Raw genomic sequence first — 288,358 nt, 5'->3', positions numbered from 1 at the left:
CATCCTGTGGGCATTTGGGGTATGCAGCTACTTCTCAGTATGCAACCATCACTGGTTCTGGTGAAGTCTAGAGTGGGACCTGTAATCACAGGGAAACTTTTGCCCTGAGCCCACAGTGACACACCCAATATAGTTTCCTCCCTGTACACCAGGACACCAGCTCCTCTCTGCTTAACTGCCTTTTCAAAATACTAGTCTTTATTCAAACACACTAAAAACATGCTTTTCCCTTTGGTATTTGAAAAAAAGTTTGTGATTAGACACCAGCACAAGGATATTGCTTTCTTGTTCAGGGATGATGTTTAAAATCCTACAGTGCTTCTGAATTTAGCAGCTTTTTAACTGTTCTAGGCAAACCAAAGAATTCAAGAAACAAAAACATCAAATTCATCAGCAGGGAAGGGACATATGTCTACTTGTGGCTGATTCACGTCGTTGTACAGCAGAAACTGACATGACATTGTAAAGCAATTATCCTCCAATTAAAAGTAATTTAAAAACAACTTTGAATTCAATTACTCCAAAGTATTAGAACATAGGTGAAATTTTATCCCAAAGGACCTAAAGTTGTCCGATTGGCAAATGTGACTATGTCACGTCCCCTCTAATACCTGGAGTTCCAAAGTAATGAAACAGCCTAAGAATGGTAACCAAGATGGGCAGCTCCCAGCTCTGTGGAAGCACAGCACAAATTCAGCTCTGAGGGTGCCCGTTCCTGGAAAACACTGAGGCCCTGAAAGTGAGGCAATGAGAGGCCATGGACGGTTCACCACTTGCTCTTGGGTCCATGGGAAAGCCAGGGGAAAGATTCCTGACCCCCAAGATGCCAGCTCTTCCAAATATTTCTCAACAAGGAAGGCTGCCGCATTACTGATGGCCTCAAAGCCTGCCCTGGGAAGCCCTAAGTCAACAGCACGAAATGAAAGCAGAGTACCCCAGGCTCCCCACCCCCAAACCCCTCCACTCACCACACCTTTCCCTGCCTGTGGACTTGTCTAATAATGAGGTCCCCAGTGGGATAAGACATAGGGCCAGAGGGCGTTGATGGGGAAGACAGAAAGGAGAAGGGGCAAGAAACAAAGGGATAATTTTGGAATATGAAAGAGAAGGGAGTCCCCAGTGGATAGATAAATGACTATGTGATTGAAAAGACTGGATGGTGGGAAAACAAGAGAAGAGATGCCAAGGATGAAAACCAAAAAGGCCTTCAAGACACCTGTCTATTCCTATCACAAAACACCAAGTCCTGGAGTGGTCTGTGTGCAGCAGAGACAGAATGGATGCTTTGTGAAAGTGAATTAGCCATCACACAAATTGCTCTCTGAAACTGCCCATGATTACTATGCTGAAGCAGTATTGTTTGATGCAAAACAATACTCAGGCTGTATGACTCATTCAACTGAAGGGCTGCTGTATGGGTAAGGTTTTTAGATAGTATGGCAAGTTTCCTGTGGTAGAATCTGAACTGCATTCAGACTTCTATTTGGCCTTTAATAACATTCTTAATTACATGGCACCTTGAAGGAACATAATCAAGCTTTAGCATCATTTCCAATTAGTTCCTTGTAGTCTATGTAGCTTTGAGTTACCTGTTAAAAGTGTATCTAGTAAACCATTCCAAGCAGTTAGTTTACATGTGCAACCATTTGATCTGATCTGATAGTTACCCATTATACTGAATGAAATTCTAGCATACTGTCTTAGAAAGGACATCCAGGACAAAGAAACACAACTTATTTCATTAAAATCAAAATCTGCTAGGGGCTAAGTTCACACTGGGCATAATTAATTATCATCAAGCCCTACGCTATGCTATGCTTACTCCTTAAGTAGACAATAATTATATACATGGCATCTATGTAAGTCTCACTATATTGTATCCCAGAAATCTGTCATTTTCTTTGAGCAAATATTACATGATTTAATTCTGGTTATACACTTTTAGATTAAACTCATACAGTGCACTTGGGAATGAGAAAACATATTCAAGATGAAAGCATTCTTTGAAAATACAGAAAATGTGCATATTAATAATAATTAATAAGATAAGATAATAAACTTATCTCCAAAATGCTATTGCATTAAATTCCTCTAGTCGTAACTTGCTGTTAGTACTATGTACAAAATATTTAAAAGGAAATACACTGCTGTAAATTGATCTCTGGCTGTGCTTATTATATTTCAAAATAATAATCAAATCAATCTACTTGGATCCTTGAATTACTTAATACTTTCCAAGAATTGTTTAATCCACGAAAGAAGAATATCCAGTTCACTTATGGCTTTGTAGATTCCTTTCTTTCCAATCTGCAGATAAAGTAGAAATATTAGAAGCAGAAATATTTCATATCTTTAAAAAAAGTACTCAAAGACATGAATTTGGTATACTAACCTCATAAAATGTTCTTTTCATCCTAGTAATGGATTTCATCTCTCTAGCTGATGAAGCACAGGAAATCTAAGAAATTAGCAGTAAATACAGAAATATTGCTCAAGAAGGACTAGTATTCACTCTTCCACCCACTCAACCAACAATTTTTGAGCACATTGTGGGCATGAAATACGCTGGCAAATAAATAATACTTGTCCTCTGTCCTAACAGAGTTTACAGTTTCATGAGGGAGAATAATGATATATTTAAAAAAAAAAAAAAAAGAAAAATGAAAATTTACAAACCGCAACTAAAGCTGTGTTTGTAATGCATGACTGTATGATAGGGATTTACAGAAATGACCCTCTTTCAAGTGGATGGTCAGAGAAGGTTCTTTTGGGGAATGACACTTAAATTAAGGTCTGAAAAGGGGGGAGGCAGCAGGTATGTGGGGAAGTGAAGAAAGAAAAGAGGGATTTGGAAAGGATACACAGGTGGAATAATTCAGGGAACCTGAGTGAAAGGTGTACAAATGTCCTGAGGCGAGAAAGACTATGCCTTCCAGAAACCTAAAGAAACCATGGCTGGAGCAAGAGAGATGCTAGAAACACAAGAGATGTGGGAATGATGAGAAAAAAATTTTACTTTTTGAAAAATCGCCCTGGCTGTTTTAAATATTGATGTTGATTCCCAGGAGAAAGCACCAGGAAATGAATATTAGTTTCTAAATTATGAAGAAGAGTAAGCTAGTGTCTTGAGAAGACAGCTTGTAGCCTGACTTGGGGTGGAGAGATTGGGAAATGCTGGTCTCCTTTGAGGAGGTGAGTTTTCAAATATGAGCACGAGAATCACTTAGGAGTCATGGGGAAGAAATTCTCCATCTTCCTTTCCTCATCTGTTTTCTCCCACAGAGTCCCATAGGGAAGACCTTGCATAGGAAGGTAGAAATTCTTCCTGTGAAAGAGGCTTTTGTGATGAGGCATGGAAGAGCTGCACACAGAATGTGAAGGTTCCATCTGCAGGACTCACAAGCACAAGAGCTGAACCTCCCTGTGATAAGAGCCATCAATTTAGAGGATGTTTCCTCCCACACCAGATCCTGTGAGGCCAAGACAATGTGGAACCGATCCAGGGCAGTGGTAGCCAGAATCAGAGTATACAGTCAGAAAGAATTCATTCCTTCGTTAAACAAGCATTCATGAAGTGCCTACTAATTGTCAGATCATGTGCCAGACTCATAATAATGAGCAAAACAGAGGTAGCAAATAGATAGTGATAGATGGGAAAATCAACAAATACAAGATCAATAATAGAAGATAAAAATCCAGCAGTTCTTCTTTATCCCAATTTCCCTCCATGTGAAGATTGTTAGATAAAAATAATAGTTTTATTAGCATTTTGTTAGCATTCTGTGTCAGGCACTAATATGAAGGCTTTGGTTATATTAACTCATTCAGTCGTCAAAACAACCTTATGAGGTAGGTACTATTATCACTCTCATTTTACAGGTTAGAAAAACCAAGCATTGAAGTTAACATTCTGTCAATGTTCACATAGTATTAATAAGTGGAAGAGCTGAGATCCAAACCCAGGTATTTTGACTCCAGAGTATGTATTTAAAAGCTACTATATTACACTATTTCTACACTATATATGCACTACTATACTATTTTTTATATTAAAAAACCTGCATAACTTGGAAAAGATATTCCAGCCAAGCCATTCTCCTGTTGAAAATCTTAAATATCCAGTTCCAAAGAAAGATTAGTTCAAAGATTTCTGCTGCTGCTAAGTCACTTCAGACGTGTCTGACTCTGTGTGACCCCAGAGATGGCAGCCCACCAGGCTCCCTGGGATTCTCCAGGCAAGAACACTGGAGTGGGTTGCCATTTCCTTCTCCAATGCATGAAAGTGAAAAGTGAAACGGAAGTCGCTCAGTTTTATCTGACTCTTAGCGATCCCATGGACTGCAGCCCACCAGGCTCCTCCACCCATGGGATTTTCCATGCAAGAGTACTGGAGTGGGGTGCCATTGCCTTCTCCGTCAAAGATCTCTACTCTGTATTATCCTAGGGGAAATACTGGGAATGCCTCTAAAAGCCTAAGCTAATTGACAGAGAAAGACACACAGAGACAGAGAGACTTCAACCTGAAAATGCACAGTGTGATAACAAACAAAAGACGAAAAACTCTGTGTGTGTCTATTTGTGTGTGTGTGTTTTGCTCCCTTTGTTCATTTGTTTTCCAGATTGGAACTGCAAAAGTAAATTCTAGAAATACCGTGTCTAGTTCCAGCCAGGAGAGTAGTTCTGGAAATAATTATTATAGAGAAGACTGCCTATCACTTTTTAAATGGAGAATTTGGCTAGATGCTAAATCTGTCCAGTCAGAAATTATCTAGTATAAATGTAGTTGGCCCAAACATTGCAACTGGAAGAGAGGAGTTCATGAGGATAATCAATACTTGCCAATTCCAATATATCCAAAGTTCTTAGATGCAAAGAACAGTCACAAGGAACTGAATAAGCAAGTCATAGGGCACAATATCAAATATGCCTGTGTCCGGATTTAAAATTTTAACGCTAGAATCCACCTGCCAATGCAGGAAACAAGGGTTTGATCTCTCATCCAGGAAGATCCACATGCCACAGAGCAACTAAGCCCATGAGCCATAACTACTGAGCCCTGTGCTCTAGATCCTGGGAACCACAACTACTGGGCCCTGTGCTCTAGAGCCCAGGAACCACAACCACTGAAGCATGCACACCCTACAGCCCTTGCTCTGCAACAAGAGAAGCCACTGCAATGAAAAACCTGTGCTCTGCAACTAGAGAGTAGCCCCCACTGGCCACAACTAGAGAAAAACCCGTGCTGTAATGAAGACTCAGCACAGCCAAAAATAAATAAATATTAAAAAAAAAAAAAAAGATTTAACACTGAAAATGTGAGACCAAAGAAGCCAACCAAATTCTGGACATTACAGAAATTAAATGTCATTAAGGCATTCCTTCAGAGAAGGCAATGGCACCCCACTCCAGTACTTTTGCCTAGAAAATCCCATGGACGGAGGAGCCTGGTAGGCTGCAGTCCATGGGGTCGCTAGAGTCAGACACGACTGAGCAACTTCACTTTCACTTTTCACTTTCATGCATTGGAGAAGGAAATGGCAACCCACTCCAGTGTTCTTGCCTGGAGAATCCCAGGGACGGGGAAGCCTGGTGGGCTACTGTCTGTGGGGTCGCTAGAGTCGGGCAGTAGGACAGAAGCGACTTAGCAGCAGTAGCAGCAGCAAGGCATTCCTTAATGATGAGGCCCTCTCCCCAGACAGCTTGGGCCTACAGGGCCTCCCATAAATAAGGCAGGAATTACAAGAAAGGTTTCTGACTTCATTCCATCTAAGGCACATGCTACCCTAAGAAGAACAAAGAGAGTAGAAGAGGAGAAAAACAAGGTTTGGCAAAAAATAAAAACCCATCACTTAATAGCGGCAGTGTTTCCTCTAGAGCTCTGTAGGTTTATGGGATTCATTCTGGTGCCTTGAGATCCATTTACTATAAATGACCCCTAGTAAATGCAAGAGGTTTTCATTTTCCTCACTGTTATAAATATGCCTATAGACCCAGTAGGATAGCCTGATTTCACTGCTAATTCAGATTTCTTTGCTTGGAAGGAGGAATTTACAAAACAATGATTCCCTTTATCTTATATTTCAAGGTATAGTTCCATTTGCAGAAAACAGCATGCAAAACCAAAGGGCAGCAGTTTTGTTCTAAGAATGGCTGCATGATTTGACAGACTCAGGCAAAGCAGTCATGATCTGGACAAGAGGCAATGTATTAGTAGGGCTGGAATAACCAGGGATTGGCTCAAAAACAAAAAAATAATGTGTGTGTGATAGTCACAGAATAGCAAACACAAGGCAACAGCCTAATCATTCACCATTAAGTCAATGGATATTTACTGCATACTTACTATACGCTAGGCATATAATCGTGTGTCTGACCACATAGCATTGATTTTACTTAATTTATAAAAGTGCCCCTAAATGCTGAAAACCGCCTTGGGGCACAAGCAATGGCTCATAACTGTCAGAGACAGCGAAGGAAAATCACAATACTACATGATGAATACTGTGATTTAAAAACAAAAACCCGTTCTGGGGACACATCAGAGGCCATCCAACTGAGGGATCCCAGAAGGCTTCCAGAAGGAAAAAACAAGAGTTGCATCTTGAAGGGTGACTAAAATGGAGTGGAAGAAACAGAAAGAATGGATGAGTAGGCAGAGGAAGCCCGATGCTCGAAGGTTGGAGAGAACAGAGATTATTTATTTATTTAATTTGTTATTATTGTTATTATTTTGGGGGCCACATGTGGGATGGCCCACATGTGGAAAAAATAGATGTAATCCTTGAACCTGAATCCCTGGCAGCACGTGGGATCCTAGTTCCCTAACCAGGGATCGAACCTGTGCTCCCTGCATTGGCACTGCGGAGTTTTAAGCACTGGACCACGGAAGTCCAGCAGTGATAATTCAGATACCCTTCTGGTCTCAGATTGTTACCTGTGATATGGCCCCCAGCCTCCAACCCTCAGCATCCTCTTGTTTGCTCCCTTCATGGCACCTATCAAAATCTGAGAGTTGCTGGAACTGACTGAGAGCATTCTCAAAAGAGTTCTGTACAGAAAGAGATATTATCTATCAATTTTTGGTGAATTTCCAGCATCTGGAATAGTGTTCAGCAACACTAGATACTCAGGGCTTGTTTAATGAATGAATCAATGAATGAAATGCAAGCATCAGCTTAGAGCTTTGGAGTTCACAAAGCCCACTGGTTTAATATTAATAGTAGTCTGAAGTATATACTGGGCATTAGTGAGCTCTGTTTAAAACAATTTGATGAAAAAATAAATGTAATCCTTAAATCTGAATCCCCAATATCCACAACGTGTTTGAAAAATCATGAAAATATGTATTGTGTATTATATACACTAAAACAAAAATGAATAATCCCTCTTCGCTGATAACTCTGAGGAAATGAAATAGCTTGGCCAGGGAGTGGACAGCTGTACATGTCATAGTCTCTCACCCTGTACTGTTACAAATAATGACCTCAAATTCTTCCTACAAAAAGAGTTTTACTATACTATAGTCCTCTAGGAGCATGTACTATAGTCTTTTATGAGGCTTCCCAGGTGGCGCTAGTGTTAAGGAACCCGCCTGCCAACACAGGAGACCGTAAGAGATGCGGGTTCAATCCCTGGGTTGGGAAGATCCCCTGGAGGAGGGCATGACAACCCACTTCAGTGTTCTTGCCTGGAGAATCCCATGGACAGAGGAGCCTGGCGGGCTACAGTCTATAGGGTCGCACAGAGTCGTATACGATTTAATGGACTTAGCACAGCACAACTAAGGAATAACTTTGACAGAAAATAAGTTCTATAATATAATTAGAAAATATATTTAGAAAAGTTAAAACTGATGACTTATAAATGATCTCTTTATCTTTCACTTAAAGTAACACTATAAGTAAAACACTAACTTTAGGCACTAAAAAGGTATTTGATTGTTTAAGAGAATCTCTCCTTTGGAAATTGTTGAGAAAATGCAATTGAAAGAAAATTAGTGTTCTAAGTATGGAAAACAGTAAAGAAAGATATGAACAATTTTACAGAACTACTACGTATTAGGCACTTTGACATAGTATCTTATTTAATTCTTCCAAAAACCACATGATGAGATTATTGGTATTGTTAAAGACAAGTTTAGGACTTTATAGTCAATGAAAGAATAAACCAGGATTAGTCTTACTTCCTGCTTCAGTTTTTATCAGTTCAGCCAATTATTATTTTTAAAATATTCAAAATTGCAAACATAAATAATTGGAAATGCTTCACAACTTGATAAGCTAGTTGCAGCTGATGATACAAATTACTTTTCAAACTTTCTACAAGAATTAGAGATACAAATATTCTATTTAACAAGACTTACCAAACTTAAAAATTAATCACATACAATTAATGTAAAGAAACAGAGCTCTCTAATTACCAATTATTATTTAGACTCTCAAAATATTAATTAAAGTAGATGATGAAATCTTGAAACTAATGTACTTTTTTTCCAGTTTCAACTTTGAGAACTAGCAATTAGGCAAATTATCCTATGAATTCAACTAAGCAACTTTCAAGTCTGAGAGTTTTTCTATAAGAATCTTTAAAACATCTTTTTACAAAGAGGCACTTTCCAAATATCATTTAGACAAATACCATGGGATCGAAAAGAGTCGGACACAACTGAGAGACTTCAACTTTCACTTTCACTTTTCAGGGCTAACAAAGATTAAAAACAAAGATTAAAAATAAAGATATTTGTGTTATCCTTTGCTTTTTTTCTTTAAACAATTATGCCACCTGAATTATTAATCAGACTTATTAAATGTATAATATTTTACTAGGTGCTGCAAAATACCTAGAATGTTCTCAGAAACAATAAGATGACATTCAAATGTAGTGCTGCTGGGATTCCAGACATTGGAGTCTGTCATGAAAACTGTTGTAGTGTCGTGTCTTAAGAATGGCTCAAGAAGATGCCAGTCTCGGTGGATTTATAGAGAAACCCTAAACTTTAAAGAACCAGAAAGACTTCTCAAAAATGAAAAAAAATTTTTGTCCAGGAGGTAATAATGAAGCTAAGAGAAAATAACAACTCATTGATCACCTTGAAAGAGTATTAGAAAATCAATCCTTATATTGAAAACTGATAAATAAAGAAAAAGAATTACATGTTTCTTTTTAACAGTACAGATTAAATTATTGGAGCAAATGAAATGACAGGTTTTAATTAAAAATATGTCATCATTTGGTAACTTTTAAAAATATCTCATATATTTGCATAAACAGTTGACAGTAAATAAAATTGCACACTATCTAGAAAATCACAATATTTAAAACAGGTAAGAACCAGAATTACATGTTTATTCTGACCTTCTTATATGATAAGGTCCTCAGGACAGCCAAACAATTAGTTAGGGGGAGATTTCTTTACATAATTATCCCTATTTATAAATGAAGGAATAGAATTTTAAAAGCATTATTTTGCAATGTTTTATGAATTAATAGATCTAAACAATAATTATCATAGACTGATAACAGAAATAGAGGTCATATAGTACATTCTAGAAGCTAAAGGAAAGATGGATCATGTGAAGTAGGAAAGGGAAAATATTGAACAAATTCAGACTTCTAGTAACAAATGGGACTAAAGTAGGTTAGATATTACAGACTAAAAGATTTGTAAATTTTGTAAACTTGAAGATATAGCAATAGAAACTATCCGCAATAAAACACAATTCCCCTGGTGGCTCAGAGGTTAAAGCGTCTGCCTACAATGCGGGAGACCTGTGTTCAATCCCTGGGTCAGGAAGATCCTCTGGAGAAGGAAATGGCAACCTGCTCCAGTACTCTTGCCTGGAAAATCCCATGCACGGAGGAGCCTGGTGGGCTACATACAGTCCATGGAGTCACAAACAGTCGGACACGACTGAGCAACTTCACTTCACTTCACTTCACAATAAAACACAGAAGAACACTGCCATTAACCATAAAAATGAGAACAAGGATTTTGAACAATTTTAGCTCCAGCCACTCTAGGAAACAGCTTGGCTGTCTATTGCATAATTAAACACACACCTAACCTATGATCCAGCCTAGGTGGTTACCACTCCTACCTCTCAAGTGTTTACTCAGCAGAAGTGCGAATCTCTCTCCAAACAAAGACTTGCCTGGCATTTCTCCAGGCAAGATTACTGGAGTGAATTGCCATTTCCTTCTCGAGGGGATCTTTCCCACCCAGGGATTGAACCCCCTTTACTGACTGAGCCATTGGGGAAGTATATAAATATTCTTAGCAGCTTTATCTGTGATAATGAAAAACTGGAAAAAATAAATAGCCATCAATAGATGAATAGATAAAGTGTGGTATATCATTACAGTGCAATGCTAATTGGCAATGAAAAAGGGAGAAGTAATTGATACATTCAATAACATGAATGAATCTCAAAGTAATTATACTGGGTAGAAGAAGTCAGACTTTGAAGAATATGACACATATATAGATTTTCCTCATTTTATAATTGTCTCAAGTCCTGGTAAACCTATTGTTAGTTGAAAATATCTTAAGTCAAAAATGCATTTAAGGGACTCCCCTAGCAGTCCAGTGGTTAAGACTTTATCTTTCAACATGCGGAGTATGGGTTCAATCTCTGGTCAGGGAGCTAATATCGCACATGCTTCAAGGTCAAAAAACTGAGACATAAAACAGAAACAAGGTTGTAACAAATTCAATAAAGACTTAAAAATATGCATAGTATACCTAACTTTCCAAGCATCGTAGCTTAGTCTAGCCTAGCTTAAACGTGTTCAGAACACTTACATTGGCCTACAATGGAGAAAAATCATCGAACACAAGCCTATTTCATGATGAAATGTTGAATATCTCATAGAATTTATTCAATACTGTAATGAAAGTGAAAAACAGCATCGTCGTCTGGGTACAGAGCGGTGGTGAGTGAGTTGGTTGTTGACCCTCATGATCTCATGGCTGACCGGGAGCTGGGGCTGCCGCTGCTGTCCAATATCAAGAGAGAGTACTGTGCCAGGAATCACTAGCCCAGGAAAACTGGAAACACATACCTTTTGTACCTCTATAAAGTCAAAAATCACACCATTGTAAGTTAGGGATCATCTGTAAAACCATTTAGTTTAAATCCTGCTGCTGCTACTGCAGCTAAGTCGCTTCAGCCGTGTCCGACTCTGTGCGACCCCATAGACGGCTCCTCTGTCCCTGGGATTCTCCAGGCAAGAACACTGGAATGGGTTGCCATTTCCTTCTCCAATGCATGAAAGTGAAAAGTCAAAGTGAAGTCGCTTAGTCGTGTCCGACTCTTAGCGACCCCATGGACTGCAGCCTACCAGGCTCCTCCGTCCATGGGATTTTCCAGGCAAGAGTACTGGAGTGGGGTGCCATTACCTTCTCCGCATCCCAGTCTGGGCTTCCCTAACGGCTCAGATGATAAAGAATCTGCCTGCAATGCAGGAGACCTGGGTTTGATCCCTGCAGAAGGGAATGGCTACCCACTCCAGTATTCTTGCCTGGAGAATTCCACGGACAGAGGCGCCTGGCGGACTACAGTACATGGGGTCAAAGAGCCAGACACTTCCACTTTCATCCCAGGCTGCTTGCTCTCTTCCTCAGACTTTCCTTGTCCTGCCTTATGACACTAGTGTGCACACTTTGGTCCAAGCACATTATTGCAGTGCTCTTTTCATTGTTTATTTTGCCTGGAGTCTCACCCCTGCAGACATACAGGTGGCCAACAGGCACGTGCAAAGATGCTCAATATCACTAATCATTAGTGACATGCAAATCAAAACTATAATGAGGTATCACCTCACACTGGTCAGATGACCATCATCAAAAAGTCTACAAATACTAAGTGCTGGAGAGGATGTGGAGAAAAAGGAATCCTTCTACAATGTTTGTGAGAATGTAAATTGCTGCAGCCTTTTTGGTTTTCCATTTTAAATATAGCAGTGTGTACATGACGATCCCAAACTCCCTAACTATCCCTCCCTTCCCTTGACTCTTTCCCCTCTCTGTGAGTCTGTTTCTGTTTTGTAAAATAAGCTTATTTGTATAATTTCTTTTTGGATTCCTATAAGGGATATTATACAGATATTTCCAGAGATTCATTCTTCAGTCAGAATCACCACACCTAGGAATGTCTGCATCCAATAAAAAAAGAGATGACTGGAGTGGATAATAAATGCTATTTCTGGTTTTCTTTTTCTAACTCCAGATTCTACAGACCAAGACATGGATTTAGTCTCAGAATCAATTCCTCGAAAGTCTGCCCAAGATTCAGTAAGAGAGAGAGGAGAGCTTTAAAGCAACCAGCAGAGCCACATAGAAGGGGGAGAAAAGTTTCTGCAACTTGCAAAGCTTTGATTCATTGGCATATTCAAGAATTAATGATAGCCTGAGGTCCCTGGAAGGAAGGGGGAAAAAAGAAGCAAAGTGACAATCACACATCTGGTGGAGGGCACAGCTGCTCTGCTTAGGAAAGCTGCCCCCACGCCTATCTTCCCAAAATTAAAGCAAATGTTCAAAAAAGAAGAAAAGAAAATATCACATGTAAATAAATGTCACCTATCGCATTTTATAACTTCTCCCTCCTAAACTCTGCCCCATCCACTGATTCAGAATTCCACATAGAGAGGCAAATGCCCAGTTGATTTATATTACACATACTTGCTTCTGTAGCCAAAAAGAAAAATTGGTGATGGCCAGAAAAACTAAATGCAAGTCTGTTATTAAAATTAAACTTATTTCCCTAAATCAATATCTGAGGCGACTTTCTAAAGCTCAGCTTAATCTTTCGACTTTCTTTTTTAGAGTTTCACGGAGGCGGTTTGTTTACTCCAGCACATATGAGCCAAATGAACCAAAGCTAATAAGGGTTGTATTGGGAGGGGAGATTAGAAGGAAAGACCAGAATTAGGTGGCCCTCAGGATGGAGAAGGCAATGGCACCCCACTCCAGTACTCTTGCCTGGAAAATCCCATGGACGGAGGAGCCTGGTAGGCTGCAGTCAATAGGGTTCCCAAGAGTCGGACACGACTGAGCGACTTCACTTTGACTTTTTACATTCATGCATTGGAGAAGGAGATGGCAACCAACTCCAGTATTCTTGCCTAGAGAATCCCAGGGATGGGGGAGCCTGGTGGGCTGCCGTCTATGGGGTCGCACAGAGTCGGATATGACTGAAGCGACTTAGCGGCAGCAGCAAAAGCAGGATTGGCTAGGTGATGTGCTCGTATTTGGCCACAAGGGGGAGCCAGCCGCCTTGGAAAGCCTCCACGATCAGCCTGAGAAGGACGGCCTACTCCCATCCTGCAGTCTCTCAAGAAAAGCTCTTGACAAATTAAGGTCCCTTTAGGAAATGACTTCTTCCACAACAAGTCAAGGAAAATCAGAGTTCCTAGATAGCTCTATGGTTTCTAAGTTTTTGGTCTGAAATATTGCTCGGTTTAGGTTATAACTATTATGTGGTCTCTAGCTATATGAGCTGAAGAAATAAAATCAATGGTGAAAGCAAACGTGGCTTTTGGGAGTTCCAGGTGTCCAGATATACTGTACTGTATCAAACAAGGATTTCTAGTACCTCAGCATCATTAACAAACTTCATTTACAATAATACTACATTAAATTGGATGGCTCTGTGTTTCGTGGTGGCTCAGACGGTAAAGCGTCTGGCTACAATGCGGGAGACCCAGGTTCGATCCCTGGGTCGGGAAGATCCTCTGGAGAAGGAAATGGCAACCCACTCCAGTACTCTTGCCTGGAAAATCCCACGGATGGAAGAGCCTGGTAGGCCACAGTCCGTGGGGTCGCAAAGAGTCGGACACGACTGAGCAACTTCACCTGTACCTTATTATTTTAATGGAATATTAGAGTTTTGGGGAAACAATGCAGCTTATTTAACTTATATGCAGAGTACATCATGCGAAATGACAGGTTGGATGAAGCACAAGCTGAAATCAAGACTGCTGGGAGAAATATCAATAACCTCAGATACGCAGATGACACCACCCTTATGGCAGAAAGTGAAGAACTAAAGAGCCTCTTAATGAAAGTGAAAGAGGAGAGTCAAAAAGTTGGCTTAAATTCATCATTCAGAAAACTAAGATCATGGCATCTGGTCCCATCATTTCATGCCAAATAGATGGGGAAACAATGGAAACAGTGGCTGACTTTATTTTGGGGGGCTCCGAAATCATTGCAGATGGTGACTGCAGCCATGAAATTAAAAGATGCTTGCTCCTTGGAAGAAAAGCTATTACCAAACTAGACAGCATATTAAAAAGCAGAGACATTACTTTGCCAACAAAGGTCTGTCTAGTCAAAGCTATGGTTTTTCCAGTAGTCAAGTATGGATATGAGAGTTGGACTATAAAGAAAGCTGAGTGCCAAAGAATTGATGCTTTTGAACTGTGGTGTTGGAGAAGATTCTTAAGAGTTCCTTGGACTGCAAGGAGATCAAACCAGTCCATCCTAAAGGAATCAGTCCTGAATATTCATTGGAAGGACTGATGCTGAAGCTGAAACTCCAATACTTTGGCCACCTCATGCGAAGAGTTGACTCATTTAAAAAGCCCCTGATGCTGGGAAAGATTGAAGGTGGGAGGAGAAGGGGATGACAGAGGATGAGATGGCTGGATGGCATCAACAACATGATGGACATGAGTTTGAGTAGGCTCCGGGGGTTGGTGATGGACAGGGAAGACTGGTGTGCTGCAGTCCATGGGGTCACAAAGAGTCGGACACAACTGAGCAACTGAACTGAACTGAATGCAACCCAAGTCCCAAAGGAGGATATAACTTAAACACAAACTAACCAAAGGGAACATAAATTTGTATGTTTTACCCTACTGACTAGCTTACCCTTATAAAAATTCTCTGCACTGTAGGCTGGAATTTGGATTACTGTGTACTTTCATGGACCACAAGGAAAAAGATGTCCTGGTATTTTAAAACTGAAAATCTGCTACCAACAGCCCAGAGTTTAAGTTTCATGACCCTGATGCCCAAGGATAGAAAGCTCATTACCTTCTGGCGACCCAAGGACTGTAATAACCTTCACTACCCCCTACTTTGTACCACCTACCAATACAACCACAGGAGACTGGAGACGGCGTACTTAGAACAAAATCCACGCCACAGAAAAGACTCAACACTTCTCACAGAGGCAAGCCAACTAATACTGCCCAGATCCTGGCTTGGTTGTTTTGCTTTGTTTTGTTTTTCTATACTGATCTTGGGTGTTAGAAATACTGTCACTTCTGCCTTCTTAATTAGTACTTTATTGCTTAGGGTGATGGTGACCATACCACAGCGTCAAATAATTTAGGTACCAAAGAAGGACACACTTCTTTTATCATTTTCTTTTCATTGAGACTTTGCCTTGTAAAGGATACAATTCTATACTTACACAAATAAATAAGAAAAAGTCTATCTAAAAGCACTTACCAATATGGGAGAGAAAGAGAAGAGGTAAGAGAAAGTGAGCAACAGAGAAAGAGGAAAAAGAGAGAGAGAAAGGAAAAAATAAAGGAAAGAAGAAAAACAATGACATCCTAGAAAAGTGTTTGGCATATCATTGGTGCTTCAGAAATATTTGTTAAATGAATGAATTAGTTGGGATTTGCACAAAGAGAGACTGATTTGAAAAACTAAATGTTGATCTGAGGCACATCTCATGTTCATTTAGCTCTCTTCAACTTATTTTACATGTCATTCCTTAAGAAATAGTACATAGTGGATGACAAGTTACACAGGATTATTTGATATTGTTTCCCTGGTGATGGATTCTCCATTTGGACTACAAGCCAACAATTAGAAAATCCCTTTACTCACCCTTTGGGGTGAAGACAAAATATGCTATTTTCTAAGTAGATGTCTAGGCTCAAAGCCATATTTGCTGTGCATACTTACACAGCGGCTCAGTTTCTGCCTGAGGCTATGAAAGTCTTCCACAAAGTGCATTTCCTTGCAAACTTGTAATTGGAGTTGACCAAAAACATCTTCCATGAAGAAGGACAGAAGTTGTTCCTGGAATCTGCAGTTTTTCTATAAATAAGATAGGAAAAAATTGCATAAGGTAAACCATGAGCAGCTTTTGTAAAATAAACTAAAATATCCCCCTGATTATTACTTCATGACCATCTGGAAAAATTTTAAATGCAAGGAGAAAAGCATGCAACAAGTAGAAATGTGAGAAAGAAAAGCAACCCCTGGCTTATCATAAATAGCTTTTTTGTTTTCTTTTTTAATAATCGTATATTTTTTATGCGATCTTCCTACAATAAAACAAAGAGAAATAAGATGTATCCAGAATTTCATATGTCCCTTAGGTCTTCATTTCTAAGCAGAGCCTAATACTTACTGGAATCGTTGCTCTGAGGCTTGCTGCCTTGACATAGAGAGTATCGACAGCTTGGGACAGGGTTCCCCTTGGGTAACACCTTTCGGCAAAGGATGATTGCTTGTGCTTAGCAATGGCAAGAGACAGAGTGACAAAGAGCAACCCACATCTCAAAATGCAACTCACCCACATTTCCCTCCACCCCACTCAGCTCGTGTCGCTCACAGTAACCAGACAGTTCTTGTGCTGGTTAGACGGGAGGGTAACCTACTTACTTTAGCCCTCAAGGTCGCCTCTCCAATGAGATGCCGTGAAAGATAACCTACAGTTTAGAAAGAGGAAGATCACTTCAGTTCTAATTTTTTAGAGCTTGCTTCATAATCAAAAAACACTGACCACACCATACTGTGACGTTAAGTAAAAGCTCATATTTACTGGCAAGGTTGGGGCCCTGTTTCCAAAAAGAATTCAGAACCTCAGATGTGTCTCACAACAGATTTCATTATTTTAAAAGCCAAGCCATGCCAGTAAAAAACCCTGATCTCCTGGAGGCTGTGTGACTGTTTTGAAATATGGAAAAAAAAAAAAAAATCTGCTTTTGTAACTAGTATCCCAGAAAAAGTGTAGAATGAGCAGCCCTGAGAAACCTGCTCATGACCTCATATGGGTTTAACATTTGACCTTTGCCAGATCCTTCACCTGCCCACCCCTACCCCACCAGAAGCCATCATTGTGCAGCCCACCATCAAGACTCAAGAGAAAAAATGTCCAATTGTTTTCAAGAATTTTTCCACCTCATACATTGTAACTCTCCCAACATATTCAAGACTTTTTTTGAACCAGGACCTGGAATTAAGACCTACTTAATTAACCTACCTAATTAACCTATTAATTTAATAAGTTCTCTATCATTTGTCCATGGGCTTCCCTGGTGGCTCAGATAGTAAAGCATCTGCCTACAATGCAGGAGACCCGGGTTCTATCCCTGGGTCGGGAAGATCCCCTGGAGAAGGAAATGGCAACCCACTCCAGTATCCTTGCCTGGAAAATTCCACGGACGAAGGAACCTGGCAGGCTATAGTCAATGGGGTCAGAATCGGACATGACTGAATGACTTCACTTTCTTTCTTTCTTTCTTTCTTTATCATCTGTCCAAGCTAACCACCCAGACTTTTCCTTTAACTCTAAATTTCCAATAGAGTGAAAATTCCTTACCTTTCCACCTCTGAATTCTCAGCACCTACTGTGACACCTCAGGTAAAGAAGCAGCATGTTCAGTATTAGCTGAATAGTACTTCCCTTCCCACATTATGAGATGCTGCTATAACTGCTTTGTTTTTTCGTTTATTCCATTAACAAATTTTTACCAAGCATCTCTCTGTACAAAGAACAGTGCTTAGAACCATGGGCCCACATACTAAAGTAGACGCTCCGTGGACTTCTGTCCTCTACTCTGTCCCAGTTCTTCCCGTGGTGATAAGTATGGTTCCTTCTGCATAGCATCCCCGAGATAAGACATGGACACAGCTCAGAATCATATACTGAGAAGCAGCGCTAGGTCACCAAAGCCCAGAACAAATGGCACCAACCTCAGTCTGGGCAAGTTAACACTAAAACTCTGGTTGTGAGTAAGAGATTCGTCAAAACTAGGAAGAATCAATAAACAGGCATCAGAACACAAGAGTGAATTCAGGGCATCAAAGGAGGAAAGAGAAAGTATAAAATAAAAAATCCAAACACATGGGAGTATTTTCCGCTGTTTCAAAAAGTAGGTGGGTCAGGACTTCCCTGGTGGTGTAGTTGTTAAGACTCTGGGCTTCCCAAGCAGGGAGCATGGGTTTGATCCCTGGTCAGGGAACCAAGATTCCCACATGCTGTGTGGTATGGTCACAATAAAGTATAAATTAAAAAACAAGTATGATTCTAACTTATGAACAAGGTCAATTTTTAAAAAGTGACTTAAAAGAAATAAAACAAGATTAGATTTTTTTAAAAAGTAAGTGGATCTCTTTGGAGAGCCCAAATGTCATTTCCATAGGAGCACCTCTGCTAATTAAGGACACTCCCTCTGAAATGAGATGAGAACTCCTCCCAAAGACCTACCAGAAGACTGTTGATCAGGAGTGCAAAGTGAATTTACTGAAGTTTTATAAGAGTTTGGGAAAAGGAAGAATTGGGTTTTTTCTTTTTTAATTAATTAATTACTTTATTTTAATCACTTTATTTTAATTGGAGACTAATTACCTTACAATATTGTAGTAGTTTTTGCCATACACTGACATGAATCTGCCATGGGTGTACATGTGTCCCCCATCGTGAACCCCCTCCCAACCCCCTCCCCATCCCATCCCTCAGGGTTGTCCCAGTGTTCCGGCTTTGAGTTTTTAACTGGGAGTAGCTTAAAGGATGTTGGAACTGGATGTGCAATATCTTAAGGGTTTCTTGGTTTTGGTTTTGTTTTTCCAAGCAGAGTGTTGCCAACTGTTCAAAGTTCTTTTAGACAAAAGAGTGTGAACATTGGGAATCAAAACCCCAAATGCTTTCAGCAGGCGTGGGATTAACACACTGAGTGGGTAGACATAAGGCAACAGGGACTTCTGCATGGCCACCACACCTAAAGTCTACCCAGTCATGTAGCCTATAGCAATGAAAACACCACACAGAATACTGCCAGGAGCCATACTCTGCCTTGAGCAACTAAAATCCGGGGACCCCGATATGTACCCACAAAACATACATACAACTCCAATTACTAATATTGACAGTCAGCGGGGTTGCTGTTTTTTGACCTCTGATAGTTGCACTTCCATAAATATCTTATGTCTCTCAAATCCTCATGATCCAAGAAAGATCATATATGTCCCAAGAGTGCTTCTGATTTAGCTTTCAGCCAAATTAAGAAAACCAGTCTTTTCATGACTGAAAACTGTGTCACCCCAATGATCACAGTCGTCCTGTACCTTAGTCAGCAGACCTGCCTCGTTAGAGTGCATTAAAGACTCAAATCTGACCTCACAGGATGAATAGTGAAGACGGTACTCAAAGCACAGATCCTGAAGACAATTCCCAAGGTGTGTTCCAAAAGCGTCCTAAACTGTAGAAGAACCATTAGAAGAAGTACACGAGTCCTTTGGGTACCAATTTAAAAGAGAAGTTTCTGCTCGTTTGGATTTATTTTTATTATATCACTTCCACAATTTTCTTCTACAGACTTGTATAAAAATTACAAGGAGATTTGGTTTTGAAACTCAGATCCACTTCTCATTAGTTATTATGGCATTGGGAAAGCTTCAGTTTGTGTCATTGTTAAAACAGGACAATATTACACCTACTGCAAAGGGTTATCATGAGCAAAAAATACAACAGTATGAGTCGAATGGTTAGCACAATGCCAGCTATAGCAGCTCTCTGAAAGTGGTAGCTACTGCATTATTATTTTTCAAATAATAGATATGTCTTAGTCCGTTCAGGTGCTCTAACAAAATACCACACTAGGTAGGTTTCAAAGAACAGAAATTTATTCCTCACAGCTCTTCAGGCTGGAAGTCCAAGATCAACACGCCAGCATGGTCACATTGTAGGAAGTGTTCTGTCCTGGGTTGCAGTCCGCTGACCTCTCACAATATCCTCACATGCTGGAAGGAGTGAAGGAGCTCTCTGGAACCTCTTCTTTAAAGGCAGGAATCCCATTCACCATGGCTCTGCCTTCATGACCAAATTACCTCTCCAAAACACCATCACCTTGGTGTCTAGGTTTCCACATACAAACTGGAGGTAGGGGCAGGGGGAAAAAACACAAATATGCAGACCATGGCAAAATGCATGTGTAACGCTCTGAATAATGTTCAAGCTCATTACAAGCCTTGAGAAGCTCTGAGAAATGGGTGAAGAAAATGAGAAAAGGGAAGGATGAACAGTGATCTGACAGCATTTCAGAAAGTGTGGGCTTGAAGCGTTCCATTTATCCCACACACACCCAGAGGGCAGACTAGGACCAATGAAGTGAATATTTTAAGGCTGCCACTCCTACATAATATACAAGAGACCATTCAAACACTTTATCTGCCCCAATGCACAATGAATGCCCCAGTTCCTAAAGGCCGACATGATAGCCATTTCCCTTGAAATTTAAGTCCCTTCCCATCCAGAAGAATGTTAGCAGCTAGCAGCCTGCTGCTCAAACGTGTCCAATAAGCAAAATGAGCTCACCAGCTTCTGCAGAGAGTCATAGCTCTCTTTGAGTCCTCAATGGTGCATCTGCTCCTCTGTAGGAGGAAAAAAAATGGGGATTTCTAATTTGCTAAATCATTTTGTTGACTCTAAGATGCTTTGTTTTCACATGTTAATATCTCTGAAATCCTAGCCTGTTTTCTAATACATGGAGTCTTACAATTACATCACTGAATCAGTCTGTACAGTCGTCTCTTTCTAACGGTGTAATCACTTCAGTTGAACTGTGTGTGGCTATTACTGTGGTTATTGAGCTAAGTGCTGTTCAGATGCCTTTGGAGAGGTTATCCTATGATTTGGCCTTGACACTAAAGTTAATGGGTTTATAGAAAGGCGCAGAGCAACAGTGGATTACGAACCTGATATTAGGGAAGTAAATATTTGTCTTTGGAAGAATGACCAAAAATACATATTTTCTTGCAAAGCAACAGCCACATGCTAAAAGTTAAAAAAGCATTGTATTGTAGTTTATTCAGCAACATGTTTTTTACTTTCTCTTCGTGGTAAATGAAAGAATACTGCAATTTCCAATATATTGCATCTTAAATTTGTTGATATTTGATGTTTATTGACCTCAAAGATTGGTATGACCCTCAGGATCATAAATCCTAAAATCAACACAGATGTGAATAAGAAGCAGATAGATCTATTTAAACCAGTCATTCAAAGAAAAACAAAAACAAAAAACACTGAAATCCAATGTTTTTCCCAGGATAGAGTCAGGAGATACAGACATGAAATAGTTATAGACAGATAATTTGTTCAGTACAATGATAGCTTGATTCTTGTCCCCTCAGAAATGGTAGGTCCTGCTTTACTGAACCATCCAAGAAACCTGTTTATTTTATATTTACATCCCTATAGGGATGGGTGAGAACAGGTTAGAGGCGGGAAGACGAGTGCTGTCAATGGTCTGCATAGAAGAAAGGGGACTATTGATGTCAGACACATGAGCAGCATAAGGAAGAAACAGCGTGGACATTCACTGAGGGTCTCAGCCTATGTTCCAGGCCTTGTGCTAGGCAGCTGGTACTCTATGTTTTCACCCTTCGTCATTCATTCATTCATTCACCAGGTTCTTAAACTGAGTGCTTGTCATGCCCCAGGCTTATTGGCGGATGTTGGGAGAAGAACGTTTTTATATCCTAATGTTCAGGGTATAACTAAATACTTCCCATTATACTTGAGAATGTAGTTAGTCTTAGAGCATCTGGAATTGCTCCATTTTACAGAGAAAAAAATCTGAGGTCCAGGGAAGTTGAATCACATGCCTGGTGACAGTTCAAAAAGGCAGAGAATTCCACCCATGTTTGTGAGACTCCAAAGCTCGTATGTTTTCCACTCCGTGTGTGGGGTCCCTCCACACTAGAGAGCAGGACACAAGGAGTGTCGGAGGCTGTGGTGGGCACCACAGAAAACAGGAGATGGGAAAGCAGTGCCCTAAGGAAAAAAGAACAAAAAGACAAAACGTAAGGAATAGTAAAGCAAATCTCTGTGATATTTTATAACCCTTGCATATTCACTATAGGAATATCTAATCTTATATCTAATCATAAATATTTTCCTTTACTTGATCTTCACAGTACTTCTAAAAAAGGTAAAGGAGGTCTTGTTTTTTTCTTGGTTTACAGGTAAGAGAGCTGAGACTGAAAGAAGTTAAATGACTAGTCTGAAGGTGCAAAGACAGGAAGCAGCAACCTGGGCTTTGACCCATGTCCTTGAACAGCAAATCCAATGGTGTTTCCACTGTACCATTTTGACCCAGATTAATAAATAAACATGATGTATGATTGAGTTCAAGATCTTTTGATGGACAGTGTGAGAAAAAACCAACACACCAATACAAAAAAAAAAAAAAGTATTATCTATTCCAATAGCTATTAGGCAGTATCACATAGCTTTGAAGGGCTTCCCTGGTGGCTCAGCGGTAAAGAATCCACCTGCCAATGCAGGAAATACGGAAATGTGGGTTCAACTTCAGGTTCGATCCCTGGGTGAGAATGATCCCCTGGAGAAGGAAATGATAACCCACTCCAGTACTCTTGCCTGGTAAATCCCATGGATGGAGGGGCCTGGCAGGCTACCCCCACGGGGTCATTAAAGAGTCAGACACAGCACAGCGACTAAGCAGCAGCAATAGCTGTGTAGGTGTTGGTTATCTTAGCATTTTCAGTTTTGACATGTTGGTAGGGTACATATTGGTCATTTGTTCTCTGGCAATGAACGGCATGACATCCATAAAACCTGCAAAGAGTATAGTACCCTAGCCATGATTTCAAAATAGAAAAGAAGTCATAAGCAGATTTCTTATAATAACCCACCACAATTGGGATGAGAGCAATACACCTCTGCCACTGTCCGCCTCACCCTTAGCCCAGAAGAAAAGAGAGAAAGGACACACCAGGATGCACCAATCCGCGCCTCCTCCAAAGTTTTATCAAAGCACATGGCTTAAAAAGTAGCTTTTCTAACTCATTCTCTAAGTGCCTCAGAAAGAAAAGTTGACAGTAATAACTGTAAGAATTGAGACAGAGTTTAGAGATTGCAACAGTGAAAGTCCTAGAAATAGATGTATCCTTTCCATCCAAAAGTGTTTATCGCTGGTCCATCTCCTCAGCCCTGAGGTTCTGGGGCAGGCAGCATAGTGCCTGATAGATTCTACTCAGACTAAGCAATGCACTTGAATTTCAACTTGCAGGCCACTAGCAGCCTGATTTCTCCCTTAAGGACTTCCTTTAACATTCAGTGTAAAAGTGAAATCCTTTCAATGGCCTAAGGGCCTGATTTGCTATTCTTTTTTTCCTCTCAGCTTCTTTTCCTCCTATTTCCCTCATCCCCCCACCACCCCGCATACCTCTTTAGCCACGAAACCTCCATTCAAACTCACCATAATGCCTGTATTTCAGAGCCTTTGCACTGGCTCTTCCCTCTGCCTGAAATCCTTCCCTCCCCTAGATATCTATATGGCCAGCGCTTCTAAGTCTTTCAAGTCTTTGTTTAAATACCACTTTCCCAGCTGTTCTTTCCTACGATCCACTGGGGGCTAAACTTTGTCCCTCCAAAATTCATATGTTGAAGTCCTAACCCTCAGCACCCCAGAATATGGCTGTATTTGGAGGTACAGCCTTTGAAAAGGTAATGTTATATGGCAGCCTAGATGGGAGGGGAGTTTGGGGGAGAATGGATACATGTATATGTATTGCTGAGTCCCTTCTTTGTTCACAGGAAACGATCACAACATTGTTGCTTAATTGGCTATAACACAATACAAAATAAAAAGATTTTTTAAAAGATGTAGTCAAGTTAATTAACTGTCTGGGAAGGCCCTAATTCAATGTAACTCCTCCCCTCATAAAAAGAGATTAGGACACAGACATACATAGAGGATACTTCCCTGGTGGTTTAGACCGTAGAGAATCTGCCTGCAATGCAGGAGACCCAGGTTCGATCCCTAGGTCAGGAATATCCCCTGGAGAAGGGACCAGCTACACACTCCAGCATCCTTGCCTGAAGAATGCCATGGACAGAGGAGCCTGGCGGGCTACAGTCCATGGAATTACAGAGAGTAGGACATGTTGCTGCTGCTGCTGCTGCTGCTAAGTCGCTTCAGTCAAGTCCGATTCTGTGCGACCCCATAGATGGCAGCCCACCAGGCTCCCCCGTCCCTGGGATTCTCCAGGCTAGAACTGGAGTGGGTTGCCATTTCCTTCTCCAATGCAGGAAAGTAAAAAGTTAAATTGAAGTTGCTCAGTCGTATCTGACTCTTAGCGACCCCGTGGACTGCAGCCTACCAGGCTCCTCCGTCCATAGGATTTTCCAGGCAAGAGTGCTGGAGTGGGGTGCCATTGCCTTCTCCGAGTAAGACATGACTGAGAGACTAACACAACGATACATGGACGAGGGCTTCCCAGGTGGCGCTAGTGAGACAGAGGAGCCTAACAGGCTATAGTTCATAGGGTCACACAGAGTCAGACACTAAAGCGACTTAGCATGCACACGCACACACAGAGGAAAGACCATGTAAGGACACAGAGAGAAGGCGGCCATCTGTAAGCCAAGGAGGGAGGCCTCAGAAAAACCAATCCTGCTGACATCTTGAGGTCAGACTTCGTCTCCAGAACTGCCACTCAGCCTGTGTGCTACTTTGTTATGGCAGCCCTTGCAGGCTAATACAATACCCTAATGAGAATTGACCCTATCTCAGCTCCTCTATCTCCATTTTCTGTTTTATTTTTTCCAAATCTCTTGTCATTGTCTAACATACCTTTCACTTATATATTTTGTTTACTATCTATCTCCTTTTGCTAAAATCTAAGTTCTATCAGGGCAGGGAATTTTTTTCTGCTTGGTCATTGCAGTTACTTTGATTCTATTAATAAATATCGACTAGCATATAGTATGGAGAAGGCCATGGCACCCCACTTCAGTACTCTTGCCTGGAAAATCCCATGGACAGAGGAGCCTGGTAGGCTGCAGTCCATGGGGTCGCTGAGGGTCGGACACAACTGAACGACTTCCCTTTCACTTTTCACTTTCATGCATTGGAGAAAGAAATGGCAACCCACTCCAGTGTTCTTGCCTGGAGAATCCCAGGGATGGGGGAGCCTGGTGGGCTGCCAACTATGGGGTCACACAGAGTCAGACACAACTGAAGCGACTTAGCAGCAGTAGCAGCAGCAGCATATAGTATGTGCTCAATAAATACTGTTGGATTACTGATTACACTCCCATCATCACCACGGAACACTCAGTGAGGAGAGAGAAGACCAAAAGACAGTCAGGGCTCTAAGGAGGAAGGAGAAAGAAATTTGGGTGCTGACCTAAAGATAATAAACTCTGCCTCAGCAGTTCGACCCACTTCTAAGCTATGTCGGGCAGCCACAAGCAGCTTTTTATCTTCTCCTTTTACCTATAAGATCTTCAGAGGCCACAGTGGGCTCCCCTTCCGCCTTCGATATTGTTTCCTGTCTCTCCTCTGCATTTCACACCAAACCAGACGCGTAGGAGGATCCAATCAGCTGAGCATCTCGACTTGATGCGAACCTCTCATGCAGCTCTGCGTTGGGGATGCTAGCTACTGCTTTTTGTTCTGTGTCTTTCTCCTACACGCCAGCTATTCACTTTACTGCAGTTAAATGCATCTGTGTTTTGGTATTACCAGCCTGGGTGGTCTCATTAGTAGGAACCAGCTAATGAGAGGTCTCTTATTCTTACTTGTTTTTGATGCTAGTGTCTTCCAGGGATTCTGTCTGAATCAATGTATTTGTTAATTCCTTCAAAATGCCATATATATACATACATATATATGTGTATATATATAAACTATTCTACTGCTCATAGCAGATCTTATCCATAAGATAAGCAGTATTAATTTATATACATATTAGCTTCCCAGGTGGCTCAGTGGTAAAGAATCTGTCTGCCAATGTAGGCAATGCAGGTTCGATCCCTGGGTTGGGAAGATCCCCTGGAGAAGGAAGGCAACCCACTGAAGTATTTTTGCCTGGGAAATCCCATGGATGGAGGAGCCTGGCAGGCTACAATCTATGGGGTCGCAAAGAGCTGGACATGACTTAGGGACTAAACAACAACAGGCGATATTCCAGATGCTAAGCAAAACAAACCAAAAGGCTAACCCTCACAGAGCTTAGATTCTAGTAAGGAATTGGCTCAGCCCAGGTACCTCATGCATCTGCCCTCACAATCTGTATTCCAGCCACACTGGGGACCTCTGATCTTCCTCTGAGCACTCTGTCTACTTTCATGTTTGTTTGTTTTGCTCACCATCTGAAATAGTGCCTGGAACATTGCTATAGTTTAGTCCCTAAATCATGTGTGACTATATGGTTCCCAGGTGTCGCTAGTGGTAAAGAACATGCCTTCCAGTGTGGGTTCGATCCCTGGGTCGGGAAGATCCCTTGGAGGAAGGCATGGCAACCCAATGATGTTTTCTTGCCTGGAGAATCCCATGGACAGAGGAGCCTGACAGGCTACAGCCCATAGGATCACACAGAGTCAGACGTGACTGAAGCAACTTAGCATGAATGTGTGTGTGTATACATATATGTCATTTTGAAGGAATGAATCAAAGAATGAGCCAGACATTTAAACCCCATAGAAATAAGGGAGGCACTGTGACTCAGACAGACATTCTTGCCGAATATCCTTAGCAGCTGTAACAAGAAAAGAGTTGAAGGAAGGGTCACACAAAAGAGAAGCAACCAATACACATAGCTGAGAGGAGTCAGCAAGACTTGGGTGTAATAGCTCTCCCGTCCTCTAGTGGGCACAATAGCCCGACTTGGACCGGGTTCACATGTGCCAGGCGTGGAAGCAGCAGGGAGACGGGGGAGGCTCAGCAGGAAGGAGTAAGAGTACTCCTGGGCCAAAAGGGAGAAGAAAGCCTTTTAGGTACTTCAGGTAATGCTGCATGTTGACCTAAATGCCTCTCTTTCCCGTGGAGAAATCTATTGTGGAAATAGGATTTTTTTTTTTATTAAAAAGTATTTATATTTTAGAAACCACTGCTTTCTATTTTGCTTCGTTGCAGGGTCATACATTTCCACAACTTATATATGCCAGAAACTGACTTTACTTATTGTCCATGAAAGTGAAAGTGAAAGTTTCTCAGTCCTATCTGACTCTTTGTGACCCCACGAACTATACAGTCCATGGGATTCTCCAGGCCAGAATACTGGAATGGGTAGCTTTTCCCTTCTCCAGGGGATCTTCCCAACCCAGGGATTGAACCCAGGTCTCCCACATTGCAGGCAGATTCTTTACCAGCTGAGTCACCAGGGAAGCCCTTTATTGTAAAAAAAAAAAAAAAAATGATATCTAAACTAGTAGACTCCATCCTGCTACCGGGCCGGAGTTGGGAGGAGAACAGAAGAGAGAACAGAGATATACAGGTCAGAATCCCAGTGGAAAACATACTCAAGCTGGGTAATGGACAAGAGTTATTCTTTTAATTGATGTATAGTTGATTTACAATATTGTGTTAAAGTATACAGCAAGTAACTCAGTTGATAGATATAGATGTATAGACATAGATAGATATGCACTTCCTAGGTGATGCAGTGGTAAAGAATCTGCCTACCAATGCAGAAAACACAAGAGATGCAGGTCCAATCCCTGGGTTGGGAAGATCTCCTGGAGCAGGAAATGGCAACCCATTCTTGCCTGAAAAATTCCATGGACAGGGGAGCACGGCGAGCTACAGTCCATGGGGGTCACAAAGAGTTGGACATGACTGAGCACACACACACACACACATGATAGATATAGATATCTCATATTATTTTCCATTATAGGTTATTACAAGCTATTGGATATAGTTCCCTGTGTTATACAGTAAATCCTTGTTGCTCATCTATTCTATTTATTGTAGTGTGTATCATTAATCCCATACTTCATTTGTTCCTCTTCTCCTTCCCTTTCCCCTTGGTAACCGTAAGTTTTGTTTTCTATAAGTTTCTGTTTGGATTCATTTGTATTGTTTTTTAGATTTCACATATAAGTGATACCATATATTTGCCCTTCCTCTTCCTGATTTATATCATTTAGTATGATAATCTCTAGGTCCATTCATGTTGCTGCAAATGGCAATATTTCACTCTTTTTTATGGCTGAGTAATATATATATATATATATATATATATATATATGCAACACAATATTAAATTAACAGTATATATATATACTGCAGCTTCTTAAACAAATCATCTGTCGATGGGCACTTGGGTTGTTTCCATGTCTTGGCTATTGTAAATAGTGTTGCTACGAACATTAGGGTGCATGCATCTTTTCAAATTAGAGTTTTCATCTCTTCCAGGTAAATGTCCAGGAGTAGGATTGCTGGATCATATGGTAATTTTAAGGTTTTTAAAGAAACTTCCATATGTTTTCCATAGTGGTTGAACTAATTTATGTTAAAAAAATTTTTTTGTTGATGTACAGTTGATTTACAATATTGTGTTTGAAAAAGAGCTTAATAAGGGATTGACTTTTTTAAGGTGTGGAGAGGGTTTAAGGAACCCTGTAAAGAAGTAGTGTGATGCCCCAAAGCTAACAATAGCTGGAAGCCCTTTAGGGACCAGGATTGAGAACAATTTCTTGATCTAGGAAGGAGAATTATATGGACGAGAACTATCTGCACGAGCTGAGGTTTTGGGTAGCAGCAGACAACCAACCTGCAAGGCAACTTGGATGGAGGGCTCCAGAAGAATATGTATTTTAGCTGTATTGTCTTCTTTCAGGCTCCTTATTTCACTTGCCAAATGCAATCAAAATCCAGAAAGTCAGCACATATAGGGAGCAATTCATGTATGTCAATTTCTCTGGAGACAAAGCAGAGTGGGAAAGAACAGATGATGGATCTAGAGGGCCAAAGTAGCAAAACCCATTCCTCTTTTCTTCAGCTCCCACTCTTGACTTTGTTCAGATGAGAAATGTTTGTCTGCAACACAGGAAATACTCAGAATCTCATCAACAACACCATATGGAGGATGTCAATGTGGTCATAGTCCCACCTGAAAACTGAAATTTCAGCCCTCTTTAGTACTCTTCATATAAGAGAGGAGGGAGGAGGAGAAAAGAGGACAAAGAATGAATTAACAGAAATCATATCTACTATAATTCCTGCTTTTATAGCTGTTCACAGGACTCTAACAATCATGAATTCCTTCTTCCACCACCCATTCCCTTTACCGTCTGCCTGCCCCTTCACTGCATGCAGTCCTTCATCTGATAAAGGGACTAAACCTCATTCCTTCAGAAATGGGGGTCTTGAGGATCCTGTCTCTTTGGGGTTGATGCAGTTTTTTATTGACCGTCAATAAGTCTGGGCAAGTTGGCAAGACAATCAAGTGAACCTCTTTGGTCCAGTTACAATCTACCTAGCCCGCAGGATGTAGCAGTAATACAGTTTCCTCTTGGCAATTAGGATCAGTCATACCAGCCTCATCTGAGCTTTCCCAATGGCTCAGAGAGTAAAGAACCTGCCTGCAATGCAGGAGACACAGGAGACTCAGGTTCAATTCCTGGGTCAAGAATATCCCTGAAGAAGGAAATGGCAACCCACTCCAGTGTTCTTGGAGAATCCCATGGACAGAGGAGCCTGGCAGGCTACAATCCATGGGGTCCCAAAGAGTCAGACATGACTTAGCACGATGCACAACAACAGTCCAGACTTGTCTAGCTGTTTTGTCGACAACAATAAGCATTCCTTAAAGATAAAGTCACTATGCCGGGGGTTGCCTCAGGGACAATAGGACCCTGGCTTTCAACCTTGATATCACTGCATTCTCCTCATTTGATTTAAGTGTCTGCACTCAAATCTTGAAATTTTAACCTCCTTTCAGTACAAAAATCACTGTCTTCAGTTATTTCAGTACAAAAATCATCATTCCTATATGAAGCACTGCATGCTACTGAATATTATGGTGTAAATGAAGGGACAGGAGAAAAACTAAAGGCTTACTTTTCCTGTTAGTGAATCTGATCTATACACAGCTCTTAAGTTCCAGGCCACCAAGTCGCTGAGTCACACTCACACACAGTCACACTCTGGCTCTAACCTCATCTATTTCAGTTCAATCACCACTTTCCTTTTAAAAATATATATATATTTATTTATTTATTTTAATTGGAGGATAACTACTTTACAGTATTGTGATGGTTTTTGCCATACATCGGCATGAATTGGCCACAGGTATAGATGTGTGCCTCCCATCCTGAACCCCGCTCGCAACTCCCTCTCCACCCTAACCCTCAGGGTTGTCCCATAGCACCAGCTTTGGGTGCCCCTCCAATGATTGCACTGGCCTTGTTTCTATTCTTACCTTCCTAGAACTATTCTCCACCCAACAGTCATGAGTCATATCAAGTCTTCCCACACTTGAAACCCTCAAGGGGCATCTCCTCAATCCTAAATGCTGGTTAGGGTCTCAGGGGGCTTGTGTCTCATACAAGCTCACAGATAGTCTTCTTAAATACCTGAATGTTGCCATCTGCTGCTGGGGAAGTAGACACCCAAGGCTTCTGCCAGGGCCAAGAACGAGCCATGCCAATAGTACCAGCCAAATGCTAGTCACTGCCACTGATGCCAAAAAAATAAAAGAGTTGCTACAGCAACTGCCAGTGATTATGTCAAGGTTCCCCATGAGGAATTTGGACTATCTCATGTCACTGTCACATTTCCAGCACTGCTCTCCAGACTTGGACAGGATCCTGGCACCATATTCCTTATATCCATTGGCATTCAGAATTTTTAAATCTCTTCATTTCAGACTCTCTGTCATAGGATGGAAGCATCTGTGAATCCAGTCTTAAAGGTATTCTTCCACTGATGGCTCGATTTCTAGAAGACTGGGCAAAAACAAGTGCAGTACCAAATTTTTCCCTAGTCATTACCCTGAGACTTAGTTGGAAGAAGAGAGAAAAGAGTCCTAAAACTCAGCTTAACCCATAAATAATTCTCATCCCATCATCCTGGAAGCTTAGCTTCGGTACCTTTCAGCATTTGGAGCCAACACCAAAAGTATTAACTCTGCTTTATCCACAAGTGAACGTGCAATTTACATATGTGTTCACAATCAGCATTAGTCTTTTTTTAAAGTGAAGTATAGTTGCTGTAGTTGCTTATTGCCAAATTCAGACTGAAATTGAGAAAGTGGAGAAAACCACTAGACCATTCAGGAATGACCTAAATCAAATCCCTTATGACTGTACAGTGGAAGTGAAGAATAGATTTAAAAGACTAGATCTGATAGACAGAGTGCCTGATGAACTATGGATGGAGGTTCGTGACATTGTACAAGAGACAGGAATTAAGACCATCCTCAAGAAAAAGAAATGCAAAAAAGCAAAATGACTGTCTGAGGAGGCCTTACAAATAGCTGTGAAAACAAGGGAAGCGAAAAGCAAAGGAGAAAAGGAAAGATATACCCATTTTAATGCAGAGTAGCAAAGAATAGAAAGGAGAGATAAGAAAGCCTTCCTCAGTGATCAGTGCAAAGAAATAGAGGAAAACAACAGAATGGGAAAGACTAGAGATCTCTTCAAGAAAATTAGAGATACCAAGGGAACATTTCATGCAAAGAGGGGCACAATAAAGGACAGAAATGGTACGGACCTAACAGAAGCAGAAGATATTAAGAAGAGATGGCAAGAATACACAGAAGAACTGTACAAAAAAGATCTTCACAACCCAGATAATCACGATGGTATGATCACTCACCTAGATCCAGACATCCTGGAATGTGAAGTCAAGTGGGCCTTAGGAAGCATCACTATGACCAAAGCCAGTGGAGGTGATGGAATTCCAGTTGAGCTATTTCAAATTGTAAAAAATGACGCTGTGAAAGTGCTGCACTCAATATGCCAGCAAATTTGGAAAACTCAGCAGTGGGCACAGGACTGGAAAAGGTCAGTTTTCATTCCAATCCCAAAGAGGCAATGCCAAATAATGCTCAAACTACCACACAATTGCACTCATCTCACATGCTAATAAAGTAGTGCTTAAAATTCTCCAAGCCAGGCTTCAGCAATACATGAACCGTGAACTTCCAGATGTTCAAGCTGGTTTTAGAAATGGCAGAGGAACCAGAGATCAAATTGCCAACATCCACTGGATCATGGAAAAAGCAGGAGAGTTCCAGAAAAACATCTATTTCTGCTTTCTTGACTATGCCAAAGCCTTTGACTGTGTGGATCACAATAAACTGTGGAAAATTCTGAAAGAGATGGGAATACCAGGCCACCTGACCTGCCTCTTGAGAAACCTCTATGCAGGTCAGGAAGCAACAGTTAGAACTGGACATGGAACAACAGACTGGTTCCAAATAGGAAAAGGAGTACGTCAAGGCTGTGTATTGTCACCCTGCTTATTTGACTTCTATGCAGAGTAATGTTGGGCTGGATGAAGCACAAGCTGGAATCAAGATTGCCAAGAGAAATATCAATAACCTCAGATATGTAGATGACACCACCCTTATGGCAGAAAGTGAAGAGGAACTAAAACGCCTGTTGATGAAAGTGAAAGAGGAGAGTGAAAAAGTTGGCTTAAAGCTCAACATTCAGAAAACGAAGATCATGGCATCTGGTCCCATCACTTCATGGCAAATAGGTGGGGAAACAGTGGAAACAGTGCTGACTATTTTTCTGGGCTCCAAAATCACTGCAGATGGTGATTGCAGCCATGAAATTAAAAGACACTCCTTGGAAGGAAAGTTATGACCAACCTGCTGCTTCTAAGTCATTTCAGTTTTGTCCGACTCTGTGAGACCCCGTAGATAGCACACCACCAGGCTCCCCGTCCCTAGACAGCATATTAAAAACAGAGACATTACTTTGCCAACAAAGGTCCATCTGGCCAAGGCTATGGTTTTTCCAGTGGTCATGTATGGATGTGAGAGTTGGACTATAAAGAAATCTGAGCACAGAAGAATTGATGATTTTGAACTGTGGTGTTGGAGAAGACTCTTATGAGTCCCTTGGACTGCAAGGAGGTCCAACCAGTCCATCCTAAAGGAGATCAGTCCTGGGTGTTCATTGGAAGGACTGATGTTGAAACTGAAACCCCAATACTTTGACCACCTGATGCGAAGAGTTGACTCATTTGAAAAGACTCTGATGCTGGGAGGGATTAGGGGCAGGAGGAGAAGGGGACGACAGAGGATGAGATGGTTGGATAGCATCACCAACTTGATGGACTCCAAGTTTGGGTGAACATGAGTTTGGTGATGGACAGGGAGGCCTAGCGTGCTGCGGTTCATGGGGTCGCAAAGAGTCGGACAGGACTGAGCGACAGAACTGAACTGATAGTTGCTGTACAACATTATATAAGTTACAGGTGTATGATATAGTGATTCATGATTTTTAAAGGTTATACTTTGCTGCTTCTTCATGAAAACACCAACTGGTAGATGACGCCGGTCCTGTGGGAGGACCCGCAAGCTCCGGGGGCCCTGGAATGGGAGGCTGCGGTGGCTTCCACGGAGGCTTAGGCAGTGGCGTCCGAGGCAGGGGTCCTGGCCGGGGTCGGGGCCGGGTCAGAGGCCGCGGATTTCGTGGAGGCAAGGCCGAGGACAGGAGTGGCTCCCGGTAACCAAGCTGGGCCTCCTGGTCAAGGACATGAAGGTCAAGTCCCTGGAGGAGATCTATCTTTTCTCTCTGCCCATCAAGGAGTCTGAGATTATTGACTTTTTCCTGGGCACATCCCTCAAGGATGAGGTTTTGAAGATTATGCCTATGCAAAAGTGGACCCTTGCTGGCCAGCGGACCAGGTTCAAGGCATTTGTTGCTATCCGGGATTATAACAGACATGTCAGCTGGGTATTCTAAGGAAGTAGCCACTACCATCTGTGGGGCCATCATCCTGGCCAAGCTGTCCATTGTCCTCGTGCGAAGAGGCTACTGGGGGAACAAGATCGGCAAGACCCACACAGTTCCTTGCAAGGTGACTAGCTGCTGTGGCTCCGTGCTGGTGCTCTTCATCCCTGCCCCCAGAGGCACTGGCATCGTGTCCGCCCCTGTGCCCAAGAAGCTGCTGATGACGGCCGCCATCGATGACTGCTACACTTTTGCCAGGGGCTGCACTGCCACCCTCGCAACTTCGCCAAGGCCACTTTTGATGCCATTTTCAAGACCTACAGTTACCTCACCCCTGACCTCTGGAAAGAGACAGTGTTCACCAAGTCTCCATATCAGGAATTCACTGACCATCTTGTGAAGACCCACACCAGTGTCTCCATGCAGAGGACCCAGGCCCCAGATGTAGCCACCACATAATTTTATAAAGAGAATAATAAAGTGAATGAAACCAGAAAAAAAAATAAAGATTATACTTCATTTATCGGAGAAGGCAATGGCTACCCACTCCAATACTCTTGCCTGGAGAATCCCATGGACGGAGGAGCCTGGTTGGGTACAATCCATGGGGTCGGGAAGAGTTGGACACAACTGAGTGGCTTCACTTTCACTTTTCACTTTCATGCATTGGAGAAGGAAATAGCAACCCAATCTAGTATTCTTGCCTGGAAAATCCCAGGGACAGAGGAGGATGGCAGGGCTGCCATCTGTGGGGTAGCACAGAGTCAGACACGACTGACGTGACTTAGCAGCAGCAGCATACTTCATTTATAGTTATAAAATATTCACTGTTTCCCATGCTGTACAATATATCCTTGTAGCTTATTTTATACCTAAGAGTTTGTACATCTTATTCGCCTGAACATTGCCCTTCTCCCCACAGGTAACCACTTCTTTGTGCTCTATATATTAATCATCATCAGTCTTGACCTCATCCTTCAGGAGCTTGGCAAACAATTGGTGAGTGCCCTGTAAAATAGTTCCTGGTTTTTTGGAGAGGAAAGCATTTTAGACTGCTGACCACCGACTTCCACCTTCTATGGAGAGACCTACACAAGCTTCAGTGCTGGTGTTGTTTGTCCATTCTTCTAGACAGAACTAGTCCAACTTTTATCTCTTCTCTCTTCTCTGTACTGCTGCACAAATCTTGACAATGTCCAGTTTTGCCCTCATGTGTGTGTCATCTTCCACTCACAAGACTTCTCTATCAGGGCTAAACTCCACTAGCAGATGAGACTCCCCAAACTCAATCAGCTTCCACTTTCCTTCCTGACTCACGGGCGAACTGGAGGATGCCCTGCCTAACAGGCTCTACCTAGAACTAAAAGCAGTTCATCTATAGCAACAGAGGCAATATGTATTTCTCCTCCAGCATCATTCTTTTCTTTTATCCACAAACTGCTAATGATGCAGATGAATTCTTTTAAATTTCTTACCTTTTTACTTTCAGAATCACATGCTGAATCAACACAATAAATCTATATGAGTAATACAGAAGATCCCCTAGAAATCAGATAGACCTAGCTTAAAAAGGTCCAACTACTCAAAGTGACACAATATTTTAAACATGTTTCTGATTCAGTTTTCTCACCAGTAAAAGGGGATAATACTAATAGCATCTCATTTGCTTAGAGTCAGGAATAAAATCATTTATACAGCTTTCGGACCCATTTAGCAAATAGGAATGATTACATGATGATCATGATGGTGATGATGGTAGTGAAAACATTAACGGGGAAAAAAGTCACAAAGCCACAAGATTTAGGATATCGATGTGTTTATTGAGACTAAATAAACATAACTCCATAATTATTATCATAAATATTACTATTCACCTTATAATTAAGTAGAAATATTTTATAATGCTTCCATAAATAAACCCATATTATAAAGTGACATAAATAATAAGACATGTACTTATAACAATAAATTAATTCATAAATATAAAGTATTGATTATGGAAATGAAGTTATTTAGGGGCTTTTTCTAAAGAGATAGAAAGTAATCTTTTTTGTGGGGAAATAGTTAAATTTCTGTGTATAAAACACTGACTACAATAAAAAGTTATTAATATGCTTGGAAGGTCTAGCTTCTGATCGTATGGATACAAGTCACATTGTTCTCATTTTGAAGCTAAGTCGGGGGTTTTTTTAGAATTTACACAGGACTGTGGAGTTTGGCTCCCCCTTTTCCTTTTGATAAAACCTCAGGGGATCTTATTGTTTAGCAGGTGAGAAAGGTTAGTAACCCATTTTCCAGCCTTGGTCTACTTGAGCACATTCACGTTTCAGGGTTGTAAACAGCAAGTTCAGTTCTCCAATGACTTTAATCTCTCCACTCTCTCCAAGCTGTGAAAATAAGAACACACAAGTATTTCAGCATTTATACCATGTTTTCTAAAGAGAAACAAATTAGAGAGAGATGAGATGGTTAGGTTGTTGGAACAGAAACCAAGTTTTAACATTTTATAAAAGATTAGTGATAATACCCTTTTTCAAAATATATGACCTGATCTGAGAGGGCACCTATGGGCATCAGTCTCAGCTGGTTGATGTGTTAAATCACTGCTGAACCAGAGCAAGCAGGTAGAGGCTGTTGGGGGATCTGGGGGACCCAAGCACCACTCACCCCTCCTTGCCCTGCCTCTGAGTCCCATGACTGCTGTGACCAATCAGTTAGTATAACCACTCAACTCCAATAGTCTTGAACCAAAACTACCACATGTACCAAAACATGTGGACTATTTCTGTTTCCACTTTCTTGACCAAGGTGGGGAAAACAAGTTTTCACTTTTGTGGGGGAAATATCAAATGTCTCCTATCTAGTTGCTTTAACAGTGAAAGGCCAGATACAGTCTAACACCCTTTCTTTCCTCCTCCTTCCAAGTAGTAGGCAAAAGTCTTTTAAACCCCATGGGAGAGGGAACACAAGTCTAAATCCCCTCCTCTGAAACTTGTCTAATCTATTAAATGTGCTCAAGATTATTTCAAAGAAAACAGCAACCCTAAGTCATCATTGTCCTCTAGACTTTGGTCTTTCTCTTCCTGCTTTCTTCCATCTTTCCACCTTTCGATACTTCCTTTGACATAACGACAAGAGATATTTTTTTAATATCTCAAAGACTCCCAAGATGATAAACAATTCTACTATCTGTTCTCTGTTCTGCTACAGCCTGCTTTCTACTTTTCTTCAGTGACAAGGGATTACTATCCCCCCAAGATGCCCTCCCATTTCATAGTGCTGACCAGTGTTTACGCATGCTGAGATTTCTCTAAATAATATTCCTCTCTCACTAGGCTTTCTGAAACTACAGGGTAAAAAAAAAAAAAAAGCATAACAACTCATCCACATGGCAACTGATTGCTAATGTGTAAGTCAATTCCTTCAAAATGGATTAAGAGCTTTAAAATCTGTTTTCCCACACAAATCACCATCAGCTTTTTGTCTCCCACACTCCACTTTTCTAAAGACAACAAAGTAAGCTCATATGAGGAATTTTTCACACCAGAAATGCAAAGTACTTCTTGGCTATGGCATGCTAATATTCAGCCCTCTGTGTCTAGCTAATCGTTCTATGACAAGAGAATTTATCTTCACAATGAAAAAAACAAATCCTTAAGTTATCAAAGGAAGACATTGACAATGTTCATTAAATCACATTCAGGAAGAGATACTTTTTATTTAAAAAATCAAGATGGAAAAAAGGGGGAATTGAGGTTATGCTTGTTACTGAAAATTCCATCAACCAGAGCATTCTTGTTTCTGAGGTTTAATTGTACCTGCCTACCAAATCCTCACTTTTGCTGCTGCTCATGGTAGCTCTGGTTTTTGGATGAGTCACAGCAGCTGAGCTGAGCCTTCCCCTGTTGTTCTTTCCCCCCAAATAGGCCACCCGACAATATCATTCTCTGTCAAAATATACACTAAACTATATCAGATAGATGCTCATTAGCACATTGTCAAGGGAAAGAATAGACCAGGAAAGAAGGAAAAGGAAAGAGGAAGAAAGAGGGCTTCCGGTGTGGACATTCATTTCCCTACAATGAATCCATTACTAATAGTAATATTTCTATTCTATTTGATACTGTGTAAAAGAGACTGGGGGGACATTCACTCTCACTTTTAAATTAAAACCAATAGCTGCTGGGTATTTTAATAGTTAAATATAAGTATCAAACCATTCCAGAAATTCATCCTATGTGAAAGTCCAGCTCTTTTATTATGGCTGTTCTAGGTATATTTCTCAAGTTTTACATCATCATGTGAATGACTTCAAAATTCTTTCAAATAAGTTTTACCCAGTTTTGGGTTTTGAACAAATGCTTCTTCAGACTAAATGAATCAGTAGGTATCTAAAATTTCCCTAAGAACTAATGAGACTAAGTATAATATCCAGCACTTCTGGCCTGGATGGGATTCAGAGGTCCTGCAGTCTATTCTGACTCTGACACTGGCCATCCCTAGCACATGGGTGACAATAAGTCAATGTCTTAAGTTCCCAGCCAGTTCTAGAATTTGCAAAATTTGGAAACTGACTTATAAACATGTAGACACATCTACGGAGAAGGCAATGGCACCCCACTTCAGTACTCTTGCCTGGAAAATCCCATGGATGGAGGAGCCTGGTAGGCTGCAGTCCATGGGGTCGCTAAGAGTCGGACTCGACTGAGCGACTTCACTTTCACTTTTCACTTTCATGCATTGGAGAAGGAAATGGTAACCCACTCCAGTGTTCTTGCCTGGAGAATCCCAGGGATGGGGGAGCCTGGTGGGCTGCCGTCTGGGGGGTCACACAGAGTCGGACACGACTGAAGTGACTTAGCATAGCATAGCATAGACACATCTATACTTAATGTGCACCTGAATAATCAACCCAATGGCAGGAGAGTCAAGTAAAAAATCATGACGTGGGAGAAAAAAGGAAAGAAAGGGAAGAAAAACAATATTTGTCTCTTCTATCAAATGATTTAGTACTAATAGTTGTTAGTAGTACCTTTTTCACTGTGTTCTTCAGATTCTGTACATTTCTCTGGATGTGCTGGTTGTCAGACTCAACATGCTACAAAATGGAAATGAGAGTAACAAGTTTAACATTGTTGTACTGAAGATTTTGAAACTCAGCCTTCCTAACTGAAGTATGTTACAATTCATCTGGAATTAAAGTTCTTAGCAATTTTGCCCACAATGACCTAGATATCAATAGTGACCTAGATTTTCTGACCTCTTCAATTCCCTGGGACACCAAAATCCAGTCATTTCCCTTACACGGGACCTCACTTCACCTCTGGGCAACCCTAATGAGGTTGAAGTTTGTGGAAAGAGCGGAGTGGTTTATGCAAATCCTGTCAAGAATAAAACCATAACGGCACCTCATCAAAAACATGGGCTCAGAACAAGAAACCTACATAAAACATCTTATGTGAACAGGGCCCTCCTCAATAAATAGTAGGCCCCTTTTGCTCAGCCTACTCCACCAAAATATTTTTCTTAGTTTTCAATATTCAGAGGCATCAAACTCATGCACCTCTGATTTTGTCACTTCCATTATCAAAAGGGCAGCAGTCTTCATCCACCCACCCACTGCCGAATATTAAATCTTGTTTCTCCCTTTCTCTCTTTCCCATCCCCTCCCTCCATCAACTTATATTCAGTGAATCCATTTGCACCAATAGGTATTTTTCCTTACAGCTCCCAACACCTTTCTCATCTCACAGAGTCCAAATCGCTTTTTCCCAGGGACAAATGAGCCTCCTGTGGTCTATCAGACCCTGCCCATCACAATCAACTCAAAATGTGACTCAGTTAAAGCAAAAGCAAACAGGTTGTGATGCCAAATGATTTCTGTAATGGTGTGACAGAGGCACCTCTCACTACCAGCATGGAAGGGGCACTGGGGTGGGAAGGAAGAGGGTTCTACACAGAAGAAAGAGGAAAGGCAGGCACTGGGAGGATTGGACTCAGGCTGGAGAAGAACTTACACATTGGCTTAGCTTTTTGCTGAGCCTGGAGAAGAAGGGCACCACCTTTTCCATATAGGGGTGGAATTTGTCAGATTGGGGGAACAGCACCTCTTCAAGAATAAAGTTCAGCACCTGCTTCAGCACGTAGCAGCGCTTCGTCACCTGCTGGTGAAAGTGAAACAGCAGGGCTCAAATTAGGCGACATCCACAAGACCCAGCCCATCCTCACCACCACTCCAAGTAACCACAAGTGGCATCATGCCTATGGCTTACATGGATTCCGTGGAACAATTTGTTCCCAATGAGACGAACATCTGTGATGTTATCTGCCAAACTAGCCTAGAAGAAAAGAAAAGACTAAGTGCCTGGACATCATAAAGCTAGAAGAAATGTCTGTAAGCAAAGCTGTACTCTGTCCCCTCTTCCCAGAGCAGCACTGTGAAGACTAAAGAAAGGATTCTTTAGTGCATGGGTTTAAAATGATGCTCAGGGGTTGAGGGGAGGGATAAATTAGAAGTTTGGGAGTAACATATATACACTACAATGTATAAAATAGACAACTAATAAGAAGTTACTAAATAGTACAGGGAACTATACTCAATATTTTATAATAACCAATAAGGGGAAATAATATATAAAAGAATATGCATATATTATATATACACATATGTACGTATATTTATATATATATATAGACCTGAATCAGCGTGCTGTACACTGGAAACTAACATGACCCTGTAAACCAGCTATACTTCAAAATAAATTTAAAAAATAAGATAGAACAGTATAATGTACAGCATAGGTAATATAGCCAATATGTTATAATAACTATAAATGGAGAATAATCTTTAAAAATTGTGGATCACTATGCTGTATACCTGGAACTTAAATAATACTGTCAATGAACTATACTTCAGTAAAAAAGAAAGAATGGATTTAAAGCTCCTAGAATAGAGCTCATAACATAGTAAGTGCTCAAAAATGTCAATTTCTTTCTCTTCAAAAACTAAAAGAATGCTTAGAGAAGTAAAGGGAACCATAAACAGTCAGATGGGTTACTACATGGCCCCTTTGGGGGTAAAACTGAATGTACATTTCCTAACGGGCAAATGGAAGGGCTTGAGGTAAAGCTTGATCTCCAAAAAGTCTTAAAAGAGACATAGAAAATGATGACAGGTATACCAGCAGCGATTAATGTTCATCTGTTAAAGATCTTAGATGTCCTCTGAAGAAATTTTAAGAACTATTCAGGTTCCAAGTAGATAAGATGCAAAAGAGAAAGACTGAGATGAGTACCTTCTGAGCCAGAGTGAAGGTGTGGTTGAAGATGTAGGGCTCCTGGAAGTCGGACTCGTTGAGCCTACAGTGCGACGTGATGGGTGCAGCCGCTCCTCTCTGGGCGCACAGCACCATGACAAGGAGGCAGCCAGCGGCCAGAGTGTCCCTGAGAGGAGAGCCCACAGATTTCTGCAGGGCAGCCATCGTGGACAAAGCAAACCTGAGCAATGGGTGACTAGGGAAGAAGAACCTGGTATCAAGAGAACGAGAAACAAAATCAACATTAAGGGAAAAAATTAAGTATCCAGAAGGAATAGACCCAGCAAGCCAATCCTACCAAGTTCGTTGGAGGACTTACCTGTATCGAGGCTTCTGCTTGTGATAGGAAAGTAGAAGCTGCTGCTTTTATAGCCCCCAGGACACCAAATTGTGTGTGTGAAAAATATGACATCAGCAATTATCTAATTTCCAGTGCTGTCTTCTGAGAACTACCTAACCACCGTAGGAGCCCACAGAGCACCACCTCCAAGCCTTCCCACCTTGATACGCCAGCATTTCCCTAAAACGTCACTATTAGGCCTGGGGCGTGCTTTTACAGACAAATCCCAGAAAGTTTCTAAACCCTACATACTTTTCAAAGAAAATGACTGCTTTGTCTTTGTAGATTCCAGGTTTAGTTTAAAATTTTCTGATCTCCTGTAGTGAGTAAGCATTTTGGTCACGGACTCATTTTCCTAGCAGCTTCATAGATTCTTATCTCTTTAGAGGTGATCAAACAAAAAAGACCTATATCCTTTACTTTAAAATAAGCAGTAATGACAGCTTGGAGACAATTCCATTTTTTAAAATTTTATGTCCTTTTTTAAAAAATATGCTGAATGCTGAAGAAGACTTAAATTTTAAAAGTAGCAGTATTGGCTAACATAATTTTCCTCCCATTCTATGGCATTAAGTGACCAAACAATTACAGTAGATGCAAATATATCTTAAATTTTTCATTAAATCATAATCAATACCAATTTAAACTTGAAAATATTAATGCTGAACAATCTGATCAGTATTTGTCTTAACATGCAAGTATTTTAAGAATACAGTCAAGTAGTTCATTTTACCTGCACTCATTCTAAACAACACACAAGTCCCCCCCCCAAAGGTTTCCAAAAACCTTATAACACTTTTTATTATATACATGAAAGTCTAAAGAAGAGAATCTGGCAATTTAATGATTACAGGTGGTTTTTATTAAAATACATTGAACTCTAAATAATACCTAAAACTGAAACCTTCCCAAGGAGGTGGGAAGAGGGAACAAGGGCCCTGATCTATTGTTACGGGAAGGAATGTAAATTCGTGCAGATTAGTTTGATCAGATTTTTCTTTTTGCAACAAGCGTGGATCAGGAGCATCAAAGAAGGCATGTGAATAATTGTAGAAATTTGAGCATTTTATGAGATTGCACAGGCCTTCGGCAAGGAGACACAGTGAAGAGTTAAGACAGCATGAGAACACTGAGCATTTGGGAAGGTAATTAAAAGGGAAGGTTAGGGAGAGTACATAAAAACCATACCATTATACCCACTGTACAAGTTTGCTTGAGCTGATTCATGAATGCCAGATGAGAAAACTCTTCTTTTCCAATTTCCTGCTATATATGATATGACCATTTTTGTCCAAAATGCTATATAATTATATTAGCATTCGAGTTAAGAGTTAAGCTCTTAACTCTATGCATAGTTTAGTTCTCTATATAGAGTTAAACTATATAATGGATTAAATTAGGCTTCTGTTGGTTTGCCTGGGAACCTTACAAACATACATAATTTTGTTCCCAGCAGAAAATAAATTCTGACATTATTGAATTATATGCTCTTAGAGAAAAGTCTATCCCTCTCTTTCATCTTTGTATCTCTAGCACTTAGAACAGTGCTGTATACATAGGAAGGACTTAGTAAGAGCATATTGAATGAATAGATAAATAGATTAAATAAGTTACTAAGTGTCTTTGGGAACCTGCATGGAGGTAATTTGGGAATTGCCTTCTTTTGTTGGGGTTTGACCCAGTGCTACTTGCCAGATTCATCAGTGTTCCTGTATAAGGAATAAATAGTTGTGAAACAAAAATAGAATGTCAGAAAATTGCAAACCAGTCTTTAGTAGCAGCAATACATGCATTGTTCATTATGTGGCCCTGATGAACAATCATCTCATTAGTAAGATAGTGTTAATGGAGCCAAGATCTTAGATTTTAGTGAGCTTGACAAAGCCTACTAAGGGGAAAGTCTGCTCTAGGGCTGTAGGTGGATTTCCAAACCATCATACAAGGAGTCTCACAAGTATGTGCTATTAGGAGAGACAGTAGATACATCATAAAACTGCTTCTGTGAAAACAACTATTCATAGAGACATGTGTGTGCTAAATAATTACAGATTATTAATGTGTCTTCTCTAAAGTTATTTCTTTGTGAATTTTCAAGTCTCTCCCAGAAGCCACACTGGATAAAGGGCAGCCGCAGCATCATGCTCCCTGACCCAAGACAGATAGACTGTACCCATGGTTGATCTTAGCTACATGCAACAATCTGCCTGGCCTAATGCAGATTGGCCAGGGGTAACCAGAGTGTGAGTGAAAGATTAATAAAGAGAACCATTTCTAGTCTCCAGCCAGAGGCAGGCTTTGTGTCTCATTCAAACACCATCCCAGCACCTAGTGAAGGAGGAAACAGACAGAACAGCCTCCATCTTGAAAGCAGGACTCCATCTTGGGCTGGACAGTGGACTTTGAGCTATATGCCCAGTATCTGTGGAAATGACATACCAACTGGAAAACCAGGCACCCTGGATGGAAGAGCCCCAGGGCTCATACCTCGACTCTCTGTTGCCTAAAAGAATACCCTAATTATCTGTGTAACCGAATAGAATCATAAATTCTATTATGCTTATTGGGGTATGACCACAGGCCTATTGATAATTGTCCACTATTAACTGCCTAGGCTTAAGGCATATGAATCAGGGGTTAACTTTGATTGTATCTTTCTTTTCCTTTGTTCAGACTAGTTTCAGGGAATTTGGGGAGGTGGGTTTGGGCACGTAAACTTACGGTATATAAGGTTTTCAGAAAAACTGGTCAGGGTCCTTGGCTAAGAGGAGATTCTGCCTTGGGCCCGCCAGTGTAATAAACTGCACTCCACTATCTGCATTGTCCTGAATGAGTTTGTTTCCCAGAACGTGTGGCTACAACATTTGATGGGCGGGGGAACTCCTCACTTTGAGGAGACAAGTCCCATTTGGGACTACTCCAAAGCCTTGCGGCTCGAATCTTCTAGAGGGGGGAAGGTGCCTCACCCTTCTGGAAGGATTCTGCTTCTCAATGCCTGGACCTTTCATGTTAGCAAGTAGTGGACGGCAGCAGGGGAACTGAGTGCTCAGGTGAGGAGGAAACCACCCGGTAGGGTGGGAGAGGGGACCTGATCACCCCCGGGAGGGATTAGAAGGGGCACAGACCCACAGGAGCTGGAATAGGCAGGTGGCAACGATTGCTTGGTACACAAGTTGATGAGCGTGTTAGAGCTCAGGAAGGAAATTTGTGAAGGTCATTTAGGAGGTGGTGTCCACGCCGTCTTGGGAAAAATTATTACCAAGCAACTGCCAGGGGATTTTTAGGAAAAGAAACTTGGTTTTTTTGTGCTTGTATTCTGCCCTCCCCAAGGAGGTGTCCCATCTGCTATGAAATTCTTGACCCCTTCGGAATTGTCAGGCTAGAAGGAGGGGGATACATAAGTGAGTACGAATTGGCTTTTCCGGAGACGGCCTGAGACATGGGATATTTAACCCATCTGTATTTTCATCCGCACCTGATCAAGCCCACCAAGGCAGAATGAACTTTAAAAGTTAAAGGAGAAACAGTCTTGGACCACGTGGTGTTCTGGTTTGGCTGTGCTGACCGGCAGGTGAAGACATGCCAATCCCCCATCTCTCTCTGGGATCTGGCCAGGTAAGACTCTTCTCACCCCAATTAGGAAGGAGGCAGAATGGCAATTCAAGTGTCATTGAGTGGAAATATCAGAAGTACATAGGGTACTGAGAACTTTGTAGACAGAACGAAAAGGAAAAGTAGAAGAAGGTCCGAGAAGGTAAGCAAGATGGGGGGAAGTGAATCTAAGGCAGTTTTATTGGAGCGCATGATTAAAAATTTAAAGAAGGGATTTGGAGGAGACTATGGGGTGAAGATGAAGCCTAACCGCCTCCACATACTCTGTGAGGTCGAATGGCCCCCTGTGGGAGTAGGATGGCCACCAGAGGACACCATGAACTTACAAATAGTGGAAGCAGTCTATACAGTAGTCACAGGAGAGCCAGGACACCTGGATCAACATCCATATACTGACTCATGGCTAGGGTTAGCTCAAGACCCTCCTACTTGGACAAGGTTCTGTATCCAGAAGGGAAAGGGAAAAATATTAATGGCACAAACATTGACTGATGATAAAAAAGGAAATTCTACAGGATTTGGACTGGGATGACCTGACCCCTCCCCCATACTGGATAATGACGTGCCTGCCTCCCAGTGCTCCACCAGGACCGGAGTCCGCCTTAATGCCCCATCCAGGGCCAGGTGAAGTTGCTGCAGCAGCCACTGCTCTTCCACCAGCTCTCCCGGAGTTCGTAGAGCCACCATTTCGGCAGGCTCCAATCCCAGCAGTGGAGACCTCTGGTCAATGCCCCCAGAACTCCACCTCAGCTGGACCTCCTAGATTGTATCCACCTCTCCCGGTGAGTACTGATGGGAAGGGGGAAGAAAACACAGCAATTAGACAGAGGCTGCACTCTGCCAAGGAACAGGGGGAAAGAACCCCGCTACAGATGCCCCTCAGAGAGCTACAACAGCCTCCGGTTCAGGACGCATGGGGCACTACCATCAGCCCCCTGTAGCCTAGTATTACCAGGCATTTTCCTCTACCGATATATTAAACTGGCAGAGACACGCTCCACCAAACTCAGAGGAGCCACAAGCCATGATTAGGCTAATGGAGACTATTTTTCGAACCCACCGCCCTACATAGGATGACATAATCCAACTACTAGTCTCCCTTTTCAGCACTGAGGAAAGACACAGGATCCTGAGGCCAGAAAATGGTTAAGAGAAATGGCACCTGAAGGTATTGCAAACCTACAGCAGTGGGCAAAACTAGCTACCCCCGATAAGAGGCCCAATGGGAACGGTAACACAGAGAAAGGGAGGGGCCACCTGGAGAGATATCAGGTGACTATTTTACAAGGTCTCAAGAGGGGGGCCCAAAAAGCTATGAGTATCGCAAAACCCTCCCAAGTGATTCAAAGGGAAAGTGAATCACCCTCTGAGTTCTGTGAAAGACTGTGCGAAGCCTATAGACTTTATAAGCCAATAGACCCAGCCAGAGGCTGCTGGGTCTCAGATGGTGATAAATGCAGCCTTTGTATCTCTAGCCTACTCTGAAAATGTCAGGTAGGGGGACACCAAATGACTCATGAATTTTTATACATCCCTGAATGCCCAGTACCTGTTAGGAAGAGACTTGCTGTCTAAATTGGGGGCACAAGTGACCTTTCTCCCCAAGAAAGACCCACTGTTCGAGTGGGCTCAACCACCTATTTACTCTTCCTCTCAGTAACCCCTGAAGATGAATGGAGGTTGCACAGTCTCCCAGCAAGGAAACTGGAGGGGCTAAACAGTCAAGAGAGAGTGTTAACTCAACAATTCCCTGAGGCCTGGGTGGAAGACAACCCACCCCCTTGCCCTCCAGTGCAAAACAAGTCCCACTGGTAATAGAACTCAAACCTGGTACAATCACATCAGCACCCGCCTTGGGCCTGCCAGACCTTGCTAAGCCGTTTACTCTTTACTGAAAAGGACAAGGTGGCTATGGGAGTGTTGTCCCAGATTATGGGGACATGGGACAGACTGGTGACTTATCTCTAATCAGCTGGACAATATTGCCACTGGGTGGCTGGGATGCTTACGGGCAGTTGCTGCAGTTGCCTTACTGGTCTGGGAGGCAACCAAGCTGACTTTGGGCCAAGATTTGTTCATAAAAGTCCCGCGTGAGGTCAACACTCTCCTGCGAGGGGACCCCTATAAATGGCTGTCAACATCCCGGATTACTCAATACCAGGGACTATTATGTGAGAACACCCATGTTACTACTAAGCCTTGTCAGGCCCTGAATCTGGTCACTCTCTTTCTTATGGGAGAAGGTGGGCCCTCATATGATTGCAAGGAAATATGCCAGCAGACCTTGAGAGACCAGCCAATCCCAGACCCAGATTTGCTTCTGTACACCAAGGGCACCAGCCTGGTGAAACAAGGACAAGGACTGTCGGGATACGCAGTAGTCATGGAAGAAACCATCGTTGAGGCTAGCTCTCTGCCATCACACTGGTCCACTCAACCGGCTGAACTATATGCTCTAATCCAGGCCCTCCAGCTGTCAAAAGGACAGAATCTCAGAACTGCACTGCCTGCTCACAGGTCAATGCTGCCTCTGGCACAGACAGAAACCTCCAGGGATTCAGGTAAAATGCTCGCTGTCCTTTGAACACCTGGAAGTGGACTTCACTGAAATGAAACCTCACTGACACTACCATTACCTGCTGGCCATAGTATGTATGTTCTCGGGATGGGTAGAAGCTTTTCATACCTGGACTGAAAGAGCATCAAAAGTAGCCCAGTGCCTGCTTAGGGAGATAGTTCCCAAATTTGTATTTCCTACCAGCATTGGATCGGACAACAGCCTGGCTTTCATAGCTGATTTAGTATAACAAGTAAGCAAAACTTTAAACATCAAGTGGAAATTACATACAGCATATAGGCCCCAGAGTTCTGGGATGGTGGAAGGAACCAACCAGACACTTAAAGAGACACTCTCCAAGTGGATCTTAGAGACTGACTGTTCCTGGGTGGACTTGTTTCCGACGGCTCTGCTCAGACTCAGGATGACCCCACAGTCCCATGGCTCTTCTCCGTACAAAAGTGTGTATGGGAGGCCCCCTCCTGTAATAAAACAGGTGTCAACAAATTTGCCTCAGGTAAGGGGCCTTAGAAAGCATCACTACGAACAAAGCTAGTGGAGGTGATGGAATTCCAGTTGAACTATTTCAAATTGTAAAAAATGACGCTGTGAAAGTGCTGCACTCAATATGCCAGCAAATTTGGAAAACCCAGCAGTGGTCACAGGACTGGAAAAGGTCAGTTTTCATTCTGATCCCAAAGAAAGGCAATGCCAAAGAATGCTCAAACTACCACACAATGGCACTCATCTCACATGCTAGTAAAGTAATGCTCAAAATTCTCCAAGCCAGGCTTCAGCAATACGTGAATCGTGAACTTCCTGATGTTCAAGCTGGTTTTCGAAAAGACAGAGGAACCAGAGATCAAATTGCCAACATCTGCTGGATCATGGAAAAAGCAAGAGAGTTCCAGAAAAACATCTATGTCTGCTTTCTTGACTATGCCAAAGCCTTTGACTGTGTGGATCACAATAAACTGTGGGAAATTCTGAAAGAGATGGGAATACCAGACCACCTGACCTGCCTCTCGAGAAACCTGTATGCAGGTCAGGAAGCAACAGTTAGAACTGGACATGGAACAACAGACTGGTTCCAAATAGAAAAGGGAGTAAGTCAAGGCTGTATATTGTCACCTTGCTTATTTAACTTATATGCAGAGTACATCATGAGAAACACTGGACTGGAAGAAACACAAGCTGGAATCAAGATTGCCGGGAGAAATATCAATAACCTCAGATATGCAGATGACACCACCCTTATGGTGGAAAGTGAAGAGGAACTCAAAAGCCTCTTGATGAAAGTGAAAGTGGAGAGTGAAAAAGTTGGCTTAAAGCTCAACATTCAGAAAACGAAGATCATGGCATCCGGTCCCATCACTTCATGGGAAATAGATGGGGAAACAGTGGAAACAGTGTCAGACTTTATTTTTTTGGGCTCCAAAATCACTGCAGATGGTGACTACAGCCATGAAATTAAAAGACGCTTACTCCTTGGAAGGAAAGTTATGTCCAACCTAGATAGCATATTCAAAAGCAGAGACATTACTTTGCCAACAAATGTCCGTCTCATCAAAGCTATGGTTTTTCCTGTGGTCATGTATGGATGTGAGAGTTGGACTGTGAAGAAGGCTGAGCGCCGAAGAATTGATGCTTTTAAACTGTGGTGTTGGAGAAGACTCTTGAGAGTCCCTTGGACTGCAAGGAGATCCAACCAGTCCATTCTGAAGGAGATCAGCCCTGGGATTTCTTTGGAAGGAATGATGCTAAAGCTGAAACTCCAGTACTTTGGGCACCTCATGCAAAGAGTTGACTCATTGGAAAAGACTCTGATGCTGGGAGGGATTGGGGGCAGGAGGAGAAGGGGATGACAGAGGATGAGATGGCTGGATGGCATCACTGACTCGATGGACATAAGTCTGAGTGAACTCTGGGAGTTGGTGATGGACAGGGAGGCCTGGTGTGCTGTGATTCATGGGGTCGCAGAGTCGGACACGACTGAGTGACTGAACTGAACTGAACTGAACTGAACTACCTAGGCTTAAGGCATATGAATCAGGGTTAACTTTGATTGTATCTTCCTTTTCCTTTGTTCAGACTAGTTTCAGGGAATTTGGGGAGGTGGGTTTGGGCATGTAAACTTAGGGTATATAAGGTTTTCAGAAAAACTGGTCAGGGTCCTTGGCTAAGAGGAGACTCTGCCTTGGGCCTGCCGGTGTAATAAACTGCACTCCACTATCTGCATTGTCCTTCTGAGTGAGTTTGTTTCCCAGAACGTGTGGCTACTACACTAGAACAGTGCCAGACACATGGCAGGTGATGAATGATGAATATTCACTGATACACGATTATACTCCTTCCTGACTCATTGGCCGATGCTTGGAAATCCACAGTCCATTCCTTTAAAGTACACATCTCTCTAGAAGCAGGACTTTAGGTAGCTCAGGTAAGAAGTTTTGTATTCATCAAACTCCTCAGTACAACATACATGAGTGTTGTTCCATATGAGGTTCCTTCTGTGTGTGTGTGTGTGTGTGAGCTGCTACCCTCACTGTTCTCCTTCCCTCTGCACCCATCATCCACCACCACCCCTAAGCCTGCTATAAACAACTGCTCTCATGTATTTGGCATACATTTGTAAATATATTTTCATCCTTGTAAACTGCTGTTTAGTGGGGGTGCCATTTTTATTTTATAGAAATGGTTCTCTTTCTTAACCTTTCACTCACACTGTGTTCTTGCAACCTGTGTTGCTGTGTGTAGGTCCTGTTCCTAACATGACATTCTATCCTGTGTCTCCATGTTTTATTATTGGTTCCCACGTTTTATGACTTATTACTTGTAAACCACCTCTGCTTCACTGCTCTGCAGACATCACAGCACTAAGCAACCTCATTGCATCCAAGTCATTTTAATGGTAATTTTGGAGAGTATTTTTGAAATAGTTACGCAGAGAGTATTTTTGAATAGTTACCCAGGAATAGGTCTACTGGGCCATAGACATAACCTCATTTACTAGACACAGCAGAGTCAATATTTATTCTCTCGTATCAGTGAAGTAATATTTCTGTTTTCTAAGATACACGCACACACATGACATCATTCAGGTCTTTTTAGAGGTTTAAAAAGGCATCTCATTGCTAAAATTAGCATTTTTCATATGTTTTCAGCCACTATGTCCTTTTTTATAAATCGATTGTTTACATCAATTGCCCATTTTTTTAATGGGCTTTGGTCTTTCATTGTTATTGTTAGTGATAATTTGTGAATGTACCCTATATATTTTATGTATTATTTTCTTTTGGGTTGTAGGCATAACAAACTCTTCTCCCAATTTGTGTCCTGCCTATTAACTTTGTCTACTTCTCCTTTGTTGAACAGAAAATGTGATTTGGATGTCATCTTAAATTTCTTTTTTTCATTGTATGATTTGTACTTGCCAAGGTTTTGTGTAGAAAGTCTCCCTTCATCCTTAGGTCACAAAGATATTTCTCTGTCTTTTCTTGTTTTCACCCTATAATTTTGCCTTTCACAATCAGGTTTTTAATGCCTTTTGTATATGATGGAAAGTAGGGGATCAGTTTTATTTTTTCCACTTAATGAGACAGTTTTCCCAACACAGTTACTAAAACAGTGAATCCTTTATCATATGTGAATTTCTCATTAATAAACAGTTATCTTTGAGCTCTCTGCTTTTTTCCCATTGATTTATTTGGTTTTCTCTTTTTGTTTTTGAGCCAGTTCCATATTTTTTATTACTGAGTCTTTATATCTAGACGTCTACCCTCTTTTCTCTACTTTTTCAAGGCTGGCTTAGCTATTCATGAACTTTTGGCATATATTTTACATAAATTTTATAACAGACTTGTCAAGTTCCTGGAAAAATGCTGCAGAAACTTTAGAATATCGTTTAAGTTAAAGACTAATTCAGAGAGAATTAGCATCTTTAGAATATGAATTCATCCCATTCCAGAGCATTTACCATCTCTCGGCTACATAAATAAGATCTTCTTTTATAACCTTTGATAGTGTTTCCAAATTGTCTCCCTGAGGTCTGGTTATATTTTTAATTCCCAGCTACATCACAGTAGAAGATATTAAGCTGTTATTAATCACTTTCCCTTGGTGGTGAATGAGTACCAACTTGGCTTGGAGACAGAGATTATGGGATGCTCATTTCCTAAAAACAAAATGAGTATGCGGTTTTCTTCAAGGTCAGTAGAGAGGAGAGCTAGAGGTATCCAGCAAAGAACAAGCTAGAGACTAGCTGCTGCTGCTGCTAAGTCGCTTCAGTCGTGTCCGACTCTGTGCAACCCCATAGACGGCAGCCCACCAGGCTCGGCCATCCCTGGGAGACTAGCTAGGGTCCCTAAACATGAACTTTCTCTGCTTTTCAGTTCTGTTCGAAGATATAGCCCTGTCAGCACCCAGGACAACTTCCTACCGTGTCCACCCTCCTTCTTAACACTTTACCCACAAAGACACTTGTCAACCATAGGCACCTTTCTCTCCTTCCTGAAGACTAAACCCTATAAGTCTGTACTTTACCTCATCTTAAAGGGAACTTACCCACGGGGATGTCATAATATAAATGAGTACAGTTCCCTCTCTAGTAATACCAAGTACTCAAACTGACTTAAATGATAAAAGAAAGTAATGTTTATGCAATTTCTCACTACTCTAGGGCATAATCACAGAATTTGGCATTGTCTTCTTAATGTCTGTCCTTTACTAGCATAGATTTTTTTTAAATCTGTAGATCCATCCCAGTCTCTCTTTTCATTGATTATTTTAACTAGTAAATCACTATTTAAAAATCCTAATTCACACTTGCTTATACCACCAGATATTCAAAGTCATTGCTACTTACCTATTATCTGTGAATCTTTTATCCCAACTCTCTAATCAATTTTAGGATTATCAGTTTTTCTCACAATCTTTTACCCAGCTTAAATTGTATTTTAAAATGTTGCTTTAAAAATTCATATTGAAAATTCTGTGTATCTTAATGCAGTTTTACCAAACTTTCTCAGTCTCTAATGGGAAAATTGTGGGCCAAGTAAACTAGACCTTTCCTAGGTTTTCTTGACCCTGTTGAACTTGTTAAAATCCAACTGATAAAATACAGTTCCAATTCTGAGGTAATTTGGTTTTAAAATATCACAAATGTCAGTCCTGAGAAAATGCCTCCTTTCCTTTTTCTTTGTCTCTGTCCTAATTCAAAGGCTGTTTGTGCTATAAATAGGGTGAAGCATTACCAATTTAGGTTAGTTGGACAAGATTTCACTCTAAATCAGTGGCAAGTCTGAAATGCAATATGTTTTAAAAGTGCCATTTTGTTATTACTTCCAAATTCTTAACAACCAGGCAAACTAAGCTAATCTATTTCAGTCTCTTTAACAAATATCTGTTTTGTTTCTATTAGAATATAGTACCAAGTCAGGATTCTTGAACCCATGTTTAATACTTTTTAAAAATACAGTAATAGTTAACATAGTAATTTGGTTTAGTAGCCTTAGGATTTATTTGAAGTGTGAGGAAGTACTTTTGAGAGGAAACATAAGAAGTAACTAAATACTGACCAGAGAACTAGAATTGAAATTGACCTCATGTTAGTTCATGAATGCAGCTTTAGAGAAATTAGAAGTACCTACAGGCCCTTCAATGAGTAGGGAGGGAATTATATATAAGAACCAGATGGAAATAGTATTGTAATACTTAAAAGGCTAGAAGAGAGGGGAGTTAACAATAAGTAACAAACGAGTGGAAACATACAGCTGAATGGGTCAAAGAGGAAATATCTGAGTGAGGCTTACCAGGAAGTAGAGCAGCGACAGTAATGTGTGCTGGATGAGAAAAGGGGGAATCTGCTTTATTTATTCACTTATTCATTTGCCCATTGTAACATCAGCTCCATAAGAGCACAGGTTCTCTGTGGCACTGTGCTTAGAACATAATTTTCTATGTGTATGTTCCAGTAATGAAAGTTTTAACATCACTATTCCTCAGAATCAGTGACACCTTTTCAGCAGTGACCCTGTCCACATTTTCTCTAATTCAGACAATAATTTCCAGGGCTGTTTCTGTTCAGTTCTATACTTCTCAAGAAGGCTTGACCTTCACTCTCTATTCAGGTTTCTCTTCTTAGGTTATGGACAAAGCCAAGGCCATACTTGTTGATTTCTAGAGCTTATCCTACACATCCTACATCTAGTCTCTTTTCAAACATACTCTCTCCAAGCATGATAATTCCTACTTCTTTATCTTCAGAACTCAGTGTAATAATGACAGCTGAATATCTGCCATGTGCCTAGTACTGTCTTGGGCTTTGGGGGATGCAAAATGACTAAGACATGGCCCTGACCTCAAGAAGCCTATTAACACAATTGATTTTATAACATTTTTAATTCAAGTGCTATGTCCCAGGCACTGGACGGACACTAGGGGTGCACAAATGAATAAGGTGAATTTATTGCTTTCGGAGCACTCAGAGTATAATGCAGATGGTGATTACTCAAAGAGAAAAATAATATTCTATGTAGTATTAACCTACAAGTTAACATTAAAGGAATAAAACATGTTATAATGGAATTATAATCATTCCAGTAGAGGTGTCTGATTAGAAACTGATACTGGAAACTCATTCAAGACTGCAAGATGTTGAATCTGAGTAAAACGGTTAATATTATTAATTTTGCGATCAGTTTAAAGAATGGAAGAGGGTTTCCTAAGGAGAGGAAATGAGAGGGAAAACAAACCCTGGTGAAGGGGCTGATAGAACTGAAATGACCAATTAGATTAGAATGGAATGGTTTGAGAAATGGTGGCAAAGGCGAGGTGGGGGTATGTAGTGTAACAGCAGCTTTGAATACCAGCCAGAACAGTCTGAACTTGAGACAGTGGGCAATAGAGAGCCATTACGGATCCCTGGGTGGGAAGATCTCCTAAAGGAAGGCACAGCAACCCACTCCAGTATTCTCGCCTGGCGAATCCCACGGACTGAGGAGCCTGACAGGCTACAGTCCGTGGCATCTCAAAGAGTTGTACATGATTGAAGTGACTTAGCATGTACAGACAGTTGTGCATGGAAGGGACTTGTATAAAGCAATAACCTAAAAAGATAGCCTGAGAGTTATCGGAGCATGAATCCAAGAGGCAGAAACTGGCATCAAGGAGACGAGCTAGGAGACTGTGACAGCAACAGCTGGGGTACTGGTGCCATAAGAAACCGTGAAGACAGGGACTCCCTGGCAGGCCAGTGGTTAGGACTGCAGGGGGTGTGGGTTCTACCCCCGGTCAGGGAACTAAGATCCCACATATCCTGTGGCATACCCCAAAAATATATAAATAAAATTGTTAAATGTTAAATAAATAAAATTTTAAAACTTTTCAAAAACACAAAATAAGCAAACAATGAAGAGAATGGTCAGAAGCCAAATATACTTGAGAGTTAATGCTAGTTTGAGTTTGTGACAAAAAAACTATTTAATATTTTCAGACAATTCGGTATAAAGAAAAAAAATGTCAGCTACTTAAAGTGTTTTAGGAACGAGTGATCTGTGAGGCATAGTCCCATAGAGTGCTGGTGATCAGCCTGAATGGTCTGCCTAACAGTTGGCATATCCAGAGTGTAGAGGTGCCATATGTCGGGGGAGGGGGGCCCTGAGAAGCTGCAGCCACTTAGGAGAAAGAGATCAGTGAAATAGGAAACGGTGACTCTGAGGGAAACTTCGGCCAAATTTAGAAGCTTTGGAAGGAATCATTAGACTGCTGCCATTGATTGTATCTCAGCAGCCCAAAGGCTTCTAACCAACTTTCTCCTTTTAGTTGTTCCATGAGCCCAACAGATTCCATTCTATTCTCAGGGATTACTCCTCCTCTACTCCAGCTGAAATGACTGGGGTAGGGGGGCAGAAGTGGATGGGGTGATGGGATGGGTAACTAATTGGAATAGAGATGAAACATGGCTTCCCCTGTGGAATGGAGTGCAGTCGGGGGAAAGGATAAGAATGGCATGCTGGGGGCACAGAGCTTATATGTTTTGGAGAGAGGGGTAAAAGGGAATTGTTGGCTCCTGGATTTTGTCCTCATAGAATTGACCTTCTCACCTAAGACAGAGATCTGCTAAGTGAAAACTACTAGAAAACAAACATTCTAGTTGCTTTGACAGCTTCTCAACCGAGCCTGGGAAGGAGCGTGAACTGAGTAAGACCAAAACCCTTCTACTCAGACACTCAGACATCTGGAGGCAACTGAGTAATGAAAACAGACATCTTCAGCTTCAGTGTAGACTGTCCTCATCTCCACACGTTCTCAACAGAGGGAAGCCTGGAGGAGAGTTGTTTATGCTGAATTTGACCCCAAGGCAGGACTTTATCCAAAAGCATCAAGGATGGGACAAGAGACGTTCTTGCTTGAGGAAGATCTTTGACATGACCTTTTAAACTCTCTTTCATACAAACACCCCTCGCAGTTCACTGTTGGGCTCTTCTCCCCATACCCAATCCTCCAGCCCCACCCAAAAGCTCTCTTTTGGGGGTCCCTAAGAATTGAATTAAAATCCTTTAACCTGGCTTCATCTTGGTCTCTGAATCTGATTTTTTCTGCTAACCACTTAGACATTTTCAGGCTGTTCTCAGCCAACCATGAAAATATGCCCCTGTTGGGCTTTCAGAAACTCTGCCAGATCCTGAGACTGAGAAAAAAAGAAAGGACATTTGATGATGTCAGTATAGTTTCTGTTGGAAGGAAAAGAGGCGGTTTATCTGTGGACAGCATGACTGAGTCACACGTTCTAGTCTTTCTTTCCTTTTCCTCATTAATAACGGGGTCAATTGTTTGCATTTCTCAAAAACTACTATCTTCAGTTAGAATTGATTTGAAGCAAAAGTGTGGAATAAAACAAGGGTGCTTTGGGACCTTCGACTCTTCCTTTCCACATCATTTCATTCACCATCTCTCTAGGTCCAACTTCTTCCCCAGACTCTTTTATATCACACTAAGTCATAAATCATAAAACTAGTATCAACCATAATTTTCAGCTGCTGCCTATGTTTTATCTCATTTGCTTTTCATAATAACCTCTCAAATTATGTTATTCCAAATTCTGCAGAGAAGAAATACGAGGATCAGAAAGCGAAATAACTTTCTCCAAGTCACACAGCTACACAATGACAACTTTGGAGCTAATGAAGGGTTTTTTCCCTCCTCATGCTATCTCAGAGTGAGGTGTCAAGCTAAATGCATCTCCAATGATAGGATTTCAGGTATTAGTGATCCAGGCAAAGCAAAGATTTGGTTAGCAAAGAAAGCTTCCTGGAATCCATGAATCTATACCACTTTCTCTTCCACTAAGTCACATGGTACCTTGTGTTCATTCCTATCATGGCACATGTGAATTTGAATGTAAACTGCCTGACTATTTCTCTATCTCCCCAACTACATGGTCGATTCCACCAGAGCAGGGAGCATGGACAGGTCAGTTTTTATTTGCTTCTCCCTGTAATTCCATTAAATACTGTGGTCTGTCTGAGTCCGTCTGTCTGTCTCTCTCTCACATACATGCACATATTCTCCAACACTTTATAGGCATGGCCTGGAGTAAAATGAAAAGAACAAGAAGTGAGGTGATGGCTATCCTACATAACATCCAACAAATGACATGATTACTCAAACTGAACCAAGAGAGTATTTTTAATAGGAGGTCTCCCTCTACATTAGGTGCAGAGATTGAGAGAGAATGATAAGGAAGTAAGAGTGCGATGGATATAGAAAGGAGATAAGGAACAAACCACCCCCTTCCTTATTTTGTGAAGGATAAAGTCTGCACCTATGTGATCCCAGCCTCGCTGTGGTTCATTCTCTGAGCTAAGATCAGACCTGGAATTTCACTCAAAGAAGTCTTCTCAAAAAGGATGCTGTCTTCATGTATCACAAAAGTTATCCAGTTCTTACCACCATGTGCAGACACATATGCCCCCAGAGTGACCCAACTCCAAAGACTGCCCAGGTTCACAGCTTTCCCACTCTCTGCACAGTTATCAGGCCATCCTGAGGGCACTCTAGATGAAAAACTGAAGCTGTGAGTAATTGTTCGTCAAATCCATTTCACCTGCCTTCACTATTCAAGCTCATTTTAAGACTTGCGTGTCCTCCAAGTGTCTTGTAGCCTAAACAATATTTGCCCAAGTGGTTTTCCAGGAACGTGAAATCAGCTGTGTCTAGTCGGAACTGAACTGGTTGAGACTAGTTAGGACCACGAGCTCTCCAACTGGACATGCGTGAGGATCAACTCATGATCATTTGACCTTAGAGAGGCCAAAAACTCCACCCTCAGATGGTGCTAAGCACCTCTACATTTAAGCCTGGAGCTTAATTACACCTGCCCAGAACCACAACCACTGCACCTTTTTTCAATCACCTTTCCCCAGGCTTCCCATGCCTCAGACCACTCTGCAGCTTCATTCCTCATCCCATAAATACCCTGAGCCCCCAGCTTTCAGGGAGGGGGATCTGATACTTGTTCTCCCATCTCTTCTCTTGACTGCCTTGGGAATAAACCCTGCTTTTGCTCCAAACCCTGGCACCTCAGGATTTTGTCTTGCTGCGCTCAGGCAAACAAACCTGGCTGGATAACAAACCCACAAAGGCAGCCACAGCTCACCTTCTTCACTAGACCTGTTCTCTTCCACCTTATGTTGAACCCAGACTGTGCAGGGTGCCCAGCGTTTCAGCTGTGGAGGCACAGCCTCAGCAGAAACATGCCGTGCCCTGGACCTTACCTCCTGTCCCAAACCTTATCAAAAATTGTTTCCACTACCCATTGTAGCAGCAGGTAATTATTTGAAACAATTTGTTGTTACTGTTGTTGTTGTTTTTTAGTCACTAAGTTGTGTCTGAGTCTTCTTGACTCTGTGGACTGTAGCCCACCGGATTCCTCTGTCCATGGGATCTCCCAAGCAAGAATATTGGAGTGGATTGCCATTTCCCTCACCAGGGGATCTTCCCAAACCAGAGATCGAACCTGCCTCTCCTGCATGGACAGGCGAATTCTTTACTACTGAGCCACAAGGGAAGCAACTGAGACAGTAATGGCTAACTAATCTAAGCACTAATAGCTAAGAAATTCTAACTGCCAATAAGCATTTTTGCATAAGTCTTTAACATTTTAGCTCAAAGGAATGACTGGTGGGAAGCTGATACAAAAAGACCGGCTTGTAGAGGAAAGAGTTTGGATACGTGTCTCTGGGCAACTTTCTTTGCCTCTTATGAATGTGTTGATCTAGGCCTTATCCTGACCCTCTGACTTTCTTAAAACATTAAAATTTCTGTGACTTCTTTGGAAATATTTGTGGTTGGCTGCATTCACTGTAGTTGAGATAGAGTAGAGGATTTTTCTTATATTCTCACATAAGATCCCAGAATGTACGACTGCATTATTTGGCACCAGATTGACTTGGGGGACTTTATAGCATGCATACTACTTTATAGCACCCATACTACTATGGGTCACTCTGGTGGCTCAGATGGTTAAGAATCTCCCTGCAAGGTGGGAGACCTGGGTTCGATCCCTGGATTGGAAAGATCCCCTGGAGAAGGGAATGGCTGCCCGCTCTAGTATTCTGGCCTAGAGAACTCCATGGACTGTATAGTCCATGGGGTCGCAAAGAGTCAGACACAACTGAGCAACTTTCACACACTACTGGGTAGCCAGGATGTCCAGAAAATCTCTTCCAGAGACCCTTCTGAGAACCTGTTCTAATATCATGTTTGCCTATGGGATTCCCCTGCATCACCCTGGTGGTTTAGTATTCTCGACAATGACATACACGATGAAGGGGATTGAAGGAAAGAACTGGAAGCCAGCATCACTTAACCTCAAGAGCCACAAATGCTTCCTTCTTTCATTTTTTCACACCCACAACCAAAACTCTACCTTGATCGTTTGAGATAATCCACTTTCCTAGATGTCTATATTTGTCACACGAAGTTGCTAGATGCTGGCAAAAGCATCATTCATCATAACGATTTAAATTAACTGAATTAATTTGAAATAAATTAAAAGTTCTGACATTCTGATAGAGGTTCTGTCCTGAAATCCTGATATGGGCACCTAAAACCTTTCCATGAATTTACTAAAAGTCACTTCTTTCCACGAGTCAGTCTCTCACAAGAGCATTTATTGAATGACTTCCGTGTGCCTGACGCTGGTCTAGTCCTCATTACGCAGGAGGAAAGAAAGATAAGGAACAACTCCCCATCTTATATTTGAGTCAATGAGACAAACAGAAAGAAGTAGCAAATTGGAAACATTAAAATAACAGATGGTGCTGACATTAAATATGATAGAAATTTAGAGCAAGGTGAGTGCTGGGCTGTACCCTGTAGGTCTACAAGCCCTGTGCTTGACCAGCCTCAAGACCGAAGAAAGAGCCCTGAGTCATCGACAGACGTAGATGGTTGAATGGACAGGAATCTTACTTGTCTGAAGCACGGTCCTGGAGCAACACCCCACCATGTTATGAAGGCTTCACTATGGGGAGCAAGCCAGTTATAGGGGTAGGTTGCCAGTTATAGAATGATGTCAGGTTGACACATTGGTTACCAGGGAAACCAGGAGAAGAGCAGACCTTTCACTGCCCCTTTGATAAGCTATCATAGTGGAACCTTTCTGATCTAAAGTTTAGAACAATCATAAACTGATGCCGGGGGAAAGTACATAGGCATTTACTGATTCAGCTCTATGATTAAGACAGAAATGTAGTCAGGTAAGTAGGGTGTAAGTGAAGTGGCACTGATTGAGCAGGGGGTATGCAAAGAGCAAGAGAACACCCATCTTAAATGGCAGGATCATAGTGAGAAACATGTACAAATTTCTTGTTAAAAATCTCTCCTGTTATAAATCTTGCTATCTTCCTTTTTCTATTTCTATTAGAGAAGAGAAAGGAATTTGACCTTCAGGGCCCCAAGTGAAGCTAAAGAGTTATCCTTGACCATTCACAGTCTTCTGCTCTGAGACATACACAAAGGAATCCAAATGCAGGGTAACATGACTTTGGAATATCAACCTTTTAGACTAGCAGAGACTCAGCCCAAAACACAGGCACCCCTTTAGATGTCATGCCCCAAACACTGAGAGAATAAGGCAGAATCATTTGAAATTAGGGAATCCCATTTTAGCAGAAGTGGAAGCATCACAAGCACTGTACACTGCTTTGAATTGTCATCAACAGATAATTAATAGAAAGTTAAAATCTCTTGACTAGGGTGTGGGGGAGGTAGTAAGAATGCATGCATTTGTCAAAATTCATAGAACAGTGCTTTGAAAAAGGATGCAATTTACTAAACGTAAATTATATCTCAATAAACCTGATAAAAGAAGAGAAAGAAGGAAGGAGGGAAGGAACAGAGGGAGGGAGGCAGAAAAGAAGAATTTGGCTAATGTTTGACTCTTGTACTCTAAAATCTAATTGGGATTGAAAAATTAAAATGGGGCTTACCCAAAGAAGGTATTAATGCCCAGTTTTAAGGCAACAGTTTTCTCCTGAATAAAACTTCTTGATAATAGAATAGAATGAACTGTCTTGTAAAAGAACAAATTCTTATCATTAGACTGTGACCCATACTATATAGAATTTACTCTGCTAGGTGGTTTGCATGGCCCATTTGTGACCCTTACCAATCTTGGAGGATTTTCCAAGAGAGGTATTTTATAGATGAGGAAACAGAGACTCAGAGGACTGATGTGATGGCTGTTTGGTGATGGAGCAGAATCTCTTCATGAGTTGGGTAGATATGCATCGATTCCAAAGAAGTGTCCATTGCTCTGTTGGACATGTTTATCACTGTCATGGATCTGGCCCTATCTTTACAGGGTACAATATACCTAATGAACAACAATCATCTTAAAAGGCCATCATCTTACGTATGTCAAGCACTTACAGTGTATCAAGTGTGTTGGGGTGGGGGTGAGGGGATGAGGGACACAGGAAGTACAAGGCAGGTGTACTTACCCCCAGACTAGGGAAATATGAAGAAGTGGCATCTAAGCTAAGATCTGATGGCTAAACGAGGTCTCAATGGGAGTGGGGTGGCCTGGGGTGCCAGGGAGGGGGTGAGGGCTTAGTTTTGCGTGAAGGAAATAACATGTGGGAAGACCAGGAGTTAAAAAGGAAAATAGTACATTCAAATAACTGAAGTAAGTTCCGTATGACTTCAGTGCTATAGAAAGATTAACGAGAAATCTTCCCCAGATATGCACATGACTCACTCTGTCACCTCCTTCAGGGTTTCTTTCTCTCTCCCCGTCTTTAGGATCAATTTTTCATTCCCAGGGATTTTCCATATACCTTCCAACCCCATGCTTAGGTTCCCCATTATCAACATCCCACACCGGAATGGCTCATTTGTTACCACTGATGAACCTCCACTGACGCACTGAAAATGAAAGTCACTCAGTCACGTTCGACTCTGTGACCCCATGGACTGTACAGTCCCTGGAATTCTCCAGGCCAGAACACTGGAGTAGGTAGCCATTCCCTTCTCCAGGGGATCTTCCCAACCCAGGGATCGAACCCAGGTCTCCTGCATTCCAGGTAGATTCTTTACTGTCTGGGACATCAGGGAAACCCCCATTGACACATTATTATCACCCCAAATCCCTCAGATATTTGCTATAAAACTCCTTCTCTAGAAGCCCCCCCCCCCATCCACCCTGGCAACTGCAGACACCACCTACCATATAAATTCACTATTTTCTTTTTTTATTAGCCACCTCTTGCTATGCAACAAGGGCTACCCTGGTAGTTCAGATGGTAAAGAATCCACCTGCAATGCGGGAGACCTGGGTTAGATGTAACAAATTGTCCCCAAACTTGGAAGCTTAAAGCAACAAACATATGTTATCTCATATCATTTCTAAAATTCTGGCTCTAAAATTTGTCATGAGGATTTTGTCATCGAGATGACCAGGGCTGCAGTCATCTGAAGGTTCTTTTCCATGACTCCTGTTGAGAGTCCTTGAGTTAAAGAATCTGACACATCATGGATGTCACAGAGGGATTCTTCTATCAATTGCTGAATTTGAACCCCAGTCCTCTAATGAACTTTCTGACTCAGAGTGTGGTCCGTATCACCATGGCACAAGCCTCATCAGCTCCACTGCTGGAGGCATGGTCCAGAGTTCCACTTTCTGATGATGTAGTCTTACAATTTGGAAATTATTTGCTGTAAACAACTGACAAATTTTAGCTGTGGGGGAAATTATGATTCACTGACTCATGAAAGTCTCAGACTTTTCATCATATCATTGAAGAACAAATGTCCCGGGACTTCTCCGATGGTCCAGTGGTTGGAAATCGGCCTGCCAATGCATGGGACACAGGCTCAATCCCTGGTCCAGGAAAGTTCCACCGGGCAAGGAAGCCCACGTGCCACAACCACTGAGACTGTGCTCTAGAGCCCGTGCTCTGCAACAAGAGAAGTCACCACAATGGGCAGCCTGTGCAGCACAGCTAGAGAGCAGCCCCTACTTGCTACAAGCAGAGAAAGCCCCCACACAGTAACAAAGACCCACTGCAGGCCCAAAATAAATATTTTTTTAAAAACTTAAAAAAAATAATAACATGTTCCAAAATACGTAAACAAAAGAGACATATTAGGCCAAGCTATGATCTCAGGATGATATCCCATTCCGTTTTTAAAAATTGGGAACAACTGCTTAGAGAAGAGACTAAGCAAAAAAACATTTCCCCCAGCATCGTGCGAAATCAGAATAATGGCAGCAACAACAATGATGAGACAAAACTTTAAATGATGTTTTAGGCAGCACTTCCATTCTGAGGATGAAGAAAAGCAAAACAGCCCCCAGAATAAAGCTATGAATAAAAATATTCCTAGGATTTTCTGCACATTTTTGCATAGCAAAAACAGAAATCTGTAATCTGAAAAATGAAGCTCTCTTGTGATCCTGCCCCCCAGAAAAATCCTCTTTAACAGCCTGGTGCATAGTCCTCCATATTTTTGCTCTAAGTATGCTAACTCAATCATTTTACAAAAGTGAGGTCATGGCACACACAGTTTTGTATTTTTATTTTTGTGTTTCATTTTTTAAGGTTCTGCTTAAGTCAATATATATTTTTTTAAAAAGTCCTGCTTAAACCTGTTTATAACCATGTCTAAAAAATTATACCACAGGAAAGAATATTTTCTTTCCTTGGTGGCTATAGATGATCATCCAACAAATGGGGTATTTGAGTCCCTCAGCCCTATGGCAATCTTCATCAGGAGGAAAGACGGGTACGTCAATATGATACAACTATTCTAGCTGTAAGCCCATCATTTTTCTACAAAAATAATCAATGACATAGAAACATTGCATTGTGCAAACATTATGCAAAAGGTAATCTGTTGCCTACTTTAAAGCTGGAATTTTCTTCAGTGCTGGAAATGGTTGTTGTTGCTGAAACTCAAGGAATGAGAGGAAGCAGAGCCAAGCTGAGACGTGTTTCTGAAGGCATAAGAAAGGTAGAATGTTAAAAGATTCCAGAAACGTGGGATGAGGGGGTTGACTTTCTTTTTCCCCCAAAAATGGCACTCTCTGATGTCAGGGGAACTATTTACTCACATGAAGGAGTGAACTTTCAATTTTAAAGGATACGATGAATTGGTCAATTAAATATATACCAAGTTATCATACACTTCCAAATTGAAAGTTCATTCCTTCACTCAGCAAACAGCTGTACCTTACTTCCTCCACGCTGGCATCTGGGCTATGTTCTAAGGATGATACACAGTTCTTTTCTTCAATGGGTTTAAAGTATACAAAGTCAGAGGCAGAGTTTTCTGAACATAGAGAAAACACTCCAAACTAGAAATCCTCTGAGCTGACTTGTGAAGGGAAATACAACTTACGCAGCCCAAGAGGCATGTGCAAAATCACCTTTGAGTAACTGTGTGCAAATATGTGAGGATGAAAGGCTTATGTGAAAGGGAGAACTAGAGAGAAATGAGGCTGGAGAGAAACGCAAGGGATATTAAAAGATCCTAATTCTTGCAAGTGTGTACTTTATCCTGAAGGCAACTGTACCTGAGCAGGACCCTGTGGGGCCCTCCTGGGACAGACCTTCCCCCCACCCACCCACTGATGTCCCCTACCCCCTCTTGTTTGTAGAAAACTTTTAGCTTCCTAGGCCTTCTCCAAGTTCCAAAGAATAAATTTAATCAGAGAAGTGAGAAAATGTAGGAAAAAAGGGAGAACAGTCAAGCCAGACAAAATAATGATAGTTTAACCATTAAACAAAGTCAAGGACCTTTAGTTCTTTTTTTTTAAATTAATTTATTTTAATTTAATATTGTGATGGTTTTTTGCCATATATTGACATGAATCAGCCATGGGTGCACATATGTTCTCCCATCCTGAGCACCCCCTTCCACCTCCCTCCCCACCCCATCCCTCTGGGTTGTCTCAGAGCACTGGCTTTGAGTGCCCTGCTTCATGCATTGAACTTGCACTGGTCATCAATTTTATATATGATAATGTACATGTTTCAATGCTATTCTCTCAAATCATCCCACCCTCTCCTTCTCCCACAGAGCCCAAAAGTCTATTCTTTACATCCATATCTCTTTTGCTACCTTTCATATAGGATCATTGTTACCATCTTCCTAAATTCCATATATATGCATTAATATACAGTATTTGTGTTTCTCTTTCTGACTTACTTCACTCTGTATAATAGGCTCCATACACATCATTAGAACTGACTCAAAGGACTATAGATAATATTCTGAGCCACATCTTTTGAGGTGTTTTGCAAATATTGAAACTCCCACCAGGGGAAGAAGTTACCTGTATGCTGCTCATAAGCACGTAGACCCCAGACTGGCTGGAACCAGAAGACTGATGAAGCTGACTCCCGATTACCTCACCATCAACCAATCAGAAGGATGCCCACAAGCTAATAATCCACACTACAACCCTTTCCTTCACCCTGCCTTTAGAAACATTTTCCTGAAAGTCACTGGAGAGTTCAAGCCTTTCGAGCAGTAGCCATTCACATTCCTTGTTGGGCACCCTGTAGTAAATGCTGCACTTTCCTTCACCAAACCCGGTGTCACAGATGGGTTTTACTGCGCTCAGGTGAATGGACCCAAGTTAGGCTTAGTAATGCATTGTCAAGGTACAGAAAGCTTACAGTGCCAGAAACCAATGAGCTCCTACTTGTTCTTTAGAAACAGCATTCTGATGAGACTGAAAAGAATAGTATTGGCAAGATTGGAGATAGAGAAGCGAGTTAGGAGGTTGATGCAGAAATGGGAAGATAGTGGGATAGAGTGGCTGATTTGGGTGGAGAGAAAAGTGATGGGTGCAAAACACATGAATAAGACAGATCTAAGACAACTAGAATTTACAGATGGATGGCACATTAAGACAGAGGGAGAAGAAAAAAGTTGACTACTCTGAGTTTTCTACCCTGAATAGCAAACAAATGGGGTCTCATTCACAGGGCAGCTAAAAGAAGAGCAGCTTGGAGAGAGAAAAATGATTAGTCAGTTTGGTTTGGACCACATTAGTACAGAGGTCCAAGTAAGCTACTGGATAGAAGGATAAGGATCTGAGCAGAAATACCCGATCAGCTTATTAGATTATTATTTACTAGAAACTCATCATCTTATTGATAGTTACTGAAGTCACGGGCAGGGATGAACTCACCCAGAGAAAGGATGTAGAGTATGAAGAGTTTCCATAGAGAAGTAAAGACATTTAATCAGTAAATGTGCTAAAGTGATGCTGAAATTGCGATTTCTGCGGAGTACAGTGAGAACAGAAAGGGTGTGGTCAACTCTACTTGGAAAGCTTAAACTGAGTGTGGTAAGTCGAGTAATCTCTCACACATGGACAAGGAAAGAAAGATCACAGCAAGCAGAGGGCATAACTAATGAATGACATGGAAATGTGGAGCAGCACAAGGTGTTTGGGAAACCATGGATAGTTTGGAATTGCTAGAGGGTAGGATGCACAGAGGGGTAAGAAAAATTTGTCAAGAAAAGAAACTAATAGAAGTAAAACAGGCTAAGTCCTAGAGGGTCTTGTTCTAGTGCTCAGGAGTCAGGATATCATCACCTGTGGAACTTGGTTTCCTCTGATGGCAAATGGGTATAACTGTACACTGTGAGAAGTATGTATAATGTGCATCAGGTCTCTAGCACACTGCCTGGGACACAGAAGCAGGAAGTAAATGCTAGCTTTGCTTTGATAGAACTCTCACTCTGGCTGTAGTCTGGGAGATAGATTGAAGTCATGAGAATAGGGGTACAATACTGAAAACAGGCAGGAGAATCGAGAAACCAGTGAAACATTGTAGGTAAGCAACAAGAGCCTAGCTCAAAGGGGGAGCAAAGTGAAGGAGGATGAGCTGAGAGATATCAGATGTAGAATCAACCACCTGGGGGCTGGAGATGGGGGTATGGGATCAGAGAAGTCAAGAAGCACAGGCTCATCTCCCTGGGTGGCACTGTTTTTGAAACTGGGGACCATTTTGGGGAGAAACGGCAACGAGGTAGTGAGTACAGTTCAGGATTCTGAACTGGGGAAGCCTGTGGAGTACAGTTAAACAGTTGGATATACAGGTATAGAGTTTAGGAGAAGGTTTAGAGTCTTTTCTAGAAGAGAAAGGGATTGTTTTGGAGCATCTATAAAATGAGAGGAGCAGTGGGGTCCAAAGAAGTCCTAAATAATGCCAATGTTTAAGGAATGATAGAGAAAGAGGAGCTGGATTTAAAAATACAATTAACTCTCACTATTCAAGGTAGTTAAACTCTTTCTCCCCCAAGTTTATTGAGATGTAATTGATATAAGATATGCAAGTTTAAGGTATACACATGATCATTTGATACACACATGTATATACTGTGAAATGATTACTAAACTCAGGTTAATTGACACTTTTATCACTTTACATAATGACTATTTTTTGTGTGTGTGGTGATAAGACTTAAGATCTACTCTCTTAACAACTTCCAAGTATATAACACAGTATTATTAACTATAGTCACCATGCTGTAATTAGATCTTCAAATTTTATTCATCTTATAACTGGAAGCTTGTCCCCTTGGACCAAATTTCCCACACGCCCCACTCACACCCCAGCCCCTAGCAACCACCATTCTCCTCTCGGTTTCTAGGAGTTCACTTTTTTTTTTAGATTAGATACAAGTGAGACCCATAGGATATTTCCTTTTCTCTTATTTCACTTAGCATAATGCCCTCAGGTCCATTCATGTGGTCACAAAAGGCAGGATTTCATCCTTTTTGTGGCGGAATAATATCCAATGGCGTATATTTCTATGCATGTGTAACACATGTGCTTTTGTGTTTATCTGTTGAGAAATACTTAGGTTGTTTCCATGTCTTGACTGTTGTAGATAATGCTGTGGCGAACACAGGGGTACAGATAACTTTTCAAGAGAGTGATTTCATTTCCTTCAGATATACCCAGAAGTGAGATTGCTGGATGATGTGGTAGTTCCATTTTTAATCTTTTGAGGAACCCCCATGCTTTTTCTGTAATGGTTGGTGGTCATGGTCCATAAAGTCTCCATGAACACTGAATTGGCAAATATGGAGCAATGCTCTCAGGGAAAATACAGGGTTAGGTTCCTGCAAGTCTCTGGTCACAGCATTTTTAGCAACATATCAATTATAACCATTTTTTAAACCTGTGATTCTGTTTAAAAACACCTTTTTTCATATATATATATATAGTTGATTCATTACCATTGAACTTGGAACCAATAACACTATAGCTCATGCTTGAATGAAACTTATCTAATTCACATATTTCACATCACATGTATTTTCTCTGTAAGGCACATCACATCAACCTTTATCTGTAAGGTCTGTAAGGTGTCTTGCACTTAGGATCCCTAGACAGGACTTTAGCACTATGCTGGGTGAGTCAGGGGCGTGTGGCGGGGCAGGCATTTTAAACTGCAAAGTTGTTAGTGTGAAGCATAAAAATAAAAAAAATAAAAAAGTGGTACTAAATAGGAAAAGGAAACAAGTATATAGCACAAGAGCTTAAACAAGAAAGCAGAGCATCCCCTTGTTCTACAGTGGAAGAGAAGAAGCAAGGGGGGCAACTCATATTTTTCACTGTTCTGCGCACATTTGCAAATGACTTCAAAAGCATCATGGATTTTGGTTTAGGGGTTACAAATAACTTTTAAAGTATGTGAATTCACAGGTATGGAATCTTCAAATTATGAGGATTGACTATATATTCAGAAGAAGAAGTAGTTATTTTCAAAAGAAAGTGTGCTGTGGAAGACTGCTGATAAAAGAAGAAAATTATAACGGTGCTACCTTCCACATAGAGCTCAGGTAAAATGAAGACCGAATAAAAATCTGTTGGATGTTGTGAACATAAGGTAATTGCTGGCTTTTGTTAGAGTTCTTTCTTGGGAGTGGTTGAAGCAAGAACATGATTGCCAAGGGTTGGAGAATAATTGGAGGGTGAAGAAATGGAGAGAGTGGAGATAGAATTGTTTGAGGAAGCTTGGGTGTGTTCTTCAGAGGCTGGGGGCGGGGGGGCCGGGGGGGCGGGGAGGGGCGGGGGGGCGCGACATTCAACACTGAAATGGAAGCTTCTGAAGGTAGGGATTTTCTTGTGTTCATGGATGCTTCCTCAGCACCTGGGACAGAGTCTCGGGCATGGATAGGTGCTCATTGCATCTCTGCTCCCAAGAGGGCTGGTCTGATAGAGCTGAGATCACGTGCCCACCCCCCTAACTTTACAAAGAAAACTGAGACCAAAGAGGCCTAATAATTTTTCAGTAGTCCCCCAGCAAGCTAGTGGGAGAACTATGTCTAGAAACCCAAGACTCCTCACTCTTCAGTGTACTTTTTTCCCACAGCATGCAGCCCCAGATAAGAGAAGGAGTGGGGTGAGTATTCTGTATCATCACCACAACAGAGATTTAAGCAAATGAAGAGGCTGGGAGGACTTCATAGGTGAAGAAAGCAAACTGCGAAACAGTGTGCATAACATGACTCTACTGTTTTAGATTAATAAAACAAAAACAATCTAGCCAGCATACCTTTGAAAAAAATTGGTTTCCTCTATAAAGTGGCATTACAAAGGACCTTCACTTCTCACAGTATGTATTTCTGCAGTGTTTGGATATTTCTAAGAGTACATATTACTTTAGTTAAGAGAAAACTAAAACAAAAAAAAGTTTAATGCCTGTAGAGAAAAGTCCACCACTGTTAACAATGGCTAAATGTTGTCTAAGTAGATGAGTGGATCTTTAGTCAAAACACAGAGCAAGTTTTGGGAAGATACCAAACACAGCCTGAAACAACCATTGAAGTTTTCTTTAAACACCAGAGGGATCTAGGAGAATGAGAGATGACAAAAGTATTATTGCAAAGTGGGAGAAAGAGAAGGTATGGGGAGAAATATGGAGGCATTCCCACGATGAGGTGTGGTGAAGTCACCCTGAAACAAACCACAGATAATCTAAGGATTGATAACATGGGCATCTACTGAGAAAATGACTCAGAAGTTGGCAGCATTCAGAGCAGAGGGCTTCCTGCCCACTCCCACTCCCACCTCCTCAGCCAGCTCACATTCATCCACGCACGCACAACTCTGCCAGGCTCCTGCTTGAGCACAGTTCGTAAGTTACTAAACCGCTCAGAGCTAACTTCATCAAGCTATTGGAGGATCCAATGCAGTGATGCATGCAAAGAGAAAAGCGCAGCAGCAAACCCATAATAAGCTATTTTCACAGCGGCTGAATGAGAAGCAATCTTCATATTGCATATTACCTTGGGGAAACTCACAGGATTTGTTTTATGTTACAGGTACACTTTCTCTTAAGAAAATTCTGTTCTACAGCATTGTCTGGAAGTGGGAAGTGCTGGGTGTACACAGGTCCTACATAAAGATGGTGCTGGAGACTCCCATATGGTGGTTGTGCTTTATTTTTTTTTTTAAGAACATAGTGGACAAGAAATGGTTTAGGAGTCTTATTTGTTGAAGTTCAAGGGGGCATTCCCTTTTCTTTTCCAGGCTCTAAAGTAATAGGATATTTTTGAAAGTCAATGAGCAAAAGATTTAGAACTCTGAGAGACATGCCTCAAGCATAATACTTTCAACCTAGATTCTGTCTGGTAGTAATTAGATATTTCCTGTATTAGTTTCTCAGAACTCCTCCAATGAAGTTCCATAGTTGGAATTGTTTCAAACATCTGAATAGAACAAGAGACCACTCCACTCTTACCCCTAACCCCCTCACACTTCTCATGCCCCTCTGCAAATTAAGAGCATCATCCATTATCTAGCTCATACATAACTGCCCACTGCTGCTTCCCTTGCTAGGAGGCTAGTGATGGAAGCAACTTTGGTGCTAAGGTATGCTGCCGCTAAGTTGCTTCAGTCGTGTCCGACTCTGTGCGACCCCATAGACGGCAGCCCACCAGGCTCCCCTGTCCCTGGGATTCTCCAGGCAAGAACACTGGAGTGGGTTGCCATTTCCTTCTCCAATGCGTGAAAGTGAAAAGTGAAAGTGAAGTTGCTCAGTCGTGTCCAACTCTTAGCGACCCCATGGACTGCAGCCTACCAGGCTCCTCCGTCCATGGGATTTTCCAGGCAAGAGTACTGGAGTGGGGTGCCATTGCCTTCGGCCTGTAAAAAGGTGAGACTTTCAGACTCAATATAATTAACAGGAGTGACTTTCTCATTTGAAGCACTAAGAGAAGGTCTTTCTCTCACCCCCTAAAAGAAATATTATAAATTAATATTCATATTAATTAATATAATAGAAATATTATAAATTAATAAAATGTTGTATATAAGCATAATGGAATACTATTAAGCCATAAAAAAGAATAATGCCATTTGAAACAACGTGGATGGATCTAAAGATTATCATATTAAGTGAAAAATATCAGAAAGAAAAAGACAAATATCATATGATACCACTTATCAGTGGAATCTAAAATATGATGCAAATGAATTTATTTATAAAACAGAAACAGATTCACAGACAGAGAAAAAAACTTACTGTTATCAAAGGGGATGGGGGAGATAAATTAGGAGTTTGGGATTAGCCTATACACACTGATATATATAAAACAGGCGAACAAGGACCTACTATATAGCACAGGGAACTATACTCAATAATTTGTAATAATTTATGGTAATAATATACCAAGAGCAAAGTCAAAAGATAAGTGAAACAGGGAAAGATACTTGTAACTCATTTCAGGCAATGTAATCCCTCACTCCCTTTTCAAAGAAAAGGAATATAAATGTCTTTAAACATATGAAAAGATTCTCAATTTCAGTTATAAAAATACAACTGTAAATCAAAACTGTAGTAGGAAACTATTTCTTGCTTTTCAGATTGGCAAAAATCCAAGAGTGTGACAACACATTCTACTGTCAGGGCAGAGGAGAGAGAAGCTCTTATCTAATGCTGGTGGGAGAATCCTTTGAAGGATAATTTGACAATAACCATCAAAAGGGCATTTACCCATCAACCTAGTGATCCTACTTCTGCAAATTTATTCTACAGACACAGATGTGTAAGAGAAAAGGTCATTCATGCAGGTTTATTCTTGCAAGGTTGTTTATAATTACAAGATTTCAAACAATCTGAATATCCATTAAGTTTACCTTAATGCCCAGTTCAGTTCAGTTCAGTCACTCAGTCATGTCCAACTCTTTGCGACCCCATGAATCGCAGCATGCCAGGCCTCCCTGTCCATCACCAATTCCCAGAGTTCACTCAGACTTACATCCATCGAGTCAGTGATGCCATCCAGCCATCTCATCCTCTGTCGTCCCCTTCTCCTCCTGCCCCCAATCCCTCCCAGCATCAGAGTCTTTTCCAATGAGTCATCTCTTCACATGAGGTGCCCAAAGTACTGGAGTTTCAGCTTCAGCATCATTCCTTCCAAAGAAATCCCAGGGCTGATCTACTACTGCAGGCAGGAATCCCTTAGAAGACATGGAGTAGCCATCATGGTCAACAAAAGAGTCCAAAATGCAGTACTTGGATGCAGTCTCAAAAACGACAGAATGATCTCTGTTCATTTCCAAGGCAAACCATTCAATATCACAGTAATCCAAGTCTATGCCCCAACCAGTAATGCTGAAGAAGCTGAAGTTGAACAGTGTACAACTTCTATGAAGACCTACAAGACCTTTTAGAACTAACACCCCACCCCCCCAAAAAAAAGATGTCCTTAATGCCCTACACGCAAATTAATGGGGACTAGTTAAATAAACTATGGTATAGCCACACAGTAGAATACTGTGCTGTGCTTAGTTACTCAGTCGTGTCCAACTCTTTGTGACCCTATGGACTGTAGCCCACCAGGCTCCTCTGTCCATGGATTTCTCCAGGCAACAATACTGGAATGGGTAGCCATTCCCTTCTCCAAGGGATCTCTCTGACCTAGGGATCAAACCCAGGTCTCCCACACTGCAGGCCGATTATTCACCGTCTAAGCCACCAGGGAAGCTACACAGATGTAAATAGTAAAAAGTGAATGACTTCTACGTGTTAATATGGAAAGATCATCAATTCTGATATTGTTACATAAAAATAAATGTGTTTTGTTCCTGCTTCCTTGTACAGAGCTCCTAAAACCCTTATAATTTCCTGGGTAGTGAGGGTGACAGGAACACCTTTTGTTATATTATTTGTTTTTTTCTGTCCCAGGTTCTTAACACAAGGGCTTTTAAGATCCTTGAGATCTCAGACTGACAAGTTATTTTTATAAGCTGATGAAATGCCTCTTGGCTTCCCTGGTGGCTCAGTGGTAAAGAATCCACCAGCCAATGCAGGAGGGTTCTACCTCGAGTTCTACCTCAGGTTCAAACCTTTAAGATGGACTGGTTGGATCTCCTTATAGTCTGAGGGACTCTTAAGAGTCTTCTCCAACACCGAAATTCAAAATCAATTCTCCAGCACTCAGCTTTCTTTCTAGTCCAACTCTCACATCCATACATGACTACTGAAAAAACCATAGCTTTGACTACACTTGTTGGCAAGGTGAAGTCTCTGCTTTTTAATATGCTCTCTAGGTTGGTCATAACTTTCCTTCTAAGGAGTGTCTTTTAATTTCATGGCTCCAGTCACCATCTGCAGTGATTTTGGAGACCCCCAAAATAAAGTCAGCCACTGTTTCCACTGTTTCCCCATCTATTTGGCATGAAGTGGTGGGACCAGATGCCATGATCTTAGTTTTCTGAATGTTGAGGTTTAAGCCGACTTTTTCACTCTCCTCTTTCACTTTCATCAAGAGGCTCTTTAGTTCTTTGCCTTCTGCCAGAAGGGTGGTATCGTCTGCATATCTGAGGTTATTGATATTTCTCCCAGCAATCTTGATTCCAGCTTGTGCTTCATCCAGCCCAGAGTTTCTCATAATGTACTCTGCATATAAGTTAAATAAGCAGGGTGACAATATACAGCCTTGACATACTCCTATCCCTATTTGGAGCCAGTCTGTTGTTGCATGTCCAGTTCTGACTGTTGCTTTCTGACCTGCATTCAGATTTCTCAAGAGTCAGGTCAGGTGGTCTGGTATACCCATCTCTTTAAGAATTTTCCACAGTTTGTTGTGATCCACACAATCAATGGCTTTGGCATAGTCAATAAAGCATAAATATATGCTTTTCTGGAACTCTCTTTTTTTTCTATGATCCAGCAGATGTTGGCAATTTGATCTCTGGTTCCTCTGCCTTTTCTAAAACCAGCTTGAACATCTGGAAGTTCACGGTTCATGTATTGCTAAAGCCTGGCTTGGAGAATTTTGAGCATTACTTTACTAGCATGTGAGATGAGTGCAATTGTGCAGTAATTGGAGCATTTTTTGGCATTGCCTTTCTCTGGGATTGGAATGAAAACGGACATTTTCCAATCCTGTGGCCACTGCTGAGTTTTCCAAATTTGCTGGCACATTGAGTGCAGCATTTTCACAGCATCATCTTTCAGGATTTGAAATAGCTCAACTGGAATTCCATCACGTCCACTAGCTTTGTTTGTAGTGATACTTCCCTAACCCTAACCTCCTTTCCCTCATGTAACCACCTTTTTTGTGTGTGATGAGGACATTTAAGATCTGTTCTCTTAATAGCTTTCAAATCTCCTTTCTCCATTTTCCCCATGCCTCAGACCACCCTGCTGCTTTTACTCCTCATCTTATAAATACCCCTAGCTCCTCACCTCGAGGGTGTTGAGTGGAGGGCCTGTTCTCCTGTCTTCTCTCAACTCTCTCTTTGCTGCAGACCTCAGTTTCTTAGCAATTTTTTACTTGCCATGCTTCAGGACAAAACAAACCTGATTTGTTATCTCCTGCTGTACATTATATTGCGCAGATCTTATTCATCTTATAGCTAGAAGTGTGGCCCCTTCAATCAACATCTCCCCATTTCTCCTACTCCCCCCTGCCCTTGGTAACCACCACTCTACTTTCTATTTCTATAATTTCAGCTTTTTAAAATTCCACATACAATTCAGATCATATGGCATGTATTTTTCTGATTTTACTTAAAATGGATGGACCTTGAGGGCATTATGCTATCACAAAAGGCAAAATTTTCTTTTCATGGCTAAATAAGATTCAATCAACAATGGAATCAAACTGGAATCAAGATTGCCAGGGGAAATATGAATCACCTCAGATATGCAGATGACGCTACCCTCATGGCAGAAAGTGAAGAAGAACTAAAGAGCCTCTTGACGAAAGTGAAAGAGGAGAGTGAAAAAGCTGGCTTAAAACTCAGCATTCAGAAAACTAAGATCATGGCATCTGGTCCCATCACTTCATGGGAAATAGATGGGGAAACAGTGGAAACAGTGACAGACTTTATTTCTGGGGACTCCAAAATCACTGCAGATGGTGACTGAAGCCATGAAATTAAAAGACACTTGTTCCTTGGAAGAAAAGCTATGACCAACCTAGACAGCATATGAAAAAGCAGAGACTTCACTTTGCCAACAAAGGTCTGTGTAGTCAAAGCTATGGTTTTTCCAGTAGTCATGTATGAATATGAGAGTTGAACTATAAAGAAAGCTGAGCACCAAAGAACTGATGCTTTTAAACTGTGGTGTTAGAGAAGACTCTTAAGAGTCCCTCAGACTGCAAGGAGATCATACCGGTCAATCCTAAAGGAAATCAGTCCTGAATATTCATTGGAAGGACCTATGCTGAAGCTAAAACTCCAATACTTTGACCACCTAATGAGAAGAACTGACTCATTGGAAAAGTCCCTGACACGGGGAAAGATTGAAGGCGGGGAGAGAAGGGGTTGACAGAGGATGAGATGGTTGGATGGTATCACCGATTCAATGGACATGAGTTTGAGGAAGCTCCGATGGTGATGGACAGGGAAGCCTGGCATGCCGCAGTCCATGAGGTCGCAAAGAGTCAGACACAACTGAGCGACTGAACTGAACTGAATATTCCACTGTGTCTATATACCACATTTTCTTTATGCATTATTCCTCCATGGACACTTAGCTTGCTTGCATGTCTTGGCTATTGTGAGTGATGTCACTATGTACATGGGAATGCAGATACCTCTTCAAGACAGTGCTTTTGTTTCAATCAGATAAATACACAGAAGTAGCATTACTAGGTTTTTTCCAGAATTTTGACAGCAATACCATAGACGTGAATACCGCTTCTACAAGACTCTTAGGCAAGCAAAGCTTTTTATTAAAAGAGGTTGTGCACGAGGGAGAAGGAAGGAAAATGCCAGCTCCCTGAGTGGGAAGGGGTGAGTCACTTTTCTAACAAAGGGTAGAGTTTGTCTCAAGACCACTGATTTCCAGAAATCAAACATCTTTGATCAGCAGCAGGTGGCTATCAGAAACAAGTAGTACTTTTGTGAAGAAAAAGGAATGCATGAAAATTCTATTCAGGAATGCACCAGAACAGATAAGGTTAAAATAACTGAGCTTGTTGTCTTGTGGTAACTAGATATACTTGATAGTGAAATAAAGTTAATCTTTTATTCCTGCAGGCTTTTTTGTTTCCCCCTCTGGGACTCAGGCCCCCAGGGCCTGTTTTAGCTTGTGAGACCTGTTTTGTCCAAGGCTGTTCCACAGCCCTTTTCCAGGAGGGCTGTACTCTTGTCTTCTGGTCTAAGACTGCTGGATCGTCCTCTGTGTGTGTGCTCGGCTGTGTCTGATTCTGCAATTCTCTACTGCTGAGCCACCAGGAAAGTCCTGCAGGCCATATGGTAGTTCTATTTTTAACTTTTTGAGGAACCTCCTTGCTTTTTTTCCATAACAACTGCACCAATTTGCATTCCCACCAACAGAGCAGGGGGATTCCCTGTTCTCCACGCCCTTGCCAACACTTGATAAGTGCTCTTTGACAGGTGTAAGCAGTTTGGCTCCGCTGCTGCTGCTAAGTCACTTCAGTTGTGTCCAACTCTGTGTGACCCCATAGATGGAAGCCCACCAGGCTCCCCCGTCCCTGGGATTCTCCAGGCAAGAACACTGGAGTGGGTTGCCATTTCCTTCTCCAATAGTTTGGCTCTAGCTGCTGTATAATCCTCTTGGTTGCATTCTCTCATTCCCTTGTTCACAGTAACAGTAATATCTGTACCCTAGAGGAGACACAGTAAATGCTGTACTTGGTGACTAAGAACTGAGCCACTGCCCAGAGAAATCACTGCCTTGGCACCTTAGTGCAGGGGCATTTATCTGTTACCCGCTGAGACATCTCAAGTTCTAAGAGCCTGGTGCTTATCTTGGAATCTCGCTTAGAGAAATCCAGCCTACTTAATTCCAATGGTATTTTTATGACAATTTTGCAATTTTTCAAAGGGGAATCAAATTTAGTAAGACCTTTATTGGAATCAATGCACTTGACTGGCCTACTTTTGAAAGCAGTTTGGCAATGATGCCTTTCCAAAAAAAAATAAGCATTTGCAATCAATGTGCATACAAGGATGTTTAACAAGTCCTTAATGAGACTGAAGTATCAGAAGAGGGGGAGGCTGCTTTGATCTGGAGAGGCAGAACAGAAAAAGCAATGGAGTTGAAAGAGTAACTTCGTGGTTTCACACTGAAGCCCAGAACTGGATCAACCTCACTTTAAATTCCTCCTCTACCCCTGACTAGTTCTGAGGACCTCAGAAATCTACTGCAGTCGGTTAACTCTCAGCTTGAGGGAAGGCTGTAGGTACCCTTTCCATTGCTCCATGGCAGTGGAGAGGAACATATAGGCTTTAGAGTTAAGAGCTGGGTTCAGATTCCAATTTAACCTCCATTTTCTTAAAGGCAGATGGGAGCTAAAGTCATAAGATCATTCTGAATATTTAATTAAATAATATAAACAAAGAACAAGTCACATAAAACCCATTGATTGTTGCAGAGAAGCCAATTCTGACTCCATGTTAGAAACTGTTTCTTTGACTAGAACAATTGCTTTGTTGCTATGCTGCTGCTGCTGCTTCGTCGCTTCAGTTGTGTCCGACTCTGTGCAACCCCATAGACGGCAGCCCGCCAGGCTCCCTTGTCCCTGGGATTCTCCAGGCAAGAACACTGGAGTGGGTTGCCATTTCCCTCTCCAATGCATGAAAGTGAAAAGTGAAAGTGAAGTTGCTCAGTCGTGTCCGACTCTTAGCGACCCCATGGACTGTAGCCTACCAGGCTCCTCCATCCATGGGATTTTCCAAGCAAGAGTACTGGAGTGGGGTGCCATTGCCTTCTCCAATACATAATAACCTGCCTCAGAGGACCCAGACCCTCTGTTTTTGTTCAGTGGCTCAGTCATGTCCGACTCTTTGCGACCCCATGGACTGCAGCATGCCAGGCTTTCCTGTTCTTCACCATCTCCTGGAGCTTACTCAAACCGATGTCCATTGAGTCAGTGATGTCATCCAACTATCTTATCCTCTGTCATCCCCTTCTCCTCCTGCCTTCAATCTTTCCCAACATCAGGGTCTTTTCTAATGATTCGTTTGTTCGTATCAGGGGGCCAAGGTATTGGAGATTGAGCTTCAGCATCCTCTACCTGATTGTAAACGAAAGTGCTTTTGTTCCACTCATAGAGAGATAATCTGACTCTGCCTACCTGTGAATAACTACAACAAAAACAGATAAACACACCTCTTTCAAAGGCTGGCCATTCCCAGAGAGGTTTTGCAAGACTGAAGACCCTTTCCCTTTCCTTCCCCACTGCCTCTCCCTCTCTGTGCTGCCTTTAGACATTAGTTCCTCATTGCTCTCTGACTCTATAAAAGAATCTGGCATCCAGACCTTGCAAGATGGTTCCTCTGAGACATTAGTCTGCCGTCTTCTCAGTCAACCAGCTTTCCAAATAAAGTGATATTTCTTGCCTCAACACCTTGTCTCTCAGATTCACTGGCCTGTCATGTGGCAAGCAGAGCAAGCTTGAGTTGGTCACAAATTTGGCTTAGCCAGCCAGGAGCCTTGCTGCTTGTGACTAGCCGGCCCCAGTCAGAGAATATTGGAGCAAGGCCCTAGCAGCTTCTGGGACCATTTGTCCTGAGGATCTTTCCTTCAAGATTCCCTGAAGCAGCACCAACTGTCCCCAGCACTTGGCAATTGAGACAAGGAACTGACAAACTTTGAGTCAATGGATTTTTTTTAATGTATTTATTTCTTTTTATTGAAGGATAATTACTTTACAGAATTTTGTTGCTTTCTGTCAAACTTCAGTGTGAATCAGCCATAGGTATACATATATCCCCTCCCTTTTGAACCTCCCTCCCATCTTCCTCCTGAGTCAACGGATTTGATAAGGATAGGATAAGTCTAGCCAGTTCAGCCAGTTCGTTTGTTTGTTTTTGTGTCACCTTTTCTGTTATAGGTTGATGGGCTTGATTTTGGAGAGTAAGTTGCTCCAGTGTATACACCAGGAATATATTTCCCCCTTAATTTGGGCTTTTCCTTTACAAAACAAGCCAATTTGGTTGGGGTACCCTGCTGGAGAGAGGAAGTGTTGTTGGACTCTACCTTGAGCTGGTTCACTGGGGAATTAGTTACTGTGGGGCAAGCCTACCCTAGTTGGAATCAGTTTATTTGTTTTGTAGGGTAAATTTATTTACCTGATTTGGGAATCAGTTCATTTATGCATCTATGCTGGAATTTATGTCATTTGTATTAGAATTTGCCTATTTCTTTTATGTTTTGGTGTTATCAAACTTATAAAAATGGGAAATATTTCATCTATCATAAAGGAAAGCTCTTTGGGGCATATATTAGATATGTTAAGATAAGAAGAGCAATGGCCCCTGAATGGCTCACAATTAAATAAGCTGGCAGTTAGAATCACTTTGCAAAGGAGAGGAACACTCTGATAATGAAGAAGCCTGGTGACTCCCTTGAACTTGAGGCATCTGATTCTAAATTTTCCTGCAAGAGCCCTGGGTAACTTTGATAGTGGGAAGCTTCAGCTCCATTTTGGGAAGCTTCCCATAGAAGAAAAACTCCAACCTTTTGGAGAAAGGCTGCAGGTTAATGGGACTGGGAAGTCACATTAATGTGACTTACACGCTGGCTAGGTTTTGGTTTATTCTGGTTACTTTGGTAACAGGCAGACATCTGGTACTCTTTCCTCTAAGGCTGCCTCTATGTTTTCTTGCTTCTTTCTTCTCTGTGAACAGGCAAGAGGTTGTGGAAGCAACTGAGGAACTCTGACCAGGGTTGCTCTCTGGTCGCTCCACGTCAACACCGTGTCTCTTGGATCCATTGGCCTCTCATGCGGTGAGCACATGAGTTTGGACTTGGTGACAAATTCTGTCATTTCCCTTCTAGTAATGGCTAGCGTTTGCTGTCTGTTTGCTGTGTACACAGTGCTGTGTAGGAATCCTCTGTGGATCTGAAACAGAGCAGGGCCCTCTGTGGTCCCGATCCCCCCCACCATGTTCTCAGCCTGCCTTTTGTCTGCGGAAAACTTTAGGCAAAGAGTAAGTTTAATCCGAGAAGTGGGAAAACGTAGAAACAAAGGAAAAGAATCAAAGGAGACAGAATAATAATCATATAGTTGTTAAGCATAGCCAAGGACCTTTAGTTCCTTCTCAAGGGCCATAGATAATATCCTGAGCCATACTCTGTGAGCCGTCTTGCTGCTGCTGCTGCTAAGTCGTTTCAGTCATGTCCGACTCTGTGTGACCCCATAGACGGCAGCCCACCAAGCTCCCCTGTCCCTGGGATTTTCCAGGCAAGAGTACTGGAGTGGGGTGCCATTGCCTTCTCCAGTGAGCCATCTTACAGATATTGAAAACCCAGGTAAAGTTAACTACATGATAACCAGACTATAGCCATGACATAAGCTGCCACAATTCTGAGAACTGGCCTCAAGAAATGAAAACAAACTGACTTTGGAACTGAAGATTAACTGTACCTAAAACAATCAAGATGTTGCTGATCAGACCACCGGTGACCGATTTTAAAGATAACCGTCAGAGCTGACTGTGCTGCTTTTGCATATAGCTCTGTCCCTCTGTCTATAAAAGCTCTTACCCTCTGCTCGTCAGCTGGGAAACTTGGCCTTTGGACAGACATCTGCCCTCTCCCTCGGTTGCCAACATCCAAAATAAAGCAACCTTTCCTTTCGGCCAACATACTGTCTTTAAAGTCTTCTGAGCAGCGAGCAGCCAGACCCCGGTTTTGGTAACAGACCTACTCAATTAATCCTTAACTTTTAATGACTACATATTGAAATTAAGTCAAATAATCTTATATAAAAAACTGAAAATGTGTGTAACCAGTGGTTTCTTTTGTTAACAAAGCCTTCAAATCTAAAACAAAAATAAAACTTTTGGCAAACAAGCGAACAGAAGAACACAGCGTTGCAGCAAACACAGGCGCTCCTGTGTACCTGCCTCTCCATCTCTTTGCTGTACACCGGCTGCCTTCCAACTGCAGCACCTGCTCTCCTTGGCCTGAGGGCTTTCTTGTCTATGCAGGAGTCACAAGAATGTTGATGCTACTGATGCTTTTTCACTTTCTCTCCATCCTGCATCCTTAAGTCAGTGACTGATGGGAGCTCCCTCAACCCTCAGTGCTCAGATATGAGCTCCCAGAGTTTTCCCAGCTGTGCCAAGCTCCAGTTATCTAGCCCGGTAACTGGTTTAGCAATATATTCATTTACTGGATGTTTCTCTGAATCTCCAGGGTAGGTGCATTGCTGTAGTGGCAGGCTTCAATGTGAACAGCACCCTATCTCTTCTCTTAAGCTTCTCTTTCTAGTTCCATTTGGGTGGGTGGTAGAAAAGAGTCAGAGAAGAGACAGTATTCAGGGTTGAGACAAAAAAGAGGCCCATAAGTGTACTGTGCCTCTTAGGACTGACCCTCATTGGTCCTTAGGCCACTGCTCTAACTTCCTGTCTCACTAATTAGAAATGTTTTAAATGCTAAATTGAAATAACTTTCATTTCACCCAACTTCCCTCATTTCCAATAAAATTGAGCAATTTTATGAAATAAAATAGAAAATAGTTAACATTTTTGAATTCTAACTATGTGGCAGCATTAGTGCTTCAGGTGCATGGAATTCTTTAATTCTCACAATAACCATTAAAAACTACTTATGCTTCTTACCCTACTTAATATACTCATTGACTGGAGCTCAGAAGATAGGTCACTTGTCAGGATCACACAACAAACAAGAGGCAGAACGAATATTTAAACATCCTTTTATCTGGCCCAAGAGCATAGGTCTGCTTAAAATGAATATTCAAGGGTGTTTGTTTTTTTCCAGCTTCATTGTATTCTTAATATTGTTAAAGAAAATCTATTGTAGGAAGACTTATGGAGATTGTACCATTCACCCAGAGGAAAATATGGTAATATACTCTAACACATCTGACCTTGAATCCTTGTCAAGTCTCGATTTGAGATGGCCTCAGAGACCAAAGGAAATGTGAGTTCTAGAGAAACTGGCATCTTGGAGCCCAGGAAAACCAGAAGGCAGAGACAGGGCAAATGTTCTTTAAAACAGCTTGATTTGGTAGAGAAAAAGCATGCAAGACTTGTTTATATTTCTTACTTATTTAGTGCACATCAAGGAACAGTAGTGTTCTAGTATCATCAGTAACACACATGCAAACATCCACGCACACACACACAACCATGTAGACCTGAACTTGTTATTAGTGACTAGGAAACAGAGTTTAACAAAGGGAACGTGATGCAGAAAAAAGGAAGACTAGCTGGCTGGCTTGGAGAAGGCAATGGCACCCCACTCCAGCGCTCTTGCTTGGAAAATCCCATGGACGGAGGAGCCTGGTAGGCTGCAGTCCATGGGGTCGCTAAGAGTCGGATACGACTGAAGCAACTTAGCAGCAGCAGCAGCAGCAGCTGGCTGGCTACAATGCCTTTCAAAGAGAAGGCAATGGCAATTAGTTGTTTCAGAAAATTTGAAAATCCATAAATCATGAGTGGACAGTGATTTTTCTCCAACTATGGAATTAAGAAAAAAACTAAATGAATAGCAAATTATTTTGTAATTTGCAACAGTGACTTATTTAATCCTAAAGAGACACCAGGATTAATATTGTGCATGGCAGAAAATTTCTGTGGAAGTTTTGCATGCTGTTTAATGAATAAATAAATGAACATAATCACTAAACTTATAGGGATTGTCAGATTTTTAGGAGCTTCTCTAATCAAAAGTGTTCTGCTTCTAAGTTTTTTTTTAACATATTATTTAAGTAATTAAAGAACTGTACATGTTGCTATATTAATCTTTACTAATTTTTTAACTATTCAAACTATAAACACAAATCCAAATTTAAAAAATTACAAAATTTTTTCTTGGTCCCCACAGCTTCATTCTGAATGATGAAAAAAACTGATATGTTCTTAAGGCCTTGACCTGTGATGCTTTTAAAGTCTTGGCAGCTACAATTCACTGTAATTAAGTGATCAAGCTGCAGTGTTTAATGCTGGGTTATACTCTCCAATTAGTACAGTACTTTGGATGTTTCATCTTTGCAAAATTACAAGTTAAAATTATTACTGGTTCTTTACGGAACAAAAGTGTGAGCACTGTCATACAAACCTATTTTCAATTTTCTTTGGTTTTTTCCAGAACCTTAGATGTTTTGACCTGAATACAGTAATTTTTAACGGGAACCTTAACTGCTAAGGTACTCACTATGGGCAAAATTTTCCTGGATGATATGTTCAGCCTCTGACTGCAATTGAATTTATGAGTGTGGTGCTTCTACATTTTCCCATAGTGTGTGGCATTTAGGTTAGTTTATATTTCCTTCTAAAAGTTAACAAAACTGAGTTTTTAGTTAATTCATCTCTTAAAAAAAAAGCTTGTAGCAAATGTAGAAAATCCTTATTGACTGTGCGTTCATTCAGGGACCAAGTTCACCTATCTTTCCTTTCATCAGTAATTATCATGAGTCCTCTATCTCTGCATTGTCTGACTCATACCTGATAACATCTCCAATTCATGGTTCCTCTAATACAGTTTGCATGTATCAGGTAATTGATTCCACCTTCTAGAATCGCTGAGTCACAACACTAGAGTCACAGTCTTCTTTGCTTTACCACATAACGGAAACAGACAAATCATTTCAGCACCCCTGCCCCAAACTGCCGCTGTGTGAGCTGAATGTAGGTCATAGCAGACAGTGCTGCTATAGGAGATGCCACGAAGTCAGAATACATTGTCTCCGGTTTTAAATTTAAATTCAGCTTCTCCCTTTGCATTGTTTTATATCTATATATATTATGTATATTAAGTATATATATAATACATATATATACATATTGCTGTGCAGGCTCTTCTCTAGTTGAGGCTAGCAGGGGCTGCTCTCTAATTGTCTTGTGCAGGCCTCTCACTGTGGTGGCTTCTCTTGTTGCTGAGCACAGGCTCTGGAGTGTTTGGGCTTCAGTAGCTACTGCGGATGGGCTCAGTCGTTGTGCCTCTCAGGCTCCATCGCGCAGGCTCAATAGTTGTGGAGCATGGGCTTCAGTTGCTCTGAGACATGTGGGATCCTCCCCGATTAGGGCTCGAACCCGTGTCTCCTGCATTGGCAAGTGGATTCCTTACCACTGAGCCACCAGAGAAGCCCCCATTCTCCCATTGTTTTAATAAAAATTGCCTTCAAAATAACAGAAGTAACATTTTCAATTGAATTGTAACTGAACCCAGGTTTGGCTGCTCGGTGCTCATAAACCAATAATTCGAGAGGCAAGTGTAGTAGAAAGGAAAGTCACTTTAAACAGAAAAGCCAGCAGTCTGGGGAGAAGGTAGACTCATGTCCTGAGACCAACTCCAAAGATTCTGCTCAGCCATGACAGTTTTTAAAGGAAAAAATGGTAGATGGGGGGTGGGGAGAGAATCTCAGGGAATCACTGAGGCAGGAGGTTGAGTTCTGCCTCCTTCTTTGTTGAGTACAGACTGGCTGACTCTATCTTCAGATGTCTTGCCTGGATGATCTGCCTGCAGAATAGCTTAGGGGGCTGCTGTGGGTACACTCTATTGTCCTAATCATTAACTGCTTGGTTCTGTACTTGGGGGAGAGGGGCTTTTGCTTGGTTGCAGAATGACATTTGGGCAACATACATAAAATATCCTTACAGACTTTGAGTCATTTAATTGTTAAGTCTTATAGGTGAGAAGCAGACTCAAAGGAGTTTAACCAGCTTGTTCAAGGTTGAGTTAGGACTCCACTGTAACCCCAAAACCGGTGGTTCCCAAACTACCTGAATATCAAAATCACCCAAGGAAGACATATACAGATTCCCAGGCCCCATCTCTGGGTAGTCTTATGGGTGGATCATGGATAGTGTCCCTTTACATTCTAGTATCTGCGATTTGTGGCTTATTTTTATTTTCTAGGTAGACTTCAGCCAAGAAAGGAAACTAAACCACTTTATTTTTATAAGCCAAGGAAGATGTGAAAGGTTTAGTAAATCTTATAGCAGCTTATCTTGAGCTGCTCTTTTCTCCTTCCTGAAGTAGATTGTTTTCTCTATCAGGCAAATTATATGAAAAAAAAAAAAAAAACAACACAGAGATTTGTGTAGTGGCTGCCGTGGTAAGTTTATAAACTGCCTTTGGGGGTAATGGGGAGGAAACCCTAGCCCACCATTTTCAAATGGTCAATTTCAAGCTACTGATGGTTTAACAACCTGCTCACAAAAGTTCTGAATATTTAGCAATTGACCCAAAAGTCAGCTTCACTATACTACTTGGTGTAAAATATATAGTCAGAAACTGAAAATTTTCCCAAGATTATCGAAATTGTCCATTATGTGGCTCGAATTGGTTGTGTGGTTCGAATTCCCCAAACATCATTATGTCTGTTAGCTTCCTGCTCTGACTTCCAGAGGGACCCAGGTGACCCCACGCCTCTCTCAATTGCCAAGAACACACTTCAATATGGTCCTGAGGAGTAATGGGTAAGGAGCATTTAGTGGAAGAGAAGCAGATTCCATTTTTATATATAGTCATTTTTAAAAAGAATTCTTATTTAGTTAATTTAGAACTGTGCTGGGTCTTCGTTGTTTGTGTGGGCTTTCTCTAGTTGCCGTGAGAAGGGCCCACTTTTGGTTGAGGTGCTCAGGCTTCTCATTGCGATGGCTTCTCTTGTTGTGGAGCACAGGCTCTGGGCACTCAGGTTTCCGTAGTTACAGCTCGTGGGCTCAGTAGTTGTGGAGCTTAGGTGCTTCCCAGCATGTGGACCAGGTCCACATCCCTGGACTAGGGATGGAAACTGTGACCCCTGCATTGACAGGCAGATTCTTATCTACTGCACCACCAGGGAATGGATGCCAGGTTTAGGATGACTACTCTTTCTTCTTACCTGTATTATAGCAGGTGTAGTATAGCAGGAGAGCTGTCCTCTGTTTGAGAGAGGCTGCTACCCTTAGCAGGACTTGTAGGATCAGGTGGAAATGAAATATGAAACAGAGTTTAAGACAGTTTGAATCTGGAAGGAACAAAAAAGGCTGGAGCTTTCTATGCCTCCATTCACCATAGGAGAAAGATGCATAAGGTCAACTCAGATTACAGGATCACCATTAGTGAAGATACCACTGGCTTGCTTTTAATTCGATTGGCTAGACTGCAGGCTCTTTTCTCAGGCAGGGCACAACCCTAGCTCATCCAATGACAGGGACTGTTCTGCCTGTGGTAGCCTTTGCACCACTGACTCATTTTGAAAGAGCGATGATGGCAGCGATGACAAAGACTGTGCCCTGAGCACGCCATCATGACTAATGCCACCACATGTAAAGGTCCTAAAACATATTCCAAAACCAAACATAAATGATTCTAGGATCATTCACCATTTTAGAGTATCTGTTCCCTTGGTAAACTTCTAGAAGTTGTGATAAATATTTTGGGGGTGTCTGCAACTGCAACAGAGGTACATAATCCATCCTGAGCTCCCTGAGTAACCAGCTGCAACACTACTTATATGAGAACAAGTTTGTTTTGAATGTTAACTCACTTTTATTCTGATTGATTCTACCAGTACAATAACTTGTTTCCCATATACTTTTTTATCTGACTAGAAAGAAAAATGTTTATCTTCTAAGACGATGAAGTAAAAAAAAAAAAAAAATTAACTTCCAAATGAATCAACCAGGGAAAACTGAATCACAGTAGGACTCACAATTTTAGTATAAACACTCCAGAGTAGGCAGTGTGGATAGATCGAATAAGAAGATATAGATCGAACCCACCAGCTATCAGGTTTTAGTCCAGCCACTTAAGAGGGTTTTCCCATCTGTAAAATGATAATATATATACTTAAATCTCGAGGTAATACATTCCAAGTACTAAGCATGTTTTGTTGTTGTTATTTATTCACTAAGTCATGTCCAACTTTTTGTGACCCCATGGACTGTAGCTCACCGGGCTCCTCTGTTCATGGGATTTCTCAGGCAAGAATACTGGAGTGGATTGCCATCTCCTCCTCCACGGGATCTTCTCAACCCAGGGATCAAACCCAGGTCTCCTGCTTGGCAGGCAGATTCTTTACCACTGAGCCACCTGGGAAGCCCCACTAAGCGTGTTTATCATGTTTTACCCTTAATCCTCAAAAATCATCCTTGAAGAGTTGTTAACTTGGGAGTTCAGACTCCCACAAGATTGAGATGAGATTCAACATGAATATCCATTCCCATACATGTATACAAAATTTGAATTATATGTATGTGCACTTTTGTCTGAGCTCTCAACCAGGGACATATGAGCATCTCAGCATCTGGGGTGAAGATAGGGACAAAGAACAGAGGCAATTGGTGTGCTACTTCCGTTGTGATCCTGATGTTTGTTCCCCTGTCTAGTTTGAGATACCAATTTCAACAAAAAAACCAAATCACCAGTTTATAATAGGGTGTACCATATACTTGAAGTTAAAGATAAAAAAAATTGAATTACCTAGGATTTTCCAGAGAAATGAAAAATCTTATGTCTATACAAAGATTTGCACAGTAGACTTTATTCATTATAGTCCCAAGCTGCAAATAACCCAAAAGTCCACCATAAGTGAGTGGATTAAAAGGGAACATAGAAAAATAAATAAAAGGGAACATAGGTGCCCAGCACATAGATGACCCAAAAACATGCTGAGTGAAAGCCAGATAAAAAAGATGGTTCCATGTATATAAAATTATTATAAACTGACAGAAAGCAGATTAGTGATCTCCTTTGAGGACTGGGGTGGGAGGGATGGATTGAACTGCAAAGCGAAATGGGGAAACTTTTGATGATGGAAATGCAGTGTGTCTTGGTTGTGGTGTTGGTTTCCCAGATGTATACATTCTTTCCAAACTCAATGAGCTGTAAAATTTTTATATGCTTTTGTAAAGATTGTTTTATGTGGATCATTTTTAAAGTCTGTTTTGAATTTTTTACAGTATCATTTATGTTTTTGGTTTTTTGGCCACAAGGCATGTAGGAGCTCAGCTCCCCAACCAAGGATCGAACCTACACCTCCCGCATTGGTAGACAAAGTCTTAACCACTGGACCACCACGGAAGTCCCTGAACTGTAAAATTTTTAATAACTGCAAGTTTATTATACATAATTGTGCATGAGTCTTTTTGAATTCTGATTTTCTCAGGGTATATGCCCAGTAGTGAGATTGCTGGGGCTTAGTAACTTTTTAAATCAAGTTTTAAAAGGTCTGTGGAATGTAAGCAAATAGTTTGTATGCCTACAGTTCTTTATAATTTCATGATAACAAAAGACCTTTAAGGCCCTTACTGTGAACCAGTGATTTGCAAAAGCACTCTTGACCAAATTAAGCACTTTAGAACACAGACTATACACTTGTTTTCTAACCAGCAGGCATCAATATTCTGTGTATTATCTTCAGTAACTTCTGTCTATTGTAAATATTTATGTAAATATTTTATGCATTATATTTTATGAAATCCGTATTTTTTAGAAAATTAAGCAAATGATAAACAAGCAAGATAAAGAGTAAGACCACAGAACATGTCCTAAGAGTTAAAGAAGTATAATCAAAAAGTTTATGTCAAATTTTAAAAAAATGAGTCTGCCTTGGAAATTCTATGTTTTTTCCTATATTTGTGCAAAAACATTGTGGACTCAGTTTTGCTGCATTTGGATAAATGCAAAAGAAGTATGAAGTGCTTAAGCTGTTGTGAGTAAAATGTTTTTAAAAGATAATCATCTGTTCCATGTAATAACTCTCTAGAGAAGCCAAACCCTTGAAACACTTGAAACAAACAGAACTGAAACAGTTGATCGTTTTATTTCAAAATATCTACAAAGTTTTAATTTTCCATTATACAAATTTTTCAAAATTCAGACATTATTCAAATGTAAGCCAAAGTCCTTATACAAACAGAATACACACAAAGATAAAAAATATATTCTCTCAGCAAACTCTGTTACATAAATAAGAAAAATATATACAAAAGCTAGTATTTTCAATATGAAGTACAATTATTTTAACACTGCAACCACAAACAGAAGGTACTAAAATAAACACCACAGCAAAAGGTAAAGGAACAACAAATTCATTTTATGACATCTACAATTGTAAAGATACATAAAGCCACTCTTCAGGTAATCTATATTCACATTTAGATTTTAACTTTTACTTTACTTTATTCATATTTATGAATATTCTCTGGATAGGGGAAATTCACAATTCTACCAGCTAGCCTTGACACATTATACAAATTAGAACATGTGAAGAACTACATAATCTATGTCTTTATACTTTGGGAACAGATGCAAAAAGAATCCTTCAAAAGTTAAAATTTCATGAACCTGTGTTAAAAATTTTCCAGTAGACTGAATTGAGTATTGCAAAAAAAAAAAAACAATTCTTTTTAAGTGGGAAATGTTAGCAAAAAATCCAAATACTTGAAGTCTTAACATAGTAAAGCAATAATGAAAAAAGTATGCCAATGGTTCCCCCAGATAAAAGCAACTCAACTAGGTGTCTGCCTAGTTATGTTTTGCCCCAGAAATTCTCCTTCCTTTTTTGAGCTCGTGCCAGAGTTTGAAGAGCCTGAAGACTAGAAGCTGCAGAGCGAGCAGAAATTTCAGATAATCTGTCCTCATCTGCAATGAAAGAATTATATTCAGTGCAAAAAATCTCTTATAAAAATACTATGTTTCAAAACATCAAGAGAAAATTAAAAGCATCAAGCTCTGTAATGTCAATACTGACTATCAGAAACACATAATCTATTAAAATATAAGATTAGTATTTTTAGGATCATTCACAGTAATTTTCCAAGTTTATCATATTTAGAAATCAAACATTTCAATATTAAATGAGCATTCTGTTTTTTTTCTGAAATCCCGCTATGTCATTAACACAAACACATGGACTGTGATTTTGGTATTACTTGGAAACAATTCATCATCATACTATCTTGTCCTACTTTAAAAAGCACAGCTGTTTGAGCAAAAGAAACCCTCACATTTTAAAAACAAAATGTCATACCTTCACATGGTACCCACATCACATTTCTAAAGTAATTTCACTTAATATAGAAATGATGTGACTTTAATATGCTACCCTTCATTATTACTGAAATTTCTCATTCTGAGTAAGCAAATCAATTATCAAGTTATTTGTAAACACTGTTTTTCCATTAAAAAGAAAACAAGATAGGATTCAGTGTCCAGATATTGGCATTTCAAAACATAACAACTTGATTTCTAGCTCACTGAATTCTGAAAGGAGTGTCAAACTTGCTAAGAGGAAAGAACCATCAATGTGTGTGAAGCCATAATACATAAAGTATTCAAATTTACTTTCAAATTCAAAACTTATAAACAGTAATTTTATACTTCTTAGGTTGCATTAAAATAGTAATTTCAATTGTTCAACATCAAGAATTCAAAATTCCTCCTGCCACCATTATCAGTAACCAAATTTTTCAGAATAAAAACTACACAAGAGAAAAACACTCATTTTCCCTAATCATGTATTTTTTGAGAATATACAGACATTTGAAGAAAATGATGGATGTAATGCTAAGCCGATTCCTGAGCCACCAGTCAGCCAGGGTGGAAAACAGAGTACTGATGGTGGGTGTGATGCATCTCTTGCCATCCATTTGCTTTAAAACAGATTCTTCAAGGCTTAGTGCCTAGTTTACTCATGTATAAAATGGGGATAGTTTACCCCCTTCACAGAGTTTTAAGGATCTAATGAAAAGACATCTATGGAAGTACTCTGTAAACTATAAAGTGCTAACCGAATGTCAAATCATTATACTATTATAAACTACTATCTAATAAAATATACTGTTATCTTGTGTTATTTGACTACTGAAATACCTTCATCATTAAAGGCTTCATGCTGATGTAACTGGAAATTGTTCATCCTTGATTTTCCCACTTTAAAAAAAAAACAAAAGCCATAAGAAATTATCCTTCAAAGCCACCCAACAATGTATCTTACAGTCAACTTGAAGAGAAGGTAGACTGTCAAAAAGTTTAATTTTATACCTTTAATAGAAATTCCTGCCAAAGGGCCATTCATTAATTTATAATATGCTTAGCAAATATGTAAACAAACAGGGGATAACCTCCTGGGATTCTTCTCAATGACAATACTAATCTAACTTGAAGGAAATATAATAAGCTTCTCTTTAAAGATTATAGTTGGACTATACACATGTACAAAAGCAATATAAACCTAGGAAAAAGAAAATGGGAAACAAGAAAACAGAAAAGTTTGAAAAGTGGAAAGCAAATGGAAGGCAGTGAGTGTGTGGTTATCATAGCCAATGGAGCTGAATCCTAAGGCAGCAGAGAAGGGAAACCAAGAAGCAATCAATTTGCTCCCCTGATGGCTGGGTGGTTGGGAGTACTGAGTACCACTGAAAGTTGAAGGGAAGGGAAAACTGAATCAGGAATCTAATTGTCTTTCTACAAAATAGTCTACCAGATCCATCTTTAATTTTGCACAGCAGGGTAACAGCGCATCTTCCAAAAGAGGAATTGAGGTCTTATTGCTAAAGAAGGTTTATCACAGCTACTTTATGACTGAAAGACACCAGATTCAATTAGGGGAAAGGAGAAACCATATTCCAAATAGGGGCATTATATATATGTATCATTTATCTCCTCAACCAGGTAAAACATGCTATCCATGAAATAATAAGAGAATGCTTATATAAAAGGAGTATGCAATGTTTTTAAAAAAAAACTTAGAAATTTAAAATGTAGCAACATATTTTAAAACTCAAGTAGAAGATAAAAAATAGTAACCCTTTCAAATTAAAACAAAAAGACAGAGATGGAAAATATGACAGCTAAGATAAGAAAATAGCATCTTCAACATGTCCAACATCTGAAAAATAACAGTGCCAGAAGGGAGCAAGAGAGACTGCAGGGGAAGAAATTACTGACTAAATAATTTAAGAAAATTTCCCAGAACTGAGGAACATGACTTTTCAGATTGAAGAGCTTTACTGAGTACTAGCAAAATGAATGAAAAGGGACCCACCATAAAATTTCAGAGCACTAGGAATAAAGAGAAGATGCTAAGAGCTGTCAGGGAAAAAAAAAAGTCATACACAAAAATCAAAAATAAAAAGTGCATCAGATTTCTCAACAATAATAATGGACATAAAAAAAGAGCAAAGCAATAGCTAATAAAACCGAAGGAAAATATTTTATGACTTGATTCTATATCCAGGTAACATTTGGTAATGTCTGAAGACATCTTTGGTTGTCATACCTGGGGAAGAGGTGCTCTGGCATCTAATGGGTTGCCTATACATTTTTGGCCAAGAACGTCAGAGACATCTCACACTTAGACCAAAGTGAACTTGGGTATAGCACAACTTAGTGTGTCAAAGATGAGGGTTTTTTTCTGTTTAAAGAGATCTACTACGTTGCTGCTACTGCTGCTAAGTCGCTTCAGTCGTGTCCAACTCTGTGTGACCCCATAGATGGAAGCCCACCAGGCTCCCCCATCCTTGGGATTCTCCAGGCAAGAACACTGGAGTGGGTTGCCATTTCCTTCTCCAATGCATGAAAGTGAAAAGTGAAAGTGAAAAGCTCAATCATGTCCGACTCCTAGCGACCCCATGGACTGCAGCCCACCAGCTCCTCCATCCATGGGATTTTCCAGGCAAGAGTACTGGAGTGGGGTGCCATTGCCTTCTCCGGATCTACTATGTTAACTAAAACTAAATAAAATGGTATACTTACAGCCTTTGTATCTATCAATATAGCACTTTCCTTTTAATAGACAGAAAATTAAAACCTAAATAATTACCATTATGCTGGAATTCTGGATCTCTCAGGGAGCCCTGAATTCGACGAGAAGGATGCCAGTAGGATGTGGCGCAGGGTGGAGAAGCAGATTTCCCAGGTGTGTTAGGTGGGTATTCTGGCATTTTTGAAACGGGAAGAGTTGTCTCAACAAATTTGGGGATATTGGGTTCAGAATCTTCCCTCAAAGGCAAGGGATCAACTGTTTTAATACCAGCAGCTGGAGAAGTCAGGAGGGATATAGCACGACTTTCTTTCTAAACGACAAAAAAAAAAAAAAGCATATATGTGGGTACACATATATAAATAAAACAAACATTTAAATACACAAATAACCAAAAATGAAATAGGGAAAAATATGGGGAAAATTTATGAAACCTTCATGTGGGGAAGATTTTATAGGACTAACAACCAATATAATGATATTTAGCTAAATAAAAACAATATGTAAATACTTTAAAAAAGAAAAAGAAAAATGACAAACTTGGGGAAAATACACAACTTACTGGATTGACAATGAATCACCATTGTTACATAAATATTTCTTTAAAAGTAGCAAGATAAACCTAATTTAAAGGTAAAATAAGGACATATATCAACAATTCATATACAAACTACAAAGAGCAAACACATTCTACACCTCACTCATCAAATAATTTCAAAATACAAGTATTAATATAAGTACTAATTTTTTACTTAACAAATTATAAAAATAAATTTTAAGAAACAAACTATAATACCCTGAGTTGACAAAGATGTAGTAAAACTGGCGCTCTCATCAGTGTTACCGGTAGCACAACCTCACAGGGGAGCTGGTAAATCACAGCAAAAGCCTTAATACTGTGGTTCTCTGACCCCAAAATTAATACTTAAGGAATATTTACATAAAAAGAGGTAACAACAATAAGAACAAAAATGTAGGTAAAGGACGGATGATTTCTTTACAGCATTTTTCAAAACAGGAAAATTAAGATATAACAATAGGCATCTAGTTTTAAAAAATGTTACAGCAATAAGCATGTAGCCTTTAAAAAAACCACAGTATAACTGCAGATATCATATTCACAATTAAAAATCAAATTATAAATTAATGACATGGAAGTACATTTATAATACACTGCTAGGTGAGGGAAAATATATTATGAAAACTTATCTACAGCATAATAAACAAATACACTAAAATGGCTGTTTCTACAGTAGGTATGACTTTAACTTTTTTGGTTTGGTCAGTATCTTCTGTTTTTCCACAATGATTATGTATCACGAGGGTCAAAATCCCTGTATAACTTCACTTTTAGAATAATGTAAACCAGTAAAATCAAATATAGCTCCAAATTTTCCTGATTACTCCTTGTAATTGTTACCTTTAGTTATTAACTTCAAGTTTATCAATGCGATGTTCAAAACACTACTTTCTGATCTTAAGCATCATTTTTTACAATTAGAAAGCTTGGCTTATTGCTTCAAAGGGGAGATAGCCTGAGGTCTCACCAAAAAAACACAAATTTTTAAAAATCAAGATCTATTAATAAGATAAATACAAATCTTCCACTTGCTTCCCTTTTTAATCATGAAGATGTCTTATGAAAACTGATTTTTTTTCTTTTTGTACATATTTATAGAGAATTTGGAATTTCTGTCAAATTGGTTTTATTATTGTTAAAACCTGAATTAAATCCGTAGAATACTTGTAGTACATGGGGTCCCCAGGTTTAATTTAACTGACTTCATGATCTGTTCTTGAACCTAAAAACCTCCTTACTGGCCTCACTGCTTCTACTCTCCCCCAGTATAACGCGCTCTTCACTAAGTAGCCAGTAATTTTATTTATCAAGTGTATCAGAGATTTATATTTAATAGCTTGAAATCCTCCAAGAGCTTCCCACTGACATTAGAATAACATCCCCACTCCTTACCCAGCCTCCCTTCCCACCTTCATCCCCCACCTCTCCTCTGCCTCCTTCCTCCAGGCGCCACAGGCCTTCTCACTCTATGAACCTGTCACTGTTGTACACATGCCCCTGCTGTCCTTTCTATCTAGAAAACAATCTCTGGCCCACGTCTCCGCACTGGGCACCTCCCTCATTAGCCAGGTGTTGTTAAAATGTCACCTCCTCAGAGGTGCCTGTTCTGATGACTTAAAAACAGTCTCACCCACCCCTTGGAGGTTGTCTGCAGTTTTATTTAATTCATAGCACTCACTACTATCTGAAATTCTTTAAAAAAAAAATCATTTGTCTATTCTGCCAATGAAAATATAAGTTTCAAGACAGCAGAGATTTTATCTTGATTATCAATGAATCCCCAGATCCTAACAGTGCTTGGCACATTGTAAGAGCACAGTAAATTGTGGACTGAATGAATGAAAATGAAACTCCTGATATTCCCCTCCAAAGATGGCTGTGGTGCAGAGTTCTCTTACTCAGTGCAGAGCACTCTCCATCAATCCTGCTGGGTAAGTCAGAAACCTAGGAGTCATTATCCAACCCAGAACCAGGCCTTGATGTTGTTCCCCTCACACAATTCTTTAATTTCACTCATGTCTGTGCCCACCTTCCTAGTCCAAGCTATCATAGCTCCTACCTGGACTATTGCAATGGGCCTTCAGAGGTATCCATAGTCTCTTCTTGCCTTCCACGGCAGCCAGAACTTGCAAAACATGAATCAATCACAACATTCCCATATTTAAAATATTTCAATGGCTTTCTACTTTACTTAAGGTGAAAGAAATTCTTACTATTGCTCTCTTTTCCAACCTCATCTTGCATCTGCTTCCTGCCACACACAGGACTGGCTTTTGTTTCTTAAAACCCTATGTCCTTTCTCTCCACAGATCCTGGCATATGCTATGCTTCTCCCCACTCTTTTTACCTAGTTAGCTCTTCTTCCTCTGTATCTCAACTCAATTATGACTTCTTCAAAGAAGCATCCTTGACTTTCAAGAAGCTTCCTGATCTCCATTACTGGGTCAATTCCTTCCAGAATAGCAGTATATACTTCTCTGAAACAATTACTAGTTTTAATTTTACTTTTTGGGGGGTGTAGGTTCAGTAAAATCAGGTACCATGTCTGAAAGTGAAAGTCACTCAGCCATGTCGACTCTTTGCAACCCCATGAACTATAGTCCATAAAATTCTCCAGGCCAGAACACTGGAGTGGGTAGCCTTTTCCTTCTCCAGGGGATCTTCCCACCCCAGAGATCGAACCCAGGTCTCCTGCATTGCAGGCAGATTCCTTAGCAGCTGAGCCACCAGGGAAGCCCAAGAATACTGGAGTGGGTAGCCTATCCCTAGCGGATCTTCCCAACCCAGGAATCGAACCTGGGTCTCCTGCATTGCAGGTGGATTCTTTACCAGCTGAGCTACATGGAAAGTCCAATGCACCATGTCTACTTCCACTTATTATCACAAGCACAGAATCTAGCATGTAAGTAAATGGATAAGAAACATCTGCTGAATAAAGTGAGCTAACAAACACTTGGGTTTTTAATATTATTTACAAAATGTACAGATGGTACTTGACAAACCAATACCATGAAAATTCTACTCTCAAGTCTTACGAGACAGTGCTGTTAAAGAGTTAAAAATGTGGGCTCTGAGAAGAGACTGCCTGGGGACAAATTCTGCTTCACTGTTTGGCAGCTGTATCACCTCAGTTTCACCTAAATGGGAGTATTAACAATATTTACTTCACAGATTCATTATGAAGACTGAACAAATTAATACATGTAGAGTACTTAGCACAGAGCCTAGAACATAGTAAGTGTTCAGTAAATGCTAGCTATTATGATCATCTGCACATAAGTTTCCCAACTTGCTGCTGCCCCATAATACTCCCACAATTCAAGGTTATGTCATTAAAAGTTACCAGCAAAAAATATTTCTGGATATTATGATAGTAATTCTTGTTAACTCCTATGGTAAAAAAGATAGAATGATATTAAACAATGGCAACTGAATGACAGGGATAATTTATTGCTAACTGAATATACTGCTAATTCAATTGCTAAATGAATTATCGATATCAATTTATTGATAATTTAATGACTTATGGATTTAATGTTATGATAGTAGCTTTTTTACGGAAAAAAAGGGGGGGAAATCATTGTGTATAGCAGGTTTAATGACTCCTCTGCCTACCAGCAACCAAAGCGTAAACAATGGGGGAAAAAAAACAAATCTAGCTCCTGGTATGGCTACCTAATATTATGATTCAAATGATTGTCACCTCTTTCCTGGATACTGTAATTGACTAGTTTCAATTACATGCTCTTGCACCTCTATTGTCCATTCCCAATACAGTAGCCAGAGTGACGCTTGGAAAAACCTACGTCAAATCATATCATTCCTCTGCTCCTCCAAAGACTTTGCATTTTATTCAGAATAAAATGCAAAGTGTTTGCTATGACCGCTAAGGCCCTACACAATTTAATCCCTCATTACGCCTCTGACCTCACTGCCCATTCTACTCTCTCTCTTGCTCTCATCTCCAGCCATGCTGACTCCCTGCCTGTTCATCAAGGAATCAGGCACCTTTTCAACTGGAGGACTTTGCACCTGCTGCTCTTTTTGTAAAATGCCTTCCTAGATATGCATATAGGTCAGTCCCTTACCTGCTTCAGATTCTGCTCAAATGCCACCCTCTCAGTGAGAACTTCCCTGGCCAAGTCCCACTCACTTCCCCTGCTTTATTCTTCTCCTTAGCCCCTATCACTATCTAAAATACTGTGTATTTTACCTAATTATCCTGTTTACTGTCTCCCTCCTCCTCTAGAATGTGAATTCAGTGAAGGTCAGGATTTCTACCTTCATCTTTCACTGCTACATCTCCAGTTAAATCAGTGCCTGGACAAAACTGTCAGAGTAGATGCACAATCAACAGTATAGTTTTTCTTCTCTCTCTCTCTGTTGTCACTACTGACAATATTTGAAAGTATGCAGTCAAAATACAATGGCACTACCCTCAAGAACAATTCAATGCCTTTGCCTTCTCAAAGTAAGTTAATAACCTCCACATATGACGGACAGAATTTTCTAAAATCTGAACCTCTCATGTATTTATTGCATGTGACTAAAATAATCACTTCCTAAAGAGATGTTTTTCTCCAAAGTGTAAATATTTACCTTCCTAAAGTCATTCTTCAAAGTTTCTAAGCCATCCTGAGAGGATATTCTTTTCCTCTGTTCTATGACTGGAGGCTTCACTTTAGATGGAGACACTAAAACAGCACCACCTGGAAAAATACAGAAGATGCCACTGTTTCAATTTAAACTAAATTATCACGTAGAGGAAGCAGGTGAAATAAGAACTGTACGGTGTCCGCCTATTACCAACAGCTGGAGTGGTAAGATCATGATGAGTCCTCTGGATTCCACCCAGTTCTCTCAGCTTTGGAGTAGGAAGCCTGCCTCCTTTCCCTGAAGACATAGAAGACGACTCCGACCTACAAATTAAGACAATTATGAAGCATGTCCTCTAGAAAATATTAAAAAAAAAATACTGTGCCATCATTATGCAATTAAAGCATAAACCTGTAAGAGAAGGCCATTTGGCTTCTGAAAAAATAAGAAACAAATCCACATGCAGTTAAGAGAAACTGACTACTGGAAAAGAAGGGAGATCACTGCAAGTAAGCAACATACTGGAGAATTCTTCCCCTGAGTCAGAGCCTAGCTTCCATTAGCTGCAAAAGTCGTGAATGAATAATAAGGGCGTTGGACTATGGACAAAAAACACCATAACCAATGGTAGAGAACCATTCCCCAAAACAACTGGCATATAAATCAAGAGAAATTAGCTATTCGCAGAAATCATTTATTTTAACATCACAAAAATTCTTTCTTTTTCCGTATAACCATCTGATAGTAAAGAATATTAGTTATTTTTCCTTAAGTCATAAAGGAAGTCATTCTTTCAGAGATATCTAGTTAATCATATCTTGAAAATCATAATTAGTAGGATATAAATAAAAAGAATACTAACTACTTCCTCCCCAAGTAATTCAGTGTTCAAGTGTTCAATTCCCAATTAGTGCAGTGGGACTAATGATTTTGAGTGACTCAAATCCCTGAGTGAATCAAATTATATAAACCATGTAGAAATGTCTATTTCATGACATTAAAATAAAATCTGCTTTTTATTAGTCATGAAACCAAAAATGTAAACCACTATCATTAGTGACAAAATGAAATACTTATTATCTGTGAACAATAATGAGTCTAAATACTGATTAATTTTAAACACTTACTCTTCTTTGATCTTGTCTGCTTTAGACTTTTCCTGTACTTCCAGCTTCTCCAGCTCTTCCACGTTAACCTGCTTGTCCCCCTCCTCCTTCTCCTCCTCCCCCTTCTCCTCCTCCCCACTTGGTTGTTTCTGTACGTCTTCAGTGGTGTCCTCAGCATCCCACGCCAGACGCCTTCTAACAGGTATGGGAGCATTTGACACACCCAATTTCTCTGTGGTAGTTTTCTGGGGCTGTTCTTCCAAAATAGTTCTTTTTTCTTCTAGCTGTGTAGAAGGACATTTCTGCGAAGTCTTATGGCTTGTAGGATCTCTGTGTAACAAAATAAGTTTTATTTTAAATTTAGTAGTTTTGAGGTTTCTAGTTGATACTCATTAAGTCCGTCATTTCCTTCCATGGTTCACAACTATGTTTCCCACTGATATTGCTTTGCCCAGATATTGAAGGAAAAAATCAAACTAAGAGTTCATTTTATAGGAGTTACAATATTCCAAAATAAATTTATGTCCTTTTACTCCTACCATCACACATATATGCCTGTACTCCTGCTGACAAAACTCCTATGTATCTTTCAACTCATAAATGCATACATAAACTAGGACCCCCGAGATGGTTTAACTTGTTCAGTTACTCAATTAGGGTTTGTGCACAAACTCGTGTGTACTTATACACCAAATAAGCTAATTCAAATTTTGTATTTTAGATTAGGTTAATCTTTTTGAGTCACCGTTAAAGAACAAATTTTGTGGACTTTTAAAATCAGATGTCACATAGTTAGAATTTACAGTTCAATTTGGTATGTATGATCATACTAATACTCTATGAAAACAGAAAACTATTTTATTTGATGCAAATCAATGTGCTATTCCTGTTAATAGTTTGTGTTCACTTTAAAACCTAAAATAGAAGTGTTTCACAGAATCAGGGCCAGAATTCCATATTAATCACAAAAATCCATTAATGAATGATAATGGATATGTACTAATAGCTAATATTCTCTAAGTCTTAATTATTGTTGTCTTTTTGTTTTACTTTTAAAGTTTTATGTCTACTGCTAGTCATCCCCATTTTACTCTTAATTGCGAACAAGGAATATGATAAAATCTAAACTTCCAGATTTAAATTACGCATTATTTCTACACAGGTGTGTAAAGCAAGTATGTATAGCTTTACTTTTCACAAAAAATAAACTAAAAGTAGTTAGTGGCTGATATATTTCCATTTGACTATACAAAATTTGAGTCTTCATATCATGTTCCTATGTAATTCTATGATCCACATTACTCTACAACATATTCCACTGTCCACTAAGAACATCTCACCCAGCAAGATCTAGTGCTCTGATGTTGCTGCTAATGGTTCCTTCTGAGCTCGTGGTTGAGGAGACATCCCAACAGCGGTTGTTTTCAGACAGAATCTGATTTAGATGGTCCCGAGAAAAATGGGTTCCCTGAACTCGTTTCCTATAAAACTCAGCCTTCTCTCGGAGTTCTTTAACCTATGCAGGAGAATTGAGATACCATGTATTATTTTAAACGCTCCTTGCAAATACCACCAAGTAGCATATCCAAGACACTGCACAAATACAGCCAGAAACCAAGGAGAAAGAAAGGCAAAAATAGCCACATACATTCATAAGGCTATGTGCATTTTTAAGCAGAAATTAAAATAGTCAAGCTTAAGCACAATGCAATTATTTTATTTCAGGCCAGCAGGCAGGGAGAAATTTTGCAGCAACTAAGAAAAACACTGACACCTACTTCTTTCTTCAACTGAAATTACACAAGTACTCTATGCATTATTACAATTTTTAAAAACATGAAAGCAACCAACCTCCGCATACCACATGGCATTTAGAGAAGCCTAGGGGAGGAATACAGAAACATACTTAATGACAGGTTAATGCCATAATTGAATATTAATGGGAATCAATGAAATATCTTATTATTCTTCCTTCTAAATATATACCAAAACTTGTCAATCAATATTTTTTATAGTATTTTTAACAACATTTAATTTGGTAACCAAGATACCTTAACATTGCCTTGAAAACCAATGACATTCTTGCATGAGTGGAATGCTGTCCACCACAAGGTAACCTAATGACTATTTCCCCACCTCTGGAATAGTACTGACATGCCAGAAAGCCCTAGCCTCAGTCATTACTTCTTGGCTTACGTACAGCTGCTACTACCACAGAAGCACCACTGAGACAGTCTCATGACTTCCCCCTCCAAATTCCTCAACATTCCCTTGTAATCGGCCAAACCAGTATTAAATACATAATTTAAAAGACTATCACAATAATAGATGTAATAAATTTGACAAAGTAACAGGATACTCCCCCAAAATATTCTGATGAACTATATATAAGGTGACTCACATATTAATTCCCTCATATGCAAATAATATATTTTCACATGAAAAGGAGTCTCTTATACTCACTGAAACTCTTTCATTTTATACATTATACTGCCACCTTCTGACTTTCTTAAATACAATTCCACAATGTAAAAAAACTAAGTTGCAGCTTAAAATTATTTTCAATAATCTATTTGATTTATTCTCAAAAAACTGTGTAATTTCTTCCTAACATAAAGACAGAGTATTAGCCTGAAAAGGCTATCTGGATGCTGTCTGCTAAAGCTGCTCTTCTCTCACTTGAAGACACAAAGCATATAATGAAATTAGCACTGTGAAAGCAACTGGAGAAACATATCCTCAGCTCCTTAAGGATACTACTGATGCAGAGGGAGGCAAGCGCTACGTCTAATGAATCAGCCAAAGCAAAGGACAGCACCTGCCAGGGCAAAAAAAAAAAAAACCACGAAATCCCAATAGAATCCTATTGCTCTAATGAACCAAACCTGAAACATTCCCAAAGGATAATTCAAAACATTGTTTTCTTCAAATGTTTTCTTCACTGTCAAAAAAAATTGAGCCATATTCATTTACCATTTTTTTTTAACTTACAGAAAATTACTAGTTAACGTTTTTTTCATTTAACAGGTAGAATTGAGACACATGGATTGAGTCTGAACTCATAATCAGGGTATTCTGAATGCACAGGAACCTTGTAATAAAGTGCCTTGATAGAATCCAGATTTTATTTCTAATAAGTCCCTGCATGCTTCAAATGTATCATGGTCACCCTGATTTATCATCACCTGCATGATAAAATCTTCATGTCTTAGGATCACTTCCTCCTCTGCACTCTCAAAGCTCTTCATGCATACCCTCATTAGTACTTATTTCATTTTTCTGGAATTATTGCTTGTGTCATTCTCCCCTACGAACCTACAAATCCCTTGAGGTAAGGGATAATGTAGCCTTTCAACATTGATTCCACAACCTGTTCCTGAGTGTGGACTAAGTGCTAGGCCTGAGCTACACGGCTGGTAGCAAACAAAGCTAAGCAAGAAAGGGCCTGCACTCAGTGAACTCACAATCTGGTAGAGGAGGCAGACTTCCTCCTATATGATAAGTCATTATCATAACACTGGTATGATCTATGCCATAATAAACAAATGAGATATACACTGAAGGAAGGTTTCAAAGGGGGTCCTACCAGTCCTGAGTTGAGTGAGGGTCGAGCAAGAAGGAGCCACGGAGAAGGCTGCGTTCTGTCCATGGGGGAGGACATCACTGATTGATGAATGAGAGGATGGACAAACATCCCCTCCATGTACACAATGACCCAGTTTTATTTGACACTGATTCTTTTTTAAAAAGGGAATGGAGATACAGAAATTCTGTAAAAACTTTATTCAGCTTTGTCTGTTACTGACATTTAAAACTCAGTGCTTTAAATTGACTTTATCAGCAATCTTTGTTAATAATCTTCATGCTAATGTTGCAATATTTTGCAAATACATAATTTTAAACTTCTGCAATCCTAAACTAATATGAAAAAATAGGAGGCTGATATTTTCAAAGTAAGGTGTTTGTTCCGCTAGAAAGTGTAAAAAAATCAGTGGCTTGAACTCAGTGTTAAAAACAATCCTCACAGCCAAAAACCAGAGTCACTAAAAAAGATATGAATAAGCCATGCCAAACAGTTAAAGCAATACATACACCCCTTCCCAGGTCAAGTAATACAATCAGATAACATGACATAAATGCTATAAATGTCTTCCTTTCTGAATTTCTCTTTGTAAATTAAGAACACAACTAAATTTGTTTAAAATTTAAATGTAAAAATTCAAACTCAGAAAATTGGGGAATAAAATACTTCTTTTTTCCAAAATTCATCCCCTGAAAATGAAGAGTCATCTTATACCTAAAAGTGCTTAAAAGTCTGTCAAATTATAGAACGTCTCTCAAAAGTGGCACTTCATCTTGAAACAAAGTCCAATTTCTGGAAGCACATCAGAAAAAAATGATCTCAACCAATGTAGTTGGGATGATAAGAAGACTACCTAAAAATCAAGGGAAAAAGGGATTTAACACAGATCCAGCAGTTAATCTGAGGATGGGACTTAATTGCAATTGTTGGTTATTATTAAAAAAACAACCCTTGAAGTGAGCATTTTAAAGAGGAATAGTGCCACTGGTTATAGTTTGGAGGCAACAAACAATTACTGGACCAAAAAGTCAACTACCTTAATGTTATGTGAATATGAACTTGGGACTTGGTTTAAAATACCTAGTGACTACATTATTTATAGATTCAAAAAGTACAATATCTCAAAGAAGAAACAGGAAATGAAGATGACACATGGACTAGAAAACTGTAACATGACTTCAATTGAGTTAATACTCAAATAATAAAGTTACCAATGTCCAAGTGCATTTGAAGAGTGTGAATAATATTCCATGAAATGTTAGGAGTAGGATAATGTGGGTATACCTAATTGTTGGTACACAAAAAGCAGCCACATAAAGTATCTTCCAGGGAAAAAAATGTATATAAGATTTAAGTTAAATATTAAATGTCTATGACCTGGTCAACTAAAACTGTTATCACCATCAGTGATCACTAATCTCATAACTAAAAATTCTTATTCTTTTCTAACTCCAATTTGCTTTTTGAATGATTTTGACCATGAAGTTAAGGCAAATTATTCCACTAATTTAAACACTTTAAACCACCAGTAGTAGTTAATAAAACAAACACCCCAGAAAAGTCACATTACCATAGGAATCTTAAAGAGAGAAATCTTAAATAGGAAATCTTAAAGAAAGATCTTAATTTAACAACAAAAACAAAAATGTCCTCTTCCATGAGGGCAAGAATAAGGATTGTTACCTTACCATAACTTCAGATGTAACAATCCTCGGAGTCCATTAAATGTTTAGATCTAAATCTTAACTACGTTAAAGCCTTTGACTATGTGGATCACAACAAACTGTGGAAAATTCTTAAAGAAATGGGAATACCAGACACCCTTACCTGCCTCCTGAGAAATCTGTATGCAAGTCAAGAAGCAACAGTTACAACCAGACATGGAACAACAGACTGGTTCCATATTGGGAAAGGAGTACGTCAAGGCTGTATATTGTCACCCTGCTCATTAACTTATATGCAGAGTACATCATGAGAAATGCTGGACTGGATGAAGCACAAGCTGGAATCAAGACTACCAGGAGAAATATTAATAACCTCTGATATGCAGATGACACCACTCTTATGGCAGAAAGCGAAGAACTACAGAGCCTCTTGATGAAAGTGAAAGAGGAGACTGAAAAAGCTGGCTTAAAGCTCAACATTCAGAAAACTAAGATCATGGCATCTGGTCCCATCACTTCATGGGAAATAGATGGGGAAACAGTGGAAACAGTGACAGGCTCCAAAATCATTGCAGATGGTGACTGCAGCCATGAAATTAAAAGATGCTTGCTCCTTGGAAGAAAAGTTATGACCAACCTAGACAGCACATTAATAAGCAGAGACGTTACTTTGCCAACAAAGGTCCATCTAGTCAAAGCTGTGGCTTTTCCAGTAGTCATGTATGGATGTGAGAGTTGGACCATAAAGAAATCTGAGCACAAAAGAATTGATGCTTTTGAACTGTGGTGTTGGAGAAGACTCTTGAGAGTTCCTCAGACCACAAGGAGATCCAACCAGTCAATCCTAAAGGAAATCAGTCCTGAATATTCACTGGAAGGACTGAATGTCAAGCTGAAACTGCAATACGTTGGCTACCTAATGTGAAGAACTGACTTACTGGAAAAGACCCTGATGCTGAGGAAGACTGAAGGCAGGAGGCGTAGCCAACGACAGAGGATGAGATGGTTGGATGGTATCACCGATTCAATGGACATGAGTTTGAATAAGCTCCGGGAGTTGGTGATGGACAGGGAAGCCTGGCGTGCTGCAGTCCATAGGGTTGCAAAGAGCTGGACACTACTGAGCTACGGACACTACTGAACTGACTGAAACCCTAACTACCAACTCATCTTAATTTTAAAAAGTCTCAGGCCAAGAGATAATCTTTCCAAAACAATTGAGCTAACAGTGGTGCAGTCAGACAAACCAATCTTGAAAAATTAATCAGTCTTCACTTGAGAGTGGAGGTCTGCAGATTATAAAATAATCAAGTCTATAATGCTACAATTCTATAAACTGACTTCATTAACATAAACAGTTGATTTGAAAAACATTTTTAACTTTAAAGACCTTGTAATTAATCTCTAAGGAGCTAGTTGGTATTTAAAAAAAAAAAGTAAATACACTGATAAATAATATCCAACTGATACTTCTGGTGCTATCACCGCATCATATACCTTCAAATTGTAGTCTCTACTACTAGGTAAAACTATTGAAATTTAACTGAAGTAGTATCAGAGAAAATGTGGGTTTACTGAGCTTATATACTCACCTGATTTGGTATGTTTTCCTTCACACGTGTCCAAGCCCCAGCTTTATATAAATACTGGGCTGGGCTTAGAAATTTTGCTCTATATTCTGAATTCACCTTCCTAACAGAAATGAAATGAGAGTAAATATTTTAATGAAATGAGAGTAAATATTATGCTGATCAGCTAAATACTATGATATTTTTCTTACAAAATACATACCCAAGCCTTTGATGTCTCCAAGGAGTAAGTTTCTTTTTAGGCTGGTTTGAGTTTTTTGATTCCATCTCTGCTTCTGATTTTAAAGGATCATCTGCTTTATTACACTAAAATGAAAATAATTTGAACTTTTCATGCTCCACTTATGTTATACATTAATGTGACAATACAGATGTCATAAAGTATACTTGGATACTGAATTATAATTGCTTTTAAAACTAAGATTTTACTACTAAGATAATGCAGAAATCACAAGTCAACAAGCAAGTTCTGAAACTAGTATATCTGGTTAGTTTCTTTAAGTATATAGCTCAGGATATGGTTTCATTTTCTAACAGTAAAAATTTTACATACTTGGCTAGGAAAAATGTTTTAATCATATCAAGTTTACTTATTTAGATGTTCAACTACCTTTTGAACATTGGTCTTACATTTTCCCTTGATATTCTAAATCTACACTTGTTACAATAATTAAATGGAAGGTCCCAAAAAGTAAGTTAGCACATTGCTTTAGTGAGTAACTTAACAATTCTTTTTCTCTTTAAGAATATCCTAAGTCCAAATAAAAAAGTATTATACATTATTATACACACACATTATATATAATATATATGTATGATTTTTATAATACATATATAACTATGTTTATTATATATATATATATAAATCATTTTACTTTTAGTCATATAGTTTTCACTCTTAGAATCCATAAAATAGGTATGACATTCCAGGAGATTCAAAAATAGGACCTATCCCTGATCTACCTATAATTTACAATAGTTTTAACCTGATGATGCAATTCAAACAGCTGTAAATTTTTTACAGAAGTAGGTGTTTGTACGTACTGAGTTAAGTCGTGTGAATTATACTGGCTATAATTTGGTATACTAAAGCTCTAGTTTAAAATAACATGTGTGTATGTGTATTTCTGTCTTAATTTCCATTATTTAGTTTAAAGTATGTGTTTCTATCACCACTGTAACCCCTGAAGTTCACAATACTGTAAGGCCAATCATTTGATATTAGGCATAGCAGACTTACATGCTATATTATTAAGCATTCGTTGCACTGTATTATACTTAATTATTTACATCTCTGTCTACCCCAGGCAATAAGAGCTCATGGCCCAAGAGCTGCTTAAGGCTTAGTGTGGTTATAATTGTATTCTCAGTACCTACCAGTGCCTGGCTTCTACCAAGGGCTCAATGAACACTTGACATTAAGTGAACAAACAAATTAATGAACTAGCTAAAAACAAAAATCTCAAATGGAAACTTATAAAGTTGTAAATGTTGGTAAGTAAAAGAAAATGTGATATTGTAAAGTAACTAGCCTCCAACTAAAATAAATAAATTAAAAAAAAAGAATTGACAAATACCTTCTTTTCAGGAGATATTGTTTCAAAATTTCCGTTTTCCTTCAAATGACTTCTTAATTTTGGTTCTTTTACTGGGGATAAGCCCTTAAAATTTCTTTTGTATTCAGTTTCATGGATGAATGAGTTACCTTTGAATTGTGGAATAAATTTGCTTTTATTGTGGAAAACCTTAAAACAAAAATTACTTTAGTTTAGTTTTCTTTGTTAAATATGTAGAACTTAGAACTTCAATTGCTTAAAGCATTCCACATATAAAGTTGAATCATCAGGATACAAAAAAGGGAAAATTATATACGACTATAATTTGATTTCACATGGCTAATTAATAGCCATTGCAACAAAAGCAAAAATAGGCAAATGGGATTGTGTCAAACTTAAAAAAAAACTTCTCTACAGAAAACAATCAACAGAGTGAAGAGACAAACGACTGAGTACAAGAAAATACCTGCATACATCTTTTAAGGGGTCAATTTCTAAAATATTTAAAGAAATCAAGGAACTCAACTCAATAGCAAAAAACAACCTGATTAAAAAACGGGCAAAGAGGCATAAAAACAGACACATAGACCAATGGAACAGAATGAGTCCAGAAACAAGCCCATGCATATATGGTCCATTAATTTATGACAAGGCAGTCAAGAGTCAAGAATGTAAAATGGGGAAAGGGTTTCATCAATAAATGCTGCTAAGAAAACTGGATAGCCACATGTAAAAGAATGAATCTAGACCACTATCTTATGCCATATATAAAAATTAAATCAAAATGGATTACAGATTTGAATGTAAGCCCTGAAACCATAAAACTCCTAAAAGAAAACATAGGCTAAGCTCCTTGACATGAATCTTAATGATTTTTTGGATTTGACACCAAAAACAAAGGCAACAAAAGCAATCATAAACAACTGGGACTACATCAAACTAAAACATTTCACACAAGAAGGGAAAACATCAACAAAATTAAAACATAACCTATGGAATGGATGGCATCACCGACTCGATGGACAAGAGTTTGGGTGAACTCCAGGAGTTGGTGATGGACAGGGAGACCCGGCATGCTGCAATTCATGGGGTCGCAAAGAGTTGGACACAACTGAGTGACTGAACTGAACTGAACTGATAGAATGGGAAATTTTGCAAATCATATGTGATAAAGAGTTAATATTCAAAGTAGAACTCATAAAACTGAATAGAAAAAAACAAGCTGATTAAAAATAAGCAAAAGAACTTTTTTCCAAAGAAGACATAAATGGTCAACAGGTACACGAAGGCATCACTAATCATCAAGGAGTAAATCAACATCAATGAGACTTTACCTCACATATGTTAGAACGGGCATTAACAAAATACAAAAGATAACAAATATTGGTGAGGATGTAGAGAAAAGGGAACCCCTGTCCACTATTTGTGGGAATGTAAATTCATATGGAAAGCAGTAATGAGGGGTCCTCAAAAAATTTAAAATATAATTATCATATGATCCAGCAACCCTATTCCAGGTATATATCCAAGCGATATGAAATCAGTATCTCTAGATAATCTACACTGCCATGCTCATTATAGTATTCACAATAGCCAAGATACAGAATCAATCTAAGTGTCCATGGACAGATGCATGGATAAAGAAAATGGAATATTATTTGGCATTTAAAAAGCAAATCCTTCATTTGCTACAACATGGATGAACCTGGAGAACATATGTTAAGTGAAATAAGCCAGGCACAGAAAGACAAAAATACTACATGGTTTGATCCCACTTATATGTGGAATCTAAAAGAATTCATAGAATAGTGGTTGCCAGGGACTGGGAGATGCGGTAAATGGAGATATGTTGGTCAAACGGTACAAAGTTTCATCTGTGCAGGATAAATAAGTTACGGAGAGCTGAAGTATAGCATGACTACAGTTAAAATACTGTGAAAAAAGTGAAAGTGTTAGTCGCTCAGTTGTGTCCAACTCTTTGCAACCCCATAGACTATAGCCCACCAGACTCCTCTGTTCATGGAATTCTTCAGGCAAGAGTACTGCAGTGGGTAGCCATTCCCTTCTCCAGTGGATCTTCCCAACCCAGGGATCAAATCTAGGTCTCGTGCATTGCAGGCAGACTCAACCATCTGAGCCACCAGGGAAGAACTCAGTAATACTGTACTGTAACTTAAAATTTGCCAAGAGGGTAGATGTCAAGTATTTTTAAGTGTTGTACATTCACACACACAAAAAAATGGTAACTATGTGAGGCAACAGATGTGTTATTTTGCTTGACTGTAGTTATCATTTCAGAATGAATGCATATATCAAAACTTTATGTTGTGCATAAAAATTACATTAATTTTTCTCAATTATACCTCAATAAAACTGGAAGGAAAATCCAAAGGTCAACTTTTGATGCTCATTACTATGTTCTGAGTAATAGTTATTACAATCAAAATAATACTTAAGTCAAGAGAAATAATAAATCATATCTTTTCTCCCCAAAGTTCCCTACCACTCTGTTAGTTTGGCAATAGGATAAGTAAAATGGGAAAATTTTAATCACATGAAAATACACATTAGCTTTACAAGGTAACTTTGTCAGCAGTTTTTTCCTCCTTGACAGCAACTTTTTTATTCCTGCAACAATAAAATATTCTTAATATTTTCAATATCTGACATGCATTTGTTCATTTTTTCTTCCTTTGCTTACTTACTTTTAGCCTGAAGCAAGGAAAAAAATCAGGTAATTATCATGTTTCTATTTATAAATGTTTCCTTTTATCCTTATTATTCCATGATATGGTTTCCATTTTATGGTATATTGCCACTGATTACAAAGAAAGTAACGGAAAAGATATGGAGTTCAAATAAGGTGTTTAATTGTTCATAATGCTGAATAATACACCTACACTTCAAAACCAAACAGTATATCTTTTTAAGTACAGTATAATCTCAAGAACTTTTCTGTCATCAATTGTTCTTACTCCTTTATATATAAGACATCCTTTCAGAAAACAAGTGTCTGATAAAACAGAAATGAATAGCTCCTTTAGGAATTTCCCCATCAACAAGCATGGAAAAAATTTCTATCACACAACTCTCCAATCCACAGACCTGAAACTGATTATACGTTTTAACTAACAGAGCATTTCTTTACAAAAAATTATCTGAAGTCTTCACTAATGAAAGCAATAAAGCTAACAGTAAAGGTATTTGCTAGTGACTTATACTTCTTGATACTATAAAAAGAACATTTCTACACGATGCTTTTCACTGAAATATGTAAAAGTTGTCAATAGGGCTTTGATTTGAATTACCTCTAGCTTATATTCCATAAAAATTAAACAATCACAATTTTCAGGCTGTATTTTGTGGTACATTTTCTATCTAAGAACACTTGTGAGCCAGCAAAAGAAGTATTGATTCTATTCACTAGGTTTATAAAGGAAATGTATTGCTTTAGGTTATTTCTTGTGTTCCTAAAATGTTATATATATTTCAGGTTTTTCAAAACTGAATAACAAGTAAGCCTAAATCTGCTACAATTTATAACAGTGGAAATATTATCTTAGTATAAGATGACATGTTATTGTCTTTCTGAATCTAATTATCCTCTCAGTTTCTGGGGATGTATAAAGTACACAGGTGAGTGAGAAAGAAAAAACTAAGCTGCCATGAACCTTTGGGGATATTCTAAATGGAAGTATTTCCTACTTAAACCTAGGAATATGGTTAAGAACATAAATGAGAGTTAAGAGCTAAGAACTTTCTAGAGAATTATAGTAGTAAAAAAAAAAGTATATTTTAGTAATGGTAGCCCAATACTAAAACTGTGTGAGAATACAATGAAACTTAATATCACTTCTAGTTACCATTTTAGCTTTTGAATTTTATAAACATAAATTGACAATTCCTATCACTGTTCATTTGATATAAAGACAAAATTATACATCTTGTATCACCTCAACCTATTTTTTACTTATTAAATATCCAAAGCAGTTGTGCCTTTCTTAGACAGAAAACATGCAATATATTAGTCAATGAAACACAACAGTTCAGAATAAAACCAATTTAATAATTTTTTAATAAGTAAAAAAAATTCACAGCATGCAAAAACTTACCAGTCCTCAAGTTTTCATTACCCTGTCTCATATTTAGTATATGTGATGGATCTGGCAACAATGATCATCAGTAGCCTAGGACAGTATAATATTACTGCTATAAATCAGAAGTAATAGGATGATTTTAGCAAAACTCTCATTTTCACTTTTCTAGAACCTACCTCCAGATCTACTATCTAATTTCTTTCTATGTAAACTGCAACACTAGATTAGATAATGGCACTCAAAAATGTATTGTATCCATTAAACTACCTGATTGGCTGCAAAAGCTGGAGCAGGTTGTTTAGGGGTCTTCCAAACAAACTGCCTTTGATATTCAGAATTCCTCAAGACATTATGTGAAGGAACAACCGTCAATCCAGCTTTCTTCTGCAGAAGTCTATTCAACTGTTGGGGGAGAAAAAAAAAACAGAACATTGAAAGTTATTAAAAATTTCTATTCAAACTTATTTTTTAACTGTGATTTTAAAAAAACATCCAATATAAAAATCTACACTCCTAACAAATTTAAGTGTATAGTATAGTATTGTTAACCACATGCACATTGTTATAGAGCAAACTTCCAATCGATAATGTTCCTTTTAAATTGTGACTCTTTAAAATTCCTTTCTTAATACTGTCAAGGAATTATTGTGCATCCCAGCAAAAGGTAACATTTCTCAGTTCCTTCCTACCAATTATGCATAAATGGATCTACTAGTAAGAAACAACAGCACATCACCTCATCCACACCTTGCTTTTTGGGACACCTCTTCCCCTGCCCATCAGACTTACATGTTACCTCCCTTGATTCCCTTGTGTCCCCTGGTTTTCCAACACTTCTAAATGCCTCTCCGTGGCTCCAGTCAGTGGTGGACATGAAATGGGAGGAAGCAGTAGAGTGGAGAAAACTGTGGAAGGCAGTGAGGTGTCTGCACAGGGCCCCGCAGCCTCTGCTTATGTGCTTGCAGGGGCCTTCCACAGGCCAGCTGTGACATAAGAGAGCAAACTGCAAGATCTTTTGAGATCCAGCCAGACCCCTCCTTTCTTTTGCATTTTGCCAACTGAGGCTCTGTTTTTTTTTCCTCTGGTATACAATAAGAAATTGAAAAGGGCCTAAGTATAAGTCAGCTCACCATCCCTGCCAGAAGTAATAGCCTACTCCCCTTCTCTGTCTCAACTTGATCTCTCCCTTAGGACTCAGGTGCTGATATATGATAAATGAAATCCAGAGGCAGACTGTCTTCCCAATGAAGGGATATCTGAAAATAACCAGTACAAAATGGCAACTGTTAAGAATAGAACTAATTCATAATAACTAAAGTCAACTATCACCTTATAGTCTATTCTACAGACTTTGAACAAGGAAACAGCAGAAAAAAATTAAGCACAAAATGTAATATTACTGAAATGATGATAAAATTTATAGAGAATTCTATGCTTCTGAAAAGAAATACAGTGAATACACATACCCTATCATCTACATTTTCTGAAAGAGGCTTGGTAGAATGTTTCAGCTCCACATTTTCATTAGCTGGTACGTCGTTTGCTTTTATATCCTCCTTATTTTCTACAATATCTGAAGCCCCCTCACTTCTAGAGTCTGCAGAGTGAGATCTGGTTCTCTTGGGACCCCTGGAAGCTTCTACTGCAAGAAGTCTTTCTTGGTTAACATCTGTTTGTTCTGCCTCCTGTGATTCTGGTGTTCTAGGAGCTTCAGTTTCTGGTGATAGGACCACATCATTCTCTGAGGTAGCTGCATTCCACTCAAGAGATTTTGAAATCTGTGGGTCATGATGAGGGACTCTTCTTTTCGAAATAAAACTTGGCTCTCTTGTGATTCCTACAAAATATAATATGCAAAATTAGCAGAAACCAAAGCATAAAGCCACAAAGACAACTTTGAATCACATGTATGAGAGAAGAAATGGAATTTAAAATTCACTTGAGATACACAATATCCTTCCAGTTACAGGATTTAAAAAAAAGTACAGTTTTTCAATGTAAAATCTCTAATTTTGCTTTAAAGAAATAGTAAAAGTTTGACCATAAATTTAAATTGGGGTCATGATGTTCAAGTTATCCTAACACAAGTCACTAGAATTGCAACGTGATGGACCTGGCAAGCCAGGCGGAATGTGTTGCCTCCGTTTCTACTTACTCTCCTGTGCTACTTAGCAGAACAATGGGCCCTGGTACTGTCAAAATTTGGAACTTTTCACAAAGCTTCTCTTATGCAGTGCAGACCAAGATGAGAAGGGATGAGATGTCATTATGCTGGATCTTGGCTCTATATCTGCCTTGAGTTCCTGAGAAGTTAAAGAGAATGAACCCTTTGAACCAGAGCTAAGATACTATTTCTCTATATTTCTCTCTGGAAAGCAAATGCCCAAAAAACTTAACCTTCTACCCAGGTAAGAGGAGCTCTGCAGAATGACAGCCACTGAGATACTGCCCTAGTTTGGAGCTATTCTTTAAATAGAAGATGGTGTAGGATGGAGAAGAAAGATTAAGAATAGAAGAGAAGGGAAGGTGAAGAGACAATCTGGCATTAGCTAAAATCAGAGCTCTTTGGCTTCTATCATGGATGTTTTGGCCATTGGACCCAAAGTCTCCACTGGTGCAAGTCTCCCCTAGACCACGGTCTTCACACTGGATGCATATATGTCTGGAGGCATATAAAGACATCCGGGTGTGGGGTGCAGAAACGGCAGCTTGAGGGAATCACTTTCCAGATCCTCACTTCCATATGTGCCACTTCCTGACACTGATCTGCCTAAGGGCTTCATCTGCCATCTGTAGTTTCCTTTCTCACCGCTCCTTTCATAATCACCCTTTGCCCACTTTACAAAAGAAAGACAAGCCTCTCAACCACCCTATGGAACTAAAAAAAAAAAAAATTGTCATAGGTGGGGAGGACAAACAAAGGAACAATTCAAGAAAGCACAACTCCTGACACGGAATATTTGACAGCAAAGCAAAGAAGGCAGAGATTAGAAATAACAAAGGAACAGTACCTTATTTTATCTAGCTCCATGCCTTTTCCATCTACCTATCTTAAACTAAAATTCAAGTGTAAGAGAGTCATTATGTGAAATGCATATATGCATATTAATGTACTTATGTGAACCAAAAAATAAAGTTAGACTTTCTTCTCATGGAAAATAATTCAAATTTTATCTGATTAGTTTTCCAATGAGGACTGACTTTACCAATTAAATGATGAACATTTACCATAAACTGAGCTAAACTAGCAGCTCCAAAGTTAACAAAATACATGTAAAACGTGTATGATATTTGTGTATACACAATAAGCCAGAAAGATATCCTTTGATTGTACTGTTCATTACACTTTTTATTAAAAAAATTAAATATTAACTTTAAAATGTGGAGAGAGAGAGACTTTCTAAATTCTTTTAGCAGGTATGAAACCAAAAATAATTGAAGACCACTGCCCTAGACGTCCCTCTTTAACAGAGCAGGGCTGGTGGAAGAAGAGCAAAATGAAAAGGGAAGCTTCTCAAGTGGTCCACCCTTGTCTCTCAGCACACACTAGCAGGAAAAAGACACAGAGAATGTCTAGCCAGTTTCAGGTAACACTGCTGCTGTTCCTTGCTAGCTTTCCACCTCCTTTTTGAACAACCTGGAGTTCCCACTCTGCCCCTCCCCCTAGACATTCCTTTCTCATTAAGGTATCATACTGCAAAGTGGCTCTTTTCCCATAGTCTCATTTCATCATTACCCTTTCAAATGTAGCTGATCTAAGCTAAAATGTTATGTGGTTAACCAACTGGCCAGCGTCATAATATCCCTTAAGGCCCTCGATGGGCTTAGCTAGCTACATTTCAGAGATTTATGTTGGGATATTTAATCTAATAGAGTCGCAAATTTGTGGAATTCTGGTCATCTGGAGAGGTCTCTGAGAACAGAGCTCTGTCTTCACCACCGTGTTCCTGCCCAGGACCTAAGGTAGGGCCTTGGCACATTTTAAAGCTTATTAAAACTCTCTTTTTTAAAAAATGAATGCATAAACCTGGGTTTGAATCCACATTTGATGGACAAATTGGGCCTGTTTCACCAAGGTGTTTCTTAAAGCACCACCCTGCCTAAGATGCAGGGACACTAGGGCTTTGAAGCCAGGCTCTGGGCAAAGGAGCCTGACAATTCAGAGGAATATTAAAAGAACCACCCACTCTAGTCTACTCTTCCCTTTGTTCTCCAAACCTAATCCTGGAAATATGCTCTTCTTACTAGTTTCCAGACTTGGCACCCCACTCTTTAAGTCTTTTACTGGCTTCAAACATCTAAGATTGGAGGAAATTATATCCTACACATCTGCACTCTCACAGGGGTCACAGGAGGAGCTCCTAGCACAATCTGTGTAGAAGTACCTAGCCCTTAACAGGAACATCTCATTCATCACTCCCAACAATCCTGGGCAAGGGGCTTCCCAAGTCCCGCTTGGGGAAACAGGCCCAATTTGTCCAAAGTCACACATCAAATGTGGATTCAAACCCAGGTTTATGCATTCAATTTTTAAAAAAGAGAGTTCTAATAAGCTTTACAATGTGCCAAGGCCCTATGTTAGGTACTGGGTAGGTACACGGTGGTGAAGACAGAGCTCTGATCTAAGAGATCTTATATTCTACTGAGGGAGAATTAAGCAAGCAGGTTGAATCAAGTCAGTCTCTCTCTCTCTCTCCTTCCTTCACACTCTGGGAAACCACATATTTTTAATCATTTTGCCCAAGGTTTATTCAAGTTATAATGACAACTAATTGTTCAACTCACCTAATTGATCTGATCTAAGTCCAGCCCATGGGTGTCTTCTCCCCATTGATGAATTACAGGACTCTGACAAATACGACTTTTTCCACAGAAAATTTCTCTGATATTCACTCAATCCCTGTAATGCAAAGTACAATTTAAGTTCAATGTAATTAATGAAAGTTGTTTTAAAGTATATATCAGTAAAAATCATTTCTGAACCTCTAAAAAGTGGAAATACTTAAGACTAATTAAACACAGAAGAGCTCCTTAATAATTGCTCCTAATATTTACGCAACCCTGTGCTAAGCAGTTCAGTGTTATAACCTTAGTCCCCACAACCACTTGAGGCAGATGCTACTAGGAATCTGAGGCTCAGAGTGGCTACCCTTTTGCTGGATGTTGGAATCAAAAGCTTGAGCTTTGGTCTGAAAATCGGTGGCAATTTAAATCCTCATCACTATAATTATCCTAACTAATGAAGTTCTCACTGAGTACACAATATTATATTGCAATATTATGCCTAGTTCCTTGTGAAGTTTTGTAAAGTCAACCAAGAAAAGAAAAATTCCCCTCCCATTCTGAATACAAACCCTCAAGATAAAAGAAGACTGCAGGGCTTGTGGAGCACTGTGGTCAACTGTTATGTTGCAGGGTGCTTGACCTTGACAGCTACCAATTACCTGGAACTATTAACAAACCTTAAAGAAATGCATGATTATGAATAATGTGTTTCATATAACCTGTCTTTAATCTTGTCAGGGTCCCATTTCTCAAGCCTTGAAAAGACATAAAACACTCTGAAGTTTTAAAGGGAAAGGGTGTTAAGTGCTAAGCTGTGATGTGGTCCACAGGTGCCCCAATCTGAAGCCGCCACAGTTCCCATTAGAAAGCGCCCACTATGTACACGCCTCTGAGCACCTCCCCCCACTCCCGCCCCAAATAAATCCATCTCAAACCATCTAACTCTTCCACTCGACAACTCAGAACTGAGTGTGAGCTGAGAGGGGGCTAGGTAAGAGGAGATGAGCATCCTCCGGGATAGTGACAGGTAGGCTCGGGAGCTGACAGCTTCTACGGGGCCGAGGGGCGCGGCCCAGAAAGCCAGTGAGGCTCCGGCACGCCGCACCCGCCCCGCCTTAACTCCCCCCATCAGGCTTCGGGCCCGGGGACCCCGTCCTCACCTTGAAGCGCACCGGCATGTCGGCCTGAGCTGGAGCCCCCGCCACCCCGACAGTTAACGGGACAAAAAGCTCCGAGGGGCGGGGCGACAACAGTACGTTCCCTAGCAAAAGCTTCGGCCCAGCGTCCTCGACTACGCGCCGGCGCACTCCGCGATTCCCTCCTTGAGCCCAGACGCTCTGCCTTTCCCCGCCCATTCTGAAGACTAAGAACCAATTGAGACTCGAAAACCCCATGCCGTCATTAAGATTCGACCAATTAGTGTCGGAAAGGAAAACGCCCGCCTCCCGAGCCAAATCCCGCGGGCTGGTAGAAGTGGCGGGCGGAAGGCCGGCCAATGAGGCTCCCGGACCCGGAGTGGGCGGGGCCCCGCGGGAGCTTCGTCCTGAGGAGATCTTGATGGCGTCTGGTTTGTGAGCCCCTATGCAACAATGGTCTAACTGCTGGGATTCGTTGAGTCACCGACCTCGCTGGGCCCTGATTCTTGACGTCATAAACAGCACGGTGTGTTTTTAATTCCAACGTGTATGACAGAACCGAATGTTTCTTTTTATGAAGTGAAAATATTCAGGTCTGTTCTTTGGAATATCAATTCCTGCCACGGACAACCATTCTACACTGTTTACTATCACATCAAAAGGAAGAGGCCAGAAAATAAATATAGCTTGCTGCTGCTGCTACTGCTAGCTGCTAACTCACGTCAGTCTTGTCCGACTCGGTGCGACCCCATAGACAGCAGCCCTACAGGCTCCTCTGCGCTTAGGCAGGCCAAAGCCCATTTTTTTATTGCGTCTCGAAAGGCAAACTGCTGACTTCCAGGGATGTTCTTGCCTCTCACAGCCCCTTCCCCTAGAAGATGTACATATAGCTCCTAGATTAGGACGTGTTTATTAATGGTGGTTGTGAGTCTCAACTCTCAGAGCCTCAGCTTTGTTTCTCCTCTCATCCTTTTAAAAAATGAAACTTCGTTTGATTTTTATGAATTATTGCTATCATCATCAATAGAATCTCAAAGATTCTACCTTTGAGAGAATGCCATGCTGACCCTAACAACGGAAAAGAACTAAATTGTCCAGATAGTTCTCTAATATGCTTAGGGAGAGTGAACATATATTTAGTCAGTAATAGTACAATGTATCGGGAGAAGGCAATGGCACCCCACTCCAGTACTCTTGCCTGGAAAATCCCATGGGTGGAGGAGCCTGGTAGGCTGCAGTCCATGGGGTTGCTAAGAGTCGGACACAACTGAGCGACTTCACTTTCATTTTTCACTTTCATGCATTGGAGAAGGAAATGGCAACCCACTCCAATGTTTTTGCCTGGAGAATCCCAGGGTCGGGGGAGCCTGGTGGGCTGCCGTCTATGGGGTCGCACAGAGTTGGACACGACTGAAGCGACTTAGCAGCAGTACAATGTATCATGTGCTAAATTGCCAAATAAGTGGTATTAACAACATAGGAATTGGAGGAAGGAGTCATCCCTAAAAGTGATGGATAGAAAACAGTTCAGGAAGAAAGATTCAGACTCTGCCTTAAAGATTAGAAGAACTAAAATGAGTAAAGAAAATGGAACAGTTAAAGGGTAGATGTCTGGATGGAATGCTGCCAGGCTTCTTCCAGGAACAACAAATGCAGTCTCATTTTACTTTCGTCACTTGTTAACTGAAGAAAAGGATACCCTCTTGTAAACTTTCAAATATTAATATTAATCCTTGATGCCCTCCTTTAAGTATTTTCTGCAGAGGCTTGTCTTCTGAATCCTAATTGATATCTCTATTCTTCTTCATCATCTGAGATACTTAAATATTCATTTGAAGGAGCCACCTGATATCTGAAACAAAGAGAATATTAAATTAGTCCCTGTACAGCCATGCATCCAAGGGGCCCTTGATAAATGTTAATTGGTGATGACAGCATCTCTGTCGTGTAAATTAAGAATGGCACAAACAAGATGCAATGAAACATAAAATCCTCTGCAGGAAGGCAGACCAGATCTTATAGGATAGGAAAGATACAGCTCTGATTGTACACAAAGCTTTGTTACTACTTAATGCTAAGGTGAAATAAGTATGTATGTAGAATGTAGCCTATCTGCCAAACAAGGACAATAACTAATCTGGCTCTGCTGAGCAGAAAACAAATGACAAGAAAACCAAACAGCAGACGGTAAAAAAAAATTACTTCATCACAACCTGAGTTTGCTGAGATGTGTTATTAAGGACCCAGGGAAGAAGAATGTTTTACTCTGTTATTTTTAAGAAAATCCTACTTCACTTTGGGGTTTCCCTGGTAGTTCAGCTGGTAAAGAATCCACCTGCAATGCAGGAGACCCTGGTTTGATTCATGGGTCAGAAAGATCCCCTGGAGAAGGGAAGAGTTGCTAAGCAACTAAGCACAGCACACACAGCACAGCTACTTCAGTTTATGAACCAAAGATATAGACATGAAAAAAAGGACAACCTTAGTAAATGAGAGTTTTGTAACCAGTTTTTTGTTTTACCAGCTTTTAACACTTCACTGCTGCAGGCAGCAGACCCAGTTCCCTACAAAGTTCCACCCATATGTTCTGGGGAGTCCCTAGGAAGTGTCTCACATGTGCTTACAGCTACCACATGTAATTTGCCCAGCAGCACTGTCACTTCTTACAATAGTCACACATCTCTAGGTGTCACTCTTCTTGTAGACACTAACATTTACTGGGGACTGAGTCACTACTGGGCAGACAGCTTGGAGTTTCCTTGGCCTGCTCAGCCCTGCTGGCAATCTGTGGCAAAGCACCTCCCTACACTTTGTGTTACCCCTCTTATTGAAGGAATACCAAAGTGTCTTACAGAATTCTTCCACTTATGTTTCAGCCTTCCTCCTCTCCAAAGGGCTCAAAGTGAAGTCCATAATTCAAATCTAGGCCAGAAAGTAATTATTTTAACGGATGGGTAGCCTTCAGTAAGATAAGGGTATCACAGCTGGCTCCCTCTTCCCTTTCTTGATTTCTCTGTTTCTCCTGCAGATAGATTCTGTTTTTGCATATGAGCAACTAAACCAATCAGATCAGATCAGTCGCTCAGTCATGTCCGACTCCTTGCGACTCCATGAATCGCAGCACGCCAGACCTCCCTGTCCATCACCAACTCCCAGAGTTCACTCAGACTCACGTCCATTGAGTCAGTGATGCCATCCAGCCATCTCATCCTCTGTCATCCCCTTCTCCTCCTGCCCCCAATCCCTCCCAGCATCAAAGTCTTTTCCAATGAGTCAACTCTTCGCATGAGGTGGCCAAAGTACTGGAGTTTCAGCTTTAGCATCATTCCTTCCAAAGAAATCCCAGGGCTGATCTCCTTCGGAATGGACTGGTTGGATCTCCTTGCAGTCCAAGGGACTCTCAAGAGTCTTCTCCAACACCACAGTTCAAAAGCATCAATTCTTCGGTGCTCAGCCTTCTTCACAGTCCAACTCTCACATCCATACATGACCACAGGAAAAACCATAGCCTTGACTAGACGAACCTTTGTTGGCAAAGTAGTGTGTCTGCTTTTGAATATGCTATCTAGGTTGGTCATAACTTTCCTTCCAAGGAGTAAGCATCTTTTAATTTCATGGCTGCAGTCACCATCTGTAGTGATTTTGGAGCCCAGAAAAATAAAGTCTGACACTGTTTCCACTGTTTCCCCATCTGTTTCCCATGAAGTGATGGGAGCAGATGCCATGATCTTCGTTTTCTGAATGTTGAGCTTTAAGCCAACTTTTTCACTCTCCACTTTCACTTTTATCAAGAGGTTTTTGAGTTCCTCTTCACTTTCTGCCATAAGGGTGGTGTCATCTGCATATCTGAGGTTATTGATATTTCTCCCGGCAATCTTGATTCCAGTTTGTGTTTCTTCCAGTCCAGCGTTTCTCATGATGTACTCTGCATATAAGTTAAATAAACAGGGTGACAGTATACAGCCTTGACGAACTCCTTTTCCTATTTGGAACCAGTCTGTTGTTCCATGTCCAGTTCTAACTGTTGCTTCCTGACCTGCATACAGATTTCTCAAGAGGCAGATCAGGTGGTCTGGTATGCCCATCTCCTTCAGAATTTTTCACAGTTTATTGTGATCCACACAGTCAAAGGCTTTGGCATAGTCAAGAAAGCAGAAATAGATGTTTTTCTGGAACTCTCTTGCTTTTTCCATGATCCAGCGGATGTTGGCGATTTGATCTCTGGTTCCTCTGCCTTTTCTAAAACCAGCTTGAACATCAGGAATTTAAAAGGCAACTTGGTGATGCTTTTCACCCAGCAATTCCACTTTTATAAATTATCTTACAGATATACTTACCCATATGTGAAAAACCAATTCATTTAATGTTGTTTACTGCATTGTTTATAGTAACAAAAGTTGGAAGCAACTTATATGTCCATCTGCAGGGTACTAGTTACATACATTATGGGTCCTCCAGGGCCAGAGCAGGAACTGGTCATGCAACAGGTCTGCACAGCAGTTCAGGCTGCTGTGTTCCTTCTGGCTTTCTGATTCAGCAGATGTCAAGTAGATATTATGTGTATCTGTCAGGGTCTGGTAGGGAAAATAGAAACTACCAGGAGCATTTCAACAGAGAAAATATAAGCTATGGGTTATTGGAAAACTTAAAAAATCTAAAAAGAGAATGAGAGCGTGGTAATTCCAGGAAGTGCCTCACATCCTGAAGCTGGAAGAACAGAGGGAAAATTTTGAGGTTACTGGAGCATAGGGTTTTCCTGGTGGCTCAGACAGTAAAGAATCTGCCGGGAATGTGGGAGAAATGGGTTGGATCCCTGGGTCAGGAAGATCCCCTGGAGAAGGGAATGGTAACTCACTCCAGAATTTTTGCCTGGAGAATCCCATAAACAGAGGAGTCTGGTGAGCTACAGTCCATGGGGTCACAAAGTCAGACGTGACTGAACGACTTACACACACACACACACACACACACACACAATGGAGCACAGCTCCAGGTTGGCTGGAGAAATTTCATGGGAGTTGGTCAGACTGCTGAAAAACAGTCATTGCCTAGCTGGTGCTGGTGCCTCTGAAGGGACAAAATGAGGCTGCCAAAAAAAAGAGGGAAGGAAACAAGGAGACTGTACCAACTGCCACCACAGAGGTAAAGGTCATTGTTAAGGAGCCGCAGAGAGGAAAAGGTAGCAAAAGAGAATTTTCCTATTTCTCTAGTGTCCTCTCTTAGCAGACCTAACAGGGAACTAGCAGAATCCAAAGGGTCTATAGGTTCCAAAGGGTGAGACTAGAATTGAGACAAAAGTTATTAACTTACACACTCCCATACAACTCTTAAAAAGAAATAAGCATTGTTTTGAGCTGACTTGGAATGATTCTCCCTCATCCCCTCACCAAAAAAAGGCAAGTTGTAGAAGAGTGTGTGTGGTATACCTGTTAACTGGGATAAAAGAAGGACAAAAAAAGAAAAAAAGAAAGATGGTATCATTCATAAACACTTTTTTCTTCACAAATCTAACTCCATTAGTAGCAGCTATGAAGATGAATGTTTTATTCATAGTTTTCAATATACGGAAGTTTTATGGTGTTGATAGCTATCATTAGGGCTATCCTTCTACTTAAAATGACTCTTTCCATTGAGCCTTTCTAGAGTCACTTTGATTTATATCTATCCCAATACGGCTCTTGATTCTTTTGGAGACAAAAACACATCAAAATCGTTTAAAGCAATTATTTGTACTTGAAGTGTAAATATGCTACTCATTTTACTAAGAACAGGAAGTCAATCATCTTCACAAAGCTAGCAACATCCCATCATTTTCTTGGTAACAATTGAAACATTAGAGAATTTGTATTTGCCTCTAACTATATTTTCATTTAACCAACAAATGTATTATCTACAAGCAAAACGAAAGACAAAACAAAAAACAGAAGTTGAAGAAAAATGATACAAAGATGAGTAAGACACAGTAGGACAGACATGTATACAAAGACCACAGGAAATGATAGAGAAGGAAGCTAGGAAGGGGCTAATGTGAGCACCCTGGTATTCTGAAGATGCTTTATAAATCTAGAGCCAGAAACTTTGATCTAAGACTGGGAACTAAAGAGCAGACAGGCTAAGGAAGCTGCTTTTATAAGTGGTGCTGCAAAAACTGGTCAACCACTTGTAAAAGAATGAAACTAGAACACTTTCTAAAACCATACACAAAAATAAACTCAACATGGATTAAAGATCTAAACGTAGGACCGGAAACTATAAAACTCCTAGAGGAAAACATAGGCAAAACACTCTCCGACATAAATCACAGCAGGATCCTCTGTGACCCACTTCCCAGAGTAATGAGAATAAAAGCAAAAATAAACAAATGGGACCTAATTAAATTTAAAAGCTTTTGCACAATGAAGGAAACTATAAGCAAGGTGAAAAGATAGCCTTCAGAATGGGAGAAAATAATAGCAAACGAAGCAACGGACAAAGAATTAATCTCAAAAATATACAAGCAACTCCTACAGCTCAATTCCAGAAAAATAAATGACCCAATCAAAAAATGGGCCAAAGAACTAAACAGACATTTCTCCAAAGAAGACATAGAGATGGCTAACAAACACATGAAAAGATGCTCATCATGCTCAACACATGAAAAGAAACATCACTCATTATTAGAAAAATGAAAATCAAAACCACAACGAGGTACCATCTCATGCCCATCAGAATGGCTGCTATCCAAAAATCTAAAAACAATAAATGCTGGAAAGGGTGTGGAGAAAAGGGAACCCTCTTACACTGTTGGTGGGAATGCAAACTAGTACAGCCACTATGGAGAACAGTGTGGAGAGTCCTTAAAAAACTGAAATAGAACTGCCATACGACCCAGCAATCCCACTGCTGGGCATACACACCAAAGAAACCAGAATTAAAAGAGACACGTGTACCCCAGTGTTCATCGCAGCACTGTTTATAATAGCCAGGACATGGAAACAACCTATACATCCATCAGCAGACAAATGGATAAGAAAGCTGTGGTACATATACACAATGGAATATTACTCAGCCATTAAAAAGAATACATTTGAATAAGTTCTAATGAGGTGAATGAAACTGGAGCCTATTATACAGAGTGAAGTAAGTCAGAAGGAAAAACACCAATGCAGTATTCTAACGCATATATATGGAATTTAGAAAGATGGTAACATTAACCCTATATGTGAGACAGCAAAAGAGACATAGATGTATAGAACAGTCTATTGGACTCTGGGAGAAGGTGAGGGTGGGATGATCTGAGAGAATAACATTGAAATATGTATATTATCATATGTGAAACAGATCGCCAGTCCAGGTTTGAGGTATGAGACAGGGTGCTCAGGGCCGGTGCACTGGGATGACCCAGAGGGATGGGATGGGGAGGGAGGTTCAGGATGGGGAATACATGTACACCCATGGCTGATTCATGTCAATGTATGGCAAAAACCACTACAATATTGTAAAGTAATTAGCCTCCAATTAAAATAAATAAATTTTTAAAAAAAGAAACAAACAAAAAAAATTCCCTGAATGAGTCACAGTTGAAATATATTAAAACAATGTTTTTTTCAACTGACCAGAATTTTAAAAATTTATAAATCCTTGTGTTATAAAATATCTGGAATTATAACTTAACAAGCCGCCATAGAATGTTTGCTCTTAAAACAAGTAGGTCTTGCCCAGGAAAATAAGGATTTTATTAAACAAATGAATAAATCTGTGAACTTAATACTCATAAATAAATAAATAAATTCCATCATGGGCAACACCTGATCTAAAGGATGTTTCGCTTTCTCTTTTGTTATGCCCTCAGGGAGCTGAATCCAGGCCAGAGATCAGGAAGATTTTAACTAACTTTCGCTCAAGATTCTTGCCGCAAAAGGTAAATTACTTGCTGTCTGTTGTCTCTCTTTTATTCTCTTACTGCTTCAGAAATGAGAGTAAACTGGTTTAGAAATCATCATTTTAGCAACATGGTGAGACATCATCCTCACATATGTATATGTGTAATTTTCTCTGAAATACCTTACAAGGTAGCTGAAATTCCAGTTTCCAGGCTCAGCAATGCTCTGGCACTTGTAACTTCCCCTCAGGTCACACTTACAAGGGCTTCCCTTGGTAAATCTTGAGCTCAGTTCAGTTCAGTTCAGTCGCTCAGTCGTGTCCGACTCTTTGAGACCCCATGAATCGCAGCACGCCAGGCCTCCCTATCCATCACCAACTCCCGGAGTTCACCCAAATTCATGTTCATCGAGTCGGTGATGCCATCCAGCCATCTCATCCTCTGTCGTCCCCTTCTCCTCCTGCCCCCAATCCCTCCCAGCATCAGGGTCTTTTCCAATGAGTCAACTCTTTGCATGAAGTGGCCAAAGTATTGGAGTTTCAGCCTCAGCATCAGCTCAGCCTTTGCCAAAAAGCAATCAGTCTGACTACTGCTTTCTTTGGCATTTTCCCATAGGTATTAACTGCCTTTTCCTCATATGAATGAATTTCTGATTGCACAACTGAAAAAAAGTAAAAAATATTAAGTCAATGGATTCTGCCTTAGAAGCAAAATTGCTGATGCTTCACGATTTTTGTCAGCAAGAACCAAATAAACTGTGATTAAGGCTTACGACTGAGCCAAATGCAATATGTCCTTCAGACTTTTAGCCCCGTATGCCTTTGTTGACAAAGAAGTGTCTAGCTTTTGAATCAGTGGGGCACCTTTTGGAGGGACTCCAGTTTCTTCTAACAACACAGACTTTTGTGTGTGAAAGCCTGAGGGACTCCTTGCCATACAAGGCTGTGGCTGAGTACAGTAATTCTCAGTAAGGCATAAACCACTGCAAGCCTTACATACCATAATAACATTGTGCCTCCACTGAACAAGGTGCAGAGAACAAAATGGGGGGGGATGAAATTCCTTCCATTTTAAAGCCTTCACAGTTTAAGATCCTGTTATCTAAGAATTACCTTCTCTTATCTTCACTGATTACTCATCGTCTTGTCACCATCCCTACAGATTTTTCTAGAGTTGCTAATTCAGCAGATTTGGAAGCTTTAATTTTCTAACCACTTAAACCAGATGTCATATCTTAAAGATCAGATCGAAGGATGCTACCCACTTGCCTTCCTTAGAATCTTGTAAATTTCTAGTCTATGCCCACATAAACTTTGAAATGGTCTTTTATCACATAGTTGTGTATATACCTTGATAATTACAGATCAAGACCAAATATTGTTTCTGAAATCACTGTTCTTTCTATTAGCATTGCTATATCAAGTATCAATAAGGGATCAAGAATTTCTCAGCACATAAATCAGTTTTCCTCTCCTTAGTGACTGATAGTTGTTGGTTCCCTTAAGAAATTGTGTTTGAATTTTGCTGAAGCAATGAGTTCACAAATTCTTGGTACTGTGTTGTTCATCCTTTACTCTTAACTTCTGTTTATTGAATTAATGGTGATTGACAGTGTAGTGAGTGATATGCCCAATTGTGAAATACACTGAATTTAAAGAAGTTGTTTTAGTATTATTGAGAACTACCTGAATTTAAAGAAGTTGTTTCAGTATTATTGAACTACCTGAGAAATAAGTTGTATAATCCTCACTTTAGTTAGTCATAGCTGTGGCAGACACTCAGGAGGACTTACTCAAAGTCCATTCCAGCCTCCCTCTCATGTCCTGCAGAACTAGAAAGCTAAAACTCCCTTTGACCTTAGATGGCTTGTCTGAAATTCAGGGAACCCAGATTCAATCCCTGAGTTGAGAAGATCCACTGGAGAAGGGAATGTCTACCCATTCCAGTATTCTTGCCTGGAAAATCCCATGGGAAGAGGAGCCTGGTGGGCTACAGTTCATGGAGTCACAAAGAGTCAGACACGACTGAATGACTAACACTTTAGAGGGCTTTGCAGCTGAAGTCCAGTTAAAACTTACATTCTGCTCATAAAAAGCATTTCATCATTCCTTCCAAAGAAATCCCAGGGTTGGATCTCCTTGCAGTCCAAGGGACTCTCAAGAGTCTTCTCCAACACCACAGTTCAAAAGCATCAATTCTTCGGCACTCAGCCTTCTTCACAGTCCAACTCTCACATCCATACATGACCACAGGAAAAACCATAGCCTTGACTAGACGAACCTTTGTTGGCAAAGTAATGTCTCTGCTTTTGAATATGCTATCTAGGTTGGTCATAACTTTCCTTCCAAGGAGTAAGCGTCTTTTAATTTCATGGCTGCAGTCACCATCTGTAGTGATTTTGGAGCCCAGAAAAATAAAGTCTGACACTGTTTCCACTGTTTCCCCATCTGTTTCCCATGAAGTGATGGGACCGGATGCCATGATCTTCGTTTTCTGAATGTTGAGCTTTAAGCCAACTTTTTCACTCTCCACTTTCACTTTTATCAAGAGGTTTTTGAGTTCCTCTTCACTTTCTGCCATAAGGGTGGTGTCATCTGCATATCTGAGGTTATTGATATTTCTCCCGGCAATCTTGATTCCAGTTTGTGTTTCTTCCAGTCCAGCGTTTCTCATGATGTACTCTGCATATAAGTTAAATAAACAGGGTGACAGTATACAGCCTTGACGAACTCCTTTTCCTATTTGGAACCAGTCTGTTGTTCCATGTCCAGTTCTAACTGTTGCTTCCTGACCTGCATACAAATTTCTCAAGAGGCAGATCAGGTGGTCTGGTATGCCCATCTTTTTCAGAATTTTCCACAGTTTATTGTGATCCACACAGTCAAAGGCTTTGGCATAGTCAAGAAAGCAGAAATAGATGTTTTTCTGGAACTCTCTTGCTTTTTCCATGATCCAGCAGATGTTGGCAATTTGATCTCTGGTTCCTCTGCCTTTTCTAAAACCAGCTTGAACATCAGGAAGTTCACGGTTCACATACTGCTGAAGCCTGGCTTGGAGAACTTTGAGCATTACTTTACTAGCGTGTGAGATGAGTGCAATTGTGCGGTAGTTTGAGCATTCTTTGGCATTGCCTTTCTTTGGGATTGGAATGAAAACGGACCGTTTCCAGTCCTGTGGCCACTGCTGAGTTTTCCAAATTTGCTGGCATATTGAGTGCAGCACTTTCACAGCATCATCTTTCAGGATTTGGAACAGCTCAACTGGAATTCCATCACCTCCACTAGCTTTGTTTGTAGTGATGCTTTCTAAGGCCCACTTGACTTCACATTCCAGAATGTCTGGCTCTAGGCTAGTGATCACACCATCGTGATTATCTGGGTCATGAAGATCTTTTTTGTACAGGTCTTCTGTGTATTCTTGCCATCTCTTCTTAATATCTTCTGCTTCTGTTAGGTCCATACCATTTCTGTCCTTTATCGAGCTCATCTTTGCATGAAATGTTCCTATGGTATCTCTGATTTTCTTGAAGAGATCTCTAGTCTTTCCCATTCTGTTGTATTCCTCTATTTCTTTGCATTGATCGCTGAAGAAGGCTTTCTTATCTCTTCTTGCTGTTCTTTGGAACTCTGCATTCAGATGTTTATATCTTTCCTTTTCTCCTTTGCTTTTCGCTTCTCTTCTTTTCACAGCTATTTGTAAGGCCTCCCCAGACAGCCATTTTGCTTTTTTGCATTTCTTTTCTATGGGAATGGTCTTGATCCCTGTCTCCTGTACAATGTCACGAACCTCATTCCATAGTTCATCAGGCACTCTATCTATCAGATCTAGGCCCTTAAATCTATTTCTCACTTCCACTGTATAATCATAAGGGATTTGATTTAGGTCATACCTGAATGGTCTAGTGGTTTTCCCTACTTTCTTCAATTTAAGTCTGAAACTCCAGTACTTTGGCCACCTCATGTGAAGAGTTGATTCATTGGAAAAGACTCTGATGTTGGGAGGGATTGGGGGCAGGAGGAGAAGGGGACGACAGAGGATGAGATGGCTGGATGGCATCACTGACTCAATGGACGTGAGTCTCAGTGAACTCCGGGAGTTGCTGATGGACAGGGAGGCCTGGCGTGCTGCGATTCATGGGGTCGCAAAGAGTTGGACACGACTGAGCAACTGATCTGATCTGAATGAATTCGATGGAAGAAGATGAATTAAGCAGAAGAAAGGGAAAACATAGGCATCTGCTATCATGACATAAATCACGGCAGTAACAGCAGCAGTATGATTCTGAGTTAACAGCTTCCTGATTACAGGAGAGGTGACAGGGCTCTGGAAACAGGGTTTGTAGCAGGGGCTTGTTAATTTAGCAGGGAGTCTCCTGCTTCTACAACTTCATGACTTTAGTGAATCTGTCATGTGGCATGGATCCAGAGTCTACTTCTTCAGATGTCCCAGTGAATCTTTAAGCCACTTGTATCTGTCACCATAATAATGTTGTATAGCAATTATTTCTAAATGCAGCAACTTAAAACAATAACCGTTATTATTGCATGAATCTATCAGTCAGCTAGCCAGTTCTACTGGTTCAGGTTGAGCTTGGCTGATCTTACTGAACTTGCTCACGTGTTTGTGGTCAGCTGATGGGCTAGCCAGAAGCTGACTGGTCTCAGATGGCCTCAGCTGGGACAACTCATCACTGCCCCATGTGGGCACTCATCTTCTAGCAGCCTAGACTGGATTGTTCTCATGGAGTTTCAAGAGAAAGAACAAGGTGTACAAGGCTCTTAAGGATTCGGCTTAGAAACAGCACACCATTACTACCACATTCCATAGGCCAAAGCAAAGTTCAATGAGAAGGAAACAGACTCAATCCTTTGATGTGAGGAGTCACAAAATCACATTGTAAAGGAGGAATGAAATAATTGGGGCCATCATTGCAATAAATCTGCCTCAACACTGAATGCACTAAAAATACTTTTTCTGTTTTGAATTGCTAGAATAAATTATGTTCTCTGCAATTTAACTCCGAATTGCACAGTGGTGGATTCGACACTTTCATTTATCTCCTGCTGCTGCTGCTGCTAAGTTGCCTCAGTCATGTCTGACTGTGCGACCCCATAGACGACAGCCCACCAGGCTCCCCCGTCCCTGGGATTCTCCAGGCAAGAACACTGGAGTGGGTTGCCATTTCCTTCTCCAGTGCATGAAAGTGAAAAGTGAAATTAAAGCCGCTCAGTCATGTCCGACTCGCAGCGATCCCATGGACTGCAGCCTACCAGGCTCCTCTGTCCATGGGAGTTTCCAGGCAAGAGTACTGGAGTGGGGTGCCATTGCCTTATCCTCATTTATCTCCAGTCCCTCTTAAAACTCTAAAAAATGACAGTAAATGAGGAAAACAGGTATAAACTGAAAAGGTCAAAGAGAAAGGCAGAGGCAACAATGGCGAAATAGAGATATCAACAATACTGGTGATATGAAGAGCAGTCTGTGGCAGACTGGGTTCTCTGGGAAGCAGACTCTGAGATGTAGTTACGTGTGTCAAATGTTTATTAATGAGGGCCCTGGGGTTCCACACCTGTGGAGGGAGATCAAGGGAGCAGGAGTGAGCAGAAGTCCAGCTGCAAGACCAGCCTCACCACAGCCTCAGCCAACTCCATAGGGAGTCCAAAACTAGCATGGCCCATCAGAGTTGTCCTGCATTGGACCCTATCGGCCTCCCTAGGAAGTGTATGGCCTTGGACACAGTGGCTGTCTGCAGTGAAGGTAATCCTTAATGGGGCTGAAAGCAGGATATAGCCTGCTGAGCTGTATTATTGTATTATTGTATTATTATATTATTAATACTTTATAATTTAATTTAAAATATAATTTTATAAATTATATTTCAAATAAATTTTATTTTAATTTAAAATATAATTATTTGATTGGGGGCAAGAGGAGAAGGGGACGACAGAGGATGAGATGGCTGGATGGCATCACTGACTCGATGGACATGAGTCTGAGTGAACTCCGGGAGTTGGTGATGGACAGGGAGGCCTGGTGTGCTGCGATTCATGGGGTCGCAAAGAGTCAGACATGACTGAGCGACTGATCTGATCTGATCTGATCTGATACTTTATACATTATTATATTTTTTATATTTATTGAGCCAAGCTCAACACAGCCAATAGCAGCAGGATATGGACAGTGCATCACTGTAAGCATCTTTCCACTACATAGTCAGTGTTCTAACAAGTAGCATATATTTGAAGCCATAGGCCAAAAAATGTCTGTTCCCACTGACAACTAGTCTCAGTGCAGCTATTAGAGTCTTAGACCCCAAACCTTCAGGAGTGAAGAAGGGTACCTGCCAACACTTGGCTCCCTTCGTTCAGGCACTAGGCCTGGATTTTGCTGTGCACTTTTCATTCCCTATGCTGATCTCCCCTGCCTTACCATGTGGCATGGTATTATACTTGACCTCCACAGAATATCACCCATAGCCTTGTATTTCCAGAGATTCAAGCAGAGTTGGTGCAAGGCAATTAGGAAAGCCAGATCCAGGGGCCAGCAGGACATTCTGATGTGGGGAATTGGACAAAAGGCAGAAGAAGGATGGGAATTAGACATGAGAAGAGCACAGGAACCCCTACTCTAGAGGGGAGCAAGGAAAACAGAAATAATCTGAAGATCTGGGCCCAGAACTCATCTTTCTACCTATAGGTATGTAAACCACAGCATTAAGGAAAATTATCAATATTAGTGAGCCCAAAAGAGAAAAAATATTGGCTCTCTAAAATTAATTACAACTATAGTCATTTATAAACTTGTACTACCATTTATGCCTAATTCCCCAGTGACTCAGCGGTAAAGAATCCACCTGCAATGCAGGAACCACAGGAGATGCGGGTTTGATCCCTGGGTCAGGAAGATCCCCTGGAGGAGGACATGACAACCCACAGCAGTGTTCTTGCCTGGAGAATCCCATAGACAGAAGAGCTGGCGGGCTGTAGTCCATAGCATTGCAAACAGTTGAACATGACTGAAGCAACTGAGTACCATGAAGTACAATAGCACATATACATGTCATAACGTGTGTGTTCAATATATTAATTGGAAAGCTAAACTCTGCAACTCTGTAGACAGTTGTTAGTATTTGTTACTACTTCCTTGTGATCCAAGGCTCATACCCTAGCACTAGGGAACACATGAGCCAGAGGGCAGCTTCATTCTCTTCTGATGAGAGAGAACTCTGTGGAACACATTCATGTTTTAAATAAGTGTTCTTTTTCCAATATAAATCACTCTGTCATTGTAGTTGTACTATTCTCTTGATCATGAGCTTTTACTGTTAAGAAAATAAGTGTTTCAAATATATGCTTTATCTTAGACAAATGCAGTAAGGTATGTGTAAACACGTCGTGAATTGAAAAGTGTTATAGAAATGAGCAGTTTTTGTTATTAGGTATTAAGAATGGTCTTCTTTTATACAACTTCTCATGTTTGCTGTTCCTAAACAGTAGAACTCACATGGTTTAACAATTTTTCTTTTTTCTTATTGATATGTAATTGCCATATAACATTACATTAGTTTTAGGTGTACAACATGATGATGTGATAACTGTATGTACTGCAAGACAATCACCACAATAAGTTAACATCCATCCCCATACATAATTGCAAAATTTTTTATCTTATGATGAGATCTTTTAAGAACTACTCTTTTATCAGCTTTGAAATTGCAATATAGTGTTATTAATTATAGTTGCCATATGGTGCATCACATCCCCATGACTTATTTTATAACTAGAAGATTGTAACTTTTGACCCCCTTCACCCATTTCTAACATCATTAATCTGTTCATCTCAAATTTATTGTAAACAATACCTTTTATGATTAGTGTTACTATTATTGTCTAATATTTAGAGTGCTTGATACATGTCTTAGGACTATATATACTGTATCAGAATGGTTCTGTCAGGGAAACAGAGCCACTATAAGTGGTATAGGAATAAGGAACTTCATATAGAAATGACAGCTTACGTAAATAGAGAGGAGCTGGGGAAGTAAAGGTCTAGAAGGTGGCAGCTGTAGGAATGGAGAGTCACTGGTGACTTCAGCCTGAAGCCCTGGAGTGTGGGTAGAGAATTTTAGCTCATGGGAGAGCTCTGAGAATGCTGCCAAAACCACAGAGTGCGAGCTCATGAAGAGGGCTGTGAGCCCCTGTGTCTGGTGAAGCCCTGATGAACCTCGGCAACTATTATCCCCAAAACAATGGACTCCCTTCATATACCTTCCAAGTCTTGCACAAGTCACAAACTCAAAGTCTCACAAACTCTAACCTGGAACGACTAGGAAGGGGGATTCTGGGAAAGGTAGTTCCCAGCCTTAGATAAAAATGATGTCTGTGGTGCCAACTTACCAATAGGCAATGCAGCACACAGACTACTGGATTATCTACAAAGCACACATTGCTGCTAACATCTAGGGGCAGTTAAAATTGGGGTCACAAAGAATCAAACACAACTTAGCAACTGAACAACAACAGCAAACAATTATGAGATGCTCAGTAATTTGCTTGAGGTCACATACTAATAGGTGGCAGAGCTAAAACTCAAATGGAAGTTTGTTCTGATAACTATTCTCTAATGGCCCCTCAAAAAATCAATAGAAATACTGATTATCTGTCATAATATTTCTTTTTGTATTATTTCCTGTCTGTATGAGTACCGGAGGCATATGTTATGCCTAGTCTAAAACATTGTGGGTAAGAGATACAGATCTCAGAACTAAAGTGATGTGTCAGGGCTGCCTGTCTCCTTGCGGCTAATGGGACATTTCTCCTGGCTGCAGTATCAAGTGAACTGCTAGGCAGCTTCCAGAACTACATTGTCAGAAATTTTCTTTTCTTCTTCTGATTGGAGAAAAAATAATATCTACGTTACTCAATTCTCCAGTTTTCTCCACATGCTATGCTCTAAACAATGTACCTTGAACCTGCTTTTGGAGAGAGGCAATGCTTTCCATTACCTCAAGATGAGTGAGAAGAGCTTCAAGGGAACATTTGGAGAGCTTGATGTGGAGAGCCTCTTTGGACTCTATGACACAGAAAGGCTATTGTCTCATTCCTGCCTGGGACACACAAAATAGTGAAAGATTACAGTTAAGTTTTCTGGTTTAATGGCAGAATGATGAGAGGCGGCTGCGTCAGGAACAGACTACATTTCTGCCCACAGTACGGCAAGACTGTTTGAGTTTCATAGTGAGCCAAGTTGAACAGATGAGAGGGAGCCAATTGACAGTCGTCATGTTCACTCCTACCTAAGATTGGAGGGGAAATGTGACCCAACAGTGGATGGCCAGAAGTCCAGGCGCTGAGGGTGGTATTGCGGTGGCTACTGCTGTACAGCCCCACCTGCACCAAGAAAGCTGTGGTCAGACGTGGGCACACCTCCAGTACATCCCTTGAGGGACAGAGCCTGCAATTGGGCACCTGCTCCATCAGAGGAAATCATCAGGTTACAAACTGCACAAGCTACAAAAGGTTTTTTTTTTTTTCATTTAATCCTCTCTCCTTTTGGGCCTGGCCCTGAAAAGGTCAGAAACAGCATCTAGAACATAAGGAAGGGAAAGAAGGTACAACATTGAAGGAGAGAAATCAGTTATGCATCTCTCCTCAGTCAGGCACATGTCTGGGTGGAGAGAGGCAGGAGGAAGGGAAAAGGGAAGTGAATAAGAGTTTTGTATTTCGTGAGAACTTTAAAATCACTCATTGGAGGCTGGTTTGTGACTAAAAGCAAACAAGGGATTTTTTTTCTGAGTGACTGAAAAAGTTTGGGACCTAGATGAGATTCTGTCCAGAAAGAGGATTTAACAGGAAGAAATGGGAAAGAATATTCTGTCCAGAAAGAGGATTTAACAGGAAGAAATGGGAAAGAATAAACCTGATTTATGCTTTATCCTATTCAGTCCAGCTTGTAAGTAAAATGATTATACCAATACAATGGGAGAACATAAAGAACTCATAGAAACTCAAGACATTATAGCAGAATCATAAAATGCCATATAAAGAGCTAGAAAATAAAATTGAGGACACCTCCTGGAAGTTGGATCAAAAAGAAAAATCCATGAAATGACATAAAAGACATAAAAATCTACAGTCATCAAAGAAGTCCAAAATCTGACATAATATAGGAGTTGAAAACAAGAAATAAAGGAGAAGAAATGTAGAGGAAAAAAAATGTTAGAAATATTTTCAGAAATGAAAATACGGGTTTATAAATTAAAAGTGCATATATTAATTATTTAGCAAATATTTGAAAATATCTTATGAGCTTAGTCATATTCTAGAACTACAGCAAAGACTAAAACAAGCAAAGTTCTTGCCAAGGGGCTTGCATCCTACTGGGAGGAGATAGGTAATAAACAATGAAATAATAACATGATATATCAGAAGGGTATAGGTGTTATTAAGTAAAATGCGGACAGAGGAATATGGAACAATGGGGTGGTGGGAAGGGATTGCTGTTTTAGATCAGGTGGTCAGCAAAGCTGTGCCAAAGGAGTGATAAGTGCAGACATGTTGGAAATGTAAGCAGAGCAAGGGCAAGATTCTTTTTCCATTTGTTTATGATAAGTCCCAGTTACCTTGAATAGAATAATAGGAACCCAAACAATTGAATGAATGAATCAAGGCATAGGAGCAGCATATGCAAAGGCCCTGAGATGAGAACATCCTTGGTTTTTTTCGGAAATGCCCGTGTAGCTGGAGTAGAGGAAGCCTGTGGGGAAATGATAGGTGTGACCTTGTAGGCACGGCAAGGACTTTGCATTTATTCTGAGACAGACAAGAATCCATTGTAGAATTCTAGACATCAGAGTATCATTATGCAGTTGACATTGTTAAAGAACTACCCTTGTTACTGTCCAAGGTCTAGGGTGGGTGGAAGCCAGGAGACCACGCAAGTCCCGGCAAACATTATCGGTAGCTTAGAGTAGGATAGTATCAGTGGAGATAGTGAGACATGAGCCGATTATTGATAAATCTTAAATATATATTGGACAAGACTCGCTGATATATTGGAGGCCATATGTGAGAGGAACAGAAACACTAAAGTGAGGCCAAAGGTTTTAGCCTAAACAACTAAAAGAATGGAGGAGGAAATTCTTAGATGCAAGGTGCACATGCAGGGACTAGATGCAAGGGTGAGAAATTGGTGGTCATTTGGATTTATTAATATTAAGATGCCTGCTGCTGCTGCTGCTAAGTCATTTCAGTCGTGTCCGACTCTGTGCGACCCCATAGACGGCAGCCCACCAGGCTCCCTTGTCCCTGGGATTCTCCAGGCAAGAACACTGGAGTGGGTTGCCATTTCCTTCTCCAATGCATGAAAGTGAAAAGTGAAAGGGAAGTTGCTCAGTCCTGCCTAACTCTTCGTGACCCCATGGACTGCAGCCCACCAGGCTCCTCTGTCCATGGGATTTTCCAGGCAAGAGTACTGGAGTGGAGTGCCATTGCCTTCTCTGATTAAGATGCCTACTGCTACTGCTAAGTCACTTCAGTCCTGTCCGACTCTGTGTGAGCCCATAGACGGAAGCCCACCAGGCTCCCCCGTCCCTGGGATTCTCCAGGCAAGAACACTGGAGTGGGTTGCCATGGCCTACTCCATTGTGTGAAAGTGAAAAGTGAAAGGGAAGTTGCTCAGTCGTGTCCAACTCTTAGCCACCCCATGGACTGCAGCCCACCAGGCTCCTCCATCCGTGGGATTTTCCAGGCAAGAGTACTAGAGTGGGGTGCCAGGAAGATAAACTTGAACATGCCACACCCCTCCCCAAATTTATTTATTTAACAGAGAAATATATGTGCTATCTCCACTTATATGTCTCTCTAAGATGCCTAAGAGACATATAAGTGGAGATAGCACATATATTTCTCTGTTAAATAAATAAATTTGGGGAGGGGTGTGGCATGTTCAAGTTTATCTTCCTCAATACCCTGCATCTATCTCAAGGACTAGACAAGTGACCAGATTTTAAGGACCATTTCCAGTCCTGAGACTTGACAATCCAATAGTCCTCTCCTCACACTTAAGTAAAAGCCATTGATTCTCTTCTTTTAAAACTCCTGTAGGATCTTTTCTTCCCTATGTGTATGCCCTTCCTTTTCCACATTACATTCTTCTTATTGCCTCTGGCTTCTTGAAGTATGAAAATGAAAGTCACTCAGTCGTGTCCTACTCTTTGTAACCCCATGGACTACATAGTCCATGGAATTCTCCAGGCCAGAATACTGGGGTGGGTAGCCTTTCCCTTCTCCAGGGGATCTTCCCAACCCAGGGATCAAACCCAGGTCTCCCACATTGCAGGCAGATTCTGTACCAGCTGAGCCACCAGGGAAGCCCAAGAGTACTGGAGAGAGTAGCCTACCTTCCCCAGGGGATCTTCCCAATCCAGGAATCAAACTGGGGTCTCCTGCATGGCAGGTGGATTCTTTACCAGCTGGGCTGCCAGGGAAACCCTCTTGAAGTATAAGTCTCTCTTATTAGTCTCTCTTATTTTGGAAAAAAAGAAAAGAAATCCTTTCACTTGACCATCCTGCCCTTTTTTCTTCATTTCCCTGACAAAACTATCATTTCTCCATTTAGTCTCTGAGGAGCCTTTTTCTCCTTAGCCCTGATTTCTATCCCTAGACCCATCCCTGAACCAGTCCTTTCAAGGCTAAGCCAGCAGCCTGTTCTCTGGTCTGTTCACCCTCACGGAGGCTCTGCACACTCTGCATGTTCCAGTGCTCGACTTCTCAGTGTGGGCCTCCCCCAGGATGCATTCTTGGCCATCTGCTCTCCTGTCTGCCTGCTTTCTGCTTCAGAAAGCTAATCCACTCTCATAACTGCAATTAACACCTCTATGCTGACAATCCCAACTGTTGTTTTCAGTCTTCACTTCCTGTCAGAGTTTGGACTTCCTGAGAGAACTAAGCACAGTGGTGGTCTAGCGCAAGCACTAGAATCAGATGGCTTGGGTTTAAATCCCAGTCCAACTGCATAAACTGTATTAACTATTCATCCTCTTGTCCTTCATAAAAGGGGAATAATAAAAGTACCTATCGCAAACAGTTTCCATGAGGATTAAATGAATTTACAGTGTAAAACACATAGTATCTAGTACACAGTAAATGACAAGTATCAGCTATCATTATTGGAGGTCATATTGTCATTGCCAACTATATTCATACAACACCAGGCTCCTCATTTGCTTCTCTCCTCTTTTAATCAATTCTCCTCCAGTTTTCTGTGGGATCTCTAATTCCCAGATCTCGAGATTTGAATATTTGTAATAACCTTTGACTTACCTCTACTTCATTTCCTCAGTCCACTCAGTTAACAGATAGGCCTTGCTAACTTGCCTAATTTTTCCTCAAAATGCCACTTCAGTCTTTTTCTTTCCTCTTCTTCCCTCTGCCATGCCCCATACTGGCCCCCATCTCCTCACACCACTACAGCCAGAGCAACCACCTCCTCAGTGGTCTTCACAGACTTAGCCTCCAACCTCTGAACTATGAAAATCTTCTCAAAGTCTTTGTCTGTTGTTCTGTTCTTCACTCAGAAATTTGCTGTTCTCCTCTGTTTCCACTCCATAAGGTAGAGAATCCTCTAAGTACAGAGGACTTTCTGGAACTACCATAATGAAACTCCATTCTGTTCCACTCACCTGCCTTGCCAGCTCTGTCTCCCACTGCCCCAAGACCAACTCACACTCTTTCTGGTCTCTCTGCTTTCTTGAATGTTGTTCTCACCTGGAATGCCCTCCTCACTTTGCTTTGTCCAACTCATTCTACCTGTTCTTCCACTCAGCTCAAACTCAACCTTCTCCCTGAAGAGCATAAACCCATTTAATCTCATTCTTTACTGCTGCTACTGAAACCAGCATTTGATTCTGATTACTTATTGTAGCATGTTACTCCATGTAGTTTTAAATATGTCATTTCTTGTGTGTATTAGATTATAAGATCCTGGAAGGTTGCAATGTTTCCTAAACTGCAGTGTTCCTGCCCCATCTATCCCCTACTGCACTCCTAGGGAAGTCATAAGTAAATTGTAAAGATTCAGAAAACTCTGATAATATAAAATAATAGTAATAATAATAATGCACACTATACTATATGCCAAGTACTCATCTAAGGAGTTTTACATTTATTAACTTTTTTAATCCTCATGATAACTTTATAAAGTAGAAATATTATTACCATTTTATTGCCAAGAAAACTGAGGCACAGAGGGATTAAGAACATGCTCATGATTGATTGCTGACCCAGAGTAATCTTCACATATGGAGATATGTGAAAGAATGCAGAATATAATCTAGGAAGATTATATTATAGAAAATATATTGAGTACCCAAGAAAAGAAATTCTAAGATTCATCCATTCATCCTCACTTCAGTTATGCAAAACCTTCATTTCTGGGATGTGAAGGGAAAGGAATAAATAAGGGATCACTTAAATAAAAAGAAGCAATTTGTCTTCCCTTTATTTCTTCAATTCTAAATGAATCACAGAAGAGACCTAAAAAACATCTCATCCCACCTTCCACCTCCCCACTCCCATTTTATAAGTGAGGTCACTAGGATTGCTTTGAGAGTTCACCCAACCATAACCATCAGTCATTATGAAATAAGCATCTGTGTAAATTGGCAACTGCCTTGCCCTAGAAGGAGATCCATGTTCCATGATGTGCTGTGAAAGTTACTTACTCTCTTCTTTATCTTGCCAAGAGGAACAGTTTGGACATATCCAAATAATGAAGTGCTGTATTAACTTTGTCTGTTTGAAAATCAGTTAAGTATTCCCCGTGAATAACATCTCATCCACACCTACCTGGACTCCAGGTCTTCACTCCAGAAGAACACAACAGGGCTGAGTGGTTCCTTTATGACTGGCCGAACAGCCCTTACTCTTAACACTGAAAGCACCATTTCCTGAAGCTAGGCTCTCCCCTTCCCCCAACCCTCATCACCTCCTGTGTGAAGCAAAGACTGCAGATTGTTTCCAGCACACAACTAAGGTGGTGAGTTGAAAAGTTGAACAGATCAGTCATTTTCTGTGGCCTAAGTAGGAATCTGTACCTCCTGGCTTTTTGTTAGAGGAGGGAAAAGCAGTGGCCTGTTACCTCAGAAAACTGCCCCGTAAGAGGCTGGCCATTCAGAGGATCTGGCCTGGTAATCACACAGGTTTTGCAGACCTGGTTAAAAAGTTCTTGAAATGGTTATCTTTGCTTACAGTACTAAGTTAAAAAATGAAATGAAAATTAAGAAAGCTTGTAATATAATCGATATTTCATGCCACCTCATTAGTATTTGAAAATGTTTTTGCTAAGCTCAGATGATTTCCATATGGGTGGGAAATTTCAAATTTCATTTTATTGAAGACAATTAACATCACTTTGAAACAGTAGTTATCTAGATGTCATTCTACCTCTGGAAAAATATTTGTGCTTGAGGAGGTTTGAGCTGCCACACGCATTCTTGACTGGCGTTCAAATGGATTATTCACTGTCTTGTCTCTAGCATCAGTTCGGCTTTAATGGCTTCTATTCTCCAACAGTGCTGAAAGTGACTTGAGGCACTACAGATTCCAAAAGCAGCCTGCTGGATGATGCAGAGAAGCTGCAGGGAGCATACATTGTGAGAGAAAGGTGAATGCAGTTTCCCTGAGACAGGTGTGCATTAATGTAACCATGGTTTTTAATCTCCTCAGATACTCTCCCTGCAACTATACACGCTTTGTATAGTATGTTCAAAGGAAACATGATAATAGCTAACAGCTGGACACTTTCTAGTACTTTCTTATCAAGTCGTTCTAGTTTGTAGCTTTCCAGAACAAAGAGTATCCCTAATGCGTAAGCCTGGAAGCTTGGTTTATAAACTTAGTGTAATGAACCCTCTCAAAATTTTATTACCGACTGGTTTGTATCATGATATATGTATGGAGCAGCTCTTGTACACAAGGATGAGTTATTGTAATACACTAGAATTTTCCATTTGTAAGCTTTCTCTTAACTCAGATATTGTAATGTCTCCTTCATTTTTATTTAGGTAGCTGCCATTTAGCCAGCTGCCATAAAGATAGCTATCTCCATATGATTTCTTTTGGAGCTGCAATTCACATACTAAAGTAGAATCCATCTTTCATCTCCTTGGTTGATGAACAGAAAAGATCTGTCCACAACTAGCCTAACACCTGTGTGTTCTCTCTCAGAAAACTCAATCCCACATTAAATCTTGGACTGTGTGTAATCATTCCGGTCTTTCTGGAACCCACATATGCCACGGCATTAGCTCCACAAGACAGCCTGGAACCAAGGTGTAATCAAGCCTTTCACTGGTCCCACTGGATTGGCTATGAATCATCTTCCTTTCTTACCCAGCTGGCACAGATAAATAGCAACTGAATAGCATGTTATCTCCTGAAGAGTATAATTTCCTTAAATTACCATAAGGTAGCAGTTGCTGTATTCATTTGCTGCTTTTATAAGGCCAGACCAATCTCAGGAAGGCCAAGCTAATCTCAGGAAGCAACTCACATGTGGAGAAAACCCATTGCAGAGTGCAAAATCTCTTAGGAGACGGATTATGCAGAATCATCCTCACAGTCACCTACCTGCCTGGGAAACTTAAGCTGATTGGACCTGAACAGCATCACGGCTCCAAGCAATGACACCACCTTTTGTTCTCGGTTTCATTTCACTGCCTAAATCCTTCTGTCACCTGCCTCTTCCCTAGGGGCTAAGCTACTAGGAGATTGTTACACCTATCAGCAAGTCCATCTGGTTCACTGAAATTTATCTCACAAATTGTAGCTAGTTAAAAGACAGGAAGAGTGGCACAAAGTAGTCTAACTTCTGAAAATCCTGCCTCACCATCCAACTTTGTAAAAAAGAAGCAATAGCTTACCCTTCATTGAAGCAGCAACCTGTAAGGTCCATTGACCCTTTCAGAGCATTCATACATGACCTGAATTGGGGCTGATATTTATTTGTCTTTTTCCTGGTATTTTATTCAGGTTAAATTTGTAATGCTTCCATCTTCCACTGATAGTGACTTTCTTTCTTAATCTTAATAACCTGGGGGGACTGCAGATTGTCTAGGTATATACAAAAGGAAATAATGTATTCACAGTATCAATAAGGAGCAAGGAAATCTTTCTTTTCTCCTTGTAGATTCCTGCTGAATATTTTAAGAGTCAGTAGGAGTTGTGGTACTTAATCATTTTTTAACCATGGGTCAGATTGGCAGCACTCTTCTCTTCCAGTCTGTGGCTAGGACAGTTTCCCCTACTGTATACTGTGGTAGTAAAATACTCCGGAGAAGGTGATGGCACCCCACTCCAGTACTCTTGCCTGGAAAAATCCCATGGACGGAGGAGCCTGGTGGGCTGCAGTCCACTGGGTCGCGAAGAGTCGGACACGACTGAGCGACTGATTTCCCTTTCACTTTTCACTTTCATGCATTGGAGAAGAAAATGGCAACCCACTCCAGTGTTCTTGCCTGGAGAATCCCAGGGAGCCTGGTGGGCTGCCGTCTATGGGGTTGCACAGAGTCAGACAGGACTGAAGCGACTTAGCAGCAGCAGCAGTAAAATACTCACACACTGGGCACCTGTCCGTGTTTGAATCGTGGCTCTGCTACACTGGCTGTGTAATTTAAGGCAAGTTTCTCAGTCTCCCCATGCCTTGCTTTCCTCTATTTGCAACATAGAGATAATAGTTCCTGCCTCATGAGATGATAGTGAGGATTCATTTTGTTAATGTAGGTGAAGTATTTAAATAGTGACTGGCCAATCATAAGTGGTAGATATTATTAGAATTATAGTTCACAGAACACGAGTTCCAAGAGATGTTCCTGAGGAAACAAGAATCTGTGGTCGAATAAGATTGGAAATGTTTCATATTAACATATTTCATCAAACCTATAAAGGATTGCTTATGTACCACTAAAAAAGAAAAAGCAGTGCCAATTAAACCAGGCCATTCTGCTCTTCCAGGGATTTGGCAGTTTTCCTGAATTTTGTTGCATTGCTCTCCAGCAAGTGGTGGGCAATCATTTTACCCCTACCTCAATCCCTGGTAGCTAAATGGTAAAGAATTTGCCTGCAATACAGGAGACACGGGTTCAATGCCTGGGTCAGGAAGATCCCCTGGAGAAGGAAATGGCAACCCACTCCAGTATTCCTTCCTGGAAAATACTGTAGATGGAAGAGCCTGGTGGGCTACAGTCCGGGGGATTGCAAAAGAGTCAGATACAACTTAGTGACTCAACAGAAAGGACAACACAGTAACAAAATATATCCTCCGCCACTTGGTATTTTCCTTTAAGTTTTATCAAGCACATGATTATTGTTTTGCAAGAAAATGTGGCATTGCTTTTAACCCTGTATGATGAATTTTGGCTGCTGTAACATCGTACGTATACCCCTACAGCTCTGTTTTCAAACCTCCTGGCATATACAGTAACATTTCATTCCATTGCCAAATCATGATGTGATCTTTATAAAGACATTTTAAAGAGCAATTAAACGTACATATGTTGTTCTAAGAATGTTCCTAACTCAACTGACATACGACAACAACAGCTGTGACAAGTTCACATGTGCCCACACAGTGACCTCCACCAACAACTGCTGCTTGACCAACAGCCACTGGAAGATGCCTCTGTCCATGAGAAGCATCCTAGCTTTGGAGACCATAAAATGTGGGAGGAAAGTGCTGCTTAGAATCGATGAAATATTTATGTCCCCCTTTAGGAGATTTTCAATGCATGTTAGCATATTAAAGGTGGGAGGACGCCCCACAGTGAAGAAACCATCTTTCCTGATTGAAGCCAATGTATTGGGCCACACAGATATCTTTACAAGCTGCACCTATGAACACGTTGGGATATGCTGAAATAGAACCTAACAAATCTGAGCATTATAAAGTAATTGGAAGGGATTTTTCCAGACACCCTATAATCAGGTAGCAGCAAAAAGAAGGCTGATTGACCCTGATGAGGTTCAGGACTTGCTAACCCAATATATGGCACCTTGGTATACTGAACATTTTCAGCTGAAGGGAGTTTGAGAAAACAAACAAGAAAGTCACTCTGACGTTCTCTCTCCATAGCCTTCTCCCTGGAAAAGTCATAAAACCCTATGTGAGAAGTACCTTCCCTATACCCAGGGGAAAGAAGCATGATTATCTCTGAAGACAAATGGACCCTTAATGAATCCCAACAAATACACTTTGCTAAGTCTGCTGCAGTTTACTACACATGCTTCTTCATACTCCCTAACCTATCATATTTCTACACTGACCACACTTCATCAAACCCAGCATAAAACTACATAGGTCTGTTTCTTCAGATCTTCTTTTCATTATCACAGGCTCCCATGTCACATGAAACTTACATTCAATAAATTTGTAATGCTTTTATTTTTTTGGTATGTTCATCTGTCTTAGTTTAATTTTCAGACCTAGCCAAGGACTCTAAAAGGATCAAGAAAAAGTACCCCCTCACCAAAACTCCTAGAGACTAGTGATGAGTCAATATCTCCATACTCTCTTTTTTTAAATAATTTTTTAAAATTTTTTCACACTGCACACCATGTGGGATCTTAGTTTCCCACTAGACCCCTGCAGTGAAAACTGCCAAGTCCTAACCACTGAACCACCAAGCCAGGGAATTTCCACTATTTCGACAGTCTTAAAAAAACACTTGCCTTCATCCCAGTCAAGGATTTCCACCATGATGGGACTAACTCCTTAGAACTGGTCAAATTTCAGTTAAATAAACATTCTTGAGCCCTCAATATGTATCAAGCTCTGAGCTACAAAATGGTTAGTGAACCTCAGTTTCACCTGTAAAAATGAAATAATAACAACACATAATAATAGTGCTTAATAACAGTAATTATTGTAGGTATGCCATTGAGATGTACGTAAAGCACTTAATACAGTGCCTGGCATGGAGTGTCACAGGGTTCATTCCAGTAAAGGAGACGGAAGGGAAACGCAGAAAATGCTGAAGAACTTGGGGCCACTGTGAGCCATGAGAGCCACTTCCACTCATTTGTTCCTTATTCTAACAGGGCAGGTTACCATAGAGACCACGAAGCAAATGTCTTTCTGTACTCTAGTTTAATTTAACTTTAGGTTCAACTCATTCTGGTTCGTTTGTGCCCTCAAAACCAGAAGAACTAAATGAGGCTTCAGCCAGGCTAGCCTCTGGTTACCTGCCCCCTGAAAATCCTGGGATATGGTAGCACAAAGCAGTGACCTATTCTACCTTCAGCTTAGCATTTGAGATGAGAACCAGCAGTGAGAGGGAGGTCACCTGGCAGAGAGAGAGAGGAAGTACGATGGGCACAGGGGGTTAAGCCAGACATAAATATCAACTCAAGGTTTTCACTTCCAGTCCCAGATTGGCAAGCTAAGAGAAGGTTAGCACCTCAAATCCTGCCTGACAATCCCTGCTGGCCCCCTGAACCGGGGGCTGCCTGGAACTTCATGAAACTTACAGGCCTGCTCTTTACCGGGGCCTGCTGGAATGAGAACCACACCAGGCACAGAGTTTAAAGACAGGGAAACTTGTCCTCCGGGCACACACTTCACAGCCCAGTGCCCAGTCCTTCCTTCCTGTCAAAGAGGCTTCGCCAGAGGCTCCTACAGTTTTGTAGTGCTTTTCACATCCTCAAAGCTACTCCATAGCAAGACATCAGCCGCTTAGCTGCTAGCCGCCTGCTGGGAAGGAGAAACTAAAGTGAAAGAGAATGGTTGAAAGAGGATTATCTGAAGGATGGGAAAAATATTAAATCAGCGTACCTTCTTTTCCTGTTTTTCATCTTAAGTGACTCAAAAGGAGGGAAGGGAAAAGGGGCGGGGGTTCAATTTAACACTGAAAAAATGACTACTGGCAGCAAGTTTCAATAGAAGTGGTTCAGGATGTTCTCTCCAAAGCAAGATACCATTTTCTGTTACTGTAGGGTCAGGTTTCACTGTATTAGTTTGATAACTGAAAAATACTTGGTAGTATGGAAAAACATTTGAAATATTCACTAGGGAATTCATATGTTTCATTGCTCCAGATTAAATGTTGTAATAAGAATACTTTAATGTGCCAAATAATCTCTCAAGAAACAAAGAATATCAGATTTTCAAAAATCTAATTGAACTCATTTACAAAATGTTAATAGAGACAACCTAATAACCATCAAGGTGGATATCCCCATAGGTGAAGTAACTACTATTAATTTGATTGTACTCATCTTCAAGAATTTAAGCCATTTATTTATGGTAGTTTCTTAATAACTGAAGCAAAACACCACACAGACATTGAAATCTCAGTAACTAGCCACAATAACAAAGTTCATAACTTTAAGTTGGCTTGGCTTCTCCATGCAAACATTAATAGGGATAAAGGACAACTTGGTGAATCATTAAAGGTTGTTCCCACCTACAAGGAGGAAAGGAAGACTAAAATAGAAGAGAACAAAGGAATAGAAAAGCATGCTGCCCAGAATTACCCTCACGGAAATGAGTGGGGGCTGATCTAGAATAGAAAGATGGTGGTGGAAGTATAGGGAAGCATTGAAGGAAAAGTTTAGTAGAGATGGCATTTGTAAACCGGTGAAAGAACTTAAAAACAGTAAGAAGAGGGAGTTAATCTTATTTTTGCAGCAGTCTCTGCAACTGCCTGGAGGATGGAAAGAGGCCCCAGAGCAAAAGATAGCATATATCATTGGTTTCCATGGTGATGACTATCAGTGTCACCGTCAGAGCATTATGACTTCAGAATAGGAATGAGGGTATAATAATAGCATATACTGACATACTCCTTTAATTCCTCCCCAAGTTCTTAGTATTTATTCATTAATTTTCACAATGCCTGTGAAGTAGAGAGTATTATCTATTTTATTTCAGTGATTAAGAAACCAAGACAGAAGCAGTCTAAATGGACACAGTCCCTGAAAATTAATATTTCTACTCATCTTACATAAATATGTGAAATAATTAGTGTGAAAGACTATTCACTTGGTTTTATGATAAATAATACAAGTATTTTGAGTTAATCATGTTTGGAAAATGTACTAGCATTGTATGGAGGAAAAGCTATTTCAGCAATTACTGAAAAATGAGTGAAAAAGTTGGCTTAAAGCTCAATATTCAGAAAACTAAGATCATAGCATCCGGTCCCATCACTTCATGGCAAATAGATGGGGAAACAGTGGCTGACTTTGTTTTTCTGGTTTCCAAAATCACTGCAGATGGTGATTGCAGCCATGAGATTAAAAAACGCTTACTCCTTGGAAGGAAAGTTATCACCAACCTAGACAGCATATTAAAAAGCAGAGACATTACTTTGTCAACAAAGGTCCGTCTAGTCAAGGCTATGGTTTTTCCAGTGGTCATATATGGTTGTGAGAGTTGGACTACAAACAAAGCTGAGCGCCGAAGAATTGATGCTTTTGAACTGTGGTGTTGAAGAAGGTTCTTGAGAGTCCCTTCAACTGCAAGGAGATCCAACCAGTCCATCCTAAAGAAGATCAGTCCTGGGTGTTCATTGGTAAGACTGATGTTGAAGCTGAAACTCCAATACTTTGGCCACCTGATGCAAAGAACTGACTCATTTGAAAAGACCCTGATGCTGGGAAAGATTGAAGGCAGGAAGAGAAGGGGACAACAGAGGATGAGATGGTTGGATGGCATCACCGACTCAATGGACATGGGTTTGGGTAGACTCCGGGAGTTGGTGATGGACAGGGAGGCCTGGAGTTCTGCGGGTCATGGGGTCTCAAAGAGTCGGACACGACTGAGCGACAGAACTGACCTGAACATAAATTCATATATTTATCCTTTGCTAACAAAACAAGAAAACCCCAAATTTTAACCTTTTCAATGTATCAACATTTCCTTCAAAACTTTTTGCATTGAAGATTATCAGTCCATCTTTCTCAGAGGTTACTTTCATTGCAACTGGCATTTTTTCAGGCTTCCTGCCCCTCCCCGAGCTTTGTTTCACTTTAGTCTTCTATTCTGTCCCATTCTCTCCCTCTTCATTCATCTGTCCCATGGTTCCCTGCAGACATACCTTCAAAACCAGGGGTAAGACCTGTGACCATATCACTATCAAATTCTTAGATCTAGTTGACATGGAAAGGAAGTTTGTACAGCAGTTGAGAAGACTCTGGAGTCAGACAAACTGGATTCTAATTCTTCCCCAGCTTCCTACCAGCAGGATGACCTTGGACCAACTACTGCTCTAGCCTTAAAATAAGATGATATCAGTATATACTTCACAGAATTTTATGAGAATAAAATGGAGAATCTATACGGGCTCAGATGGTAAAGAATCTACCTGCAATGCAGGAGACCTGGGTCCGACCCCTGGGTCGGGAAAATCCCTCAGTATTCTTGCCTGGAGAATTCCATGGACAGAGGAGCCTAGAGGGCTACAATCTATGGGGTTTCAAAGAGTTGGATACAACTGAGTGACTTTCACTTTCACATACAGAGCAGTTAGCAATTATTATTCTTGGGGCTATGAAAATCCAAGAGTCCCTCCCTAGCTAGTTCTCTTTCCACTTTCTCATACCCTGTTTCAAATTTCTCACCTTGGCTCTCAGGCTTACACTAGCCTCCTTGTGGAGGGTTCTCTTTATTCATATCTTGAAGACAAAAGTGCTAAGAGAAGCTATGTTCATGCTTGGGATCTATGAAGACATCAGGACATGGCCACAAGGCTGTAGATCCAAGGATCAAAGTTTTCTTTCTCTGTGTCCCCCTTACAGATTGTGTATTCTTGGACAAACTGCTTAACTTCTCAGACCTCAATTTCTTCTTCTGCAAAATAACATCATAGAGCTTCATAGGTGGTCAAGGGACCCCATGAAAGTTAAATGTAATTATGAATATGAAAACTGCCTTATGCAGGAACACAGAACATAACAGATATGTAATAAAGGGAGAAAAAGTAAACATGCAATTTAAAAAGGAAATTATGGCAAGTTTTTAAAAGTATTATATGGTGATTCTTAGGGCTATAAACCATGACCAAAGGAGAAAAGCAGTAAACACAGAAGGGAATGTGGAGCAAGCCAAGGTGGGTAAGGGGAGGGAGGAAAGAAAAGAGGTCAGAGAGAGGACAGGAAGTAAGTTGAGGTTAAGACTCAGAGAGAGACTTGTCCTCTCCCTAGCATTTGTTGCTGGGACTGCCAAAAAACCTGTGAGGATATAAGTGTCCCCAGGCAGGCGGGCTGCCAAAGTTTAAATCTCACCAGGGAATTGGGAGTCGGTGGGTTTCTGAGCCCCAGCAGCTTTGATCTGCCTGTCTTTTATGTCTCGGGTCCATAGAAAAGGTGATGTACTTGCCTGCTTACATAAAAGCTAAAGGATGACCCAGATGGTCTCTATGTGGCTTTAGGCCCAGGAGACTAACTGACTAAGGTTTGGTTTCCTTTCTTCCATTGAGCAATCAACCAAAAGCTATCACCACTAGGTGGCATGCCCCAAATACTATTTCACTTTGAAACTGGCAGAAAAGTTGGTGTGTCAGGGAACCACAGACATCCAGTAAGTCAAAAGCATTGTTAGAAGCAACAAAGTAAAGACGATTTAAGGTTGTCAGTTCCTCCCTATTAAAAACCAGAACAAACAATCATGACCACCACAACAAACAGTCTTGTACAGAATAATAAAGTCAGTGTGTTTCTCATGGACTCATCTGAAGGTCTCCTTGGAAGACTTGCATCCCCTCACCTCTCCATCTGTGTCCTTTGCCAACCCAAGTAAGTGTCTTCACAAGACTCCAAAAGTGGAAGCAAGTAGCTAGGGTCGTCTTAGACTAGGCTAATGTCCAGCCAAAAATGTAAGATAAGCTTTAGTTGAGGTAGGACAAGAAAGGTCCCCATGTAGGATCTGTTATAGTTGAGGAAGGACAAGAATGGTATTTAACCCAGAATGAATATACTCCTCTTGGCCTAATAGATTTCTCTTTCTGAATGCCAGTACTACTATCACGACGTCCATAGTTAGCTGTCAGTCATTCACCCTTTGCTGTGGATTAGTTTTTCTCTGCTGTCTTTTCTTCTAAAATTACTATTGGTGATCCTGTAAGAATAGAATTTTGGTCCGATAACTAAAAAGATGGATAACTTTGCAGCACATGAAAGGAGCACCCAGAAAGGACAGGACAGAGTGGGACCTTGAACTTGCTCTACATGTGATTGCTGATGCTCACTGAACATTTTTGAGTGAGGAGAGGAGAGAGTAGATGGAGAAATAATTAAAAGGAAGTGCTGAAAGAAAGGGATGTGGCAAGATACATTTTGCATAATTCACAGATTTGCCTAGGACTGTCTGGATTATAAAGCCCCAGTGATGAAATGTGAAGAAACACAAGCAATTTGGTGTTTTCTAATTATAAAACTCTAAAGGGAAACTCCGCAAGTTCCCTGTTATTTAAGTGAATACATGAGACATGACCATAAATGTAAAGATGGATTAAAAAAAAAAAACATGCATGTATACACACATAAATGGGTATTACCCATTTCAAAATAGAAAACTTAGGAAGCTGATCACTAATTTTAATGATGCAAACCATTTTGGGAGTTCCTCTCTTTGCATTTACTTTAGCAACTGACACAATATCTTTTGAAAAGCCACCGTGCTAACAAAGCATTATTCTTTTTGAAGATGGATTTCATTTGTTGATAGAATCAAACATCATTTGGAACTAAATCTGGCAAAGAGGAAGGTTAATCAATAAGAATGCTCCATTTCTAGTCAAAAATGAGATGTGACTTTGAAGTATTGATCAGATGTATGTGCTTTGAAATCAAGCTGGGCCCCAGTGCCCCCCCATTCCACTATTGCATGAGCTTTGTGGATATAAGCAAGTTATGAAATCATTTTGTGTCTCAGTTTCCTCATCTATAAAAGCAGATGGTGATGATACCTACTTGATAATGTTGCTATGAGATGAGATAATGTGCATAAAATACTTCCATGGTGCTGATACATACTATTTACTAAATAAACAGTAATATTGGTAGTAGTGGCAATAGTAATAATAAATGTAGCAGCAGCCATAGTAATAGGTGGTTTATAAACCCAGAGACAATTAAAGTATACAGTCTCCCAGAGTAGCAGCTTTCAATAAGCACAGTAATTTGCATGTGTGTTCTGACATATTTTTTAATATTTTTTTTCACTAATTAGCCAATCCTTATTTAAACTCAAGTGGTACATATTTTCCAAAGAGCTCCCCTAGTCATTAGAGAACATTCAAACAGGCAGTTTCTGCATCAGTGGTTTTAAACTATTGTACTAATACATTAAAATTAATTAAGATACTCTATTCTCCAGGGCTTCCCTTGTGGCTCAGCTGGTAAAGAATCTGCCCACAATGCAGGAGACCTGGGTTCGATCCCTGGGTTGGGAAGATCTCCTGGATAAGGGAAAGGCTCTCCACTCCAGTATTCTGGGCTGGAGAATTCCATGGACTGTATAGTCCATGGGGTCGCAAAGAGTCAGACACTACTGAGTCATTTTCACTCACTCGTTATTCTCTGGACATGTCAAATTGTATGACTTTTGTTAGTTCACAATAAATATGTACCAAGATATTGCAAATCACTTTAAAAACTGCTAAAATATATCTAGTTAGTCATTAATTAAAATAGATCTCACAAGTCATAGATTAAAACAGATCTAGTCAGTCAATGAACAGATAATCATTGACAATGAATTTTGGACAATACCAGCTGGCCTCTATGTTAGCCACGAGAGATACAGGGATGAACCAAAAAGACATAGCAGACCTCCAGGAAGTTCTTGGGTTCTTGAAAATCTAGCTAAGACACATAGACACACATATATACACACACACACACACACATACAGACACACACACACACAAACACACGCACACAGAGGGCATCATTTCTGGAAGAACACCCAAGACACTAGCAATAGCGGTTGCTTCTAGGGAGTAACCATTCTGTACCATTTTGTACTGACACACCACGTGCTTTGGTCTTCCCAGTGGTCATGTACAGTTGTGAGAGGTGAACTGTAAAGAAGGTGGAGCGTCAAAGAATTGATGCCTTTGAACTGTGGTGCTGGAGAAGACATCTTAGAGTCCCTTGGACAGTAAGGAGATCAAACCAGTAAATCTTAAGGGAAATCAACTCAGAATACTCATTGGAAGTACTGATGCTAAAGCTGAAACTCCAGTATTTTGGTCATCTGATGTGAACAGCTGGCTCATTGGAAAAGTCCCTGATGCTGGGAAAGATTGAGAGTAGATGGAGAAGAGGGCATCAGAGGATGAGATGGTTGGATGGCATCACCGAAGCAATGGACATGAACTTGGGCAAACTTCGGGAGATGGTGGGGGACAGGGAGGCCTGGTGAGCTGCAGTCCATGGGGTCGCAAAGAGTCAGACACACCGGGCAACTGAACAACCACCACCATGTGCTTGTGTTCATCACCCTTTCAAAAAATAAATAGAAACTGGAAGCTGAAAGTTAAAATTTTTATATAAGCTGAGAAATTCAGCGGCTGATATCTATGACTCGGATCCATGTGTTCTAAACTATGTGAAATCTTTGCATTTCCCTCTTAATGTAGAAAGAAAATTAAATCGTTCCCTACAAGATAGTACTGCTATTGATCCCCAGCCCATTAATTACTCCTAATTTCCCTTGTAAGCATACAATAACAGCTGTACAATCCATCAATCCATGAGCCACAGTGACAGCCTGTTGAAATGCTTGGCTAAATGAATTTGGTCATGGTGGGGTGATCAAGAATCCCTCGTATGACTGCATAACTGTTCTGTAATGACAACAGGATCTGCAATCCACACAGCAGAGCTGGTCCAGCGTCCTGCTCCTCCATCAGCACCATGTCTCCCCGAGGTGCTAGGCAATGGCCTTCCTCCAAGAACTGAGGCTCGTTTTCTTCTTTGAAGCTCAATGCTATGTGCCTGACTCCAGAGAGCAGTACGTCCTTCAGCTTTAACCTTGTCAAGAAACCGTCAATCAATCTAACAGCAAACATTTATTCATCATCTCCCACATTCGGGGCACCGTGATGGATGCTTTTGGGTTTGTCAAGCAATATAAGATGTGGCTTCTAACCTATAAGAGTTTATTGTCTAATTCAAGAGATAGAACATTTAACAGTTCAAAAGGTGGAATTGTAAAAGGCGGAATGTTGAAAGTGACAAATTAAGAGGTGATAGGGGAAAGGGAGCTAACATTTATCAAATGCCTATACATTGTGCTCAATGCTTCACATACGCTTTTCACTTAATCATCCTGCCTTGCTTTTAACTTCATCTTACAGACTTAGAGATGAAGAAAGTTGCCTAAAATCACCCAGATAGATAAAGGCAGCATCTACATTAAAACTTCAGTAAATGTGATTTCAGAGCTCTGCTCTTCTGAATCCAAAACTTTGCTCTTCCCAGTGTGTAGACTACCTCTCCAAAGAAAATAAACACTCTAAGAATTCACTGGAATATGTTATCAGTTTGATGGTGCCTGAAGTATAGTTGGCAGGCAACAAGTAGTTGAATGAATGAATCTGGTAGTCTTTGGCACACAAAGGTTTTGTTTTTATAAAGCATGGATTAAAGTAAACTACCTATGAAGATGCAGAGAGAAAGTGGGTTTAAAATTTTAAACAAGTTGCAGAATTTGTATAGTATAATCTCATTTTCAAAATTATATATTTGGGTATATATTATGGAGCACTATATGTTGGCAGTTTGATAAACATATTCTTCTACATCAGCCATATAATATACTCTTATACAAATGTTTGCAATTGCATGAACAAATCTCTGAGAAATACACACCAAACTATTGGAGACTAGAAATGACATCTGAGGGAGCAAGGGAAGACAAGCTTTACATTATACATTTCTCCATGAGTTGATTTATAATGAGATGTGTTATTTTATAATTTCAAAAGGAAAACATCTGAAGAAACTTGAGTATCAGTCTTATTTCCTTTTAAAACTTTCTATTTTCATTTTTAACTTCTCAAAGAATGTTTCCTTTGGACTTGGAGTGTGTGCTAACTTCCATGGTAGTTCTGTCTCAGGAATTCTTTCTTGGCTACTATAGAAGACATTATATGTGTCAGTGCCATCCAGAAAGCACAGGACAGCGACGCTTTCTTTTTATCTTTAGGGTTGCATTTTTTTTTAATATTTCCTGTTTTTATTGGCATGGTTATGAAATGTGAGATAGCACACACAGGATTGCCACAATTCCCATTTTCGACCTATCTTTGTGTCCCACACATTCTTCAGATTCCTATCACCTCAGTATCTGTAGTTTCCACACGGAGAGCATAATAGTGTGGTGCAATTGTCCTTTGCGATGCAGCAGACCAACAGAAAGATGCCGAGCCCTGCTGCAGTTTCACAACACAGAGGGTCTTTCCACTTCAGCTGGACAGATGCCCAGAAAGGCTGAGCGGAGGATACTTAAGGCCAGGCCTGTCAGAACTGAAATGGCTCCACCCAGTCAGCAAGGGACGCTGCACGTGGGGCAATCTGCCTTGCATCCCTCTGTTTATTGTTTAGTTGGGCAATTTGGGCAGTTGTTCACGGGGCAACAGGGATTCCACCACCTACCACAACTGGGCTCTTACTGCTGGGCTTCTGAGAGTTACTTCTGCCTACTGGTGACCACGCCCTTTCCCAGACTGGGCCACAGGAAGTCAGGCCGGGAGGGGAGGAGGCCCTGCAAGTGAGCTGTGGGAACCACACAATCTCCGTGCTGCTGACCAAGATCTACTCCACCCCTCACCAGAGAAACTGGCCCGAAACCAGCTTTCCTCCTCCTCCCCAGCCCTCCTGCCCTGAATGGCTGACTTGGGTGAAGTTTACATTCATTTTCTTCATATTTAAAATGTTTGGGTACAGGATCAACTTGTTCACCACTCAGACTGCACACAAGAAGCCTTACCTTGAAGTATGCTCAACCTCCATTAATCAAGTCACACATATGGGAAAAACAACTAGATAGCATTGTATATTTTTTCTTTTTTTACTGATGGTAACAGTTGTTGCCAGTTACTTGGTTTCAGTTATTTGCGGCTGGAATGTACAGCCTTGGTACAACCTTTCTGAAGGGTAATTTGACAGCATGGATCAAAAGCCTTACAGATGTTTATATCCACCAGTAATTCCACTTCAGGGAATTGAATCTAAAGGAACGCAAGATGTACACACAGGATTTTTTTCTTTTTAAAGTTACAACCATAGGAATCAGTTCAGTTCAGTTCAGTTCAGTCACTCAGTCGTGTCCGACTCTTCGAGACCCCATGAATTGCAGCATGCGAGTCCTCCCTGTCCATCACCAACTCCGGGAGTTCACCCAAACTCATGTCCATCGAGTTGGTGATGCCATCCAGCCATCTCATCCTCTGTCGTCCCCTTCTCCTCCTGCCCCCAATCCCTCCCAGCATCAGAGTCTTTTCCAATGAGTCAACTCTTCGCATGAGGTGGCCAAAGTATTGGGAGTTTCAGCTTTAGCGTCAGTCCTTCCAAAGAACACCCAGGACTGATCTCCTTTAGAATGGACTGGTTGGATCTCCTTGCAGTCCAAAAGACTCCCAAGAGTCTTCTTCAACACTACAGTTCAAAAGCATCAATTCTTCGGCACTCAGCTTTCTTCACAGTCCAACTTTCGCATCCATACATGACCACTGGAAAAACCATAGCCTTGACTAGACAGACTTTTGTTGGCAAAGTAATGTCTCTGCTTTTGAATATGCTATCTAGGTTGGTCATAACTTTCCTTCCAAGGAGTAAGCGTCTTTTAATTTCATGGTTGCAATCACCATCTGCAGTGATTTTGGAGCCCAAACCATAGGGATATAATACTTTAAATAATATTTTAGAGCATTTTTTAAAAGAATGAGGAAATGCTCATGATAAATGAAAAAAACCTATATTTATGTAAAAAGAAACAGTCTGTGAAAAATATGCATATGTACATACGTGTAACATATGGATGTGTTGTATGTGCAAAGAGAGAGGGAGCACTTTCTTTCTCTTAAACTGCCTTCTGTCCTTGGCACCACCCACTGCACCCTCTTCTAGACTTCCTGCTAGTCACTGGCTGATCTCCTATGCTGCATCCTCCCCTACTTTCCAATAGATACATTTTGGACACCCTCAGGTCTCCATGCTCAGTCTTCCTCTCCATCTGAATTTAACTTCCCTAGACTAGTCATCTCTACTCCATCCTCTCTAGGCTGATGATCCTCAAGTTAAAGTCTCCAGTCCCATCTTCTTCCCCAGAGTTCTCACCATATATCCAATTGCCTACATGAAATCTCCAAGTATGAAATTTCCATTCAGGCTTCTTATATCCAAAATTAAACTCATGGTTTCCACCACCACGCCTCCCCCACACACTTCTCTCCCATTGTTCTCCACCTCTGTACCTGGATCATCATTGCACCAGAAATGGGACTAGAAATCTGAGCATCATCCTTTTCATGCCTTCCTTCCTTCCTTGCATCCAATCCATCAGCAAGTCCCCTGCCTCTGTGTTCAAACCATATGTGCTCAGTCCAATGACCTTTCACTATCTCCATGCTCAGCTCTCAGCCCAGGACACCAGCATCTATTTCCTAGACTTTTGTAGGAGGCTCCCAACTGGTCTCCCCACATCCACATTGCCTGTCTAAAATCCATTTCCGTACAGCACCCAATGGTTATTTAAAAATATTAATAAATCAAATCAAAGGCGAGAAATCTGTAACCAAAATATTAAGTTGCCCAGGAATGATGAGATTATGAGCTGTTCTTATTGTCTCTGTCTGCTACTCTGTTATTTGTCAATTTTCCAGTGATAAACACATTTCACTTTTACTGGCAAGAAATCAAAATGTTGTTTGGGAAAACGAAAATCATTACAGATTTCAGCCTGAACTACTAGTATTTCTCTCCCATGAATCAGTCTGGCAGACCAGCACCAAACAAGCTGCAGAGCAGTAATGAATGCTCAACTTCCAGATGCAGCCCAAGGAGCAATGGAGGAATGTCCTAAACCAAGGTAGCAAATACACAGCACTTGTGATGCCACATCTCCCTCCTGCACGCATAGCAGACGTCACTAAATGATTGCCGCTATTGCCAGCTGAGCTTAGCTGCAGCCTTGAAATTCTTAACACAGAGGCAGCCCCTATCACTCAGTTAGGATTGACACTTAAGAGCAAACATTAGTCATCTGTAATTAGCATTCTATGTGAAGACTGAAATGTTAAAATATTACGCTCCTTTTAAGTGAATATAATCCGCTAAATATTTTCAAATTATCTTTACATCTAAACCTTTATATATTTTCAAAGAATCCTATAAGGTCAGTAGGTTAGGTATTTTTATTTCCTTTATAAATAGAACTGAGGGGCCCCAGGGTTTAAAGTCACACAGCAGAACTCTGGTCTCCTTATGCTTGTGCGTGGTTTCCATAAACCTCTGCAGGCTACGAGAGAGGTCAGAACCACACACCAGACACTGACCACAGCAGCTAGGGAGGTGGGGGCCTGGGTTAGCACCAAACCCGAGCAAAGATGAACTGCAGGTAATGAGTAATTCGTTACTATTAACAACTTTGAAAATAAATAGTGGAGAAACAGATGAAGCAGAGTTCACAAATATCATAACAAAAGCCATCATCCTTTTCAAGGTCAGGGCCTCTGGATGCCAAATATGTTTGTTGGTTACCGTAGCAACCATGACTGGCCAGCTATCCATTTGACCTATTCTGAAGTACTAGCTTTTTATTCGGGACTCCCAAGCTTGCAAAGAACAGATTGCTCAACTGGCTTTCATATCTTTTCACACTTCCTTGTCACCTTCTCTGCAGTTGTACACAGGTTCAGTGACCAAGAAAAATAAAGCATTCACGTGACTGCCACAAAGTAGAGTACAAATTCCCACTGCTGTTCCATCCATTAGAAGTAAGCAGCTTATTCCATTGGCTATGGAGCAATTCTGATTGCCATCAGAGATAATGTGACCCCTGTCCTTGGCAAGCCAATTAATGGAAGTTCCATGGTAGGAAATAAGTGGAGAAACTCCTATTCCCAAAAGACTAGGCATGGCACTTGAAAATAGAGAAGACTATCAAGGAGATTAATCTTTCTGTAATGTTAAGGACCATGTTACAACATCAGTGAATGGGAAATTCACCTTCTCTTCATTCTCCCTCCCCACCACACACCACTAACTGCTCCACGTGCCTGCCACCCTCCTAAGGCATTCCCCTACAATCACATACCTAGAGGTTTATGTACCCATCTCTCTACCTTTTTACTCTAGTTTTGGAATAAAATGCTGTCTCACTGAACAATAAGCAAGTAAGCTGGCACGGGGGGAGCCATTCTCTGGCCAGAGAATTTCTTCTTCCTGATGTAGCACAAGAATGACCCTGGTGATAGATCTGTTCTACAATTTCTAGGCACAGGGATGGAGTGGGAGTAGGGAAAATATAGAACACTGGGGTTGTGTTGTCAATCCCACCTCATTTAAACCTTACATTATCCTTCCCACCCTCCTACCCTAACATCACCAGATCCTGGAATCCAAAGCTCTGTTTCAATTAAGGGCAAGAATGTCCTTACTTTGCCTGGATCACTCCTCCTACTGCTGACAGATGAGATCCTAAGACCTTCAGATACACTAGAAGAGAGTAATTATGCAATAGCACACAATAATGTTGAAAGAGCATGGGCTGAAGTCAGAACACCAGGATCAGAACACGGTACTGGCCCCTTCCACTTGTTAATTATGTGTATGGACTCTGTGTCTAATTTCCTCTGCAGGATAATAATGGCTATCAAGTGTGATGTGCTCATGTGAAATTAACATAGCACCATGGTGGAATACCATCACTGCCAATTATAGATGCTAAAGAAGTAAAATGAGATGAGAAAAATAAAGGAAGTCTAGCCAAATAAAAGAAATAATACAGCAGCAAACTGCTTGTAGGGTGTGCCTAAGTACCACAAAACACAGTAACAATTAGGTATCCTATTAAATATGTGCCAGACTGAGTCTGTTGCAAATTTAACTCAATTACAATAATCAGATTTATGCAGGGCCCTTTGCTCACAATCAAAAGAGAAAAAGAATCCCCTCCATCTCCATGCCCACTCCAGGAAGTGAGGGAAATGGCATCTCTAATGTGCCTTGTGTTACAGTCTCCTGAGTCTGCCAGTTGCCCAATGTCCACTCACACCATCTGTTTTATTCTGTGCTACTTACACACCTTCCAACTCTGTCAATTCCATGGATTCCCAGGTTTGGGCAAAGGGAAATAGGGATCCCTGTCCCTGTCTCTCAGGGACAGCTGACAACATGGCTTCCCTGAGGAGAACTGACTAATGCTGCACGGGAATGGCGGGCCTTCCCTAATGGGAAGGGCAAGGCAAATGGAATCCAAGCAAGTAAGTGGGTGAGGAGGTAGTTTGCCCCGAAATGATCAGTGACAGGCAGAGTTACCCGTGGAAGAAGCCAAAAGCTGTGTCAGGTGTTGGGATTGCTGAAGGGAGAGAGTACCAAAGTCACAGGATTCAGAGGCCAGAAGGAAAGTGCCCCCAAAGGAGGTCATTCGATGACAAAGGCTGGGAGGCAGCAGGCCTTTCCATTAGCAGAGCTCTCGAAAGCTCTCCTTGTGGGGAGCCTCTCCTGCGCTTACAGGGCCTGACTCCTCACAGCAAGACTCAACTAGACCCCAAACAAGTCTAGTAGAAATGAACCAAGCTGGGCAAAATTTCCATTCCATCAGACCAAATGGCAGAGTTCAAGGGAAAGCCATGATTCCACATTCATGTTAACACCACAGAAATATAAAGGATGTTCCCTCAGATTACCAAATCTGTATGGGATCTACTGTCATCTTAAAAATGGCAGCCAGCTCTGGACTCCACTTCAGGAGTGAGGTTTCCCCTCTCACTAGAGGAAATATGGACATCCAAACATAAGGACATATGTTAATGAGGGGAGTGTAGTCTTATGTTTGTTGCCTGGTAATGACTGGGTCCCAAAACATTAGGCTTGGAAGGAGTCTAGTCCTCCACACCCAACAGGGAGAATATGGGTCACAGGGTGAGGAGAGATCTGTACAAGAACTCACCACGTGAATTATCCCCATCCTACCCTCCCCACCACACACAAATATTTTAATTATACGGGCCGGAGGAAGCACAAACTGGAATCAAGATTGCCGGGAGAAATATCAATAACTCAGATATGCAGATGACACCACTGTTATGGCAGAAAGCAAAGAAGAACTAAAGAGCCTCTTGATGAAAGTGAAAGAGGAGAGTGAAAAAGTTGGCTTAAAGCTCAACATTCAGAAAACTAAGATCATGGCATCTGGTCCCATCACTTCATGGCAAATAGATGGGGAAACAGTGGAAACAGTGGCTGACTTTTATTTTGGGGGGCTCCAAAATCACTGTGGGTAGTGATTGCAGCCATGAAATTAAAAGATGCTTGCTCTTTGGAAGGAAAGTTATGACCAACCTAGGCAGCATATTAAAGAGCAGAGACATTACTTTGCCAACAAAGATGTGTCTAGTCAAGGCTATGGTTTTTCCAGTGGTCATGTATGGATGTGAGAGTTGGACTATAAAGAAAGCTGAGCACAGAAGAATTGATGCTTTTAAACTGTGATGTTGGAGAAGACTCTTGAGAGTCCCTTGGACTGCAAGGAGATCCAACCAGTCCATCCTAAAGGAGATCAATCCTGGGTGTTCATTGGAAGGACTGATGTTGAAGCTGAAACTCCAATACTTTGGCCATCTGATGTGGAAAGCTGACTCATTTGAAAAGACCCTGATGCTGGGAAAGATTGAGGGCTGGAGGAAAAGGGGACGATGGAGGATGAGATGGTTGGATGGCATCACTGACTCAATGGACATGGGTTTGGGTAGACTCCGGGAGTTGGTGATGGACAGGGAGGCCTGGTGTGTTGCGGTTCATGGAGTCACAAAGAGTTGGACGTGACTGAGTGACTGAACTGAACAGAACTGTGCTAATGCAGGGAGGCATATCTCAGTATCATGTCAAAGCAAAGCTTTTAGTGGCTTCCCGTTGCCCTTGGAATGATATCCAAACTCCTGACCACAGCCTACAAGGCCTGGCATGATAGGGGCCCTGCCTGCCAGCCAAATGTCATTGTTTGGTGTCACTGGCCCCTTTGCTCACCCTGACCCAGCCCCTCTAGGCTGCTCTCTGTCCCTTTTCCCTGCCTCAGAGCCCTCTGCACCTACTGTTTCCTCCACCTGGAGCCTCTGACACCACCTGCCTTCACCAAGGGCTCTTTCACATCCTCAGGCCCCAGTTTAACATATGCTAAGAAGTTATCCAGGAAATACTTATTGAGAACCTGCAGTGGGCCAGGCTCAGCAGTGAACTGCAGAATCCTTGCCCTCCTGGAGCTTACATTTGAGACCAATAGTAAATAAATAAACCAGACACTGAAGAAAAGAAAGCACAGATACAGATAGGGGCTAAGTAAGAAGGAAGGTGATTATTCTACCTAGAGATTTTTTCCAATATTCTCTGACTCGTTCTTTGCTTTGTTTACAGCGTCCATCACACTGTGTAACTTTCAATATATAGGTTTGCTTGTTGTTTTTAATCTCTTCCCCAATAGAATACAATTCTGTGAAGGCAAGAACTACTACTGTCTTATTTTCTATGTATCCCAGCACTTATGGTTGGTGTAGTAGGTGCTTGATAAATTTGTTGAATAACTGGGTAACAAAGGAAGGAAATGGGAGGAAAGGAGGAAATGAGGTGAAAAGTAGGAACTAGAGGGAGGACAAAGGAATCAGAGAGCCAGGAAAAAGACAGAGAGTGGAAGGGGGTCTCAGTGGATATTGCCCTTAGGTGGACCATAAGTTATTCATGAGTGAGTGTGTACTATGTGTGTGTGAGAGAGAGTGTGTGTGTTGGTGGAAGTGTGGCAAATGAGGGTAGAGGTTGCCTTGAGTCCATCTAAAGGATTTATAATAGAATAAACAGAAATTTTAAAACTCTCTCACTTCCCTGAGGAGTAAACAGATGCTCAGAGTGATTATAGAGCCTAGTGGGGTCAGAATTAGGCAAGTCTGCATTCCAAAAATAAAACTGAGACACTGCCCGGGGAAGAGAGTGAGAAGAGGGACAAATGTTGTCCCTGTGTCCTTAGGGCTGCCTTTGGGAGGTACACGTTCTTGGAAAGCTTTTAATGGTTGAAAAGGAAGTGACGTTGGTGAGGATGAATGAAATGACTGCTCACATAAATTGCTGGTGGGAATATGAAGTGAAAAATAACACTTTGCCAAAGCAGTTAAGCAACATGTATTAAGAACTTTAAATGCCTATTGACCTTAACATTTTACATTGGATGTTTTAAGGAAATAATTCAAAATACAAAAAGGCTTTAAGCCCAAAGATAAACAAAGATACTTATAACAAAATTATTAACAAATTGTGGCAGGAAAAACAATCTCAAATGTCCAAAAATAGAAATTAATCAGGGTACATGCACCTGATGAAATAGTATGTGGTCATTAAAAATAAAGTTTACGAAGCTGGAGTAAAACTGAATATAATTTCTAAAATGTTAAAAAGTAAGATTAGAATCTGTATATGATATGGCCTCTAACAAAATTTACATGATTCTGGAAAATGGAAAGCACAACATAATTAAAGCAAAGGTTAAGGGGAAATATTTCTAAGAATGTAAATAATAGTTCCATTTAAATTCACTTCAACAAATACTTCTTGAGCTGTGTGACATGAACAAGGTGCTGGGCTGTGCTTGAGAATAAAGAGATGCCCTCACAGAGAAAGGCTAAATACCACGTGGAGCCTCAGGATGGGAAAGATTCTAGGGAGGACCACCAAACTCAGATTTAGTAGGAAAATTGGGGAGGATGTTTCAGGGTATTTGTTGTTGTTCAGTCACTCAATCCTGTCCGACTCTTTGCGACCCATGGACTGCAGCACACCAGGCTTCCCTGTCCATCACCATCTCCTGGAGCTTCCTCAAACTCATGTCCATTGAGTCAGTGATGCCATCTAACCATCTTGTCCTCTGTCGTCCCCTTCTCCTCCTGCTCTCAATCTTTCCCAGCATTAGGGTCTTTTCTAATGAGTCAGTTCTTTGCACCACATGGCCGAAGTATTGGAGCTTCAGCTTCAGCATCAGTCCTTCCAATGAATATTCAGGACTGATTTCCTTTAGGATGGACTGGTTGGATCTCCTTGCAGTCCAAGGGACTCTCAAGAGTCTTCTCTAACACCACGGTTCAAAAGCATCAATTCTTAGTTGCTCAGCTTCTTTATGGTCCAACTCTCACATACATACATGACTACTGGAAAAACCATAGCTTTGACTAGATGGACCTTTGTTGGCAAAGTAATGTCTCTGCTTTTTGATATGCTGTCTAGGGTTGTCATTGCTTTTCTTCCAAGGAGCAAGCGTCTTTGAATTTCATGGCTGCAGTCACCATGTGCAGTGATTTTGGAGCCCAAAAAAATAAAGCCTGTCACTGTTTCCCCTGTTTCCCCATCTATTTGCCATGAAGTGATGGGACCAGATGACATGATCTTGGTTTTTTGAATGGCGAGAGTTAAGCCAACTTTTTCACGTTCCTTTTTCACCTTCATCAAGAGGCTTTTTAGTTCCTCTTCGCTTTCTGCCATAGGGGTGGCATCATCTGCATGGCTGAGTTTATTGATATTTCTTCCTGCAATCTTGATTCCGGCTTGTGCTTCATCCAGTCCAGCATTTCGCATGGTGTGCTCAGCATATAAGTTAAATAAGCAGGGTGACAATATACAGCCTTGACGTATTCCTTTCCCTATTTGGAACCACCCCATTGTTCCATGTCTGGTTCTAACAGTTGCTTCTTGGCCTGCATACAAGTTTCAGGAGGCAGGTCAGGTGGTCTATATTCCCATCTCTTTAAGAATTTTCCACAGTTTGTTGTGATCCACACAGTCAAAGGCTTTAGCATAGTCAATGAAGCAGAAGGTTTTTTTTATACTTTATGTAGTTTTATATAGCAGAAGTATTTTTATACTTTATGTAGTTTTATATAGCAGAAGTATTTTTATACTTTATGTAGTTTTATAGAGCAGAAGTATTTTTATAATTTTTATAGTTTTAGGGGATAGTAGTATCTAAATTCTGCACCAGAGAGAGAAAAGATGAGAAAGATAAATACAGACAAGTGAACAGAGGAAAAGACCCAAGAAAGGTGGAGAGGATCCCAAGCAGAGTGAACAGCTTGTGAAAAAGACCAGAGGCAGCAAGAGAAGATGTGGCTTGTTTAAAGAATTAAAGGAAATTCCATTTGGCACTAGTATAACGTGATAGGGCTCAGAGGATAGGAAGCTGAAGAGACAAGCAGAGCCTATGCTGCTGAGGAGTTTGGACACTGAGGGCAACAGGAAGCCTTTGAAGTGTTTTAAGGTCTGTGTTTTAGAACAGTTTCTCCCTGGCCCTATGACTAGATTGGAGGGAAAAGTGCAGGTTTCAAAGCTGTTTCCCTAATCTAGGAGAAAAATAAGGATGGTTTTGTATTGAGGTAGAGGGATTATGGATAATTTTTCCACTTTTGTATTTTTCTGCCATTTTCAAACTGTATTTAACAAGCATGTGTTATTTTCATTAATGGGAAAAATAAGATGTTTAAAGGAAGATGAACTTTATGGTATTCTGCCTGAAAGTTCCTCCGAGCCTTTGGGACTGTCTGCTAAGCCCAGAGCCTGTGTCCATACAAGAATCCACACCCACATGCTGACCCAATGCCCTGGGAACCACCTAGTATCTCTACACAGAGAGGGTGGAATAGTCCATCTTCCAGGGACTCAAGGTATTTTGGGCAGAAATTGTAACAACATAGAAAAGAGAGCAATGGCTTGCGTTTCATACATAAAACCCAAGTGTTCATTTATTCACAAATGCACCTACAATGTGTTAGGCATGGTTTGAGGCACTGAACAAAATTACAAAGTCCTGGCTATAATACATTCTAGCAAGCAAGACTGGAGAAGGCAATGGCACCCCACTCCAGTACTCTTGCCTGGAGAATCCCATGGACCAAGGAGCCTGGTGGGCTGCCGTCTATGGGGTCGCACAGAGTCAGACACGACTGAAGCAACTTAGCAGCAGCAGCAAGCAAGACAGATCACCTACAAATACAAATCCAGCTAACTGTGTTCCCTATGTGCTAAGGGAAGAGCCCTGTGCCCTCTTGCTACTTATTGGCAAGAATGGTTTAGGAAACAGAAATAACTGCAGGTTTGCTGATTCACACCCATGCCAAATGGGGCACCTGTTCACAGAGACCTATGCTGCTGCAGTTTTTTGTGACTAAGTTGAGTAACAGACCTTTCAGTATCAATTTCATATGTATGTATGTACATTTACAGATGTAACTCATTCCTCCAGTCTTCCCAGACAGTGGACACAAATGGGGTTACAATAACAACTCACATTTTATTAATGTGCTCTCCTGACCACTAAGGAGGCATCTCGGCAGTGTTTTCTTCCATGCTTCTATTGGGGGCATCCAAGGGCACCTCATGTGTGTTCACAAACAGGCTTTTTATATTCTTGTACCCCAGCCTCATCAGGGTTGTATGCTACACAAGCATCTGTTTGGAGCAGTATCTCATTGCAGCCCTCCATAAGAATTTGCTTCCCTTACCAGGGAGCAGTTTTCAGAGATCCCCAAACAGCAACTGTTGAGGTAGAAAAATTCTCTTCAGAAGAGGAAAATAGGTAAAATGTCCCTTTCCCTTCACACTATGAAAAGACCCAACCTGAGCCCATGTTAAGTGTTCAGGACTCTGGAAGCCAGAACTCAGGAAGTGATTAACAATGTCTGGGTGCACTCTGAGGAGCATTTTCTCACCTGGTCCTGGCAGGTGAGATTGTTGATCGCCATTTGTCTCAAAGTTCAGTTCAGTCGCTCAGTCGTGTCTGACTCCTTGCGACCCTGTGAACCACAGCACACCAGGCCTCCCTGTCCATCACCACTCCCGGAGTCCACCCAAACCCATGTCCATTGTGTCGGTAATGCCATCCAACTATCTCATCCTCCACTGTCTCCTTTTCCTCCTGCCCTCAATCTTTCCCAGCATCAGGGTCTTTTCAAATGAGTCAGCTTTCCACATCAGATGGCCAAAGTATTGGAGTTTCAGCTTCAACATCAGTCCTTCCAATGAACACCTAGGACTGATCTCCTTTAAGATGGACTGGTTGGATCTCCTTGCAGTCCAAGGGACTCTCAGGAGTCTTCTCCAACACCACAGTTCAAAAGCATCAATTCTTCTGTGCTCAGCTTTCTTTATAGCCCAACTCTCACATCCATACATGACCACTGGAAAAACCATAGCCTTGACTAGACACATCTTTGTTGGCAAAGTAATGTCTCTGCTTTTTAATATGCTGTCTAGGTTGGTCATAACTTTCCTTCCAAGGAGCAAGCGTCTTTGAATTTCATGGTTGCAGTGACAATGTGCAGTGATTTTGGAGCCCAGAAAAATAAAGTCAGCCACTGTTTCCACTGTTTCCCCATCTATTTGCCATGAAGTGATGGGACCAGATGCCATGATCTTAGTCTTCTGAATGTTGAGATTAAGCCAACTTTTTCACTCTCCTCTTTCACTTTCATCAAGAGGCTCTTTAGTTCTTTTTCACTTTCTGCCATAAGGGTGGTGTCATCTGGATATCTGAGGTTATTGATATTTCTCCTGGCAATCTTGATTCCAGCTCACTCAAAGAATTCCTTGTAAAACAAACAAACAAAAAAAACACCTTTATCTTCTGCTTGTAGACCCCTCTCCACTGACCACAAACCTAGTCCACAGGCTGGTCTGGGAAGCCCTGTGGTGGCCTCCTCAGTGCCCTCTTACCAGCTCCAAGCCCCATGCACAAATCCCCACTCCAGCCAAGCAACTCAGCTGGGGCCATTCAGGGTCACCAAGTAGGCCCAGATGTGGCTAAATCTCAATTCAAGACAGGTAAGATGTGGAAAAATCCATTCAAAAAGATCAACATGGTTTGGGAAAGGATTAGGATAGAAAGTCCATCCTGTACCACTGAGAAAGAAGGGATAAACAGAGAGGAGAGCAGGCTGGGATCAGTAGTCTGCCCCTTAGGACAATGAGCAGCAGGATGCAAATGGCCAGCCCAGGGGAAATACCCTCCCTCCTTCCATCCTGCCTTGCTATGGGGCCTGCTACTTCTCACACATGACCTTCTGGTTTAGAAGCCTGCTATGGAGAACAGAAGGTCTCAGGGAATCAGTAAGTGAAGACAGAAGAGATATTGCCAAGAACCATCTCTAAATTTTAATTCTGGGCTGTCATCCAAATTTTCTTTGACTGCAAGTTTTGCTTTGTAGAGGTTCAATGTCCTTTCAGATGGCAGCTTTGGGGCCCTACCACCATCAGTTCTGATGCCACTGACTGAAGTTAGTTATTTACACAGGTAGACCTCAGTCCCCTCCCTACCTGCAACAAGCCAGAGATTCTGAAGGAAACTCCCAAAGACAGAAACATTAGTCTCAAAGCCAGTTCAAGTGCTGCTGCCTCCACGAAGCATACCTGGAGCTCCCACTCCATATCCAAATTCCTTATAAACTTTCTTCTTCCTATAAAGTTCTATAAGGCTGTTTTCTCCCTTTGCCCTATGGTGCAGTGACTTCTATGCTTTTATTTCCCAAACTGACTTCTATGACAGTTTAGCACTAGGGGCTAAACTCTCTGTGACAGATGCCAGACTGTATAGCAGTAGCCCTCACAGCACCACACAGAGTCCGTTCTGTAACAGACAGCAGATAATTAGCCAAGTACATTCCCAGGAGACTACTTACAAAGGCCATTTTCCTTGGCCCTAAAATGGTAGGACCCAAGTTGTAGGGAAATTTTATCCAGTCTATTGTAGTCCTTATGGACAAGCCACAGAGGCTGTGATTCCTTGACTCAGCATGAGGGCTCCTCAGTCTTTCTGTGACTCCAGCAAAAGTGGTCAAGGATTTTCTGACACTGTCTTTTCTTCAAGTCCCTGCTGTCATGTATTATGGTAATATTTGGATGTTTTCCACAAAGGGATGATGACCTACCCAGAACTGATAACCCAGCCAGTCCAAGCATCTATGACATAAAGGCCTACATCTGTTCTGGTTGGTCAGGGCTGTCTCCCTGGCCTTCCCCACACATCCCTAGGGGCCAGTTTCCCTAAACTCCCTCTGAATGCTCCATTGCCTTTGTTTATCCTCTTCCCTCAGGCAGACCCATATTCATACCTTGAAGTCCAGCTGAAGAGTCACCTCCTGTGTGGAATCCCTCTGACCTCTCCTTATAGCAGGGAAAACATTCTTTCCTCTCCCTTCACCAAGCCCTCTGTATCCATTCTCCTACAGCACTTATTTTAGGCTGAAATTGCTTTCTGTTTCCATCTCCCCCACTTATGTAAGCTTACATTTCACTCATCTTTAGCAGATCCAGTAAGCACAATGCCTGGCAGGAGAAGGAGCCCCTCAGCAAACATTTCTTGAATGAAAGAATGGGCATGACCCTTGCAAATGTTTTCCAAAAACAGAAAGCAAGGAAATCCCCCAAAGCACTAAGATTAAAGTTATTATTTTGTTATCTAAATCATGTCTTGCTTTTTAAAGTTAAAAATAATAATGGCTAATATTTATCAAGAACTTGCTAGCACATGTTAAAATTCAAAGCAACCATCTGAAGTAGAGATTATCATTACCTTGTTTTACAGAAATGGAAACTGAGAAAGATTAAGAAGTGTGTCCAGATTCACATAGCTGGTAAGTGGGAGTCTGTTTGGTTTGAAAGCCTGCTTTCTCAGCTACCACACTTTCCACACAGCCCTTCCAATACGAATTACAGTATGAGCATTTTCCTATATCTTTAAACTGTATTTAATGTCTTTATAAAGAACAAGTTTCTACACATGATTGTAGTACCTTGCTACTCAAAGGGTGGTGTGCTCACCTGGTCACTTGTTAGAAATGCATATCTCAGGTTCCACCCCCAATCTACTGAATCAGAGTCTGTATTTAACATGACCCCCTAGTGAGGTGTATCAGGGCTTCCCTGATCACTCAGTTGGTAAAGAATCTGCCTGCAATGCAGGAGACCCCAGTTCGATTGCTGGGTTGGGAAGATCCCCTGGAGAAGGGAAAGGCTACTCACTCCAGTATTCTGGCCTAGAGAATTCCATGGACTGTATAGTCCATGGGGTTGCAAACAGTCGGACTTTCTACTGAGATGTATGTGTGTTAAAGTTTGAGAAGCACTGGTTTAGATCAGGAGTCAACAAACAACAATCCATAGGCCAAACCCAGCCCGTCCCCTGTTTCTGCACAGCCCATGAGCTAAGAATGGCTTTTACATATTTAAATGGTTGAAATTTTTTTCAAAATGATAATACTACTTTATGACATGAAAATTACATGAAATTCACATTTCAGTGTCCATAAATAAAGCTTAATTGAAACATTTTTTTTCCTATTACTTACTGCCCGTGATTGCTTTGGCGCTAATATGGCTAGTAAACTTGAGTAGTTATAACAGACTGTATGGGCCACAAAAATATTTGCTATCTGGTCCTTTACAGATGAAGTTTGCCAATCCCTTCCCAGCTCTATCCCGCATTCACTGCCACCAGCTCATAATGGGAGTAGGAAAGAGGGCAGCCAGCATTCGGGAAGACCAGAGAGGAAAGAGCATCATTAGGGAGAACCAGAGTTCAGTTGAGGCCAGAGGCTGCAGGAACTGCTGGAAGGGGATTTACCACTGAGTAGAAGTCCAGAGAAAGGGGTAACTGGGCTGAGTGTGTGGTGCGGTAAGACAGCGGTGGTTAGGGAGAAGAGGCACAGAGCAGTGAGAAGACCAGAGTACAGAACACAGCCGCTGTGAGGAGGGAGCTCCTCAAAGGTGCATGGGAAGGCTGGCCAAGGCCCAGGATGAAAGGTCAGGTGGAGCTCTCAGCTTCAAGGTTCCCCATGGAGTACAAGTGCAGTTGTTTTGAGACTGCTGCAAGTTGAAGGGTTGGGTGTGTCCTGGTTGTTGAAACTGGCAGACTTTTCTTGAGGTTTCCAAACTGTGAGGGTGAAAAGGCATTCTCATCCTTAAGAAGAAATTGTAATCTTGATGTGTATAGAGATGAAATTATCTCTCTGCACCTTTATCTTGAGATGGAATTTGGCTACCTAAGTAAGGAGCTTGTTACACATGCAGACTCCTTACCCCACCAGAAAGAGCTTCATTCAGTGGGAATCTGATTTTAAGATGACTAATACTTTGAGAACTACTGCTTCAGTGAATGAAAGAACTCAGGCCTCTGGAAGGAGTTGGCTTGAATAGGTCATGCTTCTGAAAGTGAACATTTATATGAATGAGAGATTGTTTCCTAATTTCTGATGGCATACAGGACATCAGGAAGAGGTAAGAGCATTAGAGAGGAATTGATGGGCTCTCTGTGCTAAACCAAGAAGCAGGAGAAATGGGGGTAAGTTTCAGGCACCTGGGAAACTCTAGGAAAGGCATTAGCTAGGAGAAGGCCTTGAAGGAGCTCAGGGACTAAAGCTAAGGGTTCTGATGCAGAGGATACCACCAAGTGAGATTCAGAGCACACAATGCCGTAGAGCAGAAATACCTGCCTCTCCTATGACATGGGGCTTCCCAGGTAGTGAAGTGGTAACGGATCCACCTTCCAATGCAGGAGACGCAAGATACCTGGGTTTGATCCTTGGGTTGGGAAGATCCCCTGAAGGAGGAATGGCAACCCACACCAGGGTTCTGGCCTGGGAAATTCCATGGACAGAGGAGCCTGGTGGACTACAGTCCACGAGGTTGCAAAGAGTCAGACATGACTGAGCGACTGAGCGCGCATACACACATGACTTGAGGATCTCAAGTAATTGACAGATGCGGATGCTCAGGGCTGAGTTACCAAAGGCAAATGGCAGATCTAATATGTATTTAGGTTATTTTCTGAACTTTCAAAAATTTCACCCCTATTCCACTGCTCCCAGTGTCTTTCACAACCGTCCCCTATATATTTATTTTCTCAGATGCTAGATGCAAATTAAATTATGGCACCGGCCCCTACAGAATCTCTGACATCAGGGTATATATGCAGGAGCAACTTATTTTTCACAAGTCACGAAATTAAAAATATCAGATAGTGTAAATACAAGGCATTGTCTCATACATCAATAATTCAGTTTCCGAAAAAAGATGGATAGGGAGAAGAAGGTTAGGATAGGAAATTAGTGCTTTTTAAAATCTGCTTTAGACCTGTCGTGCAAAAGCAGTCATCTTTTCTGTTTTTCTGTGTTTCCATTCATTGAAGGAAACATGCTGGAAACAACCACATTTGAGGCACAGTATGAAACATCTGTCCAAACTGTTTTGGCTTTTCATTGAGACATTGGTTTGGTTTTTGCAGGCAGCACCTTGCTGTCATGAGACAAAAAAACATTCCCAGGCTCTTTAAGGTATTGTGTAGGGTTGCTATTGGGAACTGAGTGCACTTAAACGGATTCTCAGCCCACCCAGGAATATAGGTCTGACCCTTAAGGATAATAAGTCAGGGAGTCAGATCCAAGAAAGGCCGACACTCCCTGCCCAGTTATTTTTAAACCCCAGAGGCTGCTTCTGCATATGATATCACTTATGTAACTTCTTTTTGCAAGGACCCCTCTGCTTCCCCAACCCAGCTTCCACACCCATCCCACCCCATAGCATCAGCACAATGACACATGTGCTGCTCCACCCCACTGTGAATTTGGCAACAGACTAAGGATGTGGACATTGAGTAAATAAACACACAACAGCGAAATTGGCTTTTGTGCAACCAGCTTTCAGGAGTTACATTTTGTTCCTTTAGGTTTAAAATTTCAGTGCAATGGGATAAGAAAATTGCTCAAACTATATTGCAAAGCTGATTAGGAATTTCCATCATTAGAAGTACCATTATGTTATTTTGGGATAAAAGACTTTTTAATTTATACTGCAGCTTCCATGTATGAATATTAATCTAGAACAATCCTACTGGTTTCTATATGCTGGATTTATACATGAGTTTGATAAAAATCATATATTAAAACTTTTAAATAAATTCTAATAGTAATTAGTGACCATCCACTCTAAAAAGTGAGCACTAACTAATGGGATTTTGCTTCAAAGAATCTGGTCTATTAAACATGACATTAAATATTCATCTATTTAAAAAGCTGCAAATGTCAATGAAAGAACAAAGCTGTCAAATGCTAGGAGTGTTTCATTAAGAAACACTGATGGGATTTTGATGAAGTTGGGGACTCAGACAAGCTTTATCTGCCAGTGAGACAGCTATTCATATTTTTTTGTTGTTGTTAGCAAAATACCAGAAGCGCATAAAATAGCAGTATGCTAACCTGAATTGAAATTTTTCCTTTTCTATATTTCTACAAGCCCAATCCTATAAAACCTTTATATAACTAAATTAGCATCTATTTCGATGGAAAGCTGTTGACATCGGTACTATAATTAATTTGATACCCATGGCCAGGCTAAGAGAGGACTAGAATGGATAATTGGAACATCTAGTCATTTAAAGGGTCATTTTAGCTGTTTCTTTTCATCTTCTATACAATTAAGTGTTTCAGATGTGTACGCTTTTGGCTGCAGGTAACAGAACATCCAAATAACAATGATATAAAAAATAGAGTGTTCCAGTTGTTTGACCCCGCCCCAAATTTAGTGGCTTAACATCTATTTACTCATGAATCTGCAATTTGAGGAGAGCTTTGGCTGGGTGGAAGTTGGTGGGGAAGGGCTTGTTTGCTCTCCTTGGCATCAGCTAGGGAAGCTTGAAGACTAAGGGCTAAAATCCTTTGAAGGCTGATTCACTCGTGTATTTGTCAGTTCTTTTTTTTTTTTTTTAAATTTTTCAGCACTTTATTATTATTTTTTATTTGTCAGTTCTTGATGAAAAGAGAGTTCAGGCTGGGACAGCTGGGGCTCCCTGGGTATCTCAATCTCTGTGTGGTCTTCTGAAGTGGTTTCTCTAGCATGGCAGCTTCAGTGTAGACTGCTTTTTTTGTTGTTGTTGTACCAGGTTTTAGTTGTGCCATGTAGGATCTAGTTCCCTGACCAGGAGTTGAATTTAGGCCCCCTGCATTGGAAATGTGGAGTCTTAGCCACAGGACCACCAGGGAAGTCCCTAGACTGACTTCTGACATGTCAACCTGAGGTTCTCAACTGCACAAGAGAGAGAGGGACTGATAACAAAACAGAAACTGTATCACCTTTTATGACTTGTGGAGTCATTCATTATCACTCCTACTGCATTCTATTTATTGGAAGCAAGTCATTAAGGCTGCCCTATATTCAAGAGAAGAGGAATTAGGCTACATCTTTGATAGGAGGAGTGTCAAGGAATTTGTAGCTACGTCTTAAAATCACCATGAAAGGATTTATTTTCCCCGTCTAATATCTATAGGGAAGCAGTTCTGTATAGGGTGGGGCTCCATGATGTAATAAAAATCAAGTTTTTTTCCTGTAATTCTGCTCTACCATTTTCAGTACATTGCCTCATTGTCTCAAAGTCACAAGATGACTGTTACAGATCCAAACATCATAACCATGTTTAAGACCAAAAAATAAAGAAGTAAAAAAAGTGGAAGAAGTAAAAAAAAAAAAAAAAAATCAGCTTCTAGCTCCCTTTTTCAGGAAATAAAAGACCCTTCCCAAAACCCTTCTCAGCAGAATTCCACTTACGCTGCACTGGCTGGAACTCTGTTCGAAGGCCACCCCTTGCTTCAGGGGAGGTAAAAACAGTGACTATTCAGCTTCTCCAGTCTCTATTGCAGAGGTAGGCATGGGTGGAGAGATCTGAAAATCAGCCAAGCCGTGCTTTTTGCCCTCTGTATCAGACCTATAAAACTCCTCCCATGACTAGAAGGAGTTTCAAAGAGCTGTTTCTCTTCCCTTAACCAAAATTAACAGTGAAATGACTTGAAAATGGTTAGCAGAGGGAAAATGCATCAGCTAATGAATGGAATCACTTTCAACTATATATTTCCAAATAGGATCAAAAGCTAAATGTTGAATTAAATGAATCATTTGTACAGTTTAACAGGAAGCAGAACTGGGTCATTACAGAAATATTTGCCAGTAAGATAGGGAGGACAAAGAAGAGGCGAGACTACTAACTTCTGACAAAATGTTAAAGCTGCCTCACAGATTACCCCCAGGGCTAAAAATAATTTGGGAGCAGGGCAAAAAGGAACAATTACCTGATAACCCTAACCCAAATCTTATATCTTACTTTATGGAGCTTCTTTTTTTAGGCTTCTGTTGCCACTAGTGAATAAAAATAGGAAAATTACTGTGAGTTGATGGATTTTGGTTAAGCCAACAATTATTTGAATTTTAGCTTTAAAGATTTTATAACATTTAACTAAAGAAAAAAAAATTAAAGCCCCTCTCTTTCCTCCTTGAAAGCATAGAGCTCCCTAAGTCTATTGACTTGTGCTATGGTGTCACACAAGAATAGAGAAATCGCACTACACAGGTATTTTCTGGTTACATACAAGCATTAACACATGACCCCAACAATAGCTAAGATTGAAGAATGAGACGACCAGATTTACTGACTCTGGTGGTGTCGCGAGGTCTTTTCTGGGTAAACTAGCAGACATTCATGAAAATACATGTATGAAAGGGCAAGAGCTGAACATGAAGAAAGAACATGCCCACAGTGAGAACATGCCCACAGTATCCCCTGGCATTAACTCCTAGTGAGTTTAGGGGAATAGTGAGTGGTTAATCCTAAAAAAAAAAAAAAAAAAAGAAATGGAGAATAAGAAACCTTCCCCTTCATAATGAAAAAATTCTGACATAAAGAAATTAAATAATTTATCCAAAGTGGTAGGCCACATATGAAACAGAAAAAAAAAAAAAGCCCAAGCATTTACAAGCATTTACATTTATAGTTTAATTTGGAATAGAAAGTCATGCAGGTCTTTATTCTAAACAGTGACCAACTTGATCTAACACAAAATACATACCTCAAACAAAATCATATATTATATATTATGGGAGTTACCAATCCCTTTTATTATTTATAAGCTATTACTTTGTTTTCAATGTTGCTATCATCTGCAAAATTTAATTAAGAAGCAAAGAATCAGCTTATAGCAATCACCATTCCATATATTTATTACTCATATTCAAATTATAATCATATTATGATGACTCTTGATCCTCATAGAGTACAACAAAATAATAATTTGAACTTTTCCTTATTAAGAAAAAAGTTTAAAGACAGACTATAAGATACTTCTGATACTCCCAAGCATATAGCAAAATTCTAAAGTGCAGAAACTATCATAAACTTGTAACTCTCCAAAGCAACTGTCAAGTTCCAGGCTCAGGATAAGTGACTCATACTCTCAAAATTACTTTAGATAGTCAACATCTCTCACAAACTCATACATATTTTTCACATATGAAAATATTTTGAGATAAAATATTTCCCACACTCATTTCTAACTAGAAATACCCACTGGTTTTGATTGAAAGGATTCATTAGATATTACTCAATTAGGTGACAACATTATTAGTCCCCATTAAACACTAATTTGCTTTTTATCCTGCAAAAACTAACACATATGTAAAATAGGCATTGGCCACTCCTGAAACGTACATCTGATGATAAGACAATAAGCAAGTTGATGGTAATTTGATACATGAGCTGTTGTTCGTTCCATGCCTCCTTTTCCACTGCCACTTTTGCCAGAAATGAAAATTAACAGCAAATGCTTCTGTTTTCTACATTGTGTCCAACATCCTTATGTGTGGGACACACACACACTAGTTTAGATCAACAAACACTTATCAAGTATCTACTGCCAGGTGCCAAGCTGGTATTGTAGACACAGTGCCAAAAGGGGCAGCCTCTGGCTGTCTTAATTCTCACTTGAGGTCATCATTTGCTAACTATATAGCCTCAGGCAAGTTCCTCAGTCTTTCTAAGCCCTAACTTATTTATCTGAAAAATGAGAATACTAATAATACCTATTTCATGGAAGTTTTGTGAATATTAAATAAGATAATTCATATACAGAGCCTGGTATCTAGTGAGTGAAAAGAATTTTGCTATCATCACCACCACCATCATTATCACAGCATGATCTCTTAATCTTTATTTCCCAACTGGGGGAAAAGACACATAAACAGTTTTCTTTTTATGTTGTGCTGATCTCAGAGGACAGGTACTTCGAGGAATGTCTCTGAACTGAGAGCTGAAGGATTAGTAGAGTTAGCCAGATGAAGGAGAAAGGTATTCCAGAGGGAAGAGCTTGAGCAAAGTCACAGGAGCATATTGTGCACAAGAACTGGATGTGGTTTTCTATTATTAGACAGAAAGTTCAAAATGGGGAGTGGTCAAAAATGAGCTTCATAAGGAAGGTGAGAACCAAGTTATGGGAAGTCTTACACACCACTTTAAGACAAGTAGATTTCTTTCTGTAAACAAAGTTTCCTAAGCCAAGTTATATAAAACACTGGTGTTCACAGAGGTAATTCACGAGGTGTTCTTCAAAATAATAGCTTTACTGAAACTTGTGTCTGGAAATATTCTCAATGTTACCTCTGCTGAGGGATTCATAATGCATATATGAATTCAGGCTTACATATACATCAGCATACTGAAGGCTCTGAAAAGCCCTGCAATAAAAGGGCCTCATCATCTCAGGTTAACCTGATATTTTTAATTTATTTTACCGCAAGTCATCATTTTTACAGAATGCTGAGCTTTTTCTGGGTTTTAATCAGAATAGTGAATTAGACACTGTAGCTAAGTAAAATCACTCTAGCTACAGAGATGGATTTCCAAGGGGTATGACTATAGAGTGTGAGTGAGATGATGATGATCCAAGGTGGAGGACATGTAAAGATTCAAGATATATTTAAAGGTAAAACTATCAGAAGTTTTACTGATAGAGTGCAGTGAGGGAAATGGCTGTACCTAGAGTTCTGGCTCAAGCCAAAAGAAGAGTAGCACCACTCGCTTCAAAAGAACTATAGAAAAATGTGACATAGAGGAAGGAATGAGAGATAGGTAAGATAAAGAACTCAATTTGGGACATGATAAGTTTGAAACACCCATGACATTTCCAAATGAAATTATAAGTGGCAATTAAGTCAACAAACGCTTGTTTAGCTCCAGTCTAAACCAGGGTCATCTGACAAATAATTCCCTGATCATCCTAGTCTAAACTTCAAAATTAATTTCAGATTCCATAATGCATTATATTAATTTTAACATCAGCATATTTACTTAGCATAATTTACTAAGATTAGCATTTGGTCATATTAAATAATTCAAAGTTTTCTTAATGCATTTCTAAATTAAAATATGCAGATGGACATATAAGACAGATGAATCTCAAATCACTCAAGATAAATTAAATTCTTACTTAAAATATGGATCTGCAGTAGACCTACTGTCATAATTCAGATTGGTGTTACCAACCTATATAAATGAATTTTTCATGTATGTTGTCATATATCATTTATTAAAACTGATACGTTTTCTTCCTGTTCTAACCCTAAGCTGTATGAAAGCTTCACCTTTGTGCCCTGACACACAGAAAATGTGCATTAAATTTTGTTGAATAAAATTAATTAGAGCAGGTCACACTAGTAAATACAAAATAACAAATTTCCAACTCTACTCTCTCCCTAGTTGATCTCATCTACCTTGTTAACTTTCAATATGGTCTACAGGCTAATGACTTCCAAACTGTTATCAGCTCTGCCCTCCCTTGAAAATCAGACTTTACTTTCCAGTCTTATTTGACTTTCCCATTTGAACATTCAACAAGGACCTTAAACATAATTTATCCCTAGTGACACTGCTAGTTGTCTGCTTCCATAATATCCATTCACCCCTTACTCCTTATTAAAATACCTTGTTTTATTTAGAGAAACAATGTGTCCAGCTAAAGAGCTCAGCCTCCTTTGCAGCTAGAGGTGGTCACCTGACATAACTTTGATCAATGAGATAAAAGTAGGGGTCTACTGAGGATCTCTGCAAAATTTTTTGCTTTCCTGACATAGACACCACCCTCTTCCTACTTTCAGCTTCCTCCTTCTCCCATCCAGAGTTCTGACACTATGCTTGGAGCTGCGGCACACCTGTTACATCAGTGGAAATGAAAGTCATGATAAAGAAAGGCTTTCAGACCTCTCCCTGTCGTACACATCTCAATTTCTAATGGCACCATCCATCTAGTAACTCAAGCCAAATAAAATAAAATCTAGGTATCCTTGATGCCTCCTTCTGGTTCTACCTCCAAACTGTATCTTCAAACTCATCTTCTCTCCATTTCTGCCAAACAGCCAACCCATTGCCATAGCTGCCCATTGCACTCCCTCCTACAATCCATCTTCTACACCACACCCAGGGTGGTCTTTTGAAAACACATAGGTTACGTCACTCCCTATTTTAAAACCTTCCAATTGCTTCCTGTTTTGCTTATAATATCCACATGCCTGCCCATGGCTTACAGGGCTCTGCATGACCTGACCTCATCTTGTACCCATGCCCTTCTTACTATATTCAAGTTGTACCACCTTCACTTTACTCCTCAAAAGCATCAAATGTATTCCCACCTTAGGGCCTCTGTACTTGATGTTACCTCTGCTTCAAATACTTTTCGACCTGGCTCTTCCCATGATTGGCTTCTCATCATTCAGGTCTCAGCTCAAATGTCACCTCCCTAGGGAGGCCTTCTCTGACTACCTTATTTCCCCTGTGATTCATTATCCATACACCCTGTGTTATTTCCTTCATATGCTCATCATTTTCTGAAATTATCTTGCTTATTTAGTTGTCATCTTTTGTCTCCTTCTAGATTATAGTCTTCATGAGTACAGAAACTGTGTCTCTTATTCTCTGCTTCATCCCCACAGCTAGAACAATGTTTGGCACACAGTAGGCACTTGATAAATACTGTTTTTAATAAATGGATGAATTTTTTAAAAAACCAACATACAGTCTTGGACTCTTAGAAAACTGCCAGATTTTATGGTTTCAAAACATATGAATTTTCTTGTTTAAACACTTGAATAGCAAAAGAGAATTTTACATTTAAATAAAAGTTTATTCTAGCATATGAGTTAGAAATAACTGAATGTACTTAATCCTATTAACTATCCTCTATCATGTTTAAATATTTTTGCTTACCACATATAGTCTTGAACCTAGTTGTAGTAACATAATATGGGGTTAGATCCCTCATACAAGTTGCCAAGCGTCATGTTTTTATATGAAACAAGCCATTAGGAGTTTGGAAGGGGCCCAACACTCAAGTTCAAAGCTTCCAGATCCATTTACATGTGGTGGCGAGAGGGAAAGGCTGTCCTTCAGACCATTCCTATGGACAGCATAGAAAGCCAGGGATTTTTTTTTTTCCAAACTCTTCAATTTCAATCCAGTGAAAATAAAGCATGTAGGAAAAATGTTCAAGGTTAATCAATATGGCCTCTGTAAGGGACAAATGCTTTCAAAACCACAAGGAGTAGGATATACATTTCTGATCACTTTTATTTCTAGATTTTTTTTTCAATAATTTTGAAGTTTTGGGGGATTTTACCAGTATTTTCATTAGTAGATTCTTAGTGTTGGAAGGAAAGGGAAAATAAAAGAGTTTTACACCACCACCCTTCCCGGCACCGCTACAGAGGCTGGAAACAGAGCAAGTTAAAAGGCTCAATGCCTGGAGTTCCCAAAGATGTTGTCATGTTACATCATGGACAACCCAGAACAGAAGAGGAGGGGAGCAGGTGCCAGGACAGGTCAGGGCACATACAGAACACCAGGTCCTAGGCGGCAATAAGGAACACTCACAAAGCAAGAACATGCTTTTCCCTTGACTGCTTTCATTTCCTTTGTGTCTCAAAGTGTGATCTGTGAAGTCCTGGGGAACTCTGCAGGGGAATCCAAGAGATCAAAACTACTTTCATAATAATGTTTGAAGAATGATTTGCCTTTTACACTGTGTGGACATTTATATTGATGATGCAAAAGTAATACTGGCTCAAACTGACAGTCCCTTAATACATGTTGAAGAAGGAGCACCAAACTGTACCCAACAGACACCATTTTCTTCACCAGCACAAACTCACAAATCAAAAGGTAAGAAAGCTAGTTTTACTTAAGAATGTCCTTGATGAAACATTAAAAGTCACTAATTTCATTAAACCACAACACTTCAGGATGGGTCTTAGTAATACTCTGACAAACTAGGACAGACACAGAGGAACATCTGCTCCATATTAAGGTGGAACCGGTATCGCCAAGATAAATGCTTGTTGTTATTATCGTTTGAGTTACAAGCTGAACTAACCATTTTTTTCATGAAACATCATTTTTACTTGAAAAAGCAACTTATTCAGATTTAGGAATTTGGCAGACATTTTCTTGAAAATGAACAAAATGAGCCTGTTATTTCAAAGAAAACATCTGGCAATATTTATTGACAAGTAACATTTAAGAAACTACCTCTTGCTGAGATTTGGGATCGTATCTATAATTATCCAAAAAAAGCTACTAAAATATTCCTCCCTTTTCCAAATGCATACCTCCGTAACACCAGATTTTCTTCATATACTTCAATAGAAACATCTACCAGATTGAATGCAGATGCCAATATAAAAATCCAGTGTCTTTTATCAAGTCAGACATTAAAAATATTTGCAAAAAATATAAAATAATGCTGTGCTACTCACTGATTTTTTGTTTTGGAAAATAAATACATATTTTATAAAAATATGTTAATTTACCTATAATGGGTTTATTGTTTTCAAATGAATTAATAATGTGTTTTTTAATGTCTTAGTTTTGATTTCTAGTATAGTTTATATTCATAGCTATAATCCCAAAAAACAAAAACTCTTTGGAATCCTCAATTTTTAAGAATATAAAGGAATCCTGAGACCACAACTCGGTATTTAGACAGTTAAAATAGAAATTTCTGTCAGTAATATATAATAGAACTATGTCATAGAAATAGAAAAATGTGTAATAGAAATATATAGCAGAAATCCTACATTTCTAATAGCATAGATCATTTTCATTCTACTGCAAAAAAGAGGTAGCTTTTTTATACTGTTAAAGGAAAAATTCACACAGCAGAATCAAGGTTGCCACCTATCTTGTCCTCACAGTAACCAGTGGCTTGTGAGGGTCAAAGAGCTGTTAGTATGCAGTGGCAGATGGGCTAGTGGCACAGGAAAGAGCCAGCAATGACTGGATTGGGAAATAAGAAAAGGTATGATGGGATAAAATGCTCCATTGCTTAATGGGCCTTTCTAATGAGGAGATCTGAACAATGAGAAATGTACTCTGATACAAGATTACTTTTTTAGATAAATTTGTGTTTTCTCTTCTGTTTTTCCCCTTTGAGGCCCTGATTCGTGTGAGTACAGATTCTCTGCTCTCTTGCCTCAGGGAAGGTTTGAGGTTGCAATATCTAAATTTTATTTTAAGAGGCATTAAGGAGAATATAGTTAAATCTAGGGAGGAATATCCCCTGTCTAAAATGAGAGTTTCTCTGGCTTGGTGGGGGAGACTAAGTCTAGGGCCGTCTGTTTCCTGCCTTACTTCCTGCCAGTACCCCCAAGAACCCAGCAGGACCTCAGAGAGACAATCAGTGTACCAAGAGGCAGACCACTGCCCAGGCTTCTCCAACCACAACAATGGCCTCCATGCACTAAAGATGGCACAAAGATGGCAGAAGGGAGGCCCTTAAAGGCTGCAGTGGCATCTTGCCAGTAACCTATGTGGCCAGATGGCTGATGCCTTTCTGGGCCCTAGGGTGTGTCAACTCTGCTTGAGAGCCTGGAACCTTGACACAGCCTCCAATGGAAACCCGAAGAACAAGGAGTTGAATTCCTCACTAGCCCTTCGGAATGTGAGGAGAGGGTCAAAGTTAACTACTGAATTAAAAGTAGAGAAGTATGAATATTATTTGGCAATAAAAAGGAACGACACAGTGACACATGCTACAATAAGGATGAACCTTAAAAACATGCTAAATGAAGTCAGTCACAAAAGGTCACATATTTTACAATCCCACTTATACAAAAGGTCCAGAATAGGCAACTCTACAGACAGAAAGTTGGTTAGTGGTTACCTGGAGCTGGGGAACTAAAGGGTAAATACTGAAGAGTGTGTGTGTGCAAGTCGTTTCAGTCATGTCCAACTCTTTGCAACCCTATGGACCATAGCCCGCTGGGCTCATCCATGGGATTCTCCAGGCAAGAACACTGGAGTGAGTTGCCATACTGTCCTCCAGGGAATCTTCCTGACCCAGCAATCCAATCAGAGTCTCTTACATCTCCTGCATTGGCAGGCAAGTTATTCACCACTAGCACCATCTACGAAGCCCAAATACTGAAGAATAGGTGATTTTTTTTTTTTTTTTTTTTGGAGAGGAGAGGGGTGATGAAAATATCATAAAATCTATTGTGATAATAGATGTACAATTCTGTGCCTATATCCAAGAATTGAATTTCATACTTGAACAGGGTGAATTACATGGTATATGAGTTATATCTCAATAAAGCTGTTACCAAAAAAAAGTACAGAAGTCTGATCTCATGCCTATTTTACATACACCATGCTTTACAGTCATTTTATGAGGCTGCATCAAGGTGAAGTGGTAACTTCTGAACACACATATTGTACTGGCTTGGGCCCTAGTCGAAATGCCCACAGCACCAGCATTGCAGAAAGGTGTGGCACAGGGCAGATGGGGCTCCAGGGAACAGGGGAGGGGGCAACAAGTGGTCTTGGCAAGTGGTCTGTGTCCCAAGGGACCACACATGCCACCAGAGCACCATCTTGGGGAACACTAGAGCAAGTGATATTCAGAGATGTGAGAGAACAACCAACATTAAGGATATCCCCAGCAGATTGCAACACCCCACCTCAGACAAGGGGTCCAGTTGCAGAATCTTGCCCCAGCACATGATTGTGATGAGGGCTGCAGCCCTGGAGAGACTGGGTAAGTTATCTAGGAAAGACCTGAGGCAACCCAGCAGGGATTTAATTAGTAAATAATAATGTTAATAATATAAATATATAATTGATGCCATTTGTGTATGATAGTATGAACTATAAACCACATAAGCTCTAATAATAATGACAATAGCAAACACTAATTGTCAGGTACTGCTATATGTACTTTACATTTTTTAATTTACTAAATCTTCACAACCTCTGAAATCACTACTATTATCCTCCCCATTTTACAGATAGAAAATTGAGTCACAAAAAGATGAGGAAATTTGACCAAGCTCATTAGTAAGGGCAGAGCTGAAATTAAAACACAAGCAATATGGTCCCAGGACCTATCCTGACAACTCTACCATGTTGCGTTTAGGGTCGAGGCCCACTTACCACAACTGATTAACCAGGCCCGCAGGAACCATGCTTGGTATTGAATCCCCTTCAGCATTGAACAAGAAATCTTTAAAGCCCTTCCCATAGAGGAAGGGTCAGTCCCAGAGCCCGGACTGGGGCTGAGACTGCAGGGAGCCAGACAGGGAAGCAGGCAACCGCAGACACATCTTGTATTCTTCTTTTACAGTTGAGGAATCTGAGGCTCGAAGAAGTTCCACAGTTTGCCTGAAGACTCAGTAAACAATGGAATCAGGAAAGGATCTCAGAACTCCTGATTCCAAGATGGAAGCTGTGAACTGGCTTTTAGAAATGGACTGGCAATGTCAAATAGTAAGTGAACTGGGCAGTGGGGTAGCAGAATGGTTAAAAACATGTGCTTGGTGGCCAGACTCCAGTTATGCCAAACACCTTATGATCTTGAAAGAGCTACTAACCTTTCCTATAAAACAGGTTTAGTAATAGTAGTAACAATGTCTGCCTCTTGGAGTTGCTCTGGAAATTCTATGAAAAAGTTTGTGTGTAAAAATCTGATTGCCCAACATACAGTGAGTGAGTGAGGTCACTCAGTCGTGTCCGAGTCTTTGCGACCCCATGGACTGTAGCCTACCACGCTCCTCCGTCCATGGGATTTTCCAGGCAAGAGAACTGGAGTGGGCTGCCATTTCCTTCTCCAGAGGATCTTCCTGACCCAGGGATTGAACCCCAGTCTTCCGCATTGTAGGCAGACGCTTTACTGTCTGAGCCACCAGGGAAGTCCAACATATAGTACCAACATACAGTAGGTTCTCAATAAGTGGGAGCTGTTTGAACAGCTGTTCCTCTTATCCTGCTCAGTGATGACAAGCTCTGAGGCAGCCCAGATCTTTCCCCTAAGCCATTTTACCTCCTTACACTTAATAGACTACAAGATGGCATAAACATAACTTTTATATGCACTGAGCATATATTCTGGCTCAGAATATCAGTGCTGAAAGGCACATTAGAATGTTGTTACTTTTCAGTCGTGTCTGACTCTCTGCAACCCCATGGACTGCAGCACACCAGGCTTCCCTGTCCTTCACCATCTCCTGGAGCTTGCTCAAACTCATGTCCATTGAGTCGGTGATGCCTTCCAATCATCTCATCCTCTTTCATCCCCTTCTCCTGTCTTCTATCTTTCCCAGCATCAGGGTCTTTTCCAATGAGTCAGCGTTTTGCATCATGTAGCCAAAGTATCAGAGCTTCACCTTCAGAACATCAGTTCTTCTAATGAATATTCAGGATTGATTTCCTTTATTATTGACTGGTTTGATCTCCTTACAGTCCAAGGGATTCAACAGATGAGAAAATTGAGGGTCAGAGCAGTCACATATGTTGCACAAGGTTTTATAGCTAGTTACCAGGAAAGCAAAGCCAGATCTTTAATTTGCAATTTAAATTTTTTCAAAGCTGTTAGGAGGAGGTAGAAAAGAAGAAAACTTAAGAAGTGAAATTGTGATAGCTTCATGTAGCCCTTCAATCCTGAATGTAAGGCACAGGAAAAGACCTGCCACCCCTGAGAAAACCTTGACCACTAATGATGCTCTGGCCAAGCCTGTCCCCACTGTCAGCATGCACAGGTGAAGTGATGCTTCCCAGCCAGCAGGAAGTATTGCTTTCAGATATTCATCCCATATCAGCCCACCCTTAGTTGATGGTATAGTCTGTACTGAACAAAGGAAACTCGACCTTGGGTGATACACAAGAGAAGTTAACAAAAGGGTGGGAACCAGTATCTTGGAAAGCATATGGTAGGTATGGGATTAGTGTTAGTAAAAGGATCAAAGGAAAAAAAAAGTCCTTTTATAATTCTTGAGTGGATTGCCTTAACTTACTAAAAGACTAGCTGAAAAGTGAATGAAATTAACAAGCAGGTGTTAGATGGGGATGCAGGGCATTAGAGACGGTATATTGAACTGAACAAGTAATAAAGAGCCTCAAGAATGAGGCTTGAGGAAAACAAATGTGTGTGCTTGCACATGTGCACACATATATATTTAGCTGAGAGTGCCTGTCTTCCCCCCTTTGCAGTTAATTTAAGAGCTGCCCTCAAAGGCAAATTAAATTGTGTCCACTGTGCTATTTACAAGCATTGAGGGAGGTCTGGGGGCATGATGGGAGAAGTGGTGGGAGTATGACAGGGCAAGGCAGTTAAGGATGAAGGAGCAGAGATTCCAAACTGAAATTGCTGGGTCCACCTGCTACACATTAATTATGCAACAATTACTGTCTATTTAGTGTCATTGCTGCATCTTTTAAGAAAAAGAAGTACATTTGGGAAACACTTGACAAATCTACTCACCAAAGAAAGAAAAGGTTAGAATTCAGTATATTTTTTAGCTACATATATTATGAAGAGAAACTAACTTGACCCCATTTGATAAAAACACAGTGAGTGACTACTGAGCAAAGAAATCAGCCTAAACATCAAAGTTTTCCATTGACTACAACCAGTGTTCTAGTCTTGTCTAATAGTTTTAAGTACCCAAATGATGTTAACTTGTGCACTGTTTTGCATTTTCAGTTAAAAAAGCACTTGGAACAAATATGTAAAGGAAAAATGCAGTTAATATTGCAGACTACCCACTAGCATTATCCACTCTGACATTATACATTAATAAGATGGATCTCAAAGATCACAGGTCTTCCTGGAGATATTGCCTCAACAGGAGAACCACAAGGGTTATGCAAAAAAGAACTGTCCCCAAATTGAGGAACGTTGACACCAAATATATCTGTGTACTCCTTCTGATGAGTGATGCACACATGTTCACTTGTAACTACCACTCCAGAAGCTACTATTCATTGCCTGCATGCCAGGGCCACCGGTTTTTCTATACATGGGGCTAAAGTTAGGTGCTCTGCTCAACTGGCAGTTTTCTTTTTTTGTGGAGACATCCTTGGGGAATCCCAGTTTTTGTCCATATTCTTATATCTCCTGGTCTTGGAATTTTGATGGTGCTTGTCCTTTTGTCTTCATGGAGCATTTGCAAGCTCACCTGCAATCTTCTCTAGCCTTCCTCTCCCTCAACTTTTTTCACAGATAATATTTTAGCTTGGTGGGAAACTATTGTTTGCCTAGGAGCTGCTGGGTTAACACAGTTTTGTTGGGATCTTCTGTGTTATGTTTATTTACATGTTTGTTATTTTTCTGTTTACATCATGGCTTCGACCCACTTCAGTCATTTGGGGAACTTGTATTTAAATACAGACCCATGACTAGAGTTATGAGCACCACTTTCAAGATGTTTTTCTTTAGTCTCTTCCATATTTTAAACTGCCTTGGCCACATAAATACACATAGAAGTAACTGGAATACAATTTCTATATACCTCTACTAGCTATGTTGGTCTACCTCTAAGAAAAATGTTGTCAACTGTCTCTTGCTTAAGTAAACTAGGTAGGAGATCAGTAGCGGCTCTCACAAAAGGGGAGATGGAATTGGAGCCATCAACAGGATTAGATTTCACCACATTCTATTCCCTCTGGATCCAAAATGCCAACTCAATTGGCATCAAGTATCTTGGGTTTACAAGGTATGAGAAAGAACCAAAGGGTAATAACGTCTCTTATGAGAAGAGTGGAGATTACAGAGGGAGAGGACATGGGCACAAGTCTGTAGGCCTTGGAAGGGGGTTGTAATAAAAAGAGGGACTGAGGAGAGAAGGACCGACAATTTAGAACACCTTCTTCCCCAAACCTAAATCTTTTGAGCCCTTTCATCTGTGTAGTACACAGGGAGAAAACTTCGGTTTAAATCGGCACTGCCTCTTTTCCTCTTCGGAGAAGGCGATGGCACCCGACTCCAGTACTCTTGCCTGGAAAATCCCATGGACGGAGGAGCCTGGTAGGCTACAGTCCATGGGGTTTCGAAGAGTCCGACACGACTGAGCGACTTCACTTTCACTTTTCACTTTCATGCATTGGAGAAGGAAATGGCAACCCACTTGTGTTTTTGCCTGGAGAAGCCCAGGGATGGAGGAGTCTGGTGGGCTGCCGTCTATGGGGTCACACAGAGTCGGACATGACTGAAGCAACTTAGCAGCAGCAGCAGCTCTTCCTCTTACACTGCATGGTTCTTTTTGAAACATATCTGATCCTAGGACCAAACTGTTATCAGGGCAAAAAAGAACAACCTCCAGATACTGCTGAACAGTGCAGTCTTTGCTGTAGTGATAAGGCAGCCCAGGGGCCCCCAGCCTTCCCCAAAGACCTGACTACAACAGTTCTTCCATCCTTCTCAGTGGAGAGGCTCAGTAAATTAAGCACTTCAGTGATCCACAAAATACTGAATCTTCCTGAATCTGCATGAATTTTGTCTTTCTGTTTCTAGAGCCCTTGGGAAACTAACATGTTGATTTGGAGGATTTCAGAATTCATGAGTTTCCTAAGAACCAATATGGAAGGGAGATTTATTTATCTACTGCTATTCTTTGGGATTGTAGAATTTCTGTGCCCAGGTTTTCTTAAAAAAAAAAAAAAAAAAAAAAAAAACCTTCAGAAAAATAAAAACCCTAAAGGGAAATATAGGAAAGCCTCTCGGACAAATGACCATCCATAGGAATGCCTCCAGGACAAACAACCATTTAGGTTATACAAATGGAACATACTTACAGTATCTTAAATCTGATAGCAACTTAATCAGATGTAGGGAAAAGTGCACAGAACGGAATCACCAGCGGGATTTGCTAAAAGTGAAGATCCGAGGGGGCCATCCACTGAGATTCTGCAGTGGGGACCCCAAATCTATATGTTTCATAAGAACCACTGGAGCTTGTTGCAGGTGGTTCAGTGAACAAATTGTTAAAAGACATCAGCTGGCCCCAGGAGCCTCAGTTCCCACCTTCTCCTCTTGCGCTCCTTCCTTTTTCCTGCTCCCCTAAAACAGCTCTCATCAAGGCCACCATAACTCCCAGGTTCCCAAGTCTGTGATCAGTTCTCATCCACTCCTGCATGACCTAAAGGCAATAGTTGACCCAGCCGAGCACTCTCTTTCCTCTGAAGCATGTTCTCCACTTGGCTTAAAGGGCACTCCTCTCTCTTGGTGTCCCTTTCCCTTTCTATTTACTCTTTCTCAGTTTCCTTTGCTGACCTTACCTTTCTATTTCTAGATTTTGGAGTGCCCCAGGGTTTCAATGTATAGGACTTTCCCCTTCTCAACCTACACTCATTTCTTCAGTATGTTCACCCAGTGCATTGGTTTAAATGCTCTATTAATGCTGGGAATTTCCAAACGTGTGTTTATAGTCCATTCTGCTCTCCTGAGCAGTTATAGATCCAGTTGCCAACTCAGCATCTCCAGTTGGATGTCTAAGCAGTATATGATAATATGTACGAACACCCTGACTGATCCTTTCTCTCTCAAAACCTGCTTGTTCATCAATGTTTTCCAGCTTAGTAATGGGTAACACATTTCTTTCAGTTGCTAAGTCCAAAAACCTTCAGTCACCATTGACTCCTCAGTTTCTTCATATTCCACATCTAAACCATCAGCAAATCCTGTCAGCTCTACCAGGAAAAACATCCAAATCCAACCACTTCTTGCCATTTCCAGTACTCTCAACCTGGTCTAAGCCATGATCACCACTGGGTTACTGCAGTAGGCTCCTAATTAGTCCCAGTCCCTGCTCCTCCCACACTCGGCAACTAGAGTGTGATCCTCCTCAAACAAAAGTCAGGTCACATCATGTCACTCCTCTGCTCAAAACCTTCCAAAGCCTTCTTGTCTCAAAGTAAAATCCAAGTTCCCCACAATGATCCACATGAAACTACATTGTCTAATCCAGTGCTACTTTCCCAACCTCATCTTGCCGCCTCAGCCTTTGCACTAGCTACTCCTCTGCCTAAAAGGCTCTTCTCCCAGGTACCCATGCTTGCTCACTCACCTCCTTTGGGTTTCTGTTCAAATGTCCTCTCTTTAGAAAGGTTACCTAAATATGGTAGGCAGTGTCTAAGATGATCTCCACCTCCTGGTATTCATCAGTTCAGTTCAGTTTAGTTGCTCAGTCATGTCTGACTCTTTGCGACCCCATGAATTGCAGCACGCCAGGCCTCCCTGTCCATCACCAACTCCCAGAGTTCACTCAGACTCATGTCCATCGAGTCGGTGATGCCATCCAGCCATCTCATCCTCTGTCGTCCCCTTCTCCTTCTGCCTCCAATCCCTCCCAGCATCGGAGTCTTTTCCAATGAGTCAACTCTTCGCATGAGGTGGCCAAAGTACTGGAGTTTCACATTTAGCATCATTCCTTCCAAAGAACACCCAGGACTGATTTCCTTTACAACGGACTGGTTGGATCTCCTTGCAGTCCAAGGGATACTCAAGAGTCTTCTCCAATACCACAGTTCAAAAGCATCAATTCTTCATCGCTCAGCTTTCTTCACAGTCCAACTCTCACATCCATACATGACTACTGGAAAAACCATAGCCTTGACTAGATGGACCTTTGTTGGCAAGGTAATGTCTCTGCTTTTGAATATGCTATCTAGGTTGGTCATAACTTTCCTTCCAAGGAGTAAGCGTCTTTTAATTTCATGGCTGCAATCACCATCTGCAGTGATTTTGAGCCCCCAAAAATAAAGTCTAGACACTGTTTCCACTGTTTCCCCGTCTATTTCCCAAGAAGTGATGGGACCAGATGCCATGATTTTCATTTTCTGAATGTTGAGCTTTAAGCCAACGTTTTCAATCTCCTCTTTCACTTTCATCAAGAGGCTCTTTAGTTCCTCTTCACTTTCTGCCATAAGGGTGGTGTCATCTGCATATCTGAGGTTATTGATATTTCTCCCAGAAATCTTGATACCAGCTTGTGCTTCTTCCAGCCCAGCGTTTCTCATGATGTCATCTGCATAGAAGTTAAATAAGCAGAGTGACAGTATACAGCCTTGACATACTCCTTTTCCTATTTGGAACCAGTCTGTTGTTCCATGTCCAGTTCTAACTGTTGCTTCCTGACCTGCATATAGGTTTCTCAAGAGGCAGGTCAGGTGGTCTGGTATTCCCATCTCTTTCAGAATTTTCCACAGTTTATTGGGATCCACACAGTCAAAGGCTGGTATTCATACCCTTATACAATTTTCAACACTTGTATGTGGGATGAATTTAGTGTCATGCCTCTAGCAAATAGAACTAGACAGTGGCAATGGGTGTCACCTGTGAGAGTATGTCAGAAGAAGACTGTGGTCTGCATCTTGGGCACACTTATCTCTCCTTTGCCTGCTACTCTGTGGGAGGCCAACCACCATATAGACAGGCCCAGGTGGCAGGGACTAAGGGAGGCTTCCAGCCAAAAGCCCGCAAAGAACAGAGACCCTCAATCCAACAGCCTGAAATAAACTGAATCCTGCCAACTCTTCCAGCTGACACACTGAATGGAATCTCTTGAGAGACTTGAAGCAGAGACACTAGCTAAGCCTTTCCCAGTTCCTAATACCCAGACACTATAAGTTAGTAAGTTTATGTGTGTGTGTGTGAAGCCATATGGATTGGGGTAGTTTCTTACTTGGCAATATACAATTAACATTTTGATCATCCTATATATTCACAAAATCCTGCTACCCTTGCCACCTAGTATTCCTATTCCTCTTACCCCCAGAACTTTCTACATAACCCTGAGCTCTCAAAACTTTGCACATTATCAGTTTGTTTAGTTCTGTCTCTACCCACTAAAATAAAAGCTCCATGAGGCAGGGATATTGGTAGGCTTTTTTCACTGTTATATTCCCAGCACCTAAAACATGCCTGGAACATAGTAGGCACTCAATAAAAATGTGTTGGGTGAACCAATGAACCTGAGTAAGGGAAAGAGCTTCGTAAAATGGTGAAAATACAACTCACAAAGTTGTAGTGAGTGTTCAATAAGCAAAATACATAACACCTCTGCTTCTTAGTAGGTGATTAACAAAGTAAGGTTCTCCCTCCAAAAGAAACTTTCATCCAATGACATTAGTACAGACAGATAAAATTGTAGTATTTTTTCAGACTGGGATGCTTATTTGCATAATTCTTGGCAAAGAAGATGGGACAGCTCATTTAAACTAAGATACAAAGCATTATTAGTTCAGTGGCTGTTTTAATTGTGGGCATTACCCAACTTGTCTCCATTCTTCAGGATCTCTGAAAGCAAACAGCACTGCACTAAAATGTGAGCCACACCTTCAGTCTTCTATATTGTTCTATAACTCAGTTTCCTTTCAGCATTAAGGACTTCGAATTCATCAGAGAAGTTCTTTCAGACCTCTATAGGCTCTGAATTAGATTCTCACTTTGAGAGTCATTCAGGGAAAAATAAAAAATAGTTCCTTCTGTCACTCTTATTGAATAGCCTCTTAAAACCCCACTGTCTTCATAACCATTGCCAGACAATAAGATAATCCCCTGAGCAGTAGGCAATTATTACCATTTCAAGACCATTGTGCAGTTGCCTCTGAAACGAAATCACTGAGTTATATGATCTTCAGTTATTATGAACTTAGCCATTCTCCAGCAGGAAGCAGTGTAAGCAGACCATTTCTACAGAACAATAATGTTTAAAACTTTAATATCGGCCAAGCAATAGGAGCAATTTTCCTAACAGGATTGAACTAAGGATAAATATATGTCTGACAAGCTATTCAACTGCACCGATGTTTCTTGAAGCCTTCAGGACTGTATGTTGTTCATTGTTTTATCCAAATCTGGCACAGTTCCTGTTACATGAGTGGTACTCAGAAAATGTTTGTGGATTAGATAGATGAATAGGCAAATGAAAACATTATGATAAGCCCCTGAATGACTGTCTCCTTGTATAAGCTAGTCCACCTGGCTGCAGTATCTGGGTGGTCACTTCTTTCTTGTCTGAATCAACTGATGGCCTCACTCGTCTAAGTAGTTAAATAGACTTTCAAAAGCCTGACCTGCAACTCCTTAAACATGTATATTGGTCCTGATACTGCCACTCTCAGGCTTGGTCTCCCCATCTGTAAAGCTCACATAATAATATTTACCTCACAGGATTATTAAAAAGATTAAATTAGCTAACACGTAAACATAATACCTATAATAAACACACCTAGGCAATCAGTACATAATTGTTCATTAAACCTAGCTTTGTCCTCTATCTCTATGATCAAAAATATCCCATTTGACCTGTTCTTTCTCAGTTAGTTTTATTTCCCAAACCCCCGGGGAAAGGTTGGCCCTTGTATGGAGAAATTTATGCACCAGCCTAATATTTCTATCATTGTGTCTGCTAACTTCTTTTATTGAAAACTTTTCTATCTACAAAGTGCTGTTGAATACATTATTCTTTGAGCTCACAACCTAAAAGCTTAGCATAACAAGAGCTGAGGCCCTGTTTTACAGATAAGGACACTGAGGCATAAAGAATTAAATTATTTACACAAGATCACATGATGGGAAAGTGGAGTCTTAGCCTCAAGCCCAGAACCTTTTCATTAAGCTGTATAGTCTCTAGCAAGTGAATTGAGGCAGAAAGCCAAGAGAAGAGCCCAGATACATTTGCCAGTCAATATTCTGCCTGAAGCAGCGCAAGTAACATAAGATACTGGGCAGGCAGTCCCTTCCGGAATCTCAAACCTGGGTCTTTATAAACTGACCTACCAGTAAACATCTATAACCCACAGTGGAAGGGAGCCTTTGAAAGGGTGGTACCAAGCCTCCTTTCATTCATTCCCTTAGTGTCAGGTGACCGTGACAGGCATGGGCCACTCCCTCCAGTAATTGCTCTGGTGACAAAAATCTTGGAACTGAGAGATGTTTGTGTGTTTGTGTGTGTGTGTGCACATCACAATCCTGTTTTACTGGTCCTCCAAATACAGAGCCCCAAGCTACCCAAAGGGGATCTTTTCTAACCACCTCCCACTTTGTAGCACAGCCAGCTAGATCCAGGAAGGAGGAGTAAATTCACAATCGTTGACCACTTACTACGAGCCAAGCACTGTGCTAGGCCCTTGCTGCTGCTAAGTTGCTTCAGTCGTGTCCGACTCTGTGCGACCCCATAGACGGCAGCCCACCAGGCTCCTCCGTCCCTGGGATTCTCCAGGCAAGAACACTGGAGTGGATAATATATCATTCAGTTTAATTTTCAAAACAATCGCCATCTCCCTGTAGTGGACAAGGTCGTACCTTCCCAACCTCCAGTCCCTGTTTTCTTGGTAACCTTTCCAATTCTGTTAGGGTGCCCACACCTCCTCCACATAGTCCATATGTTCTAGAGAAGCTGACCTGCCCTACTCTTAGGAGGTGGGACAAGTGGATGGAATTAAGCTGATCAGTATAAGCTCATCCTCTGGTTACAATTCAGGAAAGACATGTGGCTGATATTGGGTCAATAAGAAGTTTGCTGGGAGTATTGGAAAGAAGCTCAGTTGTCCCTCTCCTCTCCTTTCCTCTTCTCTCTCTTCCTAGAACGTGTGCTAAGTTGCTATGAAGGCTGGAAGAACCATAGTCATTCAGAACCAGCCATAGGGTGATGCTGATGCCACAAAAGGCAGAGCAAAGGGGTAGGAAGAAATCTATTCTCTGATGATGTCATTGCACACTGACTCAACTCTATAAAGTTTTCCCCACTTCTTAAATTCTCTGTTATATGGGAGTCAAATTACAGCATTTATCAGTTTACCTAGTTTGAGTTGGGCATTCTATTACTTACAACATAGTCTTAACTGTATCAGTTAGGGTAAGGCTAGGCTGTCGTAACAAGGACACCCAACAATAATGAAATGGCTTAAAGAAGTCAGAGACCATTTCTCTCTCTTGTAACAGTGGACATGTATTCCAGGTGGGCCACAGCTCTGCTCCATGTATTCATTTAGAAATCCAGGATTTTCCAAGTCATTGCTTTCTTACCTGTGGTCTTGTCCTCAGCTCCGTGGTCAAGGTTAGGGTGCTGTGGTTTCAATCTCATAGAATGGGGAAAGAGCATGGAGGAGTCTTATGTTTCAGAGCCAGGCGTGTCACACAGCACCTCTGCTCACATTGCTCTGGCAGGGGATTCATCCCTTGGCCACACCTGACAGCAAGGCAGACTTAGAAATAAGTTAGTAGCCATGTGCCTAGCTACATGTCTATTACCACAAAAGAAAATAAGAATGGATTTTGATGAACTGCTACAGTCTTAGCCACATTAACCATTATAGAACCCCCTTTATAGAGGAGAAAAGTAAGGCAGAGGAAACTTGCCTAAAGTCATATAACCAGTAAGTGGCAGAGGCAGAATTTCAACTTAAATCTCCAACTCTCATTCCTGCACATTCCATAAGGTAGACTCTTCTTGCTCTTCCATGTATATAGGTATCCCTCTCTACAATTCCAGTTCTTAAATAACATCGCCCACCATCAGCAACATATATATATAGGTATAGGTTACTAACCAGAGCTCTCTCAGTTGCCTGGTTCCCTGTAAAGGTTGCTGCTTCCTCCTTAACTGCCAACCAATACGTTCTTTCCCATTCTCTAGGGGAAGAGGTGTTGAAGGAAGGATTGAGGCAATTGCCCTGGGTCAGGCACACAGAAAAAGAGGGTCTACATAGTTATGCTCACCTGTAATGGTTGTTACTTGAGAACTTCAGAGGAAATCAAGAGACAAACTGAGGTCAGAAGCAGAGTCAGAAAAGGTATGATGCGTAGAGGAGCAGAGGAAAGCATACATGGAGGATGGATGGCCACGAAAGTCAATTCAAAAAGAGACTGAATGGAAAAATTGAGGATCTGGTACAGACTGAGTGAATTTAGGTCATTACAGATTTAGTCTGTGTCAGAGCATTGCTCTTATTAAAAAAGTATTACTTTCTAATTTGAATTGGCAGCACATTCTTTAAAAGAACAAAAGAAATACAAAGTAAAAAAGAAAAACTCTCTTCTACCCTATGCCCCAGGCACCCAATTCTTCTCCTCTAAGAGACTGATTATTATCAATTTCTTGGATATCCTCCTGGACATGCTTTATGTACATACAAGCAAATCTAGTATAAGTATTCTTTTTTCTCCTCTTCTGTTACCCAGTTTTTTGCACCTTAATTTTCTGCCACTTAAAATATCTTGGAGATCTTTCAATGTGTGTACATAAAGAGTACCCATATTGTTTATGGATGCATCATATGCCATTATATGGATATGCCATAATTTATTTAATCTCCTACTGATAGATATTTGGATTGTTACCAGTCTCTTTCTATTACAAATAATGCTGCAATGTAATCCTTAGAAACTTGTCATTACCTATATCTGTGAAAAAATCTGTAGGATAAATTTCTAGAACTGACTTTGATTCATCAAAGCATATGCCTAAGTGCTCAGTCCTCGGTCATGTCTGACTCTTTGTGATCTCATGGACTATAGCCCATCAGGCTCCTCTGTCCATGAGATGATCCTGGCAAGAATACTGGAGTGGGTTGCCATTTCCTCCTCCAGGGGATCTTCCGTACCCAGGGATTGAACCCATGTCTCCTGAGGCACCTGCATTGCAGGTGGATTCTTTACTACTGAGTCACCTGGGAAGCCCATCGAAGCATATAGATACTCATAATTTTGAAGGATATTTCCAAATAATCCTTCATTAGTTTGTAGCAATTTATTCTCCCACCAGTTATGTATGAGAGCACCTGTCCTCTCACACTCTTACCAACACATTCATTTTTTTATCATTACCAATCTAATTCATGAAAAAATGGGTGTTTGTATAAATTTAATTTCCAGTTCTCTTATTATGAAGCTTTTTTTTAAATATATTTTTTAAAGATTTGTGTCCCCTTTTCTATGGGACTATCTGTTTTCACATTTTGGAGGGGGTTGGCTATTGGTTTTTTTTCTTATTGGTTTCTTTATATGAACTTTTTACATATAAAGAAAATTAGCCATTGTGTGTGAAATGAGCTCCAAATATTTCCCCCTTTATAATTGTCTTTTGACTTTGCTTATGATGGGTTTGCATTGCAGAAAAGCATTTCTTTTATTCACTCTGAAGCACCTCATTTAATTGGGAGGAGCAACTCCTGAAACAAACCAAACTTCACTACACAGATAGGAAAGGAGTATGAACAGGAGAGAACTTCACTGTTGAAGGTTTCTTCCTGTTTGATTCCATCCTTAATTATTCCCTAATGATGATATTGTCACAGAATTCACTCCACTAAGGAAAATTAAGGTTACTGACCACGACTTCCAACAGTAACAGTGTGCAAAGGAAGTCAATTTCCTGCCCTTTGGCGTCCAAGCTAAACCATAGAGGAAAGTAATGTTCTAAAAATCCCCAGAGAATGTTGTTGACACATCAGTTTTCAATCTTTCTGAACTTACTTCCTCAATACAATTCAATTATGCAAGTTCTTTTTAGGTTGTTATTCAATGAATGGCATTGGGCTGAAGAAGAATGAGTCTGTGGGTAGGTTATCAGATGGACAGGGAAAGAAATGGAGTAAAGGAGTAACAGAAAACATTACAGTGTAGGTGAGAGGGATTTCCTAAGAGGAATGAAAGTACATCTGCCACAGGCAGGCAATCAGATTTCCCCACACAGTGGAGGATGGAATTCTTCGCAGAAGGCCAAACATCAGCCTCAGCCGTGAACATTTCAGGACCCCAGAGACTGACAGTAGGGGATGGGGAAGGGGGATGAGTGAGGCCCCTTTTCAAGGTCTAGGAAGGAATGTAAGCAGCATTTCTTTAATGTCACCAAGCAGATGTGCTGAGACAGGCTTCAGAGAAGATTCTGGTTCCTTCTGCTTTCTCAGCCTCATCTGTGGCAGTTACTGGACACCCCAGTCTTACATCTTAGCTGGTCAGGGTCTGAGTGAATTCTGACTCTGCCTTGCTGGAGATTTCCCCACTCCTTGAAGAGTATGTAGTCTAGAACTCTGGAGTTGTACTACTGTCTCTCTCTACGCTTTCCCCTTCCTGTAGACTTCACCTTTCTCGCCACCCTAAAGCACAATGCTGTGCAGCGTCAAGCAGGGAAGCCCTTCCAAGGCCTGGGCATCCGCCTGGCTTCCTGACTCCCATTCCGGTGCCTGTTCTGGCTGGAGCATTGCCCTGAACTTCAGCCTCTTTGGCAAGGACACTGACAGCCTCGCTGGCCCTCAGCCACCATCCTGTTCCTCTCAGCAGCTGGCCAGCATCCTGTTTCAACCTGAATAGCCCTCCTCCATGACCCTCTGCCACTCCCCTTCCTGACCACCAATTGGATAAATGTTTCCATGATCCAGTGCTCAGTTTTGCCCCTGCTGTGCTCCCCTCCCTCCACTAGATGGGACCCCATGGACATCTGTACCAGCCAGGTCAAGCCCAGGTTCACTACACATAAAGACCAACTAACCCACTTTATTTAAGCATGTTTATTAACTCATGTAACAAGAAGTCCAGAAATGGGAAGATTCCAGGCTTGGCTAATTCCATGGCTCAAGTTGTCACTAAGGACCTATAGTTTCTCAGCTTTCTGCTCTGGCATTGCTACCATGTTGTCTATCCCTTTCCCAATATGGGCACAGCAGCTCTGAAAAATCAGTGGTGGGCTGGAGTCAGTAACCTCAGGCTCCCAGGAGCCAGTTACTAAATTTGCCAGTCAGTTGTTGAGCTATTGGTAGCTTGAAATCAGTCATTATGAGAGAATTTATACCACAGAAATGGAAATAGGCAAATGCCACAAATCAGGGCTCTTTGTTTTTGGAGAGTGGGTTATCACTGCATGACATCATCATACAATAATATCTAGGGACAGAATGGGTCTACTTCTCAAAACATCTTTTTTGAAAAGTAAAGAAACATCTAGAAACCTTACAGAATATTTCCCAACTCCTATCTCCTTGGCCTGACAGTGTCATGTGCCCATTTTTCAACCAAAGATTGGCAAATCAATAGGGTTATGATGACACAAACTGAGTACCTGAGAGCTGAAAATCAGGGTTCTCTTAGCTAGAAATAAGGTGGGAGATGGCTGTTAGGTGAGCAAATAGAAGGGTTTGTCACACACACACACACACATACACACAGCCCATCTACTCAGCTGACTGAGAGCTTATATCTCTGCCCTGGCCCATTGTGGAGTTTCCAGTAGGTTTAAGGGGCATACGGGTTATGAAAGCTGAGATGTTTGCAAGCCTACCTCCGTAGAATAGTAAAAGACAACAACAGAAATTAATGAGGGGCAATTTTTTCTTAGGTTCTCAGCAAGCACCTGGCTTCTTTTAAGCACTATTAAATGAATAAAAATTATCCTGTGTTTCCACTCAGTAATGCTTTTCCTATAAAGAAATTCACATTCCAAAAGAATTAAATGTTAGCCAGGAAGAAAATGACATTAGTTTTTATGTGTTGACATGCAATTTAAATTGAGTTAAATACAAAACTAGATTCAGTTAAGCAGATCACTCAAAATTAATTTTTCTCAGTTCAGGCTAAACCTAATACTGATTTCTCTCCACCTTGAGTAGACTCTTAAGTTTGCTCACCTGAATCTTTTTTTTTTTTTTTTTTTTTTTTGAGTCGGTCCCTCTAAAGGTTTGTCTAAGGTTGCAAAACTTTTCATTGATATTGTGAAGACTCAGGCTCCATGCTGTCTGTCTTCATATGACTTTCATTCCCCACAGGAAGGGATCTTAAGCCTGCTCTCTGAAAATTTCAAGAAAGTGTCTAAATTGCCCGTCTCTGCATCCTATCCAACTTCTTGTGCCTTTTCCCTTCCATTAATGAAAACAGAAATAGAAATCTTCTGACCACATATCCCTATGTTTGTCATAGAGTCAGGCTTAAATATATTAAACTTTTATACAAGCCTCTGTATGGTATAAAAACAAGTACAGAACTCAGTCTTCATCTTCAAAGAACTGATAGTCTGGTTACAAGTTACAAACAGAGAATGAGCACTATAAAAAGAAAAAAAAAAAAAAAAAAAACGACATTTGAGAAAGGGAGAAATCATTTTTGAGGAGGTGGCAGAAATTTTGTTTTCTTTATTAATGTTTTCCATGACTTTATATGAAATTTTCAAATACACAGAAAAGTTGAAATAACAAGAAACACCATATCCCCATCAGTTAGATTTAACAACCATTAATATTCTGTAATATTATTTTCTACCTAAATATTTTGCTGTACTTTACCCTAAATACTTCAGCATACTCCTCTTAAAAAGGATATTTGCCCAAAACCCACAATAGCTTTATCATATTGAAGATTACTAATAATAGTTCTTTAATATCATCTAAAATCCAGTCAGCATTAAAAATTTCCCAATTTTTCCCCCAAATACCAAAAGCTGTTTTTATAAACCAGGTTCATATTTCATATTTGGTAGTTATGTCTCCTTAGCTTATTTTAATCTGGAAGTGTCTTTCATCATTTTTAAAATAATATTGACCTTTGAAGACACCAAACCAGCTCTCTTATAAACTGTCCCAAATTCTGGATTTGTCTGATTATCATTTCAAATTGTTGTTTAACTTGTTTTTCTAGTCTTCGTGTCTTGTTGAAATGAAACCCTGATCAGATCTTGGCCGAATCAGTCCAAGTCCTAACTGGAAGCAGATAGCACAAAGAGTTTAACTGAAGGGAGCTGAGTGAAGGGACTGTTTACAGATGTGTGGACAGGCTGGAGAACACAGTGGTGGGGCAGCACGCAGGAACTACCACGCTGGAGGTGGAGCAGTGTTACTGAAGCATAGCAGGAGCCAGGGCTTAAGAAGAGGGGCCCCAACCAGAGGCGTAGATGTAAAAGGAACACAGCAACACCAAGAGTGCACCCAGGAGAAGAGTGAAGTGATAAGGAATAAACACCCCAAATCTCTTTCCCTTGTCCTTCAAATTTCCAGAGCCTCCACTGGCCACATCTAATTAGAAGCCAAAATGTGAGGAAGCCTGAGCCTGAGTGATTCATTGTGCAGAAGGGCATCACTGGGGGCACAGAGCAGGATATAGAGGTACCAAATGAATTTATAAGGGCAAATAGGGAATGACCAACACATAACTTAGACTTTTTTTGGCTAGAATGCTTCATAGGTCATGCCTTGAATTTCAAATTATATCAGAAGAGGAGAAGCACGGTGCTATCTTGTCTTGCCACTAGCAAAGCTAAACTTCACCAGTTAAAGTGATGACAGCCAGATCTCACCACTCAGATGTAAAGGTGTGTTTTCACTTTAACAACAAGCAAGTAATCTAAGCAGAGAGCCTCTGGCACCAGGGGGATGTGTTTTTGCCCCAACAACTTTTCAAAGAATCATTTCAACATCTCTTGATTCTGATCTGAATCAGTTATTTCACTGGGGTTGCAAAGTGTTGATTTTTCTAACTCTTTTATTGCATATTTAGTTGAACCAGGTGAAGTTTTATAGATTAAAAATGCATTGATATCAATAATTTCATTGGGTTCAAATTAAAATATTTATTACCTAGCATTTTTTAGGGAGGAAGTCTTTCTCTCCTCAACCAGGAAAAAACTACAGCTCCTCCTAAATAGACAAGGTAAATGTTTACTTCCTTTCCTTTATATACGATTGTCAAAATAAGAGCCACCACTGAATGAATGGGACTTCCCTTGTAGCTCAGTTGGTAAAGAATCTGCCTGCAATGGAGGAGACCCAGGTTCAATTCCTGGATTGGGAAGATCCCCTGGAGAAGGAAATGGCAACCCACTCCAGTATTCTTGCCTGGTGAATCCCATGGAGAGAGGAGCCTGGCAGGCTATTTACAGTCCATGGGATTACAAGAGTCAGACATGACTTAATGACATAGAGCCAGACATCCTGAAATGTGAAGTCAAGTGGGCCTTAGGAAGCCTCACTATGAACAAAGCTCATGGAGGTGATGGAATTCCAGTTGAGCTATTTCAAATCCTAAAAGATGATGCTGTTAAAGTGCCGCACTCAATATGCCAGCAAATTTGGAAAATTCAGCAATGGCCACAGGACTGGAAAAGGTCAGTTTTCATTCCAATCCCAAAGAGGGACAATGCCAAAGAATGCTCAAACTACTGCACAATTGCACTCATCTCACACACTAGTAAAGTAATGCTCAAAATTCTCCAAGCCAGGCTTCAACAGTACATGAACTGTAAACTTCCAGATGTTCAAACTGGATTTAGAAAAGGCAGAGGAACCAGAGATCAATTGCCAACATCCATTGGATCGTTGGAAAAGCAAGAAAGTTTCAGAAAAATATCTACTTCTGCTTTATTGACTATGCCAAAGCCTTTGACTGTGTGGACCACAACAAACTGTGGAAAATTCTTCAAGAGATGGGAATACCAGACCACCTGACCTGCCTTTTGAGAAATCTGTATGCAGGTCAGGAAGCAAGTTAGAACTGGACATGGAACAATAAACTGATTCCAAATAGGAAAAGGATTACGTCAAGGCTGTATATTGTCACCCTGCTTATTTAACTTATATGCAGAGTACATCATGAGAAACGCTGGGTTGGATGAAGCACAAGCTGCAATCAAGACTGCTGGGAGAAATATCAATAACCTCTGATATGCAGATGACACCACCCTTACAGCAGAAAGCAAAGAAGAACTAAAGAGCCTCTTGATGAAAGTGAAAGAGGAGACCAACCTAGACAACATATTAAAAAGCAGAGACATTACTTTGCCAACAAGGTCAGTCTGGTCAAAGCTATGGTTTTTCCAGTAGTCATGTATGGATGTGATAGTTGGACTGTGAAGAAAGCTGAGCACCGAAGAATTGATGCTTTTGAACTGTGGTGTTAGAGAAGACTCTTGAGAGTCCCTTGGACTGCAAGGAGATCCAACCAGTCCATCCTAAAGGAAATCAGTCCTGAATATTCATTGGAAGGACTGATGCTGAAGCTGAAACTCCAATACTTTGGCCACCTGATACGAAAAACTGACTCATTTGAAAAGACCCTGATGCTGGGAAAGATTGAAGGTGGGAGGAGAAGGGGATGACAGAGGATGAAATGGTTGGATGGCATCACCGACTCAATGGACATGAGTTTGAGTAAATTCCGGGAGTTGGTGATGGACAGGGAGGCCTGGCGTGCTGCAGTCCATGGGGTCACAAAGAGTTGGACATGACTGAGTGACTGAACTGAACTGATATTCTCAAAACTCCTTACTGGGTAGCTGACATATAAGAGGCTTTTAGTAAACATGTGTTACATTGAATTCTGGAGCATCCCAAAATGAGTCAAACAAATTAGCACTGTATTTTCTTCCCAGGTTGTAGAAAACCTACATGACCATCTTTGGATGACCATCTTTCACCCTAGTTATTTACTTTTGAAACCTAGGGCTTAGATTACTTTTAATTGTGAAAATATACTCAAGGTTACCCATTACGGTCCTTTCAGTTGCCTGGTAATGCTTCAATTTACTTTTAAGTCTGCTTCTTATTTTCAGACAACAATCTTAAACACCTTTAAAGAGAAGTTATTAGTTTTTAAATAGACATATAGAATGTTCCACATTTACATGTAAAAATGTCATTAGATTAAGAGGTGTGAAAAATGCTCTGATGGCTCATAAAGGAAGTGACTGAATTGCATTCATAGTAGGCTGTGAAGAAAAAGACACCTTAGATGTCTTTTATTGGGTACATTATTGTAAGAGACTGGCGGTCCCTTTCAGCTCTCTGATTTTAATTGAATTATATAAATTTACACAGTCCCACCTGTCTTGTGACTAAGCTCAATTGGTTTGGCTCTTAACCTCATTATTGGCAAATAGTAATTTCAGTAATACTTGACAACAAAGAAATCCACTGGCCTCCGTTTTCTTGTCTATAAGATGGGAAACCTGAACTGATTAAACTCCATGGTCATGAGGCACTTCAACTCCATAAACCTTTTGAGAGTTTAGTTAGTTCAGGTACATGTCTTTAGATAGTTCAGGTACATGCTTGAAACTGACCTTTAGATAGGTTAGGTACATGCTTTCTATGATATTGACTGAAAATAATTTTTTTGTCTGTCTTCCAAATAGCTGATAGTTTTTTAAAAGAACAAATTTAGCTCTACTGAGTACCTTAAATGTCTAACACTAGTATTACAGCTGAGGAAAAGGGGAAGGACAGACAAACATACTGAAAGATATCTGGACATGGATTTGAATCCCAACTCTGGTACTTACAAGCTATATAACCTTGGGCACTTTCTTACCCCCAGTATTTGCATTAAAATTAGTTAACAGCCACTACCTCACAGCCATTAAAATGGCTACTATCAGAAACACAGAAAATAGGAAGTGTTGGTGCTACTGGAATAGCACCAACTATTCCAATACTGGAACTCCTGTGCCCTGTTGATAGGAATGTAAAACAGTACGGTATTGTGGAAAACAATATAGCAGTTCTTCAAAAAATTAAGAATAGAATTAGCCTATGACCTAGCAGTTCCATTCTGCGTATATACTCCAAAGAATTGAAAATAGGGTCTCAGATATGTGTACACCCATGTTCACAGAAGCATTATTTACAAGAGCTAAAACACAGAAGCAACACAAATGTCTATGGATGGATGGATAGCAAAATGTGGTATACACTTATAATGGAATTTTATTCAGCCTTAAAAAGGAAGAAAATTATGACATGCTACAACATGGATGAAACTTGAGAATATTATGCTAGATAAACCAGTCACAAAAAGACAACTACTGTATAATTCTGATTATGTGAGGTACTTAAAGTAGTTAAAATCATAGAGACAGAACGTGAAATGGTGATTCCAGGAGCTGGAGGGAGCGAGGAAGGAGAAGTTATTAATTAATAGGTACAGAGTCTCAGTTTTGTAAGATGAAACAAACTGGAGATGGGTGGTGGCAATAGTTGCACAATATGAATTTACTTTGAAGAAGGGCATGGCAACCCACTCCATTATCTTGCCTGGAGAATCCCTCTTTCCTTTATCAAATCCTGTGACACAGCCTTCATCTTCTACTGATTTCATTTGTCATTAAAGTCTGTGCCTTGTTGGAGCCTTCAAGTCTTAGGCCATATGAAATTTCTGGCTACCAACCTAGTTAGTCCTCTGGATTTCTGTACTTAACATTTTTCCTTTGATGTTGCAGTCTAGGTTAATTGAGGTTGTGCTTCCTTTGATGTCATAGGTTAGATTTACTGGGGTAGTAGTTATGTTACTTACCTCTCTATGCCTCAGTTTCCTTCTTTGTAAAATGAAACATGAAAAGAGGTCAGGGCAGTAGATGACCAAGGAGTAAGGAAGTGGATGCCCAAAATTTGAGGAGAATAAAGACCATTGGACTAAGTAATGCTTCCAGTGAGAAACATCAGAACATTTTCACACTACCTATTTATTACTGAGTTTAATGCAGTCTAACGCAATGCACTCAAGAGTTTATTATGAAACAAAAATCACCCCCCCCCAAACATCATCATAAAGACCACAGCATGGATTAGAACAGTACCATAAACCAGTAAGGAACTAACAAGAATCTGGTTTCTAGTTCAGCTTTGAATAAATAAGCTAGGTTGCCATGGAATATTTACTTACCTCTCTGAGCTTGCCTCTTCTCCCTGTAAAACTGGGGGGTTGAAACAGATCTGGCCTGTAAATCTCTTTCTGCATTTATATTCTATGTTTCCAAACAAGATATAATCAGACCTTCAGTGAAAACTAAAAAGAAAAGTTAAAGCAAGGTGGGGGGAACAGAGAATGACCAGAATTCTATTTGAGATGCCACAGGAGATGTCTCTCTAAGGAGATGACATTTGCACAGACTGAAGGAAGTGAGAGAGTCAATATGAGGATATCTGAGCTGAGAGGGGTCTAGACAAGATCTCTATCAGTGATGGTGCTCAGTTCTGTTGCACAGTGTGACAAGAACTCTCATTTCCTATCAAATTTCCCATTCCTTTCAAGAGAGAACCATCACGAGATCATGCCAGCCCAGGATAGGTCCTGAGGGAGCTAGATGAGGCACAACTGGGACTGAATGCCCAAGATAAAGGGTGTAGTCTAAAAGTCATGCCTTTGTGGCAGTCAAATCCAAATGAGCAGATCCAAAACAAGTTATCAATTTAAAATGACCATTGAAGAATGGAATTCTGGGGCTTAAATGAGTAGAGAAAAGAGAGAAGTTGAAGTCCTAAGAAGTCAAGTTGTAAAACAGAAGTTGTCCCAGAGTGATGTTTTTCAAATTCAGAGTAATGACCCATTGGTGAGTTATTACATCAATTTAATGGGTCATGATGAGCTTATTTTAAAAATTAAACTAGAAGAGAATGGATTTACTAAAGTACATCACATAGAAGAAGGGCAAGTGACTGTTCTGTGAAACTTTTGTTTCAGTTATATGCATATATATGTTAAGTTACTTTGTAAATTTTACTTTTCACTGTGAGTCATGGTCAAAAAAATCTGAAAGCCAGTGGCTTAGAGAAATTCCAGGTATGGAGTACAGATAGCAGTGGCCACTTTTCATTCAAAGATTTATTTGGGTGGGCCAAGTTTATTTAAAGGGGCCAAAGAAGAACATTAAAACACTGTTCATGGGAGAATAAATGCAAACAGTCTTTATGGAAACATTTTATTGATATATCCCAGAATGAGTACTTTCATTTTCACAAATCTATCCTGAAGTGATAACCCAAAACATGCAGTCTTATGCACTGAGATTTCATCACATTATTTATAGAAGTGGAAAATTGGAAACACCTAAAAGTTCAACTTTAGAGGAATGGATAAATTATTATACACCCTGCATCAACTCTCTGAAATTGACCTAGAAGGAATGGGGATCTCACTAAAAAAAGAAAAACTAAACAAAATAAAAAATGAAAATTATGACTGAATCTGCTCAGAGGTTACTGTGGGTTCACTTTCCCATCCACTGGCTTCCTCACTCCTTGGTCATCTGCTCCCTGACCTCCTTGCAGGTTTATGACCGGGTGTCTTGGCCCCATTTGTCATCTACCCTGTGGATTTTGGAACTCTAGTTTTTGGACTCCGCTCATTTGAAATTTCTATGTCTTAACCAGTTCTAGAATCTCATTATTTGTTGGTGTCCTATCCCTACCACCTCTTGTCTCCTCTCTTCTTCCTAATGAACATGTCTTCTCACTGGACCTGCCTGATACTCAAACTTCACCCATTAGGAAGGGCAGGGACTTCCCTGTGGTACAATGGAAAACCCACCTGCCAGTGCAGGAGACACAGTTTCAATCCCTGGTTTAGGAAGATTCCATATGCCTTGGAGCAACTACCCTTATGGCAGAAAGCGAAGAAGAGCTAAAGAGCCTCTTGATGTAGGTGAAAGAGGAAAGTGGAAGAGTCAAAATTCAGAAAACTAAGATCACGGCATCCAGTCCCATCACTTCATTGCAAATTCATGGGGAAACAATGGAAACAGTGACAGACTTTATTTTCTTGGGCTCCAAAATCACTGTAGATAGTGACTGCAACCATGAAATTAAAAGACATTTGCTCCCTGGAAGAAAAACTGTGACAAACCTAGACAGCGTATTAAAAAGCATAGACATTACTTTGCCAACAAAGGTCTGTCTAGTCAAAGCTATGGTTTTTCCAGTAGTCATGTACAGATGTGAGTTGGACCATAAGAAGACTGAGTGCCAAAGAACTGATGCTTTTGAACTGTGGTGTTGGAGAAGACTCTTGAGAGTCCCTTGGACTGTAAGGAGATCAAACCAGTCAATCCTAAAAGAAATCAATCCTGAATATTCATTGGAAGGACTAATGCTGAAGCTGAAGTTGATGCTCCAATACTTTGGCCACCTGATGCGAAGAGCCAACTCATTGGAAAAGACCTTGATGCTGGGACAGACTGAAGGCAGGAGGAGAAGGGAACAACAGAGTATGAAATGGTTGGATGGCATCACTGATTCAATGGACATGAGTTTGAGCAAAATCTGAGAGATAGTGAATGACAGGGAAGCCAGGCATGCTGCAGTCCATGGAGTCGCAAAGAGTCAGACACAACTGAGCAACTGAACAACAATGGAGAAACTAAGCCCATGAATCACAATTACTGAGGCTGCACTCTAGAGCACAAAAGCTGCAACTACTGAGCCTAGGTGCCTAGAGCCTGTGCTTGGCAACAAGAGAAGCCACTGCAAGGAGCAGCCTACACACCACAAAAAAAGAGTGGTCCCCTTAGCCCCCCTCTAGCTGCAACTAGAGAAAGCCCTTATGCAGCAACGAAGACCTATCACAGCCAAAAATATAAAAAATAAAAATAAAGGAAGGGCAAGAAAATGGGATATATCTGTATATGTGAACATTGTTCAGCCACTAGAATTAATTTTCATAAATAATTTTAATGACATGGAGAAATGTTTATAATATCATTGTGGCTGGGTCAAATGCCAAGACCTAGGTCTAAAGAGAAACCAAGGGTTTAAGAAGTGACCTGGGTCTTGCCGGGCTCTCTTTACTGTTGAACAGTGTGTGAAAGCACAGGAGGAGGAAGTAGTTTCTTAGCATAAAAAAGTCACTCTTATTAGTTCATAGGAGTATGGCCAAAGTTACATAAATAATACGCATAATAGATTTGGGAAGTGTTTAAGGAAATGAGTCCTCTAGATGCAGAACTTGTTTACATTTCAGATACACCAGGAGACAAAGCAGAAGTCAGAAGTTGAAGACCTCTGCTCTCTGACCTTCTCCAGCAAAGAGAGGCCATTCCCTCCTACCCATCACTTTGTTACCATGGCCACCACCCACAAAAAGTACAGCTTTGGACCTGAAATATTGGGTAAGCATAATTTTTAAGTGAGAAGAGAGAAAATGCAAATGCCCTCCCAGGGCTTGAGAATAGCAAGTGAACAAAGCCGAGTGTAAGAAAAATAGGAGTGGTAGGGACTAGGATGGCGAAATATGTGGGCCCTCAGTTCAGTTCAGTTCAGTTCAGTCGCTCAGTCATGTCCGACTCTTTGCAACCCCGTGAATTGCAGCACGCCAGGCCTCCCTGTCCATCACCAACTCCCACAGTTCACTCAAACTCACGTCCATCGAGTTGGTGATTCCATCCAGCCATCTCATCCTCTGTCGTCCCCTTCTCCTCCTGTCCCCAATCCCTCCCAGCATCAGAGTCTTTTCCAATGAGTCAACTCTTCGCATGAGGTGGCCAAAGTACTGGAGTTTCAGCTTCAGCATCATTCCCTCCAAAGAAATCCCAGGGCTGATCTTCAGAATGGACTGGTTGGATCTCCTTGCAGTCCAAGGGACTCTTAAGAGTCTTCTCCAACTAATGGCTGAGTAATACTCCATTGTGTATATGTACCACAGCTTTCTTATCCATTCATCTGCTGATGGGCATCTAGGTTTTTTCCATGTCCTGGCTATTATAAACAGTGCTGCGATGAACATTGGGGTACATGTGTCTCTTTCCCTTCTGGTTTCCTCAGTGTGTATGCCCAGCAGTGGGATTGCTGAATCATAAGGCAGTTCTATTTCCAGTTTTTTAAGGGATCTCCACACTGTTCTCCATAGTGGCTGTACTAGTTTGCATTCCCACCAACAGTGTAAGAGAGTTCCCTTTTCTCCACACCCTCTCCAGCATTTATTGCTTGTAGACTTATGGATCGCAGCCATTCTGACTGGCGTGAAATGGTACCTCATAGTGGTTTTGATTTGCATTTTTCTGATAATGAATGATGTTGAGCATCTTTTCATGTGTTTGTTAGCCATCTGTATGTCTTCTTTGGAGAAATGTCTATTTAGTTCTTTGGCCCATTTTTTGATTGGGTCATTTATTTTTCTGGAGTTGAGCTGTAGGAGTTGCTTGTATATTTTTGAGATTAGTTGTTTGTCAGTTGCTTCGTTTGCTATTATTTTCTCCCATTCTGAAGGCTGCCTTTTCACCTTGCTAATAGTTTCCTTTGTTGTGCAGAAGCTTTTAAGTTTAATTAGGTCTCATTTGTTTATTTTTGCTTTTATTTCCAATATTCTGGGAGGTGGGTCATAGAGGATCCTGCTGTGATGTATGTCAGAGAGTGTTTTGCCTATGTTCTCCTCTAGGAGTTTTACAGTTTCTGGTCTTACGTTGAGATCTTTAATCCATTTTGAGTTTATTTTTGTGTATGGTGTTAGAAAATGTTCTAGTTTCATTCTTTTACAAGTGGTTGACCAGTTTTCCCAGCACCACTTGTTAAAGAGATTGTCTTTAATCCATTGTATATTCTTGCCTCCTTTGTCAAAGATAAGGTGTCCATATGTGTGTGGATTTATCTCTGGGCTTTCTATTTTATTTCCATTGATCAATATTTCTGTCTTTGTGTCAGTACCATACTGTCTTGATAACTGTGGCTTTGTAATAGAGCCTGAAGTCAGGTAGGTTGATTCCTCCGGTTCCATTCTTCTTTCTCAAGATAGCTTTGGCTATTCAGTTCTAATGAGTTGGATGAAACTGGAGCCTATTATACAGAGTGAAGTAAGCCAGAAAGAAAAACACCAATACAGTATACTAACGCATATATATGGAATTTAGAAAGATGGTAACAATAACCCTGTGTACGAGACGGCAAAAGAGACACTGATGTATAGATCAGTCTTATGGACTCTGTGGGAGAGGGAGAGGGTGGGGAGATTTGGGAGAATAGCATTGAAACATGTATAATATCATGTATGAAACGAGTCGCCAGTCCAGGTTCGATGCACGATACTGGATGCTTGGGGCTGGTGCACTGGGACGACCCAGAGGGATGGCATGGGGAGGGAGGAGGGAGGAGGGTTCAGGATGGGGAACAAGGTATACCTGTGGCGGATTCATTTCGATATTTGGCAAAACTAATACAATATTGTAAAGTTTAAAAATAAAATAAAATTAAAAAAAAAGAAATTATGTGAAATAAAGCATCTAGACTGTATTTATAAAACATAAAAAAAAAAAAAGAATTCTTCGGCGCTCAGCTTTCTTCACAGTTCAACTCTCACATCCATACATGACCACAGGAAAAACCATAGCCTTGACTAGACGGACCTTTGTTGGCAGAGTAACATCTCTGCTTTTGAATATGCTATCTAGGTTGGTCATAACTTTTCTTCCAAGGAGAAAGCATCTTTTAATTTCATGGCTGCGGTCACCATCTGCAGTGATTTTGGAGCCCCCAAAAATAAAGTCTGACACTGTTTCCACTGTTTCCCCATCTATTTGCCATGAAGTGATGGGACCAGATGCCATGATCTTTGTTTTCTGAATGTTGAGCTTTAAGCCAACTTTTTCACTCTCCACTTTCACTTTCATCAAGAGGCTTTTTAGTTCCTCTTCACTTTCTGCCATAAGGGTGGTGTCATCTGCATATCTGAGGTTATTGATATTTCTCCCAGCAATCTTGATTCCAGCTTGTGCTTCTTCCAGCCCAGTATTTCTCATGATGTACTCTCCAACTTCCCTGGTGACTCAGTCGGTAAAACGTCTGCCTGCAATGCAGGAGACATGGGTTCAATCCCTGGGTCGGGAAGATCTCCTGGAGAAGGAAATGGCAACCCACTCCAATATTTTTGCCTGGAAAATCCCACGGATAGAGGAGCCTGGTAGGCTACAGTCTGTGAGGTCGCAAAGAGTCCGATGCAACTAAGCGACTTCACTTTCACTTTCACCTTGCCCCAAAGGCAGCTGCTCTCAGATCCCATCATCTGCTGCCCTGCAGGAATGTGGCCCCAGTGTTGTCAGATATTTTTGACATTTGACAAAATGATATTTTCAGCATCAAGAGATGCTAGAAGTCTAGGTTTTTATATGAAAAACATTTTAAAATAATGTGTAGGCCAAACAAAACATGTCTCAAAGCCTAACACATAGTACACCAAAATATGAAGAGCTGCTGAGTGATGGGACTTGAAGTCATTTATTATTTTTATTTTTAAATTTGCATGTTCTAGAACCATAATAGTGAACATGCTATTACTTTTATAATCAGAGAAAAATTGTTACATGTTAAATTTTTAAAAATTAATTACTAAAGAGTTAATAAATAATTACTAAAAATTACTAAATGGCATTAAAACAACCATCAAACAACAAATGGTACAGGAACTTGCTCTGGGTGGATGTTTACATGAGACTAAAGTTTTATAATATGCTTTCCTTCAAAAGTTTGCAATATATCAGGAAGAATTTCAGCCTAAGCATAGCAACACACTAAGCCTCAGGCTTCCTGATTCTCAGTTAGTGGTCATGATCCTTAGCTACTGTTTCCAGATCAGGGTTTATGAAAACAAATGGTTTGTTCCATAATATTATCAGCATTTCTATTTGATTAAGTATTTAGCCTAGACTCTCCTTGTTTTGACTAGATGTTGAAAGAAAAGAGCATGTAATGCTTCCTTCAGAGTAATTATAGGATAGTCAGCTTCAGAGAGAGTGGTTATGAGTATTAAATCAGTTAAAACTTGTAATACGCTTAGATGAATGTCTAACACAAAGCAGCCATGAACTGTTAGCTGTCATTGTATTATGACTGCTCCTAGCATTTTCATTGTTGTTATTTTTATCATTATTATTCAGAAAACAGCAGCTAAAAATGATCATTTTTTGCTAGGGAGTAGAAGTGGTATGAGAGGGAAAGAAAAGAAAGGGACATATAGGAAGGGGAGACTAGTGAAAGAAAGAAAAGGCATTTCTGATTTGGTGTTTCTTAACTTGGAAGACAAAAAGGAGTAAATTGAAGAATTGAAACTGATGAGTCTGAGGCATCAGGGTAAGGGTGGTGGGCTCAGAGTGAGGACAAAGCCGGTGGGATGCAGCAAAGTACTATATATCTATTAGACCTTGATTTCCCTAACTCCAGGTGATACCCACTATAGACCCATTATGAAATTAATTTAGTTTGTAATAATCCATATTTTTATGATGAGAGAGAACGGACCAGAGCAGAACACAGTAGTGCAAATAGTGAAGACAAGTATTGCTTATTGAAAATTTGTTTTTTCTTTTATGTGGATGTATGTATGTGGAGTTGAGTCATGGCAATCAAAAACTTTCAAAAGTCTTTTTACTAGACCAAGGTGAAGGCTTTCCTCTGCATTGTGATCCTTCTTTAAAAGAGGGGAAATGTGTGTGTATGTCTGTGTGTGTGTGTGTGTGTGTGCACATGCATGCATGAACATACATACATCAATTACCCTGAAAGAGTTTCAGAAAATGGAACTTTTTAAGAGAGCTGAAGAAATCCCCACTCAAATGGAATGCCCTAGATATAAAGATATTATTCCAAGGGCAAACTGTTAAGTAACAACTAGTGTTTATTAAGACCTTAACTGCACTACAGGCACTGGGCTAAGTACTTCACATTTAATCCTGCCAACAACAAACACTATGAGAAAAAAACAAACTCCAGCAATACAAGAAACCCCTGAGATCAACATACACTACATGTTTACAACCTTGCCTGTCTTCTCTCCTTCCCTCCTTCTCTTTCTCTCTTCCAGTTTATCTCAGGAAAAGAAAAGAATGGTAAAAAGAGAACAAAAACGAAAAACCATGAAAATAAAACAGATGGGAACAACAGGAGAGGAAGAGAGAGGAAGGTGATGAAAGGGAAAAGGAAGTATTGAACGCGGAAATGCTATACCATCTGCCTCTGAGAGGTTATCATTTTAAATATAAAGCCTTCCATGAAGCTCTTTAAGGGGACTTATTCTTTAAGGTAGGGTTGAGAAGGGCCAAGGTTGGGTGGGTGTGCTAAAACCAAGCCCTACTCCTTCATTCTGCTCAAGGTCAGCCTTGGCTGCAAACATTCATCAGATGTGGCCTGACAGCCAGTCTCAGATAGACTGCTTCTGTGAAACCAGTTCGAGGTATTGATGTTAGCATCTTGTGCAGAAGTAGCCTGAAGTCATGCATTTTCTCCTCTCAGAGGAGCCCTCTATATCTATTTGATTTCTGTGATGCATGCCAGCAGGCTTTGGCTCAATGTTAATGATTTTATTCCCTTTGAATTCCTGTGAGATTTTATTCCTTTTGGTTTCCAGGAGTTACATGCCACTGTGATTTCAGCCCAGTCACACTTTTGCTGTGATAAAAAGAAACTATGGGGAAAGCTTGCTCTGTATCCTCTGCCTGATGCTGCTACCAGACATAGTTATTAAGACTTCCTTTCAGAGAATGCACAGAATAGATTCTGTTTCCAGGGTCCTGGTCATGTGCCTTTACTGTCAGATAAACTGAGAACTCTAAACCATTTGTCAGTAAAGCGACTATACTCCAATAAAAATTAATTTTAATAAATGAAATTATACCTAAGAACAAAAAAATTAAATAAAAATTATAACTAAAAATATTAAAAATAAACCATGTGCTATTCACATATACTTTCTACCTGGAGAAGACCCCTTGTGGCTTGAGTCAGGTGGACTATGATTGGGTAGACAAAATTGTTGTAGTTAGTGACCTAGCTCTCACTTCTTAACCATTACATTACATTACAAACAACCAGTTGATAAACAACGTTATTGTTAGGTATACTTCACCAGCATTTTTGTCATTGCTATCATTTCAATGTTTTGAACTAAGGTTTTGTTTGTTGACTGGCTGCCCCTCCCCCGCACACATACACAAAGACACAGTCATGCCCTTTCTTCATTGAAGTTAAGGGGCTAGGTTAGGAACACATCTACTTGAACTGATAATTAAGCTATCAAGGTAAATTGAAGGTAAATTTCTAGTTTATGAAGAAATACCAGATTTCAGAAACTCAATTTTCAATCTTCCTGACCCCAAAGAAATCATGAAAGTATCCCCTTTTGCTTTTGTATCTTCCACCTGGGACCCAGATTTTATCTGTGTCAATGACACTCTAAATATAGGATCTTTTAGTGACTCAGGTCATGCAGAGGCATAAAACTTCAGGCTGGGGCACCAGACCCTCATCCAGTCTTTGAAAGCACCCCAAAGCGTCTCAAAATATAATGAGGGCAGCAGCAGAAAAAAAAAATAAAAAGCTCTCAAATCAAAATTAATTTTAATCTACTTTAATTAAATGCCTTTTAGCACTCTGTAGAGACAGATGACAATTACAAAATCAAAATCAAAATGCAAGTGATTCTCTTGTTTTGTTGCCAAGGTCTAGCTGACCTACTTTTAAGTTGCCCTGCAAAATGTGGCCTCCACCCACTGCCCCTCCTTCCTGTCCACCACCCTTCTGACCTCTGTGCCTCATCTCCCTTCTGGTTCTGCTGGGTTTTTCACAGACTCCTCCTTCTCCTCTTACTTTTGTCTGTGGAAGGGTCCAGAAGCTGGTCTTGACATTCCCCTCTTCCCTCAACCTGCTGATGAGATACCCATCCTCATGGCTTCTCCTGTGTCTCTCTTGAAGAGAAACACCCAAATCTCTAGACAGGATCTCACATCAACTCTCCAGTTCCTTTAATCCAGGGTGATCACTTGACCCCTTTGCTGGGACAGTCCCATTTATGTCTATCATTCCAGCTTATTAATAGTGCCTACTTTGACTCTCAGAAAGGTCTCAAACAATATATTATTTAGTCTTCCTACTCAAGAGTAAGGATTTCTCCCTGACTTTACTTGATCCAACGTTTCAGTACTCCACTCTTCTTTTTCTGGAATGCTTGTCTTCTTTCCCCGCATTCCCATTTCTGTTGGCAGTTCTGTTGCTCCTCCACAGCTCAGAGGCTGGAAGCCTTGGTGCCTGGCTGACCCCTCCCTCCCCATCCCACCTTTACCATGCACAGCACCAAGCTCAGAGGAATGGACACATCTCCTGTGTCACTCACCAGCTCTGTGCTCTGTCTCCATGCCTTGGTATGATATTGTCCTTTGTAAAACAACGAAGACAGTACTTTCTGACAGGGTCCTTGCAAGGAGTAAATGAGGCCGTTTCTAAGGGAGCACCTGCCACCGTGCTGACAATGCAAATCTGATGACTTCTTAGATGCACATTCGATTCAACCCATATTTACTAAGCACCTCCTATATGCCAGGCACTGTTCTAGGTTCTGCAGATGCATCAGTGAGCAAGCCAGTCAAAGATATCTGTCCTTATAGAGCTAGCATCCTAGTGGAGAAATTAGACAACAAATAAAGAACTCGTGTTAGGTGGTGATAGGGAAGGAAAAGCCAAGCAGAGTAAGGTGGACAGAAAGTGTCAAAGTGAATGGAGAAATGTTGCTATTTTCAGAAGGGTGGTCAAGGAAGATGTCATTAATAAGATGACATTTGAGCAGAGACTGAAAGGAGCTGAGGGAATTAGCTCTGCGGCTGTTTAGGGGAAGAACAGACACAGGCAAGTTCCCTGGGGCAGGACCAGGCCCCATGTGTTTGAGGACCAACAGGGAAGGTAGCTTCATGGAGTGGAGGGACAAGTAGGCACCAAGTAGAGGGTGGAGTCAGAGGTAACGGGAGCCCATTGGGTGCAGCCCTTGTAGATTCTGGTGAGGAGTTCAGCTTGTCCTCTGACCAAGAATGGAGCTGTTGGACAGTATGTGCAAAGGCGTGACTGTCTTGAGAGAAGTCTGCAGGAGGTGAGGCCAGAAGCAGAGAGACGTTAGAGGAGATGCAATAATCCAAGCAAGAAATGATGGTGGCCTGGGCCAAGGCAGAGGCAGCCGCAGTGGTGAGAAATGAAAACCTTCCCTTTGAAGTCTCTTGGATTTCCCACTGCATTTCTGTCTCACAGCCACAGCTCTGGCCCTGGCCTGCATCACCTAACACCTAATTATTGCAATAGCTCCTTCCTGTCCTCACTGGATCTCCTACCCGTTTCTCCCTCTCTCGCTTTCATCGTATCACTTCCCAGCTCAGAGAGAGCAGTTGGGCCCTAGCAGTTAGACACCAAATCCAAACTCCTCCCCCAGCTCTCAAGAGTTTCCACTGGCTTTTATTTATTCAGTGTTCTTTCTACCATAAACCAATCCCAACCAGTGTACCATGAGTTCAGTAGCAGCTCAGAAACTCCCTGGCTTCCTACGTAACCAAGAGATTTGTTATTCAGCATGCAGTTCAAAATGAAGAGTAGTTCTTTTCCTTGAAAACTACTTTTAGGTGTGATTACAGCAACAGATGATAATGGCTGACATTGTGTTTACTTAGTGCCAGACACTAATCTAGGAACTTTACAAACAGCATTCTCCTTTAATGCCTACAACACCTCTAGAACACCCCTATGCGATGGATATTACTATCATCATCCCCAATTTTATTGATGAGGAAACTGAGGAACAGAAACAGTAAGTAAATTGCCTTACCTCACAGACGCAGAAATGGGAAGAGGTAGGTGTGGAGCTGGGGTTTGAATCTAGAAAGTCCAACTCCAGGGTCAGCACTCTTAGCCAAACCCTGTATTGCCTCCCATATTTGGACATTCTGTCTCAAATTTCTTAATGTGAATTGTTAAATTGTCAGTGTGAGTACTGCAGGACTCTCATTACCACCCCCAGGCCTTGGCTTAGCCTCTTCTCCGCCTCCCCACCGAGCTCTGCCTTGCCAAGTCCCACCCAGCTCTCAAGTAACTCAACCTCCTGTTCTTCCACAAACCTTCTCTAAGCATATTAGACCTCGCTGACTTTCCATTCTCCAAGCTATTTGAAATCCATTGCAAATCGCCATGTTTTCTGTTTGTTTTTCTTGTATCTTCCCAACTGCACTGCAAGCTGCTTATGTAGAGCAGCTATAAATTATATATCTTTTTATATCTTCACAATATGTAAAGCAATTCTGGGCCATTCAGCTCAACAGACATTTTAAAATAAAGCCTAGAGCAAACCAGATCCTGAATAGGTCCTAGAAACACAGTGAAGACAGTGCTTAATAACCTTTCTTGCCCAGTTGGGAGGATCCAGGAAAAATGCTTCCTGAAACGTAATCATTTATTCCAATTAACCCTTTGGCATAAATGCCATCAGTGACACTATTCATACATGGTTTTCATGTTATTTCAGTAAAAATTCATTGAGTACCTACTTTGTCCTACTTTGTGTAGAATGCTGTGCCAAATTCTTGTTCCAAGAGGAAATAAGACAAAATCCCAGTCAGAGATTTCCCAGTCTGTACTACCAACTCCCAGTCTATGTTGCCATCTGTCTTAGAGCATAGTTAGACATAAAGAACAGAGCAGTCATTCAAATATGCTTTACGTGAAAGAGAATATAGGAAATCTCACGGAAGAGCAGTATAAAAGGAACATCAAGGCCTGTGGGTGACTGGAATAAAGAAGGACCTAAAAAGTTATTCTCCATCTGTCTGTCCCCCTCCCCCTCTCTCTTCATCAAACTTATCCCCAGATTGCCTCCTTCCATTCTGTCTTCACATGATCCATCATGGCTTTCACAAAATGCTATTCTCAGCCTCCAAACACCTTCATGGAGGACTTCCAGGAACAATGTCACTGTCTATTCCCTAGCCTTTCCCTATTCAATCTCAAATGTCCAGCAAGAGAATCCAACAGGTCCACTATGTGATAGGTTTCCAAACAGCTATATCTGGGGAATAGGGAAAGGATGCACAGGTCGTGTGGAATGGCACGCAGGGCTTCAGGGGACCACTCTTCCTGAGGCAGAACCCAAACCTGTGGAATGATATCTTCTGTAGAATATAATGTGATCCATGGTACAATAGTTGCTCTAGAACACAGATGCACCTCAAATTCACATTCTGTAGACTTCATAGATTCACGGAATTAGAGAAGAGTAAGGATTGTAGGAATCGCTTGACACAACCTTCATACTTGTGCTCATACATGCTTAGTCACTCAGTTGTGTCTGACTGTGCAACCCCATGGATTATAGCCAGCCAAGCCCTTCTATCCATGGGATTTTTGAGGCAAGAATACTGGAGGGGCTTATTGTTTCCTCCTCCAGGGGATCTTCCTGACCCAGGGATCAAACCTGCATCTCCTGTGTCTCCTGCGTTGCAGGTGATTTTTTACCTGCCAAGCCATCAGGGAAGTGGGTACTTGTGCTCAGTGGAAACCAAAGGCCAAGAGTGTTAGGGGTACAGCCCTGGGTAGATTCTATAGTCTTTGACTCCTAAAGTGCTTCCTATCTCATGGCCAACATTTACCAAACCAGCAGCCCTTAAAGATCACCTCTGACATGTAGGTACCCAAAGATAGTCTACAAATCATTTTGTGGGTTTATTTATTCTTTTAGTATAATTTCAGTACCAACTTAAGCATTTTCACATATATTATCTTATTTTGACCTCATAATAATTAGGAGAAGAATCTTTAAACCTATTTCATAGACGATAAACTGAGACTCAAAGAAGTCAAGAGACTTTCTTATAGTTTATATAGTTAGTACTGGGTAGGCCCAGGATTTAAGCCCAGTCTGCTAGTGCACATGTGCACTCAGTTTTGTCCCACTGTTAGTGATCCCATGGACTGTAGCCCACCAGGCTCCTCTGTCCATGGGGATTTTCCAGGTAAGAATACTGGAGTGGGCTGCTGTTTCCTACTCCAGGGAATTTTCCTGACCCAAGAATTGAACCAGTGTCTCTTGCATCTCCTGCATTGGCAGGTGGATTTTTACCACTGCACCACCTGGAAACCCCATTAAACCCTGTCCATCTGACTCTAAACCTTTGCTGATTCTGTATGCCATGGTGCCTCCACTCTTCAGAAATCAGTTAGGTGTTGATCAAAAATAAGGAACTAGAGGGGACTTCCCTGGTGGTCCAACGGTTAAGAATCTGCCTCGCAATGCAGGGGACACAGGTTTGATCCTTGGTGGGAGAACTAAGATCCTACATACCATGGAGCATTAAGTCCACATGCCCTGGAGGCTGTGTGCCACAACTGAAAAGTCCGTGTGCTGCAATGAAAGACCCTGCAACTGAAACCCAAGGCAGTTATAAATAAATAAACATTATAAATAAATGTTTATAAAAAAAAAAAAAGAAGGTATTGGAAAATCAGACTGACAAGTTCAAAGGTCCAAGGAATTAACATGTACAGGAGTGGGGTGCTCACCAATGGACACAATATCCTCCATATCTGACAGTCATGACTTCTAGTACTTCCCTCCTTCAGCATTCATGCCTCCATAACAGAAGACGAAAGGACAAGAGCATTTTTCAAAGAACAGATCAATTCCATTTGAGGGGAGGGGAAAGCTGGTTCTCACATAAGATTGTTTTTTTTTTGCAGCAGTGATTCATTCTATCAAAGGCATCACTGCTGCCTTTGATATGGACACTATCTTTATCAGCCCCTTTGGAGTCAATCTTGAACCCATGTATAATTTGATTAGCCAGGTGAAATTCTTCACAGTTCTCTAAACAACTTCAAATGCTTCTGGATAACTTGAACTTATGTTCTTGGGACCAAAAAGAAGTGACGCACCCAATGTTTAAATCCAGGAGTGGCTGCAAAGAGTAGTACTTCAAAGAACTCCACTCGAGACAATTTCTTAAAATGTGTATATTTTTACTGCCTGTTGACTTATGGTTCTTTGCCATGGTGAGGATTTATTACCCTTTAAAATGCAATTCTGGACTCCAAATCTATTGCATACTCTGGTTTCAAGAAACCCTGATAAAGTCCTCTGAACAATTCAACTGAGGAGAGGATGAGTAACCTTCTCGGCTTGCCCAGGACTGAAAGAGTCCTAGGGATTTGGGTCATTCCATTCTAAAATCAGGAAATTTCTTGGCAAACCAGAATAAACTAGCCACGCTAATATAGAGATGATTTTGAAGGGTAAATCTTTTGTCTTACTGTCTGTAGAACCAACGAGCAATGCAGGATGGATGATAACTGTCCTTTCATGTCTTTCTTTAAACATCATATTTTTATAGGGATGCAGAAATCCCAAAGTATAAATGTGTGACAATAAACACAATAGATCAAACAGTGATTCTTAATACCTCCAAATGCATGTGAAATACAGCAAGCAAATGAAGAGCAAAACTGCCACAGGTGACAATGATTCACTTCAATATGTAAAGGCCTGGCAGGGACGTCTACATAAAAGGGAGTCTCTAGCAGTCAGCTCTCTGGTATTTGATTCATTGCTATGAATCAAAATGTGCCAGATTTCACTCTTATAATGGTGAGGGGCAGGGGTGCTTCAGTCCCAAGCTCCTTGTCCAGACTCTTACCTCGGCCTACATCCACCAGTGGTAGAATGGTCAGCCCAGCTGATATGCACATTAATTAAATCTTCAGTAGCAGCTGAAGAGAGGAAGCCAAGCCTGGTGAGAGCCTAAATTTCTTTAATCCTTTCTGAAGAATATAAAGAGTTAAAGTTTTACCAATCTGGCCTCTAAAAATTCCTTCAAATCTCAGCCCTGCCGTGTTAATTGATTGATATCATTTATAAGTAATCTAATAATGTTTAATATTTTAAAATGGGAGTTGTTGAAAATATATGGCCATACTAATCTCTATTGAAGAATATTTTTGTAATTATCATATATGATTTCAGGTCAGGATAGAAATCTGTTTTGTTGTTTGAACAATCTTCAGATACCTTATTTTAGCATTTATAATAAGATGGATTTAGAAAATGAGTAGTTTTGAGCCAGTGGATGATGCTGAATTATAAATTCATCATCCCACAAATATACTCCAATCACAGTGCTAGATGGTAGGAGGAAAGAGAAATAGTGGTGAACAGAGAAATGGTGCTTGCCCTCCCCCACTGGCTTTGCATTTAGTGGGAAGCCTGATATAAACAAGTAAATAAATATGCAAAAATAATTTCAGACTGTGATAAATAAAAATTAATATAAATCTACTTTCAGGTTTCATATCATTTTATCTATAGCTCTTTGAAGCATTTATCACAGCCTATGAAACCTCAACATCATATATTATTCAACAACAATTTTTTTTTTCTCAACTCAGTCTTTGTTACTTCCTGCTTCATTAAAAAAAGCCTTCATGAAGAATGATTTAACATTACATCATAATTTTCCTATCAGAGGAACTACATTATCCACCTTAGGCTATTAAAAATTCTTCATTACTTTTTATCATTTTATTCAATACTTTAAAAACTTTGGAGACAATTTACAACATCAAAATGCCAGGCCTTACAAATAAGTTAGAAGTGCAGTTTCTCACCACTCATGAGGCCTCCTTTCCTTGCTAATAAGGTTAACACCTGTTCTTTCTGGTTCCTGGTTCCTAGAACAAATAGAAGAATAAAGAGAGAAATCTGTTCTGTCTCTCTAAGTACCAATACAACCAGTGCCGCATGCTGGAGAAGGGACATGGAAAACAAAGCTGCATTAAGGGCACAAGAAGGCCCAACTGGCTTCTCTTGAGAGAACAGTCTTAGACTGGCTGCCCCTCCCCTACCCAGCCTCCATGCCTCCCTCTGTCCTTCCCCGTAGTGACAGCTGCCACCCCCACCCACCCCCGCCCAACGTCCATCTTTCCTAAGAGCCTTCTCCTCAGGTAAGTTTAATCTTCAAGCAGGACTCAAACTCCCTCATATAAATGCGTCAGAGATTGATGACAATAAAGATTGATTTAATAAGAATCAAAGTCGTTAAGAAATGAAACTCTGAGCATAAGGTCTAGCACTGGTGAGTGACGGAGGTAGTATGTATTTGGCCAGCCCTGGAGAATCCCAGGGATGGGGGAGCCTGGTGGGCTGCCGTCTATGGGGTCGCACAGAGTTAGACACTACTGAAGCGACTTAACAGCAGCAGCAGCAGCAACAGCAGAGATCTTGCCTAGGCTTCCCTGGTAGCTCAGATGGTAAAGAATGTGCCTGCAATGCAGGAGACCCGGGTTTGATCCCTCAGTTGGGAAGATCCCCTGGAGGAGGGCATGGCAACCCATTCTGCTACTCTTGCCTAGAGATTTCCATGGACAGAGTCTGGCAGGCTGCAGTCCATAGGGCTCCACAGAGTCGGACACAACTGAAGCAACTAAGCAGCAGCAGCAGAGAGCTTGCCTAAAAACCAGCTGGAAATAGGACTCTGGTTGCTTCTGATGCAAATAGTGTGGCATTCCACAGTCATGATACAACATCAAGTAACACTGTTTTCTTTTTTTTATTGGAGTAAAATGCTTTACAATGTTGCATTAATTTTTGCTGTACAACAAAGTGAGTCAGCTGGTATATACATATATCCCCTCCCTCTTTAGCCTCGCTCCCACCCCTTTCCCATCCCACCCCTCTAGGTCATCACAGAGCACCAAGGTGAGCTCCCTGTGCTATATAGCAGCTTCCCACTGCTGCTGCTGCTGCTAAGTTGCTTCAGTCATGTCCTACTCTGTGTGATCCCATAGACAGCAGCCGCCAGGCTCCGCCATCCCTGGGATTCTCCAGGCAAGAACACTGGAGCGGGTTGCCATTTCCTTCTCCAATGCATGAAAATGAAAGGTGAAAGTGAAGTCGCTCAGTCATGCCCGACCCCCAGGGACCCTATGGACTGCAGCCCACCAGGCTCCTCCATCCATGGGATTTTCCAGGCAAGAGCACTGGAGTGGGGCGCCATTGCCTAGCTAACTATTTTACACATGCTAGTCTATATATGTCAGTGCTTACCTTCCCAGTTTGTCCCACCCTTCCTGTCCCCCCAGTGTCCACATGTTTTCAACACATTATAGAGTGACACCCAGGCAAACTACTCAACTGAAAAAAATATCACTGTAAACACACTCAGTCCATCTTGGATCATCTTGTGTAACAGTTTTCCAATGTACTGAAATGTCTCCATCTAATGTATTGTTCAGATTTAGATTTTTTTGTGTGCTGACATTTGTCTGTCCCTCTAGGCAGCACTTTCCTCTGAGTCAGTACATGGGAAATATTGTCAGACAGCCTCTTGACTATTAAGCATAAATTAATCTTTCCAGGAGTCATTACAAATGTTTTGTTCTGAATGCCTTTAATGTGATTATTGTGGATAATAATAATAGCCATTATGTAACTGGATATTTCCCACATACCAGGTGCTCTTCCTCACGTCGCTGCTCATGCTCACAACAGCCTCCACATTTGTTATTATTATCCCTCTTTCTGGAGTTGAAGAAATCACCCAAGGTCATACAACTGCAAAGAAACTCTCCTAAAAAAAAGCCTGTCAAGGTTTTCATTCCTGCACATGTTAGGGACAATAAAGCAGGAAAGGTACTGTGTTCTGGCTATTACATGGGGCACGTTAAGGCACCAGGTTAATAGATAAGTACCTTTTAAAACCTCTGTGTTCTCTGAAGAATATTTATGAGTCTGGAGGTGAGTCAAGAATGAAACAGCCTATTGAAGAATGTAAGAACTATAATCAGCGCTATGGGACTCAGCAGAAACGGCTTAAACAGAGGAAAGACAGTTCCAATTTAGACTCACCCTTTCCAAAAAGCAGGCGATAATAGAGCACAACCTGACTGGCAACCACAGGTTTAAAGCAAGTGATGTCAGGACCAACCCTCCCTGGCAAACCCAACCTGTCCCAGACAAATTTTCAAGCGCTCACTCTTTACTGGGTGTTATTATTAACCTTGATATCATAGGATAAAGCAGGGATTCAGTCACCAGCGACCCGGGGGCGGCTTAAGTATGGGTCTCCATTCTGTCCTCCCTCCCACTCGCTCCATCACTGCTGCCGGCAAATCAGCCTAAAAATAGTCCTAACTACCGCTGGTATACATCATCCCAATCCACAGAGTCCTTTCACATACCTTATTCCATTTAACCCTGTGAAATAAGTATTATTAGTAGCCCCATCTCAAATGGAAGATGGTTCAGAGAGAAGTTGTAACTTTATTTATTTATTTTTTATTGAAGAATAGTTGAATTACAATGTTGTGTTAATTACTGCTGTACAGCAAAGTGATTCAGTTATACATGTATACATTCTTTTTCATATTTTTTCCATTATGGTTTATCACAAGATATTGAATACAGTTGCCTGTGCTATATAGTAGGGCCTTGTTATTTATCCATTCTATATATACCAGTCTGCATCTGCTAATCCCCAAATCCCAATCCAAGCCTCTCCCACCCACCTCCTCCTTGGTAACCACCAGTCCGTTTTCTATATCTCTGTTCTGTTTCACAGATAGGTTTATTTGTGTATGACTTACTTTAAATTACTCTGCCAAGAAGGACCAGATCCAGAACCACGTCCAAGTTTTCTGGGTCCTCTCTCTAATTCAAAAGGAGACCAAATGAAATCCCACCAAAGAAAATGTGGCATGTGATATCATTTGCTCTACTTTATCTCCAGCTTTAAGATTAAAATTAATAACAGTCTAGTAGATTTAACGGTTTCCTACCATTAACCTACCCACCTTCAACAAACACATCTAAGCCCCACAGGACTAATATCTTGTAACTTAATTTCATTCATGAGAGTTTGAGCAGAACATTGCTCTCCATCAGTTTCTCTTCCCCCTGCCCCCAGAGGTTTATAGATAATGCACATGAGCATCAGTGTTAGATGTGTACACGAGAAGATAAATCCTCCTACCTGTCCTATGTAGGCCTGGGGTTGATTTTCACTGCTTAGTTACAAACTTCTGAGGGAGACAGCTTTTATAAAGCACACACACACACTCTCAGTGTTCTTTGTCTCTACAGTACAGGCAATAGTACTCAGTCTAACTATTAAGATAGAAGCTCATCCTCAATGGAAACAGCTTCTGTTCATTTAGAAGTGAAAAGCAAGAGAAGAATTTTAAATGACTACAATGACTACTTAGGTTAATGGTCAGTAATCCAAGAACCAATGATCAGGTTTGTGGATTTTCTCTGTTCCTACATTGCCTCCTCTTATTGCCTACTTGACATTTTAGTCTTCATTATTACCTCCTGCAGAGGGTGTTAAAGAAAAAGAATGGAAGTGAGATTCAAAATAAAACTTTAATGAATGATTATTAAGGACCTTCTTTGTGCCAGACCTGTTTTTCTAGTCCCCCTGTCCTGGATGCAGGAATCTGGTCAAAGGGCCCTCAGCCTGAGCTGAGGATTGGAGACTGGTCACCTCCTCTTGGCAGAGAACTCGAATTCTGGTTCTGGTCTGGTCTGATTTCTGGTGGGGCCGAGTTCCAGTCCTCCGTTCTCTGGAGGCCCAGGGAAAAGTCCCATAATGCCTGGGTATCTGTAGGTGGCAGGAGACATCTGTAAGGCCACCCCTTTCGCCCCCTGCCCCCCGCCTCCTCCCGCTTCTTCTTTCAACCTGGCTTCCTTTCCTCCCTTGAAATCTTTGATGTTAGTACTTGGATCTGAAGTTCTGTGTCTCTATAAGAGGTTTTCTGAGAGACTGTATTTTTGTATTTAAGGGCTTCCCTGGTGGTGCAGAGGTTAAAGCGTCTGCCTGCGATGTGGGAGACCTAGGTTCGATCCCTCGGTCGGGAAGATCCCCTGCAGAAGGAAATAGCAACCCACTCCAGTATTCTTGCCTGGAAAATCCCACGGACGGAGGAGTTTGGTGGGCTACAGTCCACGGGTCACAAACAGTCGGACACGACTGAGCGACTTCGTTTTCACTCTCACTTTGTGCCAGACACTGAGATAGGTATGAGAGTCCTAATTAAGTAATACATGGTCCCTGTATGTGGATTGGTGCAATAAATGCTTCACTAAAGACATGTATAAAATGTTATGAAAACTCTGGTAAAAGAGCAATTAGCCTGGAAAGAAGGGTAGGAGATAAAAACAACAGATAAAATAACACTTCTGATGGGACTTGGAGATGTTGAAGTCTAAGAGGAAACAAGGGAGGAAGGATGAGGAGAAAAGAGGGTGAACGGGGACAGAGGATTGTAGGCAGCAGGGTTTAGAAGTATGCATGTGCTCTGAGAACAATGAGTCTTTGATATCACCCTAATGAACACAGGAGACAGATGACACTGGGGTGATTTCATGAAGGGCTATGTGGATGGTGACCATATATCCTGGTTTCTCTGAGTTAGTTCCAATTTACGGCACAATTTCATTTATTATGCTATTTTATTAAATACTATTTTAGTGTAATTATGATAGCACTCCCTTTTACTCTCAAATGTATTTTGGTCTGGGCAATAAATTGTAGGTCATGTGTATCAGACTCTCCTCTGTCCATGGGATTTTCTAGGCAAGAGTACTGGAGTGGGTTGCCGTTTCCTTCTCCAGGGAATCTTCCTGACCCAAGGATCAAACCCAGGTCTCCCGCATTGTAGACAAACTCTTTACCATCTGAGCTACCAAGGAAGTCTTCACCCACGGCAGACATTACTAAATTATCGTGGTATACATTCCCGGGAAAGCCCACACTTGTATTCTGAACCTTCTTAGAAGTATCGCTCCAGACATAGATTGAAACTGGATGTACATATTCCTTCCACAGTATGGGCCAGATAGGGTACAAACTGGCAGCTCACAAACTATATCTAGATGGCATTTGTATTTTGTTTGGCCCACACTAGATTTTCTAAAATCCTAAAGCCAACATTTACTATCACAAGATTTAACTTAGAAATCTATTTTTCTGGCTTTATGTGAGAAATGGAAAAATCCAGCAACATAGGACCTGTGTCCCACCATACGGACAACTGGCTGAAGCTGGATGGTAATACTACTGTTTTGTCCAAACGCTACCTGAGTTCATCAGCCAGCAAGATGTCCCTCAGTGATCCTTTCTTCTTAGCACCCACACCCATGTAGTCCCCTCCCACACTCTATCCAGTCTGGTAGATATAACCAACAGAACAGTACAGAAGTGATACCATACCACTTCCATGTCTGTGTCATATATCGATGTCACAAAACACACTGTGACTCTGTCTCTCTTGTGTCACTTGCTCTGGAGGAAATCTGCTGGCATGTTGTGAGGAGAGGAGCACATGGTGAGAAGGTGCAACAGCCGTGTGAATAAACCTATTTGAAGTGGATACTCTAGCTCCAGTCAAGTATTCAGATGACTGAAGTCCCCATAGACATCTTGACTGAAACCTCATAAAAGATCTGAGCGAGAACCACTCAGCTAAAATGCTCCCAGACTCCCTACACTCAAACACTGTGTAAGAAATAGGGTTTGTTGTTTTCAGCTGCTAAGTTTTGGAGCAATGTGTTACACAGCAGTAGATAATTAATACACCAACACAACTGAGTTTCTTACAATCTACTTGCCTGTACCAATTCTGTTACTTACATTACGCTAAAGACAGTTGCGGTTACATCCGGGCTGTAGAGGAAGTAGTATTGTTGAGGATTCTAAGCAAGAAAATGAGATGGTTAGATCTGGCTTTCCTCATAGTAAAACTGATGGTAAGAGACTGATGTGTGTTGTTCAGACAAGGTTAATACTTAACACTGGCATGTCTGAAAAGGCAGAGTCACAAGGAGGTTCAAGTTTCCTGAGAAGCTTATGAATAGATCTTGCAACCTAACACAGTGGGGATGTGATACTGTATTATGTCTAAGAGAGTAAGCTCTAGAATGAGAATATGTGAGTTAGAGCCCTTTATGAGAATATGTGAGTTAGAGCCCTTTATATACAAATTTTATATAAATTTTTCAAGTTACTTATTACAAATAGCCTTTGGTTTCCTTATCTGAAAAATGGGACTTGGAATGCATTCGGCTGCAAATAATTGACTGGCCACTAACAAAGGCTTCAAAAATTATTTTTCTTACATAACTGGAAGTACAGTGGTAAGCAGTTGCTGGACACAGTTTGTCTATTTAACAATACCATCAGGATCCCAGATTTTTCTGCCTTTTAACTCTACCTCTCTTAGCATGTTGGCTCCTTGCTTTATGTTTCCAAGATGGCTACTGCTGGTCCATCACATTTATACCTAAGGCACAAAAAAATGGGGATAGGCTAAGAGCGTTACTCTAGTCTGTGTGTCCCATTTCATCAGGAAAGAATAAAACTTCCAAGAAGCAGGCCCCACCCACAATCTTCTGCTTACATCTCATTATCAGATGAGAACTGGATCACAAAGCCACTTAGTAGTGACAGAGGCTGGTAAAGTGAGTATTTAGTTGGATACACTAAAACCCCATGAAAAATTTGGTTCTGTTAACAAAAAAGAAGAGGGGATAATGAATTTTAGATATTCAGTTGCCCTAAATGGTACAGTCAACTTCAGATTATTGATATAAGGGTTACAATAAACTGAGGCATGCTTTAGAATATAGTGCCTGGCATGTATTAATAGTAAGAGCACAATAGATGGTAGCTACTGAAATTACAATAGTCCAGGCACAACTTGCACTAGATTCAACCTTGCACTAGAACATGGCAGAGGGAATCATTCTGACACCCAGTTAAGCTGAAATTCTTGAAAACAAAGACAGGTGAAACTGTTAGTGAAAAATAAAAGAATTTGGCTTTGTTTTTTATTACCTTTATTTCTTCTTTCTTTTAGAACCACTGACGTGTGTCTATTTTCCACATCATCATCTCTTTTCTTTCTAGTTATTTTATAATTGTGTGCCTTTGTTAGAACTTCAGTACTTTATTTTTTTTTAAATCTAAGGGAAATATAAAATTCGTGTTCTTAAATCTAATTGATAAAAAACCTGTTACAGAAACTTTACCTCCTAATTAATAGCCTGCACAATTATATAATCATATAATGCTGGGCACTGTGATGTGCTCTTTGCATATCTTTGTTTTCTTTCTTTTTCTATATAAATTTATTTATTTTAATTGGAGGCTGATTACTTTACAATATTGTAGTGGTTTTGCCATACATTCATATATTTGTTTTAGAGACAGCTTGCCAGTGGATAACTTTCTATGAAGAAATAGAAATATCTCCTCTGTTCATGCTAAAATTAATTGCAATACTGTAGTCATATGATATGAAATGTTTCTAGAACTACTAGCAGGCAACACAACTACCAGGAACCCAATGACACATTTAGCTGAACCCATCTCCAGGCACTTTCAGGGCGGATCAAACAATCGGTGGACCCACCATACATTTTTCTAACCACAGAAAGTGGTTTAGAGGCCAGGATTCAAAAACCATTGGCAGCTGTGTAATTACATAGTGTTAGAGACCAGAGAGGTAAGTGGCGTGGGATATAGACTGAAAGGGAAAGGAAGGAATTGGAATATGATACCCCCCATTTCAAGCCCTCATTACACCCTCCTGGTCCTTCCCAAACACACTCCTCTAAAATTTGCTTAGTAAGGGGGAAAAAAGTGAGCAAAATTACAGAAGAGAGCCTTCCAAGTTCTTTCTAGATATGTACAGCATCGTTTAGCCTTTCTGTATTTTCCATTTTTTTTTATTATAAATATGTATCACATTTGTGATCAGAGGAAGAAAAAGGACAGAATATTACAAAACAGGGCAATAAAGGATTAAGTGGCCTAAGTTCCTTTATGTCTCTGACCTGATAGGGTCAAAGCAATTCTCCCCTCTCCCTCATGAAATTTGAGTTTCCACCCTAAAGTATGAAATATCATTCCTTTACCTTTCACTGCTTCAGTTTATGATAAACTCAGGGTCAGCAGTTACATGACTGACCTGGAATGATTTCGCATTGCTGCATGTGGCGCCAGGCTTGGGGCAATGAACTGGAGCAAATGACTGTGTAAGCAGCTTCTGGAAAGACCAAATTGTAGAGCTGCTACAGACAACTTACTCTCTTTTGTTATTTCTGATTAGATCTTTTCATTTTTTTGTTGTTGTTTTTTCTTAGAGGAGGCAAGGGTGTTTCATTGAAGCTTGGAGGAAATGGCTGAATTTTAATGGAATCTAATTGGCTCCCATGGTTATCTCAAAGGAGCTGTGGTCATAAAAGTTAATTAAATTAGATTCATTTGCATATTCAAGACCATTCCCTTCCCTTACTTTAAAACCAGAGAAAGAGAAGATGTGTCCCCTGCTTCCTGAACAGGACACACAGCAGTGTCCAGATCGCTTTCTTTGTATGCTGGGAATTATTCTAAGTGGCAGTTTATTTTTTTAATCCTCTACATAGGTGAGTATCAACCCAAGAGTTAAACTGGTATGCATTGCAGTTCTTGTTTTCAAATACAGAGCTAGTCTTTTATAGAAAGAGCTTCTCCGTGCTCAAAGACTGAGGTAATTTTTCCAAACAAAAGGTGAATTCAGAATGTTCAGTAGATAAGAAACGAGCAACAGATACAGCCCCAGGACTGGCCTGTTTGTGTGTGTCCTGGCATGTTTATCAGCAACAGCAGTGTCTATAGCTTTATTATGGGTCAGAGGGATGGAACAATGGGACTTTACAAGTAGCTGTCTAGTCTAACCTGCTGCCTGTGGTAGGCCCAAAATAACCAGCTGAAATGGAACTCTGGCCTGTTTTCTGAAGCCTCTGGGGAAGGCTTCCTCTATATTCCAACCCATTTTTAACAATCCTTAATATCACACCAGAAAGCATTCCCTTGTGTCAAACCTATAACCCCTCTGCTCCTGATTTAGTGTTGATCCTGTGCGGGCAGTGCAGGTGTGGGCAGTCAAGTTCAGCCCCCACCCCAGCACCTACCTTCTTTGAACATTTCCTTGGGACATCAACGAGTGCCTAGGTCAGGCTCAATGGATTAAAGGCAGCATGTGCCCTACTTCCCCCAGCCACTCTTGCCTGTTAATACACAAAAAGGTATATCATTAACATCATTCAGTTTATGATAAACTCAGGGTCAGCAGATATTGAGTGACCTGGAACGATTTTGCATTGCTGCATGTCTTCCTATAAGGGAAGACAAGGTTGATTTTATTTTTAGTGCTTTTTTTTCTTTAATGAACACAAATATGCCAGGCACTATGCTGAGTTCTTGAGAAACAACGGTGGACAGGACAGACCAAAGCCCTGCCCTCATGCCTGAAACTCAGACATACTACAAAGTAATTACAAGTGGAGTGAGCATTTCAAAAAAGTGCTGGTTACTAAGAAGTCACACAACAGGCTGAGCTAACATATTAGGAGGACAGGGGAAAGCTTTCTGGATAAAGTGATATTTCACCTAGAACCAGAAAGAGAAATAGGATTTATCAAAGTGGGGAAGGGCATCCATGGCAGAGGGACAAGCATATGCAAAGGCCCTGTCAGAGAAAGAATGGCCTGTTTGAGTGTGTTCAGAGTGTCCAACTCTTCATCTGGAAAATGAGTTTAGCTGTGGACCCCTCCTAATTCACATTCTGGAATAATTTAGCAAATAGTCCCCACACAGTTCAGTTCAGAAGTGGGTCACATTAGTAGCAAGCTAGCCTACATTTGGGAGTAAAAGGAAGAGCTATTCAGACACAAGCCATTAGGCTTTCTCCAATTCATATTTTTTTTATTGTGGTAAAATATACCTAACATAAAATTTAGCATTTTAACCACTTTCAAGTATAAAATTTAGTGGCGTTGATTACATTCAGTTTGTACAGCCATCACCACTATCTATTTCCAAACTTTTTTCACCCCAATTGACTGCTATTTTTACAGTGAATATAGTTTCTCTTTTTTCCCCCAGTTTGATTGCAATAGATTGACATACAACATTGTATTAAAGGTATACAACATCATGATTTGATATATGCATATATTATGAAATGATTATCACAATAAGTTTTGTTATCTCCAATTCACTTTTAAACGAGGCTGGGCAAGTCTACAAGTGTCCTTACAACCCATGAACTTGATTGTCTGTCATGACTCCTGATTTGGACCTTAAGAGACCAGGCACTGCTCTCAAAGTAAATGATGCTTCTTACACCTTGTATAAAAATGAGTACAAAGGAGGCTTCCTTGGTGGTCCAGTGGTTAAGATTCCACCTCGCAATGCAGGGGACACAGGTTCAATCCTTGGCCCAGGAAGAGCCCACATATTGTGGGGCAACTAAGCTCCAGCACCACAACTACTGAGCCTGCACTCCAGAGCTGGAGAACCTCAACTACTGAAGCCCACGTGCCCTAGCGCCCATTCTCTGCAACAAGAGAAGCCACCACAGTGAGAAGCCTGCTTGCAGCAACTAGAAAGCACACCCCTGCTCTCTGAAACTAAAGAAAGCAGTCACACAGCAACAAAGACCCAGCACAGCCAAAAGTAAGAATTAATTACATTAAAAATTTTTTAACTGAGTACAAAGGGTAAAAATAATCTGTTCAGTAAAAGTCTACATAGTTGTCTGCTCCCTCCACCTCTAGCAAAGTCCTCTTGTTCAAGATCCTAATGCTTAATACCCCAAATGTACTGAGCCCCACCTGTGTGCCTTGCACTGAGCTAGTTGCTTTGCACTTGCCATTTGACAAGTGGTTGATATTATTCCCGTTTTACAAATAAAGAAATAGGCTACAGTGAAACCAGACTTTCGACCCAAGTCAGTCTGCCTTAAATATTTGGTTTACCTTCTCTACCTAACTGCTTTCCCAAACATAGCCAGAGGGGAGACCTGGGAAAAAGGGGGTTGAAAAATGAAGGAGAGCAAAGAAAGACAGAAATTGAATCCGAGCTCTCACTGCTCAGCCTACCTCAGACTTGTGACTGGTTTTGTCACATACCTTCTAGCATCTCCACTTCAATTTTTCTTCTCTCTCTAGCCCATGGAATTGATAGTATTTACTGCCCCACTTTTCAAGGATAACATGTGGCTCAATTACTTAATGAAGTCCTTAGAGCATCATGGTGTTTAGCAGGCAGAAAGGCTTAACAGCCCAAGGAAGGGCTGAGCTCCCCCTACCTTAGGGGGTAACAGAAGGCCCTGGAACTATGAGGACAGGTGAACTGCCCACCCTCCAGAAGCCTTTGCCATGAGTCTTGAGAGAACCAAAAATAAACGTTAAGACAAGGGAATGGTCGGGTAAATTAATATGAAGAGTTCAGATTCCATTTTCTTTTTCCCTCAAGAAGTGTGCAGTGAGAAATGGGTTAAAAATACCAATAGCCAACTGATGCTTGTCTTATAAAAAGAGCATCCTGTATTATACAAGAAGGCTATAAAAAAAAGGCGGAAAAAAAGTCAGAGCAATGACAGGAGCAAACATACTAACACCACAGGAATTTTAAAGGCTCAAAAGAAAACCATATTGTGATATAATTTTTAAAAAACAGGATTCTAAATGTGAAGATTTTATCTTGGTTTGCAGGGCCCTCTATGGCTTACCTCTCCAGCCACATCTCTTCTGCCACCATGAACAACTCTAAAGAAATGCTTGAACTCCTTTTATTTGCTCTCATCCTCTCTAGCTGTTTCTCTCAGGCCCTTACTTCCCTTCTCTGACACATTAGACTAGGCAGAGTCTCGCTATTTATACCTTCTAACAGTTCTGTGCTCACCTTATTATTATCCTTGTAAATACTGTTGAACATCTGCTTTCCTGCTAGATCTGCCCTCCAAGGGCAGAGTCCATGTCTGCCTTGCTGATTGCTATACTGCCAACCTTAGCATCAGATCAGATCAGATCAGATCAGTCGCTCAGTCGTGTCCGACTCTTTGCGACCCCATGAATCGCAGCACGCCAGGCCTCCCTGTCTATCACCAACTCCCGGAGTTCACCAAGACTCACGTCCATCGAGTCAGTGATGCCATCTAGCCATCTCATCCTCTGTCGTCCCCTTCTCCTCTTGCCCCCAATCCCTCCCAGAATCAGAGTCTTTTCCAACGAGTCAACTCTTCACATGAGGTGGCCAAATTACTGGAGTTTCAGCTTCAGCATCATTCCCTCCAAAGAAATCCCAGGGCTGATCTCCTTCAGAATGGACTGTTGAATCTCCTTGCAGTCCAAGGGACTCTCAAGAGTCTTCTCCAACACCACAGTTCAAAAGCATCAATTCTTTGGCACTCAGCCTTCTTCACAGTCCAACTCTCACATCCATACATGACCACAGGAAAAACCATAGCCTTGACTAGACGAACCTTTGTTGGCAAAGTAATGTCTCTGCTTTTGAATATGCTATCTAGGTTGGTCATAACTTTCCTTCCAAGGAGAAAGCATCTTTTAATTTCATGGCTGCAGTCACCATCTGCAGTGATTTTGGAGCCCAGAAAAATAAAGTCTGACACTGTTTCCACTGTTTCCCCATCTAGTTCCTATGAAGTGATGGGTCCAGATGCCATGATCTTCGTTTTCTGAATGTTGAGCTTTAAGCCAACTTTTTCACTTTCCACTTTCACTTTCATCAAGAGGCTTTTGAGTTCCTCTTCACTTTCTGCCATAAGGGTGGTGTCATCTGCATATCTGAGGTTATTGATATTTCTCCCGGCAATCTTGATTCCAGCTTGTGTTTCTTCCAGTCCAGCCTTTCTCATGATGTACTCTGCATACAAGTTAAATAAACAGGGTGACAATATACAGCCTTGACGTATTTCTTTTCCTATTTGGAACCAGTCTGTTGTTCCATGTCCAGGTCTAACTGTTGCTTCCTGACCTGCATACAAATTTCTCAAGAGGCAGATCAGGTGGTCTGGTATTCCCATCTCTTTCAGAATTTTCCACAGTTTATTGTGATCCACACAGTCAAAGGCTTTGGCATAGTCAATAAAGCAGAAATAGATGTTTTTCTGGAACTCTTTTGCTTTTTCCATGATCCAGCGGATGTTGGCAATTTGATCTCTGGTTCCTCTTCCTTGCATAGTTGTGAATAAATGAATGAATACTGGTGGCCATCTAGGTTTCAATCGCTAACATCATGACAAGCAAGCAATGGTTTCTCTAGTTCTTGTATCTGTCAAAGTTTAACAAGAGAAGCATAACCAGTGAGAAGTTTTTATTTTTTTAATCTGTCCATTTATTTATTACAAAGAATTGTCTTACACAGTTGTAGGAGCTGGCTCAGCAAGTCTGACATCCACAAGACAGGGTGTCGAGAAGGGACATCACAAGTAGGCTGGGAACCCCCAGAGATGAATTTGGTGATGATAGTATCCTGTGGAAGCCAGAGCTCTTGGTCCTGGAGCTGCATGCATACACTTGGCCCAAGAGTGAGTGGAACTGCGGAAAGAACCAGCTGGAAAGACAAGCAATTACAGGCCCAGCTGCAGCTCCATATAGGCAAATGAGCAGATCAGCAACAGCATGTGTGTTTACTAGAACATAGAAGAAGATTCTAGAACTTTTAAGCTCTGCTACATGGACTCTCTGATTTCAGGAAGGTTCTAACCCCTCTTTTTAAATGCCTTCTCTGAACTGGAAAAAGCTGGTGAAAAGGTCCAAACTTCTCTACTTGGGGTGTGACATACAATATGTTGACCACAGTTAACACTGCTGTATGGTATATTTGAAAGTTAAGATAGTAGCTCTTAAGAGTTCTCATAACAAGGAAAAAACAAAAACAAAAAAATGTGTATCTATATGAAATAATGGATGTTAACTTATTGTGGTAATCTTTCACAGTGTATGTATGTCAAATCATTATGCTATACACCTTAAACTTACACAGTGCTGTGTCAATTATATCTCAGTAAAACTGTAAGAAAAAAGCTTTCCTCTGATTGAGTTACCTAGAGCAATCTCCCTTATGATTAAAGTCAACTGATTCTGAGCTTTAATTACATCTCAAAATCCCTTCACCATAGCATCTAGATTGGTGCTTTGTTGAACAATTGGGAGAAGGTATATGTGTGCTACAAAATAGCTGCCCACCTCCCTTTCATTCTCCATTTTTTGCAAAAGACTCTCCCTTATAGCCCACCATCACCAGAAACATACTGAAAGGGAATTCTGGAGGATGTAATTCAGCCTAGCCAAGTGGGCACATCACAGGTCATACAGTAAGACAACTATCTTCTTAACCTTCAGTTTGACCCTGAATAAAAAAAGGAGTAACAGAAGCTAGTGATATTCAGAAAGGGTAGGGATTCCTTTGCTAGCAGAAGTAGTGCAGAGGCAAAGAAAATGAGCTCATCTAGATAGGAGTGCAGAGCTCACCATCCTAGAAGGGCATGTTCCCAAGAAGTGAAGGAGGTACAAGGGAGCTCTTGTAGCCAGAATGCCAGGTCATAGACATGTATTCCTATGAAAAGTTGAGGATCCCCCATTCCAGGTTTCCAAGTTGGAATATAGGAATTCATCAGTGAATGTCTGTTAAATGAATAAGTCAATCAATCAACAAATGAATGAATGCCTCCTTCAAACTCATTTATTAAAAAAAACTTAAGGCCCTAGGTGAAACTTTGTGGACTCTCATGGAAGGTCCCTAGGAATGGAAGAGATGGAAGACATACAAGGGTCAAAGAGCCCAGGCTACAGGCCAAGGGCTGTCTTAAGAAAGGTCACTTGACTGAAAGAGAGCAAATTATCTGTCGTCAGTCCCTTAGTGGGCACTGGATACTTCCCTGTTGCCATTTCTGCATTACCAGAGCCACACATGCACACAGGACACAATAGGCTTTGTGCAGCTTCCAACACAAAATTAGGAGCCAGAGCTGAGTGTCTAGCTGACAGTGACAGTTTGGTGATTACAGAAACCTAAGTGTGGTATATCTTGAATAATCAATGACTGAATCATGTGCCTTTAAGCTTAGCCTATGCCAAATGCCTCAGGGAGAGGTTTAAAAACACTCAGAATTTGCTCACTGGCTTAGAGTGATTGAGTTATGCTGTGGGCCACGGTAAATTCCTTGCATGGCTAAAAATAGATAAAGGGCAATTCAGTAACCCAGGGGAATTTTATCTGCCTCTTTCATGCGTCCAGAGATGCTGCTTACGTAAAGCCAAAATAAGCACCACCAAAAGGGCACTGAGAGAGATGGATAAAAGGTGACAATTCAAACAGAAACCAAGAAAACAAGCAAAGATCAGGACGAGTCCCTGTTGCAAAGATCTGAGCAAGAATTGGGCCTATGAAGATGATACAGTACTTTGAACTTTCTAATAGCTTCTAAGAGGCAAATTTAGAAATCTCTTCCTAGAGAAAGCCAGAGGCTCCAGCTGTTCTTACTCTACACATCAGGCATAGACCTTCCTCATAGGCTCTCAGGGAGTTACACTTCACCCTGGCAGAGCACACCTGTCTCCCTTCTAGAAACACTGGCTCCTCCCTGACTCAGGCAAAGCACCAGAAAGTCAATTAAGAACCATTTTAAAGTGTGATTCAAGCAACTCAGAGATAACCAAAGATACAGAAAAGTTCCAGGAGTTTCCCTTGGCCAAGTTTACCACTGAGTTATTTTATTATACAAGTGGTTTTTAAAGGAAATCATTTATCATAAGGTTGCAGGAAAGGTCTATTTCTGGTCTTCAGGCCCCCGCCCCACCCCTCCGGTGGAAATAGTCTAGGATTGGCTGAAGGTACCTCTGAGAGGCTGGAAATTCAGTTCTTGGTCAAGTGTGTCACTGTTTTAAAACATTCTAACAAACCCAACAGCACCATCTGTAAGGACTGCGTAATTTGCAAAATTTCTTGCTAAATCAGCTGGCCAAATGCAGAGCCAATTACTTTGGCTTCCATACAACACCATGCTGCAGTCGGGAAGTATTTTAAGTGGATAATAAGTAGTCTCTTCTCTCAATGACTATATTCAAATAACTTCCACTGCCTAAAATATGCGAAGTTCCCAGTCAAAGCTGCCTTTGGAACCCCTGCCCCTTAACTTAGAGCTTTAATCTTCACGGGGAAGTAGGGGGTGGGTAATTAGATCTCCCTTCTCCAGCAATATTTTTAAAAGCATTTGTCTAGCAAAGACCTCATACACTTCCCAGCTCACACATTCACATGCACAGCAGCACACACACAACACACTCAAAACACACACAGCTCACACTAGTTCTGAGATATGCAAGGCTTACTTACACCTTGCATCTAAGAATGGCAGCCAAATTTTCCCTTTATTTAGTTACAATATCTAAAATTATTTGGGGACAAAAAGCGGCCTTTTATTCTTAGTAAGGATTTACAGATAGGAACTATTTTTCTGCCTTTTTCCCCTAAGAAAAAGTTTCTGTTAGTTTTCCATGGACAATATTCTCTGTCTGTGTGTGTGGAGGCGGGGGCGGGCAGTGAGTAATAATAAAAATGGCAAACAGAAGTGCCCTATGTGAAGAAATCAAATTCAATACTCTTTATAGCCCACCTCCACTACCTCCATCTCTGTAAATTAAGGTATCAACAGATATGCAATAAATGCTTGCTCATTGGATTTACTAAGTGAGCTTCTCCCCCAGGTTACTTTAGAATCTTACCGCTCAACCTGCAGGCCACTAACACCACCACCAGCATCACAAGCTTGTCAGAAATGCAGACTCTCAGGCCCTACCCTAGACCTCCTAAATCAGAATCTGCATTTTACAAGATTTCTAGGAGACTGGCAAGCTACAATCCATGGGATCACAAAGAGTTTGACATGACTGAGCAACTAACACTTTCACTTCACTAGGACATTTGTAAGTAAACTAAAATCTGAGAAGCACCATTCTGAATACATCTTGATTCTTACACTGTTACTGTTAGTCTAGTAAATTCAGTCACTTCTCAAAGACTGTGTCTTGCTCAGGGACGTTCTCCTGGCGGCGAGTGAGGAAGAGCTGACGTTATCCGGCACTAACTGTGTGCCAAGAGTAGAGAGCACAGAATTAAAGTGATGCGAGTGACACAGCCAGCAAGGGATGGAGCTCGGTCGGAACCCAGTCTGCCTTCTGGGTCCACATCTTCCATCACTAGGCCGCTAGGCCAGGGGCTGCTAGTCAGCAGAGGCACTCACTAATGGCATTTGGGGCCTGGCAATCTTGTGGGACTGTCCCACATTCTATAGGACTTTTGACACCCCAGCCACCACCCACTAAGTGCACGGAGACACCCAGTATCCTGACAACCTAAGAGACCCCCACGCTTTACCTGACACCGTGGGGGCGGCACTAGTTCATGAACCAGTGTTGTATGGCATTTGTGTCGTGATTCGAGAAACTACTCTCTTGGGATTTGTTTCTTTCTTTACACCTTTTTTAACCTTTTTATAAAATTCTTTGACATTTGATTTTTCATTTCAACAGAAGGATATAACTATTGCCAGCCTAATCTATGCAGACTAAAATATAAGATCCTTGCCTTCTAGCAACTGACAGTCTCATCAGGGAAATAAGGCCTCAACAATTTAAGGCATTCAAGGATTAAGTCAAGAAATGATACACACACTCAAAAGACCTAGATTCATATTCTGGTTTTATGCTATTTATTACTTGTGAGCTGTCCCATCTGTAAAATGGGGACTTTATTAAATAATGCATGTGAATATCCAACACAGTGCCTGCAGCTAATACATGCTTAATAATGATAGCCATGCCCTCAATCACAATTTCCTCCAAATCAGTGAAGATATAGGACAATAGTGGGATGGAGAAAAGATGAAAATCTTTTGGAGCTTGCATTTACACAGAATGCCCTGGGGATTTTTGGATTTCTTCAGTATCATGACTTTCAAAGAAACGCAAAACAGTATAAGCCTACATAAAAGTTAAACTTCCTGCACCCAGGAGACAGAATATATTTATGACTAGTCAAGGTCTTTACGAAGCCTGAAAAAATAAATATTAATACGTGGCACTGCTATTGGACATATTTTTAATTTTTATTTCAATTCAAATCTGTCATCTAATTTATTTCCAGTTTCACTAAAATGCCTTTTAAGCCCAGACCTTGGCTAAATCACACAGCTCATAAATAAGTGTCCACATAGAAATGTGTTTAGTTCTTCAGTTTTACAAAGTCCACAATTTCAGCATAAAAGAGGACAAAAAAAGGATCCCAAAATATCTTAAAACGGCCAAGAAGTTTTGCTACTACTACTGAGTTAAAATAGCTTGCAGCAAAATTCTTGTTTCTACTGCTTTTTACCAAAAGGACTATAACACTTGGCAGAAAAGAATAATTAGCAATATCAATTAATTAAGGCCTTATCAACACTCCTCTTGTCACCACACTCACACTTTTGCTGTAAATAAGCTTTTGTGCCTTCATTAGAGTCATTAGCTCTTCGTATGTAAATAATAATGTTCTCGAATTTAAAATGATTAAATATCAGAGAAAAATTTCAGTCCACCCTTTCTGATCTAGCCAGGATATTAAAAACACAACATTATTGTCTTACTTAACCTAGCAAATTCAACACAACCAAATATATACTTCCAAGTATATACTTCCAAATCCATTAATTTCCAGATTCACCTTCCCTCCTGAGGATGTAAGCCAGAATGCTATCTTTGGTTATCACATGGACACACACACGCGTGCACGCGCACACATACACACACTATAATAATTAAAGAAACCACCCATTTCCTTCCTCCTGAGTTCCAGGAAGCCATGTTATTTCTGTGGACCATTTCTATTTGCCAACTGTTCTCCAGAGCTTCTAAGGGAAAATAAAATGTACTAGGAGCTACTCTTTAAATGACAGCCAAGAACACACCTCCCTTCAGAGGGAAAAGCACCATACTTTTTGCTGTTGTATTTATGGATGTATAAAAAAACTGTTTGTCTAATTATCTGTTTAATAGTTTTCCCCCAGCAACCTGTAAACTTTATGAGAGCAGGGAAAAGCCAGGTGGTTCCTTCTTAATGCATGTGTGTTGGTGTGTGTGTAAGACATACAGTCAGAGCATCTCATTAAAATCCTGACAGATTTAAAGTCCCACAGTCACCTGAAAAGAAATATTTGAAGGAGCTTCTAGTCTGTACAGGTGGGTAGATCCTTTGCATCATTCCCCTCTTATTTTGTCTCCTCTAATTACCCCATTTAAGTTAATGCTTCCCATCTTCCCTCATACCACACTGTTTACAATTGGCTTTTTAAAAAGTTTGTTTACATATTTCTCTCTTCATTTTAACTTCTCAGTGTGTTCACCTCTTCCATTTACCCCGAGGAAGGGGGCGGCTTCTTCCACCATTTTCCTTCTTCAGTGTTAACAATGCTGAATTAGCAATATAATCTCTAACAAACAACCATTTCCCACTGCTCAACCCCTGGTCTTATTATAACACAAGATAGACATATCTCAACCAAGTGTCATACACAGATCATTTTGTCATGAGACAAGAGGTAGGAGGTCCTTATTTCCTTCTGATATGAATCCAAGGCAGATATCTTCTGTCTCCCAAAAGGGAGCCGAGGCGATACAAAGCCCCAGAGCAACTCCTTTCCCTCTCAAATCCCTCCCAGAAGACCAAATTACTTTGTTAGAGAAGCTTCAAGCCGCCTCAAACCCCAAACAGGATGAAAGCTTTAGCAAGGTTTGTGTAACCGACACTTATTTTCCTCACTACAACCAACACAAAAAAATAATCTCCCCTTCCTGCTCCTCAGATGATGCCCTTCACTTCCTGTCCAGGTCAGATTCCGGCACTGGGGTCCACCCAGGGCGCCACTTCCTGCCGCTTTAGAGCACTCTTCATTTCCTGTGACCTTACTGCCAGTTTGCTCCTTGGGCTCGTGTGCTTCTGAGCCTGTCACATTGTTTGTTTACATCTTGCTTGTGCTTTACTCCTTCCGAATTTATCTCCCAGACCTGTTTGTCTCTCCTGGTTCTCTGCCCATTCACCAGCCTCACCCTTCCTTCAAACCAGCTCTTTCACAGAGTGATTCAATAACTAAAGCCAGAGCTTTTTAATATCCTGTTGACTCTGGTTTGCTCTATTAGCTTAATGGTAAAAATCACCACCACCTGCAGAATTCTCTCTTTTAAAGGCCTAGAACTTCACACTTCATTAGGAATATTTTATATCTGAATTGCACTGCTTATCAATTTGACAACCCACACCAGCATTCTTGCCTGGGAAATCCCATGGACAGAAAAACACGGTGGGCTACAATTCATGGGGCTGCAAAAGAGTCAGACACAACTGAACAACTAAACAATCAACTGTGAGCCATACCTTTGTTTTTTGTTTGCTTGTGTTGTTTGTTTTAACACAGCAAAATTGAACCTACCAGCTACCTCCTCTGACCTCCTAGGTTAAATTAGTTCCTCTAGTATTCTTTCTCATAATACGCTGTGTCGGTCAAGTCCTGCCCCAAAGCCACAGGTGCAAAGTCTTGCACCAAGGCCACAGAAGTGGAGTCCAGAAACAAGGTCATCTCCAGAACTGACTGAGCCCTTTTGTAATCATTGCCACAAGCCCCTCAATCATCACCAGCAGGCTTTCTGACCCCAAATTAGGCAAGAATGCCCACCCCGCTAGTAGTCGCCCTATAGTGCCCCAACCAATCACCTAATGGCAACTTTCCAGCAGAAATTTTCTAACTTAAGGCTATAAATATTGGCTACTAACCCACGAAAAGAATCAACTCTCCCTGGTCTGTCAGGCCCAATGTGCTTGCAGTGCCCAAATTATATCTGCTCTCTGTTCTTAATAAACTCACTCCTTTCTGAAATGCTCTGTGTCTGGAAATTCTTTTCCAATCCGTGTTCAGACTGCCTCAACATCCTTTACTTCTTGTATTTATGGGTGTGTAAAAAACTGTTTGTCTAATTACCTGTTTAATAGTTTTCCTCGGCAACCTGTAAACTTTATGAGAGACAGGGAAAAGCCAGGTGGTTCCTCCTTAAGCTGTCCTCTCTTCTGCCCTCCTCATTTTCTGTTGCCAGCACAAACACAGAGCTTGGCACATATTAGATGATTGAGAGAAACATATCAACTGCACCATGCACTCACAAAAAGAAAATGGGAACTATGGGAGGCGATGGATATGTCAGTTAGCTTCATTGTAGGGAATATTTCACAATGTTTACATATATCAAATCATCAAATTATATACCTTAAATATATATACTTAATAATTTTTTTTTCTTTTTTTTGGTTGAGCTGGGTCTTGGTTGCTGTGCACAGGCTTTCTCTAGTTGTGGCAAGTGGAGGCTACTCTGCATTCAGTTCCTGGACTTCTCATGGTGGTGGCTTCTCTTGCTGTAGAGCACAGGCTCTAGGCACACAGGCTTCAGTCGCTGCACCACCGGGGCTCAGTAGTTGCGGCCAACAGGCTCAGTTGCTCTGCAGCACGTGGAATCTTCCCAGATCAGGGATCGAACCCGCCGTGTCCTCTGCATTGGCATGTGGATTCTCATCCAGTGTACCACCAAGGATGTCCAAATATATATATATTTTTTTAATTGCCAATTATACCTCATAAAGCTGGAAAGAAAAAAAATGCATTTTGAATGGACAAATGAATGGATGATACCTTTCAATACCACACCTAGTTCTTATCTCCAACCACGTGGCAAGTTGGCCCTGGTAGGACCAGGGAAGCATATGGCCAGCCCCTGGTTGATTATATGGACAATGCTTCTGAGGTCCTTCCTGGAACAGCATTCAGGGCACGGTCCTGGTGGTAAGACTGTGCTTAACTGCAACAATGCCTCTTTCTTTAATATTTTCCAGGAAAAAATAACCTTCCTTTATAAATGTTCTTTGTCTTTGTGTCAATGTATTAAACTGACATCTCTGGGCTCTGTGGTGACAGGTTTTGCCATATATACAGGAAATTCTTCTTCAAACGTGAATAGAAGTTGGCAAAAGATTGCTTTTCTGCACTACTTTGCAAAAGCCACTAATGTGAGATGAGTTGCACAATAATAAATTATTCAAGTCATAAATCTGAAGAAATCAGTTCATCATGATCAATATAATTTAAGAGAATGGGTGTGTGGGATTCAATTTTTATAATATAATTAGTTTTTAAATATTCAAGTTAAGGGAACTAAAATCATCATGAAAAGTATTGTCTCCTGTTTCTAATAGGAAAATACTGCATTGTGGTCTTTATACTAACAAATCTAAATTATGTTTTTTCACTTAGATAAAAATTCCTTTTTAAAAAATATTAAATCATGTCTTACTGGTGATACTAAAGTTGAAAGGTGTTTGAAGAATGATGGAAAGCTAGCTAAGGCCATTTGCTAATGAATTTGAGTCGTCTCATTATGTGAACATTTATTTTTTCAATAATTATAAGTTGACAATTTTGAGAATTGTCACCTCTAAACCACAAAGAACTTTTTTTAAACTGTTGAATTTTCTAATTAGAAACTTCAGATTATCACTCTACTCATATGTCCAGCATAAGCTATGTCACTTCCTTACCCTCATTTTTGTGTTCGCTGCTGCTGCTGCTGCTGCTGTTAAGTCGCTTCAGTCGTGTCGGACTCTGCGCAACCCCACAGATGGCAGCCCACCAGGCTCCCCCATCCCTGGGATTCTCCAGGCAAGAACACTGGAGTGGGTTGCCATTTGTGTTCTCCACTGGCCAAGATAATATATGGCCTCCAATTTTCAGATTCTTTGCTTGGAGAAGTGGTATTTACACACCTCATTAAAAGTATATACTCAATATACAACATAATAACTTTAAACATTGTGATCAACTGTACTTCCGTTTTTTAAAAAAGTATAGACTCAACAAGTCCTTGTTGTTTTAATACAGGGTTTCTCAACCTGGGCACTTTTGACATTTGGACCAGATAATTCTTTGTTGTGGGGGCTAACCTGTAGGATGTTTGGCATATCCTTGCTCTCACCCACTCTACCTGCTTGGTCTCAGCACCTCTCAGTTGTGACAACCAAAAATATCTCCAGACATCACCAAAAGTTCATGGGCAGCAAAATGGCCCCCAGTTGAGAACCATTGTTTTAATACTTCCTTCCAAATAAGAAGACACTATTAAGTCAATACTTTTCTCCTTTAGTCTTTATCAATAATACTAAAAACCATTCACTTAACATATACTGTGTGCCAAATAAGCACTTTATTGTTAGTAATAATCATTAACTCCTCACCACAAAACTATGACGTAGATAGTATTGGCTCCATTTTACAGAAGAGGAAACTGAGGATTGGAAAGGTTAAATCATTTGTAAAGGTACAGTTAAGGAACACTCTAAAATCCAACTGACACGGGAGCCCATTCTTTTAATACTGTACCCAGTAGGTCTGACCCAATCAGGTCAAGAGCTGTAGTCAGAATTCCCAAGTTCAGGTTCCAGCTATACCACTGCAATCTTGGGGAGATCATATAAACTTCCTGAACCACAATTTTCCATATGTAAAGAGATATCAATTATAATTTATATCGCACAGGATTGGGAGGATTTAATGAACTAGCATATGTGATCAGCTCAGCAGTCATAAAGTATTATTATTCTATAAATAAAAGTATATTAATCTTCTGATATACTTTTACTTCAGCAAATTGGCTAGAAAAGGAAAGGCAATTTAAACAAAATTCCTAAAAAACCAAAAATAGTTGTGGCCACTATTATAAAACTTAACCTCTCTGTTTTGCAGGAATGACACGTTTTAAAGAAATACATTGCTAAATCTACTATAAAACTATATTTTATAATATTCCCACTTTTGTCTGAGTTTCTCTTCTTATAAAACAGACCTTATAAAAAATATGCATTAAAAAAAAAACCTGGAATAGATCTCTGACCATTTCCTTCAGTGGGTTTTTTCTTTTTTTTTTTTTTTTACTGGGTTTTTTCAAAATAATAATTTTAAATGGTACCTCCCTGTCTACCCTAATTAAGCATATTGGCAGCAGACAAGTATTCACTCTTTTTTGGACATGGAGTACAGCACTATGTGCATTTTCCTCTTTGGGACTTGTTTTTCTCTCATGACAGATTAATACTTGTAAGAAATTTTAAAATAAAAATAAATTTTCACCCATTTTTAAACATGTGGTACAAATGTCTCTAAAGCCCAAAGGCAATCTCAGGGAACCAACTTTGGCATTCCAACGGTCCAACTGACCTCCACCAAATATGGCAGCAAGTTCCCAAGATTCCTTTGGAGATGCAGGAGCCATTGGCTCCCTAAATATGCCAGGTGTTTCTGCCTTAGATTCACTTCTGTAATAGAGCATCAAAACGTTAGCTTCATGGGGGAAGGGGGAGATGAATTGTCTTTGGTTCACTGTTACCAATATCTTGGATAGTGTGTGACATCTATTATGTACTCTCAAATTGGTTTGAATCTTAGATCCACCAATCCACCAATTATAAGCTGTGATTCTAGGCAACTGACTTAACCTCTCCAGTCCTCAGTTAACTCATCTATAAACTAGGGTAATGGAGAAGGCAATGGCACCCCACTCCAGTACTCTTGTCTGGAAAATCCCATGGACCAAGGAGCCTGATAGGCTGCAGTCCATGGGGTCGTGAAGAGTCAGTCAGACACGACTGAGCGACTTCCCTTTCACTTTTCACTTTCATGCATTGGAGAAGGAAACGGCAACCCACTCCAGTGTTCTTGCCTGGAGAATCCCAGGGACGGGGGAGCCTGGTGGGCTGCCGTCTGTGGTGTTGCACAGAGTTGGACACGACTGAAGCGACTTAGCAGTAGCAAACTAGGGTAATAATAGTCCCTACTCATAAGGATATCACAAATAGCACTTTAAATACTACTATTAAAGTATCAGTACTGTGCCCACCACAGTAAGCACTCAGTATTTTAAGTTAGTTACCTGTTTCATTGCCTCTGCTTATAATCTCTTCTTCCCATCCTTCTCTTTATTCCTGGCTTGTTCCTCTTTTAGGATCTCAGCTCAAACATGCTCTTCCACTCTGCAGAATTCACATCCAAGGGTACTGCCACCAAGCTCTCACTCTCACAATCTATTTTAGTAAAGATTCTTCAGGAAGCTGATGATCCACAAAATGAGACAACCCTTTCACACTATAACCCTTGGTTTCAGTCACTCATTAAAACAAAAGACATTTCTATCACCTTATCACTAGGGAAATTCCAAGGGTTTTAGGAGCTCTATGCCAGGAAGGAGAATTAAAAACCAAATTTCTTTCTTTTTTACCATATGACGTACTAAGTTATTGCATCAGTTGAGGATGCTTTTAGCTGCAAGTAAGAGCATGCCTAAGTAATGTTGTTGTTTAGTCACTAAGTCATGTCTGACTCTTTGTGACCACATGGAGTGTAGCCTGCCAGGCTAATAGTTAACTTTAAAAGAAAGGATTTAATGTTTTCACAAGCAAGAAATCTGGAGACCTTTCTTGGCTAGTGTGGGTTCAGTAACTGAGCACAGGCAGAGCTCAGGGGCAGGACTGTAGTTCTCTTAGGCTCCTCCTAAGTCATGAGAAAGCTATAGCAGCTCAAACATCATATCCTCATGCAATGTATCTCAAAGGCAGAAAATAGGCTACAGAGAAGAGCAAAGAGTCTCTACTTTCTTCCTCTTATCAGGAGGAAAATATTTCCCAGAACCCCCTGGTATTTAATCATTCATTTGTTCACTCACTCAACAAATATTTATTTAGTGGCTCTTACATGCTATGCACTTTTCTAGGCACATGAGATACATCAATGAACACACAAACACGTATCTTCGTCTTCAGAAAGTATACATTCCAAAAGGATACAGAAACAACAAATAAACATAGTTTTAGAAGTTAAGTAGCATGTTAGAAACTAATAAGTGGTGTGGATAAAAGAAGAATTAGAGCAGAGTAACAGGGACTGGGAATGTATTTAAATAAGGTGATCAAGGACCTCAAAGAAGGGAATATCTGAGTAGTCTTGAATGAAGCAGGGAACTATGTAAGGGGAAAGCATTTGAGAAGAGAAAATAGCCAGTGCTGAGGAGGACAGTTCTGGGATATGTGTGGTCCAAGAGGGAGCCAGTACAACTAAAGCAAAGCGAACCAGGGACAGGGTGGTCAGAGATAGACTCAGAGAGCTACTGAAGGGGGCCTGGTCATTTAGGGCCTTATAAGCCAAGGCAAGGAGTTCCCTGTCCTGCAGAACAAGGGGTGACCATATGATGTCTGCACATAACCAGGATCTGTTAGCAAAAAAAGGGGTGGGGATGCAAGTCTAGGGCTTTGGGGGAAATTGCAAGCCAGTAATGAACAGTCTGTCTCAATAATAGGGTATGTGGATAAAACTTTTAATATCACAAAGTGGGTTAAGAATCTGCCTGCAACGTAGGAGACACAGAAGATTTGTCTTTGATCCCTGGGTCAGGAAGATCCCCTGGAGGAGGAAAATGGCAACCCACTCCAGTATTCTTACCTGAAAAATCCCACAGACAGAGGAGCCAGTCCAAAAGTTTGCAAAGAGTTGGACATGACTGAGCAACTAAGCACATATCACAATATCTCAAAGAGAAGTAATAGAAATTTGGAAATTCCAAATGGAAATTTGGAAATGTAATCAAGCCTTTTTTTCTTTAGTAAGACTATTTAAAATCTCATAAGAAAAATCCACCATCATTAAAGTTAATGAAGAAATGCATTTTATGCAGAATTTGAATTTCTCCCTTTTCCTGATTATCCGGGTAATTCTGTTCCTTGCCTCAAATCCCAATGCCCCTGCTTTGTCAGTGGAGACTGAGACCTGCTGTTACAACACAGGATGCTTTTGTAAATTGACTCATGCCCTCAAGCAGTGTAGCAGAGTGACTCAGAACATGCCACATCAGCATCAGACTCCCTGGCTGCCTATCCAGGCTTAACCATTTTTTGCCTTAATTCTTCTCATCTGGAAAATGGGAGGGATGACAATAGCAGTACGTAATCAGGTTTGTGGTGGTGCATAAAAAGCACTGAAAACAATAGCAGACCCACAGTGTGTACTTATTTATTAATTAGCTGGTGTTAGTTAGCTGTTATATAGTAATTTGCCAGGTCACCTAGAGATTTGCTATCTTTGCTCTGGCTGCTGCAGCAAAAATTTCTCATCTGCAAGTATAAAACTATGAATTCTGGGAGCTTGGTGGGCTCTGCCTTTCAGCGGCCCTCTATAGATGAATTACCTGGCAGCCCTCCTATCTCTAGGGATATACTCACCACATCCTCTTTAAGATGATGGGAATTGATTTTTATCTTTAATTTTTGCTTACAAATAATTCATCTGTTATGAGAAAAATAACAAGCTCCAAAGGGAAAATGCAGACACTCATCTGTTCCTGTACTGCCTTGAGTCAAAGGATAGTAATTATTAACACCAATAAGCTTAATGAGAAACAAGTTGCAAGTTATAATTTCTATTTAGACTATCCATTGAGGTCTAACTGTACCCATGGTTCAGTTCAGTTCAATTGCTCAGTCGTGTCCGACTCTTTTTGACCCCATGAATCACAGCACGCCAGGCCTCCCTGTCCACCACCAACTCCCAGAGTTCACTCAGGTTCTAAAATTCAGTTAAACGCCATCTCGTTACCTATCATATTAGTCAGGATTCTTTCTGATGCAAGTAACTGAGAGCCAACTAAAACTAACTTAGAAAACAAAAGTGGGGAGGTGGGAGTGGGGATAGAAATTTATTGGCTCTTGCAACTTAGAAGTCCAGGACATTCTGGCTTTAGGTGTAGCTGGATCAGGCTCAAGTCTGATCAATACGGTTCTCTGCCTTCGGGCTCTGTTTCTCTCTGTTGTGCTCACTTTCTTCTCTCCAAGTGAGAATTAATGTCATCAAAACAAAGGATAACAAGGGAAAATGTATGTTGAGATGGTCAAAGCAATGGCTACCACAGTAGATGATATCCTGATTTATACATGACTGTTAATAAAGAAATGAATTAAATAGAGACCTACTCCCTTAAATAATCCAAATTCTACCCATTATTCAGGGTCTGCCAGGGAGACTTCTCTAATAACCTCAGCCTCTAGTGATGTATACTATATCAAAACTCTGAACCATTGTCTGCCTGGTTTATTTTGCAAAACAGCAATGAGTTGCTTTGTATTATTAACTTTATATATATATAAATATGGACATATATGTTTTCTATCTCCAACTCAATTCTTTTTTACAACATCAATTATTTTTTCTTATTATAAAAGTTACATATATTTCAAATTATACATGGTGGATTGAACACTCATATTTGTCATAGATTTCCCCCAGCCTCCCCTGCCACATACCCAAGTGAGATAGAAGGATTTTATTTAAGGCATAAACACACAAGGACAAAGAGGAAGCAAAAGCAGCAGAATATTGGGAGCTGGAAAGTCAAGGAACTGAAACAGCTTTGGGAGAAGCACAGAAGTAAGCTGCTCTGGGCTACAAAACCCCAAAAAGGCTTAGGAATGAGAGGTTCCAGATACCTCTGAAAGTGGGGATCGGTGAGGGGGGCAGGGGTGGGGGTGGGGGAGGCCTAAAGACAGAAGGTTTGGTTGAATGTCCATATGAAAGCATTCTGTTCCCCAGCCAGCCCTCTACCCAGAGGATCAGGGCAATTGCCCCTCCCCAACCTAGTAGAAACCAAATGGGAGGTTTCTCACATCTCTAGCACTTATGATCTGCAGAGGTACTCTCTGACCTTAGAGGTTTCTATGCTTTTTATGATGGAGTGCTTTTGTGGGATCCTCAGAGCACATCCATTAAAGCCTTCTGAATAGCCCCTAGATATGGGCAATGCCTCTCTTCTGACCTCCGATTCCTCTCTGTGACTCAGACCATCCAGGATCACACCTCATCTACCAGAGTCACAATTCTCTTTTTGGCCATCTTCTTTAGCAGGATTAAAAAATGGCTCCAACTTGTTTTGCTCCTATGAGTCCCATCTCTAGACAATAAGATACTCAAGCTCTTGCCAGTAATCATGAATGAAATTGTAGCTTATTCCCTGTGAAGACTTGTCTCTCTTTGCTGTGCCAGCAGCAGGTGGCTCCAGCCTTGATCTCTTGCCCTCAGTATTTTCAGCACAGAATCAGTGACTATCCCTTTGCCCTCAAACCTCATAGGATTTCTGTTTTTCTCTTGAATGGCCCTGATTTGCAAAGGGAGGTAAGTCCTCCTCCATTTCCTCTCTAGTGGCCAGGGGAGAGACCATACAGCACACATTATCGATGCTCTTGGAAGGAGACTTCCCTCCCACTCTGATCTGTAGCTCTTTGATATCCTGGAAGTAGATAATGAGCTCGTGAAACCAGTTTTGAAGCATCTTCTTTGCAAGCCCGGCACATGTCATCTAGCATCTCACTTTGAAATATGGTACTACTTGGCATCTATTTTTTCCAACTCAAACTTTGGGGACTTAGTGGCAATCAAGGCATGAAAAGTTTCAGTTTGATAAACAGCGATGATGTGTTTGAAAAGTAGTGGTGGTGGTTTGGTTGCTAAGTCATGTCTGACTCTTGCAACCCCATGGACTGTAGCCTGCCAGGCTCCTCGGTCCATGGGACTCTCGAGGCAAGAACACTGGAGCGGGTTGCCATTGAAAAGTGCTATAGTAGAATTACCTCACACAGACAAGGACCACTCCTTTTCCTGGAGTAATTGGGGAAGATCTCACAGAAGAGGTGATACTGGAACTGCTTTCTAGGCAGTAGGTATACTATGTGCAAAGCAGGAAGTTATGAGTAAGGCGTATTCTGTGAAGGGTGCAATGAGGTGAGAGCACAGGGTGTGTGCTGTAATGGTGGGAGATGAACCTCAAAAGCCAGAAGTTTCGTGTGCCATGCTAAAGAATTTGGCCTTCTTCTGAGTACCAAAGGAAGCTACTGAAGGGGACCTGGTGAGGAGACGTCTGACTAGTTCAAGTAACTAGGAGGACCAAGTGAAGCCTAAGCTGAAGGGAGAAGAGACCAGGCAGTTGAGTAGATAGGAAGGGATTATGGTGGAGACTTGGGATTCTAGCTGTTGCACCTGCTTCTTAATTATCTGCACTTAATTATTATTATTTTGACTTCTAGAGCATTATGCTTGTGGAGACAACTCTTGGTTCTGCTTTATTTTCCTCTGAGGTCATACTTTATTTTTAGAAGTGCATTCTACGCAAAATATACGTAAAATAAGCTCAGACCAATGGTTCCAAGGGCTTCCCTGGTGGCTCAGATGGTAAAGAATCCACCTACAATGAAGGAGACCTGGATTCAATTCCTGGGTCAGGAAGATCCCTTGGAGGAGGTCATGGCAGCCACTTGCCTGGGCAATCCCTGGACAGAGGAGCCTGGTGGGCTACAGTCCATGGGGTCACAAGAATCAGAAACGACTTAGCAACTAAACCACCAATAATTCCAGAAACAAGACTATGCAGCCCCTGAGAAAAAGAAAACCTCCGAGGTCTTGTTTCTAATTGGATTCATCTTTATGAAAAGTCACTTGAGAATTATCTTAAAAGTCAAAAAAAGTGGATAAGTCTGCCACAAAGCAACCACTTTCCAGACAAAAAATATTCAAGATAATAACCAACATCTGAATTGCATCCACTAATTATTTGCTTGCATGTCTTGTTTTTTGATAGATTATTTGGAAATAATCTTATCCCTGATGCTACTCATTTCTCCCAAACACTACCACACATGGGTATATATTATTTTCACTGAAGTGTTGGGCTAGTTGTCTCCTAAAAACGCTGAGACAAATAATAGCTACATCACATAAATCCAGACTAGTCCATGCAATTTGGCTCCATGCTAGTAAAGTAATGCTTAAAATTCTCCAAGCCAGGCTTCAGCAGTACGTGAACCGTGAACTTCCAGATGTTCAAGCTGGTTTTAGAAAAGGCAGAGGAACCAGAGATCAAATTGCCAACATCCGCTGGATCATGGAAAAAGCAAGAGAGTTCCAGAAAAACATCTATTTCTGCTTTATTGACTATGCCAAACCTTTGACTGTGTGGATTACAATAAACTGTGGAAAATTCTGAAAGAGATGGGCATACCAGACCACCTGACCTGCCTCTTGAGAAATTTGTATGCAGGTCAGGAAGCAACAGTTAGAATTGGACATGGAACAACAGACTAGTTCCAAATAGGAAAAGGAGTACGTCAAGGCTGTATATTGTCACCTGCTTATTTAACTTATATGCAGAGTACATCATGAGAAACACTGGGCTGGAGGAAGTACAAGCTAGAATCAAGGTTGCTGGGAGAAATTATCAATAACCTCAGATATGCAGATGACACCACCCTTATGGCAGAAAGTGAAGAAGAACTAAAGAGCCTCTTGATGAAAGTGAAAGAGGAGAGTGAAAAAGTTGGCTTAAAGCTCAACATTCAGAAAACTAAGATCATGACATCCGGTCCCATCACTTAATGGCAGATAGATGGGGAAACAGTGGAAACAGTGTCAGGCTTTATTTGTTGGGGCTCCAAAATCACTGTGGATCGTGATTGCAGCCACGAAATTAAAAGACACTTACTCCTTGGAAGGAAAGTTATGACCAACCTAGACAGCATATTGAAAAGCAGAGACATTACTTTGCCAACAAAGGTCCATCTAGTCAAGGCTATGGTTTTTCCAGTGGTCATGTATGGATGTGAGAGTTGGACTGTGAAGAAGGCTGAGCGCCGAAAAATTGATGCTTTTGAACTGTGGTATTGGAGAAGACTCTTGAGAGTCCCTTGGACTGCAAGGAGATCCAACCAGTCCATCCTAAGGAGATCAGCCCTGGGTGTTCTTTGGAAGGACTGATGCTAAAGCTGAAACTGCAATACTTTGGCCACCTCATGTGAAGAGCTGACTCATTTGAAAAGACCCTGATGCTGGGAGGGATTGGGGGCAGGAGGAGAAGGGGACGACAGTGGATGAAATGGTCGGATGGCATCATCGACTCGATGGACATGGGTTTGGGTGGACTCCGGGAGTTGGTGATGGACAGGGAGGCCTGGCGTGCTGCGGTTCATGGGGTCGCAGAGTCAGACATGACTGAGTGACTGAACTGAACTGAACTGAATAATATTAATATGTTTCACACTTACAAGGCTAAGGATACCTTTTTCTCAACATTATTGTTTCACCCTTGTATTTTCTTAATTGAATTCCCTATTGCCTATAATATCAGCCTTCATCAAACATGTTAATCATGTTTTCAGTGGGATTATGAGATTTTTCTTAATTAAACATGAAGCAAATTTTAATACTCAAATCTCACTAGAAAAACACAGAGGCTTCTTGTTAAACAGTTTCTATTAAAGGTCCTTCCTCTTACCAAACTTGATTGTAGATCAGTATCGATCAAAAGCCCTTGGTCACATGACCAAAGTTTCCCAGGGAGTACTCCCCCAGCTCCACTGTCATCTTACAGGAAGTGCCCACGACTAGGTTCAAGTGCTGCTTTCTAAACTCCCAACCTCACCTGGACTTCTTGAAGGCCAAACTGTGTCGTTTTCATCTCAGTCTCCTCTGAGCCCCACATCAGGCCTGGCACACAGTAGGCCTTCAATACATTTTTGTTGTTTTATTGAATTTTAATAAAACACAGCCAGACTTCTTAAAAATCATATCATAGATGTTTTGGAAGGTCTTTTTTTTTTTTTTTTTTCCTTTGGAGTTTATTCACAGTCAGGAATTGTTTTATTGCTTTTACAATAAAAATTAAATCAAGAAAGACTCATTTCTAGAAGGAAATGGCACTTGGGTGATTTGGGGCTATTCCATGTCTTCCCTTGACTCTGCTTTGGTCTTCTACTGAGCAACTATGCCTTTAGCTTTAAACAAAGAAAAAGAAAAGGAGAGGAAGAAGGTTAGGAATATTGGGTCAGTTTTTATGAGGAGAAAAGAAACACTACTATTGTCAGAAACTGGAGGAAACATTTGTTGAGCCTGCTAATTCAGGTGTGACTGCAGGACCAAGTGAATGAGTTGGAAGATCCTGCTTTGGAGAGGACAACCTATGAAGGGCAAGGAGGCCTAACTTCTAACTTCCTGACTAGTACTGTGCTTAGTTGCTCATACCTAACACTGCGACCCCATGAACTGTGGCCCGCCAGTCTCCTCCGTCCAAAGGATTCTCCAGGCAAGAATACTGGAGAGGGTAGCCATTCCCTTCTCCAGGGGATCTTCCCAACCCAGGGACTGAACCCAGGTCTCCTGCATTGCAGGTGGATACTTTACCATCTGAGACACCAGGGGAGCTGCTACTTGTATTAAAAGATTTCTAAACTATCTAAATAATCCTCCGACATTCCATTTATAATTTAAAAGCAGAACAAATGTGTTGAAAATATTCATTTTAATGTGTATATTAGTTTGGGGAAATTTTTCATAATAGAACAGATTTTATGTTTTTGCATAGATTTCACATAATCCAGATATTCTTGGATAATCAATGTGCATTTATGACAGTTTTATAGGACTTGGGGCATGTTAAATTATTTGAGAGGATTACAGCTGCAGCTTTATCTTGTTGACATGTTATTGATCATGATTATATTTTATTTGATTCTAAGTCCTTGTTGTTGTTCAGTCACCCAGTCATGTCCGACTCTTTGCAACTCCATGGACTGCAGCATGCCAGGCCTCTCTGTCCCTCACTATCTCTCGAAGTTTTCCCAAGTTCATGTCCATTCCCTCAGTGATACCATCCAGCCATTGCATCCTCTGATGCCCTCTTCTCCCTCTACTCTTAGTCTTTCCCATCACTTGGGACTTTTCCAATGAGTCAGATGTTCACATCAGATGACCAAAATACTGGAGCTTCAGCATCAGTCCTTCCAAGGAGTATTCAGGGTTGATTTCCCTTAAGATTGACTAGATTTATCTCCTTGCTATCCAGGGGACTTTCAGGAGTCTTCTCCAGCACCACAGTTTGAAGGCATCAATTCTTCGGCTCTCTGCCTTCTTTTCAGTCCAGCTCTCACGACTGTAAATACCCACTGGGAAGACCATAGCCTTGACTATATGGACATTTGTTGGCAGAGTAATGTCTCTGCTTTTCAACACACTGTCTAGGTTTGTCATGGCTTTCCTGCCAAAAAGCAATCATCTTCTGATTTCACAGCTGCAGTCACCATCTGCAGTGATTTTCAGTTCAGTTCAGTTCAGTTGCTCAGTTGTGTCCGACTCTTTGTGACCACATGAATCGCAGCACACCAGGCCTCCCTGTCTGTCACCAACTCCCGGAGTTCACTCAGATATCACGTCCATCGAGTTGGTGATGCCATCCAGCCATCTCATCCTCTGTTGTCCCCTTTTCCTCCTGTCCCCAATCCCTCCCAGAATCAGAGTCTTTTCCAGTGAGTCAACTCTTCGCATGAGGTGGCCAAATTACTGGAGTTTCAGCTTTAGCATCAGTCCTTCCAAAGAACACTCAGGGCTGATCTCCTTCAGAATGGACTGGTTGAATCTCCTTGCAGTCCAAGGGACTCTCAAGAGTCTTCTCCAACACCACAGTTCAAAAGCATCAATTCTTTGGCGCTCAGCCTTCTTCACAGTCCAACTCTCACATCCATACATGACCACAGGAAAAACCATAGCCTTGACTAGACAGACCTTTGTTGGCAAAGTAATGTCTCTGCTTTTGAATATGCTATCTAGGTTGGTCATAACTTTCCTTCCAAGGAGTAAGCGTCTTTTAATTCCATGGCTGCAGTCACCATCTGCAGTGATTTTGGAGCCCCAAAAAATAAAGCCTGACACTGTTTCCCCATCTATTTCCCATGAATTTTAGAGCCCCCCAAAAATCTAGGAATATATATTTATGGCTACAAAATGATAACAGGAAATGCTATAGGAAGGAGGAGACTGACTGGCAGATTGTAAGAAGGATAATCAGCAAAGACTTTCCAGAGAAAAGAGGCTTCAATATGTTATTTGAAGGAAAGGAAATGAAGATGAGAAGATACGATGTAGGTGGTTAATTATTGTTATTTAATGTCCATTAAGCACAAAGTGTTTTATTTCTTACCCAAGTCACTCTCTTTTACCTACTCCAGTTACTCACACCAGGTAACAGAACACTCATGGCATAAAGTGAACCTATCTGTTTTCCTTTATAATATAACAAGTCATTATTGATTACCTACCACGACCCAGGCACTATCCTGGGTGTTAGAAAATATAAAGACAATTGTAACTTAGTCTTTGTTCTCAAAAAGCTCATAATCTAGTAGGGGAGACAGATAAGTAGATACAGTGCAGTAAAGTAAATGCTATAACAGAGATAGCACTGGAAGACAAAGAAGCAGATATTAAATCTACATTTGTGTCACAAAGAAAGCTCTCCAAGAAAGCACATGAAAGAATGAAGATGAACACAATCAAAAAGAGGCCCTGCTGGGCCTGTCAAGGGCAGCAAGTGCATTCTACTGCCCTGCCACATGGAGAGAAGAGCATTCATCTAAAGGATGCTAGTGCTCCATGGAGAAGGTTCAAAGCCACTGTGCTTCTTCCACCAAGGCTAACACTCCCCCACCTAGCACCACTCCTCAGCTGGACATCCCTAGTGGTCTCACTGGTGACAGACCCAACCCGGCGTTCCTCCTCTGAAATTAAGTCAGAGGAAACAATGAGCTCTTTCTAGGACTTAGAGCATGAGGTCTGAATACATGTGAGGTTTGGTAATTCACAACATTGTACCCCCACCCCTCGCGTCTTTGGAAATAATGAAGTAGGGGTGCAGGTTATAGCCACTTCTCAGCTCATTAATCCCAGCACCACCCCCTCCCACTCCCTCTCCAATTCTCCCTTCTGTGACCCAGCCCAAAGAAGCCTTATCTCTGCTACTATTCTTTTAAATCTTAATACAAGAATCAAGACGTTTCCAGCTTAACCAAGAATTTGATACCTTTGTCCTCTGACTCTATCTCTACTGAACTCCTAGGTGGCCAGATTAGGGATGGTATGGTGACAGTGTTGGGGGCAGGGATGCAAGAGTCCATAGAATGAAAGCAGAATATTTTTTTTAATCTACTGGTATTTCATCCATCTTGCACAGATGGCTTTGATTGTCTATCAGATGAAGCAGTTGCTGCTGTCCAGAACTGCAACTGAAGAAAACTCTTAGCATGCTTGAGAACTGAAAATTGAATAATTAGATCCACACCTGAAATACATCATGGGGTAAACAAGCTTTTTAAGGGGTGACCTATATTAGACAATGAAATACCAATTGCAGTCAGAAGAAAAAGAGTTCCAAAGCCCAAACTTTATTTATGTGTATTATATAGACTCAGATGGTAAAGAATTTGCCTGCAATTGGGAAGATCCCGTGGAGAAGGGAATGGCAACCCACTCCAGTATTCTTGCCGGGGGAATTCCATGGACAGAGGAGCCTGGCGGGAGTCACAAAGAGTCAGACACGGCTAAGTGACTAACATGCACACATAGATGACTTTGCTAATATGCATTGTGCTGTGTCTAATCTTGGAGATTCATAAAGGCACATGCTTATGTTTTGTGTATCTATGGTATCAAGAGCTCTTTGTTTCTATCATATTATAGATATATTATCAGGAATATGGACTTCCCTGGTGGCTCAGACACTAAAGAATCCGCCTGCAATGTGGGAGACCTGGGTTTGATCCCTGGGTCAGGAAGATCCCCTAGAGAAAGGAGCAGCTGCCCACTCCAGTATTCTGGCCTGGAGAATTCCATGGACTGTATATTCCATGGGGTCACAAAGAGTTGGACACGACTGAGTGACTTTCACTCACTCATCAGGAATATATGATCTTTTTTTCAATTCAGTTAAGCAAATTCCTCTGATATAAACTAATTCATCCTGGTTTTTGGCAGTGACTGGCCAATCTCCTACAGATCTGGTAATGATAAGAAAGGGCTCTTGTGTGTGCGCTTTATCATAACGATCCTGTGTAGCAGCCACATGCACAAGCATAAATCTTCCCTGATGCCCCTCCCCCCACCCTGGAGTAGATCTCTAATATATAAGCCCAGTATTTACAGCAGCTGCTGCTACACAGCCGCCAGAATAGCTTTTAAGTGACTGCTTCTCTTTACTGCACCCCACTCCAGTACTCTTGCCTGGAAAAATCCCATGGATGGAGGAGCCTGGTAGGCTGCAGTCCATGGGGTCGCTAAGAGTCGGACACGACTAGGCGACTTCACTTGCACTTTCCACTTTCATGCATTGGAGAAGGAAATGGCAACCCACTCCAGTGTTCTTGCCTGGAGAATCCCAGGGACGGGGAAGCCTGGTAGGCTACCATCTATGGGGTCACACAGAGTCGGACACAACTGAAGTGACTTAGCATCTCTTTACTGATTCCATCTATCTCCCCAAACTCTATCTGGTATGTTGGAGTCCTCCAAGGTTCAGTGCTCTGGCCTCTTTCTTATTGATTTATCTGTCTGTCTAGGTAATCTCATTTAGTCTCAAACTTCTAAAGCCAGCCCAAGCCTCTCCTCCAAACACTGCATAGTCATGTCTAGCTACCTCCTTGAAATTCTTCCATGGAAGTATCTCAGACTTAAAATACACAAAATAGATTTCCTAAGTCCCTACTACCACCTACAAACATACACACACACACAAAACATGCCTCCCATAGTATTCCTTCTCTCAATAAAAGGCAACTTCATTCATCCAATTTTTGTGGTTTCTCAAGCTGAAAACCTTGGAGTCATCAGTAATTCCTCTTTCTGTCATATCCACTCTATTCCCAGGATTCAGTGACATCTGGCCCTTACCTCTGCCATCACCCTGAACCAAGCCATTGTCGCCCCTCATCTGGATTATTACAATAGCTGGCTAACTGGCCTCATTCGTTTCCCATAGTCCATTCTCCCCAGGGTAAACAGAATGAATGTCTTAAAATAAGTCCAATCAGATCAGTTCTTTGCTTATAGTAAAATCCTAAATACTTCACCAAAACTTGTAAGACCATGCATGATCTGCCCTTCCTTGACATTGAAGCTCTGAACTTGTCTCATCTCCTCAGTTCCCCCCACACTCACTTAGCTCCAACTGTGCCAGCATACCTCAAACATGGCACAAAACTGCCCTGCGACCTTTGTACGTTCTCTCTGCCTGGACTGTTCTTCCTTGAGGTAACCTTTATTGCCTTCAAGTTTCTGTTCAAATGTCACCTTATCAGCGATGTCACTGACAATTCCATGTCAAAAGCAAAGCCCTCTGCCCAGTCTTCCCCTTTTCCTCTCACCCAACTTTATTCTACATAGTGCTTATCACCTGACATTACATTTCTGTATCTGTCAGCTGTCTCTCCACACCGCTGGATTTGGTCCATGAAGACAGGGATTTGGGGTGTTTTACTCTCTATCCTACCCACAGCAAATAGACCAGAGATTGGCACTGGATCCATACTTTTTAAAAAAAAAACCTGTTGAATAAATAAATGAAAGAATTTCAGAGACCTTAAGACATCGTGTTCCCTAATGCCTGGCCACACGGCTGCTGGCTGAAGCTGGAGGATGTTCCTTTGGAACTGCCCTACTTCAGCCAAAACAGCTCATGATAACCTGAGTTCCATCATAAGCATTGACAATACATCTGGAAACATTCTCCTGCCCTGGTACCCAACTCAGGAGGGCCTGCACCTGGAATATCACATGCAGCTTTAGCTGTTATATCTCAAGACAGGTCCAAATAAAAGCAAGGAAAAGGAAAGGACTGCCAGAATAAGCAGTAGGATATTTCAGTCTGGAGTGACAAACGATGAAGAATTATAATCAAAATCTAGAAAATAATGTGATAAAGCCCCAAATGAACTTGTATACCAAAGCCACGATATTTTAAAAAATGGTGGGAAACCCTTTAGAATCTGGACAGTAATACAATGTGATAGAAATTTCATGGGCAATGAGATAGATACACTTGTGTTTAAACTGAACATTTAACTGCATGATCTTGAACATGAACTAGTACATACACATACAAGTAAGATCATGGTACCTGTGTCTTCCTCTGTCATAAAGAAAACACACCTACAAGGCACCGACTATTACCTTTCTGTGATGAGAAAAATAAGTAAAAGGAAGGGGTTTTTTTTCCCCCTTGTTTTTTATTGAAGTATAATTGACTTACAAAAGGAAATATTAAAGCAGAGGTAAGTTTAAATAAGTTTTGTTATAGAAGAAACAGGTGAATTCATGAGATAGAAAATATACATCTTTTATTCATTCTGCATTTTACAATCTTCAGACTGTTTTCACTGGCTTTATCTCCTTTGACCCCCACAAGCTATCTCATAAAGTAAGAAAGGTAGATATTATTAAACACATCTTACAGAAGAAGAAACTGAGGATATGTTTTTTAGATCCTCTTAATACAAGTTTAGTGATCTTCCACTGCTCCACAGGATCTCCTTCTAGAATTTAAATCACTTCTCAGAAAAGCTTAGTCAAGATTTCCCTGGTGGTTCAGTGCTTAAGAATCCACCTGCCAATGCAGGGGACATGGGTTTGATTCCTGTTTTGAGAACTAAGATCCCACATGCCACAGGGTAACTAAGCCACAGCTAGACAGCCCATGCTCCTGATAGAGCCAGTGAGCTGCAACTTCTGAAGCCGTGGTACTCCAGATCCCGAGCTCCGCAAGAGTAGCCTCACTCTCTGCATCTAGAGAAAGCCTGCGCACAGCAACAAAACAGCCCCAGGCAACACAACAAAGACCCAGCACAGACAAAAAAGGAAAGTTTAGTCACTAAGGAGTCACTCATCGTGGGTAATTAACGAAAACAAAAATGTCTGAAGATTTAGTCTGTAAGTCAAGAACAATCAAACTCTTTCTCAGCACACTTCTAAGGCCTGTTAAGAAAATATTCAACTGGAAGAGACCTGGCTCTAGTTCTCCAGACCAAGTTTCTCAGACCACTGTTTGCTGCCCTTAACTGGGCATGAACGGAGTCCATCAGGAGGCATGCCCATGGAGACTTTCCTCCCGTCTCTGGTTTGGAGGGCATTTGGTGGGGTGGGGTGGGCATGCTATTCTGCATTCCCAAAGGTGGGGACAGACTTGGAAGTTTGGGTCTTCAGTCACAATAGTCCCAGTTACCAGAAACAGCTAGATCGAATTTTTAACATCTGTTTCCACAGCTTCAAATGTTCACCATTTGTCCCAAGTCTTTAAACAAATGCCAAACTAGGATATTCAATTATTCAGTCAGTCTAATAAGGAATCAGTTTATGCTGAAGTTCAGTGCTGAGTTTGTGTAATTTCACATTATAGGTCACAGTGAAAGCTTTACACAAGCTTGTAGCTGCAGTCAGGAAGAGTCTTGCCTTGCTTTGTAATTAAATTAGTATCAAGGCAGAACTGATCTTCAAAGGAGAAAAAGCCAATCACAACATACAAGTTTTGGGAATGAAAAATAACAGAGAAACAGCGTCCATTCATCCATTCAATAAATATTTATTGTGCTCTTTTGAAGTGGCAGGCACCATCCAAGATATTGGGAATATAAGTGGAAAGGAAACAGTCCTTGGTCTCAGGAGCCCAGAGTTTGGTGGGCAGATAGATCCTGCATGTCTAGATCATTTACAACACAATGTAATAAATATTATGATGGAAAAAAATTGGAACATACAGTGGGAGTTTATGCTGCATGAATCTTGACTGTTGCTAGGAGATATCACCTCAGTAATTAGAGTGACCTACTCATCCAGTTAGCCTGGAACTTGCCTGGTTTTACCACTGATAGGCCCATGTTTTGGGGAATCTCCCAGTCCCAGGCAAATGGGAATGGTTGTTCACCCTACCTGTAATGCTGAACCCCTACCCTCCCCCCTGCAAAAAAATGTTATTTTGCTCTCTTTGCAAAAGATCACGTTCACTCTGAGGGTCACATGGGATCAGAATGACCTCATCAGACTGAAGACTTAGTAGCTGATGGAAAAATCAATGACTTTTCATGACTCTGCCAGACACAAATGAATCAGCCTTCCATGTTAACAGAGCTCAGACATGGTTTCCCCGGCCCTTGACTAGAGTCCTAAGCCATCTGTTTCACCTGCTTGAGTGTGCATCTATTCATCTATAATACTGCAAGAGATGTGGTATCAGTCAGTGATGTCACTAAATCTTGGTAATGGATAGTCACAGAAACTTATCTGCAATGTAGGTCAGGGGGGCCATACTGTTCATCTCCCTCACTCCAGGAACCAGGTAGATGGACAGACATCTCCACCATTGTCTGTCTCCAGATCAGAGGGAAAGATAAACAGACTTCCTGTGTAGGAAAACATTTTTTCATCATCCACCAGCAAAACCTAAAACAATGCCAGCTGACTTTAGGCTTTTTTGTTACAGCAGCATACCCTGGCTTATCCCAACAGATAAGCATCCCCTATGGTGCAGATCTGACCAGTAGAGGAACTAAGAGTGGTGAAGAATGCTTGGTGACCTCTTAAGGGGTGATGTGAATTCCCTGGAACAATGTCTCCTCAGATTACTCATATAAACGGTCTTGTTTAGAAACCAAATTTAGTGTTGAGGTTAAGGTTAGGGTTAGGGTGCTGCTAAGGAGCCAAAACTCCTGGTGTATCCTTTAATAAAAACTTGTCAGTTGCTCACAGAAAAACTTCTCCCCACAGCCAGAGACTAGCTGTGGTCCCACCCAGCTGTTTTTCTGACAAAAAATGAGCAGCTGGTCACAGGACCAGAAAGTGTGGTTGGCACAGCAATGCCCCTCCCTGCTACTGAACAAGACAACTATGCTGCATCATTCTCATGTTTTTAAAATGGACTTTTTAAAGCCACTGGATCATTTGGAACAGATTTTCAATGAGTTTTATAACATTTTAACTTTATTCCCCTCCATTTGAGTTTCATTGTAAGTTTCCTGTTCATGCTAAAGATAGTCATAAACAAATTCTGTGGTATCTCAAAAAGGGAAACATATGTAAAGTCCAATTACGATCACTTTTCTCTGAGAGTGGAAGCGTTCTGCTTCTTATAAAGTGATATTCATTAAAAAATTGCCCTCTGACAAGCAATAAACGAAACATCCAAGCTAGCGGCCTTTCCTTTACAGAAATCATTAGAAAGAACTGTGTGAATAGCCATAACATCCAATTATAGGATGAGCAGCAAAAAGGATTTTCCACTAGGGATCATCCATCAGGAGTTTCAACGTGGCTGAAACTTTTTTATAACGGAAGTCATCCATTAAGTTCTGATGAACATATGCAAAACATATTGCCCCTATAACTGGAACATCAAAAAATTCTGACCTTTTACTTAAGTGAAATGAAATGTTTATCATAGTCTGATGGTCCTTTAAAAAAAAATCATAAAGGTTTCATTGTGTTTAGATGACTCCCGTTATGATCTTGCTTGGAAATGAGCTGTCCTATAGCAGGAGTTTTATGGTGACGGATTTCCTCCTTTGCTCAACACCACAATTACTTGGCTGTGCTCTTATGTATTAAAGCACATTCTCTAGAGTTCAGTTTAGTTCATTTCACTCTTGATGACACTAGGAGTGAAATTTCAGCATACTCTCATAAGGATCCATGGACAGGAAATTGTCCAACAGAGAAACTCCAGTGAGACAACAAAAGACTAGCTTGCATCTGAAGTTGAAGATGTTGGATGGGAGCCGACAAGGTGTCATGGGAGCCAGGAGACAAGCATAGAGGAAGTCGTTCCTGGAGATAGGGAGAGAGTCTCTTGGGCAGCACTCAGCCCAGGAAATAAGTACCTCTCCTAAATGGCAGCCCAGTCCAGTATTCTTGCCTGGAAAATCCCATGGACAGAGGAGCCTGGCAGGCTACAGTCCATGGGGTCGCAAAGAGTCGGACACAACTGAGTGACTTCACTTTCACTTTCCTATTGTTAGAGGTCTCTTAGGTCCCTCCTTTGTTCATGGGCAGAGGACCTTCACAGACTTACAGGCACTGGGAATTCTAGAGGAGGCATTTTATGGAGATTCCCAAAATGCACTCCAAATATAAAGGACTACAGAGCAACATTACCTGCAATACACAAATCAGTCCTAAAAAGGAACAGAAAAGGAATCAATATCTCCAACATGATCCCTAAGTTTTCATGAAAGGATTGAAAGGAATCAGAAACTATGCTCAAGATTTCAAAAAAATCTCATTCACTTACTTGTTGATACCTTCAAAAAGTCTGTTTCAAGGTCCTACTTGAAGCTACAAGTAGCTTCAAGGTCCTACAAGGAGCTACAAGGTCCTACAAGGAGCTCTGTTAGGCCCTGGGAATTAATCAGCAAAAGAGACAGCCCTTGTCTCTGAAAGGATGAAGCTTATGTTCTACTGGAGTTGTTCAGCATTATACAATGACTCTCAAAATCAATTATTTCATTAAACTTGTAGTAATTGTTGTAAAAGATAAATATAGTAGGGTATCATAGAACACAGAGAAGGCAATGGCACCCCACTCCAATACTCTTGCCTGGAAAATCCCATGGATGGAGGAGCCTGGTAGGCTGCAGTCCATGGGGTTACTAAGAGTCAGCCATGACTGAGCGACTTCACTTTTACTTTCCACTTTCATGCACTGGAGAAGGAAATGGCAACCCACTCCAGTGTTCTTGCCTGGGGAATCCCATGGACGGAGGAGCCTGGTAGGCTGCCGTCTATGAGGTCGCACAGAGTCGGACACGACTGAAACGACTTAGCAGCAGCAGCAGCAGCATAGAACACAAAATATTACCTGGTCTGAAGTCCAGCGAGGGCTGCACTGAGGACGTGTTGTAGAAATTGAGAGCCACCAAAGGAGGGGCCATAGTGACCTAGGCAAAGAGGTGAGGGAAGAACACCGGAAAGAATGCGAAAGGCAAAGGCCCTCGGTGAAAAGGAGAATAGCACTCTCAGGGGGTAGAGGGACAGCCAGGTGACTGGAGCGCAGATGATGGATGAGCAAGTGAGGAGAAAGCAAGGCTGTGAAGGCCATCAAGGGCTTGGGGCCTGAGCTGGGAGAAGTGAAATGGTTGACTGTTAAATTATACAAGTAATAGAAATTATGAGGACTTCCCTGGTAGTCCTGTGGTTAAGAATCTGCCTTGCAGTGCAGTGGAAATAGGCTCAGTCTCTGGTTGGAGAACTAAGATTCCACATATCTTGGGGTAACTAAGCCCAAGCTGCAACTAAAGAAAAACCCACGCACTACAACAAAGACCTGAAGCAAACAAATAAATAAATAATTTAAAAAAAATTGTATTACTTGTGATCAAATAAGAAATCAAACAAATTACATAATACAAAAGAAGATGAAAAACTCCATGAGAAGAGACTCCTTTCTCCATCTACCCTCCACCTCAGTCTCATGTTAGAAGTAGCTACTATGAACAGTTTTGTGTGTGGCCTTCCAAATCTATTGCTATAAAAATATTTTAAAGGGAGAGTTGCTTTGAATTATACTTACATAAATTACTTTATGGCACCCCACTCCAGTACTCTTGCCTGGAAAATCCCATGGACGGAGGAGCCTGGTAGGCTGTAGTCCATGGGGTCGCAAAGAGTAGGACACGACTGAGCGACTTCACTTTCACTTTTCACTTTCATGCATTGGAGAAGGAAATGGCAACCCACTCCAGTGTTCTTGCCTGGAGAATCCCAGGGACGGGGGAGCCTGGTGGGCTGCCATCTATGGGGTCGCACAGAGTCGGACACGACTGAAGCGACTTAGCAGCAGCAGCAGCAACATGTATATTATTGTGAACATTTTCTTTTTATTTAGTAATGTGACTTGAAAACCTTTCCATACCTTCCTATTTAGCTCTCCCTCATTCCCGTATTTAACTATTATATTAATGGACTGTTTTCAAGGTTGCAAGTAGTATTGCAGAAGCCTTCCAGAAGTATGGCTTCTAAGCCTGATTGAAAACTCCTTCTCTGACTCTAAACATTAGAACTTCTCAGCCAACTATGGTCAAAACAGAAGGCATAGAGAGTAAGGGCCACCACACTGGGGAACATGGAAGTTCAACAGACCTGGGACCTGAACTTGTTGAATCCCAAGTTCAACAGAACCTGGGATTGGGACTTGGTGGTAGGGTGGGTGGAACAGGCAAGGAGAGGGAGCAGACATAACATACTGTCTTTTAAAAGCAAAATAATAATAGTAATAATGTTTTCAATACATAGCTAAGCTCAAAAGGTGAAGAAACTCAAAGGTACCAGAAACACAGAGAGATTGCAAAGCCACAATGGAAAGGTCAGTCTTGATTAGAGGTAGACACCCAGGCATCAGAGGCCTGAGGTTTTCATGAAAGCAGGAGTAAAAGATAAGACCTCAGGCCTATAAGAACAAAGCTCCTAAAGACCTATGATTATCAAACGTTTGTCAATGAAAAAGTATCTGAAACACAGTCTACAACTCCAGAGTAGTCATGGGTAAGCTCACCATAGCCCAAGACCTCTCTTGGGAAAAAAAACATATCACCTTGTTAAGATGAAACTTCAAGCCTGCACCAAGGTATGTAGGAACCCCAAGGCAAAAAAAATTACCATAAAAACTTTCACATGGAAAAATGTAAAACAATACTGGAAGACTATAAAGAAGATATAAATTAATGTAGGAGTGTACCATGTTCAAGGACGAGAAAATTTAATGTTGTAAAGATGTCAATTTTCCTCCAATTGATCTAGGGACTCTGTGCAATTCCAATTCACAATCTCAGCAGCTTTTTTTTTAATGTGGAAGCTAACAAGTCAATTTTAAGATTATATGGAAAGGAAAAGGTCAGAAATACCCAAAACAGTCTTGAGGATGAAGGTGGGAAGACTTATTCTACCGGATATCAAGACTTAGCATTAAGACAGTATGGAATTGGCATAAGGCTAGCAAATTTTTCACTTTTCACTTTCATGCATTGGAGAAGGAAATGGCAACCCACTCCAATGTTCTTGCCTGGAGAATCCCAGGGATGGGGGAGCCTGATGGGCTGCCGTCTATGGGGTCGCACAGAGTTGGACATGACTGAAGCGACTTAACAGCAGCAGTAGCAGCAGCAAATTTTTCAGTGGAACAGAGAGTCCAGAAGATATTCATCGATATATGATCAAGACAACATTATAGAGCAGTGGAGAAAGAACAGCCTTCTCAAGAAATAGTTCTGGGTCAATTGGGTCAATCTTCATAGAAAAAAAACAAAACTTAACTTCCACACTTCCACTATACCCCATCTTTTCCCAGATGGATTATAGATCTAAGTCTGAAAGGTAAAACAATAAAACCTATAGGATTTAACATATGGGAGAATATCTTTATGAACTTAAAGCAGGAAAGAAGGAAGAAATAGGACGAAAAGAACAAAAGATGTCTCTCCAGCAAAAGCAAAAGCCAGCAAAAGCAAATGCAAAACCAAAACACCTCTGTTGAGACTTATCCACAATTCAGAAGACACATGACTCCAAAAATACAAAAGAAAATAAACAAAAAATACCCTCTAAAGATTAGCTCTCAGTAAAACTGCAAATCATACACAGAAACAAATGCCCAACTGGAGCTGCATTAAATGCACAGACTATCTTAAAGATAATTGGCATCTTTAGTATAACAGATAACCTATTAAGTATTTACTATGTGCCTGGCACTGGGCTGAATGCTCTAAACAAATCATTTAATTTAGTCAGATCGTTTTACTTGATTCTCATACTTGATACATGAGCTAATATTATTACTCTCCATTTACAAACAAGGAAGTTAAGCCTTAGAAGAGTGAGGCAACTTTCCTGATTTGACCAGGAAGGAATTGGTGGAGATGGCATTCAAACTCACACCACTAGACCTCAGGCTCATAACCACCACCTTAAACTTCCTGTGTAGAAACATAGAGTGTATTTTCATGGATTCAGGTTTTATTTTTCTATCTTTCAGTAACAGTTTAGAACTTTTTTAAAATGTGAATTTACATATTTTTATTAAGTCTGTTTCTAGGTATTTTATAATTTTTTCTGCTTCAGTGAAGCAGATCGTTTTTGCCATTACATTTTCTAACTGGTTTCTGCTAGAGATTGGGAGATCTATTGTTGTTGTTGTTGTTGTTTTATCTTGTCTCTGACTACCAAGCTGCCTTGTTAGTTTTCTAGCTGATTCTCATGGCTATTCCAGGTAGTCAAGGTGAGGTATGTAAATAATGACAGCTTGCTGTCTTTCCCCTGACCACCTCATTTGCCAATATATGTGCATTTTACAGCATAGGAAAAAGTTCATAAGGTGGTACTGGAGGCAAGGGGAGTCTTTAAAACATTCCAGAAAGAAATAACTCTCTTTTGAGCACGAAATTATGAAACAGCTTGACACATTCCAGAAATTGGGAGTAGTTTGACATGTACCCTACCTCTGACTATAAGGTAGGGTACAAATGAGGAAAGCAAGAGATGGTAACTTGAAAGGTAAGACAGGGATCTTGAAGAATGACAAGCCATTAAAAGATATTAAGCATGTGGCATGATAAGAATTCAGCTTCCCTGGTAGCTCAGCTGGTAAAGAATCCGCCTGCAATGCAGGAGACCCTGGTTCGATTCCTGGGTTGGCACGATCCCCTGGAGAAGTGATAGGCTACCCACTCCGGTACTCTTGGGCTTCAGTAAAGGAGACCTGGGTTCGATCCCTGGGCTGGGAAGATCCCCTGGAGGAGGGCATGGCAACCCACTCTAGTATTCTTGCCTGGAGAATCCCCATGGACAGACATGCCTGGTATGCTACAGTCCATGGGGTCGCAAAGAGTAATTTGCAAACACGACTGAGCAACAAAGGACAGCACAGCACAGCATGACAAGAATTACGTTTTAGAAAATTTAGAATTACATTTTAGAAAAAACCCCAATGTCACCAGTGTGGAGACTCAATTGAAGGAAGTAATACTAAAGAAATGGAAAAAGGTTGGGAAACTAAAACAATAATACAAGCAAGTGATAACTCATTTGTGGAGTAATGGGAGAGGGCATGTATCTGTGAAAATGGAATCCCTACTCATTCAACCTCCTTCAAGGTGTGATCTTGAACCAGTTAGTCAATCTCCCCAAGCCTCAGTGCTTCCAATCTGTAAAATTAGGATAATAACATAACGGGGCATGACTATGAAGTTTCAGATAATGTGTGTGAAGTACACTAAAAAATGGTGGCCCTTTATTATTGAGCTTTACAGTAGCAGTGAGAGTAAAGTTGAAGTCACAGATTCTAGAAAGGGATCTCCATCTAAGTGCCATACCAAAGCTATCACTTCCTCTTCTGAGTTATCAGACTTACAAATCATTGAGGAAAATAAAGCTGTGTATCAGCACCCTTTCAGCCACATGCCTTTCCCACCTCTCCTGGGCTCTTTGCTTTCTCTTCTCCCTGCTCACACTCCACATTTAAGACTACTCTGAGTGCTGGATTTGCATTATGAAATAGCTGGAGTGCATGGCTCAAAAATTAGTATGCCAGCTAAACAATGAAAACAACTAAACAACCCAGTTAAAAGGTGGGTAAAGGGTTTGAAAAGGCATATCTCATTTCTCCCATGAAGATATACAAACGGTCAACAAGCATACAGAAAGATACCATCATTAAGAAAACATAGATCAAAACCACAATGAAGTACCACTTCATACCCATTAGGGTAGCTATAATAAAAATTAAAAAAAAAAAAAACACAGAAATAACAAATGTTGGCAAGGCTGTGAACCATCTGGAACCTTCTACATTGCTGGTGGGAATGTAAAATGGTTCAGCCCTTTTGGAAAACAGTTTGGTGGTTCCAGAAAAAATTAAACATAGAATTATCAAATGACCCAGTAATTCTACTCCTATGTATATTCTCAAAAGAACTGAAAATATGTGTTCAAACAAGTCCAGGTACACACTTGTTTGGCCTGGCATGGCCTGATTATTTATGTTCCCCAAAATCACACGTTGGAATCCCAATACCCAATGTAAGGATGTTAGAAGGTGTGACCTTTAGGAGATGAGGGTGGAGCCCTCATGAATGAGATTAGTGTTCTTATAAAAGAGATTCCAAAGAGCTCCCTAGCCCCTCTACCATGTGAGGATACAACAAGAAGTCTATGACACAAAAAAGGGTGCTCACCCAACCATGCTGGCACCCTGATCCCAGACCTCCAGCACTAAAGGACAATAAATTTCTGTTGTTATAAGCTATTCAGTCTGTGGTATTTTGTTAAGCAGCTCAAATGGACACCTGTTCACAGAAGCACTCTTATAATAATTAAAATGTAGAAGCAGCCCAAACGTCTATTAATATGTGATATATATATTAATGGAATATTATTTAGCCATGAAAAGAAATGAAGTACTGATACATGCTACAACATGGATGAAACTCGAAATAACATCATGCTAAGTGGAAAAAAAAAAAAGTGCCTCTTCCCTGGTGGCTCAGATGGTAAAGAATCTGCCTGCAATGCAGGAGACCTGGGTTCGATGCCTGGGTTGGGAAGATCCCTGGGAGAAGGGAATGGCAACCCACTCCAGTATTCTTGCCTAGAGAATCCTATGGACAGAGGAGCCTGGTGGGCTGTAGTCCCTGGGGTCACAAAGAGTCAGACACGACTGATGGACAAACACTTTCACTTTCAAGTGAAAAAAATAGGCCACACAAAAGATTATATACTTTATTACTCCATTTCTAATAAATATCCAGAATAAGTAAATTCATAGAGACAGATCAAAGATTGGTAGTTATCAGAGGCAGTGAGAAGGGAGAGCGAAAAACAATCACTTAATACATATGAGGCTCCCCCTTGGAGTGATGAAAACAGCACAGAACAGGGGTGACCGTGGCACAACACTGTGCAAATACTAAATGCCCTGAAAGTGTTCACATCGCAATGGTTCATTTTATCTTATTGTCACCTCAAGGTACATAAATAAAGTATATGTGTATTTTAACTGTTACGAAAGCCTCTTCACAGAAAGCGGATGTAACAAGTTCACAGCCTCTAGTCACCCATGAATAAAAGGTAGTTTGCATTAAACCACTATGGTACCCATTCCAACCAGAGTCTTTAATGCCCAGGCATTCTTTATTGTTTAATAACACCGACAGCCCCAACTGGAGCACTGCAGTCTCCTACTGAAGTTATTACTTATAACTAGTTGCAAACTTCATTGGGAGCCCTTATTTTTCCTCTCCATTATCTTGTCTTCTCACAGTCCCTCTGAACACTCCCTGCCTTGGGCAAAAGTCTCCAGGGGCCTTTTGCATGCAATTTTTCTCCTGCTGAGTTCCTGAATTTTCTTTGACTGATGCCTCTTTGAAAGACCTCACATACTGTTATATGAAACTAAGTCTTTTTTGTCTAGACTATAAGCTCCATGAAGGTGGGAGCTCCTTTGGTTCACCACTATACTTAGCACAGAATGTAAAAAGAAACTTAAGTATTAGAAAAGGAGACCAACTAGAAACTAGCTAATACTTTTCTTATGTCGTCACTCCGTCCCCAGTCAAACCACCACCTGGGCTCCCATATTAACTGATAAAACACAGAATCCTTCTCAACCTCTTCCACCTGCAGCTCTTCCATCCTGCTGGTTCGTTACTGCCTGATGGTAAAAATTCTAGTATAGTAATTCAATATAGTTTGAAAAGTGAAATAGCATTTTCATTTGTTTCTTTCTACTCAGAATTCAAATTGCTTAATTAGTTGCATTAAAAAAAAAAGACAAAGCATTAAATACCCTCTCACTTTACTTTTTTTCTTTTATTCAAGGTGACTCAATTCTGTCCTGCTACTGACTTCCCTGGAAATGATGCCAGTACTGGAAGCTGAGATTGTATTTTATTGCTCTACACAAACAAAGCATTAATCTGGCCTTAAGGCTCAAAGAAAGACTCTAAAGGTAATAATTACAGGCAAGTGGTATCCCAAAAGAAAAAGATGTTTTGACACTGTTAAGAATCACCATGCGTGGGTGCCTCCTGAATTGAACACAATACGTAGGAAGAATATCAGTTTACTAGTCAGAAAGTTTGGGGTTTGAATCTCAGCCCTGCCATTTACTGTGCAAATTCGAGCAAGTTATTAAATATCTCTGAACTCAACTTATTAATCTTTAAAAATGGAAACAATGATTAAGTCATAAGGTTTTTACATGCATGAAATATATTATTGATTTAAAGACTTACACATATGAGGCTCTCAATTAATAGCCATTATAATTCATCACACTAAGCAGAACTCATCAGTGTGAAATTTCACTGATCTCTTGTTTACACATACATATATCTCCTTGCCTCATCTTCAGGCTGACTTAATAATAAAACTGTCAAAAGAGAAAAGGAAAGCAAACAGTATAATGTACCAAAGCCATGAGAACAGTTCTCAAAAACTCTTAATATATATGGACTCTGTTAGACCAAACAGGTCATTTTAACCATATTTACCACATGTAATTGATGCTTTTGAACTGTGGTGTTGGAGAAGACTCTTCAGAGTCCCTTGGACTGCAAGGAGATCCAACCAGTCCATTCTGAAGGAGATCAGTCCTGGGTGTTCATTGGAAGGACTGATGCTAAAACTGAAACTCCAATACTTTGGCCACCTCATGAGAAGAGTTGACTCATTGGAAAAGACTCTGATGCTGGGAGGGATTGGGGGCAGGAGGAGAAGGGGACGACAGAGGATGAGATGGCTGGATGGCATCACCAACTTGATGGACATAAGTCTGAGTGAACTCTGGGAGTTGGTGATGGACAGGGAGGCCTGATGTGCTGCGATTCATGGGGTTGCAAAGAGTCAGACACGACTGAGCGACTGAACTGAACTGAAACCATTTTTCTGCTGCTTTCCTTATCACAACCCTTAATTTTCTATCACAAATACACACCCATGTTTCCACAACATACATGGATCCCCATCTGGTTTTAGGATATGAAAACCAGTTTTAATTTTTTTAAAAAAAGAAAAGAACTTCCAAGAATTATGCTTTTCAACCACTGTCTGACTTTTAGGAGGCCCAGAAATGACTTTTATAATAAATTGAATTTAAATTAATTCAATAACTATTTAGAGGATGCTTATTACATTCCTGCCCTGGAGGAAGCCATGGCAATGCACTCCAGTATTCTTGCCTGGAGAATCCCCTGGACAGCGGAGCCTGGTGTGCTACAGTCCATGGGGGTCACAAAGAGACATGACTGAAATGACTGAGCACACACATACACACCCTATATTCCTGACCCAGAAGTGATTCAGAGGTAAATGCAATACAGTCTGTGCCCTCAGGTAGCTTACAGTCTAGTAAAAACTTGGTAAGATCAACAAAGCAGCAGTTTGTTCCAACTTATTCTTCCAACAAATCCACTTTATCCCAGGATAGCCTGTTCAGTGGATCTCACAGAAACAGTTCAGACAAAATCAGTTGGAAACAGTAGAGGGAATTTTCTAAATTCTTTGGACAAATAATCTGACTTTCAGATCAGATCAGATCAGTTCAGTCGCTCAGTCGTGTCCGACTCTTTGCGACCCCATGAATCACAGCACGCCAGGCCTCCCTGTCCATCACTAACTCCCGGAGTTCACTCAGACTCACATCCATCGAGTCAGTGATGCCATCCAGCCATCTCATCCTCTGTCGTCCCCTTCTCCTCCTGCCCCCAATCCCTCCCAGCATCAGAGTCTTTTCCAATGAGTCAACTCTTCGCATGAGGTGGCCAAAGTACTGGAGTTTCAGCTTCAGCATCATTCCTTCCAAACAGAATAAAAGTTTTCTGAATTATCTCTTGTGGTTGCCTCTGTGTTTGTATTCACTAGGTAGTTACTCAATTATCCTTTCCTATGCAGATGGCACCATTGTATATAAAACCATGACAGAGAAGTGCTGGCAAGAATATTTGCAGAACAAGGTATTTCCAATTTTGTACCAAACATGATGACATTTAAGCAACTCAAGGGAAATAAATTTATACACTGTGCTAGATATTCCATGCTAAAAGTTTTTATGTGGTATACTAGGTAAATTCCACATAAAATAGTTTTCCCTAGGAAGCAAAATGTTCAGGAAGACACCCTTGTTGGTTTTTTATTTTCTTTTCAACTCAAAGGTTAATCCAAAATTTGACCTTATGCACAGTACCAGTGCACAACAGAGCCAGACACTTGCAAATGAATGTTGCTCTCTGGTAGCTAAGCCCTCTTGGGGGAGAGAAGGAATGTTACATCAGTTCCGCTCCACCACTGGGGAGCTCTTTATAGTCCAGCAGTCTAATGAAAACCCTAGTGACCTGGAAAGTTAATGTGATATGCTTTTCAGTGTCTTATTGACACCCAAGGAGTAACTCAGGATCAAATCTAAGGTATGTGTATTTTCTCTCTCTCTCCCATTCAATATGAAGGCCAGAAAGAATTACATGGTCTATATTTATTCAGATTCTTGTATTACACAGCTGATAATTGAGACACTGCAATATAATAAACTTGTACTAGAAACACCTTCAGAAAAATGATCAACCAAATTGTGGAGATAATTACAGTCCAACAACAACCCCACCGCCACCCCCCAAAAATCACAGTATTCCTCCCCTTAAAAATTTAATGAAATTCAGAGGTTATGTCAGAAAGTGAAACCAGTAGAGTGGAAAATGTAGTCTGAAAGACATTTAAATGTCAGTTACATATGTTATTAAAATGATAGCATAATTATTACTGGTATAAATGTGTGTCCTGGTTTACAAGGCTCCTCTCTTTTTGCACTTGGATCCACAAGGACTCCACTGCCTTCAAGAAGACTCTCCTCACTGTTCTCAGACCAGGTTAGGGGCCCTTTCATGTGCTCCTTATCTTACCATTTGTCAAGTAAGCCTGGCAAGAATTCTGTAAGATGCAGTTTTGATCACCACTTTACAGACAAAAAAACAGTCCAGAGAAACTGAGTTTCTCATCAAAACCACAACACAGAGCCAGGAACCAAACTCCTATCAAATGATTCCAAACCCCATTTTCTGACTGCAGGTCACAGAGCAAAAGACTTCTCTTCCACTTACTCTACGATTGCAACTGCTAAACATTAAGAAAGTAGGAAGACGAGCAATTGTCTCTATTGACTTTGGGCAAGAAAGAGAGTGCATTTGAGTAATTAAGACAAGAGTGCATTGAGCATTGATGTGCTCCAAACCCTTGGCTGAGTGCTGAGTGTGTTCTCTCATTTCATTCTCACATGTTGTGAGATACAAATGTGATCAGTACTGTGCTTTACATTTTATAACTTGAGAATCTGAGGCTCAAGGATGTTAAATAATCTGCCTAGGTCCACAGTACTAGAAGGGGCTTCCCAGGTAGTTCAAATGGTAAAGTATCTGCCTACAATGTGGGAGACCTGGGTTCAATCCCTGGATTGGGAAGACCACCTGGAGAAGGTAATGCAAACCACTCCAGTATTCTTGCCTGGAGAATCCCCATGGACAGAGGAGCCTGGTGGGCTACAGTCCATGGAGTCGCAAAGAGTCAGACACAACTGAGTGAACAACACATACACACACACACTCATACACACACACACACTCATACACACACACACAGCACTAGAAAGTAAGAGAGCCAGGCTCTCTACCCAGGTTTCTGACTCTGAGTCACTTGCTGAAACATCACACATGTTGCCCACTTCACACCTGGCTCACCTTTTCCTTAGATATTTAAGGGGGAAAAGTGTAGGCTACAACGTGAGGGCTGTCCTAAATTAGCATAATAACTGCTGAGTTTTCCCCACCCACCTTTTTTTTTAACATATATAGACATACACTGGGCTCCCCTACTGGCTCAGTGGTTAAAGAATCCGCCTGCCAAACAGGAGACCTGGGTTTGATCCCTGGGTCAAGAAGATACCCTGGAGAAGGAAATAGCAACTCGCTCCAGTATTCTTGCCTGGAAAATCCCACAGACAGAGGAGCCTGGCAGGCTACAGTCCATGGGTTCACAAAGAAGTCAGACACAACTTAGCAACTAAACAGCAGCAACAAAGACATACACTAAGAACCTTCTGAGTTTCAGCAAACTCTGAGTGACAGTGAACGACAGGGAAGCCTGGTGTGCTGCAGTTCACGGGGTTCCAAAAAGTCAGACACAACTTAGCCACTGAACAATAGAAACGAGAACTTTTTGGAGACTTGGGTTTGGATTCTGGCTTAGTCACTTACTAGATGGAGTGACTGTTCACATTATTGAACCTGCAAAATTCAGTTTTACCATTTGACAAAAGAAGCTAATATGACCCAACCAAAAGGGGAGTTGTACCCAAAGGAAAATCACATCACACGAATCATCTAATATACAACCTAGTGGTCAGAGGTCAACCAATAAATATCAAACCTGTCCCTTTCCTTTTCCCTGGCTTCTACCTTTAAATATAGGAATAAATCAAACACACACTAACACAAAAAGCTTCACTTATTCATTAACTCACTCATTCATCTTGACATATTGTTGACCTTTCTTGAATCTTTCCAGTTAGTGAGATTTTAAGATGACAACTTCCTAAAACTCTTGAGGTGTTTTTTTTTTTTTTTTTCAGTGCTATACCTGGATGGCAACAGTCTCTTGAACATTTTTTTTTTCTGAGTTTGTAGAAGTGCACAAATTTATCTGTATTTTAAACATAATATCCATGACAGCTGCTGCCACTAAGTTGCTTCAGTCATGTCCGACTCTGTGCTACCCCATAGATGGCAGCCCACCAGGCTCCTCTGTCCATGACAGATATACTCTTTAATTCCACAATCATCAAATAAGTGCCTCCTAGACCAAGAACCATCCTTATACCACCCCCTACCCCCAAGGAGCACATAGTTTATTGGGTAAACAAACACAAGAATAGCTAAGACACTGTGTTGTAATGATGCCATAATAGAGGCATATACCAAGTTCCATGAGACCAATTAACCCTGCTCAGAGTCTAGGGACTGGTTCACAGAGAAGGTGACATTTGCATTCAGCCGCAAAGAATGAGTCAGCTTCGCCAAGAAATAATGAGCATTACAACATCAGAGTCAAATTTCAAGGAGGGTATCTGGTTAAAACTCGGACTACAACAATGTCACATCAGAGAAAATTCTCTCCTTTAGCTTGGTCCAGATAATGAAAGGCAAAAAGCCATGATGACTTTTAGAGTTAACCTGCTAAAGTCACTCGGTGATGGTTTTATAAAGCAAATGTGTGGTGGCTAACTATCCCAAAGCCACCATAGTATAGCATTTAGATTTCTAGACAGTGGGAATTTCTCCTTTGAGGGCTCATAAATAATGAATATGTGTTATAGTAAAGATTATTGAAGATCGTAAGCCTTCTTTTTTCATATGTAGGATTGGTAGCTTTTAAAATATTGATGCATTTGTGCAAGTTACTTGAATTTTACAGTAAACTCAGGAAAGAAAACGTCAACATAGGACATCAGGCCCTGGGAGGAGACAACCTGGCTGATGGTCCCTTCCCTCCACTGACCAAACTTTGTTTCTGGGTCCAGCTTGTGCCTGACTGCCTTGCCTGTCACAGCAAATCCTCACCAGAGACACCCATGTTATAGAGACAGCTTGACATGCCATTTCCTCAGATAACGCCAGACTACTTGGGTTTATAGGATTCTTGATCTTATTTCTACTTGCTCTGGTTACGTAATGAAAATAGGTTCAACCTTATAACAAACCTTGGAGGAAGCTAATGTCCATTTTTATTTGGTTTAAGATGAAGGAAGGAAAGGAGGGAGGTCTGTCCTATTAAACAGTAACTTTTCCCAAGTCAATGGTTAGTTGAAGCATTCGATCTCTATAACCACTATGCCTAACTCATTCTTATGATTTCAAGTATTTTGTTCTTTGTCCTTAAGCTAAAATTATCACATTTTACAAAAGCTTTTCCTTATACCTCCCATCATTTAGTTTTTAAGTACCTTGTGAAATAGATATTCTTGTGGTCTCCATTTTTCAGAAGAGAAAATTAAACAGTCCCTCTCACCCACTATCACCCCTTCCCTTCACTACTAAATTTTACTAAACTTTCCAGATAAGTCTTCATTTTCTCCAGGAAGACTTACTTACTAACATCCTTGGCCTGGGTAGCAGAAAATCAGTTGACCAGGAGCTTGGGATGGTCAGAGCCCCACAGACCAACTACTTCAAGGCTTGAGCTGTCCCATTCATTCTCCCCCCATGTCCTATGAGTAATATAATTTTCCATGTTTCAAGATATGAAAAAGACTGAGAAGTCCCACCATAGGAGAATGGCTAAGAGCATGGATTTTGAAAGACTACTTAGCTATGTGACTTTGGGCAGTTATCTAACTCATCTGGGTGTCAGTTTCTCCATCTGGAAAACGGAGGTAATAGAGAGCACTTCCTACTGTGTAAACTATCTCATTTGCTTTTCAAAACAGTCTAAAGGTAAGTACTGTTATTCTTCCATCATACAGAAAGGAGACTGAGGAACGGGAAGGTGAAAGCCACGCAGATAACATCACCCACTCTCATCCCCTCCCCTGCTATCTCCACCACGTCAACACCAAGGGACTTGCAGACCTGCCTCTATGGAATCAGAGCAAAGGAAAGAGATTTGAGGAGATAAATGTTGTGGTTATACTGCTGGGAAAAGGGGATATCAATTTCCCGTCACCATTTCCTATGAAACATGGTTTCTGCACTTGACCATGGTCCCAAGAACTGATTGACTACAGAAGGTGGACAGAATTGGGAGCTACACCTTGTCATAATCGACACTGCATGGAGGACAGAGAGGCATTTGAATCAAGGCATTACAGTAAGATGGGTAAACTTTTCACGGGGTCACCAATGCTTAGGGACACTGCACTGCAGTGAGTCCCTTTCTGATGGGGCACAATGAAGGCCCCCCATGGTCTCACCTATGAAATATGGAAATTGTGATGCTTTCCCCATTGGGCTGTCATGAACACTAAATGAGGTAATGTGAGACTCTCTCTGCATTGCTGACCCACGATTAATGTTAGCTCCCTTGCCACACTTCTGTTACCCAGTGTTTAAAGCCTAGATAAATACTTTGAGTGTGGGAAGAGAGGGGTAGCTTTTCATAATGTCAGATTCAACTTAAAAAGAAAAGTCTGTGTTTGCAGAGTTCTATCACCCTGGATTACCAAGCAGAGTCTGAAATTTATTAACCTTTTTAGTCATTTGTGAGCACCAGAAAGAGGACTTTTTCGAATAATCAAAAAACTTTCCCATTCTGGCAGCCAAATAAAAGGAGGCCAGGTGTTCATGATTAAAAATGCATTACCCCCACCACTGACTTTCTGGGGATGGTGTCAAGCATTTTCTCTTTCACAATATGTACCAATTCTAAAGCAGAGAAAGAGAAGGGGGAAGCGAACAGAGGTGATAAGAGGAATTCAGGAAAAGTGGGGGTGGATAGAAAAGTGGAGGGTGAAAAGCAGCACAGAGAAGATGGAGGAGAATCCTATTTTTAACCAATTATAGTCCTCTTAGCTCCCCTTAAAAATAGATCCTCTTCCTGCCCACAATGAATTTGGTGGGCAGTATCTAGGGCTCCCACATTAGTATATCTATTTGGAGGCACTGATACCGCATATCTTTTGGGCAAAGCTGGGCAGGCCTTTTAGATACACACCACCAAGTTTCCTCTAAAAATGTTTCTAAGAAAAGTGTCCACATCCACACAATAATTTTTTTTAAATCATCCTCAGGATAAACCCAAGGCTATTTTCTTGAAGGAAAACTAATTTCTGGTTGCTAATGATACTACTAGCATACATTTTGAGTGTGTGCTCTCTGTGCCAGGCACCAGACTAAGCTCTTAACGCTGATGTAGTCTTTCAGCAGGTGGGGAAAATGCTGCTTGAGAAGCTAGACAACTGAACCAGGGCCACAACGCTCCTAGGTGATAGAATTAGCATTCCAACACAAGTCTACCTTCAAACCCTGACCTTGTCGTGCATGTGTGCGTGGTCTCTCACCGACTCTTTACAACCCCATGGACTGTAGCTGGCCAGGTTCCTCTATCCATGGGATTCTCCAGGCCAGAATACTGGAGTGGGTAGCTGTTCCCTTCTCCAGGGGATCATCCCAACCCAGGGACTGAACCCAGGTTTCCTGCATTGCAGGCAGATCCTTTACCATCTGAGCCACCAGGGAAATCTCTGCCCTATTACCTGCTTTTGAAACCTCAGTGGCTGCCATTCCATCATCCAGGCTAAGCTCTGACGCTCATCAGAGAAACAGTCCATAGGAAAGGCAAAAACGAAGATAGAGCACTGGTTGTAACAGAAGGAATTGTATTGCAACATGCCCTTCAAATTTTGTACACAACAAGCTCATGGTGCACTGTGAGGCCATTATGGAGCCCACAGATACTTCAGAAAGGCTTCTGTAATTTCAGAGTTTAATAATATGAAATTAGACCCAGAATCCTCAAACAAAGCCATTTCAAAACTACAATACCCCTGGAAATGAGCACTTCCATTAGATTTGAGACCATTATGTATCCATCTCACTGTGAGGGAAATAGATGCTTTTATGTTGGAACAAATATAAAACATCAGTACATTTTCATCCAGTACAATTTCCTAAACTCCTTCTATCCAATTTCCCAATTTTGTCAGATATTTGAAACTGAACTAAAGCTCTCCTCTTGGCCCAGTTTCTAATTCACTTTAACTCTGCGACAAGATTATTCTCAGGTTTTTATGAGTCCTATTGCTTAGATAGGGCTTGGGTTTCCTTATTTCAACAAAATGTCAAAAAATATGAAGCAATGCTCCAGAAACAAACTTTTGTTATTTTCTCTATAATATAGTCATTGATTCTTTATGCTATTTTTGCTCAATATATGAGTATACACATTATAAAGGTGATCATCAAACAATTACAAATCCACTACAATCAACAGCTTCTGGTACTTAGGCCATGAGAAATATCTCTAGAGATCACAAATAAAAGTTATTTATGTAAGAGATTAAGCATCCTAGCATTCTAAATACAAATAAAATAATTCCTCAACCTTATGTATATGAAGAAGGCTGCATATACCACAATCAGGAAAAGTCACATATTTTACAAATACAATAAAGTGTTTTCAATCCTTCAGCCATCCTCAGTTATGAAAAATCCTCCAACATTTATTGTGCAGTTGCTATTTATAAGATATTCTCTAAGATGTCATTGGGGTACTGGGATAAATAATAAATACATGGGTCACTACCTTCAAGAATCTTTCAGTCTTGTAAAGGTGGTAAGAAATGTGTTTGAAGATATAAAGAAATCTGTATATGACACAAATAGAAAGATATACCATGTTTTTGCAATGGAAGAATTATAGACTCAGTGCAATCCCTATCAAATTACCAATGGTATTTTTCACAGAACTAGAACAAAACAATTTTAATTTATATGGAAACACTAAATAACCCAAATAGCCAAAACAATCTTTAGCAAGAAAAACAGAGCTGGAGGAATCATGCTCCCTGCCTTCAGACTACACTACAAAGCTACAGTTATCAAAGCAGTATGGTAATGCACAAAAACAGACATATAAATCAATGGAACAGAAGAGAAAACCCAGAAATAAACCCACACATTTGTGGTAATTAATCTATGACAAAGGAGGCAAGAATATACAATGGAGAAAAGACAGTCTCTTTAATAAGTGACACTGGGAAAACTGGACAGCTACATGTAAAAGAATGAAATTAGAACATTCTCTAACACCACATGAAAAAATAAACTCAAAGTGAATTACAAAGCTAAATATAAGACCAGATACTGTAAAACTCCTAGAGAAAAACATAGGCAGAACACTATGACAGAAATCACAGAAATATTTTTTGGATCCATCTCTTGCAGTAATGGAAATAAAAGGAAACAAACAAAAGGACCTGATTCAATTTAAAAGTTTTTGCACAGCAAAGTAAACCATAAACAAAATAAGAGACAACCTATTGCTGGAGAAAATATTTTCAAACAATGCTACCAAGAAGGGATTGATCTCCAAAGTAGACAAACAGCTCATACAGCTTAATATAAAACAAACAAATAACTCAATCAAAAAATGGGAATAACATACAGGAATATGAAAAGATGCTTAATATCACTAGTTATTACTGCAATGATGCAAAGTGGGCATCACTGTCATTTTCTATGAGCAAATCAAAAGTCAAAAAATTATGGACAATGTCCCAGACTCTAATTAAATATCAAGACTTCAACAGTATCATAATGTATATAAGAAAAATGAAGACTAAGAAAAGGTCAAACACTTTGGTGATTAAGAGGTTCTTAATGCTCCAATACTTTGGCCACCAGATGCGAAGAGCTGACTCATTTGAAAAGACCCTGATGCTGGGAAAGATTGAGAGCAGGAGGAGAAGGGGATGACAGAGGATGAGATGGTTGGATGGCATCACCGACTCAATGGACATGGGATTGGGTAGACTCCGGCAGTTGGTGATGGACAGGGAGGCCTGGCGTGCTGCGGTTCATGGGGTCGCAAAGAGTCGGACAAGACTGAGTAACTGAACTGAACTGAACTGAATGCTTTCAGGGTTCTTAAGATTTCTGGAAAGTCCTAATGGTGAAAGACAGTGAAAGAAAGGAGTTAAGAGTGGGAGATGTTAAGGAAGTAAAACCCAGTTTTAGCTGAAGCTCAACAGTCAAAAAGAAGGGAAAGATGAAATAGTACTTCAGTGGAGCGACAAGCCTGAGAGGAAAATGGTTCTGTTTCTTGTTTGTGAGGTGGAATACACCCCTGCATATTGGTGGAAGGAAAGAAAGGGGCCAATGGAGAAGAGCGGAAAGTACAGAAGCAAGATCTGGAGCTTATAGGAGAAGATGTGCTCTTTTCCTTCCCTCTGTTGTCTGCTCCCTGAGCTCTGCTTGAAGCAAGGGCTCTAAGGGCTGGTCGATGGCCAGGCTGAGCTGATATAATCACTGCTACAAGATATTAATAATGAATGAACGTTATTTCTTCTATGCATTATTTTAATAGCCCTTTTTAGAGGACTGTTGGAAAAAGACCAACGTATCTTTCCAAAGGGTATTTTTAAAATGCATAGTTACTACAAAAAAGTATCGCTGCACAGTAAAAACCAATATATATCTCATTCTCCTAACAGAATGTGTCCTACAAAGAAGAAAAAGGTGAAAATATTATTAAAAATAGAATGGTTTTATACTAGGTCCAAAATTCTATTGTGAAATGACCTAGACCTACATTACAGACAAAAAGTTCAAATAGAATAATAGAAGTTCCCACTTAGTAAGAACTTACTATATGTTAGGTCCTATGTTAAGCATTTCATATGCATTTAATCCTTATAATACCTTATGAAATGAGTGTTATTACCTTTATTTTATGCTGAGTGAAAGGAGTCTCAGAGAATTTATATCCCTAAGATATAATTGCACTATTCTATACCAGTTTTTATAAATCAATTACGGCATCACCGACTCCATGGACATGAGTTTAGGCATGATCTGGGAGTTGGTAATGGACAGGGAAGCCTGGCGTGCTGCAGTCCATGGGGTCACAAAGAGTCAGACACGACTGAGCAACTGAACTGAACGGATTCATCTATACTAAATGTTAACCATGTTCTGAGAAGCGCTAGGTACTTCCTAGTCTCACGGCAGCCATGTAGTTGTGTTTTTATTATCCTTAATACAGAAGCAAATCTCAGGGCCAGAAAAGTAGCCACAGGATACTTGAGCCCATCCTTTAAACCCCATATGCTTTGATGCCTACATAGATTTTAAAAAATGAAATCAAGGAAAGACTCTTTAATTTAAATATGATTTCACAGGCTCATTTAACATATCCAACAAGTATGAGCCAAATCTCTAATTCCTTGACAGGAATAAAGTAGAGTATAAACATCCAAGAATGAGCATGTGGTCTCTAGCATGTAAGCTTAGTAGTGTAGTTAAAAATCTTTTAAGTCAAAATCAAATGTCAGTCATGAGACACTGAAGTGTGATATGTTCCGTACTTTTCCCTTCATAAAACAGTCAGTAGTTGATGTTCCAAAGGAAAAGATGTGTTTGCCCTATGGTGCATTTCACTATTAGTGTCCAAGTGCACGTTGGCTTAGGCCTTTAAATGGCCCTAGCTCATCCCTTTTCCCTGAATTCAAAAATAATAACCAGAATAAAAAAAAATAGTGCAAAGCATCTCTCAGCAAACCAATATCATTATTCCATTTAGTAGAAAGAAGACACATTACACTAAAAACATCCTGAAGCCGCATTGCTTTGGATTATACCTAGGCTTTTCTAGTTACTTACCCATGTGATCTTTGATGTTATTTTTCCCCCTCTCTGTGCCTCATATTCTCAACTGCAAAATGGGGATACAATGATAATTAAGAGAGTTAACGTATACAAAGCCTGGCACATAGTAATGAGCACCTACTGCTGCTGCTAAGTCACTTCAGTCACGTCCGACTCTGTGCGACCCCATAGACGGCAGCCCACCAGGCTCCCCCGTCCCTGGGATTCTCCAGGCAAGAACACTGGAGTGGGTTGCCGTTTCCTTCTCCAATGCATGAAAGTGAAAAGTGAAAGTGAAGTCGCTCGGTCGTGTCCGACTCTAGCGACCCCATGGACTGCAGCCTACCAGGCTCCTCCGTCCATGGGGTTTTCTAGGCAAAAGTACTGGAGTGGGGTGCCATTGCCTTCTCCGAATGAGCACCACATAAATGTTAGTTATTACACACACTTGATATAAATGTTAGTTATTACACACACTTGGATGTTTATAATACTACTTGTGATTACCATATTCTCAGTTTACTCTTGCCTGGATGGATAAATAAAAATTATAACTTTTTAAAAGGCATGTTCTCAGTGTTCCTCTGGTGCATTCTTGCAGTGCTCCAGGAAAAAGAAAAAAAAAAAACTCTTTAGGAAGACTTTCTTCATCTCTCTTGCCATCAGGCCTGGCTCTACCATTTGCTGGGCCCAGTGAAAAATGAAAATGCGGGGCTTCCTGCTCAAAACTGAGAATTCCAAGATGGCAACAGCATGAAAGTACAGAACCCCTCTAAGCGCAGGACTTTGTGGGTACACATCACATGCCCACAAAGCTGACCCTGCTGGGCATCTTTTCTTCAGTAAGAAGGTAAGATTCAGAAAGCACTCTAACTTCACTCAGTTGTTTATTTCTTAGAATATTTGTTACTAACCCTACCTTGTCCAGGAAAAAGTTTAAGGTATTAATAATTCTCCTTCTATGGAAATAGTCTGAGAATCAAAATATTCTTCAGAAAATCAACTTCCTATTCCAGGACAGATATTCAGTATCTCATTAAATGTAACTGCTCTCCTGGAATGTGGGAATATCAATCTCTGAGTTAATAAGGATTCTCTCTGTTCAGGTGGCTCAGTCAATAAAGTGTCTGAGATCTGGGTTCAATCCCTGGGTCAGGAATATGCCCTGGAGATAGATCCCCTTGAGAAGTATACACTCCAGTACTCTTGCCTGGAAAATTTCATGGACAGAGGAGCCTAGCAGGCAAGGATAGGACACGACTGAAAAACTTCTTGGGGTCCCAAGAGTAGGACACAACTGAAAGACTTCACTTTCTTTCTCTCTCTCTGTTCAGTGATAAGTGCAGAAACCTTTCCTGGACTGGGAACTGCCCCCCGTTGCCTCAAAGCAGGGGTGGAGCATCAGTGAAACCTGAGGCACAGGAGTAGGTCCTCACCTCCAAGCAATAGCATGAGTCCTGTACTAACAACTACAAGTTTTTATTCCCTTTGAGAGAACCAACTGAATTTTTTAGCATGCTTTTTCCCTTGCAGTTTTTTGCAAATTACAAGTTTCCTAAATCATTCAAGAATATTCAAGGCAGAAATCTATTCACCTTAGTTCTATATCATTATTAGTGATAATATCAATTGAACAAAAAGAAAAATGCCAAGCCCCTTTTCTTAATGAAGAACCTTGATTTTATTAGGTTCGAAGAGCCTAATACTATATGTTAAGTCCTATGTTAAGCATTTCATACACATTTAATCCTTATAATACCTTATGAAATGGGTGTTGTTACCTTTATTTTATGCTGAATGAAATGAGTCTCAGAGAATTTATATCCCTAAGATATAATTGCATTATTATAGAAAAGGATAAGCCTGTACATTTCAAAACCATCTAGTGCTTAGCCTAGATTTATCCCACACGTCCTCCCTCTGGGCAGCAGCAAGGAGAAGCTCAATTGATAAAGGACCCAATGTTTACTCAGTCTCTTCGGAAACCTCTTTGAACTGAAAGCTGGGGAGGAGCCACCATTTGTTGAATTCAGTTGCTCCATTATTTTAACCTAGGCCCCCTTCAGAACTCAGCATTCTTGAATCTTCAGGAGTTGTTTAGAAGCAAGAGAGGGGTGGTTTTTGCCACTACTGGCAGATATTAATCACACTAAAATAGTAATACCTGCTTAAATCAGCTCATTTTCTCATGCTGTTCTTTATCAGCATTTGAATTTGAGCTGTGGTTGGCAAGGCCAAAGCCAGGAAGCCAGACAGCCCTATAATCAGATCATGGAATAAGGCCAAG

General features: G+C 40.7%; 3 protein-coding genes, 2 long non-coding RNA genes and 1 pseudogene across 10 annotated transcripts; 2 read left to right on the top strand and 4 right to left on the bottom strand.

The window, feature by feature from the left end:
- Positions 1–1,042: 1,042 nt before the first annotated feature.
- Positions 1,043–16,610, bottom strand: IL26 (interleukin 26). 2 transcript variants are annotated; one of them, XM_024992302.2, is made up of 5 exons: positions 16,374–16,610; positions 16,232–16,287; positions 15,923–16,058; positions 2,393–2,458; positions 1,043–2,307 (listed from the first exon to the last, which is right to left on the bottom strand). In XM_024992302.2, exons 1-5 carry the CDS (start codon positions 16,542–16,544, stop codon positions 2,221–2,223), a joined length of 516 nt encoding a protein of 171 aa, XP_024848070.1. In that variant the 5' UTR covers positions 16,545–16,610; the 3' UTR covers positions 1,043–2,220. The 2 variants fall into 2 exon arrangements, with proteins under 2 accessions (XP_024848070.1, NP_001192353.1); NM_001205424.1 differs by having other exon boundaries at positions 1,904–2,307; positions 15,923–16,057; positions 16,231–16,287; positions 16,374–16,544.
- A 16,883-nt stretch (positions 16,611–33,493) lies between these two features.
- LOC782039 (small ribosomal subunit protein uS5-like) lies at positions 33,494–34,398 on the top strand (annotated as a pseudogene).
- A 1,315-nt stretch (positions 34,399–35,713) lies between these two features.
- IL22 (interleukin 22) lies at positions 35,714–60,280 on the bottom strand. 2 transcript variants are annotated; one of them, NM_001098379.1, is given in 6 exon segments: positions 35,714–36,301; positions 38,947–39,012; positions 39,932–40,078; positions 40,187–40,252; positions 41,210–41,441; positions 41,550–41,571. In NM_001098379.1, coding segments are annotated over 5 exon segments (573 nt in total). In that variant the 5' UTR covers positions 41,396–41,441; positions 41,550–41,571; the 3' UTR covers positions 35,714–36,193.
- Positions 60,281–89,466: 29,186 nt separating this feature from the next.
- On the bottom strand, positions 89,467–118,290 carry MDM1 (Mdm1 nuclear protein). Of its 4 annotated transcripts, XM_010805108.4 has the most exons (15): positions 118,141–118,290; positions 116,981–117,095; positions 113,662–114,032; positions 112,463–112,597; positions 108,120–108,287; positions 106,745–106,848; positions 106,546–106,645; positions 101,558–101,587; positions 101,047–101,222; positions 99,728–100,036; positions 98,811–98,923; positions 98,604–98,713; positions 93,485–93,737; positions 91,534–91,593; positions 89,467–90,303 (listed from the first exon to the last, which is right to left on the bottom strand). In XM_010805108.4, exons 1-15 carry the CDS (start codon positions 118,156–118,158, stop codon positions 90,191–90,193), a joined length of 2,175 nt encoding a protein of 724 aa, XP_010803410.3. In that variant the 5' UTR covers positions 118,159–118,290; the 3' UTR covers positions 89,467–90,190. The 4 variants fall into 4 exon arrangements, 3 of the variants coding, with proteins under 3 accessions (XP_010803410.3, XP_024848249.2, XP_059742918.1); XM_024992481.2 differs by lacking the exon at positions 101,558–101,587; XM_059886935.1 differs by lacking the exons at positions 113,662–114,032; positions 116,981–117,095; positions 118,141–118,290 and adding an exon at positions 113,326–113,401.
- LOC132345285 (uncharacterized) lies at positions 118,285–214,090 on the top strand. Its single transcript, XR_009494516.1, has 6 exons — positions 118,285–118,642; positions 125,948–126,016; positions 169,808–169,856; positions 184,704–184,846; positions 209,067–209,214; positions 213,891–214,090. It is a non-coding gene; the product is annotated as an uncharacterized lncRNA (long non-coding RNA).
- Positions 214,091–226,219: 12,129 nt separating this feature from the next.
- LOC132345284 (uncharacterized) lies at positions 226,220–228,499 on the bottom strand. Its single transcript, XR_009494514.1, has 2 exons — positions 227,955–228,499; positions 226,220–226,476 (listed from the first exon to the last, which is right to left on the bottom strand). It is a non-coding gene; the product is annotated as an uncharacterized lncRNA (long non-coding RNA).
- Between the last annotated feature and the right edge of the window lie 59,859 nt (positions 228,500–288,358).

The sequence above is a fragment of the Bos taurus genome, chromosome 5 (assembly GCF_002263795.3).
Source record: "Bos taurus isolate L1 Dominette 01449 registration number 42190680 breed Hereford chromosome 5, ARS-UCD2.0, whole genome shotgun sequence".
Classification (NCBI taxonomy): Eukaryota; Metazoa; Chordata; class Mammalia; order Artiodactyla; family Bovidae; genus Bos; species Bos taurus.
This window is presented reverse-complemented; position numbering and strand designations above follow the sequence as displayed.

Excerpts from the sequence above, each read along its gene's own strand:
- IL26 (XM_024992302.2), bottom strand. The coding sequence starts at position 16,544 with ATGTGGGTGAGTTGCATTTTGAGATGTGGGTTGCTCTTTGTCACTCTG. Across the intron at positions 16,288-16,373 it reads GCCTCAGAGCAACGATTCCA|GAAGATCGCATAAAAAATAT; the intron begins GTAAGTATTAGG and ends GTTTTATTGTAG. Across the intron at positions 16,059-16,231 it reads AAAACAAAAAAGCTATTTAT|GAAAAACTGCAGATTCCAGG; the intron begins GATAAGCCAGGG and ends ATCTTATTTATA.
- IL22 (XM_059886224.1), bottom strand. The coding sequence starts at position 41,395 with ATGGCTGCCCTGCAGAAATCTGTGGGCTCTCCTCTCAGGGACACTCTG. Across the intron at positions 40,253-41,209 it reads CCTTCACTCTGGCTCAGAAG|GCTAGTTTGGCAGATAACAT; the intron begins GTACTCATCTCA and ends CTTTTCTTCTAG. Across the intron at positions 36,302-38,946 it reads TGAAGAACACAGTGAAAAAG|CTTGGAGAGAGTGGAGAGAT; the intron begins GTACTACTAACA and ends TTATTTTCACAG.
- MDM1 (XM_010805108.4), bottom strand. Across the intron at positions 112,598-113,661 it reads CAGAAAATGTAGATGATAGG|TTGAATAGACTTCTGCAGAA; the intron begins GTATGTGTATTC and ends CTCCCCCAACAG. Across the intron at positions 98,714-98,810 it reads TCTTACCACTCCAGCTGTTG|GTGGTGCTGTTTTAGTGTCT; the intron begins GTAATAGGCGGA and ends GTATTTTTCCAG.